Source organism: Cavia porcellus, unplaced genomic scaffold (assembly GCF_034190915.1).
Source record: "Cavia porcellus strain 051 isolate PalLab524CR breed Dunkin Hartley unplaced genomic scaffold, mCavPor4.1 scaffold_31, whole genome shotgun sequence".
NCBI classification, from domain to species: Eukaryota; Metazoa; Chordata; class Mammalia; order Rodentia; family Caviidae; genus Cavia; species Cavia porcellus.
This window is the reverse complement of record NW_026947514.1, coordinates 32312144-32543002: the sequence shown is the minus strand read 5'-3', so window position 1 is coordinate 32543002 and position 230859 is coordinate 32312144. Positions and strand designations below refer to the sequence as shown.

The window sequence follows — 230859 nt, the reverse complement described above, 5'->3', positions numbered from 1 at the left end:
GCCGGAAGAACGCGGGCAGCGGCCTGGAGACCGCGGGCGGCGGCCCCGCCGAGGCCTCGCCCGCACTCTGCAAAGTTCAATGCGCTGAACAAAGTGGCCGCCGAGCTACGGGCTCGCCCATTCTCCCCGCCCAAGCTGCCAAAGGCCCAGCGTTGGGCCGAGTTCGGAAAAAAAACGGCCCGAGGTGGCAGGACTGCCGGCAAAGGCTTGGGTCCTCCTGCCTCGGTGCACCGAGCCCTGGGTCCCTCCATGCACTCCAAAAGAAGAGGGCACCGGGAATTAGGACTGGACTTTGGGATGAAGGTTGCGTGGAGATTTGGTTAGTGCACCTGTCCATGTCCCTGGTATAATTTTAACACTACTCCATTCCCTGGTTCAGTTCTCTTTAATTCTCCCTTCCTCCAGCTCTTCAGCCAAAATGAAAAGACCGCATTGTTCCGTGGAGTAGGTAATAGAATGTGAGAAAAGGATTGAGAAGGGGCTGGGGGAGATGCTTATGTCATAGAGTGTGATGGGCTCCTGACATGGTGGAAACCTTAGCGTGCTGGAAGTCCTGGTAGTCCCCACCAAAAAGGGAGACGGAGGGAGGGGCAGAGAGGGAAAGTGGGGGATGGGTAGGAAGGAAAAAAAATCAAGACAGACCTATAAAGTAGAAAGTACATCTATTCACTGGTTCTAGATACCCTTACAAGACACAAGAAGCATTAGAACCAAGAGGTTGTACAACTGTTAACTAGCAGTTGTGTGGGCAACAAGTAGCTGCCCTTCAGTAGGTTGGGAGTTACCCAGGATAAGTGCTTTGGATGCAGAAGTTCCATTTTCAATGTACTTTTCCTGAAAGCTAAATGATAATCTACTAAAGTGGGCATCAATTTAGCAGGAATTACATCCTCTGGACCAGAGATATTACAGAAGTGGTTGAGTACAACCACCATGAAAGATGGGCTGAATGGGGCTGGGGATTTAGCTCAGCGGCATAAGCGCCTGCCTTGCAAGCAGGCGGTCGTGAGTTCGATCCCTGGTACCGATAAAAATGAAAAAGACAAAAAAAAAAAAAAAAAAGAAAGATGGGCTGAAGGAAAATTTTTTAAAAAAGAAGACTGGGTATGGTGGTGCCGGCCTATCATCCCAGCACTCTGGAGGCTGAGGCAGGAAGATCACTGTGAGTTCGAGGCTAGCCTGAACTGAAAAGTGAACCCCTACCTCAAAAAAAAAAAAAAAAAAAAAAAGACAACATAGAAGAGCTTCCCTGTCAAACAAAATTGCCGACTTCTAGGATTTGTATACGGTGACAATACAATTAGTCATCTAATAACAAATATGCAAATACTTAATCTCAATCCATTTTATAACAAGTGCTACAAAATTTAATCGGATTGCAGCAAATTCCAGAGATTAGAAGGTCACTGTGTGGTTTTTCTGTTTTTGTTTTTTGTAGTTCTGGGGATGAACCCCACAGGTGTTCATCACTGAGTTATACCCTCATCCCTGTTTGTTTGTTTGTTTGTTTGTTTAATGGTACTAGAGATTGAATTCAGCATCTTTGCACTGAGCTCCATCCCCCATCCCTTTTTTATTATTTAATTTGAGACAGAGTTCACTAACTTGTCCAGACTGGGCTCAAACTTGTGAACTCTCTGTTTTGGCCTCCCAAGTAGCTGTGATTGTAAGCAATTATCACCACGCCTGGCCAGAAATTACAGTACTAATGAAATATTAATCTGAATAGGCAAGGGTGTAGTGCTTTCTTTTAAAAAGTTTTATTCTTAAGGTTCTTCATAATAAGAAACCACAATATAAAGACCAGCCGTAACAGTGGTACACCAGCTTGATTAAACATTTATAATACTAAATATCTTTCATAACAATATCATAATGTGCAATTGATCATTTACCTTTGTGATTATAGCATAGTCTCCAATACTCTGTTGTAAGCTCTCCAAAGCAGCAACCGTGTGTGTTGGGTTCAAGGTACACATCAAAAGCCAGCAATACTGGCAGTTAGTGGCCACTCAGAATTTGATGAATATACAAGTAAACTTTGAAAGGGAGGAATTTGGAGAAGGTTGGTGTCTCTTGTTTCAGGTGTCTTGAGTTTGAGGTATCTGTGCTTCATTCCAGGGAATCCATTTATTGCATGGCCAGTTTCCCATTTCACTATGCTTGTGCTTGATATAATCAATTTACACGTCCAAAACCAGCAAGCCTTCAATGAGTTCCCATCATCTTATTATGCCAAGGTTGGGACAAATGGACACATTATGTGCTCAAAGTGGTCTTTATTATGACACCGCCTGTATGTCACTCTCCCATCTCTCATGTAACTATATACCCCTTCTCTACAATTTTAAGTGTAATGTTTTCCCCAATCTCTGGAAAAACCATCCCATTTACCTCAGTATAAAAATAACCCAGGATTAAGCCAGATGTGGTGGCTCACACTTGTAATCCCAGCACTTGTGAGGCTGAAGCAAGAGGATCTTTGCCAGTATGAGACCAGCCTGAGCTACAAAGTGAACTCAAGATCAGCCTGAACTGCAGAGAGAGACCCTGTCTCAAAAAAGACAAAAAAAAAAAAAAAAAAAAAAACAACCAGAATCACATACCGGGTCAATTCTAGGACTTTGCTGGAAACTTCTTTAACTGTTCAGTGACCACATATGGCAGAAATATAGAACCACCCAGTCTATTTATCTCCTACTGCTACCCTGGACAGCTGTTAGGACAGTGAATAAAATCTCTCTGTCTATAATTAGTGTTGCCAGATAAAATGCAGGACATTCAGTTCAGTGTGAATTGCAGATAATAATATTTTAATGTAAGTGCATCTCATACAATATTTGGAATATACTAAAATAGTTGTTTGTTTGAATTCAAACTGAATTGGATATCCTGTATTTTTATTTGCTAAATCTGACAACCCCCTCCTATAAAACAACCAATTTAAGAAAAACTATGCATTGTTGCCTTTATAAAGAATCTAACAGTCTCTTGTATTGTTTATAGTGAAAAGACCATTGTACTTAGTTTTAAAATAAGAAATGAAATTGGATTCCAGAGTAATTCCTGAGTACACTGTAGTACACTGTAGAAGATATTAAAGAGGATAAAAAATTCATTCACATTTTCCTTACTTAGGCCAATAAACTAAAGTACATTAATACTCATACTCAAGAAACCTTGAAATGCTCTTTAGGAAATTCATTCTAGAAAAACTAAAATAGGAAAATTGCTAAACACTGGATCCCTTAATTGCTTCATTATTGCTAGGGGTTCAATATTTATCAAACATGGAGTTCCCAGAAATTAATTTACTCTTTGGCATATATTTTGGGTATTTGGTTTGGTTTGACTGGTTTGTTTTTTTGAGGCAGGATTTCACTATGTAGTCCAGGCTGGCCTTGAACTCACAGTGATCCTCCTGCCTCAGCCTCCCAAGTGCTGGCATTACTATACATGCTTCGGGGATGGTAGTGCATACTCATAATCCTAGCACTCAAGAAATTGAGGTGGGAGAAATACTGCAAGTTCAAGGCCAACATCTGGGCTACATAGTAAGTTCAAGGCCAGCCTGCACTACATAGCAAAACCGTGTCTCGAAACAACAAAATGTTGACAGTGACATTATTCACAATTGGTTGTTACGCATTTTTATCCCAACAACAAGAAAAGTAACTAATACATGATTTGCATATATTTTTCATTATCTTTTTATTTTTTGTTGTATTCTTTGTAGTACTAAAATTAAAAATTTTAGTAAGCTTGAGTTATCCTCTGCACATGTAAGTTTTTCTTTTGTTATCTTTGTACCTGGTGCTTTTGGTGTTATATCTAAGCAACCATTACCCAGTCCAAGATCTCAGAGATTTACTGCTGTATTTCTTCAGTTTTATAGTTTTAGCACTTATATTAAGGTCTGTGATGCATTTTGAATTAATTTTTGTATGTGATGTGATATAGGAGTTCATCTGTATTCTTTTTGCATAATAGATATCTTGTCAGTTGTTCTAGCTCTATTTATTTGAGTCTTTCTTCATGTGATAGGTTTTTGTATTTTTGCCTTGCATCCTATAGTAAGAATAACCTTAATAGTTATATATGGACTCCTTAAATTTTCTATATTCAAGATAATACTATCTACTCATAGAAATAATTTTACTTTTTTTCCATTCAATCTGGGTACCTTCTATTTCTTTGTGTGGCCCAATTTCCTTGGCTAGAAACTGTATTACAGTGTTTAATAGAAGAACAGACATCTTATTCCTACTATTGGGGGAAAAGTTTTTGTTCACCATATATTATATCAGTGATGAGTTTTATGTTTTTTCCCTTAATCAGATCACAGAAATTTCCTTATATTCTTTGGGATTTTTTTAGCATGAAAAGTTGTTGGATTTTTGCTAAGTGCCTTTTCTATATCTACTGAAATAATAATGCAGTTTTTTTCTTTAATATGGTATATTATTTTTATTGATTTCCATATGTTAAGCCAGACTTACAGTCCTGAAATAAACCCTACTTGGTCATGATTTATAATCCATTTCGAATGTCACTAGATACACTGCTAACACCCTGTTGAGAATTGCTGTGATTATATTGCTATATTCAGGTGAAATTTTAGTGTGTAGTCACCTCTGTCTTCTTCCCTTCCTCCCCATTTTTAATTTTTTAGACAGAATCATGTTCTGTAGTCCAGGCTGTCTTGGTATTTAGTATACTGGCCAGGCTGACCTAGAACTGGCATGCTTCCTGTCTCAGCCTCATGAGTGCTCACATTCTGGCTATAGTTTTCTTTCTTGTGCTTGTCTGGTTTTGGTATCAAAGTGATAGTGGGCTCATAGGACGAGTTGGCAAAACCAACCTCCTCTACTTTTTGTAAGTGTCTAAAGGATTAATATTAGTTCTTTTCTAACATTTCTTATAATGTGCCAAGGAAACCACCTATCCTGGGCTTTTTGTGAGAAAACGTATAATTACTGATTCAAATCCTTTGCATGTTATGCAGTAAGTCTCTTCAGATTTTCAGTTGCTTCTTGATTCAGTTTTGGTAGTTTGTATGTTTCTAAAAATTTGTCTACTTCAGGTTATATAGTTTTTTTGTGTTTGTTTGTTTTTGTCTTTTTGAAACAGGGTCTCACTATGTAGTTCAGGCTGGCTTTGAGCTCACTTTGTAGCCCAGGCTGGCTTTGAATTTGCTATGATCTTCTTGCCTCAGTCTCCCAAGTGCTGGAATTATAGGCATGTACCACCATATCTGTCTCATCCAGGTTATCTAATATACTGGCATGTTTATAGTTATTCTTATAATCCTTTACATTTCTATAAAGTTGGTAGTGGTATCACCTCCTTCATTCCTGATCTTAGTAATTGGAGTCTCCTTTTTTTTCCCCTTGATTATCTAGCTAAGTTTGTTGGTTTTGTTGAAACTTTGAAAGAACCAACATTTGGTTTTGATTCTGTTGCTTTTTAAAAATCATTTATTTCCCATTTTATTTTTTATTTCCTTTCTTCTGATTGCTTTGGATTTAACCTTTTTACATTAATATTTTTTTCTTTTTTAAAATATATGTTTACAGCCATTAATTCCTAAGCATTGTTTTAGCTTAAGCTTACATTTTTAATTATGTATTTTCTGTTTATTTGCATTCATTTCATTCATTTTGAAGCTGTGTTTTGCCAAATGTGGTGGCACATACCAGTAGGCCCAGCACTTAGGAGGCTCAGCAGGAGGATCATTAGCCTGAACTACATAGAAAGACTGTTTTTTTTAAAAAAAAAGTTCTAATTTCCCTTGTCATTTTTTGTTTGATTCATTGGTTACTTAAGAATGCATTATTTTCTCCTTTTTTTTTTTTTTTTTTTTTTTTTGAGAGAAAAAGTGTCTCGCTATGTAGGCCAGGCTGGCCTTGAATTCACTATGTAGCCGGCTGGTCTCAAATTTGTAGCAATCCTCTTGCCTCAGCGTTTCAAGTGCTGGAATTATCGGAGTGAGCCTCCACATCCTCCTGTTTTCTATGTTTTAACACTTTTTTTTTTTTGTCTTTTTCTTTTTTTTTTTATCGGTACCAGGGATCGAACTCACGACTGCCTGCTTGCAAGGCAGGCACTTATGCCTGCTAAGCTAAATCCCCAGCCCCTGTTTTCTATGTTTTGAGACAGTCTCCTTATGTAGTTCAGGATGGCCTTTAACTCACTATGTATTCCAGACTGGCCTCAAATTGTGGTGATCCTCCTGCCTCAGCCTCCCAAGTACTGGGATTACAGGTGTGTACCAACACACCTGATTTAAGAATGTATGATTTCCCCTATATTTGTGAATTCACAATTTTCCTTCTGTTGTTGATTTCTAATTTTTTTTTTATTTAAAGAAGAAAAAAAAAGGAAATAAAATTTTTTAAAAAACAGTAAAAGGGCACAAACAATACAGAACTTCAAGGAAAAAAATACAGTAAGATATCACCAATTAATAGGTTACATGTTGTCATCTTTGAAATAGTTGTCCAAATTATAAAATTAAAGCATGTAAAGTGAACATTCATACAATAAGATTGCAGACAGTGCCGATCAATGATCCAACAAAAGTTCAGTAATATGGATTTCCATCCTACATACTCAAATATACATGCATATCCCTTAGACCACCTTCCTTTCCTCTCTTTTTAATAACAATTACACTTTTTGGGTTTTTTTACTCCCACAATTCTTATTATTTTTTTGGAGAGAATAAAACCTAATGTGGCTAAACAAAACAGAGTCGGTTAGAACAAAAGGATGGGCATAGTACATGATGTAAAAATAGAATATCAGGTGATCTAAAATGGTTACCATTGTGCCTCTTGCTATTTTTTTAAAAAGTTGCCTATCTCGTCAGGTATAATAGAATTGATCAAAACAGTACAGAACAAGACCAATAAAACCTACACTGGAGACCTAACAGGATTTCAAAAGAAAATAGTCAAACCATAATGGGCAAGAGGGAATTTTTCAACTGGGTATGTTGGTGCATGCCTGTAATCTCACCTCTCAGAAGGCAGAGATAGGTGAATTACTGTGAGTTCGAGGCCAGCCCAAAGTGCATAGTGAAATCTGTTAAGGTCTTCCAGTGCAATAGAGAAGCAAAAGCCTTTATTGAGGATGTGGAGAGGAGCGCACCACTTGTGGAGTTGGGCATTTCTCCTGTGCCAGAGAGAAACATGGCGGGAGATTTCTTTTTGTGGGGAGCTGTTGACCTCTGATTGGAAACAGTGCTTGGGGCAGGCATTGATGATGTGTGAGGAACTGATTGGAATTCTCTTTGCATGCATGGGAAAGGAAAGAGGAAGTTGTAATCAGGGTTGAAGGGGAAGGAGGAGGAAGTGATCATCAGGGTAAGTATTTTTGTTTTGGCCTGCCACCGTGTTAGACAACCACCATAACGTCCAGTAACCTACACTAATGCAGAAACCTTTCATTCCCATCTTTCTGTTGTTAAGAGAGGGTGATGAGTCCCTCTGACTATTTCCTGTTGGGGGTCAGGAGGGTTGACAGGATGATGGTTAATGCCCATGTAGAAGCTGGTTCCAAGTGTTTTAGCCTGGACAAGGAGTTTATCATTGATGAATGCTCTCATCCTAGATTGGAAAAATAAAAAGAACAAGGTGCTATGAGAAGGCAGGTCACTATCATAATTAAAGAACCCAAGAGAGGTAGAAGGAAAGGTGCCCATGATTTGAATGTTATTTTACCACAACCATAGTGAAGAAGAATAGCTATAGCTTATCTGATAGACTGGCAAATTACTCCATTTTGGTTAGATTTTCCCTTATCCCAGGTTTGCAACAAGGTCTAAGGTGACAGTAGGGAATCTGAAAAATGAGCATGGAGTTGGAAGGCATGAAGTTACAGAAGGCAATTATTCCCCATCTGAAAGGGTAAAAGTAAAAGTGTAGGTAGGACTTGTACTTGGTCAAGGGTTGAGCTGGAGAGAATGGGAAGCATGAGAAATATAAAGCCTGATAGTTGAATCATGTTTGGGAAATTACAGACTAGGGGTGGGGAGGGCTGTGACTGTGGCACTGTGAGACAAGAGCCCAGACCCAGAGGGGTCTCATGTTTAACTAATAGAATGTGAGGGATCAGGAACCAGATAGGATAAGAAACATGACTTAGTCTGAAAGTTGTGGCTGTGGGCCCCTGGTGAGGTGGAGACAAGTGGGAGATAGGAGATGTGATGACCACTTAGGACGTTTAGAGTCAAGGGAGTCAGGGTTAGGAGGGCACCACTTAGCCTGAGTGACGTGGAACCAGGATGGCAGTCCAGTGACCTTGACCACCATTGGAGTTGTGAGGAAGACCATGGGGTGGGGGGGTCACTCCACTTTGGTTGCAGTCCTGTGGACTTAGAAGATTTAAGATAAATTAGGTCACCTGGGGATATAGGAAGGTCTGATCATCAGAAGGTTGGAGAAGACAGAGATCAGCATGTTGTCGTAACAAGTGTGAGAGGAAGGAGAGGATCAGGATATAGTCAACAAGAGGAGGGAGATTTTAGGAGGTAGGAAGATTGTGAAGTAGGAGTGGTCGGGCATACATGTGTTTAAAGGACTTAAAGAGATAGAAGCCCAGGGAAGTGCTCTGAGCTTGGGACATACTGTATTACCAGAAAGCTATGGATAAAGAAGAGAGTTTGGAACCTTGTGGAATGGCCCCCGTGAAAGAAGTTGTGTAGGTTAGTCAGTGTCTTAGTTACTTTTTGCTCGTTGAGACAAAATACCTGATCCCCAAAGTTTTCCTTTTTTTTTTTTTCCCCTCCTTTGGAGGAAATTCAGTGTTTGCCATTGCCTTTGGATATTCATCTCCAGTTTGGGTTTCCAAGGCAGTCCATAGGCAGCCATCGCAAGCCTACCTGGTAAATCCTCTGTAGCATCACAGACCTTTTTTTTGTACCAGGGATTGAACTCACAACCTGGCGCTTGCCAGGTAGGTGCTTATACCACTGAGCTAAATCCCCAGACCCCCTGACTCCCAAAGTTAGGGAAGGAAAGGTTTATTTCTTACAGTTCTTGGAGATTTCAGTCCATACTCAGCTGGCTCCAAGGCAGGGTGGCATGACAGGACTGCCATTCATGGCTGCTGCAAACAGTGAGGCATGAACTGGCAAGAGAGAGACACATGGGCTAGGGATTTAGCTCAGGGCACAAGCACCTGCCTGGCAAGTGTAAGGTCCTGAGTTTGATTCCCAGTACTAAAAAAAAAAAAAAAGCATAAACAATCCCAATTTTACATTTTAGAAGATTTGTATACTTGAAGGCATGAATATATTTTATATACCATAAGATCAGCAATATTGAATTGTCTTAGCCTTGTGAAACTTTTGTTTTAGCATCTTTAAGTCAAAAACCTTAACATACTTTTAGTTGGGATATCTCCCATAAGGTTATGGAGATTATTGGAGTCTCTGATTAATGAATAAGAACTGGTTAAAAATGTGTACCAGGCAGCTGTTTTCTTTTTTTTTTTTAATTTTATTTAAGGTGAAAAAAGAAAAAAAAAACAGAAAAAGGGTACAAGTTATACAGAATTTCAGAAAAAATAAACAGTAGGAAATCACTAGTTAATTACATATTGTCATCTTAGAAATAGTTGTTGAAGTTACAAAATTAAAGCATACAAAGGGGACTTTCAAACAGTGAGACTGCAAACAGTTTTGTTCAATAATCCAACAAAACTCAGTAATATGGTTATCTATCTTATACACTTAAATATATATGCAGTTATACCTTTTAGAGAACTTTCTTTTCCTTTCTTTTGTACAATGACAATTACACATTTTGGGTTTTATTACTCCCACAGTTCTTATTACTTTTTTTTTTTAAGAAAGTAAAACCAAATGTAACATACCAGGACAGAGTCAGTCAAATCAAAAGGATAGACATAATACATAATGTAAAAACAAAATACAAGGTGATCAACAATGGTTACCATAATGCCTCTTGTTATCTTAAAAAGAATTGCCTATATCATCAGTTATAATAAAATTGAACAAAACAGTAAAGAATAAGACCAATAAAACCAAAACATTGGAGACATTAGAGGACTTCAAAAGAAGATAATAGTCAACCAGAATGGGCGTCATAATGGATCTTATTGTCTTCATAGTTGTTGCCTAGACTTTCAAACTTGGTACTATCTAGCATAACAGAATAGAGGAAAATCAGTCAAAACAAGATGGTGAGAGCAATACAGAGTTTCAAATCAAGTTAATAGGAAATCAAAGTGGGTTACTATAATATATCCTGCTATTTTTTATTTATTTTTCCCTTAATTAAAAGGATAAAAATGAAAAAGTAGATAATAAAAAGGAGATTGAGATTAAAAAAAAAAGAGGGTATAACAACAAAACAGTGCAGGTCAAAACATAGCCATTTAAGCAAAATAGTGTTTCACCACAAGATAATCTCGACATAATAGTAGGTACCATAGTGTCTCTTCCCTTAAAATCTTTGGGTATAACTTCGTATACTGTAGCATCAAACATATCAAGACAATGTAAAACCATTGAAGAGAATGACAGTATTACAGGGTATTTAGAATCAACTAACAGAAAATGAACAATGGTTTCTGTATAATCTCCTTGTCTATAAAAGTTTTTGTTTATATTATCACATATAATAAAATCCAGTAAGACACAACACATTAAAACCAATGGAGACAGAAGAACAAAAGCTTGATGGGACTTCAAAACAAGAGGCTATTAAATCAGCACTACCTATTATGATGTCTTGTTTTCTCCAAAATGGCTGTTCCTACCATCCAACCTTCTCTGCCTCATTTCTGTTGAGCTTTTTTTCTGTCACTAGTTGTCAGTTTGTCTTCATTTCGCTTTCTGCTCCATTCATTGTGGCTGCTCTGTCACTGTTTCTGGAATCTTGGTATTTTTCATTTTTAGAATATCCTGCAGTAATCTCTGTAGAGTTGAATTGGTGGTTGCAAATTCCCCTAGTTCCTCTTTATCTTGGAAGCACCTTGTTTTTCCATCAATTTCTAGGGACAGTTGTGCAGGATATATCAATCTTGGCTGGAGGTTATTATCTTTCAAAGCTTGAATTATTTCCCCCCACGCTCTTTGTGATTTGATGGTTTGTGCCGAGAAGTCTGCTGTAATTCTGATGGGTGTTCCCTTGTAAGTGATCTGTTTCTTGTCTCTGACGGCTTTTAATATTCTGTTCTTATATTGGATTTCTGGAATTTTGATCATTATATGCCTGGGTGTAGCTCTGTTTGGGTTGTAGGTGGCTGGAGTCCTGTATGCCTCATACATCTGAGTATCTTTACCTTTTGCTAAATTAGGGAAATTCTCCTGGATTATTTCTGTGAATAGCTTTTGTAGTTCATTTGTTTGAGTCCCTACTTCTTTTATGTTCTTAATTCTTAAGTTATAGATCCTCTTGTCATCTTCTAGTCTTTGTATTATTGCTGTTTGTTTTCTTGTTATTTTTAAGAATTTTTTCATTTCATGCTCCCACCTTACAAATCTGTCCTCCAGTTCTGATAATCTATCCTTAGTTTCTCTCAAGCTGTTATGCCAGCTTTCAATAGAGTTTTTAGTTTCCTGGTAATCTCTGTGAACCTGCTTCACGTATTCTATGTTTTCTCTATTTTCTCCATCAAACAATTTTCCCCTTTTTTTCTGTTCTTCCATTCCACCATCTGTTTTTTCTTGGGTGGTGCTTAGCATTTCTCTAACTATTCTACTTATTTCTTGCTTTATTTCATTAAATACTTCATTTTTGAATTCGTCTTTGAGGCTTCGGAGATACCGTTTTATATCTATAGGTGCCGTGTCTGATATTGCATGTTTTCTGTCTTCATTCTCTTTTGCTTTTACCTTTCCTGGATCAGTGTTCTCAGGATTGGGGACTGAGGACCCTTTCTTGTTACTCCCTTTTCCCATACTTTTTGTTCCTTCCATACAAGTGTATGTAGGAGGCTCAGTTTTTTTTTTTTTTTTCTCTCTTTGTCTGTTGCACTTTGTTTGAATCTGCCGGCTAGGTATCCCTGCCCACTGCAGTGTACTAGGAAGACACAGACCTGGGCAGCCTCTGCTGGGCCCGCCGCTCCAGGTTAAACTACTGAATGTTTCACTGCTAGGGCACACCACCAGGCACAGGGACCTGATTTGGGCTAGCCTACAGGATCTTAGTCCGCGGTGTCATCAGGCCAAGTACTCCCCACCACTCCCGCTTGAGCGGGGAATATGCAGCTAAAGTCACTGCAGGGCTGTGTTCCGGCTAGTCTGCCCGTTCCCAGAATGTCCTCTGTTGGAGCCTCCTAGTCTATGAAAGGGTCCCCATTTCTCTCACTCACCACAGGTCGATGCAGGGCTCCCTGCCAGTCCCGCTCTCAACGCTGTTTGGTTCGCCGATTCCAGCTCTCAGAGCTTAGCGTGCCTCTCTCCCTGCCGTGCGGATTGGGCCGCAGTATCAGCAGCAGGAAATTCAAATCGTGGCTTCCAATGGCACAGGGTCCAGCTTCCACACTGAGATTTTATCTGTTCCTGTTATAGCATCAGGATTGCATTTCCAGTTGGTTTCTCTCAGCTTACTTTGTTCCTGGGTCAGCAAGGTACATCTCCCCTCATGTAGGACTCCTGACACGGCACCGCTCCTGGATTCTAAGCTGTAATCTCAGAGAGCCTCCGTGGCTGCTGTTATTTGTCTGCGATGTTCTCCCGGAAGTCCAGCAGCTGTTTTCTTAACCATCAATTGCAGTCCTGTCCAATAATCTCTCTCCACCCTGAGAGATTTTGTTTAACCAATTTTAATATCATTTTGACCAGCTGGCAACCCAAGTAGAAGCATGCTTTTTAAATCTGTAACCCAAATGAACCTTGATTAAATGATCTGAAAATGCAAAAGAAAAAAGAAAAGAAAAAAGATTGCTGAGCTCAAATAAAAAGAACAGCTTTTTGTGGATATGAAAACTGTCTTAGTTACTTTTTACTTGCTGAGACAAAATACCTGAAGCCCAAGTTGGGAAAGGAAAGGTTTATTTCTTACAGTTTTTGGAGGTTTTAGTCCACACTCAGTTGGCTTCAGGTGGTGTGGCATGGCAGATCCACAGTTCATGGCAGCTGCAAACAGCAAGGCAGAAGCCAGCAAAAGAGCAAGACACACTTTCTTCCTGCTATTACATTATATCCTGGCTCCACCCCTGAAAGGCTTTTGGCCCAGGCCGGACACTGTAACCAGAACCAGGAAGCCCCTATCTCTCCCGCCCCTATGAATTTACCTGTGATGCCTTCTTCCCCGCCCCTGGGAATTTGCCTATGGCACCAAACCTAGGACCAATGGGCTATCCGTGCATCCCTGGTGCCCCCTTAGGTTCCACCCCAAACTGAGGCTACTTACATATCCCCATGCCACGTGTCCGCTGGAGAGATCACCGGACTCCAGTGGTGGGGGGTGCCAGTCATCTCTGTCCGTGTTCTCAGAATAAAGGTCTCTTTTTGTTTTATACTTCTCATCTTTTGGAAATACTTTTCATCTTTTGGAAATAATCCTATCATTTGGTGCCATGACTCGATCGGCAGGCATTGACTCCTGGGACACACCAGTTGAGTCCCCCAGCTGATTCACAAACTGGATAGCATCCTGGATTAATTCCTCTCTTTTTCTTCTCCCAAGACGTTTGACTTGTCGCCAGCCGCCTGCACTCCCCATCGGCCAGATTGATTTCAGGTGAGCAATCTCTGGGGAACTCTTGGCACTGGGCAGCCCCAGTTGACTGTTTTCCCCGTTAGAGTTGGTCTGTGCATTTTCACATCCTTAGGACAGCCCAGGGCAGGGTTTTTTCTGGGCAAACCTGTGTCGACACTCTAAAATCTCTATGTTCTTTGGGTTTGGATAGCCCAAAGCAGAGATTTTGGACCGCCCACACTGAAAGACCCTCGCTTCCCTTAAAGCCTCGCGCTTTCATGGGCAAAACTGTTACTGACCCTACGTGAACTACACTTGTAAATCTCTCAGTGACGACTGGAATATATGAGTTTTTGGAACCTTAGCCCCCGTGTGGTGCCACAAACAAGTGATGGCTTGTTCTTTGGACCACGGCTTATTTCTTGCCTGAATCAGTCATGGAAAACGTATTTTCTAACTCCCAAAAGATGCCTTTACAATGCCTAATTTCCAATTTATGTACTCAAGATTAAAATACCATAAAAACTAAACAATTAACTTTTTACTGCCGGGAGGTCTGGCCAACCTACCCTCTTATCGGCAAGCGTTGGCCCAAGGAAGGAACATTTGACCCCTGCATTCTTGGGAATTTGTATGATTTCTGTCAGACCAGTTACAAGTTATTAGAACTCCCTTATATTCAGGCCTTTCTTATTCTGAGAACACGCCCATCTCTCATTAAGTCTTGTGCTCTTGCTCAGATACTTTTAGCTAACTCTACCGCGCCGCAAACTTTTCCGTACTGCCCCAGGATTCACTTGACAATGTTCCTCCAGTGTTTTCCCGGCCTCCACCTCCCTACCCTCAAAATTGTTCCTTGCTGTTATCTCATGCTGTGCGATCGTCTTCCCCTCCGTCTCCCAGGACCCATAACTCTCCCAGCGGCTCTCATTCCTCGTTAGTGCTTCCTCACATTCTCTGACTTCTTATTCCCCTACAGCATTCTCACCGCCCACCCACCATACTAGGTCTCGGTTGCTATGTCCTTCCAGCAAGCAGTGTGATTGTTCCAGCTTGTGCTGGGAACAGTTGCCATGTTGCAACCCTCTGCCACGTGACAGGGTGCTGCCATGTTTAGATGGGTCACATGGCCAATGGGCGCCACCATGTTTGGATGGGTCTCGCAGTCAATGGGCCCTCTTGTGGCTCCTCTTGTGAACAGCAACAGCCGCCCTGTTGTGGTCCATATGACGGTTGCCAACAGCAATCCTCTCGCTGCAAGGCACACAGTGAAACACCATTTGCCTGTGTTTCCTCGTCCCAGGGTGAGCGGCAGCCGCTCTGTAGCCGCTCTACAGATAACTTGCTCACACGTATCTACCAGGCGGATAGCTGCCCAAATGGCTCTCTCCCCCACATTCTTCTTCTCCTCAGGCTCTGCTACTGCTTTGAGAACAAGCCAGCCCCGAGGGGCTGGTCAATATCCATGTACCTTTTTCCCTTTTGGATCTATCCCAGATTACCCACAAATTAGGTAGCTTCTCGGTTGACCCACAGAATTATATCAGGCAATTTGAATTTATTACTAATTGTTATGATTTACATTTTAAAGATGTTTATGTGATTTTAAATACCACCCTTAGCTCACAAGAGCAAAATCAGCTGTGGCAGGCAGCTCGAGAAGAAGCTGATCACAGGCACAGGGCAAATACTACTGACAATGACCCTGGGCCTGTAGCTGTGCCAGACCAAGATCCTAACTGGAACTATCAGAATGGACAAGGTTCAAAAAAATTACATAAGATGATTGAGTGTCTGATTGTGGGCCTTAATAAGATTGCTCAGAAGCATACTAACTACAACAAGTTTTTAGAACAGGTCCAGGAGGCTAACGAAAACCCGGCTGTGTTTTTAAATTGGCTTTGGGAAACCTTAATCAAGTATACTAATGTAAACCCACACTCTCATGAAGGGATGATTGTTGTTAACTCTTATTTCATAGTCTGCTCCTGATATTCATGCAAAATTACAAAAGGTTGAACGTGGCCCTCAAACTCCACAAGGTGATCTACTTAAATTAGCTTTCCATATCTTCAACAATAGATAAGATTCAAAAAGAAGAAAAGCAAGCTCAAAAATTAAAGTTTGCTAAATATCAGTCTGACCTCTTAGCAGTGGCACTTGGAGCTCCCAAGACAAAGAATCCACAACAAGGTGTGGCTGCCCGAGTCCTGCCTGGACCATGCTTCAAATGCAGCAAACAAGGACATTGGGCAAAAGCCTGCCCTAACCCTGGCACTCCTCCTGGGCCCTGCCCATACTGCAACATTAAAGGGCATTGGAAGAGTGATTGTCCTAGCCACCAGCAAGCAGCTAGGCCATCCTCTAATCCCTCACCCTCACAGGAGACTTTGTCAATGCCAGATTTGTCACTGACTGACCTGCTCGGACTTGCTGTGGAATATTGATGGGGCTCAGGGCTCACAGCTCCCACTCCGGCAACCTTGTCGGAGCCCCAAGTCTCACTGGAGGTCTCAGGCAAAATAATATCTCTGCTTGTGGATACGGGGGGACTTATAGTGTACTTCCTGAATTTCAGGACCTTGTAGTAAGTCCTTGATTTCTGTTGTGGGCGTTGACGGCCAGCCGAATCAACCTTTGTATACTGGGCCTATCCCATGTAGATTCCAGACTCTTTTCTTCACCCATAGCTTCCTAGTAATCCCAACATGTCCCACACCCCTTTTAGGTAGAGACCTTCTTCAAAAACTTAATTTGTCCTTCACTTTCTCCCCACAGCCCTAATCCTCCAAACAGCCTCACAATGTATCGCAAAGCCATTCCCCCCTCTTCCTCCTTCTCTGGTTGACCCCATGGTTTGGGACTCCACAATCTTCCTACTCCCCAAAATCTCCCTCCCATGGCTGACTATGTCCCAGTCCTCTCCTTCCTCCAACACCTGTTTTGACAACATGCTGATCTCTGCCTTCCACAACCCTCTGGAGAAAACAAACCAGATCCTCCCATATCCCCAGGAGATCTAATTTATCTCAAATGTTCTAAATCCACAGGACTACATCCAAGGTGGAGTGGCCCCCATCTGGTCTACTTGGCTACCCCTACAGCAGTCAAAGTTGCTGGACTCCCATCCTGGTTTCACATCACTCAGGCTAAGAGGTGCCCTCCCCGCCCTAAATCTGATCATTCTGAGTGGTCATCTCATCTTCTGTCGCCCACCTGTCTCCTTCTCACAAAGGCCTCAGGGCCACAGTTAATAGGCTAAGTCATGTTTTGTTATCTACTTTGGTTCCTAATTCCTTACATTCTGTTAATGATCATTTTTACAGCAGGACTCTTTAATAGTATTGCCTACAGACTCCAACGTCATGCATACCAGAGACAAGCCTTACCAACCTACCTCTTAACCTTTATGCTTTCAGATGGGGGAGTAATCGCCTCTCATAACTTCACTTCTCCTAACCCCACATTTAGTTTTCAGAATTCTGCCTTACCGTGGAAATGTTCCTACCTCAATGTCGTCCTGATATAATGACATGTCTAAATCAAAGGCACCTTTCCTTCTACCTCACCTGGATCCTTAAATATGACAGTGCCATGTCTCCTCATAACATCTTCTCTTTGTTTTTCTAGTCTAACATACGTGCATTCACCAGTGAAGTGTCCTTGGCTAAAACACCTGGTACCAGCTTCTACCTGGGCATCAACTGTCATCCCGTCGACTCCCCTAGGCTCCAATACAGCGCCCTCTGCCAGCAGGAAGTAGTTAAAGAGAGAAATCTTCGTCCCTTTTCATAATAATAATCATAAGATGGGATATGAAAGCCTTTTGGCACAGGCCGGACACTGTAACCAGAACCAGGAAGCCCCTATCTCCCCTGCCCCTAGGAATTTACCTGTGATGCCTTCTTCCCCACCCCTGGGAATTTGCCAAACCTAGGACCAATGGGCTACCCGTGCATCCCTGGTGCCCCCTTAGGTTCCACCCCAAACTGAGGCTACTTACATACCCCCCACGCCACGTGTCCGCTAGAGAGATCGCTGGACTCCAGCGGTGGGGGGTGCCGGTCACCTCTGTCCGTGTTCTCAGAATAAAGGCCTCTTTTTGTTTTATACTTCTCATCTTTTGGAAATACTTTTCATCTTTTGGAAATAATCCTATCAACCCCTATGTAGGTGTAACTATCAATCCAAGCACTAGGCAATGAACCATCACAAATGCACAATGCAAACTCATGAGGCTTGGGGACCACAGACATAAACCATGATGAAAACCAAACAAACATATATAGATGATCTGTTCAGACTGGACGTAGAAACATATACAGTTTAACAGACAAACACATTATACAATCATAGTGCACTCAAATATATTTGGGCAATTTGAATTATAATAACTTTTATAGTTTTTACATTTATAAGTGTAAATAGACTAATGAGAAGCTTTTTGTAGGTCAATTAACAGAGATCTCTTGAAATAAGAATAGCAGACCCAGGGTCATTTTTGGTTTGATGTCAATGATTGACTTTCTCTCAAGTTGTTTGCCATAACTAAGCCCTCACTTGTGAGCTGAGGGTGGTGTTCAGAACATCACCCTCATAAACATTCTTTTTTTTTTTTTTTTTTTGTCTTTTTCCTTTTTATCGGTACTGGGGATCGAATTCACGACTGCCTGCTCGAAAGATAGGCACTTATGCCGCTGAGTTAAATCTCCAGCCCCCACATAAACATTCTTGAAATGTAAATCATAACAATTAGTTATAAATTTAAAACTCTAATATAAGCTTGTAGAGCAACAAAAAAGGAACCTTATTTATGGTTAATCTGAGATATGTTGGCGAGGGAAAAAGGAATATGAATACGGACTAGTTCCTCAGGCCCAGCCTGTCCTTGAAGGGGGATAGGGACTCAGTCTGAGAACACTGTGGAGTGGGAGTTAAAGATGGCCATCAAGGGGGTGGGGATTTAGCTCAGTGGCATAAGCGCCTGCCTTGCAAGCAGGCAGTCGTGAGTTCGATTCCTGGTACCGATTTAAAAAAAAAAAACAAGCAGTCAGCTGCTCAGCAGGCATCTGTGGATAGTTACAGGGTGATCAACCATAAGATGGCTGCTCGTCACCATGTGACAGGGAAGCATGGGCTGGCAACTGGTTACCACGTGACCCACAACAAAATGGTGGCGGACTGTCCCATTGCAGAGAACTGCAAGATGGCAGCTATCCTCCATGTGAGCTGCAGCAAGATGGCTTTTGAGGACCATGTAGTATGGGATCACAAGGTGGCGACTGAATTCCATGTGGTTTGCTAGGTGGCTGAAACACGAGAGACTGAGTGTGGTGAGCCAGTGGGAGAATGGTGACGCAGGAGCAGAGGGAAAGGAAGAAGAGGGGCCATCCAATGGATAGATGGCTCAGGTTGAGGAGACTGAGGAGAGGAAGTAAGGGAAGAGTTAGAGGCCACTGGGGGTGAGGAAAGAGGAGAGGGTGAAGCAGGGGGCTCAGAAACCTGGTTGAGGAGGCTGAGAGGTTTGGGCTTGGGGATACGGGGTGGGGAGAGTGAAGACAGGAGGCAACATATAAGGGGTCCAGTGGAGTAGAGGGAGCCGGAGTACTTGGGCCGCCACACGTGACTGAGTAGGAGAAGGACACATCTTCAGAGTGAAAAGGGCCTGGACATAAGGGATTTTAACAACTGGCCATGGCCATAACAAAAGTTATAAAATCTTGATGGATTTTTGTTTTTATGGCATTCCTGAGACCAAGAGCACCAAGGCTGTGAACCAGGCACTCCAGAGATGTGTCTTTTGGTGGGGGGACAGGCAATAGTATTCCCCCATAGTGGCCAAATTGGAGGTGAACCAAGAAAACAACTTGGTCTTGGGCTGTGAGAGCTTTAGCCCTGCCCAAGGAGCATGAGAGCTCTCTGGATCACTTTTATCAAAGGAAGTCATCACTGGTTTTGAAAGTGTGACAGAGAAAGCCCCAACACCAGTTCTCATTAGCCATCACTGAGGTGGGGGCATTGCAGAGGACAGGAGGGTAACAGCTCCGCCATGGGCTGTCCTGCCTAAGGAACGTGAGAGCTGTTACCTTTGTCCAAGGGAGGGCAAGAGGTTCCCTGATGTGAGCTCATGAATTTCTAAGGCTGAGAAGAGCTCTGCCTGGGGACTTGGGGCAGTAGCCCTGTTTAAGGAGCATGAGAGCTGTTACAGACTGAGAAACTGAGACAGGAAACCCTGGATGGAAAGATGGCTCACCTGTGACAGATGACGTGGATTGATGTTGATGCAGGCTAGCAATAGGCAGGTCCCAGCAGATGGAAGGGTGGCTCGTAGGCAAGAGAGTTCGAAACCAGGGGTGACCCACACAAACTGCCAATGCAATTCACAGCACCAAAATGTTACAGTTTTCCAGCACAATACAGAAACAAAAAGAAAGAAAAAGTGGCCTTTATTGAGGGCTGGAGAGGAGCACACCACTGGGGTTGGGCATTTTTCCTCTACCAGACACAAACATGGTGGGAGGTTTTATGACCTCTGACCAGAAGCAGCACTTGGGGTAGGCGCTGATGACAGGAGGAACTGATTAGCCTTCCCTTCATGTGCACAGGAAAAGAAAGAGAAAGTTATAATAAGGGCTGAAAGGAAAGGAAGAGAAAGTGGTCATTAGGGTAAGTGCTTTTGCTTTGGCCTTCCACCATGTTAGACCACCCCATAATGTCTAGTAATTTACACTAGGGCAAAAGTCTTTCAAAATCCTGTGGCCAAAAAGACAAAAGGAAGAGAGAGAGAGAGAGAGAGAGAGAGAGAGAGAGAGAGAGAGAGACAGAGAGAGAGACAGAGGTAGAGACAGAGAGAAAGAGAGAAATTTTCACAAGTCTGGAAATGAGTTCGCAAGCTATGAATTACAGTAGATGGATTCAGTTATTAAAGTCAGAAATTTATTCGCTACTAGAATTTTCTAGTCACATTTTAACTTTCCAGACATTTGGTTCAAGTTTGTCATGCATATTTCTGCATGATGAACGAAGACATTTACTTTAAAATAATATTTATGGAGTGAAAGGCAAAAATTCTCAATGGCCAGGATTATTCATTTGATATTTATTCAGTGATATTTACCTACATTATTCTCTGCCAACCAACTGGGTTTTATATATTTGAAGTTTTCTTGGCAAAATCATTATGAGCCAGCTGTTTTTTATTTATTTTTAATTTTATGATTCCACATGAGTAACCCATGATTAGTGATACAAGAAACTGTTAAAAATAAGTTAGTGTTTATTGTAGTGGGTATGTAGTGATTTATCTGAGATGTACAGATCTGAGAAGACCATCTCTTTTCCGGAGATGGTCCTTAGATAGGTAATGTTTATTGAACATCTTTGAAAAATAGAATTGGGCAGTGCCACTCCCCCAGGCCAAACATGACCAAGGAGATGCAAAAGGGACTGTGTTAAAGTAAATTATTTTATCTTTATGGGTGCCACGATCATCAGTAATAGGTTCCTGGAGTATGAATGACCACGCTGTATATTTATAAACTTCCTTCTGGATAAACTACATGAACTCACAAAGCAAATGGAATTAGCATATCTGACTACAGATACCTTTTAAATTGGAGCTGGTGGTGCATCTAGCTATCTTTGAGCTTGCTAGAGAATAACTACTATTCAAATAAAAAAAAGATAAAGTTCATGAAGATCTCAGAAATCCTCTGATCAGATTCCTTCACTGCTCATGGTCTGTTTTGATCACCACTGGAATCTCTTGCATCAAGCAGAGTTCTGGCACATACTACGGGCTCTATTTGTTGGATGAATGAATCTTCCCAAAGACCCCTGTGTCAGGGACTCCTGCTCTGAGCCTCCAGTCTCCTGTGAGGTGTTACAGCAGATGGTGAGAGAAATCAAAAAACATCAAGAGACAAAGTGGCAGCACAGCAGGGACCCAGGATGACCACTTGTTCATGATGAACAAAAAGCCACGAGGCAGCCAGAACCCTGGCGTTCACTGACTGTGGGGGAACTATTGGATGATTCAGAGGACAGGGGTGGTCTTGTGCTAAGAAGGCTTTCGCCATGGCAGTGTTTTTAGTCTTAGACTTAGGCCTAGTGGTCTTAGTCTTAGTAGGTGGGAGAGGACGGCCCACCTCTAATGAGATAAGAGGAAACTTAAAAAGAGTAAGTCCAATAGTCTAAGATGCCACTCATCCTTCGGGAAGTACACACGACTAGCCATCGTGTTGTGGTCCCCGACACGCCTGCCCGAGACTCTTCCTTTTCTCTGTTGGGTCAGGTCCAGGCTCCTTTACCTGCCCACCATCAAGTCCCTACAGGCTGTCTCCACCCTGTCTGTAGTCAGATTTCCTGTCACTCATCGCACTCATACGCCAGGAAGGATGCTGGTCCATGCTTCCCTCTGTTTGCTCCACTGTCCCATTTCAAATGTACCTTCTTATCCATCCAAATCCTATACTTCCTTTGAGTTCTATCACTTCCGTGAACTCCTTCTCCAACAAATCTAGGCTGCATTAGTTCTCTCCCAAGATTTCTGCCATGTTAACATTTAACATAATAGTTGATCATACAGTGTTGATACCATTCTATCATTTCTGCAGTACATAATTTCTATAGCTCTCTAGTTTTAAAAAGGACTTCACATACCTTTTTAAAAAATAAACTATAAACAATCTTTACAGGTTGGACACGATATGGACCAAACAAACTTTTCTAGCTGCACTCATGCTCAGCACAGAACCTGATGATTAAATGTTTAGGTGTTTTGCACACACACCAAGCAATTGTCCAGAAGACGCCAGCTGGGTGTGTGGTGATTCACTGCAATTCTGATGCTACTTCCTGGATGTAGTGTCTGATCCCACAGGTTAGGGGATCAGGCTGTGCTTTGGGTCAACTGGCTGTAAACTGACTTTACCATGACACCTCTCCCCGCTGTGGGTTTGCTTGCAGAACTCAGAAAACACCTCACATTTATTGGGTTGTTGTAAAGGATCAGGAAGAATGGCGAGCAGAAGAAATGCTTAGGGCAAAGTATGCGATTAGTGGGGAGTTTTCCTGCCCTCTCTGTGCACACCACCCCCAGCACCTCTGTGTATTCAGCAAATCTGTCGTTCCCAAGTGTTCACAATGTTTAAGTTCCACAATTTCCCAGCCCTCTTTGCTGGAAGAAGTGGCTAAGGCTGAGAGTTCCTAGCCTTACCCACGTGTGCCACAGTGGGCTGTTTGTATCACTGAAAACTCTGAAAGGTTTGCCATCTTGGTCCGAGCCAGTCATACTCTCACGTGATCTTTCTGGTGACCAGTGCCTGGCCCCGCCCTGTCCTAAGACTGTCCTCACCTCAACAGCATAAACTGGGGTGGGAATGAAAGGACTCATCGGACTGGGGATGTAGCTCAGTGACAGAGCACTTGCTTAGCTCCTACAAGACCCGGAGTTCAATCCCAGTACAGCAAAGAAAAAAATTATGAAAAACAACAGACACCTATAACACTCAGGAATTTTCAAGAATTTTAGCTCTGTGAGAGGTACTAGAAACAAAGACCAAATGTAGTTCCTACAATATCACAGGTGTGAAGTATCATTTATTCATTCAACAAATGTTTGTTGACACCTACCCCGTGTGACTGCACTACTTACATATAGGAGACCTGTCTGACTATAAATACACTGGGAATGGGACCCACAGTCTCACTCACACTAAGCACAAATTCCACCACTGAGCTACAGCCCTAGCCACAAATAAATACAAGAGCTATAAAAGGATAAAATGGGCCCGAACCAATATGCATGGTATTTATCAGAAACACACAACTTTAAATCAAAGACTGATACAAGTATTGATTATACAATAGTATAATCAGTAACATTTAATTTTTATGTGACTGGCCCTATTCCAAGTCCTCTACAGCTGTTATCTGTATATTAACTATGAAAAAAAGCCATGAAAAAGTAGTATAATCCCATTTTGCAGGAAAATAACAGTTGTACCTAAAAATATGTGATATATGTTGCCACATGTGCTAAATGGAATTGTTTATATAAATAGATGGGCTTTTACTGGCAGAGCCCTTGGATTATGCCTGACTCACAGAGTGATGATAATATGAGGCTGAGGGATTAAAGTAGGGGAGTCCTGGTAGCAAGAAGATCTGTGATCTGAAGGAGGTGTAAGTGTAAGGCAAAGTGAGTGATCAGGTAGGAGTCCGTTAAGCAATGGGAACAGCATGTGCAAAGGTCCTGTGGTATGGAGAGATGGCCACTGTGGCCGAAGTATATGGGATGGGGTATGATACCAGGCAAGGATGCAGCTAAATAGTTGGCAAATCCTGCAGGTTCTCACCACTTTAAGCATTTTAGTCTTTATCTAAAGTCACTGAGGGCTTTTAAGGGCATTTACATGACCAGATATGCATCGTCTGAAATCATTTTGGCTACTTTGAGAAGAAAGGTTTAGAGCATGCTAAGAGTGGATCTGAGTATGGTTAGGAAGCTTTTGCAGGATTACAGGGAAGAGAAGATGGTAGTTTAGAAATGGTTAGTGACAGTGCAGTTGAACAGTAGGTGGTTCTAAGATATATTTTTTTATCTTTTTGAAACAGGGTCTCTCTATGTAGTTCACTTTGTAGCCCAGACACAACAGCCCTCCTGTCTTAGCCTCCTGAGTGCTGGGATTACAAGTGTGCACCACCACACTCAGCTCTTGGTTCTAAGATTTTTTTAAAATAGGATTTGGGCCAGGTGTGGTGGCTCACGCCTGTAATCCCAGCACTCTGGAGGCTGAGGCAGGAGGATTGTTGCAAGTTTGAGACAATCTGGGCTACAAAGTGAGCTCAAGGCCAGCCCCAACTGCATAGCGAGACCCTGTCTCAAAAAAAAAAAATTAGAATTTGGTGGTGGATTAAAGAAAGCGGGAACTGGGCCAGCGATAGAGCTTAGTGGCACAGTGCCTGCCTGTTAGGTATGAGGTTGTGCATTTGATCCCCAGTACCACCAAAAAATAAAAATAAGCAGAGAGATGGGGGTGGAGGACAAGACATCAGGGAAATGCCTATTTCTGACTTGCAGTGACCACTCACTAATGTAGCACTCCTGGGAAAGACTCAGTTTTGAGCGGGAAAGCCACATACTTACATATATGCACAATGAGTTTGACGTGCCCCGTGAGTTCCAAAAGATCTAACAGGTTCAGAAGAGTTCAGATTCATGTTTGAAGATAGAGTTATTGACGCTGATAAAAGAAAAACTCTGAGATCACCTAAATTTAATTAAATGGGTAAGAGCATGGAGGGGAGCAGAGATACTGGAAATTAATTATTTAACATTGTTGGCTAAACCAATAAAAGATTGTTCCATATGTATCTCTCTATCTCTGTCTCTGTCTCTATCTCTATCTCTATCTCTATCTCTATCTCTATCTCTATCTCTATCTCTATCTCTATCTCTATCTCTATTTCTGTCTCTATCCTTGGGGATATAGCTCAATGGTAGAGTGCCCTGACTTCAATCCTTAGTGTTGCTGAGTTGCCTTCTGGATGCTACAGTGAGGAGCCATGACAGTGGGCGCCTCCTGGCATCTCCTCTTTTTATGCCACCCACATCTCCTGGGAACCCCAGGGAAGATCCACACAGTGGATCCAGAGAATTCCTTGGCACCGTCCTGGGATCTTGCAATTGACAAATCCCAGTTATTACCGCACCCAGCTTTGTCACGTCCTACTTCCTGTATCACTAGTACTGTGAGAGAGAGATGGGGAGAATTCTTCCTTTAAATCTGGTGGAAAGGTTTCCTCCTGCTCTCTAATCTTTACTACTGGTAGTCACAGAATTTGTCCTAGGAACAGATGTCCCTTTTTGGGGGGTTAGCTTCTGTAATAGTGCAGTAAACCCTTCTATTTCGGTGCTCCCTCGGTCACAGGAACTTTGGGTTAACAATTTGGGTGTGGAGGTGGTGATTGGTGAAGTCTCATGTACACATGAGACTATTCGGGAAAAGTCTCTAGCAAGAAGAAAGAAAAGCAAGCCTAGGACTGAGCTTTGAGGGATGTTAGGGCTGCTGTTTGGGAAGAACAGAGTCGGAAACAATGCCCGGGGGGAGGAGAGGTTGAAGAGGGTACGGCAATGGGGAGAAAAACCAAATTATATCATGTGAGCAGGTATAAATTCTCTATGATGAATGTGATTGTTATATCTAAATGTACCAACATTTAGATATCTAATGTTATATCTAAAATGTTATATCTAAAATGTACCAACAAAGTCTAATGAAAAAAAGGAAAAAAGAATACCCAGATATACTGTACAGCATATACTGTATGGGAATAAAAGAGCATTGTATCATGAAGGATGAGAATAATGAGTATTTCGAGATGAGAGTGGTCATGTCACCCATGGCTAAAAGTTAATAATATGACTTTAAAATGCTGGATTTAAAAGCTTGGCACTCAGCGCCCATTCATGATAAAAAAATAAAAACTGCAGAAAATTGGAATAGATGGTCTTTATCTCAATCTGATAAAAGCCATCTACAACAAACCAACAGCCAACATAACACTAAATGGAAAAAAATTGAAAACTCTCTCTCTAAAATCAGGAACAAGACAAAGATGCTCACTGTTTTCAGGGACAGAACTCACGATCTTGTGCTTGCCAAGCAGGTTCATGTGCTGCTGAGTGAAACTCCTGGCCCACTGACTCCAGTCTTACTCAACATAGTCTTGGAAACTTTAGCCAGAGCAATTAGAAAAGAAAAAGAAATAAAAGGAATAAAGATAGGAAAGGAAGAAGTCGATGGGGCCGGGGATTTAGCTCAGCGGCATAAGCTCCAGCCTTGCAAGCCCGCAGTCATGAGTTCGAGCCCAGTACTGATAAAAAAAAAAAAAAGAAGTCAAAGTATCATTATTTGCAGATGACATGATATTCTACATAGAAGACCCCAAAAACTTGACCAAAAGACGACTAGATTTAATGAGCAAATTCAGTAATGTAGCTGGATACAAAATCAACACTCAAAAACCAGTCACATTCCTGTACACTAATAACAAACTCACTGAGAGAGAAATTAGGGAAACAACACCTTTTATAATAACACCCCCCCCAAAATGAAATACCTAGCAATCAATCTAACAAAGGATGTAAAAGACCTCTATGTTGAAAACTACAGTACTCTGAAAAAGAGAATATTAGAAAACGGAGAGATATGCAATGCTTCTGGGGAGGAAAAACCAGTATAGTAAAAATGGCCATAATTCCAAAATTGTTATACAGATTCAGTGAAATCTCATTTAAAATTCCAATAGTAAATGTCAGAATTCAAAAAAAAAAAAGAATTCTAAAATTCATCTGGATCCGGAAAAGACCTAGAATAGCTAAGACAATTCTGGGTAACAAAGATAAGACAGGATACATCACAAGCCCTGACTTGAAATTGTACTATAAAGCAACTGTGATAAAGACAGCATGGTCCTGGAAAACACAAAACAAAACAAAGATCAGTGGAACAGATTTAAAGATTAGAAATAACTCCAGAGACACTAAGCCACCTTATCTTTTTTTTTTTTTTTTTTGGTCTTTTTCTTTTTTATCGGTACCAGGGATCGACCTCACGACTGCCTGCTTGCAAGGCAGGCGCTTATGCCGCTGAGCTAAATCCCCAGCCCAAAAATATTAATATTAAAACAAAAATCTGCTGGAAGATACAGTAGGTAAAACTCTGGAAGACAATATAGGCAAAGACTTTGGGAAGAAAATCTCAGTTGCACAACGAATTATCATAAAGAATCAACAGCTAGGGGCTGGGGATTTAGCTCAGCGGCATAAGCACCTGCCTTGCAAGCAGGTGGTCGTGAGTTCGATCCCCGGTAAAAATGAAAAAGACAAAAAAGAAAAAAATAAAAAAGAATCAACAGCTAGAATCTCATCCTGTTGAAAAGCTTTTGCATAGCCAGAGAAACCACCAACAAAGTGAAGAAGCAACCCACAACGTGGGAGAAAGTGTTTGCCAGTTGTTCCTCAAAGGATTACTATTGAGAACATATAAAGAACTAAAAACAAAAAGTCAGTCCTCCCAGATTTAAAGACTCAGTCCAAAAATGGGCATTGGAGATGAGTACACACTTCTCAAATGAAAAAATACAAACAGCAAATAAATATGTGAAAAAATGTTCAGTATCACTGGTCATTTGAGAGATGCAAATTAAAACAACACTGAGATTGCACCTCACCCTGGAATGAGTGACTATTATCAGTTGACTTTTTTTTTTTTTTCTGGTACCAGGGATCGAACTCACAACTGCCTGCTTGCAAGGCAGGTGCTTATGCCGCTGAGCTAAATCCCCAGCCCCTCATGAGTGACTATTATCAAGAAATCAAACAATAATAAATGCTGATGGGACTGTGGGGGAAGAGGAATCTTCTTCACTATTGGTGAGAATGCAGACTGGCGCAGTCAGAGTGGAGATTCCTCAAAAAATTAAGACTAGGCTATTTGATCCAGTTATTCCCCTTCTGGATGTCTTCCCAAAAGAATTAAAAACATCATACCACAGTAATATATGTGCACCCATGTTTATAGAAGCACAATTTATAATAGATAGATTTTGGAAACAGCCTAAATGCCCATTGACTGAGGAATGAATAAAAAAGATGTTGTTTTGTTTTGTTTTGTGATTTCATGAGACAGGGTCTCACTATGCAGTTTGGGCTGGTCTTGAACTCACTTTGTAACTGAGGCTCATTCTGAACTTGCAACAATTCTCCTGCCTCAGCCTCCTGAGTGCTGGCATTACACTACGCCTGGCTCAAAATGTGGTATTTTATACAATGGAGTATTACCTAGCCATAAAGAATGATAAACTAGAAACTTTCATGGGTAAATGGATGCAACTTGAGACCACACTCATAAGTGAGATAAATGAGACTCACATGTATAAGCATCGTATTGTCTCACTATCAGAAGCTGAAAGAACATATGTATATGTATATAGAATACATATAAAATGTATATATTTAAAATATATATTTTAAAAATATATAAAATATATATAGTTATATATATGCTTATATATAAAATAGTTAAGATAATTATACAACTGATTTCTGTGAGTGGTTTGAAGAGAAAGAATTGTGCTGATATTGTTTGGACAATTGAATGCAGCTGTTTTGTGCTCTGGGTGAATGATTTGGGGATGATGATGCACGATGTATGTACCATTTTTGCCCCCTGATTCATGTGTTTTGAAATTTGTCTTTTTTAAAATAAAATGGCTTTGAAAAATATTAAATGGTTAACTACCTGATAACAAAAATAAAAAAGGAAGTGAGAGAGGGAGAAACAAAAATTTGGAAAAAAAAAATCCTGGGCACAGTAGCACACTGTTAGTCCCAGTTTCTCTGGAGGCTGAGGCAGGAGGATTGTTTGAGCCCAGGAGTTGAAAGGCAACGAGCCCAGTCAGAAGTCCTTCAGAACTGGGATAGGGCAGATCCCCAGAAAGCAACTGGTCTACCAGTGAGGAGAAGGAAAGGAAAGGGAGGCGCTTAAGGTGAGTACTTAGAAGAGGTTGGAGCACCAAGAAAGAGTTCTTGAGGCTTAAGGGAGAGTTTAAAAATGGTAATATTGGAGGACACTTCCTCCACTGAACTGGGAAAGGAGGAGAGGTTGGGTGCAGGCAACACAGGTTTCCTGTTTGGCAGTAAGAGTATGGGGCTTGCCAGGGTTGATTTCTGGTTTTTCTTCAGTTGGAAACAATATCATCCACTGAGCGTGTGGGGCAAGGAGGGAACCAAAGCTCATGAGAGGGGCCGGGCCATTTATACAGTGGGAGCAAGGAGAGCACGGTGACCTTGCTTGGGTGTTCAGGGCTCCTTGGACTTCTCTGGACCAAGATGTCTCATTGTATAACTTTCTAGAGCAGTGCACAGACTACCTCTAACCAGGCTCTATAGAAGGTAAATAACTAGGCTTCTTAGATTTAGGGGGTTTTCTGGGTGTATAAAGGGAAATAAAAATGGAAAAACAGTAGAACTTAGGGTCTGGGCAAAATAGTGCAGCCATAAACCATGAAATCTAAGCTAGATCAAGAGGAGAAATTGGAAAGGAATTGAGATAAAGGTGACGAGGGTCAATGAATGAAAGTTCAATGCAATTGAGATCGACAAAAGTAGTTGTAGGGATGATTAACAGGAGGAAAAAGATCCTGTATGCCCCTAAAGCTGAAGACAAATTAACTGAAGAAACAGTTCAATTTGGTTTGTTGGTTGGTTTGTTTTGGTGCTGGGGATCAAACTCACAACCTCGCACTTGCCAGGCAGGCGCTTAGGCTACTGAGCTAAATCCCTGGCCCTGGTTTTGTTTTTTGAGACGGTCACTTGCTATATAGTTTAAACTAGTCTCAAACTCATTATGTTGCCCAGGCTGAACTCGAACTCACAGTAATCATCTTGCTTCAGCCTCCCAAGTGCTGGTATTACAGGAATGCGCTACCACTGCCAGCTCAAACTTTGTTTTTATACCAAGCCTGATGAAGAGTGAACTGTGGTGGGAAATTAAGATTGGAAAAACAGGGGTTATTATCCAAACATTATAAACTAGGGGAAACTTAGCAAGGCCTATTTATTGAGATTCTGCTGTCTCTCTTCATCTTCAGGAATCACAATGTTCCTTTGTAAGTGTGATCATCTATCTACCTCAGGGGAGAAGGACCAGGGAAGTTGAGAGTGACTTTTCTGCTTTTGCCATTTTTTCAGATTCCTCTGCTTACAATGTCCAGTGTGCTGAGGGGCTATAGTCTGGGGTAGTGTGTCCTGCACCCGTCACAGGCCCATTGGAAGGAGAGGAATTTATGTTGAAAGATGCTCGAGTTAGGTTCTGGAAGCGACCCTGCTACAGAGGATGACAGCAGCCAAGCGGTGATGGGAGGGAGGAGTGTGCTGCCCTGGGGGAGGAGAGAGGAGGACCGTGAGGGAATCAGAGCAAAGAGCAGGCAGGACAGTGGAGGGGAGATAGCCCTTTTGATCACTGAAGTCACCCAGGATAAGGGCAGGGCTTGTAGTAGAGAGGAATAATGGACCAAGGCTTTTGCCTGACTGAGCAAGACCCCACAGGGAGGGTTCGATGAGACCATGAGATGAGAGGAAGGTTAGGTGGGTAGCACAAACCTCACAAGACCTGGCTACTGTTTTTCCTTTTAAATACACATGAAAGAATAATGGTCTTGAAATGGCAGAGGGAAACCAAAGAATTACAACCCCTCTCTCTTAAAGGATTTTTTGGGGATGCAAGGCATGGAACCCAGGGCCCTGTGCATGTTAGGCAAGTGCTCTATCTACCACTGAGCCACACCCCTCCAGCTCCAGAAGGGAGGAAAAACTAGAGGTAAAATCACATCTGTTGTTCAGATATAAAGTGAAATATGATGAAGATTTTTATTAACTATTAGTAGGAGCACCAGCAAGACATCCAAAGGTGAATCCACTTTATAGATCAGCGATTTGAAATGAATTTGAAAATGTTGGTAAAAATGAGCACTTCTCATAGTGAGAGGCAAGGCAACTGAGTCACTGGACAGAATTTATTTGCATGTCTGCAGACAAGAATCATTTTGCACTGCTATAAATTATCTACCATTTGTAGGGTTGTAAAATATCTCAAAAGGCAATAAAAGGCTAGAATCAAATACCATGGAAAGATCTACTCTAAAGAATTTATGATTTTCCACTGGAAATACCAGTCATATTTTTTGCTTATTCCAGATTTCCTTTATTTCTCATTCCTGAGGTATGCAGAACCTAATGGCACAACCAGCTACCACTTGGGTGGGTACAGGGAAAACAGTGCCAGGCTGAGAATATTCCATTTGAACCACAACCTTCATATATCATGAACAGACCTTTAAATATTTGAATACGCAGCCCATGTTACTTGTATGTTACTTATGTTATACAGCGCAATATTGTCCTAATATATACATCTTTTTAACAATTAAAATTAAAGGATGAGATGATGTTTCAATAAACACAATAATTAACGTTTAAAATTTTTATTACCTGTACCAAAAAACACATTTTGTTCCCACTAACATTTAGTTTGTTCGTTTGTTTTGTTTGGTTTGGTTTTTTGAGGCAGAGTCTCACTGTGTATTGTAGGCTGGCTTTGAATTCACTATGTACCCTAAACTGGCGCTAAATTCACAGCGATCCTCTTGCCTCAGCCTGTGAATGCTGAGATTGTAGGCATGCACCACCACGCCAGGCCTAACTTTTTTTTTAAGGGAGAAAATACTTATTCTTTTTCCCTCCCTTCAATCTCTTTTCCTCTCCTTATTTACAAAAGCTTTGTTTTTTATACTTTTCCTTCTTTCCTCTTTCTTTTTCTTGTCTCTTCTTCCCTTTCCTCTTCCCCTCTTGTTCTCCTCATTTGAACATTTTCTTTCCATTTCCCAAGTATCTGTTATTCATTTTGGTCCATATTTACACTTTCAGCTTTTCACAGCAGAGAAACCATGTAGTATTTACAATGTATGTCTGATTTATTTCACTTAAGAGAATAGTCTCAAGGTTTATCCATTTACCTAGAATTGTCTCAAGTTGGGGCTGGGGATTTAGCTCAGCGGCATAAGCGCCTGCCTTGCAAGCAGGCAGTCATGAGTTCGATCCCTGGTACAGAGAAAAAAAAATAAAAAGAAAAGAAAGAAAAAGGAAATATCTCAAGCTTAAACTTCTTTATGGTAGAGCAGTACTCCATTGTATAAAAAAACCCCACGTCTTCTTTATACATTTATTGGTGGATGGGTATTTGGGCTGTTTCCAAGATTTAATTATTACAAACTGTGTTGCTATAAATATGGGTGTGCATGCATTGCAGTGGTAGGATGCTTTAATTTTTATTTATTTATTTATTTGTACCCGGGACTGAACTCAACCCTTGCACTAGCCAGGCAGGCACTTATGCCACTGAGCTAAATCTCCTGATGATGCTTTTAAACTTTTTTGGAAAGACACCAAGAAGGGGAATACCTTGATCAAATGGAACCTCTAGTTTTAGTTTTTTTGAGGGCTCTCCACACTGATTTTCACAGTGGTTGCACCAGTCTATGCTCTCACCCACAGTAGAGAAGCGTTCCTTTCCGCCCCATGTCCTCACCAGCATTCGTTCTTGGTTGATTTCTTGATGACAGCTATTCTTTCTGAAGAGACAGGATCTCAGCATTCTTTCAGTTTGAATCTCTTACTGACCAGGCAGGCTGAACATTTTTCATATATTTATTTGCCACTTCTATTTATCTGGGAAGTGTCTGTTCATTTTAGATGACCATTTTTGGCCTGGGTCTTTAAATTTGGGGGGGCTGATTTTTTTGAGTTCTTTATGCATTCTGGATATTAGTACTTTGTCTGAGAAAGCTGGCAAAATGATTTTCTGCTCTGTGGGTTATCTGTTTGCTGTTGGTGGCTTCTGTTGTGCAAAAGCCTTTTGATAACATGAGGTCCCAGTTGTTAATTATTTATGATATTTCTTGTGTTATCTGGGCTTTGTTCGTAAAATCTTTTTCTACAGCAGGGTCTTCAAGAGTTCTACCTATTCTATCTTGCAGCAGATACAGTGTTTCTATTTTAATATTTAGATCTCTGATCCATTTCAATTTTAGTTTAGAGCATGATGAAAGGTATGAATTTTGGGCATATGGAAAGTCACTTTTTCCAGCACCATTTATTAAATAGCTAACTTTCTTCCAGTGAAGACATTAGATTCCTTTGTCAAAGACAAGGTATCTGAGTATGTTTGGGGTTGTTTCTGCATCTTCTAAACATATTGCACTGATCCTTGGGTCTATTTTTTTGTCAGTACCATGCTGTTTTTATCACAGTGGTTTTCTAACATAATTCCAAATCAGGGGTTGTGATGTGCCCTGGCTTTCCTTTGTTGCCCAAAATTATTTTTGCTATTCTAGGTCTCTTCTGGTTTCAATGTTGGGGGAAAATTCGCAAGCCAAGCCAAACCAAACCAAACTTAAAGGAAGATGCCCTGAAGAGTTAAGAAGGCAGCACTTAATCTTTACATCAGCAGACTGTTGGATCTTCATGCCAGTGGGCTGTGGTGGGATAATTCCTCAAGGGCGACAGTGCTGAATTTAAGAAGAGTTTAGTTTATATAGAATTTAGAAGGAGGAGGTACAAAGCAAGTGACAAAATGTTACATAATTGGTTACATACAGTATAGTAACAGGCAGGCTAGTCTTGAAATAAAGGAACCGTTTGTTGCCATATAGAAACACCCCAGGAACAAGGGGAGGGAGAACCTTTACAGAGTGAGCATAGTTAAGAGCATTACCATAATATAGAAATATTCTGGGTAGTCAGCCCTTACCCGAGTGAGCACATGATATAGGAACATCCTGGGGAGAGATCCCTTGAATTAGCCCAGGGTGCCTTAAGGTATAGACAATTACTCTGACTCAGTGCTTATCAGAGGTATGCAGCTGGGCTGTAGACGCCATTAAGGTCAATTGATTTCAGCAGGAACTGCAGAACAGAAGCTTGGCCAGAGACCTCTGATTAATCATGAAATGTCTATTAAGTTTGTTATCTTATGTGTTCCTACTTTATAATTGTGACCCAACACCAAGTGAATTTTAGGATTGATTTCTCTAATTCTGTGAGATATGTATTGGTATTTTGATTGAGATTGCATTAAATCTGGGTGACAATTTTTGGGAGTATGGGTGTTTTCACTATCTTGTTTCTTCCTACGGGAAGACTGAGGGATCTCTTTTCATTGCAAGGGCAAGCAGAAACATTGAAAGGATTTGGAAGCAGATTTATCTTAGGTAGATGGGCCCTGATTGGGATTATTCCCAAAATATCAGGCCCCAAACAGCCAGAAAAGAAGTTGTTTTTTTGTTTTCTTTTGTTTTGTTTTTGAAGGAGATGTTAATAGAGTTGAAATGAGAAGTACTGAGACAGAGTACTTGGCTGTCTTTGATTGGTTCTTATAATATGCATCACAGGGACCAGCTGTTTCTAGGAGACAGAAGTAATAGGAATTTAAAGACTGCTGGGGAGGGGCAGCATTTTCTTTTTGGTACTGGGGATCCAACTCCAACCTTAGACTTAGCAGGAAGCTAAATCCCTGGCCCAGCCACAGCATTTTGTGATATCCTCTCTGATCTCTTTCTTTCAGGGTAGTTTTCAATGTAAAGATCTTTTACTTCCTTAATTACATTGATTCCTAGATATTTCATTTTTTTGGATGCTATTGTGAAAGTTGTTATTCCCCTAATTTCACTCTCAGTGAGTTTTTTGTGTACAGAAATGCTTTTGATTTTTGAGTGTTGACTATATATACAGCTACACTATTGAATTTGGTTATTAAATCTAGCAGACTTTTGGGGATCTCTTATGTAGAGTATCATATCATCCACAAATAATGATAATATAGCTTCTTCCTTTTCTATCCTTATTCCTTTCATTTCTTTCTCTTGTCTAATTGTTCTGGCTAATGTTTTCAGAACCATATTGAATAAGAATGGTGATAGTGGACACCATTCTCTTCTTCCTGATTTTAGAGTAAAAGCTTTTAGATTTTGTACATTGAATATGATGTCGGCTTGGATTTGTCATACATGGCTTTTAACAGATTGAGATAAAGACCATCTATTCCTTTTTTTTTTTTTTTTTTGTATTTTGACTGGTACCAGGGATCGAACTCACAAACACACACTTGCAAGGCAGGCGCTTATGCCACTAAACTAAATCCCCAGCCCCATGTATTCCAATTTTCTATAGAGTTTTTATCATGAATAGGTATTGGATTTTGTCAAATGCTTTTTCTACATCTATTGAGATAATTACCTGGTTTTTGTCCTTGGCTCTCTTAATATGTTATATTATAATTATTGATTTGTGTATGTTGAACCATCCTTGAATCCTTGGGATGAATCCTACTTGGTGTATATATAATCTTCTTGATGATTTGCTGCATTCTGTTTGCCAGAATCTTACTGAGTATTTTACTTCTATGTTCATTAGGGAGACTGCCTGTGGTTCTTTTTGTTGTTGTTGTTGTTGTTGTTGTTGTTGGATGCTTCTCTAGTTTGGGTATCAAGATAATATTTGCTTCCAGGAATTACTTTGGGAATATTGCTTCCCTTTCAATTTCATTTAAGAGTTTGAGAAGTAGCAGGATTAGATCTTCTTTCAATTTCTTGTAGAATTCAGCAGTGACTCCATCAGGACCTGGGATTTTCTTTGTTGGTAGTTTTTTGTTTGTTTGTATAGTTGGTTTTGGTATTTTAGAGACAGGTTGTCACAATGCAGTGCAGGCTGGCTTGAATTCACTTCTGTAGCCCAGGGAGGCCTTCATTTCACCCTGCTTCAGGCTTCCAAGTGCTGGAATTATAGGCATGAACCACCATACCAGGCCTGTTGGCAGATTTTTAGTTACATCTTCAACTTCATTGACTGATACAGATTTGTTTAGAGTCTTTATACGTTTCTGATTCAGCTTTGCTGATTCATGTCTCTAGGAATTGGTCCATTTCTTCTGTCTTCTATCTTACTAGGATACAAGTTCTCAAAGGTATTGATTGTCTTCTGAACTTCTACAGAATCTGTTCTGATTTCACTCTTCACTTGTCATTGCATGGATTTGAGTCTATTTTTTCCTTTTTAAAAATAAGGTTAGCTATAGGTTCGTCAATGTTATTTAATCTTTCAAAGAACCAACTCTTTGATTCTTTGATTTCTTTCTATTGTTTTCTTAGATTACTTTCTGCTCTGATCTTATAATGTCCTCCCTCCTATGAACTTTGGGCTTGATTTGCTCTTCTTTTTCTAGAAGATTGAGGTTCAGCATTAAGTTATTTGAGCTCACCCTATTTTTCGGGTTATGGGTATTCACTGCTACAAATTTCCTCATAAGACTACTTTCATTGTGTCCCATAAGTTCCAGTACATTGTATTGTCATTATCATTTAATTTTAGAAACTATCTAATTTCTTCTTTAATTTCATCTGTTAACCACTGGTTGTTCAGGAGGGTGTTATTTAATTTCCATGTATTTATGAAGTTCTTGTGGGTTTCTTTGCCATTTATTTCCATTTTCATTGTGCTATGGTCTGATAATATGCATAGAATAATTTTGATTCCTTTTATTTACTTAAGCGTGTTCTGTGAGCTAGTATGTGGTCTACTTTGGAGAAAAACCATGTGAAGCTCAGAAGAATGTATATTCTGATGTGAGATAGAACACTCTATAGACATCTGCTAATTACATTTATTCAAAAGTTTGGTTTGTTCTGATTTTTTCTGTTGATTTTTTTTGTCTCTATTTGTGACAGTGGGGTATCAAGGTCTCTCATTACAACTGTACTAGTCCTTTTTTGATTTTTCATGTCTGTTAATTTTTTTATAGTTTGGTGAACTTGTATTTGGTGCATATATATTTATGATTATTATCTCTTTATCTTGGATTGTTCCCTTAACAAGGATGTAGTGGCTTTTTTTTGTCTCTCTTGATCAGTTTTGGCTTGAAATCTACTTTGTTTGCAAATAGAGTAGCTACCCCTGTTCATTTCTTGGTCACATGGAATATTGTTTTTCACCCTTTGACTTCAGTGTACAAATTTCTTTTTTAATTCAATGTGTTTCTTGTATGCAACATATTGTTGGATCTTGCTTCTTGAGCCTTTCTGACAATTTGTTTCTTTTGATTGGTAAATTGAGACCAGTACCACTATGATATAACTGATATGTCTTGTCTTATCCTTTTCATGTTATTTTTGTGTTGTTCATGCCTGCTTTTCTCCTGTTTAATTACTGATTCTCCTGGATTGGTGGTCTTGAATTTCTTCAGGTGTTTTCTGTAATGGAAGTATCTTATTTCTCCATCAATCATGAAAGATAGTTTTGTGGGGTGCATCAATCTGGGTTGGACATTGTTTACTTTTAGGGCTTGAAATACTTCAGTCTCTCCTTGCCTTGAAGGTTTGTGTTGAGAAGTCTGCTAGGCTTCCTGTTGTACATGATTTCCTCCTTTACTCTAACAGTTTTTAGTATTATGTCCTTGTGTTGAATTTCTGGAATCCTGACTATTATTTGCCTTGGGGTAGATTATTTGTTAGTATGGCTAATTGGAATTCTATATGCCTTACTTATCTGTATGTTGATTTCTTTTTCCATGTTTGGGAAGTTTTCTGTCATTATTTTTCTGAACAAGTTTTTTTTTTTTTATGTCATTTGGGCTATTTCCTGCTTTTTCATTGACTATAGTCTATCTTTCATAATTCTTTTTTGCATAATGTAAGAGCTGTTGGATTGATTTCTGATGCTCTTTTGGTATTTTTAAGAAATCTTCCCTTTTTTAAAAGAAATCTTTCTTTTCGTGATCATTAACCTCAAGGCTGTTGTCTTAGTTACTTTACTCATTGCTGAAACAAAATGCTCAACACCTAAAGTAAAGAGGGAATGGTTTATTTAGCTCCCAGTTTGTAGAGTGTCCCAGCCTGCAGGTAAGTCCACTGAGACCCTCGAGGGGGAGTGGGGATGAGAGGGGACAAGAGACGCGAAGAATGGAGACAAGTCAGAAGTCCCATCAAGTCTCGTTTATTCAAAGAAAGAGTAACAAATATATAGGGTATTGGGGGAGGAGGGAGTTGGGTTCTGAGACATCAGCAGGTAACTTAGCAACAGTGGCAAGACCAAGGATTATAGGTTAATTCAAATTTTCAAATTTCCTGCACATGGGCTGATTAACATAATCCTTGAATGGGCCAAACAGGCTAGGCAAGGAGCTGCTTAACTACCAAACTTAACTCCTAGAGGGGGTTAAGGTGGTGCTGCCTGCAGATATAAGGTGACAGCCAATTACAGGGCTTCCCATGGTAGAGGTTTCAATCCATTATCTTCTGGCTCCAAGGCAAGGTGGCATGGCAGAGGGACTATAGTTCATGGTGGTGAAAGATAGTAGAAGCAACCTTGGGGAGAAAGAAAGAGAGAGAGAGAGACTCTTTCTGTCACTTATATTGTAACCAGTCTACCAGGATTGGATTGGGGCAGTGCCAATCCAATCAGAGTACTGATCCAGCAGTCACCCTTAATCCAAGCGTCCTTTATCTAGCCTTGAACCATGAATCAGTCACAAACTCTAGATTCAGCTACCTCTGAAAAGTGTAATCTAAAAGTGAGGCTTGGGGCTGGGGATTTAGCTCAGTGGTGTTGAGTGCCTGCCTGGCAGGCACAAGGTTGTAAGTTTGATCCTCAGTACCAAAAAATAAGTAAATAAATAAATAGTGAGACTTTGGGGGAACGTCTAGGCACAAGCCATAATTCCTGTCTTCTAGATCTGATATTCTGTCCTCACATTGGTTCATACTGCTGTGTATACTTTTAATAGAATTTTAATCCCCTAGATATCTGATTGAATCTGTTTAAGGATTCCATTTTTTTTCTATGTGTTTCCATTATTTTCCTAAGTTCTTCTATTTTTAATCAATCTATATTCTATATATTGATATATATCTATGTATTTATCTATCTATCTACACATATTTTTTGATACTGGGAATTGAACTCAGGATCTTGCACTTGCCAGGCTTGCATGTGTATCTTCTCTAAATTTGCTGATCCTGGCCTTCAGTGTGGTCATCATCCTTGAAGTTATTTGAGAAATTATTTCCAATTTGATTTTTTCTAGAGCTTCATTTGTTTGCTTTATTACTTATACTTTTTAAAGAGTCCAGGTGGGTGGCTTTTGAGTTGTTTTACCTGTGTGTTCCTTGGGTTCACCTCTAGCAATTTGTTTCTATGTCTTCTCATTTTGTTTTCTTTTCTTCTTTTTTTTTTGTTTAATACCTGAGTTGATGTTTGTAAATTGTTTATGGTAGATATCTTTATTGCTAGTATCAAGAACACTTAAGAAATGATTATCTTTCAGGTATAGCTGTATTTTTGAGTTTGAGTCCTACCTTTTCAATTCATTGAGGATGAGAAATTGCTGGCTATTTGGCATAGCCTCTGATTATTTGGCAATGGCCTGTAGTATATTTATGACCTTCAATCTTGACACACAAGGAAGAACAACTGATTACAATAACTATTCACCTTGATTAAAATAGTAGAATCAGCTGGGGATTTAGCTCAGCAGTGTAAGCACCTGTCTGCCAAGTGCAAGGTCATGAGTTTGATCTACAGTACCAAAAAAAAAAAAAAAAGCAGTATCAGTAATAATGATCATATCAAAAAGTCTAGAAAATGAAAATTATTAATGTAATTATTAATTTTCCATCTTTATCTAAACATGCAAACAAAGCAAGAACAAAATATAACAAAATCTAAAACATAACATAAAAACATATACAGTACATACAATCTCAATATGGAAATTTTAACTTCAGGGGAGAAGATTTAAAAGGGGTCAGTGGAAAAAAATAGAGAAATAGAAGAAAGGAAGACAATACAAGCAAGGGTGGAAGTGAAAGGAATATTACACAAATATTGGGAAACTGGTGAAGACAGAAAGAAAGAGGGGAGGGAAGAAATAACAAGAGAACAACAACAAGAAAACTAGAAACAATGTTCATACTCATAAAAACAAGAACAATGAAGAAATAAAGAAAACAAGAAAAGAAAAAAAAAGAAGCATCCATTTTAGGGCATTTTTCTGCTGTCACAGGTAGACAGAGTGTGCATACAGAGCCCAGATCCATGTTGATTAATCTCAGCAAGCCAGCTATTGGCTTATAGTGGGTGGTTGTTGTAATCAGTATTTATAAGGGAAAAGATTTATTACAGGCTACATAATTTATAGGATTATTTTATAATATTTACCCAAAAAGTCAAATGCAAGAATGCAAGAGATCTATCCACACACATTAGAGACCCAAAGAATCCATCTGAGGGCCTGGATCCCACGGCAATGTCCTGCACAAGTCCATCTGAAGGCCTAAAGCCCATGACAATGTCCCATGCAAGTTTGTTCAAGGACCTGCACTGAGAAGATCCAAAGGCCAGTGATGGAAAGTCTGTGCCAGTAGGGTGAAGTATCTGTGCCACCGCCTAAGAGACATGCACTGGAGCCAGGAAACAGTGGTCAAAGTAAGGACCAGAAAAGAACTGCAGCCATTCTCAGGGACAGCAAGGATCCGAGCTCCTCCAACAATGAGAACAGCTGAATTCATATTAGGAAAACCAGACAGTCTTCCTCAGGAGAATCAACAACATGGCATCCTCCCCTTTACAGTGTTGACAACAATCCTCAGGTTGGTCTTCCACACCCAGAACCACACTGATTCAATTCAGCTGGGTGTTAAGAGTTGGCCAGTCATTAACCCATCACAGTGGTGGATAATTCCAGCAAGCCTACCTTTAGTTCCAATGAAGTTCAGGCTGGCTTCTGCCTGCAAGAATGGAATCAGATTTGTTCAGCCTACAACACTCCTTGTGCCTCCTGCTGGCTTCAGCTAGGCTCCCTGCTGGCTTGAACTCAGTCCTGCTTCATTCTCACACCAGGAGCTGCTAGATGGAGGCACTTAATTGTGACTTCAACTAGCCTCGCTCCAAGGTGGTTACCAGCCAATCACCTTCTCCTGGGGGACATAAGAACCTGAATAACTCACCAACCACTGCAGTCCTCTATGTCCACTCCTGTGTTCACTTGTGCATTTCTCTCTGGTAGCCTCTGGGGATACCAGTGGTCACTGCGTGTCTGCAGGTTTGAGCTGCCACTCCCACAGTGATTCAGGGCTCAGGGAGAAAGCGCTGCTTGCCGCCTCCTGCACTGAGGTCTCTCTCTTCACTTTCCCCACGTGCCTCAATTCTTTCTTCAGGTCCTTGCTGAGTCCAGGACTCACTTCTCTCCTCCTTTTTCTTCCTCATGTTGATATACTGAAGCATCTGGACACCAAGTCACACAGAGGCTGTTTTTCTGTTGTGCACTCTGCCATCCGCCCAGAAGTCCCAAACTTTATTTTTTTTAAATAATAGTTCAACATAGTATGATACTATGATTTGTTCCTATTATTCCTATTGTTCCAAAGGTTTGTTCCTATTATCTGTTCATTGCATTACTTGGTTTTAATGGAGGTAAGCCTGAAAAAACTATAAATGTCCTACATATACCAATTGTTGCTGGGTGCAGTGGCACATACCTGTAATTCCAGCACTTGGGAGGCTGAGGCAGGAGGATCACTATGAGTTTGAGGCCAGCCTGGGCTACAAAATGACTTCAAGGCCAGCTTGAACCATATAGTGAAACCCTGCCTCAAAAAAGACCAAACCAAACCAAACAAACAAACAAATAAAACAGTTGACAGGACTAAAAAATGAAAAATTTTTGTCCCAGTCACTAATTTTTGAAAGTTTTTATTGAGATTTAACTACTTAGTTTTTTTATCTTTCATGATGCCAATCAACTTCATTTGCAGTTAATCAGAATGAATTTTTGTATTTATTTGCAATGTATTTAAAATCCATCAGCTGTGAGAGCGAGCGAGCGAGAGAGAGAGCAGGAGAGCGAGCTTCCATTGCTGTATCAGATACCTGAGAAAATTAATTTACCAAGTGTTACAATTTGTGTCTACATGTCCCCCTAAGCCTCATGTGGTTATAGATGGGGCTTTTCAGAGGAGGCTAGATCTGGAGTGTGTGATGCTGGGGTCAAGGTTGTGTGATTACTTTATTGGTCTACTGATTGGTTTGGCATAGTTCTGGTTAGAATTAAGGGAGCCTCACCCTGGGTATGAGTGCCACCTGCCCTAAGGGTGTGTATCCTGGATGAAATTTAAGGGATAGAAAGATGGTCATGACTTGTCGCTGCTGCTGCTTTGCTGATTTGCTGCCTTCCTGCCTTCTGCCCACCATGAACTGTTTCTCCTCTGCCACGACCCTCTGCCATGTCACCCAGCCTTGGAATAAACTATGAACTGAAACCCCTACAAATTGTAAGCCAAATAAACCTCCTTTGACTCTGTGTGTCAGGTATTTTATCTCAGCAACAAGAAAAGTAACTAAGACACAAGGGAAAATATTTATTTTGACTCAGTTTCAGAAGGAGAATGTGATGGCCCTCATGGATGGGAAGAGAAAAAGAGGGGGAGAAAGAGACTGGGGTCCCAGTACGTCCTTGAAGGGCACTTCTCCAATGACCAGAAGATATATGAGGCCTTAAAGTTTTCATAACCTACCAGTAGACAAACCCTTTCATACATAGCTTTTGGAAGAAATTTAAGATCCAAATTGAAAACCAGGCATACTGATGTACTCCTATAGATACAGTACTCTGTGAGGCTGGGGCAGGAGGACTACAAGTTCAAATTCCACATGGGTGGGCGGGGATTTAGCTCAGCAGCACAACCACCTGCCTGGTAAGTGTGAGGTCTTGAGTTCAATTCCTAGTACCCCCCCCCCAAAAAAAATTCCATGTGGGCAACTTACCAAAACCTTGCCTAAAGATAAAAAATTTTAAAATGAATGGAATTGTAATTCAATGTGGAGTGCCTATATCCACTTTCCAATACTATAAAAAAATTTAAGTTATAGAACTCTTGTTTTTGATATGGTGGGAGATTCTTAAACACAGTAGAAAACTGTCTCCAGGATTTTATATGTGCAAGGAAGAGTGTGTGTGTGCCTACATGTGTGTGTGTGCACACACTAGGAACTGAACCCAGGGCTCCAGCATGCTAAGATAGTACTCTATCACTGAGCTACAACCTCAGGCCCAAGTACGAAAATTTTTATAAGTGATATATGCTTTTTTGTCCAGAAAATCACACTGGCCAGGTATAGTGGCACACACCTGTAAGGAATGCTGTGAATTTGAAGTCATGTTGGCAACAAAGTGAGTTCAAGTCTAGCCTGAACTGCATAGTAAAACCTTGTCTCAAAAAGACAAAAAAAATCACTTCTAAATATCATTTTCAAAACATTCCTTTGAAATAGCTTACAAAAAGTAGTTTTTTTTCTCACTTGTCAAAATATCAGCCCTATCTTGAAGGAATATAATTTTAAAATGTTCTTTCTTAGTATCTGTACAGTAGCATACTGCTGACAGCCTCTTTATTATCTTGAAAAAATAGCAAAGTTCAGATGCTTGTCTTTTTGTAAAAGAAAAGTGCAAGTTATTTATAGATACTGACAACTATTTTAATATCCTGTGAAGAAACACCTAGCAAACCTCTGAGCAAAGCCAAATATCCCTTCCTCATCAATCATCATCTCATCATACATGACTGTGTTATATTCTGCTATGGAAAAGTCTTATTTCTATGAAAATTAACACCTTGATATCCTCTCTTAGCTTACACACTATATATATATATATATATATATATATATATATATGTGTGTGTGTGTGTGTGTGTGTGTGTGTGTGTGTGTGTGTATAGCCATAATTCCATCTGGGCCATGGAATTTTTGTCTCTCTTCAAACATCAAGATGATTCATAACCTGCTGGCATGCAGACAAAAATAAAGATGCCAGCATCTATTTTTATAGGAAATATTAGCCAAGATGAATTTCTTTCTTTCTTTTTTGAGTTGAAAAAAATATGAATAGAAATCTAACATTAGCTTCCAGTGGATCATCACACACACTCTGGATATGCTGTTCTCCCTCTACTGTGGGACCAGGTGTTAGAGGACAGGGTGGGTAGGTATCAATCTACTTCCTTATGGAGGAGCATGAGGTCTAAATGAGAGAAGGTAGAAGCAGAACTTCTAAACATGGCCCCAACACTCACGAGCTGTGCTGTGTAAATCAGATAACCACTGCACTGTGTGTTTACATCTTTTTTTTTTTGTTTTGTTTTGTTTTGTTTCCTTTTTATCGGTACCGGGAATCGAACTCATGACCGCCTGCTTGCAAGGCAGGTGCTTATGCCGCTGAGCTAAACCCCCAGCCCCTGTGTGTTTACATCTTTAAAGTGGAGTACTGTGTGGGATGGAGATAACATCATGTTCAGATTTCTCCCAACATTGAAAAGAACTTAACTTTTGTTAGCAAGATCATATTTACCCCTTACCCTCAAAGCAGAAACTATGATTAGGGCAGAGGTTTAGCTCAGCAGCATAAGCACCTACCTGGTAAGCACGAAGTTGTGAGTTTGATCCCTGGTACCAAAGCAAAACAAAACAAAACAAAACAAAAAAACAAGAAACCATGATTAACAAACAGTTTGATTAATATTTATAGACTTACTGCTTATTTTAAATTTCTTCATAGTATAGTGTTCCATGGTGTATTATTAGTCAGTGTCACATCACTGGGACAGAATACCCAACACCTGAAACTAAAAGGAGAGTTTTATTTTGGTTCATATTTAAGAGGATTCAGTCCGTGGTTGGTTGTTTCCAAGCAGAAATGGCATGGCAGAAGGACATGGAGGAAAGGTCCCATCTTCATGGCAGCCTGGGGGAGGGACGGAGAGAGAGAGAGACAGAGAGAGAGAGAGACAGAGAGAGAGAGACAGAGAGAGAGAGAGAGACAGAGAGAGAGAGACAGAGAGAGAGACAGAGAGTGTCAGGCCTTCTGTACCCCACTTCCTCAGTCCAGGCCCCATCTCCCAACAATACATTCAGCTATGAACTCATCAGGGGATTAACACAATGCCCTCATGATCCAATCACCTTTCAAAATCTTCACCTCTGAACACATGAGACTGCGGGGGGCATTTTATATCCAAACCATAACACAATCAACAAATATTTGAGTGTCTACACCATTTCATGGCCTAAGGATACAACAGTGAACAAGATGGATAATGTTCCTTCTTATTAAATAATAACTTGTGTAAAGTTGGGGGCACAGAGAGAAAGGTAAAAAAGTAAAATATAGATTAGATAGTGATAAGTACTAGGGAATTTAGAGAGGGTGGTCGGGAATCTATCACTGAAAAGGGTGTCATTTGAATAAAGATTTAAAGGAGATAAAGGAGAAGCCCTTGCAGATATCTAGGGGAAGAGCCATCTAAGCAAGTGCAAGCATCCTGAGGCAGGAGAATGCTTGCTACTGAACTATAATGCAGTGCTCATATACAGGCAATGCTTACTTCTCAAATTCCATCAAGGTCTATCTGAATTAGTTGAATTAGTTGAATAGTTGAATTGTAAAGTCAACTATCATCACAATCTTCCATGAAAAAGGGGAATCAGGAGATCATTTTCTTACTATGCACTGAAAATGTTGGAAGAAAACATGCATAGCTACTACTGTGCTCATCTTTATAGGTTATGAAGTCATATTTATAGTTATAACCATTACTTCCCACTACTAATTTGTTATTTTCTTTGCTCTCCATGCAAACCTATTTTTTCTGGTTTAGGTTGTTTACCTAGTAGAATGGACTAAACCTTCACTCCTGTAGGATCTCAATCCCCTCTAGGTTCTAACCTTTCTGGCTGCTTTGATTCTCTGCTAAACTCTGCTGTCAAACATTAAGTGTGCTCAGAGACATCACAGAGAATCCTCAATTCCAGTGAAATTGTTGGGTGCCAGTCCCCGCTGTGTAACAAAACACCAGTGTTTCCATGGTAGTCAGGATCAGCCACCTCAGGCAGTTAAGCAGTTTCTTCATTATTGGTTCAATGATAGAAGAAGCTTAAAATGGCCAGGTGGAATATCAGCTTTCTAGTCAGTGGAACTACTGTTGTGTTTCATGGTAGAAATATTTCTCCACTGGGAACAAAGACCTCCAAACCAGCAGAGCTCAATATTCAGAGGTGGAAAGCAAAGATCTCAAAAGTGGGCTGTTAGGGTAAGACTGAGAGAAGCCATTTCCATTTCCAACTTCAGATTCCTGGACCATGCATTCTGGCTGTAGGAGAAACAACCTCATGTATGAGAAAACAGACTGAATTTCGTAAGAAAGAATCCTAGGCTTTCCAGATGCTATCTCCCCACTGGTGCTGGTCCCAAGTCACTATCAGGCCCTTGCATCATTTTATCAGACCAGCAGTTTCTGGGCAGTGAAGTATACGGGAAGATCAATGCATTCCACAGCTGTGAGTCCATTGCAACACTTTTCTGCTAGAAACAACACCATAGGAAAAATTTTACAATAAATGAGCATTCTGTTTAAGTCCAGGATAATGCTGACAGAAATACTACATGAGCAGGAATGACAAACCCATATACACAATATATGTGTATCCCAGGAAGGACAAACTGTTGTTAAATTCATGATATAAAGGGTCCAGTGTGATCCACTTGCTAGCAATTGCTCAGCTGCTTCTTTGATCTAATGAGGTTTCAGCCTGAGTGTATTGGAGTCCCATGGCAGTTAGGCACTTGGTGGAATGAGCGGAGGAATCTGCGGGTCTGCTTCCACACCATCAACCAAATACTGAAGATCAAAATTACTACGAAAGATGTACAGTACTAAGGTCTACAGAATTTCCCCATCGTTCCTAAACAATATAGTGTAACAACTAGTTATATAAACTTTACAATGCGTTAAGTATTACAAGTAATCGAGACATGACAAAGTGCAATGCACACAGACTGTATGCAAATATTACATCATTTTCTACAAGGGACTTGGACATCGGGAGATTTGTGTGTAGAAGGTTGTAGAAGCAATCCTCCTTGAGTACGGAGGGACACCTGTATCTTAGCCAGGTCAGCCTTACTGAGGAGAAACCCACATTGTTAAGACTCTGTGCAGTGTCTACCCTTGCAAAGTGGCCACATGGTGCTTGGGCTCTTTGAACAACCACTGTTGCTTCCGGAGAAAGAGCCGGAGTAGCATCCATACTGCATGACATCTCGTCTACCTGTTGGTAGAGAACTGCTCCTCCAGAAGCTGCCCCTGGAAACTGTTTTTATGGGACTCACACACCGTTACATTCTGCCAACTCAAGAGGTGCATCCTTAGACCTGTTCCCCAGACTTCCTTTTAATGGATCTTTTAAGGCTGCTTTTCTTTCTGACTCCCTGAAAATACCTACAGTAAAACTGCTAATACCTGTCCCTCAATCAATATAGATCTGTTCTTGCAGTACCTCGGTCTGGAGAATGTGCGCAGCCACATGTATTTCTTGGAGACCTGCCAAATGGAAGGGGTTTGTTTTACACTGTCTGTCAAGGATATTCCAAATGGTCAGACATGGTGGTGAATGCCTATAATCCTGGCACTTGAGAGACTGAGATGGGAGGATCACCACAAGGTTGAGACCAGGGCAGGCTGGATTATGTAAATGAGACTTTGTCTTTAAAGAAAACACTCACACAATACTCTGGACTGGGCCCATAATGCTATGGAGGGCTCTTCTGGGTGCTGCAAAATCATCTGTAAATCAGACATGAGGCACAAGAATTAGTTTGGTTGTTTTTTTCAATTGTTTGTTGGTTTATCTGTTTAGAAGAAAAAGCCTGGCTGCACTGCCCAGGCTGCCCTTGAATTCCTGGGCTCAAGGGAATTTATTTAATTTCATTCCTCTTTTCCGCCTTGAGGTACATGGGCCCAGGACCCACAGCCTCCCACATGTTAGGCAAGTGTTCTAACACTGGGCTACACACCCAGTGCCTGCCTTAATTCTTCTTTTTATTAAAAGAAAAAAAGCAAAACAGAAAAAGAGTAGAAATGATACAGAATTTCAAAAAATAAATCACTAATTGATATATAACATTGTTATTTGAGAAGTAGTTCAAATTACAAAATCAAAGCATAAAAAATGAACAATCAAACAATGACAGCACAAACTATTCTGTTTGATGAACTAACAAAACCTAGTAGTATGGTTATCTATCTTGCACACTTAAACACACATACAGTTATATGTGTGTACCTACAAGTTGTTCTTTCCTTTCGAGCACTTTCTTTCCCTTTCATTATTAGAATATCTACTGTACATTTTGGATCTTATTACTCTTTCAGTTTTTTATTATTATTGTTTTTTTTACCCTTGAGAGATATTTACAAATGCAAGTCTGATTTATTTCACTTATGAGGACAGTCTCGAGTTTCCTCTATTTACCTATAAAAGCCTCAAGATCATCCTTTTTATAGCTGAGTAATATTCCATTGTATAAAAATGCCACATCTTTTTCATCCATTCTGCAGTTGATGGGCATTTTGGTTGTTTCCAAGATTTAGCTATTATAAATTATGCTGCTATAAACATGAGTGCACATTTATCATTGAACCATGATCTTTTCAATTTTTCTGGGAAAATACCCAGCAGGGGAATAGCTGGATTGAATGGAACCTCCAATCCTATTTTTTTGAGGAATCTCTATACTGATTTCCACAGTGGCTGCATCAGTCTATTCTCCCCCATCTTAATTCTTGAGAGTGTTTTCATTGCAAATAGAATTCTGGATCAGAAGTGTCTTCTTTACAGCACTTTAAAAATATTGGCCCTCTGTCTTCTGCCCTCCTTTGCTTCAGATGAAAAGTTGTTAAGTTTTTGGTTTATTGTTGTCTTGTGTGAGGAGTAATTTTTTTCTGGTTTTTAAGATATGCTTTGTCTGTTTGACCATGTTAGCCTTGTTGTTTTGTTTTTCTTTTTCTTTTTTTTTTTGTGTGTGTGTGATTCAGTTTGGGATTTTTTGAAATCTCTTCATATATAAATCTATGTCTATTAAAAATTTTGGAATTTTTTTTACAGTACTAGGCATTGAGCCAAGAGCCTTCAGAGTCAGCTACATCTCAGTCTCCCTGTTTTTGAAGCAGCACCTCGCTAAATTGCTCAGGCTGGGCTTAAACCTTTGATCTTTCTGCCTTAGCCTCCTGAGTATCTGGGATTATAGATATGAGCTAACACACCAGGCTAACTTTGGAAAATGTTTTTATCATCGTGTTTTCAAAATTCTTCTATCCCTTGCTGTTCCCTTATCTTTCGGGGGCTCCAGTTTGATATACATTATATATAGCGTTGTTTTGATTGTCTCTGCTCGCTGAAGCTTTCTTTTCAATGATTTCTATTTTCAGATTCGATTATTTCTATTAGCCTATTTTTAAGTTTAACTGATTCTTTTATCATTTTCCTTCTGCTGTTAATATCATCTAGCAGCAAGGGGTGGTGACACATGCCTCTAATCTCAGCACTCAGGAGGCTGAGGCAGGAGGAGTTCGAGGCCAGCCTAGGATGCATAGTGAGACCCAATCTCAAACAAAACGAAACAAATCTAAACCTTAAAAAATACATGTATATCATCTAGCATATTTACAAATATGTACGCACATGTATATTTAATTTCTGAAATTCCATTTTCTTCTTTTGTGTCAGTTCAGTATGTTTGCTGAGAGTTTTTTACTTGTTACAAACATTTTTCCTTTACATCATGGAAGAGTTATAACTTTTGCTTTAAATTTTTGCTAATTGCAAATCTGTGTCATATGGTCAGTCTCTGTTGATTGTCTTTTCTTTAGAAAAGATATGACACGTAGCCTTGTTTCTTTGTACGTCAAGTAATTTTACAATTGCTTCCCAGGCAATGTAAATATTAAGTTGCGGAGACAAGCTGTATTACGTGTGTGTGTGTGTGTGTGTGTGTGTGTGTGTGTTACTAGGGATTAATTCAGAGCCTTTGAATTGAGCAACTTACCCAGAATTTTTTATCTTTTAAGCTTTGAAACAGGGACTTGCTAAGTTGCCTAGGCTTGTTTTGAACTTGCAGTCCTCCTGTCTCAGCCTCCTGAACTGCTGGAATTACAAGTGTGTACCATCGTGTTTGACTTCTTTTATGTTCCTCTAATAGTACTGATTCTTTTGTTGTTTGCTGTTAATTTGTATGGACTCAAGCTGCACAGCCTGTTTCTGGGCTCAATGAGTGACAGTGCAGATCATTCATCATTCAGCTCTGGCTGGCTGCTTGCAGGCTCCCCTAAGCATGTGTGGTTCAGGGTCTTCCATAAAGCTGGACAGTATTTAAACACAAATAATGCTTCTCTCCTCTGATTCTCTTCTTTCTTGGATTCCCTTTCATTGTCCAGCAGCTGTTGATTTCCACAACTCTCTCTAGTTTTCTAAGCTGGAAGGACTATGAGCTTCCTACCAGTGTTTTTGCTCCCTGGGTGACATGGGCTGCAGGCTGCCCTCAAGCCAAAGAACATAAAGATGGATAATTTATCCCATGTTATTGTTTTCACATTGGATGATTTTGTCTCCTTTGGAATATCTGGAGACATTTTTGGTTGTTGCAAGTTGGACGGGAAAGTGCTGGTAGATCTAGTGGTTACAGGTCAGGAACATTGCTAAATATTCTGCAATGGACAGAATATCTCTCCCAACAGAGTAACATGCTGAGAAACCCTGATGAACGGGTAACAATGGCTGGTTGGAGGAAAACTTTATGGAAAATCGACACATGGTTTTATTATAGCACCTTTAGTCAAGGGAAGGCGAGCTACTTCCTCTGCACTGGGAATTTAGAGAGATTTGGACATTACAGAATCTTAATTTTCTTTGAGTCAGCTCAGTAACTGCATTCCAAATTTCAGTGTCATGCCCTTCTCCATCAATGCTCTATCTTTCACTGGAGAGAATTAGCAAGGCTATGAAATCAACTTATGTTCTAATTCTGGGACCTGCACAATTAAACTTCATGTTTGATTCTCACAAAGATTAGTCTGTAAGGACAAGATTTTTTTTAGGATATTTATTTTAAGGGTTGCCATGGTAGTTTTTGCCCTCTGACTGCGAGTTGAACTGAATGTTTGATAACTCAAACTTTTCATTTCTTTCTTCAGTGCATGCAAAGAAAGACACCTCTAGCCTACAATTGTAGGTACTATCACTCTCAAGTAATCAAGTGTGGCTCCAAAGTATTTATTTTAGTAGGTACTTTAACATTATACACCACAATTTATAAATTGCTTATTTCTGATGCCCTTGCATCCTATTGCCCAAGAAGTGTTGTTCTACATTGCATATGAAATCCCTTTTTTTCTTTTTATGGTATTAAAAATTGAACTCAGGGCCTCACACACAGTCCTGTATTTGAGGTTAAAGATATGACTAAATCCACTTGAAGTCTGAAAGTCTCTATTTCTTGGAACTACTCCTAGGACCATTTTCTGTACTACAGTTCAATAAAGAAACAGAAGCCACAGCAGTTATCTTTTTAAATAAAGAAAATTTTATTGTGGTAAAGTAGCATAACATGAAATTTACCACGTTAACCATTTGAAAGTGCACAGTTCTGTAGCACGAAATACTTTCATAATGTGCAAACATCATTACTGTCATCTTCATAACTTTCATCTTGTGAAACATTCTAAACCCACTGAACAATGACTTCTTACTGTTATTACTGTCTTACTGTCATTCCCAAGTTCCTGGCAACCACCCTCTCTATGATTCTGACTACTTTTACTGCGTCATATAAAATACTGTAGAATTGTTTTGTATTTGTATTTTTGTCACTGGTTTATTTTGCTTAGCAGAACATCTTCAATTTTTATCTATGTTATAAGCATATGTCAGAAACGTAAGTTTTGCTATTGATTCATCTGTCTGTAAATAGGCTACTTCTGGGATTTTGCTATTATCCGGAGGGCTGCTATACATGGGGGCATACAAATATATCTTTGGGACAGTGTTTTCAATTATCTTTTAAAATTTTCATAATGCATGTAACATATACTTTCAATTCTTTTGGGTATATACTCAGGGGTAAATTGCTAGATAATACAGCAATTCTATTTTTAGTGGTTTAAGGAAGTGCTTTGTTTGTTTTTAGCATTGGGCAGTGAACCCAGGGCCTCAAGCATGAAGATATCTTAACTGAGGAAATTACTATAGAGAGTTGTTGGACATGTCACAGGTTCTAGAAACTAAAAAAGAAAAGCAGAACAAAGAGATAGTGACTACAAGAAGTAGATGGGGTAATAAGCTACTGAGGGTGCGATTACTGGGACCAAACACTTAGCAGCCTTGGAGCCTGGCCCAGAGGAGAACATGAGATCTGGTTTACACTGGCACCTTGGTGTCTCAGAAGACGTCCCTTGTGTTGTGACTCAGACCTTGGAGGAGAGTTGCTGACTGATGATGCCCATACTTCTGAGGAATGTGATGAGGCTTGCTCCGAGAGTGTGCAGAGAAGTCCCAAGCTGGAACCAACTGCTGCTGCTGGCAAGAGGAGCTGTTGCCTGGGTGATAGTTAAAGAAACAGGAAGCAAACAGGAAGGAGCGAGTCTTTTCTCCCTTCACTCTGCCTTCTGATCTCCCAGTGTTGGTGGAAGCTGACAGAGAGCCAGCCAGCAGAGAAAAAATGTGGACTGCAGAGATCCAGTTTCAGCTCACCGCGCAGAGTAAAGGGTGGGTTTGAAGTTTAGGAACAGTTTTTTTTTTTTTTTTAATATAATCAGCATAGTTTGACAATCATTGTTCAAAATACAAACAAATAAATGAGAAGATGATTTAGGACATTTCACTGGATTCTGGATTTAGTTACTAAATGAATAGTGGAGAGAGGCTCAATTTATGTAGAATAGGGAGGAGCTTCTTTGTAACATGAGGAGAGTCCTGCTGGGGTTGATAAATTTAGTTTAAGAAGCTTGGAATCTAACACAGCACAATTCAGTGTGTAGTCTCCTGACGGACCAGATTGTAACTGAAAAAAAAAAACTGGTAGAAAATATCTTTGTGCAAAAAGTAAAAAGATAAATGTGTGTTTGTGAGTGTGTCCTCTTTTCAACACTATGATGAAATACCTGAGATAAATTAAAAGGTGGAAGGATTCTCTTTTGGCTCATGGTTTTAGAGGTTTCAGTTTAGGGTCATTTGTCATTTGACCCTAAATGCCTTTTTTTTTGTTGTTGCCTTTGGGTCTATGGTGAGGCAGTAAATCACTGCAGGAAGCTCATGGCAGAAGCAGGTTATTCATTTCACAGTGGTCAGGAACAGGAAGGGGGTGGGAGGAGAGGGGAGGCAGAGGGGCTCCAATACTCCCTTCAAGCTCAATCCTCCATGATCTAACTTCCTTTCCAGAGCTCCCACTCCGTAAGGGCTTCAGCACTTTCCTTCCAATAGCACAAAGTTGCTGTCCAGGTCTTTTACATGTGGGTCTTTGGGGGACATTCCAGAACCAAACTATACAAACTATAGCAAAGTGAGACACATTACAGTTCCATTTTAACATTTTTAATTGTGAGAGGGCAGTCATAGATTTTTTAATTTTAATAATTTCAAGTGTATAGGTCAGTGTCATCAAGTACATTCATAGTGTTGAACAATCACCACCATTTCTGAATTTTTTTCATTATCCTAGCTTAAAATTCTGTACCTACAGCACTAATTCCCCATCCTACCCCAATGCTATCCCCAGTAATCACTATTCTACTTTCAGTGTCTATGAACTTTACTATTTAGGATAACTCATATAAGTAGAATCATACAGTATTTGTCCTTTTGTGTCTGGTTTATCTCACTTAGCATAATATTTTCAAAGTTCATCCATATTATAGCACATGGCATGTCAGAATTTTATTCCTTTTTAAGGCTGAATGATATTTAATTTTTTTTTTTTTTTTTTTTTTTTTTTTTTTTTGGTACTAGAATCAAACTGAAGACCTTGTGCTTGTCAGGCAGGCACTGTGCCACTGAGCTATATCCCCAGCCCTAACCATATATATATGCACCACACTGTGTACAATTTTTTTTTATTAGTCCTCAATTAGATAAAACTTCATGCCAGTATGTAAAGCACTTATGTCACTAAGCGCCATCTTTAGTTCCCGCAACATTTTTGTAGGATGACTTTCTTTTCCTATTTTTAGCAGCACTGGCACAGTAGGTATTTAGAGATATAATTTTGGACTGGAGATTAGGAAGTCATCATCTTGTAAAAGAAGCAAAAAAATTTTAAACCCAAATTAAGAAGTAGTCTTTTTGTATGCTGTAATTAGAAGCTTCCTTCTAGGAAGAAATTAGAATTTCTGATAAAATACATATACAAATTTCTTTTTTTGTGTGTCTGGTGTTTGTTTTTGTTGAGACAGGGTCTCACTACAGCTCTAGTTTTGAATTTGTGATGATCTTCCTGCCTAAACCTCCTCAGTGCTGGGATTACAGGATGGGCTACCACACCTGTCTAGCTAAATTTCTAATAAACTGATAAGATTAAGGTTTCTAAGAAACCAATCATTTATTCACCTTTAAAAGTGTAGTGATTTTTACAGAATACTTTTTTCTATCTAATCTAACTTTTTAACTCTTTCTTTTACTATAAAATATCTCTACCAAATACAAGTAGCTGAATTAGACTTATTAAAGAAAAACATTTTTTTGGAAAAATACTTTTTAAAAAGAGGAGAAATCATGACTTCCATGCAAATATGAAATGAATATTGTAAACCAGGCATGGTGGCTCACGCCTGTAATCCCAGCACTTGGGAGGCTGAGGCAGGAGGATTGTTTCGAGTTCGAAACCAGTCTGAGCTACAAAGTGAGCTCAAGGCCAGCCTGAACTGCATAGAGACCCTGTCTCAAAAAGACAAAAAAAAAAAAAAAAAAAAAAAAAAAAAAGAAAGAAAGAAAGAAATGAATATTGTAGCACAATCAATCGCAGGAATATTCTCTGGATAATGGTCTCCAATCAGAATATTTGGACCTTTGGACCCTTTCCTGTTTTCACTGTACAGTTCATATTCATTTCCTATTTGCATGGAAGTCATGATTAGACAAGGCTTCTAAAGACAAGACCAAATTAAAATAGAGTCACTCAGTTATCCCATATAACCACACTGAGGCTTCCAGGGTGTAGATAGATTCCCCAAATAGTTCAGTTTCTCCTAAAAAGAGATCTCATTCTGAGACAGTACAATAAGAAAATCCTCTTTGCTGTAGCCCTCATAACTGTTAACCAATCAAGTTTTTTCTATTTTTTCTGGATTCTGTTCTTACTTTACAAAATCTACTGTTCTGGTATGGCCCAGTGGGAATTCTTATTCTATTCTGTAGCACAGAGGCTGCCGCAATTCATGAATCACAAATGAAAGTCAAAAAATCTACACTGAAACTTGTTGTAACTTTGTTCTGACACAATCAGTTATCCTGATTTTAGTCCCACCTTTGGTCCCTCTGCTTCTGAGGTTCCCTATGTTGCCAATTCTTGAGCCTTTGATGGTCTCTGGGGCAGATCAGGCTTGCTCTTGGCTGTGCCTTTGATAGATAACAAAGTTTCCTAAGTCTGTTCCCAGTATCTTTCTGCTTCCCAGCTTTCAAAATGTCAGTGATTTGATCTGTTCTCTGAGGGACTAAGTATTAAGCAGAAAATATCCAGACCATGTATGACGATAGAGCCCTGACCCACGAGCTCTCCAGCAATCAGCCAGCAGGTCAGGACTTGGTCAATGAGTCAGCTTCCCTATATTTTGCCTCCACTTCCAATTCACAATCAATCACAGGAAACTAACTAATGCTATCAATTATAGTGGATAATAATTATATAAGAAGCCTAGCTGCTTGTTAGTCTAGCTCTAGCTTTGTCCGGATAATGGTCTCCAGTCCGAGTACTTGGACCTTTGGACCCTTCCCTGTTTTCACTGTAAAGTGTTCCCACTCTGCCTGCCTTCAGTCCTGCCTAGTAGAAGTATGGTAGTTGACCCCTTACTATATACACCTGAATAAATAGCCTTTGTTCTCAAATTGTTTTTCTATCTTTTGACCTCGAAGCTCTGTATTTTAATGTGTGTTTACCATTGTCTTAGGGGGATTTCAGGAGGAAGTGTAGTTGTACGTGGTTCAGTCCATTAGCTGCAACTAGAGTCTTTTTTGCCCTCTTTCTTCTATGACCTCGGTGTCCGCTGGCCACCCTTTACCCTCCAGCTCCAGCACTCCCACAGATAACCCTTGTCTTGTCCTCTTGCAAACCTGGATGCAGAATCTGATATCTGTTGAGACTACTCCAAAGAATCTACTGGAACAGAAGTGTTAGAAGGACAACAATAGAACTCTGACCCACAAGCTCTGTAGCAATCGGTGGGCCAGCAGGTCAAGACTTGGTCAGTGAGTCAGCTTCCCTATATTTTGAACATACAGTCAGTAAGTATATTGACTCTATGCTTTGAATATTTCCTAAATAGCTTTCATATGTTTCCCTAGATACTTTTTTTCAAAATTCTGTTGTATTTTTTTCTTTTTATAATTAAAAAAATCTTTTTTGAAACTTACCTGTGGCAGTTAGGAGACCTGGTAACGTAACACACACTCCACAACAAAGGACTTAAACTCAACTCCTCAAACACCCTCAACACTTCTACCCCCAGAGTCTCAGTTCTGTAGCTGTCTCCTTTCACCCAGAGGTAAGGGCCTTATTCACTCTCTCTCTGATCCCTTGAGCCTTGGGATTCCTTATCCCTTCACCCCATTCTGCAGACTGTCTCCTGTGTTCCTTGATTCTTTTGCTGTGCATGAGCCTTTAAATTTTGGGTGATCCTATTTGTTGATTATTGGTACTTTTCCTTGTGCCACTGGGATTTTGTTCAGAAAGTCCTTGCCTATGCTTATGGTCTGCAAAAATTGTACCTATTTTATCTTCTAGTAGATTGTGGCTGTTTTAACATTTAGATCTTTGATTCAGGGATCGGTTTTAATCTAATTTCTGTCTTCTATTATTTTATGGACAGTTTGATTTGCTATTATGACTTTTCATTGCCCCTCCCTTGAGTTAGTAAGTTTTTCACTTTTCACTTTTATTCTTTTTTTTTTTTTTTCCTTTCCTGTAGTGGGGATTAAACCCAGGGCAAAAGCAGCCAGAATAAAAAGGGCATAGCACAAACTTCTTTCCCTCCCTTTTTTTTTTTTCTTGAACTTGTAGCAACAGATCCCTCCCTTATATATGTATGTATGCAGGCCACTCCCTTAACCCCCAAGGCAAACCTAACACTCACAAAATCTCTGTGCCCTCCTCTTCCACAGAATGAGGATATTTACAAAGTAAGCATCCTGATCCTTGCTGAGTCTCTTAGTTAAACTTCTGAACTTCTCAAGTGGATACAATGTATCAACCACAACAGAGACCTTGTCTCAAAACAAAACAAAACAAAAACAAAAGACAGAAAATGGCTGGAGATTTAGCTCATTACAAAGGCCCTGGATTCAATCCCCAGTACCACAAAAATAAATTAAAACACAAATTTTTGATTGAGGCAAAGATGTATCCAGAAAAAGAGCTCACAGTTTGCAACATGAACACACCTGTCAGCATGAATTAAGAAATAGGATACAAGGCAGGAGTACTGAATGCTCTAATTGCAGCACTCAGGATCTGAGGCCAGACTAGGCTACACAGTGAGACTTTGCCGCCTAAACAAAAAACAAAACAAAAACAAGCAAGAAACAGGATATAGTCAGCAGTCCATGAGCTTCCTCAGGGCTCCTCTCCAGTTGTTACTCCTGCATACTGAACACCTTGGCTTCTAACAGCAGGGCATTTTTCACATATGGTAGTACTAATAATAGTACAGCCTTATGGAGCTGTTTGGGGATTAACTGCCATTGAATAATTAAAAATGTTTTACAAAGTTCCTAGCACACTGAGAGCCGGGCATAGGTGTATATGTCTATAATCTCTGTTACTTGAGAGGCTGAGGCAGCATGATCACAAATTGGAGATCAGTATGGGTAATACAGCGAGACTCTATCTCAAAAAAATTAAAATAAAATAAAAATTCCTAATATATTAAGCAAGCACATATATTTATAGTTTGTTTGTTTGTTTTGTTTGAGACAGAGTCAGGCTGGCCTCAAACGCAGGGTAATTCTCTGCCTCAACACCCAAGGATTGGGATCACAAAGAGCCACCATACCTGGCCATTATATTGTTTAGGTACATCTCATTTCTCCTTTTGTTGTACACAACAAGGCTGTCTCCTTTTGTTGACAAAGGAACAGCATAAAGCACACAGCAGTTGCCTCACAAACAACACTTGCTAAGAAATACTGAATGATTTAATGTATAAACAGGAGGTACCGTACTGTTACAAAATATGGCATAAACTATTAAAGATTATAGGATAATATGCGCTGCAAATGAAGAATGTATGATCTAAACAGTTAATCATTTTATTTACTGTCATTTAATTATTAAGAAAATGAATGCAGTAGAGAAACACTACCCAAGGTAATAGATGAAAACTAGATGCCTTACACTGTATTTTGGAGGGTTTTATAAACATCTTCTTTCAAAACTAAACGGAAAAAACAAAAATGCCATCGTGGAAACAAAAACACCGTTTTCCTGAAGAGATGTCAAGCCTTCCAACTTTAAAAGGTCCTTTGTCCAGCAGTGGAATAGCTGGGAAGGTATCAGTTGCCCCAGAAGCTTCCGTACAAGATGGCGCCTCCCGCATGCACCCTACAGACGGGGCTCTGTCCTCCCCGGCTACCGCCGGACCGGAAGTAGTTACGACTCTAGTGGATCCGTGTGGGGACGCGCAGGCGGTCGCGGAGGTTCCAGCTTTTCAGAGTGAGCGCCGCAGGTGTTCGGGCCGGGTCGAAGCTGCAGGTAAGCGAAGCTCCGGGCAGGCGGCTAATTCACAGAGATCATGCGCGGGGCAGATGGCGTTTCTAGAGAAGGGTTTCGATGTGGGGATACCAAAGTGTGCGTGGGCAACAGATTGCTGGGATCCGGCAGTTCACAAACGAATTGGTCCTGCCCCTGTCCCCGCCCTCGGGCGCGGCCTCCTTGTCCCCGGCGCCCACAGCTGGGCGGGCGCGGTGACCGGTTCGCAGTGGGTCTTCGTTCCGGCCTGTGGTCCCCACGCCCTCCCGGGCCGCCCTGTTTGGCCTCCGTATCCCGGGTCTGGGAGCGTCTGCCGAACCCTCGGGCCGCCTTGGATCCAATCAGCAGGCACTCAGGGCCCGGCCCCAGCACCCGGGGCATCCTCGGCGGCGGTTCGGTCCCCTGCCCTCCAGCGTGGGACCACCCCGACCCAGTTACCTTTCCGGCCGCATTCGCGGCCTGGGCTTTGCGCGATGCCAATTCTGGTGTTTCACATTCGTGGGATACATCGAGACAAGACTCTTAACCCTTATTCATTACAAAGTGACACCTGCTTATTAAAATAAAGCCAAGCCTTTATGCTTAAACTCCTTTATGTGCCCACTCATTGAAAATACAAAACTACTTGTATATTTTATATAAGGAATCACAACCGAAAATTTATGGGGGTTTTATTTTTTATTTTTGTGGTACAGGGGTTAAATTCAGGGTCTATGAATATGCTTGAAGTGATGGCGAACCTTTTAGCGCTTTCAATGATAGAAACAGCCTTCTGTGGCACGCGTGTCATAGGTTCGGCATTCCTAGAGGCTCCAAGGCAGAGGCACCTCTCCCGCCCTAAAAGGTTTTGGTAATCATCTAAATTAAATAAAATTAGATAAAAGAGATTTAATGGAGAGAGAAATGGTTATAGTTAGCCAAATTGTGTTTTAAAAATATATTTTAAAATATCTGTTTTAGTAGTAGTTCCTTGCTTATTGTTTTGTAAAAACATCTTTCTTTAAACTAGAAAGATCCTTTTTGGTACATAGTTTTTCCATCTCTGTCTTATAAGAACTAATAGTAGTCCGAGTTTTGTTTTTCTATTTCTTTACACTTATTGACAAATGTGTACATGTGAGATGTATGTAAGATTTCATATTAATGTTTTATAGTGCACAGGTCACAAATATGGCATATTATACATATCCTGTAACTTCGCTTAGAAATGGGTCAGGAACTATTTTCTTCATCAATATATGGAGACCAACCTATTTTACTTGCTCAGTAAGATCTGTAGTATGGTAACATTTCATAGAATGGGGAAATCTATAATTGTTTCCAATTATGAGCAGTTTTCCGCCGCTTATAATATGTGGAGAGCATCCTTCTATATGTCAGTGTGCCCACATGAGTATTTCTCAAGGATTGTGGGTGGAATTGTCCCTGTAGGTGGAATTATTCCTGTAGGTGGAATTGTGGACATTTAATGTTGCTGAACTGCCTGCCAATAGTGTATTATAGTGTTTATTTTACCGTAGGCTTTTTTAGACATTTGGTCTGCATTGGACTTTTTTATTTTTGCCAGTCTTAGGGATGGAAAATGACTTGTCATTATTTTAGTGTGTATTCCCCTCATTACTAGTGGGATTGAAGGGTTGTTCAATTGTAGATCCTTTTTCTTTAATTTTTATTTTTTTGTGGTGTTGGGGATTGAACCTAGGGCCTTGCTCATGCTAGCCGGGTGCTTTCTCACGGAGCTATATTTGTGCACCCCCAGTGCACTCCCCAGTCTTCTGCAGTACTGGAGATTGGATCCAGGGCCTTCACACTGAGCTACATCTCTAGTCTATTTTTGTTTGTTTGTTTGTTTGTTTTGTCTTTATGAGACAGTCTCACAATGCAGTTAAGTCTGGCCTTGAACTCACTTTGTAGCTCAGGCTGGCTACAAACTCACTGCGATCTTCCCTATAGGGATTTACCACAACAGCCTCCTCTTTTTCACTTTGAGAGAAGGTCACTTTAAGTCCTAAATCCTCTTCCTGAGTAGTTGGGACTATAGGCTTACGCCACCATTCTCTCACTTAGTATTCTTTAAAGTTATTGCTTATTTTTAACCCTGATGGCATCTTTGTTGAAACAACATTGTACATTTTATGTTTCCATTTATCAGGCTTTTCTGTTTGTGTTTGTATTTTATGGCTATCATTCCCTACCCAGTAGTTCTCAAGTGGGAGAGGTTTGGTCCCGCAGGGGCCATTTGGCAGGTCTCGAAGACACTCTTTTGGTTGTCCAGCTGGGGCATGCCACTGTTGGCATCTGCTGAATGGAAGCCAGAGATGCTGTTTGCCATCCTGCAGTGCACAGCACAGTGCCACACAGCACAGAAATTTTCCAGTCTGAAATGGCAGCCGTGCTGAGGTTGAAATAGTTCACTCTACTCTAAAGCAGAACAGAGTTTTCTCAGGTGTATCTTTCCCAATAAATTATTTGTTTTTTTTTATTTTTATTTTTGAGTCTTGCCATGCAGTTCAGATTGGTCTTGAACTCACTATGTAGCCCAGACTAGTGTTCAACTGCTGACCTCCTGCCTCAGCTCCTGAATGCTGGGATCATAGGTGTGTATTGTCACATCTGGCTCTAGTGCCATTAATTTGAAATGCTACATTTATTATGTACTAGTTTCTCACATACGTGGATGTGTTTCTGGGCTTTCTTCTGTTCTGTGGCCTAATTATTTATTTTGCTGAACTTCAGTACCAAACATCCTAGGTAGACTATTTTATCCTTTCAATTTAGTAGGGCAAATATTCCTATGTCATTATTTTGTTGAAAGTCATATGCTTTTTTCAGCTTACATATTCCTTTATTTTATGGGGTTTTTTTTTTTTTTTTGGTCTTTTTTATTTTTTATCGGTACCAGGGAGCGAACTCACGACTGCCTGCTTGCAAGGCAGGCGCTTATGCCGCTGAGCTAAATCCCCAGCCCCATATTCCTTTACTTTAAAAACAATATTTTTGGCTATTCTTGGCTTTCCAGAATATTTTTCTAAAAAAATTTTTGGATATTTTGAGACATGGCCTTTCTATGTAGTTCAGGCTGGCCTTGAACTCACCGTATAGCGTAGGTCACCTTGAATTTGCAGTGATCCTCTTGCCTCAGCCTCCTGAGTACTGGGATTATAGGTGTATGTTACTATACCCAGCTCAGATTTTTTTTTTGTCTTTTTCCTTTTTATCAGTACCTGGGATCGAACTCACGACTGCCTGCTTACAAGGCAGGCGCTTATGCCGCTGAGCTAAACTCCCTTCAGATTATTTTTAATCAGTTTGTCAGAATATTTTTTTGTGGTTTATTCAGATGTAATTCATATATCTTACAATTCATTATTCATAATGTGCAATTCAGTAATTTTTAGTAGATTCTTAGAGTTGTGCCACCATCGCCACAATCTAATTTTGGAGCATTTTTATTACCTCTCAAAATCCCATACCCATTAGTGGTTACTGGTCATTCTCATCTCCCCTAACGGCCCAGCCTGGGCAGCCACTCATCCTCCTGTCTTCATAGATCTGGATGTTTGTATAAATTGTGGTGTTTTCTGATTGGCTTTTTTGATTTAACAAGGTTTTCAAGTTTGTGCTTGCTGCAGCATCTACTATATCATTCCATTTTATTGCTGAATAAAATTTCATCCTGTGGTGTTTTCGTGTTCTAGAGCTTCAGTAACAAAGTAACAAACCAGATGGCTTAAAACAATAGAAATCTATTTTCTCGCAGTTCGGGGGCTGGAGCTTGCAGTAGAGGCCTTTGTAGGACTATGCTAACTTTAGGCTCTGGGGGAGAGTCCTTCTTGGCTCTCCCTAGTTCTGGGGGTTGTTGGCAGTCCTTGATGTTCCTTGGCTTGAAGTTGCATAAACCCATTCTGTGCCTCTGTCTTCACATGGCCTCTTGCCTGTGTGTCATGTGCTGTGTCTCCCTCCTCTTCCTAGAGGATGCCAGTCACACTGGATTAGGGGCCACCTCACCTTAGTGTGAGCTCATCTTTATTGCACCTGTAAAGGCCGTGTTTCTAAGTGTGAATGAGGTCATATTCATAGGAAACAGGCACTGGGGTTAGAACTTCAACTTATCTTGGGGAACACAGTGCAATGCATAACATATGCTACGTTTTATGTATCCTTCTATCGGCTAATGGATATTTGCCTTGTTTCCACTTTAGGAAAAGCATTGTATTAGTAATGCCTCTGTGAACTATTACTTATTTTGTACTAGGGACTGAACTCAGGGGTGCTTTACCACTGAGTTTTATCAAATCTTGTTTTTAAATTTTTTTTTTTTTTTAAGGCAGGATCTCACTATGCAGCTCAAGCTGGCCTTGAACTCACTTTGTAGCACAGGTTGGCTTCAAACTCACATGGATCCTCCTGCCTCAGCCTCCTGAGTGCTGGGATTGTGGACATGCACCTCCATGCCTGGTGGGCATATTTTCATTTCCCTTGGATACATAACTGAGAGTGGGCTTGTAGAATTGTATGACAAATGTGTATTTAACCTTTTGAGGAACTGCCAGACTGTCTTCCAGAGCAGCTGCACTATATGACATTCCTACTGACAGTGCATGGATGTTCTAATTTTTGCCAGCACTTAATTATCATGTGTTTCTTTTTTTAATTTTTGTGAGACCCATCCTAATGGTTGTGAAGTGGTGTCTTATTGTGGCTTTGATTTGTAGTTGCCTAATACTGCATTTCCCCCCAAATAAGACTGGATCATGTATTAATTTTTGCTCCAAAAGTTGCAGTAGGGCTTATTTTCAGGGAACATCTTGGTTTTTTGTATATAAGAATCTATATTTACTTATTTATTTCGTGCACCAAAATACAAACTTATTCAAATACAGTCATATTCTGTTCTTCTGGAACTTTGTTATAACTCCAGACTCCAAATTCTATCCTGAATTTCTTGCAGCTCCATTTCCTACAGAAGCATTGGCCCAGATCTCTCATGCCCAGCAATATCACTCTCCTTGAGGGGCATTTCGTGTCCATGTAGCCTATTTGTTTTTGCATTGGCGACATAGCTGCCAGCAGTTTTATCCCCTGGATTCTCCACCCAAGTCATGAGCACATGCAGGTTGGATTTTACCAACTTCCCATTAAATTAGGTGTTAACTGAAGACGTACAAGACAGGAGTGGCAACAAGCATGGTGTTTCAGACACACGAAAGTGACAGTAACCACAGATTTATCTTGAGTAACTCACTCTGTATGTGTCTGATCAACTGTTCAACCTGTCTATTGAGTAGTGAGTTTTTAAAGAACTTTGAAAAACATTTTTAATACCCAGAATTTCTTCTTATTTTTCGTTTCCTGCTCGGTGTTTAAGTGATTGTTTTCCTTAATGTCTCTGAATATTTTCCTGAAGAGATATTTCCTCCTATCTCTTAGAGGCAGGTATGGAAAGTTTTGTTTGGCTCTATGAACTATTACTGGGATTGGAGTTTTGTTAGGTTTTTACTTTATCTTTGAGCCCTTATCTAGGGATTTGCCTTCTATGGAAGTCCTGTGTGTTTCCTGCGTGCTAGTAATTTGGGTACCACATATAACACTGCTACTGTGGGCTCTGCCCAGTTCCAGCAAGAGTCCACCAATTCTGAACCAGTTTTAATTTAGTTTCTTTTTGTAAGGATAATGTGAATGTGCACTTGTACCTGCAGTCTGCAGACTTGAGGGTCTGTACTACCCTGAGGGTCTCTGTTACAACACTTCCATCCTGGGAAGGCCCTTTACCTGGACCGTAGTAGGTGAACACTTTCTAATCCCTGCTCATAGACAGGGCAGCACTTGGCTGGGCCCCAGGGTGTCCTGAGCATATAGCCTAGACTTCTGTTCCTAGGCTGATGATAGAGCCCAGTGGTGGGGCTGCTGTGAATTCTGCTCTCTGCCCAGTTTCATGCTCACTTACTGTGGGTTCCCTCTTCCATTTCTGGTGCCTGATGATTCCTTTTCTTCTCCCTTTTTGCCTTCTTCCTCTTCCTCTTCCTCTTCCACTCTTTTTCCTCCTCTTACAAAGACTACTTAATTTCCTTAAGTCATTCCTTAATTTTGTCTTCAATAAAAGCACAGGAGAAAATACATATGAAGTACCTAGTGCAGTGTATAGAGTAAATTTTTAAAAACAGTATAGCTATTCACATATTTTATTCTTATTGTAGTAATTACTGTGATTCTGTTTTTCAGTTCTAATATCTGTAGACATGCTATCATTCAGGGTTGTGAAACATTAAGAACAGGATCGAAACAGTGCATATTCAGTGGGAACCCGGAGTCAGAGATGTGGCCTTAGGCAAGTGCTGTCTTCGGGCAGTTTAGATTTCAGACCAGCACCCACAGACAGGGCAACCCAGCTTGCAGAACACAGGTAGCCCTGCTTTTGTTGCACTGACACAGTAGTTAAAGAAGCCACACATTGTTGCTAGCATTTCAGAGAGGCGGCATTTTCTGTGAAATTCGGATGCTCAAGTCCTGAATAAGCCTCAGTATCTAACTGCGCAGGACCAGCTTGCCACGTGGCTTGTGCCAAGTGGTTGCTGCCCAAGTCCTTCTGATGTGAAGGCCATTTACCATTTATTATCACGTGATTGTGAAGTTTTTAAAATAGCACTGGCATAGTATGGCATACTCACGTAGCAGTGTAATGGCTACAATGTGTCTCTCAAAAATGGGTAAAACCGGGCCTGGGGATTTAGCTCAGTAGCATAAGCGCCTACCTTGCAAGCAGGCAGTCAGTTGTGAGTTCGATCCCTGGTACCGATAAAAACAAAAACCACAAAAAAACAAAACAAACAAACAAAAAAAAAAGTGGGTAAAACCAAAGATACTCAGTGAAAGCCACCAGTAACAAAACACAAAAGGAACTGTTTTGTGATGCGCTTTTTTTATTGTTAACCTGCCTGGCCCTGTAGATATTTCAGATGAAACCTCCTTCTGGGCATCTTGAATCTCTAAGTGCCGTTCTTTTCTTTTGCTTCTCCAATCCCTGCCCCTCCTGTGCTGCGCTGCCTGACCCTGCAGTAACTGAGTCGGTTTCTATGGAGAACCACTGCGGCTTCAGGAGCAAGAGGAAGGCCCGTCTCCCTCCCTTCTGGAAGAGCAGAACCACCTTCCCACCCGCTTACTGATGCTTGACTTGACAAGTAAAGTGTTAACTGAGAAGTAAAGATTTCTTTCAATTGGTAGGAGCTTAAAGTTTTTAAAGTGCAAACACTTTGAAGAAGAACCCTTAACTAAACAATTCATTTGCTAATAATCCTAATTAAGAGTGTACCCTATTCTGATTGATATCGTTAAGAGAGTCTTGGGCAAGGCTGAAGGGAGAGATAGAGTAAAAAACTAAAAAAGATGAAAAAATAATTAAAATATTACTGTTTCATGTGGAAATTTGTAGCAGATATTTTAGTTTGTAAGTACAGGGGTTAGAGGTGGAACTTTCTAGGGGAAAACTTGTTCATGTATACCTTTATATTCTGTATATAAATATATTTTTGCCATTTGTTTTGCAGGTTGTGGGATTAGTGACATGTTTTCCTAAGCAGTAAAAAGTTGAACATGTCTAGACAGAACCTGATGGCTTTGACAGTGACCACCCTGCTGGGTGTGGCTGTGGGGGGGCTGGTCCTGTGGAGAGGCATCCAGCGCCGGAGGAAGCACCCTGTGACCCAGGAGCAGCCACCGCCACAGCAGGTGCCAGGCGGGACGGTGCAGTCCCCTCCAGAAGAGGATCAGCTGCCCTCTGGTGTCCCCAGACCCTCGTGGGAGGAAAGGATTCTCCAGGCACAGGTGGTGACAGTGTCTCAGGAGGCGGAATGGGATCAAATCCAGCCCTTGCTCTGGAGTGAGTTAGAAGATTTTCCAGTACTGGGAATGGACTGTGAGTGGGTAAGTTAAAATGCAGAAATTAAAACAAAACGAAGCAACAGCAACAAAAAACTCTGTTTTTAGCATTAGATGGTCAGTAGAAACTAGATGAAAGGTGAATTAGCCTGTTCTCAACTTGTTTGTAAGTAAGTTTTAACCAGAGAAGCTGCTGCCCTTCTCAGGAGAAGGGAGTGTTCTGTCACAGCGTGAAAGGAACCTGTGTGTGTCCGTCTTCACCGCGTCCCTGTGATTTGGTGCAGTGCACTCCTCAGCCTCGCTGAGAGGCAGAGTGCTTCTGTGTAATAGGGATGTGATGTTCCCAGCCGCCTGGCTTCTCTGAGGAGTCAAGGGGATAATCCCTGTAAAGGTTTCCGCACAGTTTTAACACTTAGTAAATGCTTATTCATTATTAACTACTGCTAATATTTCAAAAGCCTTCTTATAGGGAAGTTAGTTAGGAAGTCCTATTTAAGTTTGGAATTATTATTGGATTTAGGATTTAAAAAGATAAGTGAACCTTTAAGTGAATTTGTAAGTTAAGCCATGTACTGTGCTGAGCTGCTCGTGTCAGCTTGTTTCATTTTCCCAGTACTCCTAATATTACAGGATGTTTCACCTCCCAAGTAGGATACAGAGGTTTAAAAAGGTGTAGTCATGTATTCCAGGTTATAGAGCTAATAACCAGCATTTGAGCTCAGGGGTTTCTAAACCATCTGGTTAATTTTTCTAATAGCTGTCACTTTTAGGGAGTTGTTACATAGTCAGGATGAGGATAATGTGGTAAATCCACCAGATGGGATGGCATATGCCTGTGAGGCCAGCACTCAAGAGGCTGAGGCAGGAAGATTGCTGTGAGCTTAAGCCCAGCCTGGGATACACAGTGAATTCAAGGCCAGCCTGAACTGTATAGCATGACCCTGCTTCAAAAAACTGGAGAAAAAAAAAGTAAATCTGTCACTGAGTGAGATTCATAGAGATTAAAAATATAAATAGTTCTTAGTTGTCATCTTTTATTAACTCAGTGTAGCACTTTGCCAGGATTCCCTGATACGCCTTCTGGCTATGTAGCATAGAGCCATGATCCAGGAAACGTAATGAACTGAGGTCTGAGGCAGTATGGCTGCCACTGAATCACAGGTTGGCAGGAGAGGCTGCTGGGTGCCAGCAGTGATGACCAAAAGAAAAGCCTTTATAGCTCCTGAGATTTTTGTTTGGTTTTTGTTTCTTTTTCTCCTACTGGAAATTGAACCTAAGGCTTTGAACTGAGTTACATCCCCAGTTTTTAAGTTTTGATATAGAGTCTAGCTGAGTTGCCCGGGCATCTCAAACTTTCAATCCTCCTGCCTCAGCCTCTCAGGTTATAGGTGCACACCAGCATATGGGTATTTCTTTGTATCAGCAATAGTAGTGTTTGCTTATATAAATGCCTTGGACCATCAAGGAAGATTGAGTGCTTTTAGACTATTCTATAATAATTATATCAGCAACAATAGAAGACAACATTAGGATATAAATGATAAGCTTTAATAGATTAGGAAAATTCACATTTTCAAACACAAATTATTCCAAATACGTGGAGTGTAACTTCAGTGACAACAGGATAGTCTGAAGTGGGTAGTAATGGTAACTGACTTAATGAATTCTAAGTGTGATTACAGAGGCACAGGTAAGTTAAGTTGGCAGCTGGTTCAGAGCTCATTTCATCCTGTCTTTTGCTATACATTGATTGCTGGATGCCACATCTCCCTTCAGGTAGGATTGCTTTCCCTTGGTTGCTGTCACAGAAAAGCATCATGAACAAGTCATCCACACTTGCTGTATCCCGCCGTTCCTTTTTCCCTGTTTCTTTTGTTCACCTTTGTGTGTGTATTTGGTCATGACTGCTTTTGTTCTTATTTTGTTTGATATTTTTTTAGATCTACCAAAAAGTTTATTTTCTTCTCCTGTGTTTCCTTGTATGTCAGACTTTTTGGGATAATTTTCAGAAGGTCATGTTTAGACGTTTATTTTTTCCTTGATTAATACATATTACCTGTGCAGGTGAATGGGTGTTATTGTGATGTTTCCATGTATATGACCTGCACTGATCACATCCACCTTCCTTTCCACGCTTTCTCACCTGCCTTTCTCCTTCTACATTATCCCCTTTGGGTACCCCATCGTTCCTCTTTCAGAAGTTCATTTATTTTACTTTATTTTTGTCTTTTTGAGACAGGTCTTGCTGTGAAGTTCAGACTGGCCTTGAGCTCACTTTGTAGCCCAGGCTAGTCTAAATTTGTAATGATCCTCCTGCCTCAGCCTTCCGAGTGTTGGGATTAAAGGGGTGCAACACACCACACCTGGCCAGAAATTCGATTCTTGATGGCCAGTGAGAACAACTATTTTTATTGTTCTAAACATGTCTTCATTTTGCTTTTAGTATTAAAAAATAGTTTTCTGGGTATAACATTTTAGCTTGTTACCCTGTATAGGGTTGTACCTCTGTAATCCTAGCTATTTGGGAGGCTGAGGTAGGAAGATTGCAAGTTGGAGGGCAGCCTGGATAATTTAGTGAGACTCTGTTTCAGGGTTAAAAAATTAAAAGGGCTGGAGATGTAGCTCAGTTGTAGAGCATCTCAGGGTTTGATCTCCAGTACTGGGAATAAAGAAAAAAGACCTGCCTGGCAAGTACGAGGCCGAGAGTTCAGTCCCCGGTACAAAAAAAAAAAAAAAAAAAAAAGACCCGGCGTATCAAGTTAACGTACTCCAGACAGTATTCCATTGCATTTTTGCTGTTGAAGACAATTGTTGATATATTGATTTTTTTTGTAGGTAATACAATTTTTTTGTTTTGGTAACATTTTTGTATCTCTTTTTAAACTCTTCTTTTGCGTTTGTAGTTCTGAAGAGTCACGTGCTGTCTAGATGTTGTTTTTTTCCCTTCATTTCCAGCTTAGCTTAAGAGAGAGATCTGGATATGAGGATTGATGCCTTTTATCAATTAAAAATTTTTCTTTGAAGTTTGCCTTTATCCTGTTTATTTTCCTTTTTCTTGCTCTTTAATTGTATGTGTTCTACACTTTTCAGGCTATCCTTAGTGTTTGGTAATTTTTTCTTAAATTAATGTGTCCTTAGTCTCTCTAGATCATTCTTCAGTTTCTTCAGGCCACTTTTATAGTCCATTCCCCATTAGTGGGGGAATTGAACTTAGACAGCCTTGAGCTACATATTCAGCCCTTTTTATTTTTTATTTTAAGGCAGAGTGTTACAAAATTGCCCAAGCGGAGCTCAAATTTGCATTCTTTTGCCTCAGCCTCCCAAGTAGCTTTTTTCTTTTTATTGGTACCAGGGACTGAACTCATGACCGCGTACCTGCAAGGCAGGTGCTTATGCCGCCGAGTTAAACCCCTAGTTCCCAAGTAGCTTTGATTATAGGTGTGTACCACCTCCTCTGGCCTTTTATCTTTCTCTAGCTTTATCTGTTATCTAATCATGTTAAAACCTATTCCTTGAGTCTTTTATTCCTTTTTATTGTGGTACGAAATACAACAAATCAAGAAAAGTGCTTGAAACAAGAATAAACAGCTAAAAGATTTATCTAAAGAGAGCAATTGCTAGGTATAGTGGTGTATTCCTGTAATCCCAGCACTTGGAGGCTGAGGCAGGAAGATCATGGTGAGTTCAAGGCCAGCCTGAATTACAAAGACCCTGTCACAAACAAACAAGAAGGGTAAATTAAGGCTTTGAGACCGTACTTGGAAGTGAAATAAGTCAAGCTCACATATGTAACTATTGTATTGTCTCCCTAGTGTAAAAAACTGAAAATGTACAATAAATATTGTGAAAAGGAAAGGGAAAGAAGTTGCTCAAAAGGAAAGAACAACTGGAATAAGGGAAAGGAGAAAAAAAAAAAAGGGAAAGGATTCTTGTGTGTGTGTGTGTATATACAAGATAGATAACTATACTACTAATCTCTGTTAGTTCATCAAAAAGAACAGTTTGTGCTGTCGTTGTTCAATCATTTTTTTTCATGCTATGTCTTATAATCTGAACTACTTTGAAGATAGCAATATGTGATGTATTAATCATTGTTATTCTCCTATTATTTTTTTTGAAATTCTGTATGATCATTTTTATTCTTTTTTCATTTTAAAACAAATAAACCCAAAATAAAATAATATAAGTAAATAAAGAGAACAACTGTGTAATTGGATCAGGAAATACAAAGTTGCGAGCATGATGGTACATGCTGTAATCCCAGCATTTGAGAGACTGAGGCAGGAGGATTGCCAGGAGTTGGAGGGCAGTGTGGCCTACAATACATAGTGAGTTTAAGACTAGCCTAAACTTCATTCTGAAGCCACGTCTTGGAAATGCCCCCACTCAAAAATGAAAGAAAGAGAAGATCTGCAATACTGCAGAAACTGCTTTTGTACCCTCTTGTGTCCCCTGGCAACCATTGTATATTACCTTTCCTCTGAAGGCTACTGTTATGGTTTCATGTATTTACCTTCTTGGCTTTTTTTGTTATTCTTGGGGATTGAACCCAGGGCCTTGTGCATGCTAGACAAGCTCTCTGCCCCTGAGCTATAGCCCAGCCTTCTCATTTTCTTTATACATTTACTACTTAAGCATGCCTCCCTATGCACTGTAATTTAGTTTTGGCTATTATTAACTTTTAATATAAATTATATGTATTTTGTGTCTGGCTTCTTTTGCTAAGTGTTGTTTCTGTGAGGTTTATCTACATTGTGTGTGACTTATCTACATGTGCATTATATAATTCACTGCCATGCATTATTCTGGCATGATTTATTCATTCATTCTATTCATTCATTCCATTATTGGTGGAAATTTGGATCATTTACAGCTTGGATCTCCCAAGGGATGGTGTGAATAAATATTTTCCCTCATTACTGTTGGGCACATGTATCTGTGGAGAGAGTTCTGAGTCATAGAGTATATGTGTTCTTTAATTTTATAGGTAATGTCAAACTCTTTTCCAAGGTTATTTTTTATTAATTTGTGTAATTTATGGATTTTTAGTACTACAGTATTTTATTGCAGCTTTAATTTACACATTCCTGATTGCTTATGAGATTGGGTATGTTTCATGTCAGTTATTTAGACGTCCTTTTTTATAGAGTCCTCATCTGTTGCCTCTTTTTATTGAAATGGCTTCTCTTACTGATTTATTGGAGTTCTTTACATATTCTTTTTTTTTTTTTTTTTTTTTTTTTTTACTGGGGATTGAACTCACAACCTCATGTTTGCTAGGCAGGCGCTTATGCCACTGAGCTAAATCCCTGGTCCTTCTTTATATATTCTAAATATGAGCTGTGAGTTACTATTATGTCTTCTCCAGTTGTGAATTGCCTTTACATTTTAGAAAAGCTTTTCTTGTTGGGCATGGTGGCCCATGCCGATAATCCTAGCACTTGGGAGGCCGAAGCAGAAAGACTGTGGTGAGTTTGAGGCCGGCCTGGGCTACGTAGGGACCAGCCAAGACCAGCCAGACTGTATGGTGAGACCTTGTCTTAAAAAAAAAAAAAATTGTGTTTTGATAAATGGATGTTCTATGTAGTACAGTTAATCACTTCTTTCCCTGTTCATTGGTGTGAAGATATTCTCTTGTATTACTTTATTTTAGAGTTTTTGCTTTTGTTTGTTGTAGGTATGCTCTTGTGGGTATTGTAGCTTTCTTGATGTACTGAGTCAATTAAAGAATTACTTTCAAAGTCACTTTGACTTCGGGGAAGAGCCAGGAATCACACAGTACCAGATCTGGGCAGTAAGGTGGGGGAAGCTCCACTGCAGTGTTTTATGAGCCTTCCTTTTTGCTGGATGGCACTCAGCAGCATCAGTCACTGTATTTTTGATCACATCTCATACAGATGCTCACCAAAGAGGACTTCCAGAGTTGCTTCAGAAAGCGTCTAGGATTATGGAATAATTACGTTTGAAATGGGGGAGGATATTTTGAGGGGAGTTTAGACAATGTATCTTTTACTATAATAATTTTGTGTGTGTGTGGTATACAGAGATTGAACCCATGACCTCACACTTGCCAGGCAGGTGCTTACGCCTCTGAGCTCAACCCCCAGCCCTGTAATAAAATTTAAAATTGTAACCAATCATTATATAATTTGGGTACACCTTGTATATAGTCAGTCACCTGAAATCAATTTTTTGATGTGTGCCTATGATTAAGGTAAGGTTAAGTTTCACAACCCAATCCCATATCCATTTGTCCTAATATCATAATTTGAAAAGACAGTCAAAGGACTGATTTTTCTGCAGTGTAGCTTTACCAAAAAAAGTCTGTCTGTGGCTAAAATGGTTTCTGGGTGCTGTGTTGATTAATTGTTGTATTCATACTTCCAGAGATTACAGACCATTTTACCTAATGTAGTTTTGGATGACTCTGGGTGTTTGCAGTTGCCAGACCTGCCATTATGATCTTTTCCCAGAATAGCTTGGATTTTCTTTTTCTTTTTTATTTACAGTATACAATCAGCTTTTTAGATTTTACAAAAAAATTCTTGAGATTTTGATTGTGATTGCATTGGATTGATAAGGTCATCTTTGTTTTGTTTTGTAGTACTAGAATGGAACCCAGGACCTTTGCACTGAGCTACATTCCCAGCTCTTTGGTATTTTATTTTATTTTTTGTATTTTGAGATAGGATCTCATTAAGTGGCTAAGTTGCCTAGGCTGAGCTGAATTTGTAATTTTCCAGCTTTAGCCTTCCAGAGTGCTGGGATAATAGATGTGCATTATCACATTAGCGAATGTTGAGGGTTTTTTGGAGAAGGTACTGGAAATTGAACTCAGAACCTCCTGCTTGCCAAGCAGGCACTGTACTATTGAGCTGTATCCCCAGCCCAATGCTAAGTTTTTGAATCTAAGTATTTATTTAGATGTATATTTGTATTTTCTGTAACTTACTAATTTCTATTATAAATGTAGTCAAACATTTTCTTTCTGATACATGGAAATGGACTTGATTTTGTATATTTGTCTTGCATTAAGGAACCTCACTGGACCACACTTATTAATTCTAATTATTTATAGATTTGCTTAGATTTTTACATACAATACTATATCATTTGTGATGAGTGATATTCTTTTTCTCCAGTCCTTAATACTCTTTTCTTGTCCTGCTTTTCTATAATGGTGAATGTGACAGTCTGACAATAAATAAGGCCATAGTGGGGACTCTTGACCCATTCCCTGTACCAGTATGACAGCTTTCAATACTTGCATATTGAAGTTTAATATCTGCAGTAGGGTTTTTTTTTTTTTTTTTTTTGAGATGAAATATCTCACTATGTAGTGCAGGCTGGCTTTGAATTTACCTGCATAGCCTAGGCTGGTCTCGAGCTCACAGTGATCCTCCTACCTCAGAATCCTAAATGCTGGGATTGCAAGCATGCACCATAATGTCTGACTTGCAATAGGTTGTTTATTGATACCCCTTATCAGATTACATCTAATTCTTCTTTTCTTTCTCTTTCTCCCTGGTGGTGGTGCTGGGGATTGGATCCAGGGCCTTGTGCATATAGGCAGTTTCTCTCCCAGCCCCCAATTCTTGATTTTTAAAAAACTCATGTATGATCATTGGATTTTATTATAATTTTCTTCGTTTCTTAAGGCAGCTATATAGTTTTTCGTCTTTATTCTGTTATTGTGATAAAATACACTGATTTTTGCATGTGGGATAAATCTTTGATCATAATGCCTTGTTTTTTAATATATTGATAAATATATTTTACTTACTATTTTTAGATTTTAAAAATGTGTGTGAGCAATACTGGTGTATAGTTTTCCTTTTTTGAAATGGCCTTGTCAGGCCTTGATAAAAATGTTATTCTACCCTCTACCTACCCGTGTAGATTGTCCTTCGTCATCTTCGTCTTCGTCTTCATCATCATCATCTTCGTCTTCTTCACCTTCTTCTTCATCTTCGCCTTTGTTTTTTCTTGTTCATCTTCGTCGTCTTCTTTGTCTTCTTTGTTGTCGTTGTCATCTTCTTCTTTGTCTTCCTCCTCCTCTTCCTCCTCCCCAGGCCTTTTGCACTAAGCTGCATCTTTACATCTCTAGCCCTGTTTTTTATTTTTTAAGTGTGGTTAGAATCCACTGATGACGCCACTTGGAATTTTCTTTTAAGGAGCCATTTTGAATTATGAACATGATTTCTTGAACAGTAGTGGGGCATTATATAGTACATTTTTCTTCATGCCTCAGTTTTGATAAATTATATTTTTATCTAAATATATTTTTCAAATGTTTATTAATATAAACTTGTTTATAGTGTATTCCAATTTTTTTCCTGTTTGATAGAAGTTTCCTTTTTCATTTCAATCTTGTGTATTTGTGCATCTCTCTTTTTTCTTGATTGTTCCCTTCGTAAGTTGATCAATTTTATTACTGTGTCTTCTCTCTGTCCCTCTCTTTCTTTCTTTCTTTCCTTTTTTGGTGGCATAGGAAATTTAACCCAGGGATTTTTCGCTGAGCTGTATCACCAAGCTTTTTTTATTTTTAATTTTGAGACAGGATCACACTAAGTCACTAAATTGCTCAGACTGAGTTCAAACTTCCAATCCTCAGTCTTTCAGAGTGCTAAAATTACAGATGTGTGCTGCCATGCCCACATCAAATTTGTTAGGCTGTTTTAAGAACCAATTTTTAGCTTTGTTGGTCTTCCTTTTTTTTTTTTAAATTGTTTTGAGACAGGGTGTCACTATGTAGCCAAGCTGGCCTCAAACTCAAAGTGATCTTCCTGCCTCTGTCTTCCCGGTGCTGAAATTACAGGTGTGTTACCACTACACTTGGCTGGTCTTTATTTTATGCATACATTATACTTCATTGATCTTTTGCTTAATTATTTCCTTTTTCCTATCTTTAGTAGAATTTCCCACCCTACATTTATTATTTAATCTCTTTTAGTGTGATTTTTCCCCTTCCTACTACTTTATTGAGTTGATAGCTTTCTTTCTTTCTTTTCTTTTTTTTCTACTGGGAATTGAACTGAGGACTTTGTGCTTGCCAGGCAGGTGCTATGCGGCTGAGCTATATCTCTGGCAGCTCTCTTATTTTTAATCCAGTGGACACTTACTTGGGCTCTGAAAAGCATCCACAAAGTTCCTACACAAAACCGTCATTTCTTGATTTTTACACTCCTGTCACATAATCTCATTTCTTCGTCTTCCCCCTTGTCCTCCCTTTCTCCCTCCTCCATCCACCTCTACTAATTTAAAAGGTAAAATAAAAGCCAGGCATAGTGGTGCACGCCTGTAATCCCACTGCTCTGGAGAATGAGGCAAGAGGATCACTGAATTTGAGGCAAGCCTGGGCTACATAGTGAGTTCAAGGCCAGCCTGAACTACATAGTGACATCTGTCTCAAAACAAAACAAATTAAAATTTTTAAATTCTGGCACAAAGTTTTAGATATGTAGAAACCAAAAAAAAAAAAAAGTATGTGTATATATATATGTGTGTGTATGTCTATAGGTCAACAGATGGCATATAGGCCACTACTCTATGCCCTTTACAGTGCTTTTTTTAATGCTTACATTTATTTATTTATCTATTGGTATTGGAATCAAACTCACGACCTTGTGCTTGCCAGGCAGGTGCTGTGCCACTGAGCTATGTCTCTGGCCCTACACTCTTTTTTAATGATCTCATCTAATTTTATAGCTTTAGCTATTTTGATGCTAATTGGCATTAAAATTACTAAATTAGCAGCCTTTTATATCCACTGTCTCCTTGACATCTACTCTTGAATAGCTAATGATCATCTCAGATTTAACCTTTTTGTATCAGAATTCTTGATTTTTTTTCTCAACCTGTGTTGTTCATAGTGTTTTCTACTTTTAAGATTAAAATCAGGGCCTGTCCAGCAAGCGTGAGGTTCTGAGTTCAATTCCTGGTACCCCCCCCCCACACCCCCCCAAAAAGATTAAAATCAGGGAGACATCCTCTTTCAAGGGATGTCGATGATGGGCACAGTTGCTCATCAGACATAAATAGGCAGTTATGGTATATTTAGTACAACATAATGTTCAACACAACTGAACAGCTGACATAAACAGGCAGTTGTAGTATGTTAAATATCTTTAATGGAAGAATATATAAAAAAAGTCAAAAGAAGTGGTTATGCATAGCAGGATATAGCACAGCATGCTGCTGTAGAGTGTGAGTTTCCAGATCCTTCTGTTACTCAGGGTGATGTGCACCAGTGATAGACACAGGTCACCTGTACACAGCAAGGATCCTGCCATCTTTAGATGCCATTATTGCTTTTTTCCTGCAGAAGTAGAGGTGGAGATGTCAGGTACCTTTGTGGCTCCCTAGCACCTGCCTTATCTTTCTTAGAGATTAGCTACACATACTGCCCTCTTTCACAGATGTAAATAATTGATAAATTGTTGTAATGAAGATTGAGCTGAATGAAGATCGTTTTCCTCAGAGCATCCTTCTGTAGGTCTAAGCTTCATGCCTGCTTGAAGTTCACTCCTCTTTTTTGAGGCAGGATGTCACTAAGTAGTGCAAGCTGGCTTTGAACTCAACTTATTTAGCCCAGGCTGTTCTTAAGCCCATGGAGATTCTCCTGCCTCAGTCTCCGGAGTGTTGGGATTACAGGTGTGTGCCACCATGCCGGAGGGAAATTCATTCCTTTTTTTCTTACTGTTAATTCCTTCCCTCACACTTGGCAAATATTGTCAATGCTATCTCTAAAATATGTTTGAATCTCTTTGCTTCTCCGTATCTCTTCTGCTGCTTATGCCCGTAGCCTCCTGAAATTGACCTCCTTGTATTGACAGTTGTGCACCTGCAGTCCTTCTCTGAGCTACAGTAACCAAAATGTTATATTAAAAATGAAAATCACATCATGTCAGCCCTCTGTTTAAAAACTCTTCTCTTACTTAGACTAAAACCCAGATGTCTTAATTACTTACATAATGTGCTCTGGTTTCTCTCAGTGTCTCTGATTTTGTTTTCTTAGTCTTTCCCTATCCTCTTATTATTATTCTCTATCCACCATGGGTCTTCATTCTGCCACTTGAACAGTGCAAGCTCATTCCTGTCTCAAAGCTTTTACCTAATTTTGACCCCTCTGTAAACTTTACAGACTAAGAATGTGGATTAGTTACTCTGGTTCAATTCAGAAGATGGCCCATCATTCTTTACTCTCTGCTGCCATCGTGGGGTCATATGAAGCACCAGGGACCTTGCCAAAGACCTGCTCTCAATATTTAAGAATATAGAAGCTACATTGTATTAATCCATTGGCTCTCAGGAATAAAGACCTCCAACCCCATGCCTATAAACAAATCACTGAAACACAGAAGTTTTCTCTATAAGGATTGATTTTGTCATTCACTTAAAATTGTTACTTTTATTTATATTTAATAGTTTTGCAGAGGCAGGGACATAGTTTAGCTTTAAATCACTGCTACTCATGGTGAAACTCTTATTTTACCAACGTTACATTCACAAGAAAGAAAATGATACATTTGAATTCTGTTAGCATTATTTAATCCTATAGCTTCTAGATTTTTTTATTAGTTAATCAATATAAAAATTTTGATATATATATATATACATATATATATATATATATATACATATATATGATATACAGTCATGTGCCGTATGACAATGTTTTGGTCAATGACAGAGCACATACATAATAGTGTATGAGGCATCCTTTGCATTCTTAGCATTCTTAGCATTCTAAGAATTCTAAGATAGTAGTATAACTACTTCTATCAGTAATGTATATAATACAGTAATATAATACTAATACTATGCATATAAGATTTGTAAATAAACGTACATGTATAGTCTGTCCCATAACGGGAGGAGATACCTTCTGAGAACTGTCTAATCAGGTAGTGTCCTTACCAAGTGAGCATTACAGAGTGCACTGACACATGGCAGAGCCAGGCCCTCAGCATGGCCTCTCGATGTGATCTAGGGATCCCCTAAGTATGTGATAAATGAGGCTGCTGCTGGAGAAACATGGTGTACTGTGTCACAGTCATCGGTTTTAAAAAGCAGGAGTATACTCGATGATAAAAGTACAATGTAACTAGTAACTTGGCCATTTATTATTAAGTAGTATATGACCACATAATTGTAAAATCTATTTTATTTAAATTATACATACTTTTGCCTATTTATAGAGTACATTGTGATGTTTCAGTACTTGAGGACAATGTATAATGAGCAGATTGTGGTAATTTGCACATCCGTCCCCTCAAACATTTAACATTTCTCTGTGTTGGGTGTGCTACTCTTATATGACTGGTAGCACAGTTGATTTATTTACACCACCATCACCACAAACACAAGAGTAATTCATCGTGTTACAGCCTTATTAGACTGTAATCACTAAGTGATAGGACTTTTTAACTGTTTTCATCTTGTAAAACCCCTATTGTATATGTGTCTGTCACTGACCCAAACATTGTCATATGTTACATAACTGTGTATCATTATATACTTCAAAATTTTTATATGGGTTAACTAATAAAAAAACACAGATTAAATGATGCTAGTAGAATTTAAATGTATCTTTTTTTTATAAATATAATGTAGGTAAACTGAGTTCCATTGTTTTCCATGAGTAGCCATGATCTCAAGTAAAAAAGATGTTAGAAAGCAAAAGGGGAAAATACATGAAATAAAAACTATCTCATTCTTTAAGCCTTCTGGAAACATTATTCTTCACATTCAATGTGATTTACAGTCAGAAATGTTTGATTTCTAACAAGAGAACTTTGGTTATAATACAGGGGATCTTATGCACAAACCAGAAGCACATTTAAAGATTTATTTATTTTATATAGTTTTCGTCTGTCTTTTTGAGAGGGTGTCACCCTGCGGTTCAGGCTGGCCTTGACCTCACTTTGTAGTCCATGCTGACTTCTAACTTGCAGTGATCCTCCTGCTTCAACCTCGTGAGTGCTGGGATTATAGGAAGGGGCCACTGTGTCCAGCCTTATTTGATGTATTTTTTTTGAAATCCATTTTATTTCAAAGAGAAAATAAAAACCTCACAGAATTTCAAAACATGTGAATCGGGACAGCAATGGACATACTACGCCTTGTCATCCCCAAATCATTCATCCAGAGCACAAGACATCTGCATTCAATTGTCAGAACAATACCAGCACAAATCGCTGTCTTCAGTGAAAGCCTTAGGAATTTGGAGTTTATGTCAAATTAGCAGTGTTACGTATTAGAAGTAACAGGTGGCCATAAAATAGTGGTTTTTTCTTAGATGGAGAAAATACAGGTTGAGCATTGCTAATCTGAAAATCCAAAATCTGAAACTTTTTGAGCACTTTCATATGCCTCGTGGAAGTTTCACATCTGATTTCATGTGACAGATCAACACCCAAAATGCAAATGTGCTAAAAATACTGTATAAAATTATCTTTAAGGTTATATGTATAAGGTATATATGAACCATAAGTGAATACTGTTCCTAGATTTAGCTCCATCTCCAGGATGTCTTGAATATGCAAATATTCTAAAACAAAAAAGCAAAAGTGCCAAGCATTTCAGATAGAGAGAGGAACCTATATTATGGAGAGAAGAAACTACTCATTAGTGAAGAAAAATAAAAACAAAAACAACAGAAAAATGGTGATTTGGTCACATCAGAATGAGTTGTTGGGGAACAAGAGCCCAGAGTCAAGTTTCTTATGGGTATTTTTGACCTTGTTGAGTCACAAGAAGTAGACACCATAGGAATCAAACTGGCATTCTTTCTATCGAGGGTGTGGAACTAGCTCTCATTTTGTAACACAGTGCCTGGGAAGCATTCTCAGGGTTTTATGAGTTAAATCATGGTTTTACTCAGTGCAAAAGTAGAAGCTGGGGGCCAAGACTCTGCTAGATTTTAGCAGGGGCTCTCTGTGACATAGGCTGTTCTCTCTATGATTTCAATCACCGCAGCTATGGAATATTCCTCCTTTGGTTACTTGTGACATTTTCTGAATCACTCCTTTCATACGTGCCTTTTGAGTTCTGTGTGTGAGAGCTTGTGTTTGTTTGCCTCTGCTCCACGGTTCTGTAGCCAGGGGCCATCTCTTCATAACTGTGGCTATGCAGTGCCTCCCGGAAGGCAGGACAGGACAGCAGTGAAGCCAGCGTGGCCCCAGAGCAGTTTCACAGCCTCCTTACTGTTGACGTTAGGCGGGTGATTGATTTTCTTTTGTGAGGGTCTATTCTGAACACTATAGGATGTTTAATAACATTCTGTTTGCTCGCTACTAGATATCAGTACATTATTTTCACACAGCTGTGACAGTTAAAATTTCTCTAGGCATTTCCAAATTTCTTTTGGGCAAAAATCACTCTTGTCTACCAAAAATTAGGTTATAGTCCTAGCTTTCCCTTTAATCTCATTGTTTTTGGTCAGATTGCTTCCTCTATAGGCCTTAAGATTTCCTCTGCTGAAACAGAGGGCTGGAATTTACTAGTACTTTTTCTGGGTTTTGTGGATAGCTTCAGGGCATTTTATTCCCTTGAAAAAGTAAACTTTGTAAATTTTTGTGTGGATAACACTTTCAGCTTTCAACGTTTCTCCCCTATAACCCAAAAAGGGCTAAACCAGATCCAAATACATAGTTACTGTGTAAAATTATTTTTATCTCTTAAAATAGAAAGTTTCAGCCTGGCTTGTGATGTACCCCTATAATTCCAACACTTGGGAGACAGAGGCAGGAGAATCATTGCAGGTTTGAGACCAGCCTGGGCTACAAAGTTAGCTCAAAGGCAGCCTGAACTGCACAACGAGACCCTGTCTCAAAAACACACACATACACACACAGAGTTCCTAATTTATGCTCAATATCATTTTTCCTTTATAAGTACATTTATGGTTATAAAATGATGAGAAACCACTTTGTGCCAGCAGTATCTGTTCTGTATTGGCAGGCGTCATTTACATACAGGTCTGTGTTTTCTACTTTTTAAAAATTGGTTCTTGGGGCAGTACTGACAAGGTAAATGAGTTACTGCAGCATATAAGAGAGTCTGGATAGTGCCAGCATGTTCATCATTTGGCATGCCTTAGCCTTGTTCTCTTAGCCTTTTCTCTTTCTCTCTCTGCCTCTCCCCCTCTCTGCCGTGCTTTCCTTTCCTTTTTTTCTTGGCCAGGATTTTGCTCTACAGTTCAGGCTGGGCTCCATCTTGCAACAGTTCTCCCATGTCAGCTTCCCGAGTGCTGGGATTACAAGGTGTGTGCCATCATGCCTGGCTCCTTAGCCCTGTTTTCCCCCTTACTCATTTATAACCAGCATTTCATCTGACTCTGCCAGTATGTTTGTCAGGGCTCCCATGTGTTGGCTGACCACTGCTGATGGGCTGCTCGTGTTTCTGGCCCTGAGTTGAGCTCTCAGGAAGCTTTGCCTAGGCTTGCAAGGTCCATTGTGCTTATTAGAGGTTCTCCTTAGAATTAATGCCTGCTCTGGCCTTCTGCTCCAAAAGATGTGCCTCTTGGACTGTTTATTTATTTATGTAGCTACAGTTTGGAGTTGCAGTTGCTGTTCAACAGGTTATGAATTATGATTTGTCTTGCTGTGTTGCAGGTGAATTTGGAAGGCAAAGCCAGTCCTCTGTCACTCCTGCAAATGGCCTCGCCAAGTGGCTTCTGCGTCTTGGTTCGCTTGCCCAGGCTGATCTATGGAGGCAAGATGCTACCAAGAACACTCCTGGATATTTTGGCAGATGCTACCATTTTGAAAGTTGGAGTGGGATGTTCAGAAGATGCCAGGAAGCTTCTGCAGGATTATGGCCTCATCGTTAGGGGGTGCCTTGACCTTCGATACTTGGCTGTGCGGCAGAGGTGTGGTTTATATGAATGCTGGGATTCCCATAACTTGGGGGCAAACATGTTGGCAAGATTTGTATACTACTAAGAATCAAAAGTGAAATATTTGAAATTCTTTACAAATGAATATTGAATTTATGAGGAGACATTTCAGTTTCTGAGAAAACTATCCTGAATTTTAATTTTTGTTTTGTTTTGTTTTGTGTTTTGAGACAGAGTCTTATTCATGTAGTCCAAGCTGGTCTTGCGTCTCACTTTGTAGCCCAGGCTGACCTCAGACTTAGGATCGTTTGCCTCGGGCTCCTATACCAGCATACTTGGCTGGTTCTTTCTTTTCTTTCCTTTTTTTTTTTTGGTATGGGGGGTTGAACTCACAACCTCGCACTTGCCAGGCAGGTGCTGTGCTGCTGAGCTGTATCCCCAGCCCCATTTTTAAATTTTCTTTTGAGATAGTGTCTCACTGTGCAGTTCAGGCTGGCCTAGAACTCCTGGCAGTCCTCTTGCTTCAGCCTCCTGAGTGCTGGAATTATAGGCATGTGCCGCCACGGTGGGCCTGACTGGTTCTTTTTTGATGAAACATTAATAATATATCCCTGTAAGTTACAAGTTATAAATTAATGGTCCCATTGTCTAAACTAGGACCATATGTTTTTAATTTTCTACATGAAAATTCTGCTTAAATCCAGGAAGATTTATTGTAAGCTTCTGTATTTCTGGATTCTTTTGAAGAAGTAGATGATCTAACTCCACTGATTCAAAGTTGTAGATGACAACAGTGGCCCAGGTATTGTCTTCTTTAGATGAATGTGCTTGATTTAATTTACCAAAGTCTCCATCACTTCCATGGTTACCCTGGCTCGTCCTGATGAGGAATTGAGTTTGCATATTCTGCCTTCAGCCAAAAATGATGATGATCTATCCCCTTGTTTTGGAGGAAAAGAGACTTCTCTTCCCTCTCTCTAATTTTTTTTTTTTTTAGACAGAATCTTGTTTTACAGCTCAATATCTTCTTGAATTTATGATTTCTTGGCCTGCCTTAACCTCCCGAGTGCTGGGAGCATAGATGTGTTGTATATCTACCTCCCTTTTCCTTAGAATTCTGTTCCTATGGAAATTATATTTCCACTTGTCTTTCTTGGAGAAGTGATCACAGTCACCTCCTCATTAGTGTGAACTGAAACAGCGTCTCACCTGTCTCAGGTGACACTGCCCTGAGGGTAGGAGGATTTGATACACTCAGAGAAGGCCTGATTGCAGTCTGTGCTTATCATCCTTTTTTTAGTGTACAATAAAATTTTACTTTGTTTGGTTTATATGCATAAAACTGTTATAAGTGAAGTATAAGTTTATTTTAATAATGCATTAAAAATTAGAATTCTGTAAAAGTGTTTGAAGCATAATGGCAAAAGTCCCCTCTCATCAGGCTCTTGCCTGTATGTGCAGGTTGAAGTTGACTCAGGAATACACAGGATGAGGGGGCTACAGGTGCTGCCACTTACTAACTGTATGCTCTTTAGCAAGATACTAACCTCTGTGTTCCTTAATTTCTATAAAGTAGCAATAGTAATGCTCCCCCCCAAAGGATTGGTGTGAGGAGTATATGAGTTAACTGTGTAAAGAATTCAGGAGCAGTAATGACATAGAAGTGCTGTATAAATTTTACCTGTGACTGTCATCATCGTCATTGTCACTGCACTTTTAGCATGACAGCTACCTGAATTTTTTTTGGTCCTTTTTGAGGTAGGATTTAACTATACGGTTCAGGTTGGCCTTGAACTCACTTTGTAGCCCAGGCTGGCCTCAAAACTCACGGAAATCTTCCTACCTCGGTGTCCTGAGTGCTGGGATTACAGGTGTGTGCCACCACACCCAGTTTTGATTGATTTTCCATCTAGACATCCAGATCTTTTTTTTCATGCATTTACAATCACCTGTATGAATGTCAAAAAATGGAAGGCACACTGATTTTTAATTTTTTGTGTTTTTTTTGGTAGTAAGTGCTAAACTCGTGTAGTCCATGCTGACCTACGCTCATTATTTTTAGGCAGAGTGTTGCTAAGTTACTCAGGCTGTGCTTGAACTTGCAGTCCTTTTGCTTTAGCCTCCCAGAGTGCCACCATTGTGTGCCACCATGCCTGCTGAATTGTTTGACTAAATGAAGAATAACCAAGGGTCAAAGTAAGAATTTGGCCAAAAAAAATTTTTGGCCAAAGCTGAATGTTACCACAAACTTCTGTAAATGAAAATAAAACTTTTTGAGTTTGATTTGTGGTACCAAAAAAAAAAAGAAAGAAAAGAAAAGAACTTCTAGGGTCAGGTGCAGTGGCACATGCTTCTAATCTCAGCTACGCAGGAGGCTGAGACAGGAGGATCACAAATTTGAGGGCAGTCCAGGCAATTTAGTAAGACTATCTCAAAGTTAAAAATAGGGGGTATACTGTGAGGCCCTGAGTTCAAAATAGAAATCTTTATCAGGCCTTTCCTTTTTAAATGAGACTTCATCAATATTTTAAAAATTGTCTTTTATTGAGCATTTTAATAGTAAAATTTAAAAATTCTAAGTGCAAGAAATTTGACTTTATAATTTAAAAGTTATACTTAGTGCTATTAGCTAGTTGATTGCTATTGCTATTTGAGACCGGGTTTTTCTGGGTAATTAAGGCTGGCCTTGAACTCACTACATAGCCCAAGTTCACGTTAAACTTGAGATTATCTTCCTGACTCAGCCTCCTGAGTGCTGGGAGTACAGGCATACACCAGCATCCTGGACTTGTTTATTTTTTTAATAGTCCGTTAGTTGAAATGCAGTGCAGTCTTTGGACTGATTAATTTTTTTTACTGTGTTGCAACAATTTTTATTTTTTTTCCTGGCAGCAGTTTTAATCAGCAAGTTTTAAAGAGCAGGAAGAATAGGGCTAGGGTTAGGATTTAGGATTATGGTTAGTAATGTTACCTCTTCAATAAAAACAGAGAGGTCTTTCTTTTTTTTTTTTTTTTTTTTTGGTACTAGAAATGGAACTCATGACTGCATGCTTACAAGGCTTATGCTTATGCTGCTGAGCTAAATCCCCAGCCCCTTCAATAAAAATAGCTTTATTGTTTTTCACGTTTAAGAAGTAAGGCATGATATCATTGAGGGGCACTTAAACTGTTTGCAATTTTTCTCTCCTATAAATAGTGCTGTAGCATAGGTTACTTTATGTACCTTTGAGGTAGGATTTCACTGTATGGTCAGGCTGGCCTTGTCCTTACGATAAATTTTCAGAAATGGACTTGCTGGATCATATAATTTTTATATTGAAATTTTTGATAGCTATTCATTATTAAATTATTTTACATAAAGCTTTTAAAAATGGAGAGTTCACAGCTGGGTATGGCAGTTCAGGTCTGTAAGCTCTGCACTCTGGGAACCTGAGGCGGTTGCAGCCCAGTAAATGCAACTTAGTGAGGCCTTGTCTCAAAATAAATAAAAAGGTCTGAGAATGTAGCTTAGACTCTGGGTTCCACCTCCTGTGCCAGCCACGTACACACACACTCACATGCAAAACACTATTCACAAATTTTAGATGAAATGACCTGATTTGTCTTTAGTCTGTTGATATTAGGTATAGATTTGTTTTTGTTCTGGGAATCGAACTCAGAACCTCATGTTTGCCAGGCAGGTGCTGTGCCACTGAGCTTTTTCCCAGACTAAATATAGGTATTTTTAAAAAACCTTTGCAATCTCATAATTAACAAATTATTGTTTTCTTTGATGTCTAGTGATTATCTGTCTTCTGTTTATTGGTCATTTATACATTGGTATGTATTTTCCTGTTTGTGTCCTTTGCCAGTTTTTGATGCATGGTTTATTTCTTACAGAAACTTGCTCTGCAGTGGGCTCAGCCTGAAATCACTCTCCGAGACTGTCTTGAACTTTCCTCTTGACAAGTCCCTTCTGCTGCGTTGTAGCAACTGGGATGCTGAGAATCTCACAGAGGACCAGGTACTCATCAGAGTAAAAGAGCTATTGCCTCTGCAGTATAATTGTTTTTAAAATTCTAATCTTCAAATATGGTATAAGTATTGGGTAGAGAAGCCTTAATGAAGCTAATGGTAATGTAACTGCTCTAATATCGCTTGTATGCTGCTTAAACAGTAGTAGTCTATTACGTTTTACTTGTTTAATCACTTATTATTTGCCAAGCATTTCAGAAAAATCTATAATTTTTTTTTCAGTACTAGGGATTGAACCATGGCCTTGAGCCAAGCGCTCTATCACTGAACTACATCCCCAGCCATTTTTAAACTGCATTTGAGATACAGTCTAAGTTACTAAAGCAGGCCTAAAACCTGTGAACTTCCTATCTCAGCCTCCCAAAAAGCTAGTATTACAGGCATGTAATACTGAACCAAGCAAAAAGTATAATTTCTACAAAAACTTTTAAAAATCATTTGTTGGCTCATGGGTTTATCTTTGTAGTAGAGTGTTTGCCTAATGTGGGTAAGGCCTTAGGTTTGATCTCAATACAACCAATCAGTCATGGTACAATGTTACAAGAGTTATTATAAGAAACAGTAGTTTCTTTCCTTACTCCTCCTATTCCTAATCCTTCTTGCTTCTCAGAGGCAACCCCTTTAGTTTCTTTCTGGTAGTTACAAGTATATTTGTTTTCTTTCCTTTTTTTAAAAACCTGTTTCTTTTTCCAACTTTTTAAAATTAATTTTATTGGAGTATTTTAGATATACATAATAACATTCATCATACAGCATTTGTACCTGTACATGATACATCTTTTTTTATTTTTTTGGTAATGGGGATCAAACTTAAGACAGTTGAGCTTAGCAGGCAAGTGGTTAAGCTGCTGAGCTAAATCCCCAGCCCTATATAATAGATCTTGATTCTTCTTCTTCTTTTTTCCCCATTTTTCTCTTTCCTTCAACCCTTCTTCCCCTCCTTATTTACAAAAGCTTTGTTTCTATTTTTCCTTCTATTCTTCTTATTTGTTTTCCTTTCCTTTCTTTCCCCTTTCCTGGTCTAATACACATTTTCATCCTTATTTACCCTTGCATTTTCTCACACCAAAGAAGTCATGCAATATTTACACATATGTATCCTATTTATTTCACTTAAGAGAATGGTCTCCATGGTCATTTGTCTAGAAATGTCTCAAGTTTCTCCTTTATAGTAGAGTAGTACTCCATTGTATTAAAAAACACATCTTCTTTATCCATTCATTTGTTTATGAACATTTGGAGTGTTTTCAAGATTTGGTTTATGAACTGTGCCACTATATATGGGTGTGCATATATCCTGTGGTATGATGGTTAATTCTTTTGGAAGAATATCAAGAAGGGGAATACCTGGGTCAAATGGAACCTCTCTAGGTTTAATTTTTGAGAAATCTCCACACTGATACCTGCAGTGGTTGCACCAGTCTACACACCCACAAAAGGTGGAGAAAGGTTCCCTTTTCCACACAAGCCCACCAGCATTTGTTATTGGTTGATTTCTTTTTTTGCGGTACCAGGGATCAAACTCAATACCTCACGCTTGCCAGGTAGGTGCTTACGCCACTGAGCTAAATCCCCAGTCTTGGTTTTCTTGATAATAGCCATTCTTTCTGGAGTGAGATGGATGCTCAGTGTTTTAATTTGCATCTCTAAATGAGCAGTGATGTCAGACTTTTTTTTTCTTTTTTTTGCTATTTCTACTGCTTCATCTGACAAGTTTTTGTTCATTTCAGATGCACAGTTTTGGATTGGGTCTTTAAATTTGGGTAGGGTCTGATTTTTTTGAGTTATTTATATAGCCTAGAGATTTGTTCTATGAGGAACAGCTGGCAAAAACTTTGCCCACTCTGTCGGTTTTCTCTTCATTCTGTTGATTGCTTTTGCTGTGCAAAAGCTGTTTGGTGAGATCCCAGTTGTTGATTGTAATATTTCTTTTGCAGTCTGGATTTTGTTCAAAAAATCTTTGCCTGTACCAGTGTCTTCAAGAGTTCTACCTATTCTATCTTCCAGCAGATTTAGTGTTTCTGTTTTAATATTTAGATCTGTGATGCATTTCAATTTTAATTTAGTGCATGATGAAATATATGGATCTAGTTTTAATCTTGGGCATGTGGAAAGCCGGTTTTTCCAGCACCATATTTAGAGAGGCTGTCTTCCAGTGATGATGTTTAACCCCTTTGTTAAAGATAAGATGATTGAATATGTTTCTGTATGTTCTAGTCTATTCCACTGATCCTCAAGTCTGTTTCTTTTTTTTTTCTTTTTTTAGTATTTTTATCACTGTAGCTTTGTTGTATGATTTCAAATCAAGGATTTTGATACCCTCTGCATTGCCTTGGTTGCCCAGAATTGCTTTTGCTATTTTAGGTGTCTTCTAATTCCAAATGAATTTTAGGAATGTTTTCTCTCGTGGTACGAGACATACTGCTGGTATTTTGATTGAGATAGGATTAAATCCATATAACAGTTTTGAGAGTATGGCCATTTTTACTATACCTAAGAACAAGGAATATCTTTCTATTTTCTGATATTCTCTTCAATCTCCTTTTTCAGAGTACTACAGTTTTCAATATTGAGGTCTTCTACTTCCTCTGTTAGTTTGATATCTTAAGTATTTCATTTTTTTTTTTTTGGATGCTGTTGGGAAAGGTACTGTTTCCCTAATTTCTGTCTTAGTGAGTTTGTTATTCATCTATAGGAATGCTGTTGATTTTTGAGTATTGACTTTGTATCCAGCTACTTTGCTGAATTTGATTATTAAATCTAGGAACTTTCTGGTGGAGTTTTAGGTCTTATATGTAGAATATAATGTTATACCGGGGATTTAGCTCAGTGGCATAAGCACCTGCTTTGCAAGCGCGCAGTCATGAGTTTGATCCCTGGTACAAAAAAAAAAAAAAAAAAAAAAAATATATATATATATATATATATATATATATATATATATATATTGTTATCTGCAAATAACAATAGTTTAACTTTTTCCTTTCCTATCCTTATTTCTTATATTTCTTTCGTTTGTCTAACTGCTCTGGCTAGTGTTTCCAAAACTATATTGTTTAAGAGTAGTAACAGAAGACATCCTTGTCTTGTTCCTGATTTTAGGAGATACTTTTCAGTTTTTGTCTATTTAGTATGATGTTACTGCTGGTTTGTCACAGATGGCTTTAATCAGATTGTCATAAAGACCATCTACTCCAGTATTCTGTGGGGTTTTTATGATGAATGGGTGTTGGACTTTGTCAAATGTTTATTCTGCATCTATTGAAATGATCATGTGTTTTTTTGTCCTTAGTTCTGTTAATGTGGTATAACTGTTAGTGTGGTGTATTACATTTATTGATTTGTGTATGTTGAAATACCCTGTATCCTTTGGATGACTCCTACTTGGTCATGGTGTATAATCTTTTTGATGATTTGCTGCATTCTGTTTGCCAGTATCTTACTGATTATTTTTGCATCTTGTCTTCACTAGGAAGACTGTTAGGTCTGTTTTTCAGTTGGATCCCTCTTTGGTTTTGGTATCAGGATAATGCTTACTTCCAGAAATGACTTTGGGAGTATTTGGTTCCTTTTCAATTACATTAAAAAGTTTGAGAAGTAGTGGGATTAGACCTTCTATAAATTTCTTGTATAAATCACCAATGAATCCATTAGCACCTGGGCTTTTCTTTGTTGGTAGGTTTTTTATTTTGTTTTGTTTTGGTACTGGGGATTGAACTCATGACCTTGTGCTTGTCAGGCAGATGCTTTTGCTGCTGAGCTAAACACCTGGCTCTGTTGGTAGGTTTTTAATTACATCTTCAATTTCATTGACTGATATTGGGTTGTTTAGAATGTTTATATTTTATTGATTCACCTTTGGTAATTCATGTCTTAAGAAATTTGTCCATTTCTTATGTGTTTTCCATCTTATTAGAATATAGGTTGTCAAAGTATGTATTAATTATCTTCTGGATTTCTGCAGGATCTGTTGTGATTTTATCCTTTTTGTTCTAATTGCATGGATTTGAATCTTTTCTTTCCTTTTTTTGTGGTTGAGGTTGGCTACAGGTTTGTCAATTTTATTTAATCTTTCAAAGAAATAACTCTTTGATTCATTGACTGTTTGTATTATTTTGTTAGTCTCCATTGCATTAATTTCTGCTTTAATTTTTATAATTTCTTCCCTATATGACCTTTGGGTTTGACTTGATTTTCTTTTTCTAGAAGCTTGATGTTCAATATTAGGTTATTTATTTGAACACATCCTGGTTTTTGGTTTTCTGATGCGGGAATTTACTACTATAAATTTGCCTCATAGGACTGCTTTTATTGCATTCGTTTTGGGGGGCTGGGGTACGGGAATTGAATCCAGAACCTCATGCTTGCTAGGCAGGCACTGCTGTTGCATTCTTTTGAAAGAGAAAAACTGTACAAGAGAAATTGTTCCTTCTTTTGTACGTGGGATCGAACTCATGACTGTGTGCTTGCAAGGCAGGCACTTATGCCACTGAGCTAAATCTCCAGCCCCTGAGAAATTGTTCTTTCTAAAACTTTGTTTTTTTGAAACTGCCTAGCTCTGTTACTACGTCATGGCTTTGTAATTACTGTCTTGACCTCTGTAACCACGAGCATATAACCATTCAGGTTTGGCTAATTATACTTGTTTTAGTTACTTTATGCTTGTCCCTGAGACAAAATACATGAAGCCCAAAGTTGGGAAAGGAAAGGTTTATTTCTTACAGTTTTTGGAGGTTTCAGTCCACACTCAGTTGGCTCCAAGACAGGCAGGCATGGCTGGGCCGCAGTTCATGGTGGCTGCAAACAGCAAGCGGGAACCATCAAAGAGCAAGACACACCTTCTTCCTGTCATTACATCACATCCTGGCTCCACCCCTATGTGGGTGGAGCACTGACACCATCAATCCAAGCACTAGACAATGAACCTATCACAAATACACAATGCAAGCTCATGAGGCCTGGAGGACACAGGCATAAACCATGACATTCCACCCCTGGCTCCCAGAACTCATGTACCTCCTTTATACAAAAGACATTTAGTCCACCTCCAAGAGTTGCCAAAGTCCTAACAGTTTCAGCATTGCTGAACAGTCCAAGTCCCAAATCTCCTCCAAGATCTGTGGTAAACTCTTAACTGTAACCCCCTGAACAAATGAAACAAGGTTAAACATTTCTGAAATACAAAGGCAGGAGATAAACATTACCATTCCAAAAGTTACACACGGGAATAGAAAGCATTGGAAACAAAGCAAGTCCAACATCCAGCAGGATGAACATTAAGTCCTAGAGTTTCATGCTCAGTATCAGAAGCAATCTGGTTGCAAGCTCCAAAAGGCTTGGGTGATTCCGCCCCCACGGCACTTCCAGGGATATCAGCTCCCGCAGCTTCTCTCTTAAATCCTCTCTGCTCGCTTTTTGCAGCTTTCCTTGGGTCACCCACGTTCCTGGCTTTTCCAAACTTCTGGGGTCTCCACTGCACCTTTGGCTTCACCTTTACATCTTCACAAATTGCACTCTCAGGGGCACACTGCTTGGCCTGCCAGGCCCTTTGTAATCGAGGTGGAAGCTATCCTACCCTCAGAATTTGTGCATTTTCCTTGTACTTAAAATCAGCACCTTGTGGATGCTGCCAAGGTTTGCTGCTAGCTGAAGCAGTAGCCAGGCTTTTCTCTCTCTTGGCTGTAGGGGTCAGTTGCCTGGATTGCAGGGCTCTGTTTACCTGATTATGAGAAAAAGCTTCTCTATGTTGCTGTCATTCTGGAATCTCATGTGGCTGCCATCACCATTCTGGAACATGGCGCTCTGCAGCTTTTCCCTCTGAGCAAATTATTTCACCTTTGCAGTGAGGCTGCACAGGGTGGGGATCCCCTTCCTGGGATGCCCCGGGGCCATCTTTCTTATCTCTCTGTTTCTCCTCAGGAATCAAAATCTTAACTCTGTCTTTACAATCCACAGCCTTCCTGGAATTTTCCTTCTGACCAAACTCACAGTATTGCAGATTATCCTGCAGGGGCTCTTATCTCTTGATTTGCATAAAGCTGGCCAAAAGCCCCAACAATAGCCATGCCACAGACTCAATATTTGATTGCTTTTTACTTTCCTTTTCAAGATTAATCAGTCCATTGCCCTTTGTCTCAGTCTCAGGCAAAGTCTCTGGGCAGGAGCAAAATGCAGACAAACTTTCTGCCAAGTCATAACACACATCATGTGGAGTCCAACAACCAATGCAATCCTTCTTCCCAGCAGAAACCTCCCAAGCCTGGTCTTTACAATGAGGCTTTTTATCAGCCTTCTGGTCTCCTGAGTTCTGACCAGAATCTCCTCTACAGAACAGCCTAAGCTGCTCCAGCTCTATGCATCCAGGCGACATGTCCAAACCTTTCCAAATTCTGCCCACAAGCCATTTCCAAAGCCTCTTGAAAAACATGGTCTGATATAGTCACAGCAAACGACCCCACTCCTCAGTACCAAGTTCTGTCTTAGTTATCAAAGTCCTAACAGTTTCAGTCCACACTGAGTTGGCTCTAAGACAGGCGGACATGGCTGGGCCGCAGTTCATGGTGGCTGCAAACAGCATGCGGGAACTATCAAAGAGCAAGACACACCTTCTTCCTGCCATTACATCACATCCTGGCTCCACCCCTATGTGAGTGGAGCACTGACACCATCAATCCAAGCACTAGACAATGAACCAATCGCAAATACACAATGCAGACTCATGAGGCCTGGAGGACACAGACATAAACCATGACAGTACTATTACACCAAACTTCATGAACTGATAATCATTAATCTATCCTTATAATTGATGATGTCACCCTGCTAGCTAATCAGAAGAACTGCGAGGCGGTTTCTGGCTCACCTTTATACCTCCTGCTTGTGCATCATATAAAAGCCCTAGACCACCAGAAATCAGGGCCTGTTACTCTGGGAATGATCCTCATCAGTACCTGTTGATCTAAATAAATCTGCCTCCAGATCCCTGGTGTTGTTTCAGTGTTTCTGCTTACCATTGTACCATAAGTTCTGCTGTGTTGTATTGACATTATCATTTAGTTGTAGAAACTCTCTAATATCATCTTTAATTTCATTTATGACTCATTGGTTGTTTTGGAGGGAGTGATTTTATTTCCACATGTTTACTAAGTTTTTATGGTTTCTTTTGCCATTGGTTTCCAATTTCATTGTACTATAGTCTGATAATGTGCATGGGATAATTTCAGTTCTTTTGCATTTACTTAAGCAACTATGAGCTTACTATGAGCTAGTATGTGGCCTATTTTGTAGAACATGCCATGTGTAGCTCAGAAGAATGTATTCTGATGTTGTGGGATAGAACACTCTAGATATTTAGTAAGTCCATATGTTTAAAAGTTTGACTCTGTTCTGCTATTTCTTTGTTGATTTTTGCCTAGTTTGTCTGTGACAGTGGTGCTTAAGGTTTTCCATTGTAGTTGGATTGATACTTATTTGATGTCATGTCCATTAATACTTATTTTATATGTTGGGGTATGCTGATATTTGTCACAAATATATTTATGATTATTATCCTTTCCTTTTGGATTGTTCCCTTCACAAGGATATATAATGACCTTCTTTGTCTTTCTTGATCAGTCTTGGCTCAAAATTCACTTTGTCTGCAAACAGAATAGCTACCCTGTTTTTTTGCCAGGTTCTTATTGCATAGTGTATTGTTTTACTTCCTAGACTTTTAGTCTGTGAATTTCCTTTTGAATTCAATATGTTTTTTGTATGCAGTGTATTGTTGGATTTTGCTTCTTGATCTATTCTGTCAGTCTGTTTCTTTTGATTGGTAAGCTGAGACCATTACTATTGATGATTATAACTGATATGTATTGTCTTATCTTTGACATGTTGTTTTTGTGTTGCTAGTTTCCATTTTTTCCCTCTGTCTAGTTACTGATTTGCCGGTAGATTCATCCTATTGGGGTTTATTGAGTTGTAGTCCTCATTTTCTCTTTCTAGAATGTCCTTCAGAACATTTAGGAGTGCTGGTTTAGTGGTCATGAATTTCCTCAGGTGTTCTCTGTCATGGAAGTATCTTATATCTCCATCAATTGTGAAAGATACTTTTGTGGGGGAACATCAGTCTGATTGGAGGTTGTTTTCTTTTTTAAAATACTTTACTCCAATCTTTCCATGTCTTAAAGGTTTGTGTTGAGAAGTCTGCTGTGATTCTGATGGGTTCTCTTTATATATGATTTCATTTTCTTCTCTAACAGCTTTTAATATTCTGTTCTTGTGTTGAATTTCTGGAATCCTTACTATTATAGGCCTTGAAGTAGATTTTTTTTTTTACTGTGACTAATTTAAGTTCTATATACCTCATTTATCTGGATATCAAATTCTTTTTCCAGCTTGGGAAGTTTTCTGCCATTTACTTTTTTTTTTTTTTGTCTTTTTTTTTTTTTTTTTAATTTTATTTAAGGAGAAAAGAAAAAAAAGCAGGGAAAGGGTTCAAGTTATACAGATTTACAGAAAAAAAATGAACAGTAGGAAATCACTAGTTAATGGATTACATATTGTCATCTTAGATTTTTTTGTCTTTTTGAGACAGAGTCTTGCTATACAGTTCAGGCTAGCTTTGGGCTCAATTTGTACCCCAGGCTGGTCTCAAACTTACAAATGATTCTCCTGCCTCAGCTTCCCAAGTGCACCACCATGCCCCGCTTCTGCCATTACTTCTGTGAACAGGTTTTTATGTCATTTGGGATATTTCCTGCATTTTCATTAAGTTTGATCCACTGTATATTATTATTCTTTGCATATCCAGCAGCTATTGGACTGATGTTTCATGGTCCCTTGCTATTTTTAAGAAATCTTTTCTTTTCTTGTCAATTTGAACTTGGTTCTGCCTCACACTGACACTGGGAGCCGCTAGATGGAGCCAGACCACACGTGCTCTGAGTTCTGACTTCAGTCTGCCGCTTTCTAAAACGGCTGCCAGCCATTTGCCCTGTCTTGGAGGAGCATCTGAACCCAAATAATTCATGAGCCACTGCAGTCTACTGCTCTGTTCCACTGGTGCCTTTCTCTGTGGAGGCCCCTGAGGGTTGCCAGTAGTAACTGTGCAGGGTCTAGCTGCCCCCCACACCATGAGCAGGACTCAGGGACAGGGTGCCACTTGCGACCGCCCTCTTCTGCATTGTGGTCGCTCTCTCTGCTCTCCCTGTGGGTTATAATTCTTGCTTCAGATTCTTGTTGGGTCTCAGAGACTCATTTCCCCTCTTTCTGTTCCTCATGTTGCTATATTCCAGATTTTGGATTCCACTACTGAGAAAGAGCAAAAGTGAGGCTGTTGCTCTGCTGCTCACCATTCTGCTGTCTTCTTGCGAGTCTCCATTACCAGTGCATTTCTAAACTATGTGCATGAAATATTCTTTTTTTGTGTGGTACTGCGGATTGAACTCACAAACCTCAAACTTGCCAGGCAGGTGCTTATGCCACTGAGCTAAATCCTTGGTCTGTTCTTTTCTTATTTGTACATACTATATTTTGACTTCTTATTATAGAAGATATGTCTTAGTAATCTTACAATTTCCTTATTCCTAAACAATTGCCTCTCCTTGTCCTTTCAGTCATTTTAATGAAGTTAATATCCAGTATTTACATTACTATTTATAACTGAGCCATGTTGTAAACTACAACTGCTTTTTTTCCTTAACGTAATTTCTCCAGGAATAATTTGTTTAGTGTTTTGTATACCCCTGCTTTTGTTCTTTCTCAGTAGTGGAGATTAAACCCAGAGCCTTTGCGCTGAGCTGTACCCCCCTGGCCCTTTTTTTGAAACAAAGTCTTGCTAAATCACTAAGGTACCCAAGCTGGGCTTGAACCTGCCATCCTCTTGCCTTAGCAAGAGTGCTGGGGTTACAGGTATATGCCACTACACCTGGCTATTGTTTTAACTTCAGCCTCTTTACCAGCACCACAGATCTCCCTTGGTTGGTTCAGATCCGGCAGGTGACCTCCTGTCTCATGTTTGTATGGAGCTGTGCCTCCTGGAGCCCTCTGTCAGCTGCCTCTCTTAGATAATTGCACTCCAGGCTGTTCTCTCCTCCCGAACCTGGCTTCTAGTGTGAGCTTGGGAGCTCCCTTCACTTCTCTCCATAATTGATCCTTTGCTTTCTGAGTCCCATGTCTTTTTCCTCTTGTCTTGGTTACGTATGTCACAGCTTCCTCAGAAAGAGAGTATGGGAAGTACTTGGTGACCCCTTGAATTTCTGAGCAGGTATTTGATTTCTCTATTAACTGATAGTTTGACTAAGTATTGTTTTAGTATGAAATCATTTTCCTTCAGAACTTTGGAGGAGATGCCCCTGTCTTCTACCTTACCATGCTGATGTTGAATATGTGACTTATCTTTCTGGAAGGTTTTCTGTGTTTAGTTTTTTTGAAATTTGTGGTGATAAATAATGAGTGAGGGCTATTTTTCATTCATTATGTTAGAATTGAGGGACCTTTTCAATCTGAAAAATCATGTTTTCAGTTCAGGGAATTAGTGCCAAATTGTTTCTTTAAAAATTTACTGCTTGGGCTGGGGATTTAGCTCAGCGGCATAAGCACCTGCCTTGCAAGCAGGCGGTCGTGAGTTCGATCCCCAGTACCGATAAAAATGAAAAAGACAAAAAATAAATAAATAAATTTACTGCTTTCTTTTATGTTTCCAGATATTTCTTTTCAGTATTGAATTTCTTAAATTGACCTTGTAATTTTCTTAGACAAATGTTTTCTCTCCTCTTTTCCATATGGGAATATTTCCCTTTGTCTTGTGGGAAATTGCTTCAAGTTTGTATTCTAATTTTGCAATTGTAATTTTAATTATTCCTACCATATTTTTAAATTGAGTGAGCTCCTTGGTCTTCTTTTGTATTCATTTTTAAAAATAGCTTCCTGTCTCTGTTTCATGGATGTAATATTTTCTACTATCTTAGCTTAACAATTTTAAGGGTTTCTTTTGCTTTTTTTTTTTTTTATTTGAGGAGAAAAAAAAAACAGAAAAAGGGTACAAGTAATACAAAAGTTAAAAAATAAACAGTAAGAAATCACTAGTTAATAGATTACATATTCTCATCTTAGAAATAGTTGTTCAAGTTACAAAATTGAAGCATATAAAGTGGACTTTCAAACAGTGAGAGTGCAAACAGTTTTGTTCAATGATCCAAAAAACACTCAGTAATATGGTTATCTATCTTATATACTTAAACATATATGCAGTTATAACCTTTAGAGCACTTTCTTTTCTTTTCTTTTGTACAATGACAATTACACATTTTGGGTTTTATTACTCCCACAGTTCTTATTACTTTTTTTGAAGAGAGTAAAACCAAATGCGACATATCAGAACAGAGTCAGTCAAATCAAAAGGATGGGCATAATAGATAATGTAAAAACAAAATACAAGGTAATCAACAATGGTTACCATACTGCCTCTTGCTATTTTAAGAAGAATTGGCAGTTATAATAAAATTGAACTAAACAGTAAAGAATAAAACCTAAGCATTGGAGACATTACAGGATTTTAAAAGAAAATAATAGTCAACCGGAATGGGTGTCATAATGATTCTTATTGTCTTCACGTTATGCTTATACTTTCGAACTTGGTACTATCAAGCAAAGCAGAATAGAGGAAAATCAGTCAAAACAAGATGGTGAGGGCAATACAGGATTTCAAATCAAGTTAATAGGAAATCAGAGTAGGTTAATATAATGTATCCTGCTATTTTTATTTATTTTTCCCTTAATTAAAAAAATAAAAAAAAAGTAAATAATTAAAAAAAGGGGGATTGAAATAAAAGAGGGCATAATAACAGAACAGCGCAGGTCAAATCATAACCATTTAAGCAAAATAGTGTTTCACCACAAGATATCCTGACATAAAAATAGTTACCATAGTGTCTCTTTCCTTGAAATCTTTGAGTATAACTTCGTATACTGTAGCACCAAACATATCAAGACGCTATAAAACCATTCAAGAGAATGACATTATTACAGGGTATTTAGAACCAATTAACAGAAAATGAACAATGGTTTCTGTATAATCTCCTTGTCTATAAAAGTTTTTGCTTATATTATCATATATAATAAAATCCAATAAGATACAACCTTTTAAGACCGATGGAGACAGAAGAATACAAATTTGATGGGGCTTCAAAACATGATGATACTAAATCAGCACTAGCTATTATGATGTCTTGTTTTCTCCAAAATAGCTTTCCTACCTTCCAACCTTCTCTGCCTCATTTCTGTTGAGCTCTTTTTCTGTCGTTTGTTGTCAGTTTGTCTTCTTCATTTTGTTTTCTGCTCCATTCATTGTGGCCTCTCTGCCACTATTTCTGGAATCTTTTTTTTTTTTTTTTGTCTTTTTCCTTTTTATCGGTACCGGGGATCGAACTCACAACTACCTGCTTGCAAGCCAGGCGCTTATGCCGCTGAGCTAAATCCCCAGCCCCTATTTCTGGAATCTTGGTATTTCCCTTTTTTAGACTATCCTGCAATATTCTGTGTAGAGTTGAATTGGTGGTTGCAAATTCCCCTAGTTACTCTTTATCCTGGAAGCACCTTGTTTTTCCATCAATTTCTAGGGACAGTTGTGCAGGATATATCAATCTTGGCTGGAGGTTATTATCTTTCAAAGCTTGAATTATTTCCCCCCACGCTCTTCGTGATTTGGTGGTTTGTGTCGAGAAGTCTGCTATAATTCTGATGGGTGTTCTCTTGTAAGTGATCTGTTTCTTGTCTCTGACGGCTTTTAATATTCTGTTCTTATATTGGATTTCTGGAATTTTGATTATTATATGCCTAGGTGTAGCTCTGTTTGGGTTGTAGGTGGCTGGAGTTCTGTATGCCTCATATTTCTGAGTATTTTTACCATTTGCTAAATTAGGGAAATTCTCTTGGATTATTTCTGTGAATAGCTTTTGTAGTCCATTTGTTTGTGTCCCCACTTCTTCTCTTACGTTCTTAATTCTTTTTTTTTTTTTTTTTGTCTTTTTCCTTTTTATCGGTACCAGGGATTGAACTCAACGACTGCCTGCTTGGAAGGCAGGCGCTTATGCCGCTGAGCTAAATCCCCAGCCCCACGTTCTTAATTCTTAAGTTATAGATCCTCTTACATCTTCTAGCTTTTGTATTGTTGCTGTTGGTTTTTTTGTTATTTTTAAGAATTTTTTTTCATGCTCCCATATTACAAATCTGCCCTCCAGTTCAGATAATCCTATCCTTAGTTTCTTTCAAGCTGTTATGCCAGTTTTCGACAGAGTTTTTAGTTTCCTGGTAATCTCTTTGAATCTGCTTCACGTATTATTCTATATTTTCTCTATTTTCTCCATCAAACAATTCTCCCCTTTTTTTTTCTGTTCTTCCATTCCACCATCTGTTTTTTCTTGGGTGGTGCTTAGCATTTCTCTAACTATTCTGCTTATGTCTTGCTTCAGGTCATTAATAACTTCATTCCTGAACTTGTCTATGAGGCTCTGGAGATAGTGCTTTATGTCTATTGGTGCCGTGTCTGCTATTGCATGTTTCTCAGGATTGGGGGCCGAGGACCCTTTCTTGTTGCTCCCTCTTCCCATATTCTTTGTTCCTTATATATAAGCGTATATAGGAGGCCCAGCTTCCTTCCCTGTTGCCCACAGACTGTTTGAATTGTGCCGGCTAGGTGTTCCCGCCCACTGCAGCGCACCAGGGAGATACAGACCGGGCAGTCTATGCCGGGCCCGCCCCTCCAGGTCAACCAACCAAAGGCTTCACTGCTAGGGTGCACCTCCAGACGCTGGGACCTAGGTTGGGCTCGCCTACTGGGTCTCAGCTAGTGGCATCACGCAGGCCAGGTACTCCCCACCAATCCCGCTTGAGAGGGGGATATGTGACTGAAGTCACTGTAGCATCTCCTTCTGGGAAGTCTGCCCGCCTCCGCTGAAGCCTCCTTCTCTATGGAAGGGTCCCCGATCCATTCACTCACCGTAGGTCGATGCAGGGCACCCAGCCAGTCCCGCTCCCAACTCCATTCAACGCTTCCCACTCTCAGAGCCTTTGTGCCTTTCTCCCCGCCATGCCGACCCTGCTTTGTTTTTTTTGAAGCAGGATCTTTTCTGTAAATAAGATGGGTCTTTTTTTTTTTTTTTTTTTTTGTAGACATAGAGTCTTGCTCTACAGTTCAGGCTGGCCTTGAACGCACTTGGTAGCCTAGGCTGGCTTCAAAGTCACAGCAATCCTCTAGCCTCAGCCTCCTGAGTCCTGGGATTACAGGCATGCACCACCATGCCCAGCTTGAAGTTTTCTTCTGCTCTCTGAGTTCCTTTTTAAAAATGCTTATTTTGGACTTTGTCATTCATGTAAAAGGTTTTTTAAAAAAGTGTTTAGAATGATAGGTGTTCATTCATATTTAAGGAAACATGAAAAGCTTATTGGATCTATCAACTGATAAGGGTAAATAAAATCTGGTATAACCATACAATGAAATATTATTCAGCAAGGATATATACTATAACATGAATGAATCATGAGCATATGATGCTGAGAAAAATCAATCACAAGACATCATGATCACTTGTAAGTCCATTTTCGAGAAATGTTCAGAACAGATAAATCTAAAAAAAAAAAAAAGATAAATACGTTAGTGATTGCCTAAGGCTGAGAAACTGAGAAATGACTGCTAAAGGCTATAAGGTTTCTTTTTAGTTTGATGAAAAATTTCCAAAATTGATTCTGATCATGCTGGGCCTGGTGGCACATACTTGTAATCCCAGCACTTAGAAGGCTGAAGCAGAAGGATTGCTGTGAGTTTGAAACCAGCCTGGGCTACATAGTGAGTCCAAAGCCAGCCTGAACCTCATAACAAGATTGTCTCAAAAAACAAAGCAAAACCAAAATTTTAATTCTGGAGCTAGGGATGTGGCTCAATGGCAGAGCTCTTGCCTTGCATATACAAGGCCCTGGGCTCGATCCCCAGCACCACCAAAAAGAAAAAAAAAAAAGGGGGATGATAGTTGTACCACTCTGTAAATATACTAAAAATCTGAGACATTTTAGATATGTGAATTGTATATTACATGAATTATATCTTAGGGGCTGGGGATTTAGCTCAGTAGCATAAGCTCCTGCCTTGCAAGTGTGTGGTCGTGAGTTTGATCCCTGGTACCAATTAAAAAAAAAAAAGAATTATCTTAGTAAAGCTGTTGCATAAAAACAAAAGTTGATCAGAAGTGACATCTACATGCTATGTGTGATGTGTGTGTGTGTGTGTGTGTGTGTGTGTGTGTGTGTGTGTGTGTCTTTTTGAGACAGCGTCTTACCATGCAGTTCAGGCTAGCCTTGAACTCATTTTGTAACCCAGGCTGGCCTCAAAGTCACAGAAATCTTTTTGCCTCAGCCTCCTGACTGCTGGACTTGCAAGTGTGCACCACCATGCCTGGCTGTGTGTGATTCTTGACTGAAGATTGTATCAGGATTTGAATCCTGGACCATCTGTGAAAAATATTATTAGAGCAATTAGAGACATTAGAATACAGCTGTATATTAGCTAATGTTTTTGAAGATGTTAGTGTTAAAGTTCTTGAGTGTTGTGATTATGTAGGAATGTGACCTTATCTTAGAAGATACATATTGAAATATTTAGAGGCAAAGTATCATAATAGATGCAGCTTCACTTTAGATTAAGCTCAAATAAAAAGATGTAAAGCAGTTATTAACAACAGTGTCAGTTGTCACTGTTATTCTTGTTACTTTCCTCTAGTTTGAAAACCTCCAAAATAAGAAGTTAAGGGAAGAAAGTACATTGCTACTCATTTGAAGTCAGATTTGTGGTCCATATTATTGCTGTGAGAATTCACAATTTTCCATCTTATTCATTCCTTGTTTTAATCATACTTATTTTTTTTGTTCCACTTATAAACATGCTTACCAAGGTTTTAAAAATTACAGAAAATAATATTTGCATTTGATAAATAAAAAGGGTTAAAAAAGGGTTTGAAGCTGAGTATGGTGGTGCATGCATCAGGAGGCTGAGGCAGGGGATCCTTGCAAGTTTGAGACTAGCCCCGGCTGCAAAGTGAGCTTAAGGTCAACCTGAGCTACATAGTAAGACCCTGTCTCAAAAAGAGTGGGAAGGGGGGCTTGAGAGCACAGCAGGTATGGCCAGGGCTTTTCGGCTTTATGGGCCTCATTGTCAGTAGCTCCAGATTGCAGTCAGGTCCAGGAACTCTAAATCTTCTTTCTGTGACTCCTGAGTTTCCCCAGAGACAAATCCTCTGGTGTCTACCCCCATTCAGTAAGCGTCACTGCTGGTGAGTGAGGGGGAGGACAGTGCTGCTGGTCTTGCCATTGAGTGTGTAGATTTCCACAGTCTCTCTTGTTTTCCAGGTGACGTTTTTGCTGCTCCCTTTGGTGGTATCTTGTATGACAAGGTCCAGAGCCTCTGTGGTGTAACTGTTATATGACTTTAACTTTTATTTCTTTTGGGGTAAGGAGCGGTAGTTGCCCAGCCTGTGGTTAGAGGAGGAGATGTGGAGTTATAAACGTGCTTTCTGGAGACTTCTGTCTTACTCTCCTGCTTTCACTGTGCTCACAGTGTTTCAGACACCTGCTACCTCCATCTTTGCATGCTTTCCTGGTTGGTCACTGTGGCTCACATCAAGTTATGTTTGGTTTTTTGTCTATCATCTGTTGTAGAAAATCTTTGTGCTTTTGCCTTTCTCAGTTGCGAAGTCAGCTACTGCTTGTTCGTCCTTCCAAAATGTCATTAATACAACAGTTTAGCAATACTTAGTGTCTTAAGGTTAACATCGGCCAGATGCAGTGGTACATGCCTGTAATCCCGGCGATTGGGAGACTGAGGCAAGAGGGTCCCTGTGAGTTCAAGGCCAGCCTGACCTACATAACGAGAGCCTGTCTCAAAACTAAAAACCAAAAAGTTAACATTATTGTGTGATAGTATTCTAGGAATCAAATTATTAGTTTTCTACGAAGATTTCTGATTTGTTGTGACCCTGTTAATTCTTTGTGCCTCGTTTCTTTTAAAAACATTTTTGAGATATAATTTATATATAATATTCACTTAAAGTATATGAATAGTAGACTTTAGTACATTTACAAAATGCACTACGTCATAATCTGATCTTAGAACATTTTTATTACCTCTCCAAAAAGACACCCCATTAGCAGTCATTTCCCATCTTATCCTAAAACTCCAGCCACAAGCAGCCGCTAATCTGCTTTCTGCCTCTGGATTTGTCTCCTCTGGACATTGCATATAAATAGAATTGTATAATGTGTAGTTTTTTGCAGTTGGCTTCTTTCATTTCTCATGTTTTATGGTTCATCATACTGTAGCATTTATTACTTCATTTCACTTCATGGTTAAATAATACTCTACTGTATAGATATCCATTGTTTATCCATTCATCAGTTGGTGGGAGAGTTGGGAGCTTTTTGACTAATATGAATAATGCCACTGTGAACATCTGTATGTGAGTTTTAGGGTGCATATGTATTTTTTCTCTTTTGGATATATACCTAGTGGTGAAATTGCTGGTTTGTATGGTAACTTTATGTTTCACTATTTGAGGACCTACAAGGCTTTGTTCCAAAACACCTGAAACATTTTATATTTTCCCCAACAGGGAATGAGAGTTCCAAATTTACCCATCTTCACCAACACTTGCAACTGTCAGTCTTTTTGATTAGAGCCACCCTGTAGGTCAGAATTGGTATTTCACTATGGCTTCAATTTAAATTTCCCCAGTGAGTAATTACCCTGAATATATTTTCATGTGCTTGTTGGCATTTATATATCTTCTTTGAAGAAACATCTATTTGGATCTTTTGCCTATTGGTCATTTATCTTTTTATTATTGAATTTTAAGAGCTTTTTATATATTTTATACACTGGTCCCTTATTAAATACATGATTTATAAATATTTTCTCTCATTCCATGGGTTGTCTTTGCATTTCTTTGAGGGAATCATTTGAAGCACAAAGATTTTTTTATTTTGATAAACTCCAAATATCTACTTGTTTCATCACTTATGCTTTTGGTGTCACATCCAAGAAATCATTGCCTAACCGAGGTCAAGGTCTTGTTTTCTTCTAATAATTTACTATTTAAGCTTTTGCATTTAGCTGTATAACCCTTTTGCAGTGGATGTTATGTGTGTCGTATCAGTTAGGAAGCCAGATCCATTCTTTTCTGTGTGGACACCAGATGTCTCAGCACCATTTCCTAAAAGTACAGTTATTTCCTTACCATTTGACAATTAGTGTTAAAAAGCACTTTGAACTCTTCACATTCAGGCACACTCTTCACAGTGGGAGATGGGTAAGTAGATTATTGACCGAGGTGGGAAATTGTACCCAAACTTGTTTCATGTATCTTGAAGGCATAAAACATCCTTACCAATAGAATTATTTATCTGGCTTGGTCATTGAGGGCAAATTAAAGGAATATTAAAGTCATGACATCCTTTGTTGAAAAAAGCTATTAATTTTAATTTTTGACTACTGTTTTTGGAGTTTTGTTTGTTTGTTTTTGACAGTCTTGCTATATAGTTTAGGCCAGTCTGATCACAAACTCATGGCAATCCTCCTGCCTCAGCCTCCTGAGTTCTGAGTTCTCCACCATGCCCAGCTTGACTATTTTTGATCATGACCAGCTTACATGTTATTGGTTGGTTAGAAGAGTTGACTTACCATTATTAAATAAATTTAGGGCCCTGTGTCTTTTGGCTTGAAGCCTCTGATTAAAACTGATTTGTTTCTCTTGTTTTTAGTGTTTTATTACCAGGTATTACAAATTATTCTGATTGAGTCACATAGCCTCTTGATTTTAGCTGTTCTATTTCTTTTTTTTTTTTTTTTTTTTTTTTTTTTTTCTTTTTCATTTTTATCGGTACCGGGGATCAAACTCATGACTGCCTGCTTGCAAGGCAGGCGCTTATGCTGCTGAGCTAAATCCCCAGCTCCTGATTTTAGCTGTTCTAGAGGGTCCTGTCATGTCCCCAAAGTGAATTGTGTATGTTCATTGTCAGATTTAAGTTTCCTCTTCCCAAACTTTAGAAAAATCCGCCAATCAGTTTGGTAGCAAATAAAAAGAAATTGCACTGTTTTATATAGATTAAGATTTTCCAGTATACAGTAAATGATTATTTTAGCTATTTTAGTTAAACACAGAGGGAACATGAAAGTTCAGTTTACTAATCTATTTACTGTTACATAGTTTGAAATTTTAGATGCTAAAAGGTTTTTAAGAACTATGTGGTATCTAGGTTATCACATATTTTGAATTAAGATGCTAAAAATGGTCTACTCATTGTGATTGACTCTGAAGTTGCTCTCGCTGCCTCGTCCTCTAGAGTTCACTGACATCTCACTTTCTCTGCAGGTGACTTATGCTGCCAGGGATGCCCAGATTTCAGTGGCTCTCTTCCTTCATCTTCTCGGATGCCCTTTCTCTAGGAATTCTCCTATGGAAGCAAGCATTGACCACGTTGGCTGGAGAAAGGTCTTGGAGAAATGCTGGGATGTGATAGACATCCCATTCCGAAGCAAAGGAATTAGCAGCTTGGGAGAAGAAGTGAGCGGAAAAACAACAGAATCTCAGCAGAAGCCAAGAAGTAAGAAGTCGAAGAGCAGTGGCATGGTGCCGGGCGCCCACCAAGGGAGAGACCCCAGGAAAAATAAAAGGAAGCCCCTAGGGGTGGGCTATTCTACCAGGTAAGCGAGTTTTCCCTGGCTGGAAGGGTCAGGGAAGCCACAGAGAGCTTGTGACGCTTTGCCGTGGGCCTGGGAGTGGCTTGGGTCAGGAAGTTGAGGCTCTCCTTCCCTGCCTTTGGGGACATTTGGATGAGCCTTGCTTTACTTGTGTGTTTTTCTTCTTTTGCTCTTCTGTTTCTTATCAGTTGAAGTGGAGGAGAGGTGAGTGTAGTCTAGCTTTGTCACTGAGCCTACAGTGACCTTCAATCTGTAACTTCTCCTTCTATACATGGGAGTCTAATTACTATTCTTTGTTTAGCATAGTTGTAAAAATGAGTAAGATGAAGTACCTTGCTTTTCAGGAGGAATGGATCATGAAATTTCTTCCTCATTTGGTATTTTTGATGTTTTAGAATGACATCCATCTCTAAGCCTCTTTTTTCTAGGGAATGAGAAGTTTCTTGCATAGTGGTAGCTCTGTTGTAGGTTGATATGACTAAGTTTGCTCTCTGCAGAAAAATGCTTTAGTTGGGTGATTTACTGAAGGAACTATTATTGTATATGAGTAATAAATGAATCTGGGGGCTGGGGATTTAGCTCAGCGGCATAAGCACCTGCCTTGCAAGTGCATGGTTGTGAGTTCAATCCCCGGTACCGATAAAAAAAAAGAAAGAAATCTGCATGGCCCTTGTTACTTTGGCATGAACTTTTATGGTTTTAATTTACTTTGTTTAATCTAGGCATTGGTAGTTTTTCTTGTTGCTGTGTTCCTGTTGCATTCACAGCAGAGCTTACTCCTCGTTCCAGTGTAGTATAAAAACAAGAGGCACCAACAAATTCATTTTAGTCCTGCTTCCTGACCCGGTGCTAGTAGAGGACAGAACATGGCTTCTTGTTCTGTTTGTTTACATACTTGGTATGTCTGACCCTGATGCTGAGTGTAGTTTAAGTCTTTCAGAAGAGAGTATGGGAAGGTAGCAGGTTAACTTTCATGTGAAGTCTCTCTCCCTTCCCTGCAGAAAGTCACCTCTTTATGATAACTGCTTTCTCCATGCTCCTGATGGACAGCCTCTCTGCACCTGTGATCGAAAGAAGGCTCAGTGGTATCTGGACAAAGGCATTGGAGGTGTGAGATTCTGCTGTTGTGGTTTATCTATAATTCAGTGCATATGGGTTCTGGCAGGAGTGGGGTGAGGGAGAAGGATGGACTGAGGAAGGTAGGGAGACGGAGGCTTATGGAACTGACCAGCTGTATCCCAGAAATAGTGTTCTCTGCCAACAGTGGGGCACACTCAAGAGAATACATTTTTCTGGGGAAGAGGGAGGGGGCAGTCCAACACTGATACTGCTTCTTTTCTCTAAGAGCTGGTGAGTGAAGACCCTTTTGTGGTCAAGCTACAGTTTGAACCTGCAGGGAGACCTGAGTCCCCAGGAGACTATTACCTGATGGTTAAGGAGAACGTGTGTGTAGTGTGTGGCAAGACAGACTCCTACATTCGGTGAGTGTGGCAGGGGCTACCCCGGTTGTCTGCTTTGGATGGAAATGTCCTTCATAGCCCATGCAGGGCTCTCAGAGTCTGCCCACTCTTGGCTGAGAGGCTCGGCTCTGGGGGCATCCCTGTTTACCTAAGAGCCTCCACACTCTGCCTGGCTACCTCTGATGGCCCTTATCCCTCCTGGGTCAGCTCTTGCCTCTGGGATGCAATGTAATTCTCAGTAATAATAAGGATCTGCTATGGAGAAAGTGGTTCCCTTCTGCTCATGAAGGACTGAAGACTACTTTCTCTAGAAATTGGGTTCTTACAACTCTCCTTTGAAATTTTCAACAAACATGAAGCTCTCCTTTTAAGCCTCCTCACAGAACATGCAAATGCCCCAACAACTGCTCCTTCATGTCCAAGTCCCCACACACTGAAGGTGAGGCTGCCCGCTGGCCCTGAGGGCCCGCACTCAAGCTTCCTCCAGGACTTCTGTGCAGTGATTCACTCTCCCCTTGCAAAATGAAGCAAATAGTTGTCTCCCAGAGTTTTACCTGAGAGTTTATTTCTCCTTTAAAAATACTGATGGACCCAAGTGAACCAGAAAAATAATGGCAGAGTAAGGGATTCTCTGATGAAAGAAATTGGCTTGTTCAGGTCATCAGGCTTGAGAGAGTTGTTTTCTGGATGTCAGAACCTGTTAGAGCATCTTTTCATTTCTCTGAGGCTTCTGTATCTGAGAGTGAACTGTCTCAAAGGTGATTATTAACCTTTCCCTGCCCCAGCCCTCCACTGAAACAGGTGGCTGTCTTCAAGGAGAGAGAACTCTGAAGCACAGGGAGGCATGCGAGACACCGTAGGGCTGAGAGTGGAGCAGTAGTGTTGTCTTCATATAATCTCTGTTGGCTGTGGTATCCAAGGCTTCTCAGTCATGTTTAAGTCCAGGATAGACTCCCAGCAGCCCACATGCTGGCTTCATGTGTGTCCTTCTGTGTCCTGTGCTAACTAGCGTGCTGTCTGGGGGGGCTCGTTCCAGGAAGAATGTGATTCCGCATGAGTACCGGAAGCACTTCCCCATTGAAATGAAGGACCACAACTCCCATGATGTGCTGCTTCTCTGCACTTCGTGCCATGCCATCTCCAACTACTATGACAACTATCTGAAGCAGCAGCTGGCCAAGGAATTCCAGGCCCCCCTTGGCTCTGAGGAAGGCTTGCGGCTGCTGGAGGATCCTGAGCGCCGGCAGGTGCGCTCTGGGGCCAGGGCCCTGCTTAACGCCGAGAGCCTGCCTGCCTATCGGAAGGAGGAGCTGCTGCAAGCACTCAGAGAATTTTACAGCACAGATGCCATCACAGATGAGATGCTTCAAGAGGCTGCCAGCCTGGAGACTAGGTACAGCCCTTCCTGTCAGAGGAGGGGTTGGGGAACACTCCAATGACGTGAACCCTCACTACTTCCTGAGAATACTTGCTAGGACAGGAGCAGCACCTAGCTGCATACTTAGCTCACTAGTATCTAGTGGTATAAGACACTATGGGGATGTCCAAGAATGATCTGTTTGGGACTTTTATTAGCACAGGGGATTTGCCTTTCATGAGGGTATCCTTTAAGCCCTAAGGTCATATATTTCAGTCCAGTCATTTCATGATTAGCATGGGAGTACAAATGTGAAGTTGCATCCTATGTGTTCTGTGCAGAGGTAGATCCTGATGTCAACACGTGAGATAAAACAATTTTTTAGTAATACCCTGAAATTTCTGAAGTTGCCCATGAAGAACAGTGTGTGTGATTTTGTGTCTCTGGCCCTCTATATAGGTTGATGAGCACTTCGACCAGAGGGTTCCATTTCTTATCTCATCTGCACCCCAGGATATTAGCTCACTGAATGGAATGTTGAGCAGAGTTGCTGTTCTAGCAATTTTCCCCCCTTTTTCCTTCCTTCCTAGCTTCTCCTGCCTCCCAATAAGTACATAATTAAATTAATGTGGTGTAACTCAGTGTTCTTATGATCCTGAGAAATGAATAGGTGCCTGGCTCAGATGATATAAGAACTCTGGGCTACTGTACATAATGTTGCTTCCCAAATGTCACTTTTTAGGAGTAGAGGCCCATAAAACCTGATATGATACTAGTTTTCTGTAGTATTTTGTATCAATAAATAAACTTTATAGCAGCAAGATATTTATGCAAACACGAAAGGCTTTATTTTATGCATGCTACTAATCTATCATAGATATTGCAAATATTTACTGAGCAGATATAATATTTATAGATATACTGTGCTATGTACCACAAGTTAATAAACTTTAAATAAATTGCCTTAATTTTCTGATAACAACCTGATAAGATAGGATTTAGATTTATTAGTAATTAGTGATATTATATCTTAAATTATAAAAAAACTTTGAAAATTTAAAAAAATTATAGTTAAATTTTATCCCCATAACTGTTTTGTGCATTTATAGGATAAATATTGTTTCCTAAGTTTTATATTAGATATTGTGAGATTAAAGATAAGTAACTTGCTAAGATCATATTAAAATCAATGAGACTGGCTCCATCGCTTAATTCCCAAATGAAATTTCTAAAATAACCCCTCACACTTCATCCATGCCTAGACCTCTCTGATGAAGGTCTGCATCTTGCTGAATTGGACAGACAGGCGCTGGATTGATGCTGAGAACAGGTATTTGGAGACAGGCCAGTCCGTGGTCTCTAAGTTAAATGATAAAGCATTTGCAGATATGCAGAGAGCACCAACTTTGCTGGACTCCACGGGATGGCGGGAGGGAGGACTAGGAGTGGAGAGTGGGAGGAGTGGTGCAGAGTGCTTCCTTGGGAAAGGTCACCGTTCTTCCATGGGGGAGACACTGTTCACCTGCCTTAGAGCAGTTTCCGGGTCCTCTGACCACCTGTAAGAAGGAGCAGGGCTCTGTCTCCTCTTTAGCAGCACCATTCATGCAGCTGCGCAGCCAGAAGAGCATTTCAGTCTGACTGTCCATGAACTCTGTTACTTACCTTGTGGGAAAAAGCGCTAAAGAAGAAGAACACCATCTTGTACTGGCATTTAGGTGTCACAGTGTTGTGAAAACCAGGACCACATGAGGTGATCTGCTTTCTCAGTCCTGGCATATGAATCTAGGAGTTACATTCTCAGCCCTTTTTATTTTATTTTTTTAAATTTTGAAACAGGGTCTTGCCTTATATCCCAGATGGGCTTGAACTTACGCTCTTCCTGCCTCAACCTCCTGAGTAGCTAGGATTACAGGATGGTTTCACAGCCTCTGTTTAATACTTAGAAGGGTTCAAAATAAATAAAAAAGAGTGGTCATTGAGTAATTTTGTACTAAATAAAAGATCAAAACTTTGCACCCATCATCACCCAGACAGTAGGACCATCCTGGTGGTGGCAGAATATTATACAATGGCCTCCCTCCAAGTATAGCTAGAGCTCCTGAACATCTTCCATAGGATTGCAACCTGTACGTCCAAACGATTGAAAGAAAGCAGAGCTGAACACATTGGGGTTTGGCTGTAGTTCCAGGACTTAGGGGGCCGAGGCAGGAGGACTACAAGTTAAAACCACCTGGACAACATAGTGAGAACCTCTCTCAGAGAATAAAAATTGCTGGGGATGTACCTCCACATAAAGGCACCAGGTTCAATCCCAAACATCACAAATAATAATTAGAAGAAGAGCAGAGATGAGAAAGTTTTGAAAACATTCAGGTAGCCATCCCTGAAGGAGTCCAGCCACTTCCTTATATGCCCTCAGCCTGCAGCATCAGCATCGAGGCTGTGTCGGAGAACATCGTGTGCTCCTTTCCCTCACAGCCTTCACACTTTGTGTCTTGGCAGGATTTTCAACGGAAGCTATGTTCCACACGGACTGAAGGTGGTGCAGTGTCACGCCCGCGGTGGGCTGCGCTCCCTCATGCAGCTGGAGAGCCGCTGGCGTCAGCACTTCCTGGACTCCATGCAGCCCAGGCACCTGCCCCAGCAGTGGTCGGTGGACCACAACCATCAGAAGCTGCTGCGCAAATACAGGGAGGATCTTCCTGTGCAGCTGTCGTGATTGCAGCTTTCCACCCAGGCAGGATGGGTGGGAAGCTACAGCCGAAAGTTGAAAAGTCACCTCTTCTGTTTTAATACATCATTGTCACAGCCTGGGTGACCCAGTGCAGTCCTAACCTTTTCTAGTCCCAGGTGCTTTCAAGGGAGCAAAGCTCTCGTTTTAAGTTAGGGGAGCTTATGGTTTTGCATTTTCATTGGTCACAATATTTTTTTCTTCCTCTATTATTTTTGTGGGCAAGGGAGGCCTGGCCTTTCTTTTCACTCTTTGTCTTGCCCTTTGAAGAGGGAGAATGAAGGCTTCCCCCGACGTGGCTTGTCAAGACTGAGGATACGAGTGAAACAGATTCTTCCCTGTCTGCTCTGGTGTTTCCCTAAGAGCAGATGTCTACTGCGGCAAGCTTGTCAGGTTAGGAGGGAGAAAATGTTCTTACAGAGGTAGAAAAAGTGGCTAAGGAGTCACATCTATTTCCCCAGTTCAGCCTCAAAAGTCTGACTTTCCTTGCTCTGCTGTAATTCATCTGGCGGGGACCCAGCCACCTGGGTTGCTTTGGTTTTTTCCACATAGCTGAAAGTGCTCCCCTTTACACATCTGGGACCAAAGCAGCAATTTCCTGCCTGTGCTTCCGCCTGCCATGAGAACCCGCTCCTGAAGTAAGCCTTCAGCCTGGTGGGGTAAAGTCAAGAACGCGCCCCTCTCTGGGAGAGCTTCCGCGGTTGACTGAGCTTTCCTCATTTGTTTGTTGCCTGCTGCTTGCTACATTCCTGCCCAGAGCTCTGAGGGTTTCAGCTTGATCTCTTTCTGAAGGGATGGTTATCTTTTCTTAGAACCCATGTCACCTCCCTTCAGTGTTCCAGGTGCCATCAGATTTCCAATACTGACCTCTTTTCACACTTAATTCACTCCCAGAGCCATTTGGTCAGATCGTGGTGTGATGAGTTCACCTCCTCCGACGCCTGGGGCCTTGTGATTAACTTGTACTTTAGATATTCAAAGGGTGAATGTTTCATCTTTCAAAATGTTAGGCTACCACTTTGAGTATGACATTGGTTTATTAGTGATTAGTATTTTTTCTAAACTATTGGTAAAACTTTCCTATTTTACAAGATCTTAATATTGCTTGCAAAGAATTTTATGACCAGAGTCCAACAAGAGCTCTATTTTGAAATTGTGCCCAAGCTGGTGATAATTGATATGACATTGATAAATAAAACTACTTTTAAGCACAAGGCTCACTGATTGTATATATGAAATGTCTCTTAGCTTTATAAAATCAGTAAGTATGCTTGAGGGCAGAGATATTTGCCCTGGAGGTCCCTATGTCATGACACTGCGGAGGCTCCTGTGCATGGAGGTGCTGCACACACAGTGGATCACATCCGCCGTCCATCCTGCACGGGGTTCCTCTGCCCTTCGTTTCATCTGGTCCTCACATGGGCATTTTGGACTCTAGCCTTGAGTTCCGTGAATACAAATAATAAGAGCCACTTTGGGGAACATACATATGTTCAGTGCTGCAGATGATGATCACAGGGTGTCTGTGCCTCTTGGCTGTGGAACCCAGGGATGGAAGAGAGCTCCTGAGATGGGTGGAGAAGACAGCCTGGTGCTGGGTCCTATAATGGGCAGGCCACAAGATGGCACTGAGAGATTGGTTTTTATAGTTATTCCTGAGCAACTTTTATACATGGTTGCAGAACTTAACTTGTCACCTGTGTTTCCAAATTTGTGTAGCTGATTTTAAGTCATTTTGATAGCTTTACAGGAAAACCTTTTCTTTCTCAAACAGAGCACTCTCCTTCCCATATATCCTCAGATGAAGAGGAAAAAAAAAGCCTCAGGAGGTCACCGAAGATGCTCTGGGCATCTTGCAGTGGGTAGAGGGAAGGGGTTCTCCAAGGAAGCTTTCTAGAAGGCCCGGGGACACACAGCTAGCAGTGGTGAGAGGAGAAGCCAGGCTGCAGCAGGCTGATCCCTCATCCTTTTCAGGAGAGAGGCTGTGTAGACTTGGATCTTTATATCCTGAGTCTGTCTGGAACTTCAGCAGACTTTCCCTAAGACTGTAGTTGTCATCTTAAATGAGAGCTTTTAAGGGAGATATTTTTTAAAAGTAAGTACTTTTTTTCTGATATAAAATATATGCTCATTAGAGAACAGTCCAAACACCAGAATCATCTATCTTTCTTCCATGTAGAACACAGCTAGACTTTGAATTTCCTTTTGCATATTCAAATGAAAAAGAAAGCCATATTTCTCCCCCTCATGTACATGGTATCACAAGTAGCTTTCTGTGTGTTAAATCTCTGAAAATGAGTTTCTAATATCTGTGCCTTTAGGGTAGCCATTTCCACCCAGGTGAAAACTTTGTTTCGGCTCCTTTGTTATCACGGATGCCCTGAACTTGCTCGTGTGTATCTTTGTGACCTCTCCTCGGCAATTTCTTTAGGGCGGGATCCCAGGACCTGTTGTGAAGAGGGAGGTCTCTTTGCTGGACTGAGTGCGAGTTGATGCCACATTAGGCATGCGCGTCCTGGGATGCGCCTGTGGTCCTTAGTTCTGAGTGCCCCAGTGCCCTGACTTAGCTTCCCTGTGAGTGCCAGACAAGGCCTCGTGAGTGCCCCAGTTACTGTTGGTGGCCTCAAGCTCTTCTCCACGGCTCTGCTTCCTGTCTCATACTCTTTACTGCTGTGTCACTGCAGTCACTGCTGTGTACCCACAGTCATTTTTCATTTTTTAAAAAGTAGTTTATTTTATCTTTAAAAATGTAAAAAATTTTAATTAAAAATAAATTTTTTCTTTGAAAGCTGTTTTTATAAAGTAGGCAAAGCATCAGTGATTTGTCATCAAAAGTGAATGAGGCACATATTCAGGGATTATTTCCACATGAGTGTAGTCATAATTTACCCATGTCATGGATAACAAAATGTGTTTGGTTGAAATAAAGCCATTTTAATTCCTTGTTTTTGACTCTTAGAAACCCAGGAGATGCAGAGTTTTGGTTCAGCTTCTTAGACTGCCTGTTAGTTAAGGCTCCAACATTGACTAAGTTAAATTCATAGTTTACCCTGCCACTCTTAATTTTTCACTCCTTTCTTCCTTTTTTTTTCTTTATTATATCTTTTTTCCTGAAGGAAATTTGCTAGTTTACTAATTATTAGGTAGTACAATTATGATGTATTTGACACAAACCCTTTTTCCTGGTTGCCTTTTCTGTTGTAAGATGATCCTAGTTAGAGTACTGTATGTAATCCCTCAAAAATACAGTGAGAATCAGCTTTCTGGGGCGAGGTGAGCTATAAATGGTATAAGAATGATTCTTTTTATGACTGATCCTCAATCTGAATAATATAAATATATAATCCCCCAAACATCTTATTTGGAATTCAGCTGTGCTTTTCAGGCATTCTGGAGCCCAGTGCCTTCTGCCCATCCCAGTCTTGGAACAGTTTCGTTTCTGGTAACAGAGGAGGGCTGACATGCAGCGCCAAGTGCTCTACAGTATGAGTTCCACCCACCTGCTGGGAGACACCTTGGCTACCCCTTTGTTTGGAGCCCTAATGTCCTTGTCTAAATGCCAGCTCTGGTTAGAGGCCCCTACACTCTGTGCATAACTGGACAAACTGGATCATCACTTGCTTGTTTTTTGTGATTTTGTTGTTGTTTTGTTTTGTCTTTTGTCTTTTTGAAAAAGAATCTTACTGTGTAGTTCAGGTTGGTCTTAAATTCACCATGTAGCCCAGGCATGGCCTCAGATTTGTGACCCTCCTGCACCCTCCTGCCTCAGTTGTCCAAGTACTAGGATTAAAAGTGTGCACCCCATCCAGCTGGGTTATTATTTGGGAAATAAATCAGCTTCCTTTGCACAGGAACAGGAATATCAGAGTACCTGGTTCATACATCCTTGTCTGTGTCCTCTTCCAACATGGTGTATGCTGCCTTAAGGCCATGCTTTACCAAATGGAGGTCATTGATCTCATGCCCTCCACATCGAACCCAAAGCATTTGTCCTCCCACTCTCCTTATTTGTTATTAATTCTTAAATTTTCCTTCTCTTACTAATGGAAAACATGCTGCCTTTCTGCCAGCATAACCTTTAAAAGCCTCTGACTTTAGAGTCAGCATTATTAGAAGCACAATACCTGGCTACTTCTGCTTCTCTTCTCAAGCTACAGCGTGCTGGGGCAGAGCTGGGCTTTCCATGATGGTAATCTACTGAGTCTTGGATAAGAATCAGAAATTCTGGATCAGTAAACTGAAAGAACTGGGAGAAATGTGATTGAGACCTGGATCGTTTTTAAGGGAGATATGTGTATTTGATTAGTGAGGATGGGAAGGTTTACTCATGGATTTAAAATCTAAAGATTTTGCTTCTTCCTTTTACTCATCTTGTATCAGGGGAGTCAGATGATGACCTGGGTTCTGATTCTGCTTAAGGATGAGGGAGACTAAATATATGTAATAGAGAATTGGATTGGGTACTTTAAAAGAAAACCACTAAGCCAAAATGAAAAATTAGGGGGCTGGGGATTTAGCTCAGCGGCATAAGCACCTGCCTTGCAAGCAGGCAGTCGTGAGTTCGATCCCCGGTACCAATAAAAATGAAAAAGACAAAAAAAAAAAAAAAAAAAAAAAGGAAAAATCCAGGGCCCGGGATTTAGCTTAGCAGCATAAGCGCCTGCCTCGCAAGCATGAGGTCATGAGTTCAATCCATGATACCAAAAAAAAAAAAAAAAATCTTCTTTCTATGTTGTAATATGTATCTGGGGACAGTGAGGTATCACAGTTTCAACACACTGCTATCCACCCTTGAGCTCTAGATGAGACGGGATCCTGGAAAGTCTCCAGAGCCTATGCCTCATACAATCCTGGCTTGCCTTGGACTTTGTCCTACTCACCTGTGCCTCTGCCTGGTATCAGCTAGACAAACGTGCAGATGTGAAGGTTGCACTGTATGAACCCCAAAGACATCTCTGTGTACATATCCATTCCTTGTGACCTGGCAGGAAATACATCACCTAATCCATTCTTGGGCTTGGTTTCAGTCCCCAAGAGACTATGTTGGCTTTTCTTTGTGTAACACGGATTCCTACTGAGCAAGCTCAGTGTGGATCTCTTCACAGTTGCCTGGAGCAGTGGTGGCAAACCTGTGGGGTGTGTGCCACAGCAGGCTGTTTATATCATTGAAAGCTCTAAAAGGTTCACTATTCCTGGCCTAAAGGGAGTCTTGATTTCTACCAAATTTGGATCATTTTTGTTGTCATTCCAGAAAAAATTAACCAGCTAGCTGAAAAAAGGCTCAGGTTCCCTTCTGTGCCCCTCCTAGAGGATTGCTAATTGTGTGTAAGGTTCTGACATCTTCAGTCGCTATCCCTCAGAGCTGATAAAAGCTCCAGTCAGTTGGCTTCATTTCTTTTAAATCAAGATATGGATGTTTGGCCCTAAGGTATGGGTCTGAGCCATAGCACATATGGCTGTCTCTGAGTTCTTGGATGCAATGAACAGGACTAAAGTTGGCTCAGAAAAGGAACAGAAGATGACTTGGGGTTACTTTTTCTTTTTAAAACATTATAAAGTGTAGAGAAGTTGGCTGCCATCCCCCCTCAACTCATCAGCAGAGCTTGACCTTGGCCAAGATTTTGCCTCATTCTCTAGGCATTTCAGCATAGAGTTGCGTTTCAGCCGTGGAATGCTTAACCAAAAGCACATGCTGCAGTGGTAGCTTCCAAAGAGCAAGTTTTTGCAAAAAGTCCACACATAGTATTGTTTTCGCAAAACAACAGCTTTCTCCGAACCACCAATCCAGCAAGCCTTTAAATGGCGATTCTTCAGTTTATTTGTGCACAAGGGCTGGGTTTTCATCATTATTAGCAATACTGAGTTCAAGTGCAATACGGTTCACATACAGCACATGCACACCTCTTAAGGCCATAGCTGGGTGGATTTTGGCAAATTTTACAACTGTATACTCACCAAGGACTCAGATTCTATCCTGAAACATCTATCCTAATGATGGCCTTCTGGGGATTGAAAGGTTGTTTATTCCTCTAGCTTAGTAAACTGCCCTAAAACAGTAAATCCAAGTCAACATGTGGACAATTAGTTATACTGAATCCAGGCAGTTTGCCTAAATCTAGTGAACTTGGTTATTGCAAAGTTGGGGGAAGTTTGATTTTAATGAGGTTTTTTTGTTTTAGTTTTTGTTTTTGGTACCAGGGATCAAACTCACAACCGTGCGCTTGCAAGGCAGGCGCTTATGCCACTGAGCTAAATCCCCGGCTAATGAGTTAATTTTTAAAAAGAGGTAATATGTGTACTTAATATAGAATTTCTAAAAAGTGCATGATGGAATCTGAGTCCATTCCTCCTTGAAGGTAACCAGTGTAATTGTTACTGCATATTGTACATCCTTCAAAGAGTGCACGTGGTTTGGGTTGGTTCTTTTCTCCTTATAGTACTGGAGATTAAAGCAGTACCGTGTGCTTTGCAAGTCCTCTATCACAGAGCTGCATTCCCAGCCCTTCGATTGATTTTTAAATCCAAAGTGTCTTCTTTGGCTATTGACCAAAAAGGTATTTTTCCACTCTTTTCTTCATATTTCAGGCCCTAGTTTGTGCATTTGTGCAGAAGCATCTTGGACCCCACAGCCTCAGCAGGACTGTTTGCCCTACACTGTGTACAGTTCACCTGTCTCTGTCACGTGGCTCAGAGGTGCATGTTTCTCATGGGGTTGCCTATGACCTGGTAATTGTAGCTCTTGCTTTTTTGGTAAAATAATGCTTAATTGCAACCTAAAAGCAAGTTACAAGTGAATCTTAGAAAGCCTCTCCCTTAGCCCAAATCTGTGGTATTATTCACTACACAGCCATCTTTCTTTCTTTTTTTTTTTTCTGTACTATAGATCAAACTCACGACCTCATACTTACTGGCAGGTGCTGTGCCATTGAGTTATTCCCCCATCTTTCTCTTTAAATACAGCATTGACCTTACATTTATCTTAAAAAGCCAGTTTCACTAGCAGACACAACTTGATTTGTGCATTAAGGATTTTTTTGTTGTTGTTTTGGGTTTTTATTTGTTTTTTTAGGCAAGGTCTCACTATGTAGTTCAGGCTGTCCTTGAACTCACTATATAGCCCAGTGTAGTTTCAAACTCACAACAATCCTCCTGCCTTAGCCTCCTGAGTGCTGAGATTATAGGGGTGCACTACCACACGTGCTTGTGTATTACAATTTGCAGACATTTAAAGAATACGCAGAACAGAGAACTTCTAGTCAGCATGTTATTGGACAGTATTTTTCACAGCTCACTGGCTCAAAACTCAGGAAAGGAAATCCCATTTTAGTCACTTTCCTTGTCACTAAGACACAATAACCAACACCCACCACTTAAAGGGAACATTTATTTTTGTTAACGTTTTAGATAGTCCTTGTGTGGTTAACAGCGCGGTGGAAGGGGCTGGGCAAAGGAAAGGTATTTACCTCATGGCAGACAGGAAGCAGAGAGTGCAGGGCAGAGCTAGGGAGGGAGCTGAACTCTTCCAGGTTCCACCCCCAGTGACCCACCTCTTCTGACCAGACCCCACCTCCTAACAGGAAGCCAGCTGTAGCACCTTCCACCAGCCTCGCCTCTGAGCAGTGAGGCTTTGGGGGACATCCAGGGATAAACCATTGCAGCCCTCTGGCCCTAAGCCTGTCAGTGGGAAAGGAGCACAGTCTGCAGGGTGGCTTTCCTTGGCCACTTCCAGCTCCCAGCCTTTTTCATTCCCTCCGTGGTAGAAGGCTAGGAGTCAGGTCTCCAGTTTGAGCTTCCCAGAGATCCACTGTCCAAGGAAAGGAGTGAGGCCCTTGGTGATTTCCAACTCAAGGCTCATATGATTTCCCTAGGGCCATTTTATCCTTCCTGCCCTTTTATGTTCTCTCCTTTGTCTTGCTGAAATCTAATCAGCCCAGCCCTCTCAGCCATCATTAGCAATATCCCCACTGGTCAGAAAGCTCCCTTTGAGCATCTCCTTAGAGCAGCTGTCACATTTGAGCAGCATCTGCTTTCTGACAAGCTTGAAGACAGGATGAAAGAAGTCTGAGGCTTCGGGACTGTGTTCAGTCTGCTTGTAGCCAATGGCATGGTGGCTTGGGGGAGGGTGGAAGGAAGAGAGGTCATTCTGGACAGGCAGGGACCTTCCGAATCCAGCCTTAGCCTGTGGTCTGCGCGGGGTCCACCTCCTAGACTTGTTCCCTCCGCCTCTGGCTGCAGCCTTTTCTGGGCAGGGAAACAGAATGAGGCAGAGATCCTGGTATGTTTTAAATAGTGCTGCTTGCAGCAGCCAGTCAGTCCAGCAGCTTGGAAGGTGAGCTGCCCTCCCCAAGAGCTTTGCATTGTGCTCCTGCCTCCAGCCTCTTGATCGCCGGCCACCCCAACCTCTCCTGCCCACCTCTCCAGTGTAACTGCACTTGTGTTAACTGTCCTTGGCTGCCCTTTGGATGGTTTCTCCTCAGGCCTTTCTGGTGCTAGTATTTGTTATACTTCTATTGGTTTTCCCTCTCTGCTTTTGTTTCCCTGAAGCTGTTTTTCATCATGCTCTATATCTTTTCATCTCTTGCAGTCTGTTCACATCCACTCCACCAAGTGCACATCACCATCTGCTGCTGCTGCTTGTCTGGCTTTGCCATGGCTTCCTGATTGTCCTCCTGCCCCCGCTTTCTCAGAGCCTAGTAAGGACAGCTCTGCCCCTCTTGGCTAATGTATGGCAGTGATGGACATTGGGACCAACAGCAAGAGGTCAAAGTCGGTGCTCCAGTACTGTCAGCGTACCCTAGAGAGAGCATGGTAGGCCATGTTAAGAAGGCTCCCTTCAGCAGAGAAAAGCTTAGGCAGCAGAAAACCAGTGTGACCTTTTCCCACCCTGCCACAGAGACCACTTACAAGACCTAACAGTAATTTTCAGAATATTTTAACTTTGATCTCTGGGTTCCTGGTAAAAAGTAATGTGAAAGAAGGAAGCTAGTCTGTTTAATTTACTGGTGGGAGCCAGGCATGGTGGCACACATCTGTAATCCCCAGCACTCGAGAGGCTGAGGCAGGAGGATCGTCACAAGTTGAAAGCTAGCCTGGGCTACATAGAGAGGTGAAAGCCAGCTTGAACTACACAGCAAGATCCTGTCTCAAAAACATAAATAAAAAATAAAAAATTTCACTGGTGGGAGATACGCTGTGTTGAATTGAAAAGAAGTAGGTGTGGGGAATGTGAACGGAGGGTACAGGGGGAAGAACCTACCTCGACTGCCGTAAGTTGTGCAGGTGACAGTTCCAGACAGGGAATGGACCTCAGTGAAGAAAGCTGTTTGTGGTGTGTCCACATGGGAGGTAAGTTTAAGGAGAGAGAGTCAGAAATCAGAAGAGGGCTGGAGAGAAGTAGAGGATGCAGAAGCGATGGGCCAGCACCTACCCAAGGTTATGACCAGAAAAGGAGGCAGAAGGGGAAGCCAGGCAGAGGCTCAGTGTCACAAGGGCAAGCTGATGTGGGGCTGGCACAGGGTGGCAGGCAACCAGGGGCGTGGGACCTGGCCAGAGATGCTACAGCCCAGAAGCAAACAGTATAGGGCTGAGACTTGAAGAAAAGGGCTCCTCCAGGACTTTCATTTGTCACTCCTTCCTATTATTATTATTATTATTGAGACAGGGTTTTGCTGTGTAGCACAGGTTGGCCTCACATTCCTAGCAACCTTGCGTCAGCCTCCCGAGGACTGGGATTATAAGCATGCACCACCACAACAGGCTTGTCCTTTTTTCTTTTCTATCCTTTTCCTATTAGCAGAAAACACAAAAAGGGGCAGTCTGCCTTTAAAAGGGAATAGAAAGGGTAGGGCTTTAGTTCATGACTGGGTACCTTTTGCCCTTGGCTGGACTTTTAGGCTTCTTCACCCACCTGGCAGCTGGAGTAGGAGGAGTGTCCGCCTGAGTGGCAGCCATCTGCAGCTCGATGGCCCAGCACAGTGCTGGGGCGCCAGCAGTGGCCGGGGGGCAGCAGGCACAGGCTGTTGGTGAACTCACCTGCAGAGCCCGCTCCCAGCTCCCAGCTAGTGATCCCAGCTCAGTCTGTCTCCTCTGGCCCGAGTACTGAGCTGCATAGATGTGAGACGTGGAAGAAGGAGAAGTTGTTTTTTCTTGCTTAAACTGTTTTGCCAGTAACTGTTTTGTAAGTAAGTGGAAGAAAGAACCCCCAAAATACAAAGGATGTACAACAAAGCCGCTTTCTCTCCAGTTCTTAAGTGCCCCTCCTCAAAGCCATCCCTGAATGTCCCAATTTCTTGTACATTCTTCCACTTTCTCTTTTTTAAAAGTCTGGGGTAATTACAAGCTTTCAAGTTCTTGATCAAAGAATATTTTGAATTGTTTGGATGTATGTGTGCGTATATAATGTGTAGGAGGTTCAAGTAGCAATAAACTGTGTCCCGGTTTATTGTCAATAACTTGCTGGGGCAGGAAAGAGTTTAAAATATTAAAAGAGGTGAATAGAACCCTAAAGTGCTAGCCCTGAAAGGACCTTCTAAGAACTTTTGTACACAAGTCCATTTATTGACCAAGTGGCTGTACTGGGGGTTGGACCCAGCGTGTCCACACTGAGCTACACACCCAGCCTTTCTTGGTGTTCTGAGAACAGTGACTTGCTTTACCACTAGGTTGCCCAGGGTAGGCTTGAATTTGTGATTCCCTTTCCTCAGCTTTCCAGAGGGCTGGGACTATAGATATGTGCCACCATATCTGGCCACCAAATTCTATTGTAAACATGAGAAAGAGGCTCAGCAGGTAACTTCTCAAGGTCACCGAGCTGGGTGATGATGTATCTGTGACTAAAACCCAGGTTCCCATCTCAGTCTTGGCTCTCCAAGAACATGATAAATGCTCTAATTCTAGGTAGTGATCTTTGCAGAGACGTGATGCTGAGATGGAAGCAAAAACAAATGATTAGATATATAGATTGAGAAATTCCCTCATTGTGGCTGCTAAAGCAGTAATTCCAAGACAGGAGGTGGCTTGGGCAGGAGCATCGCTGTGGTGCTGCTGGGATCCACTCCTAAGGCCCAGCGAGGAAGCAGCGCACAGTGCCATCCCTGATCACCAGCAAAGAGTTCAGTACTTCCAGGAAAAGCTGAAATTAGATTCCAATAGAGAATAGTTCCACAGCCCGGTGTGGTGGTCAAGCTTGTAATCCCAGCACTCAGGAGGCCAGCCGAGGCAGGAAGATTTTTGTGAGTTCCAAGCCAGCTTGGGCTACAAAATGAGTTCAAGGCCAGTTTGAGCTACACAGTGAAACTCCGACTCAAAAAGGCCACCAAGAAGCAAAACAAAACAAAAAACCCACGGTACCTCCGCGTGCACGCGTGTACACACACACACACACACACACACACACACGCACACATGTATTTATATGCACATGCACAGGCACTGGCACAAAGTAGAGGTGTTGGTCCCAGCTGTAAAGTCTGGCCCTTTTCTCCCGGTGCCTCCAGGCTGAGGTCAGTAGCGGCAGCACAGTGCTGCTCCCTGCTGGAGGACCTAGCACCCTAGGAGCCACCCTCGCTGCGGAAAGCAGAGGCTGGTGTCTCCTTTCTGGGCAGGACGGAGAAGTGTTAACCTACACTGAGGAAACCTGCGTGCGTATGGGGCAGGAATTCCAAGGGAAAGGGGAGGATACGGGGAGAAGGTGCCTGTGACACCTCAGGGCTCCACCGCTGCTGGCCCCACGAGCACTGCCAGCCTAGCTGCTTACACCATCTCCCAGGAGGAAACTCAAGATTTATGCGCTGATAAAATGGCAAGATGCTTTTTAAAAATTCGTTCTGTGTTGGCAGCAGCTCCAGACACTGTGAACAGTTTCAGTGTCCAAGCCAGATTGATGGGCTTTTTGATGACTTCAGAGGGTGGCTTCGGAGAGAGGGGACATGAGGGACTGTAAAGGCTGGCTGTAAAACCCTCAATAGCTTTGAAATGGTAAATTTCCAGGCAGTGGGAATCTGGCATTATACACCTCCTGCGTTAACAGTTTTTTCTGCCTGTTCAATTATTTTGACTTGTAAGGGAGTAGAGATTACACTCAAAATTATCGATAGATGCTTTTAGCCTGACTGAGAGCTTTAAAATATATACCAGCCCTGGGAAAATTCCCTTAATTTCCACCTCCCAGTTTCACAAGGCAAATGGAAGTGTCAGTTGTAGATTAAAGAAACGCAGGGCTAAGACAACAGTTTCTTCAACTCAGAGTCTCTTGGCCTTATTGCCTGGCCTCGTAAAGTGTGTGCAAACCCAAGGTCTGGGGATTCATCCTGATGTGACCCAGGCGGTAAGGTCCTTGGAAAGAGAAATGAGTGCTCCTGAGGGCCTGGACTAGGGCCTCGAATCAGGCCATCTCACAGAAGCAGGAAAAAATGGCACCTGTCTGTATCTCCATCTTCACATAAAAGATGCAGAAGCCCAGTTTCTGAGGTATGCTTCCCCCACCTTAGTGTGGGCTCATGAGTAGCCACCCAGCAACCTGTTTGCCTCAAGTATACACCTAGGTTTTCATCTCTGACTGACTGGCCCATCCATTCCTCCTCCTGAGCTCAACCTGCATTTATAGGTGCTTTCCTGGAGCAGCCACAGAGACTCAAGTACAGCTGAACATGCCTTTCAAATCTGTCCCTCCTGACTCCCCATTTTTGTTCATGTTTTCCCCTTATACCAAAACATTTCTCTGCTATGCAAGACATTTACATGTTATCCTCAAATTCTTTCTCTCACTTCACCTCCAACTGATCATCAAATCCTTTGAATCCACCTTCCTTTCCAGCTTGTTACTGCCCAAATCCAGCACTGTTTGCTTGGCTGCTTGCAATGTTATAATGATCCCCCCTCACTGGTCTTCCACCTTCTCCATGAAATTTATAACCAATCGTGTCATCCTCTATTTTAAAATTTGGACATTTCGGGCTGGGGATTTAGCTCAGCGGCATAAGCACCTGCCTTGCAAGCAGGCAGTCTTGAGTTTGATCCCTGGTACCAATAAAAAAAAAATTCTGGACATTTCTTTTAAGCGTTCTTAAGTACAAATTTTGTACAGAAGCCTAGAAGACATCTGTCAACTGGTCTGTGCCCTCCCCTCTAACCTCGTTACCATCCCCATCCCTACCCACCTACATCAAGCCACTCACTATTTCCTGTGTTATGGGATACTCATACATCTTTGCAACTTTGGCTTGCTCCTCTTCCCAGAATTCCTTTCCAGGTCTTGCCCACCCACTTACTCTTTTAAGATCTCAAGTGACTTCTGATTTGTGAAGAATGCCCCCTTCTATAGAGGCTATTATATCATACTGTAAGTATTTTTGTATCTACTCAAAGTCTCAATTACTGGACCCTTGAGAGGCTAGAGCCAGACTTTGTTCATTTTTGTGTCCTCAGTTCCTAGAAGTACCTGGCATGGTAGTTGTTCAGGAAGGAAAGAAAAGGACTGGGAAGCACACCCCAGGAGGTTAACAGGCACTGGTTACCCTGTCTGAGAGGGCAACTTGGGGTTTTTATGGGACAGAATGGTAGGTAGCTACAGTGTGCCACTCTAGGATTCATTCAGTCAGTCACCTACTCTGCACAGATATTTAGTGGGTACTGCCAAGATACTGGTGTTAGAAACTCTGTACAAAAGGCACTGCTGGCCCCTGCTCAGAGGAACTTGCATTCAAGGTGGTGAGACAGACATATGGTCGGCACTGGCTTGGTGTTCGGTGGGCCATCTGGTCTGAGGACCTTTGTCACTCAGCTCTGCAGAGGCTGTGGAGAAGAAGAAGAAGCAAAGCAGAAGGTGGCAGAGACGGCAAGGTCAGGGGCTTTAGGACTCTGCTTCTGGGACCAGTGCTGCTGACCAGTTGGCTTTATTTATGCGTTTCTCTTTTATATGAGTGCCTTGCTGTTAATAAAGAACATCCGACCCATTTCTAATTAGCCTACAGCCTCTGCAGGCCCCTTACTCCCAAGTGCGACAGCTGGGTATTTCACCATCAGCAATGACATTCATAGTTCCTGCAGTTGTCCACCAGAATCAGGGCCATTCTGTCTCTGCCTTCTGCTGGCACCTCAGAAGACTTTGTCACCTTCTCTTGGGGCAGCAGGGTTTGGCGTAGCCCGACGGCTTAGGGAAGGGGTCTGGGAAGAAGTTAGGGGAGTCACTGCCCTGGCCCACCCTGACTGTAGATGAGTTGCCCATCTTTGTAGTCCATAGTTCTGCACCCTTTTGTCAAGAGAGAAGTGTATGCTGCACAGAGCTACCCTGCCTTTTCCCCTCCTTCCCTTCTTCCTTGCATCAACAAACATTTAATGAGTATTATTGTATGCCGTCATTATGAGCACTGCCTAAGCACTGGGGAAACTGTGATGAACAGGATGTAGAACCACCTTTGAGGCGCGGGTCTGCAGCTCAGTGGGGCAGCCCTTGCCTAGCGTGAGTGAAGCCCTGGGCGAAGCCCATACCCAGAACAAAGCAAAACAAAAAACCAAAAATCCCTACACACTTGGAGTTTACACTCCAGGGATAGAAACTGGAGTGAGTTGCTCCAGTAAGTAAGTGAGAAGTCACAGTTGTTAGGCAAATAAAAAAGGGAAGAGTAATAAGAGTCTGGAAATTTCTAAAAGCCAGGTTCTTCCCTTCGTTTGTAGTGGATCACAGAAGCTCAATGTACAGATGATTTCCTTAGAGACAGCTGCTATATTCATGCAGTCAGGTGGCAGTAGGTGGCATATGCTCCACAGGATGGCTGGTGACCTTTGCAGGCATCAGTCTCCTTATCTGTGCAGTGGGGATGATGGAGGTCCTCACAGGGTTGCTCAATTCCAAACCTCTGTCTTCATGGTAAGTGTTGCCTGGTAACGTATGTTCTGTTTACCATCCCAGGCTTCTTTCCTGCCTGGAGCAGATGCGGGCAGTGCAGGGAGAGAAGGTTCAAACCAGCTCCCCTCAGCTGCCTTCTGGGCCTCTCCTGCAGCTGTAGACACAGCCGGAGGCTTCTGTGCTGGCCCAGGGTCTCGGGGGTAATGGGTAGAGACGGGCTGGGGCTTGCTCTGTGCCTTCCTCTGCCTTGCTTCCAGCCTGCTCCACATGAACTCTGGAGGCGGCGGCCACCTGGCTATAGCACAGGACAGTCTGTCCTTACTGGCTTGTGGGTGTACTAAGAGAGGTCTTCCTGGGATCCATGCTTGGCCTCAATCCCCCGCATGTGCCCTGGACAGGCCCCTTAGGAGTCCCAGCACCAGCAGCACCAGCAGCATGCCTATAAGTGGGCTCACCAGACAGGAGGTCACCAAGCCCTGGATTTTACTTGCCTTATTCATCTAGTCATTCTCAGCAATGCTACTCCCATGTTACAGTTGAAGAAACTGAGGGGAAGAATTTGCCCAAGCCATTCTACTAAATAACCCGGCTTTCAAACACAGCTTGAGACAAGGTCACCCACTGAACTGAGCCCTCTCTTCCCTATTAGCCACTCTCCCCATCCCCACGCAAAATGCAGAGGGACCCAGCTTATCTGGAGTACTTTACTGTCTTTGACAGCTTTCAAGGAGAAGGGTGAGGACTGGAATATAGTTCCAGGGTACAGCACTTGCCTAGAGTCCCAGCGACCCTGGGTTCCATGCCCATTATTGCCCTCCTTCAAAAAAAAAGAAAAAGAAAAAGGACCTGTGCTTGGAAGAAACGTCAAACAGGAAGACATCCAATGAAGTAGAAATCTGAAATGGCTCAGTTGGAGACGGACCCCTGAAAGGCATCTCTTTGTATGTCCACCCTGAGCTATATATTACTCCAAGCAAGTTGAACAGGCCCCTGGAGGCCCTGTGTCCTGATCTGCAGATGGGGTTGGTAATCCTTACTCAGCTCTGCTGTGGAAGCTCTGGAGACTACATGTAGAATGCTGGCACAGTGGCAGGCACCTGGTGGGTCCTGAGTAAACTGTGACCATCGCGATTACCCTTGTTTTCAAAGTTTGGTGAACATTAGGAATCAGCAAGCCTCTTAGGGGTGGCTTCAATTCTGTGGTGCTGCTGGGACATACTCTGAAGGCCCAGAGAGGAAACAGCACTCAGTGTCATCCCTGATCACCAAAAGCTATCTCAGGGAGGGGCAGCAGGCTCCTTCTGCACCCATTTAGGATCTGAATCTGGAAGGAGGTCATAGGCCACAGTGGAAGTAAGCAGCTGTCAATGCTTAGCCCTGCTACAGTGTCTGTGGCTTGAGGCAAATCAGCCAACCTCTATATCAAAGTTCTGTCACGTGAGCATGGTAACTTCCTGCCCCTTCCTCCCACCCCAGGGAAGCCCTGGGCAGGGGCAATCCTCTCTTGGGGTCAGAAGTGTCAGGAATGACAGTTGGTCCTGAGTCCTGGGAAATAAGTGGTGAGACTTGCAGAAACCCTCCCTCTCTCTCCTCACTGGGCCTTCCTTGCTGTGGCCACCAGAAATTTCTCCACTTGCTGTCAGCATCATCGCCTATACGTAGGGGTGAGTGTGGACCCTCCTCCCAGGAGTGGAGGGGATGACTTTGGATTCTACATTCTTTTACCTGGTTCTGTCAAGAGCAAAGGCAACCAGACACTCATAAACCATGCTGGACCCAGGGCAGCAGCTGATGGCAGTAGAGCCTTCACCTCCTGAGAGCACTGTGAAAGTGGGACCACCAGGAGGGCAGTTTCCTTATATGTTAGTTGACTGAAGATGCCTGTGGAGCCTGATTCCTGAGGAACAAGGTCTTCCTTCACCTCCCGCATATGCTCCGTGATTCCTGTGGAAACCACATTGGCTTGACAGTGGTTTTCCCCATCTATGCCAACCGATTCTAGCCCCCAGATGGTCTAATTAAAAAGATTGGGGGCTAGGGATTTAGCTCAGCGGCATAAGTGCCTGCCTTGCAAGCAGGCAGTCGTGAGTTCGATCCCCGGTACCGATAAAAAGGAAAAAGAAAAAATAAATAAATAAATAAAAAGATTTCAGAGAGCAAGGCCAGCCTGCTGCGCCAGGGCCAGTGGCAGCTCTGCACCTTGCCCCTGTTGTCTGTGACTGCTACACATCTTGTGCCCCAGACTCTCCGGGACTTTTGTAGCCCCTTTCTGAGATCTTCTTTGTTACATTTCTTTATAGGGTCACATTCCTGATTGGACTTGTCTAAGTGTCCTCGTGATTAGTCTTCTTAGTCAAGGTATTATAGTTGTGACGATAACCCTGAGTTTTCTGGAAAAACACCACCTTTGGGTTTTCGCATCAGTTGCACATCTGTTACACACAGAAAAACACCACCCTATTTCACTTCCATGCCACAGGGTGGGGCTCATGGTGTTGTTGCATAGGGACATGGCCCAGAGACCACTGTTTCCCTGATTCCCCCAGCTGGCTTTATTTGCAGGCCTGGTCCTACTTGGGTCTTCAGAAGAGCCACAACATCCGGCAGCATCAGCAAGGAGCCAGCTGCCTGCCAATTCCATCCTTGGCATCCAAAGACTGCCTGAGTTCAGACTCACCTAATCTGGCCAACCTCAACTCCCACCAAATCCTTCCCAGCATCCATCGCTCTCCCTTAGCAAGCCAACTACTTCCGCCTTTGGACCCTTTGCTGGGACAGCTAGTCATACCTCTTCTTTCCTCCTTTTCCCAGTCTCCTAAGGATTTATTCAGATGTGTCCATCTCCTCTGAGAAATCTCCTCCAAAGACCATGTTGCACTAAAGGATTTCTCCCTCCGTGATCCTTACTTCCTTATGTCACACCAGCTGCCCAGTGCCAAGTGCTGTCTGGTGTCCTACTGCTGATCCAGTCCACACTGCCTTCAGTTTGGAGGTTTGGAGTGAGGGTAGTTCACATCTGATTCTCGCCACCTCCAGGCTGTTGAGCTGACTCTCCAGCTCTTGTCCTTGTCTCTCACCACTGTATTTTACACTTCATCAAAAAGTGTCAGATGGCTGGGAAACAGCTCTGCCCACTAATTAGGCTTGTTCCCTAGGCAGAATCATTGACTCACCTCTTTGGCCTCCCTTCTTTCACAGGAAATGGTGACGAGGCACGAGAGTGACCCTGCACAATGAGGCGGGGTGGAGGGAAGCACCGTGAAAGCTAAGAGCCTCGCGCCGGTGAGAGCCGTGGATTGGCAGTATCCCGTTCTCCCCGCATTGGCGGCCAGGCAGGGCTGTCTTGTCTTCTTTCTCTCCGGATGTCAAGTGCACCACCTTGTAGTTCCTCTTTGGGGAGGGCACTTTGGCGGCTCGGAATCCTAGGCTTCGGAAGATTCCGGTGTAAACTCAGCCTCCGCTTCTCCCCGGCCGCCCCTTCCCAAGGACTCTCCGAAAACACCTTGAACCCCGCGCCACGGTGCAGCTCTGAGCGCTCCAGGAACTGCAGCTTGGTGGCGCGGGCCAAGGCCGGGGGTCGCGCGCCTGCAGCCGGTGACTCAGGGCCGCTCAGTCAGGGGCGAGTGTGGGTAGGCGGGCCCGCCGAGGGCCGCGCCGGGGCAGCCGCCGGGCGTACTGTTGGCGAGCCGGCGGAGCCCAGGCTAATTCTGGCCCGTCGCCATTTCGCCGCGGGCGTCTGTCTCGCCCGTCCCGGGGCGCGGGAGGAAGGCCCGCGCTACTTCTCATCCGGCGCGCTCCGGCTCCGCATCTGCTGGTGCGCGGCGGCCGGGGCGGCCGGAGCGCGGAGCCGGCTCCGCGCGCGGATGAATGGGCGCCGGCAGCCGCGCGCGCTGGGGCTGAAGGGCATTAGGACCGTGAGGATCGCTCGGCGCTCCTGTCTCTCCTTATCACCCCCCCCCCTCCTTTTTCTGCTCTGCAGGACTGAGCAGCCAGGCGCGAGCGAAAACAAACAGCTGGGGCTAAGAGCGCCCCCGGCCCCGGCCCCGGCCCCGGCCCCGGCCTGGAGAGCACGCCGGCCCCCAGCCGGGCGCCCGTCCGCCCACCATGAGGAAGATCCGCGCCAATGCCATCGCCATCCTGACCGTAGCCTGGATTCTGGGCACTTTCTACTACTTATGGCAGGACAACCGAGCCCACGCAGCATCCTCCGGGGGCCGGAGTACGAAGAGGGCTGGAGGGAGGCCGGAGCAGCTCCGCGAGGACCGCACCATCCCGCTCATTGTGAGTCCGCCCGGCGCGCCGGGCAGCCGGGGAGCCGAGGGCGCGGGGCCCGGCCTGGGGCTGCGTGCCCGCCGCGCCAGGGCTGGCTTTGTAGACGCTGGAGCATTCTTGTTCGTTGTTATGGCAACCCCTGCCGGCCGGGCGCGGGGGCCTGGGTGCAAGGATGGAGGGAGGATGACAGCGGGTGGGGGCTGGGAGAAAGTGCTGCAAGTTTGGTGGGCCCGGCGTGCGCGCGCGACTAGGAACGTGGCGGCTCCCCCGGCACTGCGCTGGCCAGGCCGGGGTCTGGGGGTTGGAGGCTAGGGGGCAGGGGCTGGGGGCTGCGGGCGCTCGGCCCTGCCTGCAGCCAGAGCGCTGGGGAGCCGCGCAGCTGAGCGCGTAGGTGGCAACGCACAGCGGGTCTCCAGCCTCCCGAGGGTAAAGGACGTCGGGTTGGGGCGCGGTGAGGAAAGGGTCGTTAAGCACCGCTCTTGGTCTTGAATTTGTTTCTCCTGCATTGATACCCGGGGGTGGGGGGGGCGGGGGTGCTCTCTGGCTTGGGGAAAGATCTCCTCCTGTATGCGCCCCTCGTCCCCAGCATTAGGGTCCAGCACCGCAAGTGAGTGGGCAGCGTCCACGCTGGCCTGTGCGATTCCTTAGCATGAAGTCCACCGCTCGTTTGTCCGGCGAGCCAGCAACAAAGGCGTTGAGGCACGTCGGGGACCCTCGGCGGAGCTGCCGGGGCCCTCGGCATTCGGGGGACTCGGGAGAAGGCTGCGAAGACCCAACCTTCCTGCAGGGGGCGTTCCTGTCGCCGCCTTGGCCTGGGTTCCTGGTGACAGCTCGGTGTAGCTAAGCTGGGCACCTGTTGAGGCAGGCTAGGACCTGCTGAGAGCGCTCTCCGTAGCGCGCTTCCTCCGAAGGGGGCGGGTGGTGGTGAGCCAGATTCAGGGATGACTTTCGGGACAGGCTACTGGACTGGGGAAGCCTGGCTGGAAGACGACAAGAAGAGGGATGGGAGAGGCAATGGGAGAGGGTGCAGTTTTTTACTTGTAAAGATCTGGGCCTGGGGGAGAAAGGAGCCCTACACGGTCAGGAGAGCAGAAGCTTGCATGGACTAGAGCAGGACTTTTGTCCAAAGGCCACTTTGAACCCCAGAAGTATGGGGAGGGTTGGTGTAGACCAGCTCTCATATCCCATCCTGCCCCATCTTCCACTCATTACCTGCAAAAATACGTAATTTCTGACCCTGAACTGAGATCTTGTGGTCTGAGGGTTTATCTGGTTGCATTTGGGGGTAGCCTGATTAGATGAGTGTTTCTTTTTGGGCTGTGGCCCTGTTTCTAGGACACTGTTCCCAAAGCACTCATCAGTGTTTGGAAAGAAAAAAGAAGGAAAAACTAAGACTTCAGAGTACTGAGATTCGGAGGGACTGACAGATTGGAGCAGGACAGGGCCACTCCCATGGACCTGGCACACCAAGAGTCCCAGCGGCAGCCTCTTCACTCCAGAAGAGGACCAGCCCTGCTCTAGGAAAATGGGCCTGGGCCTGGCAGGGTAGATAGAGGCAAGTTGGCCAGATACTCTGTCCCTCGCTCTGGTGATGTGATGGGGGGGTGCCCCTGAGCCGGAAGGGGAGGAGGCTGAGGGAAGGCAGGAAGCAAAAGAGAAAGCACTGGGAAACTGCTGTCCCTGAACCCTGATTTTGCTGGGGCTCTCTGTCCTCCCCCAGGGTGTGTGTGTGTGTGTGTGTGTGTGTGTGTGTGTGTGTGTGTGTGTGTGTTGTGCACTGCTTGGGTGATACAGCCCTAATTTTGAGGAGTAGAAATTGGAGGTTATGGCAGGAGGTGCTAGTGAACATCCTTTTGCCCCTACTGATTGCTGTGGCAGATTAGAAAGGGGCTAAACTTCAAGTGTGAAGGGGAATCTGAGAGAGCCTAGGAGCTGGGAAATGAAGGTGTAGGAAGGAAGGGAGGATGGAAGTCCCCAGGAGTGGAGTGGCAAGGGCTGTCGCTAGCCACTGAGGTACAGCCAGCTCCCCCTCTGTTTTAAGCTTTAGCCTTGGGTGTCTGCCTCGGCATCAGTCCTGATCACACACTACCCTTGACACTGCCTTGCACTGTACTCTTGTCATTCAAGTTGATTCACTTTCCTCTAATTCTCAGCTATGCATGCAGGGACTATGCTGGAAGTGCCTCACATCCCCGCATTGATGTGCACAGCAAGACTTAATAAGTACTGCTTTTATAGAGGAATGCAATAGGATTCTTGCCCATTTCTGAGAGTAGTCAATGGGCCAAGCTTTGGATCCCCCTGGTAATTATCTGTAGCTCTGCCCTGACTAAGTGAGGAGGTAAAGAATGTGTGCCCAGTCATCTCCAGGCGTCCAGCTCTTTGTTCAATCTAAAAGGTGCAGGTGCAGCTGAGTACTTGCCTTCTCTCTGAAATTTCCTTTCCAAAACACTTCTCTGTCTGGTTAGGCCAAGACATTTGTGTGTGGACTTTCAGATTCTTGGGGAATGAGGTGGCCAGCCCTGCTGTCAGAGGCTGAGCAAATTCAGACAAGCGTCATCATCGCTCGCTCCCCTTGGGAAATCAAAGAGCTGAGCTGGGAAAGGGAGGGGCTGCATGTGAGTTGGACCTGGAAATGGCTCTGTGTTCAGACTGTTGGGTTATCTGAAGCCAGCCACGTTGCTTCTGGACCTCCTAGACACTTGTGTAGGATTGTGGGATGTCAGTATGCAACCAAGTGGCCCAGTGGGAGGTCCTGAGTTTTGCTATCATGGGTGTTGACACCCTCGTGTATCACAAATTTTGATGTGAAAAATTGGGGTACATAACCTGTGAAACTAAAAGGAGATGCTGACCCCATGCCTACTGGCTGCCATATCTGGGGCCATCCCCTGGAATCTACACTGCTGTCCACTGGCACAGGATGCCCACTAGTGCAGGAGGTAGGGCAGACCTGGCTGAGATATGAGCCTCCCAGTGGGGGAGAACGTTTGTGGTTGTTTTGATCTGGGACTTAAGTTTTCCATATGCCAGCTCTTTAACAGGCATGGGTGGGAAGCCAAGGTGTTACAAGGAATTTCACTTTACATTATTAAAACAGACTCCATTATGGGTGTTGTCAGCATAGATGTACTAATTTGCAACAACAGTTTCCTATTTAAAACCGTGAAGGATGTAGGCAGGAGTTTTCCTCAGTTGGTGTTTCTTATCCTGGAAGTGAGGTACTGCTAAGTGACCACAGGGAAACTACTGTCTCTGGACCTTGATTAATCTTAGTGTTAAATTTCAGTTGAATGATTGACAAGATTTATTGATATTTAGTCAAACCAATGATAGTTTCTTTTCTGGAATATGGAAATGGCTTTGAGGAAGTGCTCCTGTGGGGTGGCGTGAGGTTTCACCTGTCGAGTGCCTACTTACTCTTAAAGGGGACACTGAGGACGGCTTTTCTGGCCCCGTTTTCCAAGAGTAGAGTTAGAGCATAGGATGCAATAAGTTCTGGGTGAGTTTATATTTTATTTATAATGTGCGCATTTTGGAGCTGTAGGAATATGATTTGCCTAAATGACAGAACATGATTTTGTATTTAATTTGCCTTGTGGTACACACATGAAAGAGAGTGAGGAGGGAGAAGCACAAACACCCACAATTTCCTTTGCCAAAATGTTCAGATTGAAAGGGCCCAATTTCCTGCAACGGAGTATATTTCTTTTTTTTTTTTTTTGTCTTTTTCGTTTTTATCGGTACCAGGGATCGAACTCATGACTGCCTGCTTCCAAGGCAGGCACTTATGCCACTGAGCTAAATCCCCAGCCCCTAACGGAGTATATTTCTGGGCCATTTTGAGACTTGTTCATAGGGCGTAGGCACAGCCTATGGGAAGCTGAGCTTGGTGTGGGCCCAAATAGCCTGGGGAGCTCCATGCTGGGAGGCCCAAGGCCCAAGGACACAGGGCTAGTTTGAAGATGCTTTGCCTTCCTTTGGAAGGCCCTTCATTTCCACCCTAACAACAATCCCCCCTCCAGCCTCGTGAGGGTGGGGGAAGCCTGGCTTCCTTATGTGGTGGTTGCATGTGTCAGGCCGGTAAGCAGAGAAACCCCTCCAGGCTACAAAAGTCATTTCAGGTGGGTGTGCAGGGGGCACCTCTGGCAAAGCCAGGCCAAACTTCTCAGGAGACTGTCTTGCTATAATGGAGAAAATCATCCTGAGGTCAGAGGGGAGCCCATACTTGAGCAGTTCATTACAGTTACAAGATTGAAGATTTATACCCTGCCTGCTTTTTGAGAAGACCAGAGGCACCTTCTCCATGAATAGCAGGGCAAAGACACACAGAGGTTAAATAGACGCCATGCCCAAGTCTCCTGGAAAGAAGCAGGGGGGCCGAGCTTGCAAGCAGTGATTACACTCAAGGCATTAAATGCGATTCACTTAATCAAACAGTTGCAGTCTGCACATGGCCCCCTCTGAAGAGGGTTTCAAGTGGCTTCGTCTCTGCCTGAGAATGCATGTGGTCTTTGATCATTTGTTCCTGTCCAGCCTTTGTAATAGCCATCTACTCTGTACCGCATTGGCTTCTGTACCACATGTGGTGGCTTCATTTATTGGATACTTTGATGCTGTGTAAGTATTTTACAAGCCTTCCCTCTTGAATCCTTTCAGCAACCGAAAGAGATGGCTACCACTATTAGGCCCAGTTAACACACAAGTAAACTGAGGCTGACCCAGGGCCTGACAACTAGTGAGTATGTTTGAATCTAAGTGTTTGCACTCTAAAGCCCAATTGATGTCTTCTTTCCCTGGAACATCTTCAGGGCAAGATCCAAGTCTGATGGACCACTGGTCCCCCATCTCAATGGGTTCCACCTTGGATTCAACGAACCATGGATTAAAAATAATGGGAAGAAAACTGCATCTATCCTGAATATTCACAGACTTTCTTTCTCGTTCTTATTCCCTAAATAGTAGAGTAGAATGCATTTACATGGTGTGAGGTATTATAAGTAATCTAGACATGAATTAAGAGCAGGTGGGAGGGCGTGTGTTGGTTGTAGGCAGATACTTTGGCATTTTATATAATGGACTTGAGTATGAGTAGATTTTGGTATCTTGAATGTGGGTCCTAGGCCCAGTTTCTTTTGGATTCCAAGGATCAGCTGTGTCATTGTGTCTTTCCTGAAATCCCTAGACCAGTACTTTGCTTGTATTCACTCTATAAACACTCTTTGGGGAGTACTGCAGGGTGTAGCTCAGTGGTAGAGTGATTGTCCAGCATGTGCAAGGCCTGGGTCCCATCCCAGTACTGGAAAAACAGTATACAGGGTATTTTTTTTTTTTGAAGGAGGAGATGAAAAAAATTATTAAAAATAAAGTGTTAGCAGTAAGAACATGGGATTATGATCTTCCATTTCTTTTCCTCCATCATTTTGTAATAAGCATCTATTAACCTTATAGTGATAAAACCAATAAAGATAATTATTTGAAAATATTTGGTGACTCACTAGAATTAGTCTCATCACCTCAAAGTATAAACTTATTTGCACCCTGCAACTTCTGAATCCCCCATCAGTGCTTAGCATGGAGCCAACAGGGAGAGTAAGAGGCCGATTTGAAATTGCTGTATGGAGTTCCAAGGAATAGACCTGGACCAATAGGCAAAGCTTCCAAGGAGAGAGATTTATCTGCAGCAGAAGGAGACTTTCCTTGCAGGACCTTCTAACACTGGAGTGAATCAAAGGCTCTCAGGGTGTCTCTCAAAGGCTGTCAGCAGCAGCAGGTGGGGAGGAAAAAAGCCTGTTGTCCCGAAAGTGGGGCCAATTATTGCACAGCAGGAGACCTGGTGCCTGGGAGGCAGGGCCAGCCTGGCCTAGCACGCTGAGATCTGGCAGAGGGTGAGGACAAAAGCCTTCAACTGCCACAGTGCCCTCACCCCTTCCTTTGGAGCAGCCAGGCAGGAAGGGGGAGAGGGGAGCGGGGTGCTGAGAGGCAGAGCTGCTAAACTGGAGGCACCGGTGGTCAGTGCTTTCCTTGCTTTTTCGACTGGTACTTCAAGAGTAGTTTTGCCTTCCCACTGTCCTGTCGCACTTCCGTTTCTCCAGTCCAGCCCTGGCACAGTGGAGAGTTGCCTGTCCTGTCCCCCAAGGCTCTGACCCTTCCTTCCCAGGGTGCCCCTGAGCTGTAAGTCTGAGTAGGGGGTACAGCTCAGGCCTCCCTGTCTCCCCACCCCAGGGATTTCAGCTGCATCCCTGACCAGGGTCTGGCAGAGGCGGATGGCCACCCAGAGAAGGGCTGTGAACTTTTCAGACCAGGTAGGAGCGGGGTTTGGGGATACCCCATGGGGTGGTGGAGAGCTCACTCGGGCACAGGCTGAGGAAGCACAGAAGCGAGTCTGCCCCAGAGCGGCCTCTCCACTTTTTCTGACCTGTGAGGAGAAGCTTCCCGTTGAGCCCAAAGGCACCAGCTTCCTCCTGCTGCTTTGTAAGCCATGTGTGATCAGGTACCACAGTGCTTTGGAGTTGAGAGGTAGGTGAAACCTCTCCATGTCTCAGATCTGTGAGGCCTGTCATCATGGGGTTCCCCTGGCTGTGGACAGAGCCAGGTGCTGTGTCAGGAGGGTGGGTGCCTTCACATTGAACTACATTCTTGGTACTTTTTAAAAATGTCATTTTGAGATAGTCTTGCTAAATAAATGGCTCAAGTTGCTCAGGCTGGCCTTGGACTTGAGATTCTTCTGCCTCAGCCTCCCCAGGTGCTGGGATTTCAGGCATGTGCTCCATTTCCTTCAACCCATCTTTGACTTTGTTGAACATGCCCTGAAAAAGTGAGGCGGCCGTCAGCCTGGGCTCTGGGCCTCCTGGTGCTTGGCCTGGGGAGAGTAAGGCCAGACAGCGAGGTGAACAAAGAGCCAGACCATTATTTATAAATGCTTCAACTCCACATTCTCTCCTTATCTAGAAGTCAAAGGTATCCATGTGCATGTCTAGGGATGTACACAGACCAGACGGAAGGTACAAAGGCCCTGTGCAGAGCACAGATAGCAGAAGACAATCATGAAATAGCCCCGAGGCCAAGCCTGGAAATTAATATAGCTTAGAAAAATCAGTTGAAGTAGTTCACTAGTTGGTCATCTCCTGGCAACCTTCAGCTTTTCCCTGGTTACAGACGCTATGAGACAAAACGGAGAAGGGAATTGCTAGGAGCTCCTGCCACACTGAGAGGTGCAGCAAAGGACAAGGCCAGGAAGGGGCAAGGAAGACAGGTGCGACCTCTGTCCCACACATACACACACAAGTCAGAATTCTGAGGGCATCGTTTGTGTATTTCTCTGGCAGTTATTTCCTGAGCACCTACTATGTTCCAGGATTGTCACAGGCAATAACAAGATGAGTAACTGGAGACCTGAAACAAGCTAGCATCCTACTAGAGGGAGAAAATAAACACACAGACATAATTTATTAAGAGTGGCAAATATTATGAAAACAAAAAGCAGAAAAATGGGAAAAGGCTACACAGGAAAGCCCTCTCTGGTAAGCTGGCACTGAGCCAGGGACTGAACGGAGAGTAAGCTGTGCAGACATCCAGGGAGAAAGTGTTCCAGACAGTCAAGGCCCAGCCGCTGTCCCTGAAGGGTGTGTGCCTGAAGGGTGTCCTTGGACAGGCAGCTTGAACAAGCAAGCAGAGCAGCCTGAAGTGAAGGCCACATCATTAGGGCTCGTGGTAAAGGCAGCCTCCAAACACGTCCCTGAATCATCAGGAAATGATAAATTACACTCAGCTACAGGCGTGGCAAGGCAAGGAGCTGTGTCATTCATTGCAGAAAATCTTCCAGCACGATGATCAAATTTATTTGTAAGTATTGGTTCTCGGTGTTCCATTGCTGGGAATGTTGCATGTGGGATGCACGAGGTACTTGTGTGTGGCGTGTATGGTGTGTATGTGTGATGTGTGGAGTGTGTGATGTGTGCATGCCTGGGTGTGATGTGTGTGTGTGTGCCCTGTGTGTGCTGTGTGTGTGTGGTGTAGGTGTGGGGTATGAGACGCAAGGGGGCAGAGAAAGGATGCTGCTGAGGAGATTTCAGCAGCCAAGGGGCCCTCGTTGGGGACAGGCTGGGGACAAGCAGCTGTCTGGAGAGCGCTGCTCGGGAAGGAGCACTCCCTATGGTACTGATCAGGTTGTCAGGTGCCTGGCGTCCTCCTCAGGTATAGCTCAGACTTTGGAACTGGTTTTTTGGATGACGCAGGTTGTTTCCGTTCTGAGAAGCAGCACCCCAGAAGGTGAGCAGCTTCTGAGACACAGGTGGACTGCGTGGGGCCGCTGAGGCCTGCCAGCACCAGGGACCCCATGCAGGGCTGTTCTGTGTCCTGAGGTTCAGGTGGCTTCCCCTGTGCCGGGGGAACTGGCACAACCTGTGTCCCTGGCAAGCTGTGGGTGCTTCACGTTCATGGTTCAGGTCCCCAAACTGCTGCCAGTCTTGGCCTTTCTGAGCTCTGGGTCCAGACTCTCATCCCTTTATCTCTCACAGTAGCCTGGGCTTTTTGCTTCTTCACACTGTTGGGGAGGGCTGGGGTGCCACTGTAGGAGGGGACTCCAGTTACTCTCCACAGTTGCCAAGCTGTGGTCATTCCAGGGGGGTTTGCTTCTGGTGCCTCAATTCTTCGACTTGATTCTGCTTGCAAGCCATTTTTTCCTCCCCGTGGAGGCTCTCCCAGGAGTGGGGAGACTGAGGCTGGTGGTGCGGTTAGGGAGTCATTGCTGGGATCAGCGCTGGGCTCAGCCTGAGGCTCAGGCTTGGTGGCTTGAAGGGGAAAAGTGGTCAGGACTGATCAAAACCCCAAACAGTTCACCATCCTAAGAGGAGAGATGAGAATGGGACCCAAGGGACAGAGCCAACACACTGCAGAGGCCAGGGCAGACGATGAAGGGCCTTTGGGAACAGGAAGCCCAAAGCGAGTCTCTAGTAGAAAATGGAGGCTGACATGGTGACGTTCTAGTACAGTCCTTGTGCCAGCTATAGGGGCATAGAAATGGCCAGGGCTTTCCAAAATACCAACAGGAAATGACACATCCTGGGATGCAGCCCAAGATTGCCAGCCCCTGGTTTGGGTAGCAGAGAACACAGCTTCACCTAAATAGGCCTTGTAGACAAGCAGGGTTCCCAAAGCATACCTGGATGTAGCCTGGAGCTGGGGCTCACTGCAGGGCGTGGCTGACCCACTGGAGAACTTACAGGGAGCCCAGCAAGCTGAAAGCCAGTGCCAAACAAGGGCGAGGGCCAGCCAAACAGAAGGTCCTAGAAGAAACTGCAGAGGGTAAAACTGGTGTGGGCCACAGAACCTGAGCAGGAGTGTTCAAAAGACCTGCCGTGTAGGTTCCCTAGAAGCCCCTCAAAGAGTAACAGGGCTGTGAGGAATGTTGGCATGTGCCCAAGGTGGGGTGAAATCTCCCCCCACCCCCAGACCTGTGCCTACCTTATGATAACCACCAGGCACTTGGGGATGCTGGGTATTTAAAATGTGGGTAGTGCAACTGAAGAACAGAATCTTTAATTTCATTTAATTTTCTTTGATTTACACTTTAAAGCAGATACTCTTTTCAGTTGGAAAACTTTTAGGAGTGTTTGGAAGAACTTCAATTTGTGGAATCCACAATCTCCAGCTCTTTTTATGTTTTAAATTTGAGACAGCATCTCACTAAAATTGCCCAGGCTGGCTTCAAACTTGTGGCCTTCCTATCTAGGCCTCCCTGGTAGCTGGGAACATACGTATGTACTACCATGCCCAGCTTACATGTAATTTTTATGAGCTCTCAAAACAGATAATGTGTATCTTATGAAAATTTAGTATCTAGATTGAATTTCACTGTAAAATATATACTAGACTTCTGATATAGAATCAAAGAAAGAAAAACACATCATTAGTTTTTTTTTTTTTGTCTTTTTCCTTTTTACCGGTACCAAGGATCGAACTCACGACTGCCTGCTTGCAAGGCAGGTGCTTATGCCGCTGAGCTAAATCCCCAGCCCCTGTTTTTTTTTGATGGGGGTGGTCCCAGGACCACACTTGCCAGGCATCTTCATTAATTTTGGGGTTGCAAGGATTATATATATAGTATATATACAATATCTGAAACCCAGGGCCTTGTGCATGCTAACTAAGCATGCCCTAAAATTATTTTATTTTCAACTGTTCTCTTTTATGTTTTTCATGTAGCTGCTGAAACATTTTAAATTACACATGTGGCTTGCACTCTGTTTCACTGGAAAGTGCTGGTGCTCACACTGCTCTGTGATTCCTGTCTAGAGCACTAGGAGATAAGGAAAGTTACACAGACAGAGAAGAATGTACCTGTACATCCCAGTTCACCTTCACTTCAGGATGAGTCCCTGCTGCAGAGCTGTCGGTTCCTAATTCATGATCATCAGTAGGGATGGGACACCTCCCCGCATGTGCTTGTACCATCCTTATACCATCCTTCAAATCAAGGTCAATATTGTCTTCAGCATCTTCTCTTTTAGAAATCCCTTCTCAGCTCTCACTGTGATGAAAATGGGTTTTGGAGGAGGGGTAGAACAATGGCGGCGGGAAGCCTTTTACTCCCCTGAAAAGGAGAGGGATTAGTTCCAGTCTGTTGCTTTTGGTGTTTTGTCTTTGTCCTGTTAAAGCCAGAATGACAAATAGGTCTCAGCTCTAATGCCAGTTCAGAATCTGTGGAAGTAGCGAGCTGGGGCATTGTGGTGAGAAGGATTCTGAAGCTATATTTAGGCAGAGTGGAAAGAGCCTGTGATCGATTAGTTATGTCTGCAAAGGGTTTGGAAAGAGGCTGTAGAACATGTTCCTTGTAGTTACTAATCCTGCATTAGATGAAACTGTCTTCCTGGGGTGATTTGTCTCCACACTGGAGATTGGTTATGCTTTAAGATACTGGGCACTGTGAAGAATCAGGAATGAAGCTTCCATGGGGTGAGTCATGGGCAGAGGAGACGGTGGTCATCTCCTGGACCAGATCCTGACTAAGGAGATGTGAATGATTTTATGAAGCCCTTCTGTCAGGAAAATCTCATCTTCCCTGGCCTTATGTAGTGGAGGGGACCTTGACTGTCGCCCGGGACCAGCCTCAAGGAGGCAGAGCCATAATCCCAAGAAAGGCAGGAACTTGAAAGGTTTGGGGCATAAGGGTAGACTGGCACTTGTTCTTTTTCTCCTCTCCTTAAAAGCAATTGCTGTAGATCTGAGAATATTTCTGGCTTTTTGGTGCCATATTTCTGCTTATGATTTTGGGATGCTGTTTGGGGGTAGTGATTATGAACACAGACATTGAAGCCAGCATGTTGGGGTTCTGTGTTCCAGTTCTGCCACGTAATAAGTTATTCAAGCATTCTGTGCCTCAGCATTCTCACCTGTGGAATGGGGATACTAGCCTCATTCCTTTAGCTGTAAAGATGAAATGAATTAATTTACATAAGCTCAGAATTGTGCCTAATACAGTTGTGCTACCATCCAAGCATTGGCATCAAATTGCCAGCAATAACAAGTTGTTCTTGTTAGTTCATTTTTATATGAGTTATCTAGCTACATAATAAATCACCCTGAGACTTACTGGTTTAAAACAATATTCATTTGTTTTCTCTTGCTGTTTCTGTGGGTCACGAATTGGGGAGTCACTTGGCTGGGTGGCTGTGGGTTTCCTCATGAGGGTGCAGTTGCCTTCGGCTGGGGCATAGTCCCCTAAAGCATCGAGAGTGTTTGTCTCTCATGGCTGGCCGGGAAGTTGGTACTGGCTGCTGGCAGGGTGACCCTGGCCAGGAACTGATGGGGGAGTGGGAGCTCTGTGGCGGTGGTACAGGACAGGTGCTGAGCGTGCTCGGGCCAGTCACTTCACTGAGGGCTGATAAATTGGGCAGAGTCATTTTATATGACAACACGCTGGTTGGACATAGACAGGAGAAATGTCAGATGGGGCCTGAGAAGGGCCTGACGTGGCAATCCTGATTCCAAATCAAGTGGCAAGGTCACCCTAGAATGGTGGAGGGTGAGGCCAAGAGACTGCAATTTAATCCCAAGGCCACTGTTCAACCCCGAGTCACATGGACTCCAGGAAAGCCCAGCCTAGTACAAAGCACTCAGGGTCTGAGGGACTCCCCTTCCCGGGTCCTGAAGTAGTGGTGACTTATATGCCTGTTACTGATTTCTTATTTTTAAAAATTTCTATTTGTGTCAAAATACATGGAACATAAACTTTACTACTGTGGTCATTTATAAGTACACAATTTCATGGCATTGAGGGTGCTTATATATGTTGTACAACCGTCACCATCTATCCCCAGAACTTTCCTCCAGAGCCAGACTCAAATTCTACCTCTCTCTCCATCTTGGTTTTTGAGTTAGGGTCTCACTCTGTAGCTCAGGCTGGCCTTGAACTTACTATGTAGGCTGGATTGGCCTCTAACTCACAGCAGTCCTCCTGCCTCAGCCTCCCGAGTGCTGGGAAGACAGGTTTGTGCCCCCATGCCAGGCAGAATTTCCTGCCTTTTAAAATTTTTATTTATTTATTTATTTTCTTTTTTCCGGTACTGGGGATCGAACTCACGACTGCCTGCTTGCAAGGCAGGTGTTTATGCCGCTGAGCTAAATCCCCAGCCCCATTTCCTACCTTTTAAATGGCTAAACAAATATTCCGTCCTATGTATGCTCCATTTTGATTATCCATCCATGCACCAGCAGACTCCTGGGTTACTGCTGCCTTCTGGCTGGGGTGGATAATGTTGTTACAAACGTGGGCGTTAAACTGTCTGTGCAAGATCCTGTTTTCAGTTCTTTGGGGGACATACCCAGAAATGGAATTGCTCGATCATATGGTAATTACATTTTTAATTTTTCCTGAACTGCCATACTATTTTCTTCTTTTTACTGTTTTTAACCAGATAAGGGAGCTGGGTACGCTGGGCAGAGCCTGCTCCTTGTGAACGTGCAGAGAGCTGTGAAGGACTGAATGAGCCGCTGGGAGGCCGGGTGACTTCCCTGGGTTCCCTGGCTGGTAGAGGCAGTGGGAAGAGCTGGATTAGAACCTGGGGGCCAAAATAATCTCCTTGCCTCCATCTTTGTTTCCTCCTGAGAAGGCTAAGGCTCTCCCCCGTACTGGAGAAATGTCCCTTCCCTCCCTTGGAAGGGAAGCCTCCTCCCCTTCCCTGCAGGCAGCTGCCAAGACTGCCCTTGACTGATGTGATTCTCAGGGAATCACAGGGAAAGCAGGGGGCAGCAGGTCATAGCTGCAGTCACCAGAGTCAAGGAGGAAAGCAACAGCTCGGGCTGCTCATGACTAATACAATTCCGGGGATCTTTGTCTACCAGAGACCAGGGCAGCAGCTGCTGTGTTGTCAGCCAGCTGTGCTACAGATGGTTTTTCCTTGTACACCCAGTGGACAGGTCAGCATTTGCACTTGACCCCCACTATACCTAGTGGACAGTGAGCACTCAGGCCCCCTGCAGTGACTGAACCTTCAGGGCCTACTGTGCGCCAAGCTGGAGCTAAGAGCTTGAGACATATGATTGAGCACTGAGCTTGGGGTATTTGTATCCCTGCTTTACAGATGGGGAAACAGGCTCCGAGAGGCCAGCTTGTCGGTAGCAGTGCTATGAAATAAAGCTAGCAGCTGGCTTCTAACCACGCAGCCATAGAGAGAGGGGACAACCTGTTTCAGCACTCACCTCTGGAGCCTGGAGCATGTGGTCCACTCAAAGCCTTCACTGACCACGTGGCAGGGGATGGAGGAACCGGGGATCGATTCCAAAGCGGGGGGCAATTCCCTGTGTGTCTGCTCTGCTCTCCCTGCATGCGGGGTTCCTGGAGCCTGTGGGGGGTCTCTCCCCAGAGGTCCCTCCCTTTCATCTCAGTAGCAGGACCTGAGCTGTGTCCCTGTGTCATCTTGGCACCAGTTGAACCCACCATCCCTCCCAGCTCCCTGTGCTCACGTGACCCAGGGAGACGTGGCTGCTCGGCACACTGACGTCACTGACAATTCATCACAGGACACAGGCGTGTGATGTCTCTGAGACCTGACAGTTCATAAGTCTGTCCCTACACTGTTCTGCAGTCCTTGGCCTGAACATAGGTGCTGTGTAGAAGCTGAGCTGTCCTCAGGGCCCATCTAAACCCCAGGTGACTGCGATGGTCATTAAAGAAGCAGTTTTCAAAAAAAAAAGCAGTTTTCATTTTGAAATTGCTTCCTGCTAGTAAGTACTTGTATACACAGAGCACTTCAAAACCCAGGCATTAGAATTATTAATTTTCCTAAGTTCCATGTCGGGGTTTTTCTCAAAGGACCTATGAGAGACACCAATTGATAAAGATTATTTTTGTTCTAGGTGAGTTTTTCCCTTCTGTGTAGATAACCCAGTTGCACGGGGAGGTCTTTTCTCCTTTGGGGAATGGAAGCTGAGCCGTCCTTGTCCTCCAGAGGCAGTTCCTTCTGCGGTTCCCTTGCACACTGCCTGCTGGACACGGTGTTGAATGGAACCCCCTGGAATCCACCAGGCCTGGGCTTGAATTTCCCTTTGTTTCTCCCTATTGTGTCCTTCATTCTGTGTTCCAGCCACATAGCTGCCTCTCTTTCCATCAGCACGTCTAGTGGCCCTGCCCCAGGACCTCTGCACAGGCTGTCCCTGTACCAGGAGCACCCACTCCATGGTTGGCTTCTGTCCCCACCACACATGTATAGCTTGTGGAAGGATTCCGCTTCCTGCCTTCTGTCTCCCCCCAGCTGCTATACACACAACCCATGAGAGAAAAGGTATTCACTTCAGTGCCACCAGAACAGCCTGGCATGCAAATGCCTGTAAATATTGGCCAAGCAACCCACTGTCTTTGAACCTGTTTCTTCATCACCTCAGTGGGCAAAACAGTGGTTACAGGGATTACTTTAAAAGATAATCACCATCATGCCATGCCTGGCATCAAACAAGCGCATCACAGGAGGGGTCACTAAAGACATTCTCTTGGCCACTTCCTGTCTGCTTGCTGTGCAGGGTCTGGGAGGTGCTTGGTTCCCAGGCACGCAGCGAATGTTGGGTCAGGGGGACGTTGAGCACTGCCGGGATGGCCACTATTCCTCTGTTCACAGCTTGATCCTTCAAGTGCTATATTGTCCATGCTTTTGTTGCCATGGTCACATTGCCCTCTTACTGGTCACACTTAGCCTGACTCTGGCTCAGGCTGGTGCAGAGCCTGGTGCCATATACCAAGGAGCTTTTCCAGGGTGGGAAAGGGGATGACCATGGACTCTGGGGATGGGGGTGTAGCTCAGTGGGACAGCACTTTCTTGGCATGCATGAAGCCCTGGGTTCCACCTGCAGCACCACACACAACACACACACACACACAACCCCCAAAATTACAGACTCTGAAGTCTGACTGCCTGGGTTCAAAGCTACCATTGCTAAGTGACTCTTGGCCAGTTACTTAACCTCCCTATAACTCTATACCTATGTCACAGGGTAGTTAGGGTTTGGTTATTTAATATGAGTGGTGGTGTTAGAATGCTGCCCAGAAGTTACTGTGACATCATCCTCATCCTCATCCCTCTGCTTTCACAGCTTCCTTGGTCATGTATTTATTCATTTATTGCTTAATACCTTAAGCAATTTCCGTGCCACTAGAACTGTGCAGGCTAAGCCCTGCATACTGGTACACACCTGTAACGCCAGCACTCTGCGAGGTTGAGGCAGGAGAATCACAAGTTCAAGCCCAGCCTGCACAACTTAGTGACCTAGTGAGACGCTGTCTCAAAAAAATAAAAAGGGCTAGCGATGTAGCTCAGCGTGAAGGCCTTGGTTCAGTCTCCGGTACTGCAGAAGAAGAAGGTGGGGAGGAGAGAGAGAGAAGGAGGAACTCTGCAGAGTGCCAGGGGCCCCTAGGGGAGTTTACAGAAAGGTAGGGGACAGATGATGACAGAGGTGTGGGGAAGTACCAGAAGAGAATGTAGGTTTGGGGAAATGGGTCTCTGAGCGTGGTGTTCATACCTGCCTTGTGCTGTCTTTTCTGAGAGTCAGCCTCTCTAACTTCTTAGAGTTGGAGGGGGCCAGGAAGACCTGTGATCTCTCCCTGGTCTCCACCTGAGCATCTTGCACAGGTCTATGAGGAAAGGATGCTTGCTGTTCAGCCACAGGGCATGGGGGAAAGAGCCACCAGCTTAATGCTATCATCCAGACCCTAGGACCTGTGGTCCACCATTGTCTGCAAGGACAGGTCAGTGCTGCTGTGTCGGGAGCAGCAGGCGAGTGGGGACAAAGCAGGGGCCTCTGGCAGCACCTTTGGTCATTCACCCTGCAACGTGTATGGAGCAAGGCGTCTTCCTGAGCAGGGGGTGCTGCACATGGCTGTTTGCTGGAGGTAGACACGCTGGGGCAGAGAGCTTATGATTCAGGACAGCAGCCATGAACTAGGGCAAGTTATCCTCTGCTCTGTTTTCTCAGTTGCAAAATGGGGATAATGTACCTGCTGCATGAATAGTACCATCATGAGAATCAGATGAGATTATGCATATAACATGTGTGGCACTGTGCTTGGCTTTGGTGTCATTGTTGTCATAGCTACAGTCATTCTCCAGGAACAGTTGGCTCATGCCAACAGCCATTGGACACAGAAGTGGGACAGCTGTCTTAAGACCAGTACATTAACTTTCTCGTAAATTACTGGGTTTGTACCTGTGCTATCCATGACTGTCTGGCCACTGGGGCTGGGGCTGTTGCAGGAGAAAGGCCTGTTGCAGGGCCCTCTGAGAAAGATGGCTTCATGTTGACACAGAGAATGGGATTGCAGCTGGCACTGGAGCAGGCTGAGGCCCTCCCGCTGAGCTGGTCCTTTCCTCCAGGATCTTGTTGTGTCTCGCCGTGTTCCTCCTTCTCCCTGCTGCTCCAGTCCTAGGCTGGCATGTGGCCCATGATCACAGTGACCCAGATCTGCCCTGGGGTCTGGAGCTCAGCGTCCTCATCTGACCAGCACAGTCTCACTTTCCCACTTCCTGAGAGCTCTGCCGGGCCCGGCTCTCCCCACAGGGCCAGATCACAGACTAAAATCGAGGGTCACTCCTTCCCTGACACTGGCAGGGACTGTCAGGTACCCAGGCTGATCAGCCAGCTGTTAGGGAAAAAAGAGATGAAGTAATGGGGTAAAGGCAGGAGCTCTTAAGAAGGAGTGGATGAGGAGACTTTCTGGAGTGGTGTTAATGGTCAGTTCTTGGTAGTGATTTGGACTAGACAGGTGCATGCGTTCATTAAAATTCATCCAGAGGTGCTCATAACATAAGTGCGCTTTACACACACACACATACCATAATCATGTATCAGATTCTAGTTAATGAAATGCATGCTGAAGTATTTAGATGAAATATACTGAGGTCGCCAGCTTTCTTTGGAATGATCTACAAGATTCAGATGGATTGATTGACAGATGAAAGGATGGCTACAGGGATAGATACACAATAAAGAAAATTCAAAGCTGGGTGTGGTGGCACATTCCTGCAATCCCAACACTTGGAAGGCTGAGGCAGGAGGATTGTTGTGAGTTTGAGACCAGCCTGGGCTACAAGGGGTGCTCAAAGCCAGCCTAAACTGCAGAGTGAGACCCCGTCTTAAAAAGACAAAAAAAAAAAAAAAAGAAAAGAAAATACAGCAAAACCTTAATGGTAGAATCTAGGTAGTAGGTTCATGGGTATTTGCTACACAATTCTTTTAACTTTTTTGTATTGGACATTTTTATAACAAAATGTAAACATATAAATAAAAAAAGGGAATTGAACAGGCAGGCATCAGCATCCCAACAGAGCCTGCCTTTTTCCCAGTCAAAAGCAGCACGTGCCCCAGGCCCTAACCGAATGCTGGGCATCTCTTTGGCCAGTGCCTAACTCCTGTCAAGAGCCAAGATGAGCCAGGGATATAGCTCAGCAGCACAGCACCTGCCTGGCAGGCAGGAGGTCATGAGTTAGATTCTCACTGCCAAAACAACAACAACACAAAACCAACCAAGATGAGCCCCTGTGCAGTCAGGAGTCTTCAGGACCTGCGTGTCCTTCCCTGTTCCCAATCAAGTCTCCTATTAGGCCAGGTCGTGGGGATGCCGTGTGGCGTTCCTGTGATGTGTGATTTTGCCCATCTTTGTGGTATCTTACCTTTGGATCGCACCCTATTCTGCCATCATCATAGACATCACTGTGGTTAAGGCCACTGTGAAAGAATCCTGCGGGTGAAATCCTGGAGGGCAGAGGCCTCAGCCCCGCAGCTGGTCAAGTGCTCAGTGAACCAGCTTGATGTGAGGTGGAGTGAATTGTGGGCTTCAGGACTTGTCCAAAAGCAAACAGCAACCTGTTGGGCAGCAGAGCCACCCCGATCCTGCCTTCCCCCCGCAGTTCTTTCTCCTAGGACCCTCTGTCTCTTTGTGTTCTGGTCTGAGGTGAGACCCAGCTTGGAAATGATTCACCTGCCTGAACTAAAATGTGCTAACCCGTAGCCCAAACTGCAGGGACAAAACCCAGTAGGGAATTCTGCACTTGGTCCTCTCTGGGTGTTTAGTGACTGAGGACTCAGAGGAAGCCCTCTGCAATGCCAGGAGCTCTGAATTCTCCCTGAAGTCTCCTGAGTTCTCAAAGATTGATGCTAAGAATCCTAAATATTCCTTGTACTCAGGAGGCCCCAAATTCAAATCATACCAAAACTGCTGCTGACCTGATGCCCTCACACTGCGACCAACGGGAAGGCGCTGGGGACGCTGAGGCCTGACCTGGAAGGCCACCCAGGAGGATATACAGGTCAGGAGAGAGCGCGAGAGCGCTGCTTGTTTGAAGTCACACAGCTCATGCAGGAGATGAGGCTGGAATCCAGGCCTCCCGGCCTCTGAGCCGCAACACTTCCTGCTACACCGCGCTGCCTCTTTAAAAAGCCACAGGACATTTGTTCTGCATTAAGGCAAACCAGAAGCAGTTGGAACTGCTTGAGAGCCAGCTGCAAGGAAATCTTTAAGGCACTGGTGGTGAATGGGTGTTAGTGGGGGTGCTGCTCACCTAACTCCGGGAACATGCCAGAGCCACAGGAGATGACAACCATGGCAGTAACCCTGGCACATTGCCCCACAGCCCCAGCACCTCCCCTATTTGTGTGGCATAGAGTGAGACTGCACAGTTTACCATCTGCAGGCACTCAGTGATAATGAGGTTCAGGAGATCTTCACAGGGCACAGTCTCACACTGCAGAAAGTTCCAGAAGGTTCTAGAACTCTACAGTTTGAGAATCATCTCTACAGCATCAGAAACATGAAACTGCAGTCAGAAGTCTATAGTCAGTGAGCAGGGCCCTGTTCAGGTCTAAGGTTGATAAGCATTGTCTTTACTGCTGTTGAGTGGAGCTTTGTTTTCCTTTCCCAGTGCTGAAGGATATGGGGGTGCCAGACGGCTTGAAGAGGTTCAGGATGGCCAAGCTAGACTGTGAGTCACCGCTTCAATGGACTCTCTGGACTTTGACTTGTAAAAGATCCAGTGGGGCCATCTTGAAGTCTCTGGTCGTAGTCAGTCAGTCATGAGGCTGTCTCACCAGGAACCAGGCAGCTTGGATCCTGTGGCTGTCACTTCTGAAGGTTTCCTTTTGCTGGCAGGCTGAGACTTGACACGCTGTCCACTGCTGCTCCTATCAAAGGTCAGCTTGGCTCAGCCCAAGTCCAGGCATTGCCCTTTGATGGGAAGAAATGGGCGGTCTCCAAGGGGCCTGCTAGGGTGGCGGTGGTGATGGTGGGGGCTCCCTTGGCTTTCCCCTTCTGATGAGGTGCCCACCGAGGCAATTGTCCGTGCCACTGAAGGAAACTTGGTGCTTTCAGGAAGGGAAGTGGACATTAGGTTGCCCCAATAAGCCTGTCCCCCACAACCGGTGTGGAAATTGTTCCCAGTTATTCTTGTTAATTAATTTAATATGAATATGTGCTTTGCTGGTCCATATGAGCAGTCTGTGTGAGTTATTAAGAAGTGAGGGATAAAAAAAACAAAATAAAAGATGATAAAAAGTCAGGAGATCGTTCTCAAAGGAAAGGGGATTAAGAGATGGAGACAGGGTAGAGGGAGGAAAGGGGAAGGGTTGAAAAAAGAATTAAGATGTGTGATGCACATGTACCAACACCCTACAAGGCATGTAAACATTATGTAGTAAGCACACATGCCAGGAAACTAAACGTGAAGAAAATAAAGATTATTGCAATGTTGAAGAAGATCAGTCTCGGAGAATTTAGTAGCCTGAATTTTAATTTCATATATGATTTTACTTGGATTTGTTTACTGTATACATACATTTACTAAATTAAAAATTAGTAATATTTTGTCATCTGGGGAAAATAAAAAGGGCCTGAGCCTTACTATGAGTGACAGCCGTGTCCCCACACTGCTGCTGTTTGGAGACCTCTTTGACCCCAGCAGGTCCTGGGGTCATTCTTTTACTGAATTCCACTCCTTGGAAAAGGATCTTTTGCCTCAGGAAACCAACATCTTGGATGGTTCTGCAGCGAACGGGGAAGAGAGAGCTCTGCCAGGCCATCGGAAGTGAACCCAGGCTGCCTGCGCTTGAGAGCAGCCCTGCTGGGGAGATTTCAAAGTCAACTGTCTGTGGCGCCTCTCTGGAGGAGCAGAGGCAAGGTGTTGTGTCACTGTTGATAGTCTGAAACTGACAGAAATGAAAAGGTTAGAAGCAGGGAGCCTGTCATTGACCCCTGGATGTCGTGGTGGAGGGGATGGAAAGATTCGCATTAAGAATGTGGCCCTTGGGCTGGGGATTTAGCTCAGCCACATAAGCGCCTGCCTTGCAAGCACGCAGTCATGTGTTTGATCCCTGGTACCAAGAGAGAGAGAGAGAGAGAGAGAGAGAGAGAGAGAGAGAGAGAGAGAGAGAGAATGTGGTCCTTGAAAGCAGCTTCCAGGGCTCAGACAGCTCAGGAAAATTTCCCGTGTGCCTCACCTCTGGGCTCAGAACAAAATCTATACCTAGCAGTAATGGTCCCTGAAAAGGACCAGCCCTTGGACATGAAGGTGGAGAATGGACATGCCATGTCAGCCCAGAACGAACTGGATGGCAAAACCTTCCATCCGGGTCCTATGTTTAACCACAGTTAAGCTGTGTTAGAAGAAGCTACTGTCACCTGGGAAGGCTCTGGATTTCAGGACCCTCAGAGCTGCCTCCACACTTGTGCTTCTCAGGGCCACTGTGACACATGGGACAGGAAGGAGGGGGAGACACCTGTCCTGGCCCACCTCTTCATACTTAAATCTTCAGCAGCCTTTACCTTAGAGCTAAGGGGTAAGGAGGATGCCTTTGGAACAGTTGGTCTTTCTTTTTTGTTGACTTAATATTTTAAAATTTTACATAGGGATGTTTGAGGTGGTCCCCACACCCTCCTGGGGGTACATGGCTCTGACTTCCCTGCACCTCCACGTTGAGTGGCCCCAGGGGACAGTGCGGACTGCTGGCTTGATGAGGACACTGCCCAGTGAGGCCTGGACTCTTGATCAGGACAGTGGTAGGCACCACTCACTGCCACTGATGTGTACCAAGCCTTGCCCTTGTGGCCAGTCCACCAGGCCTCCCTCCTTCCCTGTGGACCAGCACTCAGGCTCGGGGGGAGATCAAGTGACCAGCAGGACAGCCCTCACCTCTGCCAAGAAGGCTGGATGCTGGGCTTCAGCCCTCCACTGGCCACAAAACCTCCCTTCACCCCCTCCATTCCTTCGACTGTGAAGTGGGTATTATGTAAATACTCACCGGTTTATCTGGTGAGAACCCAGGTGAGACGGTGCATGTGACATGCTCCACTGCAGGAACCGCTATCATTGGTACCCCAAGCTCACTGTTACCCCAAAGCACTGCTGACTTGGGAGAGCTTTTGATGCCTCTGTTCTGCATATACCTGAATGGCTTGCTAGGACCCTTTCAAGGCAACAACCAAGGTGGGGAAGTGGACATAAGGATGAGTTTGTCACTGCTTTAACACAAGCCTTGTAGTAGTTGCTAATTATGGAGCAGTAACTCTGTGCCAGGTGTGTGAAGCATTTTACACACCAGATATCATTTTCTTCTCCCAGCATCCTAGGTCCTCTGGGGCACAGAGAGGTTGAGTAACTTGCCTGAGGCCACATAGCTTTATAAGTGGCTGCAAGGTTGTCTCATTTCTGAATTGGTGGTCCTAGCTGGCAGGCCAGACCTCCTCTTCCTTTCCTGTTCTGACCTCTTTTCTGAGTTGGAGAAAAGGGTAGGGGGTGGTCCGCTGCTTCACTGTGCTGTTCCTACTGGACCTTGCTCCTCTTGGGATAAGAGAATAGGGCCCCGTGGGCCTGGCAGGGAGCAGGATCACTGTCCCAGAGCCGGGGACAGAGGGGAATATAGCTGGCTCCTCATGGCTCAGTGCCCATGCCCTGAAGACACCAGAGAGAGAATGTGGTCCTTGAAACCCTCCATACCCTTGGCTAAGCCCATCCAAGCTGCTTCTCTGTGTCTAACCGCCCCAGCCTAGACCCAAGGCTTTTTCTGTTTTCTTTCTGCATCATACCCATCATGACCTTTCTCATACCAAACCCACAGAGTTCCTTAGAGCCCCACATCTTCACTGCTCTAGTAAGCTGGGCTTCCCCCAATCCGTGTGATTGCAGGGCACCCGGAGGAGAGTCGGGCAGACGCCTCCTGGGGACAGTGGCTAAGGTTCCCCTGGCCACCAGAGGGTGGTGGCAGGCGGGCCAGCTGGGAGGGTCAGATCACAGTGCTGAGAGCAAAACACATTGAATTCCTTTTCCTCTAAGCATACTGCCCTTGCTTAATGAGCTACAATAGGACCCGTACCTATAATGAGGAGACGGTCAGTTAGAAGACAGCGATGCCCGTCCGTCCGTTAAGCTGTAATGTGCGCCAGGAGCTGGTGCTGCCCACGCTGGGCATCTTCCGGTAGGAGATTCTCACACTTCCAGGCAGGTACCCTTTTCAACCCATTTTACAGTCAGGAAAGTGAAAACTTATGTACCTTGCCACTGAGCAGGTGGCCAGATAGGTGGAGGAGCCAGGAGCAAAGCCCGTTTCGTCTTCCCCAAAGCCTGGGCTCTTGGCTCCTCTGCGTGTAGCTGCCTCGCAGAGGAGCCCGGGCATGTGCGAACCGCATTGACTTCTCTTTGCCTGCTCCATCCTTTAATGTCTAAACCAAACAGAAAAGAGATTTTTTTCTGGCTGCTCTTTAGAGTTTAGCACTTTTTCTTTCAGACAGACTATTTCTTAAACAGGCTTGGTTTGTTTTCTTCCTGAGCACTGAAAAATTCAATTGGACAAATCTAAGCCATTCGGTCAATTAAATAGTGGTTTCCTCTCTGGCTAGCATTTAAACGGCACCGATGCCGCAGCAAGCATTTCACATTAATTGCTTTTTATTTCATTCTCAAGCCAACCTGCATTAGGTGACGTCATTGTGATGTGGTACAATACAGTGGTTGAGCATTTGGCCCTTAACATCTGACTTCCCCTTGGCCTGCTGCTTGCTAGCTGTGTGGCCTGTGAGACTAGGCACGGCTTTTAAACTGCTTTCTTATTTGCAAAGTGATTATGATCATCGGACAGTTACGAGGCACAAGCGCGCTCATGTAGGTAAAGTACTTGGATCAGTGCCTGACATTATGATAGCCTTAGTTACTCTCAGGACACTTTACCTACAAGCACATTGGAAAGTAAAAAACAAAACAAAACAAAACAAACTTGCCCAGCTACACAGGGAGAGCTGGCATGTTACCCCCGTGAGCCTGGTGCTCTGAACCACTTGCGTCTCCTAGCAGCCTCTGCTCTCCGTCTCTGGACGAGCTTTCCTTGGGGTCAGGGCTTTCATATGAATCTCTGATAGTGCGCAGTCTTCTGTGATTGGCTTCTTTCATTCTTGTGATGTTTTTGAAGTTCATTCATGTTGTCATTTATTTATATTAGTGGTTTGTTTGCTGTGACAGTTTTGCATTCTGTGAATAGATTCTGGTGTTTTTCATTCACTGGTTGATAGACATTGGGATGGTTTCCATTTTTGACCTTTATGAATATCTTTTGAACTGTTAATAATTCATTGTGAAAAATTTCAACCATATAATGGTTCTTCAGATTCACCAACTACCTTCAACTTTAAACATGAACATTTACCATCATTACTTCGAGTCTTCTACTTTTTTGAAGTGTTCTATAGCAAATTTTAAACATCATACTTTACTTTTCAATGCCACCCTTTAAGATGTGAGTTTTTGTTAATTTCAAATAGGTGATATAGTCATAAGGGTCTAAGATAAAAAAATACAGAAAGGTGTATGGTTTCATTCTATAAAGTCCTATCCCCCAGCTGCTCAGTTTTCATTCAATCACTATTATTTTCATATATCCTTTCACAATTTCTTTTTTTTTTTTTTTTTTTTTTTGTCTTTTTCCTTTTTTTGTCTTTTTCCTTTTTATCGGTACCGGGGATCAAACTCACGACTACCTGCTTGTAAGGCAGGCGCTTATGCCGCTGAACTAAATCTCCAGCCCCAAATGCTGCAATTGCAAGCATATGGCACTTCTTTTAACTCACGGGCTGCTTTTTTTTTGGTCTTTTTTCTTGGTACCGGGGATCGAACTCACGACTGCCTGCTTGCAAGGCAGGCTTCTATGCCGCTGAGCTAAATCTCCAGCCCCTCACAATTTCTTTATCCTAGGTAAAAAAGGAAAAGTCAGGGTGATGGTATACACTAATAATCCCAGCACTCCTGGAGACTGAGGCAGGAGGATCATAAAGTTTGAGCCCAACCTGGACAGTAACTTAGTGAGATCTTGTCTCAAAAAAAAAAAAAAAAAGAAAGCCTTAGGATCGAGCTCAGTGCTAAAGCCCCAGGTTCAGTGCTCAGGGTGCTCTATCTCTTCCCATTTTTACAGAAAAGGAGCAGGTATACTACTTCATACTGGCTTTTTTCACTTTGTGATATAGCTTAGAAAATCAGAAGATATATCAGAAGTATGTACTAGAAGGTATTTCTTCATTCTTTTGTAATTTCTGTTACTAGTGCAGGAGCTGTGCAATTCTTATTCTTGTACATATACCACTTCTTGCACCAGAATACTTTATAGGATAATTTTCAAGAAAGAATTGCTGGGCCCGAGAATATAGCATTTGAAGGTTCCACTGATTTGCCTTCTTTGGCACTTTGTGCCAATCTGTACACTCAGGCATTATTTGCAAGCATTTATTGTCTCACCAAGAAGGTGAATTACCTGACTTTTCAACATTTACGTAAATAGTCCCGTTTCTCAGTTTTTGCTACATTTTCTTTCCTTACTTTACTTTTTTGCTTTAGCTGATCCTTTTTTGTTTTGTATTTGTTTTTTCTGATAGGTTCTTACTATGTAGCCCAGTCTGACTTCAAACTGCAGACCCTTTTGCCTCAGCCTTCTGAGTGCAGGCATGGCAGGCACGAACCACCCACCTAGACAGTTTATATGTTTTTATGCCAAGCTTCCTTCCTTCCTTCCTTGTTTGTTTGATATATTACTATGCTTCTCAAGCTGGCCTCAAACTCCTCAGCTGAAGCAGTCCTCCTGCCTCAGCCTCCTGAGTAGCTGGGACTGCAGGCACGTGCCATTATATTAAAATTGTTCCAATGGATTAGTCTTGCATATCTCTATTCATATTTTAAGGCCTTAAAATAACAGCTTTATTGAGATATAATTCACATAGCGTACAATGCATCTATTTGAAGTGTACTGGTCAGTGGTTTTTAGTCCACAGCTCATTTTTACTATTCATCTCTAACCTTTAGAGGATTTTTTTTTTTCCCCTAATTACAGGGCATTGTATGTTCTGTTCAAAAAAGATAGAAAAATAAGTATGACTGTGAAAAATGTAGCACTGTAGAAATATCCACTGGTAAATTCTTTTATAAAAACAAAAATACCATAAAGTGTGTACCACCCTGAGGTTTGCATTATGATTCTGAGTCCTTTTTAGCCTCTTAGTTACACCTTATCCTGTAGCTCTGTTCATGAAACATCATCACTGGCAATAATAGCCACAGAAATAAGGATGGGATCCCTGCTTCCAGAGAGCTTCCTGCTTCCTGGGCCTTGTGTACTTTACCTACTCGATCTGACTTGATCCTTAAAATAATTAGGAAAGATGAGCACTATCCTCATCTCCAATTTATAGCTGAAAAAACTGAGCACCAAAAAGGGTTAATTTGCCTTTTAAACGATAGCAACTCTTGAATTCTTTATCTGTGTGACTTCCAAATCCCTGGTCTCACAACTGGATTCAGACAGGGCATTCGGGACTGATGAGAAAACAGTGCAGTCTCAGGAGAGTCAGGAGGGGACAGCGGTCACAGCCCCACCAGAGTGGCCCAGGGCCCTCCACCTGCACTGGCCCGGGCGAGGGGAGAGCCCTTCCTTTCTCAGCCTGCAGGAAGTGGGAGAAGGGGTGGGAGACATCTCTGAAGTGGCCTGTGTCACAGCCACACATGATATAGGGCCCCCTGAGACCAGCCTCTCCCTGCACCCCGCTGATGGAGAACAGAGAACTGGAGAGCAGCTCCAAGGACGCTGGGCTGGGTGCCTCTCCAACACTGCCCCTTATTCTCCCTCACTTCCCACGTGCCCTAGTGTGACCCAGCTTGATCAAGTCTATCTTCCCCTGCTGTTCCCTGAGCCAAGTAGCCAGCGGGAGGTGCATGTCTGTTAGCTAGAACAGCGGGCTGGCTGCTTAGTTGCCGTGGCAATGGCTGTTGTAAGTAAGTGGTCTTGTGGCAGAACACAATTTAATAAACCGAATCTGGGGGAAGGTCTGGCGGAAGCTTTATTGGGCGCCATCTGTGCTGAGGAGCTGTGGGCGTTACGGGAATCCAGGGGGGTGCAGAGTGCATGGCGGAGTAGGTACCTGAGAGCTGGGCTTTTCTCCTGCAAAGGTAGCAGAGATCTGGAGACTCAGTGTGGCAGGGATCTCCAGACTCATCACAAGGCTGAGCCTGCCCCTCTGCTTCCAGCTAGGACAGACTACTTTGTATCAGAACAGCCCTCCCCCCCCCAACTGGAGAATACAGGCAAGGCACAAAAATGAAGTTGATAAAGTTAGGCAGGACAGATGTCCTACCTTAGGTGGAGGTCTCGGCCCCCACAGTGCCCTGAGGAGACAGTGTACTATTTCTGTGTCTGCAGTGTGATAAAATAGCAGAACCCCCAGGGAGCGCTGCCTGTGCCTCTGTGCTGCGGCTCTCCCTCTCCTTTCGTGCTCTCTGGAATCCACTCTGGTCCAGTCTTCAGCCCTACTGTGCCCTAAACTGTTCTTGTCCGGGTCTCCATATAAGACTAGGACCTGTGAAAAACTGCTGGTCCTGATCCCTCTTCTTTTGCCATTGTTGGTCCCTGTCTCTTCTCTGTCTCTCTTGGTTGCTTGTGCCCATCCCATTGCCCATTCTGGGGCTTCCTCTGCCCTGGCATGGAGGTTGGGGATCCAGTGTTCAGGGCTTGCTTATTCTAACCTTGAGCTCCCAGGAGCAGCCTCCGAGACAGGTCTGCAGGCAGCGAGTTCCCAGGGTTCCTTCCTGTCCGGGAGAAGACTTGGGACCAGGCAGGAGAGAAATTGAGATGCAGCAGAGGGGCCAGCAGACCTCGAGGGCTGAGTGGCCCCAGTCCCCAAGGCAGGGTGGGGACAGCCAGGCACTGTGATTCAAATGCATCACCTCAGGGACTTCCTGATCCCCTGGGAGGAAGTTCTGTCACTGCCCTCTCTGTGCAGGTGCAGTGGTCAAGGCTGGGTGAGTTTTTCAGCCATTGTGGATCCCAAGATTCAGACCCAGCTTTGCCAGCTGCCAGCACCTTCCCCTCATCTCTGCTGCACAGAGCTGCCATGAAGCTTGCAGAGGAAACTCCAGGACCAGACCCCTGGGACTCCTTGCCAGTCTCAAAGCTCTGCCATCTGCTCCCTCCCCTCTGGCACCACAGAGCTCCCTGGGCCATTGAGAGGGAACTCATCCCTGGAGCAGGGCAGGGCAGAAGGCCTTGCGAAGCCGTGGGAATCTGGGCTTATCTTGAGATGAGGTAGTCAAAAAACAATGTTCAAATCCAAGAAGCAAAAAATACTGCATAATGTTTTTCCATATTCCCTTGAGGTTGGCCTCTTATGAGCACAGAGCTAACTCACATAATGGGCTGAGGACCTGGGGGTGAGCGGGTGCCCCCTGCCCACCCAGCACTCTAGGTCTCTTTCCCTCCTAGCTGTCTCCACACCCCGGCTCATGTTCCCCTGGGCTGGCTGCTGAGCACCCCTAGGTTCCTATGGGCCCTTTGGGCTCAGGGCAGGTTAGTAGTAGTGCCCCAGGGGAAAGGGGGTTCCCTGGGTTTCACCCCTATCTCCTCCAACGGCATCCAGGGATGATGTTAGACTCTTTGTTTCCCATCTAATAGAGATGTTTCAAGATATCACAAGAATCAAGCAGCCCCACAGGCAGGAGGAGAGCCAGGCCTTTCCTCCTTAGGCCCCAGTGGCTACCTTCAGCTCAGGTGTGCAGCTTTAGGTAGGGATGGTGCACAGGATGCTGGCTGCTTCCTCTCAAATTGTTCAGACATCTGTGGGAAAAGATCAGTTCTAAAATAAGCAAATCTCTAGCCAGTGGGTGAAGCCCTTTGTGCCTTCCTGAAGAGCTTCAGTATCCACCACATGTGCTCTGAGCCCACAAGCACATCAGCACATATACCTACGCCCTGATATTCAGGACTGGCCATGTCCACATCAGCGCTCTGCCTGCATCCACACCAGGCACACTGGCTGCCCACACATGCTCACTCACTCACACGAACATGCAGACCCAGAAAGGGACCCGCTGACCAGACTAGGGGCAGCATGAAGCCATTCCCACCCTTGCTGCCTGGGAGGCCTAGGCTGTGAGTGTGCTGTTGCTGCCTGCAAGAGCTTCATCCCCAGGCAGCGCTCTCGAATCCCTCAGAAAGCCTGAGGGCCAGGGTGATGTTTGAAGCCTGTGGAGAGGTTGATTTGAAGGATGTCTGTTGAGTCATCTGCGGTATTTTTGAAGGAAGGAGAGCAGTACTGGGAATTGAACCCAGGGCCTTTGCAATGAGTTACATCTGCAGCCCTTTATTATTTTTTATTTTGATACAGGGACTTGCTAAGTCACCAGGTTGCACAAGCTTGAAATCCTCCTGCTTCTGCTTCCCACAGTTTAGGGTTTATAAGCATGCATGGTGGCATTTGCAGCATTTTTGCAGTATCAGTAGGGATGGGCACATTTACCACTCAGATGGCTGCTGCCAAGGTGCCCACCCCTGCATGCAGGCCTTCCTCCCAGCTCCCACAGCCTCCTTCCCCTTGGCAGGCGGCAAGAAACTCAGGGTCCTGGGGCACAGGTTAGGTTTGCTCTCAGTGCAGCTGCTTGAGAGATCTTCAAAGTGAGCTGTGGGCATCTCAGAATTGAAGCCAAACTCCAGTGTCCTCCCCACATTCCACCACCGAAAGGCACAGATCGGAGGAAGTAAGGGCAACTTTAGGGTTCTTTTCTTCCTTTCCATGGAGGCCCTCCAAATTGAATGCTCTGCAGAGGTGCTCAGAATGCACACATTCTTTTCCTCTCCCACCTCTTCCCCTGCCAAACACAAAACCACGGGGCTCTTAGCCATGTCCGGTGCCAAATCCCAGGGGTTCTGAACCTGGATTCCACAAATGGCCTTCAGGGGTTTGCAAACCTCCGAAACCACTTACAGCAATGCAGGTGTCTGCGTGCACTTTTTCTTCCCAGGGAAAGGCTGGCCACTGTCAGCAGGGCCTCAGAGCAGCTACGTGACCACTGCCCTCATCTCTCACTGGCTCAGACACAGGCTCAGGAGCCTCAGGAGCAGGCAGACTAAAGGCAATGCACGGTGGAATTGAGGATCTGGGCAGGGGAGGAGCTGGTGCATAAGTGTACAGCGAGGACACCACCTGAGTGGGGCCCCGTGTTCTCACCTGCCCCCTAGGGACACTGATATAGAGAGAAAATACTAGAGGCTTTTCAGGAAATCTAAAAGTCATCTATGTCTCAAAACTCAGACATAGTATCTATCTTTAAAAAAATTTAAAAAAATTTAGAAGTCTTAATTATACTAATTTTTAATGTATTTTTTAAAATCCCTTTTTTCAGCCACTGGGGATTGAACCCAAGCATGCTGTACCATCCCTTTTTGTTTTATTTTAAGAAATAAAATAAGCCTCACTAAGTAGCCCAGGCTGGCCTTGAATCTTCAATCCCAGCTCAGCCTCTGAGTAGCTGGGATTACAAGTGTATGTCATTGCCCTTGTGTTACTATTTTATTTGCATTCTTTCCTGTTATTAACTAATTTTCTAAACTGGTGTTTTCAAACTTTTACTAATGGAATTCTTACTTTCAAACTAAGTCGTACACAAAGGTCTAAAATATGAAAGACAGAAGAAATTCTAGTTAAAAGCACAGGGAGTGAAGAAACATAATTTGAAAGCCAAATCTAAAAACATGAATTACAATAGTTATGTAGTGTTCTATCACATGTGTGTGTGGGTGAACAGATTGGACAAATAAAAATGCAAGACATTCAGGTAAATTAGAATTTCATATTAATAACAAATACATTTTTAGTATCATACATTTTAGCTTGAACTTCAGGTAAACAATGAATCCTTCCTTAGACTATATCCTATGTAATATTTGGTATATGTGCTACCGAAGCAAGCACTCTAGGTATTATTTGAAACATACACTAAAAATAATTATTTGTGGCTGTCTTAAATTCTAATAATTTAACCAAGTGCCTTGTATTTTTCATATTAGCTTTATGATGTACTATAATTTATCTAACCAATCTCCCATTGTTAGACAGATTATTTGCAATGTTTTATTATTGTAAAAAATATTGAGCAGTCTGTGTTTGTACTACATCTTCATATCCTTGTTATTTAAAACATATTAGAATCCGGATTGCTATACCAGAGGTTATGAATGTTTTAATGGCTCTGGTTGCACTTGCCGGGATGTATGTGTTCCACAAAGCACGGCACCCCGGAGCTGTGTGCGGGAGTGCGTGGTTTGGGAGCTGTTAAACACACATCCATCTGTTTTTACTGGTTTTCTTTAGCTTTCATTCCGCCCCAGAGATGCCCTGGCATGTGAAGCTTCACCATTGGCAGGTTTGACCCATGAGATCCAAGACAGCCAACAGGGAGGGCCCTAAAGGTGCTGGAAAACCCAAAGGGAGGGTAATTGGCCAATCACAGCTGGGCATTGCTAGGGGTCAGGGCTTGAGATTGCTAAAAAATAGGACAATGATGGAGAAACGTCGCCCAGCCAGGGTCAGCCACGTGCTGAAGGGGCCACTCCTTCCCCATGGAAGGTACCAGTGAACTGTGACCTCAGCCCAAGGAAGGCGCCCTTTTTAGTAAGCAGCCTTAGGATAAAGACAACCATTCCAAGGACCGCAGAGGCTGCAGAGAGCAACTCTGAAAGGAATTTTTTCTTCTTTTAAAAACTAAAAATTGTACAAACATAGTAACAACAACTGCAAAGGATAGACAATCACCCCTAATCTTTCCATCCTAACAAATCACAGTTTTTATTTTTCACTGGGCCTTTCTAGCCAAGGCCCCTAATTATTACATAACTGCAATCACTGAGTACATGCAGTCTGTGTCTGGCCTTCTCCGCCCCTTATTGTTTGAGTTCTCTGTGCTGCCACAGGGCTTTCGGGAATGATGTTGTAAATGCTGTTTTTCTTGACACAGCAATAATTATTCATTAAGATAAACAAGAACACCCAGAGAAACAAAAATAGAATCACAACATGCATATTAATTTGTAGCTTGTTTTTTCTCCCCATTTAACTGTGCCCGGTGAACATCTTTCCATGTTAAATATTTCATTTCCCATTATACGTTTGTTCACAGTAGCAGTGATGGGAATTGAACCCAGGGCTTTGGCATGCTAAGCACATTCTCTATCACTGAGCTACTCTCCTAGCCCCTCCAGATTATTTTTTAATCATTGCAGTGCGTTGCATTTAAAGGATAGCCCATAACTTTTTTCCAGGTCCCGTTACACTTTTATAAACGAAGAGTGGAGATTCAGGAAATTTGTGGAACTGCTAGTAGATTACCCATCAACAGGTAGAAAGATGCAAATCTATTAATTCCATACAAAGTGTTTTTTAAAATTTTTTGTAGTATTGGATACTTAACCATTTAACCCAGGGACTGCTGAGCTACATCCTAAGCCTTTTTTATTCTGAAGAAAGATCTCACTGAGTTGAGCTTGAACTTGTGATTCTCCTGCCTCAGCCATCTGATTAGCTAGCATTACAGTATATACCACCCTGCCCAGCCCAAAGATAGTTTTCCATTTTATGTTACTTTGTAGTAAAGTATCTTCTATTACATCTTATTAGGTGGCTCCCCCACTCCAGTACTTAGGATTGAACCCAGAGTCTTCACACTGAGCCACATCCCCAGCCCTTTTAAATTTTTTTTTATTTTGAGATGGAGTTTCACTAAGTGAACTAAGCTATCTACACTGGGCTCAAACTTGCCATCCTCCTGCCTCAGCCTCCCAGAATGCTGAGATTATAAGCATGTGCCACCATACCTGGTTTAACTGTATTTTATTATAGTTAATTGTCAGGACACTTAACATGAGATCTACTCTCTAAACACATCTTGAGGTACAAAAGTCATAATTGTTGACTATAGGTGGAGTGTTATGCAGTAGGTTTCCTTCAGTTTATTCATCCTGCTTGATGGAAACTTTGTGCCTAAGATTATTAACTCCTCACTTCTCTCCATCCTTAGCTCTTGGAGACTATGCATTTGATGTTTTGATGCCTATGCATTTGACATTTCAGATGCCTCAGATAGTCATGTGGTATTTGTTTTTCTGTGATTATCAATTAGTGCATTTCATTTAGTCTAATGTCCTCAAGGTTCACCCATGTTTCACAAATGGCAAGATTTCCTTATTTTTTAAAAACCGAATAGTACTCCACGTATGTAGGGACCACATTTTCTCTGTCCATTCATCTATTGGTGGACACTTAAATTGTTTATACCTCTTGGTTATTGTGAGTAATCCTGAAATGAATATAGGAGAAATAACACTTCTTTACAATCCCAATCTCATTTTAAAAATAAATCCCCTATTCATTTCCCCACGGCCTATAGCAAAAATTGTAACTGGCTGCTAAATATTCAGTTAACAACATAAATTACTTTTTCCTGCTGTTCATTGACATATGTATTATGTTTACATTTTTATTTTCATAAATAAGATTGTTGTGAACATCATTGTGCTTAATTTTTCTCTGTGATTTTAATCACGATTAAAATAGAAATCCCAGGATCCCAGTGTGGTAACAAGTGTCTGAATCCCAGCACTCCTAAAAGGCTGAGGCAAGAGGATTGACAGTTCAAGCCCAGCCTGGAAAATTTAGGGGCTTAGTGACACCCTGTCTCAAAATTAAGAAAAAATATTTAAGGGCTGGGAATACCTCCTTGTGAAGCCCTTGGGTTCAATCCCCAGTACTGAAGAAGAAGGAGGAGGAGGAGCACAAGGAAGAGGAGGCAGAGGAGGAGGAGAAGCAGGAGGAGGGCTCGCAGGGGCTGGGGCTGTTGTTGCTGAGTGGTAGAGGATGTACCTAACCTGTGTGAGCTCTGGGTCAATCCTCATAATGGGTAGGAATTCCAGGTGACAGTGCCACCTGCTACTATGAATTCATAGCTGCATGTGAGATAAAATCACATACAAGCAAGTTTCAAGACTAAGATAAAATACAAATTTATTATAAGAAAGAACACAGACAGCAAAGAAGGCCGCTCCACAGAGCAAGCAGCCCCTCACAGAGAAGGCATTTCCCTTTGAGGGGTCTCAGAGGAATGCCATTTAATCAGCCCTGTAGCTGTGAAAGGACCTGGTCTCTGACTGGCCGAGGTGGAGTTCGGTTCACTTGTCTGTGTCATGTCTAGTTTGCCCTGAACCCTGAGCCCCTGTTTCAGGAAAAGCATGGCTCTCTCCTGGCTTAACCGTGTGCTTTACCCCTCCCTTGTATCACCCCCCAAGTGCAGCTGCCTGCTGGTTTCCAGTGCGGCAACTGCCTCGAAGTCCTGTTAGCTCCTTACCTTGGTAAGACCAGTTTGACCACCTGGGTTCAAATTCATCTCTAGCTTGTGCGTTGTTTAGCCTTGAGCAAGTGATTTGGCCTACTTTCAAGTTCCCACCCCAAGAGGACGTATTTACGCATGTCTGTTCCCTTTTTCCAAAGTTAAACTTAAATCTTCTGGGTGTATGGGAGATTCGGGACTTTCTGCCATGACTACGCAGAGATACTAGGTAGAATAAATAGAACAGGCCATGAACCAAAGGACATAGCACTAGAAATGCTAGACCTTCTCAAAGGGACACAATATAATAACCATCCTGGTGACTTAGGGTAATACTGGAAGATATTGATAAGGCAGAAAAGTGCCATCTGCTATTCAGCCATAATGTCACTCCCTATGAGGATTCTTTAGCCACATTAAGATGTCTGTTTCTGTCCCTTCTGGACCCAAAGCCAAAATGCCCATCTGTCTAGCAGCTGGGCAGGAACCCCCGGAGGGGTCACAGGACAACTTGCTTCCTGAGGCTCCCCCGTCCTAGGGACTGTTAGTATGCTTTTCTCCTATCTGAAGTTCAAGGCCCCTTGAAGAGCCTTGAAGAGCAGGTATTATCTGACGACACTTCATCCACCTGCTGGCCACTCATGAAGTGTTCACAGTAACAAGTCTTCTTGGGGCACCCTGTTCCGGCCCCTGCAGAGGCACCCAAGCCCCTGCCACAAGCCGTGTGCAGCTATCGGTCACCTACAGGGAAGCTCAGGGCTCGTCTGTGGCCGTGTCCAGAGACCCGGACCTCCCTGTTTTGAACATTTGCTCCCAAAACTGCAATAAATATGTATGGAACCATGACCAGAAGAGTGGATAGCCCTACAGATCATTGATGCGTGAGTCGGAAGAGGCCCTGAGACATCGCGCTCCACACCTGCCCTCTGGCTCGTGTGCAGCGATGGCCTCCCGTGGACTCCAAGCCATGGTTTTACTTAATGCGCTCCACACCCCGAGCAGTGCCGTCACCCTCTTCCTGCTGCAGTGTAACCCGCACGCTCAGCTTAGATGCGGTGCTCAGGGTGGCTGGCGGACTAGCCTCGGGGGCCTGGCTGCCTGACAGCGGCTGCCCGTCCCCTTCTGCTGAGTTGCTAAATCAAGCCAAGCAATCCATCCATCTCCTGTAACGCCCGACACCCCTAGGGTCAGAACACTGCTGCCCCACCCTCCCTGCACCCCTGAGTGTGCGGTGCCCGACTCTCAGCTGTATCTACCACGCTCTATGTTTCTTCTCGGCACCCTGACTCTCAGTTGTTGGCCTTAAGCTTCAAGTAGGGTCTCTGAGCCTTGCCTGAGTTCGCCTGCACAAGTGCGCACGCCCACACCACCCCCTCTGCCTTGTATGTTCCTCTCTGCAACCCCTGGGATCAGCAGGAGCAGCGCTGCTAGGTGCCTCTGCCCCGGGCCTTGCCTCCATCACCCCAGGTAACAATGGTCATGGTGACCCTGATTAGCTCAGCCCCATTAGCTAGAGAACTGTGGTTCATTCAACTGAAAAAAAAAAGAAAGAAAGAAAGAAAGAAAGCGGTAAATGCTGATTTATAAAAAAACTGCCTTGTATAAAGGAAAAGGTAAAATTTTTCAGTTTTTTCTGGTCATTCCCATGCTGCTTCCCAGACCACTGTGGAGCAGTTTGCTGTGTATTTTCCCACTTACACCTATGCATTTGCATGTGTATTTATGAGCCATTTATGCAAAATGAATATGCACTTAACTTATGCCTTCTAACGCTCATTTAGAATTCTAATGCAAGGGTAAACTGTAATTTAGTTAATCAGGCTTCTACCCAGAGGCACTTATTTCTAGTATTTTCTATTACGAATAATGCTGCTGGTACTGTACCTGTCCATGTTACACACTCATGTGAGTTTAATTATAGAGTTAATGCCTAGAAATGTCAAGTGATCATATAATTTATCACCTGAACCAGGACAAATGCAGACTCTGAGAGACTCCTGAGAGCACAGGTGTGTTCTAAGACTGTCCTGGAAAGCAGCTGTAACGGTCCTAAAGATGGAGCTGCAGCCAAGTCAAAGAGTAGAATTTAAAATGCTGGTGTTGCAAAACAGCTTTCCATCATGGTTGTACCAACTGATAATCCACCGGGGGTTAGACTTCTATTTTTCAAACCATCATAATTCTGACCATTGATAATTATTCTTGACTTTTTCCAGATGAATTAACAAGAAATTGTGTCTTGCTTTGATTAGTACTTATTCAGTAACCATTGAGGTTGAGCATCTCCTTATTTATTATTGGACATTTACATTTCATTTTTCTGTTAGCTACTTCTTCATATCCTTTGTGCCTGGGTTTCTTTTGATTTACTGGTCTTTTCTTATTGATTTATAAAAGCTCTTTGTATATTACAGAAGTTAGTCCTTTGTCCTTAGATCTTTTGGCTAATATTTTTTTCCCAGTGTGGTGTTGGTGTTTGTGACTTTTTTTCTTCTAAAAGAGGTAAGTTTTATGTAATGTTTTCTTTGATGGCATTTGACCTTTATGTCCAAATTTGAAAAATAAAAGTACCAGTATTTTTTTATGCTTAGTCCAATTAAATTTCTAAGACACTTGGGATTTATTTCAGTTTAAGAAATGAGTTCTGATTATTCATTTCCACATTGTCTCTTTACTTTTCCTAACATCATTGGCAGAGTAACACATCTTTCCCTTCCCATTGCCATTTGAAGTACAAAAGTATGTATCATCTGAAAAAAATATGCATATATTTACTTTTTTTAAGACAGAGTCTTGCTTAGTTGTCCAGATAGGGCTCAAATTTGTGACCCTCCTGCCTCAGCCTCTTAGAGTGCTCAGAATACAGGCATGAGCCACCACAACCAGCTGCAGCCGTATCTTGTGCCAACTTCCTTATGAATCTGGGTCTGTTTCTGACCTCTTCATATTCTGCAATTGATCTGTTTGGTCTTTTACTGTAGAATCTTGTTATTCATAAAGTCTGTGGTATAAAACGTGTTACTGTTTGACACATTTATTTGCCTATATTTAATTTCTTTTAGATTTGTCTTTGATTGTTTCTCATATATAAACTTACCCAGCTCCCTCCATCCCAACACAGTTGTTATTTGATCAGGATTGCACTGAATTTTTATATTAAGTCAAAGAAGATTTACATCTTCATACTCTTGAGTCTCTCGCAAGAATAATTTGTATCTTCCCTTTCAGGTCTCTTTAACTGCAGGGTGGGTAGCCCCAAAGACATGGACAAATGCGTAATTAGTGACCTGTTCAGGTTATATTACAGTACGAGTCGTGGAGCTGCTGCTCACAGGCAGTATCTGGTTCAGCACACTGTACGATAAACACTGCATTTCCACTGACTCCTGGGCATGCGTCTGTGATGTGCTGTAATCAGAAGATGGATGTCTTGAGGGTGGGAGTTTGGCTCAGTGGTGCAGCACCCGTGTGACCTGTGCCAGGCCCAGGGTGCAATGTCCAAGAACACACACACCCACAGTTATGATTTATATCTAGATGTCCTCCCAAAACCTCTTGTGCTCATAAATGGGGCTTTTTGGGATGATTGGATCATGGATTGACCCACTGGAGAATTTATAGCTAAATGTGATTTGGGAGGTGGAGCCTGATTGGAGGAGGTGGACTACTGGGGGTGTGGCCTGGAAGGATCTGTTTCCTTCTCTCCTTCCTTGATCAGGCTCTGCTGCCTGTCTGCCATGAGCTGTCTCTCTGCTGCTATGTTGCCCTGCCTTGGCATCAGCCAAGTGCAGACTGAAACCTCTACAAACTGTGAGGCAAAACAAACCTTTCCTCCTTTAACTTGTGGATTTTGGGTATTTTGTTGCAGCAACAAGAGAATGTAGCCAAGGCACACAAAATATGTCTCTGATTTCTCACAGAATAAAACTGTACCTTTGGTATATTTCAAAAGTAATAAATGGACTGTGTCTTTAAAATATATTACTTTATCCCTGTTTCCAGATTTTATAGCCACTTAGTATATTGTACCTAGATAAAATACTAGATTCAGAGGCTGGTGCATGTCCAAGGGCGTGGTCCCGGTGAGGGGACAGTTATATGTGCACTAGTGGTAGCCTTGGCTTAATCCATCCGTGCGACTGTAACTGAGTACCAGAGACCGATAGCTGATAGACAACAGCAGTTTATTTCTCATAGTCCTAAGGCTAGGCAGCCAGGATCAAGGCCCTGCAGTTTTGGTGTCTCATGAGGGCTGCTCTTTGGGCTTCCAAGATGGAGCCTGGTACCCCCTGAGATGACAAGCTTGTCCTCACATGGTAGAAGGTGGAAGGGCAAACCCCCTCTGGAGCCCTTCTTATAATCCCATTCATAAGGGCTTAGTCAGCCCCCCAAAGGCTTCACCTCTTAATACCCTCACAATGGTGATTAAGTTTCAATACATGTGGGAAGGGAGACCTTCAAATCCTCACAGACCTTTGAAGGAGATCTCCTGGGAGACAGGCTGCTTTTTCCCAAGATTTTGTTTTCCTCCTTCTTCTTTTTAATGCTCAATCTAATTCCAAAAGTCTATCTTTGTCATGCCCTTTACTATTGGTAGATATTTTTGTAAAGAGTATCACTTAACTGTTTAATTGCTAGTCACAAATCCTAGGTAGTGTTCTGCATTTGACCAACCATGCCAGTAATGTACCGTATTAACTGCCTGTTTGATTTGGCCCATCGTTCTGAAAAGCATTATGAATAGAGATGCCTGGCTGGTGACTAGGACCTTGCAGTACTCTACCGCTTGAATTGATCCTGCTTAGCTGTTCCTGACCTCAGACTTCGGGGAAGTAAGTTGCTATCACCCATGCACAGGTGTGTGTTCTGTATGCGCTGTGGCTCGTTAGTCCATGGTTGATTTTGTTTTGCTGGTTAATCTGACAAGTCCAACTCCAGTAGCTTGACTGTGGAGCCCCTGAAGGGCAGTGATGGTGTGGAGACCAGGATGCTCTGCACTTGGTACTTCATAGAACAGTGCTGATCAGAGCTGGGCGTTGGCCAGAAGGGTATTTACTGGGATGTGGGGAACCCTACGGCTGCCCTGCCTCGGTGGTTCCTCCTGCTCCTCTCCTCTCCTTCGGCTAGTGCAGCCAGGTTGTTTTTGGGATCAGTATGACAGCAGACAAGACCCTGAATGGGAACTGGCTTTCTCTCCCCTTTGATGTGACCGCAGAAGTCAGTTACCAGGACCCTGAGGGTGTCCCTGACTGGGAAGAGCCAGGGGGCCCAAGCTGATCCAGAGATTTCTGGTTATGGAATGTTTTAGTGTGAGTAACATGATCTCTTCTAGATTTCCTTTTTTCCATGTTCTTTTGAGCCATGAGCAGAGAAGTGCTTCCAAGCCCATGTGCAGGCCAAGAGGTGACGGCATTGGGCAAGTCCCCATCTAAGCTTGAGCCAAGGAGGGAGGCAGCCTCCAGCCTGTACTTGTCAGGCCAGTCTGCCTTAGAGCTGAGGAACCTGGGATTGGAAGGAAGTGCCAGGCACATCCGGGCCCAAGGAGTAGTCCGAAGGCACAGAGAGAAGGCTTTGTGCTAGGCTCTGAGGCCAGGTAGCTTCTATTCCAGTCCCAGCCCAGCCTCTCAGCTGCTGTATGGCAGTAGGTATGCTCTTGTGCCTCCTAGATCTCAGTTTCCTCCTCTGTAAAGTATGGAGTATGTAGAGGTGGGGATAAACATCTAACATAGCTCCCAATTCACAGAATGAGCATCAATATGGGTCCATTACTATAGGAGAGGTCCAATATGTCCTTATCCCCCGGGCTACAACCACCGAGGCTGGGGGCAAGGCAGGATTGTGATACCCTTCTCAGCCCAGGAAGCCCTACCCATGCTGGATAATCTGACATTCTCAGGGAGATCCTAGGACCAGTGGGATGCATAAGATCATTAGAGCTTTTTCTCAGTGTCGTAAACTCTAAGGTCATCAGTACCCTGGAGGACTGACAAGAAGATGTGGTGGGAAATCTAACTGGAGGCCCCAGGTATGTGTCCCCAGGCAGCCCTTGTCCTGTGCTCCTTGATATGTGATAGAACTATAGCCTCCCGGTCCTGTGGGATGGAAGTGCTGCCAGGTGTGGATTTCTATGGTAACTAGGCTCAAACTGAGTTTCCACCAGGCTTCTCTGATGGCCAAAGTCAAGGTCAGTACAAATGGAGGTCAAAAATCAAACTCACTAGGAGACTTGCTGGAAAGGTGGGTCCAAGGAGACAGCCTCAAAGGTTCCTTCTTGTTCTAAACAGAGCATGTGGTTCCATCAGCCCAAGCCTCACCATCTGTAGAAAGCATCAGCTCCCTGGAACCACCTGGAGGGCACCCAGAACTCCTGATGCTTGTGTGCTACCTCTGGATTCTTATTGAATGTGTCCTCAGTACAACCTGGGTGTTGGGCTTTTTAAAATCTTCTTGGGTGTCTGCCAAGATTGAGACCCACTGGTAAACAAACAGTGCATGTGTCAGGCACTGGGCTAAGTGCCTTTTATATGTCATCTTCTTCAAGCCTCATGATCCTTCTCGTCTTCCAGATCAAGGAGCACACCCAGAAGAGTGAAGTGATTATCCAAGTCCGGAGAGCAGTGAGGCCTGGCATTGTATCCAAGGGCTGTTTGGTTTCAGGGCCCAGGCTGGCTGGCTCTGTAACGATAACTTGTGAGGCAGTGTTAAACGGGGTATTGGCGTATATCTGGGGCAGGGCCTCAGGGTGCTTGATAACTGACTTCGGGGTCCCCTGTACTCATCCTGGCCCTGTGTCACCCACAACATCTTTTTTATTTTATTTTATTTTAAAAAGAAAAAAAGTCAGAAAAGAAAAACAAAAAGCAAAAGAGATAAACAACAACAACAAACCCAAAACAATAACAGTATAGGTTTTCAAAACAGTATGGAAGAAAATTAACAATGATTGTTATATTGCATATTGTTATTTTTTCAAAGAAAGAAAGAAAAGAAAATTAAAAAACAAAATAGAAAAACAGAATAAAGAACAATACAGAATTTAAAAAATTGATATCATAAAATTGATGGTTGATATATTACACATTGTCATCTTAAAAATAGTTGCCAAACCTGAGAAAAACCTAACTAAGAAAGAGGCCAATCTTCCTAATGAACACAGATGCAAAAATCCTCAATAAAATATTGGGAAACAAGGGGCTGGGGATTTAGCTCAGCGGCATAAGCGCCTGCCTTGCAAGCAGGCCGTCGAGAGTTCGATCCCTGGTACCGATAAAAAGGAAAAAGACAAAAAAAAAAAAAAAAAGAAGATTATACACCATGACCAAGTGGGATTCATCCCAGGCATGCAGGGATGGTTCAACATATGTAAGTCAATAAATGTAATCCAGGAACTTAGGACTCTGGGAAGCCAAGCAAGCACCTCCCCTCCCTGGTAAGGGGAGGCAGGGTGGCCCACTGCAGCCCTTCCAGGGGGAGAACTAGCAGTGTCTCCTGAGATCCATGCCATGTTGGAACTGAGGACACTGTGAAAACAAATGACCATCCTGCCTCCCTGCTTAGCAATAGTGAACCTACTGCTACATGGCCTAGAGTCAAATATCCCACTTCCCCTATCCTCCTTCTCCCCCACCCCCACCCATTAGCAAATGGGAACCAGAAATCTGAGCATCTCCTGGGAGGTTGACCATAGCAAATAAGGGGGACTTCCTTCTACCATTTCTTTGAAGGCGAATATTTTTATTACTGTTTTGCTCTTTTCTGATTAACAGTACTGCTCTATTCAATATTCTGTTTTGATAAGTTCTATAGTGTTCTATATTTCATTTCATTTTGATATACGGGATTGAAAGAACAGCTATTATAAAGATAACAAAATATACTGTGATACCTATTACTGTTATCCCGGTAACCTGCTGTGAAGTTCTGTACCAATTTCACTGTACGATCTTAGTTGGCTTTATTCTGAATCGTTCTGTTGTATACTTTCAAAATAAAATAAAAAAAAAATAAATGTAATCCACCAGATCAATGAAGCCAAAAGTAAGAATCACATGATCATTTCTATAGACGCAGAAAAAGCTTTGGTAAGGTCCAACACTCATTCATGATAAGAACCTTACAGAAAATTGGAATAGATGGTCTTTACCTCAATATGATAAAGGTCATCTATGACAAACCTACAGCCAGCATCACATTAAATGGCCAAAAACTGAAGGCTTTTACCTTAAAATCAGGCACAAGACAAGGATGTCCCTTATCACTGCTCCTATTTCACATAGTACTGGAAATACTAGCCAGAGCAATTAGACAACAGAGAGAAATAAAAGGGGTAAAGATAGGAAAAGAGGAAGCTAAGTTATCATTATTTGCAGATGACATGATATTCTACATAGAAGACCCTCAACACTCCATTGAAAGAATCCTAGATATAACAAATAAATTCAGCAATGTAGCTGGATACAAAATCAATACTCAAAACTCAATAGCATTTCTATACACTAACAGCAAAATCACTGAGAAAGAAATAAAAGAAGCCACACCCTTCACACTAACATCCAAAAAAAATGAAATACTTAGGAATTAATCTCACAAAAGGAGTAAAAGATCTATACAGGGAAAATTATAATACCTTGAAAAAAGAAATTGAAGAGGATCTCAGAAAATAGAAAGACATCCATGGATGTCTTGCTCGTGGATAAGAAGAATAAATACCATAAAAATGGGTATTCTCCCAAAACTGTTATACAGATTCGATGCAATTCCAATGAAAATACCATCAACATACCTCATAGATATAGAGAAATCACTCCTAAATTTCATCTGGAACCAGAAGAGACCTAAAAAATAGCAAAGGCAATTCTAAGCAGCAAAGGCAAGGCAGGAGCATCACAATCCCTGACTTGACGTTATGCTACAAAGAAAGTGTAATAAAATCAGCATGGTACTGGAATAAAAACAGAGCCGAAGATCAATGGAATAGATTAGAAAATACAACCACAGCTACTAACACACTCAACCACCTTATCTTTGATAAAGGGGCCAAACTTGTTCACTGGAAGAACGACAGTCTCTTTGTAAATGGTGCTGGAAAAACTAGCTCTCCACATGCCAAAAACTAAAACTAAACCCATGTCTATCACCATATACTAAACTAAAATCTAAATCGATCAAAGATCTGAATATTAAAACAGAAACACTAAATCTTTTGGAAGATAAATTAGGTAAAAATCTTGAAGACATAGAGGTAGGTAGAGTTCATGAACAGGAATCAAGCCACACGGGAAATACTTCCCAGAATCTATAGCTGGGATCACTTCTTATTAAAAAGTTTCTACATGTCAAAAGAAATCTCCAGCATAGTGAAAAGAAAACCCACAAATTGGGAAAAATCTTAGTGAACTGTTCCTCAGACAAAGGACTTCTGTCTAAAACATATAAAGAATTTTAAAAAATCAGACCCCCAAAATTCAAAGATCCAATCAAAAAATGGGCATCTGAGCTGAATACACAGTTCTCAGATGAAGAAATACAAATGGCAAATAAATACATGAAAAAATGTTCATCAACATTACTCATTAGAGAAATGCAAATTAAAACCACACTGAGATTCCATCTCACTCCTGAAAGAATGGCCAGAATCAACAAAACTACCAACAACAAATGCTGGAGAGGCTGTGGGGAAAAGGGAACTCTCCTGCACTGTTGGTGGGAGTGTACACTGGTGCAACCATTGTGGAGGTCAGTCTGGGGATTTCTCAGCTTTGTTCTGTTCTCTTTTGTTTTATTCTCTTTTAAAAAAAAAGTTGCCAAAGTCACAAAATCAAAGCACAAAAAGTGGCTAGATGCTCAAATATTGACAGGTCAAACCCTTCTGTTCAATGATCCAACAGAAATTTAGTAATATGGTCACCTATGTTACACACTATACATACCATTATATCTTTTAGAGCACTTTTCTTCTCTTTCGCTTTTACAATATCTATTATACTTTTTACCCCATTATTCTGTCAGTTTTTATTATTTTTTACACTAGAGAGACAATGGGATATTTACTAATGTGAGTCTTGTTTATTTCACGTATGAGGATATTCTCAACTTGCCTCCATTTACCTATAAAGGCCTCAAGATTATCCTTTTTTATAGCTGAGGAGTATTCCATTGTATAAAAATGCCACATTGTTTTTCATCCACCCTGTGGTTGATGGGCATTTTGGTTATTTCCAAGATTTAGCTATCACAAATTGTGCTGCTATGAACATGGGTGCACATACATCTCTGTGACATGACCTTTTCAGTGTTTCTGGGAAAATACCCAGGAACGAAATCACTGGATTGAATGGCACCTCCAATCTTAGTTTTTTGAGGAATCTCCATACTGATTTCCACAGTGGTTGCACCAGTCTGCACTCCCACCAGCAGTGGAGAGGTGTTCCTTTCTTCCCGCATCTTCACCAACATTTGTTATCAGTTGTTTTCTTGATGGCGGCCATTCTTTCCACGGGGAGATGAAATCTCAGTGCTGTTTTAATTTGCACTTCTTGAATGACCACTGATTGTGAACATTTCTTCATGTACTTATTTGCCGTTTGTGTATCTTCATCTGAGAACTGTATGTTCATCTCCGATGCCCATTCACCCACACTCACAGCATCTTGACTTGTGGGACAAGAACCCTGGCAGATGTCAGGGAAGCCCTGAGGTACCACCTTTTCATGTGGGAGAGCTGTAATCTGTGGCCCAGGGCTCAGAGAGGTTGAATCATGGCGCGTAGCTTCCCATTTCTCCTAATGAATGGCCGTCTTTCACCCTGGGACAGAGCATCAGAGAAGATGTTCCCGGGGAAGGGAGAGGGGTTGGGAATCGAATTTTTTTCACCAGGTGTTTTTGGTTTATAACACTCAGAGAAAAAAAAGTCAGAAGCCATCCATAAACAAGGACCTGAGTCTTTTTATTTGCAGTTTCATTGAAATTTAGTGAAAGGCAAACCCAGCAGGTTCCTGTTTTACTGGCAGTAAAAGGAAATTGGGTAGCAATTATTTAAAAGGAGTTGGAGTCGTTTAAATCTAAAATTTAGTGGTATGTGTATATTTTAAGAAAAAGCTTACAAGGCTTAGGGGTTGGAGTTGAACTATTTTTGACAAAAATGACATGGAAAATATTTTCCTGTCTCATTTTGAACCTTCCCCTTTGCTGTTTGTTTTCTAAATTTAGCAGTTCGAGAAGAAATAAGCAAATCTAGCTGGGAAAAAAACTGAAGTAAGTTAGGCGAGTCTCAAAGTTTCATCGATGTGATGGACTGAAAACTCCCCAAGATGGGACGTAGTTCTTCCCACTTTATAGAACACAATCCTTATTTCATCTTAAACAGCTTCAGATGTAATGGACCTTATTGGACACGGAAGTGTGAGATTTGATATTCCCTTAAAGGACAAAGACCGGGGAGGGAAGTGGCTGCCTAGACTTCAGCCAAGAGCGGTCTGTAGGGAGCTGGAAGGATGTGGGCGGCTCGTCAGGCTGTCACTCACAAGCTCCCGGCACTCAGTCCTCACCATGGCAACGCCAGGGCTTCTTAAGCATGGTCCAGATGGAACCCCCACCCCAAAGTCTGAACACAGCCCTGTGTGCTGGGGAATGCTGGGAATGCCCGGCCCAGCCCTAGACACCTGCCACTGGGCTGAATGCCAGAGACCAGCCTGGTGTCTTGGAACGGATTGCTGTCATCTACACTGTAGCGTTGCTAGCAGTGACTCGCTTGGTGGGTTTTACACTTGATTTTGTTTCTTGCTCTTGGAGAAGAGTGGATCGAAGGACTGCTCTGTGAGCCTTTGGTTCCTAGAGCAGAACACGTGGTTCAAACTAGTTGAAGGAGAAGAACAAAGGAAACAAAGCAAGAAAGGGATGACTGACTGAAAGAGTTTTCTTTCTGTCTCTTGGTTCTCATTGTTTCTGCCTGGTTTGATTCTTCAGACAAGATTTTCCCACGTGAGGGGCAAGGCTCTGGATTAGCAGAGCTGATGAAAAGCACTCACTATGTAGAAAACTCTGGAGGTAGTAGCTACCTGGGAGGCTGAGGCAGGAAGATTGAGAGCTTGAGTGTAACCTGATCAATTTAGTGAAATCCTGTTTCAAAATAAAAACATTGGACATTGTGGTGCATTCCTGTAACAGTATTACAGAGGTGGAGGCAGGAGAATTGCTATGAGTTTGAGGCCAGACTGGGCTATATAGTAAGTTAAAGCCTGAACTCCATGTCAAAATCTTGTTTCAAAAAACCAACCCACCAAACAAAATTAAAAGTTTTTAAAGGCGTTAGCAATGTATCTTAGTAGTCCAATCAGTGCCCAGCATAAGTGAGGCCCTGAATTCAAACCATAGAACTAAAAACAAAACAACAACAGCAATTTAAAAAAAAAAAAAACCTCTAATTATGATCAGCCCAAATTGAAGCAAGTGGCCATCCTGGGCCAGGCACAGTGGTCAGGTTGACCTAATTCCAGTCTGGTGCTCATTTGAGAATGCTTGTGACTCAGTGGGACAAGGACAGTGAATGACACCTTTGCAGGAGCACATGATAGGGAAGAAGATCCCCAAAGCAGTCCAGAGCTTCCCCCAGCCCCTTCTTGGGCCCCTGCAGTCCCAAGTGTAGGAGTGTTCGGCTAAGAGAGGAAGCGGGGGCAGGGAGGCTTGGAGTCGTGGTCACTTGCCACTCCTGTGTCCACCGGCCATCCTCTTTGAGGGCTTATGGTCACTCAGCAACTGCTGTGGGCTTTGAGATCCAGCATGAAACAAACGTGCAATCCCTGCTCTGGTGAAACTTACTTTCTTGTGGCAAGAAGTGGCCAAAAATAAATAAAATATATTTAGGACATCAGCTGCGGGTAAGCATCACAGGGCAGGACAGGGAAGGCAAAGGCCACTTTGGGGCACAGTTTTTACACGGGGTTGGGTGGGGGCCCACAGAGGTTGTGAGGAGGCAAAGGAGAGAGCCAGGCGGGTACCTGGGAGAAGTGGGAAGGAAGACCCGAGGGTTCTGCTCTGTGGGGGAGGGAGAGGTCACCCCACGACCTGTGATGTGTTGTTGGAAGATCCCATTTGTTTGCTTTCACTTTTTCTCCAATTGAAAGTGCTAGTTTGAATGTAGGGACAACACTGAGACTTTCATTCATTCATTCATCTATTCCTTTGTTCAGTACCTCTGCACCAGGTGCACATCCCACCAGCTAGTAGAGGAGGAGAACACAGCTCAGTGCCAGGTGACAGATGTCCCAGCCTGAGACAAGAATCCCACAGACAGCCTGTGGTCCCTCACCCGCTCCAGAGAGGGCTGGGAGTCCAGGATCTCAGTCTCCTGCTGCTCGGTTAAAGCCCCTTGTGACCCTACTGCATTCACTCCCTCTTTCCCACTGTGCTTAGTAAGCAGCGTGTGGGAAGAGATGTCCCCCGTCAGAAGAGGACAGAAGGAGAACGGTGTTCCCGGTTGCTGGTCTGGGGTCACTGCCCTTTCTGGGGTTGAGAAGGGGTGAGGGTCCACATCAGATCACCAGGTGTCAAATTCTAAGCTTGGGTGGAGGTTTCTACTTCATGACCCTGCATGGCCATGCCTGGCATGGGATGGGCAGGAGAGGGACTAGATTTCTAGGCTCCACTTCTGAAAGCCACTCTGCTTTTTATTTACTTCCATATCCCCCGGGGTCATGGCATTAGCACGAGCCAGGTCCCATCCTTCCTCGGTCCCTCTCCCACTTGGCTGGTCAGGCCCAACTGATGTTTCAGCTCCAAATCTGTGCAGCTGCAGAGTCCAGGTGGAAGGAGAGAAGGCTTCGGGACAGAGTGGACCTGGAGTCTCCATGACAGCTTCTCCACCAGGAGAAAGGTCTCAGTCCAGCCCTGATTCACCCAGAGCAGGCTTGGCCACTCAGAAGCTGTGCTTAAGGGAGGGAACACTAGACTTTTCCTGAGAGCATCTTTTAGGGTGTCTAACTCAGTTTCTGAGGCCATCGGGAGCTTCTCTAGAGAGCACAAACTGAGCAGAGATTCTTGCACAACCGTCCCTGCAGCCTGGAGCTCTGAGTGAGGTACTGGAAGGCTGCAGGCTGAGGGACCATCTCAGAAGGATCCTTCCCACTTCCCGGCACGCAGGTCATGCTCAGTGGAGCTCTGTGCAAGGAAGGAAGGAAGGAAGGGAGAGAGAAAGGGAGGGAGGAGGGAGGGAGGAAGGAATTCTTAGGTGACCTTGGACCCGCCCAAGGCCTGGCAGATGGACGGCTCTGTCAGTGTTGACTGGGCAGCAGGTGAGTGCGGGATGAGAACTCAGAGGTTTCCTGAGCCCAGAGAGTGGTCCTAAGTCCTAAAGAAATAGACATGGCTGTTTCCCACAGTTGGCTTAAGGGATGATGGAGTGAGGTACTCTTCCTTCAGGAGCTTCAAAAATTCACTCCTCTGTAGTTTTTTGACTTTAGCTCCTTAGCTATCAGCTTGAGGCTTCTTTCAATTCCCTGACCCAGAGCTGAGGCAGTGACAGATGGGAAGAACGCAGAGGACCTTGCCTTGTCCCTTCCCACCGCAGCGTGGGATGGGACAGCGTGGATCCTTGTAACAATCCAAGGCTCAAGCCAGAACATCTGTCTTCCCCTTTCTCTCCCTCCTTTCCTTCTTATCTTTCCTGAAATGGATTTTGAGTTCATGAGGGGTCCTGGCCACATCTGTTCAGTCTCTGGCATGGCACCAACTCAGAATATTACAGCGCAGGGCCACAGCTGGGTCACTGTCTGATCATACACACCTGGAGCATCTGTGTCTAGCATGGAGCCTGGCCCAAGGGACATAAGAGATTTCCCTTCTTGGCTGTGCCCTCAGGGAGCTCCCAACAGACACCTATGACAGAGGCCACCAGGAAAGGTGACAGCACCATAGAGTGGCAGCGTGTAGGAGACAGGAGCTCCCTGGACCTCGGCATTCCTGTCCAGGGAGTTGGGTTGAGGCACTTAGGGAAACATGGGGCTTTGAGCAGCTAGTGAGGCTCCACAGGGTCATCTCACACAGCAGTCCCCTCCCCAGGTCCTGCTGGCACCGTCCCTGTAAGATTAGTCCTGTGACTGAGTGCTCATACTTGGGTTCTGTGGGTGGACAATTCTCACACTCCTTCCTGCTCTCTCTGGAGGCCTAGGGATGCTGGTTACTGGAGGAGGAGTTGGGGTCAGGATCCACTCATAGGTGATTATATTTCATGGCACCCTTGGGGACCTCTGTCCAGCAGTCTGGTCCAAGCAATAAGCTGTCAGAATGCATGCATGCATCCATTTATCTCCAACGTGTCCTTCCCTCATGTCTCTCGCCGGGAACTCTGGGAACACAGCCCAGGCTGTGGCTAAGGAGAGAGAGCCTGAGTCGAGGTGTGTGTCATCCATCACACCAGCACTTAGCAGCAGGAGGCTTGGGAGATCTGATGTGAGCCCACTTTAGCAGCAGGCAAAAGCCAGGGAGAAGCTGTCTCACTTGGCACTGGGTCTGGTGGCTCTGGCATTATAGCTTGCCTGTCCTTGCAGCAGCTGGGCCGAGCCCTGGGGCTTCACAGGTAAGGCACTGCTCTGTGCCTAGCACAGTGCCAGGCCCAGCCGATGCCCAGGAGATGTCATTCTTCAGGGGCCTTGGCAGTCTCCACTGTGATTTCTGGCTCCCTCAGGACACCTTGTCTTGGGGGATGGTGCTCTCTGGGGGCCAGCCTCTCCATTTCCAGCAAAGAGCATTGGTTAAGAGTACAGACTTTCAGTCTAGAATGACCAGTTTGAATCCAGACCATATGACTTAATTGGGGTCACCTTGTATACTTTTAAAAAAAAACCTTTTCATCCTCAGTTTCCTCATCTGTACAATAGGAGACAGCTAGGATAAGGTACAAATGAAGTAAAGCAGTTGGCTCCCGCCTGGTGAGTACTAGGCATTTACCACACTGGGGAACCTCCCTGCCTGTGGCATCCTCTGATGCTGATCTTTGTCTCAGGTGACAGGAACACCCTCAAAAGGCTTTGATGAGAAGGCGTACCTGTCTGCCAAGCAGCTGAAGCCTGGAGAGGACCCCTACAGGCAGCACGCCTTCAACCAGCTGGAAAGTGACAAGCTAAGCCCTGACAGGCCCATCCGGGACACTCGCCATTACAGGTTGGAAGAGTTATCTTAAATTTTAACTTGCTTGTCTTGAGGGATGCATAGGAGATTAGTAAAACACACTTCTGAGTATGTCCGAGTGGAGTGGGTCTTGGGGCTTGACTCTACGTGGTCCCTGTCTGCTTCCTGGCTGGCTACTTCCTGTGCCAGGAGGTGAGGACGGTCCCTTTCCCTTGTGCTTCCTCCATGGTGCTTCTGCCTTGGGGCTGCTGCTCGTGGACTGAAACCACTAACCTGTGAGCTAAAATAAGCCTCTCCTCCTTAAGATGCATGTCGGGTGTTTTGGCCCCGTAACAGAAAGATGATGTCACACTGACACAGAGGGCCTGCCTCATGTTGATGAGAAGAAGGGCTGAGGAAAAGTCAGTGCCATTCATCTGGTTTTCTTTCTGTCATGTGTGTGAAGAAGATTTTCTGTCTTGGTCCAGTGACTTAGATGTGAGAGCTCTTACCCTCAGTGGCCGTCCTGTTTTATTGGCTGACTCACAGCTTTCAAAGACCAAGGAAACCCCTGGCAGGGGCCAGGGGGCCCACGGCACCTCATCTGGCACCCCAGCAGGAGTGGATCTGCCGAGGACTTCAGGGAGTTCCAGGCAGTGGGCAACCCAGGCTCGAGAAAAGGAACCTCCCGCCCATGGCTGGCTCTTGCCCCCTGCCTCCTGCCCTACCTCCTCAGTGAGGCCCAGAAACCCTGCAAATGTTGTTCTTAGTTCTCCCAGCGTGGGAGGCAGCAGAGGTCCTAAACCAGACAGGGAAGCCTCACTCCAGCCCCTCCGCTGACCAGTTCCACATGAGAAACCAGCCTTGGCCAGGTCATTACCCTCCTCTGTGATTCAGGCCCTCGTGTGTCCTGTCTGCAGCATGAGCCAACCCTCTGGTCTTTCCTCCTCCTGTTGTCACCTGCTGGAACAGCCTGTCTCCTGCTGCTGCAGCCTCCCCCCAAGCCCTGGCCTTATCTACCCTTTCTTGTGGCACCTACCGTCCCTCCCTGTGGTCCCACACTCCTCTCTCCCTCCTCGTTTTCACAGGCACTGTTCACTCTGCCTGAGCACACTTCCCCCACACCACCTGTGTCCTTTTCTCCAGGGAAGGCTCCTTGCCAACCCTGGCCAGTGCCAGGGTCTTGCTCTGTGCTCCAGCAGACTGGTCTGCCTGTAGCTTTGCATGAGAAAAAGGAGCTATGTGGGACCCGGACACAAGCACTGAGCAGTCTGGCCCTGGTTTGTGGGTAGGCAAGAGTTACTTCTGGGGCAGCCAAGCCGTAGCACAAAGGATGCATGTGAGAGAAAGGGGCAGAGCTGGTTCTAGCACCTTCCTCGTTACTCACAGAGGCGCACAGAGGCCCGGAAGGCTGGCAGCTGTGCAAGGTGAGACAGACAAGGGGACCAGTGAACCCCAGACCTCAGCCTCACTGTGCCGCCAGGCCCCGGAATCCCTTCATGCTACCAAGCGAGGCAGTAATTCTGCTGCTGGACAGCCTCTCCTCTCACCCCCAGGTCTACACAGCCATGTCCAGATCCCGGGGAAGTCCTATCTCAGTCAGTCCTGAGGAAGCTCCCCCGTGTCCCTTTGCTCAGCCCGCAAGGCTTCATCCGTGCATCTCTGCTTGGTCTTTTGCGGGCCGCCCTAGCCATGGCTGACCTAGGCCAACACAGGGCCTGGAAGATGTGCTGACCCAAACCTGTGGAGTAAGGCCCCAGCCTGCTCATCTCTGCTGCCTCCCAGCTCACTCCCACACTGAAGCTTCTTGGTGTTCACTGAGAAACTGGAAGGGGGAACTTCCCACCAGGTGAAACCCATTTTACAGTGAGACTCTACCCCCAGGGCAGTGGTGAATTGATGAAGAGCCACAGGACCAAGGTGGATCAGGGCGTGTGTGTGTGTGTGTGTGTGTGTGTGTGTTCGCGCACGCATGCATGGGCAATCATATATGTCCATTTATGCATGTATGCATGTGTGTACATGGGCATAATATGTTCATGTATGAGTCTGTATGTGTACTTGTGTGCACACAGTGTGTGTGTGTGTGTGTGTGTGTGTGTGTGTGTGTATGTGTGTAGGTGCAGCCTGTGTGCTGATGTGAACCACATCTTCCCACTGCAGTTTCTCCCGCGGGGCTGACAGTGCTAAGTGACAGGCTAGTTCCTGGTCTAGCCCTCCACCCAGGGAGGCCCCTCCCCATCAAGTGGAACAAAGGGACATAAACCATACAAGACAGACCTAATAGGACCCGAGGGACAGCCCAAGTCCACGTGTAGGATGAGGACAACCCCCTGCAGACACTCCTGGGTCCACAAACTATGGACATCGAAGAGGAACATAGGAGTCGGGGGAGAGGTTCAAGTCCACCCTCCAGACAGGACATGGGTCAGTTTGTCCCCTTCTGAAGTAGAGGAACATTGCTATCAAGATTCCCTCCTTCCTGGACACCTGAAGGTTGGAGGACAAGGACAGAGAGCTGGGCGCCCAGAGGTCAGGGCTGGGTGCCGGGTGCCGGCAGACACCTTCTCAGCTGACCAAGCCCACACCTGCTCCACTGCGAAGGCCTTTGGGGAAGACATTTGGAAAATGTGGCTTCTGGGAACAAATAGAAGTTTTCCTTCCCCCACCACTGTCCCACATCCCTGTTAAGGAAAATTATTTTCAGGCCTCTCAGGCTTTCTCCCTTGGGGGGGTCCCAGGCTACAGGGACTCCCGCTTGACTGACCAGTTCTGCTCTGCGGGGCAGGATATAGGCCTGGGAATTTCTGCTGGAAGCTGCTGTCAGTGGAATGAATGTCGTAATGAAAAAATAGTCGCTGTCGGAATAGTCAGGGAACAACTGTAATAAAGAGGCTCGCTGTGAGAGTCAGCGGAGGCGGCTGCCTTCCAGGCGGCTGGGGGCCTGGAGAAGCGCAGGTGCAGGAGGGACAGGGAGCACAGTGTGGGGGTGTGGGGGACGAGTGCTTTCATTCCAGCCAAGCCCCACGAAGGCTGGTCTCCTGGGGGGCCTCCCACCCCCCCATCCATGTCCCCTGCTGGGCTATTTAGGTCCCCCTCCCCTGTGAGAAGGAGGGGTCCCCTGCAGACAGGGTGGAGTGATTCCTGTCCAGACCCTGAGCTGCCAGAAGAAAAGGAAGAAGGCCCAGGGAATCAGGAGGCAAAAAGAAGGTGGTCTTCTTCCTGCCCTGTACGTGGATGTGTGGATGTGAGGGGCTGGGACCAACCTTTTCTGCCTCACAGAAGCGTTCTGGGAAGCAGCAGACTAGACCAAAAAGCGTGGGCCTGTTTAATGATGCCTCCCTGCTTCCTTCCAGTTGCCCATCCTTGTCCTACTCCTCGGACCTGCCAGCCACCAGTGTCATCATCACCTTCCACAACGAGGCTCGCTCTACCCTTCTGCGCACAGTGAAGAGGTAAACCACCAGGGCCGCCCGTCTCGGTGCGGGTGCCCCCAGGCCTGGGTAGTCTACAGAGCCTCTGGCCAGGCAGGATGAAGACCGACAGGCCCTGGGAAAGTGAGTCCTGTCCTGAGAAGTGGGGCTGTCGAATCAGGGTCAGGAGACGCCAGAAGCCTGCGGTAGGCAAACTCTCAGGTCAGGAGCTAGAATGTAAGATTCAGGAACAGAGGGAAGCAAGGATGGAGATGAGGCCTGAGAAGGGCAATGTCGGCCAAGTAGGTACCTGGTGAATCAGAGAGAGATGTTGGGCCCCGCCCACCCCCCATCCTCCAAACTGGTTGCTGGGGTCAGGCCTAAGCCCCACCCACCCACATTCCTCAATGAATTTAGGCAAGAATAGGATTTGGAAAGGTTACCCTGTGTGTTCCACGGACTGGAGAAACTTGAATGCCATCTCGTTAGAGACAGGGAGGAAGAAGGGCAGAGAAAAGGCAGGAACAAGTAGCTCCTTGGGAAGACCTCTCCCATATGCTGGGACAGCAGGAGCCTCACTGGCCAGCTGGGTCAGCAGCTGGTCTGTCCCTGCGCAGCCAGATAAGCTCTGCAGTCTGAACTTTTGTCCCAACAACCCAACTTGTACAGTTTCTCCATCACCCAGGACTGTCCCACATCACCCAGGGTCCTTGTGAGAGTCCGACAGTTTGCAAGCAGTTGCCAGTGACCAGTGTGCTGGTGCTGGGCGGTGGGACAGCCCCACACATGGGTGGGAGTAGTGGAAGGTGCCCCTAACCCCGGGCTCCTTCTCTTCCACTGCGGTTCCAGTGTCTTGAACCGGACTCCAGCCAACTTGATCCAGGAGATCATTTTAGTGGATGACTTCAGTTCAGATCGTAAGTGTTCCTGTGCACCCCTCCCTCCCCACCTTACCCTGTTTTCCCACAACACAGACGCGAACCATCTTCAGGATGCCCAAGCCATCGTGCCCCAACCTCTCTGCCAATAGAGATCTGTTGCCTTTTTCTAGGACCATACCGAACCCTAATGCCAAAGATGGGGAAAGAGTGGTGCTGCTTTAAATGGAACACCAATGACATGCTATTTTTAAAAAAAAATCGGAACAACATCAACAGCATTCTTCATAATTACAACATGTGTGCCAAAGAGCATCCTTTCCGTACAGCTTTGTGAGAGCCCGGCGGCCCAACAGCGCTGTGCTCTCTAGCGCCCCCTGGCGCCAGGCGGGGAGAAGGCTACAGAGATGGGCATTTCTCAGGCTGGTCTGGGCGGACTGAAAGCTGTGAAAGGATGACTGTGACCCCAACCTTTCCGTCCCCCTTCACCTGGGCTGGTATGGGACAGCTTCTGGGCAGTTCCACGGCAGCCAAGCCACTGTAATGTGACGCCATTCATCTGAATGAACTGGCCTTCCTTCCTTGTACCCGCAGCTGAAGACTGTCTGCTCCTGACCAGGATCCCCAAGGTCAAGTGCCTGCGCAATGACCGGCGGGAAGGTGAGTGCTTGGACAACTGTAGGCATGTCATGTTGCTCTACTTCCAGCTGCCTTCACTGTCTCTTCTGAGAAATGGAACAACGACAGCACCCTTTCTGCTTTACAAGGTTACATTAAGGATGAAATGAGAGGCTGCGTGGGCAGGCTTCGAAAATAGCCAAGGGAAGGATTAAGCAGATGCAACCTGGCTTCCACCCAGAGGTGCTTCGGGGCACTGGCTGTGGCGCAGCGTGGCGCACAGCCCTCTTGGGCTGCAAGAGAAGCACAAAGCCTGGTCCCAGCCCTCAGAGGGCTGCAGCCAGAGGGTCAGGATCCACCACAGAATCCGGCAGGCTGGTCACAGGTCTGCGTGGACGTGGGAGGTGGGGGGAGACCTGGAATGGGAGGGGCAGGCTTCTGTGCAGGAGTGGCCTCCATGGGGTAAGGAGCTTGTGAGACAAGACACAGGTTGCAATGGGGGGCGCACCAGGTGCAGCGACCCTGCATGCACAGACCCCTGTCAGAGACAAGGGCACACGGGGTCCCAGGAGCCCCTCTTTCTGACTGCCAGGGGTCCACGTGGACCACTTTCTCCCGTTTGGTCCTCATAACAGCCTTGTGTCCCCATTTTGTAAATAGGAAAATTGGGGTTTCAGAAGGCTCAGTAGTTTTCCCAGGGTGATAAAGAAAGAGCTCAAGGGGCTGGAGATTTAGCTCAGCGGCATAAGCGCCTGCCTTGTAAGCAGGCAGTCGTGAGTTCGATCCCTGGTGCCGATAAAAAGGAAAAAGAAAGAGCTCAAGATTCTAACCAGATGCATCCAACACAAAGACTGGCCTCTCGCCTCCTGCTATGCAGCCTTCCCATGAGAATCCCAATGTGAGCAGGGAACTGGGTAGAATCAACTGAAATGGAAGAAGACCTTGAAAGTCAAAAGAAAGCATTTAGACTTGATAAGGCATATAGTAGGGAGACACTGAAGGTTTGAGAGTGAGAGAAAGGGGAGACAGATACGTGCAAGAAAGACCAGTTAGGCCAAGGGGCCACAAGGGATAAAGAGAAAACAGTGTGGAGAATTGTGTCCTATATCACTGCATTGTGGGTGCCACTGGGGCCGGGAATAGGCCATCCACTGAGTCAGTCTGAGAATGCGTGTGAATTCATTAGATGCTTCCTGGATTCCTTTATGGTAGGAGGATGGAGCTGTGGACCAATGGATGGCTAGTTAGACGGATGCAGTGTTGGGCAGAAGTGTGACCAGGGGAATCTCTCCAAGAAGTGACTTGTATCAGAGAGCTCAGAGTGAGATCTTTCCCTCCCCTACAGCTCCCAGGACTTACTGGCAAGGGCGGAGCCACCTGGCTCTCCTCCCTCCTAACCAAACAGTTCCCAGTCCTTGAAGCCCATTCTTTGCTGGTCAGTGAACAGCTAGAGAACCACTGGGAAATGGGAACAGGAGGCCAGAACCTAACATATGCAGGTTCGCAAGCACCAGGCTCTCTCTTTGTCATCTTTGATCCTGACAAGCAGGGATCATTATCTCTCTGAATCTTATAGATAAGAAAACCGAGGCTCAGAGAGATGAATGCACTTGCGGTGAGCGAAGGGGCTGCACTCAAACTCGAGTGTGTCTCAGGCTGGAAGATCGGCTCCACGTCACGCCTGGTGGTGGGACTGGTGGTTCCCATGCCACGGGTTCCCAAGAGAAAGGGTTTGTTTTCTGGCTTTCTTTCAGGACCAGACCATACTTTACTGCATTTTTCACTTACTAAACTTGACTGTCCATCAGTGCCTGGCACAGGGAGATGGGTAATGGCTGAGGAGAAAGGAGGGAAGGAACATACTACAGGACAAGAAGAAGGCCGGACAGCACCTCAGTGCCTGAAGGGGAAGGGAGCCCAGGATTTGGGGCTCAGTCCCAGGCCCATTCGCTTCCTCTCCCATTGCAGGGCTGATCCGGTCACGAGTTCGCGGGGCAGATGTGGCGGCGGCCGCCATCCTCACGTTTCTGGACAGCCACTGTGAAGTGAACGTTGAGTGGCTGCAGCCCATGCTGCAGCGGGTGAAGGAGGTGAGCCATCCTTCCCAGGGCGAGCGGGGCGTCCTCGAGAGCTTGCTGCCAGGCTCCTGGTGTGAGGGAGGAGAGACTGGTGCGGAGCCCCGCTGGTGTCCAAGGAAGCCTCAGTGGTCTGCTTCCCAGGAGCCACACCCCTCTGAGCTCTCTGGTCTGGAAACAGGGACAGTTGCTCCCGTCCACGGGTTGCTGTGAGAACTGCCTGGATGAAAGCTGTCCTGTGCACGGGTTTGTTTTGATCCTAGGAGAGGCAGGATCCCATGCTAGAGGAGCTGTGGCCAGGCTGGGGAGCCCTAGAAGGAGACGGGAGAGCCTGCAGTTCTCACAGAGAGGAAGGTGGGGGCTCTCGTAACATGCCTGCTGCTCCCCAGAATGAGAGGATGTGGACACATGGAAGAAAAGGTTAGGTGGTACAACTCAACCAGAGAGAGACAAATAGCCTAACTTTAAACATGGGGGAAGCGCTTGAATAGACATTCCTTCTAGGAAACATTCAACTAAGACCATGGAAAGGTGCTCAGCATCATTAATCACCCAGGAAATGCCACTGTAAACTGCAGTGAATGTCACTTCACACCTTCTAGGGTGGCCGCATTAAGAAAGATGGACCATAACAGTTACCGGCAAGGATGTGGAGGAGCAAAAAGCTTCACATATTGTTGGTGAAAATGTAAAACACTCACCTTGGAAAACAGCCTGGCATTTCCTCAAAAGTTTAAATAGAATTGCCATCTGACCCAGCGTTTCCACACCGAGGTGTGGACCCGAGAGAAGTAAACACCAAAGCTACAGCCACACAAAGACCTGCACCCGTGTATTCGGAGAGACACTCTTTGGAACAGCCAAAGAGTAGAAACATCTATTGGCTGATGAATGGATAAACAAATGTGGTGTATCCCTGTGGTGAAATATTAATCAGCCATAAAACCAAACAAAGCACAGTATGAATGAACTTTGAAAACCTTAGGTGAAGTAAAAGCCAATCGCAAAAAGCTATAGGTTGTATGAACCCATGTATGGGAAATGTTCAGAATGATTAAATCCATAGAAATAGATTTTGTTGGGGTGACCAGAATGCTAACTAGAGAGCAGTGATGGTTGTATAACCTTGTGAACACATAAAGACACTTGAAATAGTGAGATTTATAGCATGCGAATCCTTTTGCAGCACAGAAGCATCTCGAACAGAAGCAGAAAGGCCCCACAGAGCATCAAACAGTCTCCTCTCTTCCTGTTCTGTTATCAGGGGATGGATGCACTGCAGGCAGGCCTGGCTGCATCCGGGGGTACAGACAAGCGTGTTGTGAGCGGGGAAGAACAGTGAGGGAGGAAAGGGGAAGATGGGGCTGTCCTGTGACCCCCACAGAGGACAGAGGAAAGGAAGCTGGGAAGTGTGGCTAAGTTTACATGGATTTGTGATCTAACCCACCGCTCCCCAAAGATGTACTTACCAACATTTCAAGTTGGGTTTGTGTCCTGGGAGGTGGTGCAGGGCCAGTCTGGCCTCGAGGGATGTGGCATGAGGGGAGCAGCCTCCTGCCTGCCTTACCCAGGGACCGGAGGGCCCCTGCCTGCAAGCTATGGCGCATCAGTTAGGAAGACTCAGCCCAAACATTTGCACAGGGATACACGGTGCCCACAAAGAACGCTCAAACCAGCCGCACAAGAGGCACCTCAGGCAGCAGATGAGTCACTGGCCCGCGTGTTGTCTAGACTTGATTGTGAGAGCAGCTTAAAAGCAAAGATATCCTTCAGCCTGCAGCATCAGTGATGGCCTCGCTGAGGAGAAGAGATCCCATGGGGCTCAAAATGATGGGAGGAGAAGTGACTGGTGCTGTCTTGTGCCTGGGAGACGCAGGCGGAGCCTTCCCGCAGCCTGACATAGGTCTGGGTGGTCCTGGGATATCTGGCAGGAAGCAGCACTGGCTGCTGTGGGTTCCAGAGAGACCTCCCCAGATCAGGTGGCTGAGCCTTTTCCTGCAGAGAATCCCTGGTCTCACACCGTCCTGCACCTCCTCTCCTAGGACCACACACGTGTCGTGAGCCCCATCATCGATGTCATCAGTCTGGATAACTTTGCCTACCTGGCAGCCTCTGCTGACCTTCGAGGAGGTGGGTCCTTCTCCCAGGGGAGGGGCTCTAGGCCTGAAAAGAAGCAGACTGAGGCCAGGCAAAAGCCCTGGTTTGGTGCTCTTCCCAGCTGTGCTGGAGTGTGACACTTTCTACTCTCCCAACCCTTCCTGCCAAAGATAGAATGAAAGAGGCCCTGGAGGATCCCTGGGTTTGAAGGGGAGCAGAGTCAGGCCAGTCTTGTCATTCCCTCCTATTCCTACTGGCAGCAGCCTTTGCAGATGCTGCCAGATCAGGGTCCGTGGCCACAGACTTGGCACAAGGCCATCTGGCAGCTCTCTAGCGTAGGGCAGGGGAGCCTTTGGCTGTGCGAGAAGAGAATTCCTCGGACGCTCACCCCAGAGATGAACAAGACCTTGCGGTGGGACACAGCGGCTGTTAACCACCTTTGGCCACTGAACTCTTGAAATATGGCTCGTGGTCAAAAGTGACTAGCTGGAGTTGAGATGTGCTGTATTTACAAAATATACACCGCAGCCCCCGGAGTTTCCAAGACTTAGTGTGAAAGAATATAAAGCATCTCCTTAGTATATTTTTATTAATTACACTTTGAAATATTATTTGAGATGTATTGCATTAAGAATATTCTATCACCTGGGTGTGGTGGTGCATGCCTGTAATCCCAGAACTCTGGAGGCTGAGGCAGGAGGATTACCATGGGTTTGAGGTTAGCCTGGGCTACATAAGGAGTTCAAAGCCAGCCTGAACTACATGGCAAGACCTTGTCTCCTCCCAACCCCCAAAACATATTCACATTTACTTCATTTTTAAAATTTTTTCTGTAACCCCTAGACCATTTGAAATGACATATGTGACTTAGGTTTGTGGCTTGCCCTGTATATCTTTTGGGTCATTCTTGTCTTGATTCCAGCGATGTGCTGTTTGACTATTGATATTTAAATTAATTAACATGAAATAAGATTTGCAATTCCATTTCATTGTTGTACTAAACCGCAAGTGCTCACTAAGCACATGAGGTTTTGCTACTGTATTAGACAGTGTGGAGAGAGACTTTTCTCCTTGCAGGAAGTTCTGTTGGACACTGCTGCTCTAGAGACCAGCCAGGAGCTATGGGGCATCTATGGGATTTCCTGTTCAGGGCCTGGCTTCCCAATAAATGAACTGGCCATTAATCAGATCTCAGCTTGTGTGGGATTCTGGGGGAAACCAAATATTTCCCCTTTGGGGATTCACCTCAGGGCCTTTGCACTTGCAGCTTCCACTGCCTAGAATTCTCTTTCCACAGATATTCTTGTGAATCTATCTACTAATTAGGTCTACATTGAAACTTCACCTTTTCAGAGAATGTTTCCCAACTGTCCTCACTAAAATAGCATGGACATCCACTTGTATATTCTCTTCTTTAAAGTACTTTTCACCCCCACTGAAATATTATGCATGTGTGTGTTTATTTGTGTGGTATTTTTCTTGTGGTGGATGGTGAGACCCAGGAGGGTGGGGTTGACTCATTCCTTAGGAAGGAGTGACAGCCTGTGGAGCCCAAGGCCCTCTGGGATCCAGCCATGGTCAAGCTGGGAGGTGGAATGAAGGGGACCACAGCCCCTAGCAGACTCTGCCCTGCGCCTGGTCCTCACCCTGCCCTGTTCCTTAGGATTTGACTGGAGCCTGCACTTCAAGTGGGAACAGATCCCTCTGGAGCAGAAGATGACCCGGACAGACCCCACCAGGCCCATCAGGTCAGAGCTGCTGTGGGCTTGGGGAGCCCAGGAGGTTCCTGGGAGACTGGATCCCCTGAGGGCCGAGTCTAAGTGCTCTGAGCCCTCAAACCCCTGCCTGCAGGGACCAAGAGGGGAGAGGGATGGGAACCATCTCGAGCGGCCCTCGAGCCTTGAGTCTTAGCTGCCCCACTCCTTTTGTCCCCAGGACACCAGTCATAGCTGGAGGGATCTTTGTGATCGACAAGGCCTGGTTTAACCACTTGGGGAAGTATGATGCCCAGATGGACATCTGGGGAGGAGAGAATTTTGGTGAGTTGGAAAACAATGGTAAACACGTCAGCAGTAATGCCAGCACAGACCGAGCATGTCCTATGAAAGCAATCTAAGGACTTTCCACATGTTGTCATTTAATCCTCACAAGAACATTGTGAAGTAAATCCTGCCTTCTCCATTTTCCCAATTAAAAACAGGTACAAGCTGGGTGTGGCTTGCACACCTACAATCCCAGCACTTTGGGAGGCTGAGGCAGGAGGATTGCAAGTTCAGGTTCCACCTGGGCAAGGTAGTGAAACCCTGTCTTAAAATGTTAAAAAGAATTAAAAGGGGTAGGGATCTAAGCCTGGGCTCAATCCCCAATGCCAAAAAGAAAGAGAGAGAGAGATCCAGAAAAGTAAAACAGTTTAACCGGAGCCACGTAGCTATATAGCTACAGCTGAACAACAGAAAAGCTTAGGTGTTTCCTGGGAGCCCATGACCCCATGGCTAGAGGTGCGTGGAGAACACACTGAGTGACACGGGTCACAGCTGCTTCCTCACCAGAAGGGCTTTGGCAGGGGGTACAGCAGGTAAACTGCGGGCTCGGAGGCCCAGATGCCAGCCCTGACCCTTCCTCCTTTAAGCTGTTTGGTTCTGGGCAAGTTCAAGTCTCCCTGGGCACCAGTTTCCTCCAGAGGTTGTTCTGGGCAGTAAGTGAGATGACGATAAAACGTGTCCCCAGTGCAGGTGGCCGCCTGGCTGAGAATGAGGCTGTGGGGTGCCCCCCCCGCAGCAGGGCAGGAGGTGTCCTGGCCCTCCCAGAACAGCAGGAGAGGAGCCGGCAGGGGTGAAATGTTCCCTGGGGAGCTTGTTCACTGCCGCCTCCACTGCTTAGCTGGGTGCTGGAGCTGCCGCATTGTGAGTGGTCAGCAGGGCCTGCATGGGTGGCCCACGTGGTGGCCTCGGGTGAAGCCTGAGCTCTTTGGATCCTCAGTTTCTTCCTGAGGAAGAAGGAAGTGACTGTCCCAGGGAGTCAGTGGAAAGCGGGGTAGACAGAGAGGATGTGTGGGTCCAGGTAGCATCCCAGCATGGGGGTTTATTAAAAGGTGTCTTTCACAGTGTGAGCAGGATACAGGGGACCACAGGGATGGGATTGTCCAGGTGGGGCATGACTGCAGGGCGCTGTCACTGCCCTGAGATTGGGAACACAGGAGGGAGCACCCCGGCAGGGCTTGTGGTCTTGACCCTCAGGCCAACCCAGGGCACAGCTGAAGGGCGACAGGGATAATTCATCCCCTTTCAGTGCCTGCTGCTGACCCAGCCAGAGGGAAGGCTGCCCGTGGTGCAGCCCACACTGAGTGGGACGGGGGAGCGCAGCAGGCCAGCCCAGGGCTGGAGTAAGAGTAGGCCCTGTGCCTTCTGTAAACACAAAGGCCCTGTTTCTGCTCCTCCCCTGCTTTCCAACTGTCTCCTTCTTCATCCTGACCTGCTCTCTTCAGCAGTGAGTAAGGCTGTTGGCACCTCACCCATTTGGCAGGCTGGAAAACTGAGGCAGGCTGCTGCCTTCTAGATTTCAGTCAAGAATCATCACATCTGACAGCTTCTGATGCAGAGCCACCTAAGTGCAGGCTGTGTTACCAAAGTCAGGCCTTCTCTGAGATGTTAGGAATGTGCTCTCCTCCCTCCCCCCTGACAGGAGAGCCCTGAGAAGAGAAGCTGAAAGCAGGCCTGCCTGGCACCCACCAAAGGGGTGGGCACAGGTGCAAGATTTCCTCCCCTGGGTGACTTACTCTTGGAAAGGATTTCCAGGCAGGCACTGGAGGAGTGAATTCTGGGAACCAGGGCTGCGGCGACCCATCCATCCTGCCCTCCTTTCCTGTGTTTTGGGCCTAAGTGACCTCCTTTGTGTCCTGGGTCTCAGCCTGAAGGCGACGTTGGCAAGGCTGGTTTCCTGTAAGGAATTTGAAAGCTGAGAAAGGAACAGACTCCCCTGCTCCAGAGGCCTCTTTTGCTCTCCATTTTTTTGGGCTGGGGCATGACAGAGCAACAGTAAAGGATCAAATAGCGGCTTCAAACTCTGCCTGAGGCACCGACTCAGTGGTTGGGGAACTTGAAAAGTGGACTGCAGAGTCGTTCTGGCGAGGGCTGTGTTTCTGAGCAGGAATTCAAAGGACTGTCTGGGCTGGCTGCCGCGCTCAGCTGTTCAGCCGCTGGGGCTCATTTGTGGCTGGAAATCTCTTGTCTGAAAGACCTTTCATTTCAGACCTTGAAGGAAGGGAGATGCCCAAACCGAGCGGTGTTCCTGCGGCCCTCAGACTCAGTGACCTCAGGTCACCTCGAGTTGGGCCTGGCGGATGTGAAAACCTTGGGGCTCTCCTTAGAAGTCTTTTTATTTTGGTTTGATTTGATTTATTTTGGCAGTGCTAGGGCTTGAATCCAGTGCCGTGTGCATGCTCTGGCACTGAACTCTGTTCCTCATCCCAAGGAACCGTTTTGAAACATAGACGGGTCACCTCTCTCCCCTGCTCAAACCCTGAGAGGGCTTCCATGCTATTTGACGCAACCTCCAAAGTCCCCACCCTGGCTGCCAGACCTAGACCAGAGGGCATCCTCCCAAGCCCACCCTAGGAATTTCATCCCGGTCTCCCCCACCTCCTGCCCTGCCTCACTTTCCCTTGCTGTTAGGCCTCCTTGCTGAGCCTTGAACCTGCCGCAGCCCTCTCATCTCTGGGAATGCGCCAGGCCTTTGCTGGTCCCTGGCCTGGAAAGCTCCCCACTCCACAGCCAGCTCCAATATCCCCTTTCAGTGAGAACTTCCTAAATCAGCCTCACTGGAAACTGGTTCCCCCGACTCCACTAGCTCTCTCCAGCCCCCCAACTCTGCTTAACTCTCCACATTGCACTTATCACTCTCTGATGCGATACATATTCTACACGTTTTCTCACATCCTTGTCTTTTGTTTCTGTACTGAGTTCCTGTCTCTCCAGCATTCTAGAGTATAAGGGTGTCTAAAACAGTGTATGACACAGAACAAGTCACTGAGTGTCTTAAGGAATCTGATTCATACAGTTCAGTTTGCTGGACAGCGTATAAATTTTGTCACATTTCTGGACTGTATAGTTGACTGACCTTAGTGAGGTTATTTAATATCTTTGAGCTTCACCAGCCTTATTAAAAGTAATGTGAAGATAAAGCCAGGCACCGTGGCAGGTGCCTCAGGACGCTGAGACAGGGGAGTCAGGTGAGTCCAAGAATCTGAGATCAGCCTCAGCAACATAGTGAGAAGCTGTCTCAAAAAGGGGGGCAGGGATGTTATTCTGACTTCACAAGGCCGCAGTGAGAGTTAGAGAGTGGATGTAAAGGGCCTGGCATGTAGTAATGCTCAGTAAATGGATGGTGGTTACTGCTGTTGTCGCTGCCACTGCTGACAAGAGTAACAGCCTGATGGGTGCAGATGGCACAGACTGAGTGGGATGAGCTGGCTTAACTAGCGTAACATTGGTCTGGCAGAAGTGGAACTAGAATGTACATCCTACGTCCCCTTGATGTGTCTCCAGTTTTAAACATTGTTGCTAAGGCCAGCTACGGAGTCTGCCCAGGAGAAGGGTGGATGCCCAGCAGTTCACGGTTAGGCCTAAGCCTGTGTGTGGACCCAGGTATGTGAGCCACATCTGGACATGGCCTGGTGCCCACTGGCTGGCCAGAGGGGGGCATTAGTCCTGCTCCCTCCTGGCTATTCACCTGCCTGAGAGCCCCCAGGCTTGGCCAGGTCTGCAACCATCCTGAGGTCAGCTGGGGAGCGGAAGGGAGACCAAGGCTAGAACTCACAAGAGAACTGTCTTCCTCTTTTAAAAGGAGAGTTTAAGCATCGTGGGTCGCTGGGTGTGGTGGCAGATGCCTGTAATGCCAAAGTTTGGGAAGCTGAGGCAGAAGGATCACCATGAGTTTGAGGCCAGCCTAGGCTATGAACTCACTAGTTCACTTTATAGTGAAACCTTGTCTCTAAAAAAAAAAAAACAGGAAATCAAGGAGTTGGAAGAGATCATATGAGGCTCTGCCAGCTACCAAGGTGGTCTTGGTCATAAAGTGGGGTTGGAGAGCTGAGAACAGAGAGGGCACCTGGTGACATCCCCTCCTGGGAAGCCCAGTGTCCCTTCTTGCATCTCCCGACACGGCTCCCCACACTGCTCCTCAGCCATCTGCCAAAGCCCTTTGGGCTCCGCCACCACTCTCAGAAGCAAATGTGTCAAGAGAGCCCACAGCAGCCTGGTCACAGAGCCCATCTGGGCCTAGCAGCCAGCCTGGGGACAGCCAGAGAACTGCACAGAGGCAGCCTGTGGGTGGCTGGTGGCCAGTGACCGTGCCTCACAGGCGTGCAGGGCTCAGGGCTTCCGGACACGGGCTATAAATGCTCCTGCTGGGGTTGGGTACCGTTCTCCATCTGCCCATAGCCCTGGTTCCTTCAGGGCCTTTCCCACTGCTCTCCTGGGGCTCAGCCCAGTGTGTGCACGAGTGTGTGCAAGGAGCGGGCGTCCCAGGAGCTCTGACTCCAACAGGTACCTGCAGTGAGATCCCAAAGAGAGGGAGGCCAGCCCTTCCTACCCTCTCTCTCTAAGAGGGACCTGTCAAGGGGGGCCCCTTCCCCTTCCTGATTGCTGTGGTCTCCTGCAGAGCTCTCCTTCAGGGTGTGGATGTGTGGAGGGAGTTTGGAAATCGTCCCCTGCAGCCGGGTGGGCCATGTCTTCCGGAAGAGACATCCCTACAACTTCCCTGAGGGCAACGCCCTCACCTACATCAGGTAGGTCCCCGTGGGAGTAGCCCTGCAGTGGAAGGAGGAGAACATGGCTCTGGACCCCACCCTGCCACTTGCCATGTGACTTCAGGCTGCCCTCTACTTTATGGGCCTCAGTTTCCCCATTTCCCCGTCCAAGGTCTGACATTCTAGGATTCCCAGCACTTCGGGGCATAGAGGGACGAAGTTGAGAGCATTGTCACCAGCAGTCTCTTCACTCCCTTTGCTCGTGACAGTCTCAGAAAACTTCCCCAGTGACTGACTGAGTGACACCCTCCCCATAGTGAGTCGCAGATGCTGGTCATGGATATCAGTGTCCCGCCCTTGACCTGGCCAAGTATCCATCCATTTATGTCCCCGGCCAGGCACACTTGGTGTCACCGAAGAGTGGGCAGTCTTGGGAGCTCCTCTGTCCAGATAGGGTGACATGGGGAGGGCAAGGGGGCATCCTCTCCTCCTAAGAGTGCTTCTCCACCTCGTCCTTGCTTCTTCCTGTAGGGTTTAGAGCAGCAGCTTCCCAAGGGGCTAAATGAATGGCCTCTGGTCTGTTTTGCCCCCACCCCTTTTTGTTTTTATAATTATAAAAATCATATATATTTTCTGTAGAAAACTCAAGCAATATTAAGATATATTATATATGCATATCTATATTATGTATTCACTTTCTTATATTATTTTTTTTTGTCTTTTTCATTTTTATCGGTACCAGGGATCGAACTCACGACCGCCTGCTTGTAAGGCAGGTGCTTATGCCACTGAGCTAAATCCCCAGCCCCCCACTTTCTTATATTATTAAGGAGAAAAAGTGAAAGTCCTTTTTACCCATTCTTTCTTCTGGGCATGTTCCACTTGTCTCATCAGCACTAACTGCTGTAAGTGGCTAGCCCGTCACTTCAGGCCTTTAAACAGAACTAACCATGTTCCCAAACCACTGGCCTAGCTTTCCGGGCCTTTAAATGCATTTCCAGATGCACAGTGCAGGCGAAGAGAAACACACACCGCTATGCATGGGTGCTAGTGGGCTATGCTATGTGCCCTTCGGTGACCCACTCCCCTGCCCCAACTCTGTCACACACATCTGTCTGTGTCCACACCCACTCACTGTAGTCCTTTTGTTCAAGGCTGCCTCATTCTCCAGCCTGTGCACACAGTTACTCTCCTTTCGAAGGGCATTTGGATTGTCACCAATGGCCTGTCACATGAATTTTCATATGCCTGCCCTTTTTGCACACATGCAGGTATTTCTGTAGAACAGATTCCTTCAAGTGGGGAGTCAAAGAGCAGGCATAGCACCAGTGCTGGGGCTTTTGGCAGAGTGTCCCCCAAAAGACTGTGCTAATTTACACCACTGCAACCAGTTCCGTTTCGCTTATTCTCCTGAGATGCTGACCTGAGCTGCACAGAGCTCAACTCTTTTCCTTTTCTTTTTTAAATTTTTTTCTTAAATATATGTTCTTCATGGGCAGAAGTTTTATAAGAGCTGAACTTGACCCCAACTTCAAGACTGTTGTCTCTCTGTGAACTTATTGTGCTTCTTCCTCTCCTGGTAGGAATACCAAGCGTACTGCGGAGGTGTGGATGGATGAATACAAACAATACTACTACGAGGCCCGGCCCTCAGCCATTGGGAAGGCCTTTGGCAGGTGAATGCCCACCTCCTGGTTGCCCCCACCCACCCATCTTAGCACAGCCCCCGCAAAATACAGAACGGTGTGCTGGGGAGCCACTCAAAATCTCCCTAGCAGTTGAGCCTCACTCTCAAGGGCTCTGGGAGCCAGAGAGGGCTCCTCGGTGGAGAATGAGAGGGTCGCCATCCCCAAGCTGCCTGCAGGAAGAGGGCACCTGTATGGGGGGTGTAGGAAGGAGCTGACTGCAAAAGACATTTTGAATTTCACCTCCGTGCCCCCTCAAAATTGTCATCTGTCAGCCTATTTTCTTGTCAGGGACTGTTAGGACTGTAGTCTAGTTAAGCATTTTCAAAATGCAGATGGGTTGTGAAATCAATTTAGTGAGTCGTGACCAGCATTACAAGAGAGGGAAAAAAAACCCCATAGATTAGATTAGTACAGAACAAAATAGAAAATCAGAGTTGATTGCAGTGAAGGGTAAGTACTGTTTTACGAAACTCAGTTATGGTGTGTGTGTGTGTGTGTGTGTGTGTGTGTGTGTGTGTGCATATGCCCCTGGGAACAGTATACCACATGTAAGATCTGCTTATCTCCTTCTGAAGAAAGAGAATAGGAGAGTTTGAAAACATTGTTAATGATTGACTATGAATGAATCATCTTATAGCTGTCCCTTAAAAAAAAACAAGGATGTCATTAAATATTTCTTTTACTGAGGATCTTTCCTGGGCACTTCACATCCCCTTAAATTCATTTGATTTTCACAAAAACTTTCTGAAGTGAGTGCTTCCCCAATTGTGGAAGAAACTGAGGGTCAGATAGGACGTTGAGGGGCTTCGGCGTGGCCATTGCACTTGGCATTGCTGGAAAGGTGAGGAGACTGAATGGCAGTGTAGCCAGCCAGATGGTTCTATTTTTTTTTTTTTTTGGTACTGAGATTCGAACTCAGGACCTTGTGCTTGCCAGGCAGGTACTGGCCACTGAGCTAGATCCCCGGCCAGCAGATGGTTTTTATTGGCCCAAACTCCTCAAAGATGTTTAAAGCTTGCTGTTCTTTTTGTTGGACCCTTTCTCCTAAAGTGGAAGACAAAAAGGGAAAACGTGTAGTTCATGAATTCTCTGGGGAAATAAGGACCAGCTGGTGGTATATAAACTGAGGTCTCTAAGAAGGAGAAGTCCAGGGTCCCCTGTGGGCTGGGCTCCTCTGAAAAAGTGAGCTGAGAGCAGGATGTGAGCCGAGGAGAGGAGGGAGGAGGCTCAGGCAGCCTGAAGTGACTTGTGGGTGTGAGGGTGACATAGGCAGGTGGCCAAGGCTAGCCGGGGCAGCCTACTCATCCCACTCCACGGCCTCCTCCCCCCACTGTGGCCTCCTCTCCTCCTGCAGTGTGGCCACAAGGATCGAGCAGAGGAAGAAAATGGACTGCAAGTCCTTCCGCTGGTACCTGGAGAATGTCTACCCCGAGCTCACGTGAGTGCACCCTCAGCTCCTGCGCGGCTCCCGGGAGCACAGTGTGGCTCCTTTTTCTGCCTGAGGACTGTGGGAGACCTGGCAGGTGTTACCGGGAGTCAACAATTAGGTGTAACAGGAAGCACATTTCTGAGACTGGATCTTGGACCTAGAAATGGATATCATCCCCCTGGGAAAACACCGCATTGATGCAGCAAAGGCAGCAGAAACCTTCCTCATCCTTGACCTGGTTCTCCTCTTTCTGGGAGTTTATTCTGAAGCAATAAAGCAGCCAAAAAAAAGCTGCTGACGGCAGATAGCGCAGCCTTATCTGCTGCTGGGGAAAGCGGAAAACCAGCTAACAATAGGGCTCTGTGAATCTCCATACGTTGATTTAATCAAATACTGTGCATCTGTCAATATTACAGTCACAAAGACTGTGAGAAACATGGGGAAACATTTGTTCTAGAAAATGAGGAAGCGAAGTACAAACGGTATGCGCTGGGCCAGCGGTCCCCTAGGCACAGAATCTTTGATCTGTTTTGTTTATTGCTTTATTTCTAGCCTCTACCAACAATGCTTGTTACAAAAGAACACTTAACAAGCATGTTTTTTGACTGAATAAATGTCACGATCTGGTCGTAGGCCTCAACAATGCCTTAAGGTAACATTTTGTCTCCGTGGCTGTCACACCTGGGGGTGTCACTTGTCCTGCTACCGCCAGCTCCATCCCCAGGAGCCTGGGAAACTCCACCCCTCAGAGCCTGTGTGTCCTTGAAGGGGGCAAATCTTTGCTTTTGAAGGCACATTTGATTTCTAGAAAGCAGTCACAGTCAGATTGTGACTGCTTTCTAGCCAAGCCCAGGGAATGTGCTAGATGTTAAAACCAGATAAAAGCTTCCGATGTTCCAAATACACACGCCTTGAGAGGAGTAAGACAGAACTGAGCCTGTAGCAGTTTCCAAGAAATTCCAGGACAGTGTGAGCAACAGCAGCGTCCTTGGGAGGAAGTTGGCAGCCTGGACAGCCCCAGCTCCCCGGATGACTGCTGTGCAGGGAAGTGCATTAAATTATAAAATGTAAGCAGTGAACAGCTGCTTGAAGTGACTGCTTTTAAGCAGACTGAGCTCATCCACATGTGGCACTTCTGAAGTGCTGAGGTATAAAAAAAAGCAGTCATTTCTTACAGCGTTTGGATGGAGCCTATAGACCCCACACCCTGGGCCATGAGCCGGGAGCCAGGAATTCGAGCTCAGTGAGGCCTGAGCTTCCTATTTTTTCACAAGAGGCTAGATTCATGTTTTTCTGTGTTGCCTTAAAATTTAAATGGGGGGCGTGTAGCCTAAAATCCCAGCGCTCTGGAAGGCTGAGGCAGAAAGCTCAGAAGATATTCTTTTCCACAATTGTTTGTAATGGTCTAAGGCTTTTCTAACTAGGATGAATCAGAATTGATTCAGCCCATCACCTATTGTTCGATAACTATTCTAGTGTTTCCAGGGTCAACTTCTCTGAAATAAATACCTTTTAACGTACCCATAATTATTTCCACAGGATAAGGTCCTTGAAGTAGCATTGTTAGGTCAAAGGTGTGCACATTTTTAAGGACATTGGTTCTTAGCTTCACCCTGCCCTCCCAGAAAACCAGACTCACTTTTGTCCTCACTGGTAGGCTACGAGAAAAGCCGGTCTCACAGTTATTACCGACACTTGGCATTGTCTCTAAAAAATACGTGTGTCTGTGTGTACATATGTTCTCAAATACATATGGTGAGCAAGTAGTGGTAACTCTCTAACATGTATTTGTTTAATTACCAGTGAGACGGAGCACATTTTCCTATTTGTGTATTTCAATTTGGCTTCTTCAAATGACAGGCCCTGTCATTTTGAGATTTGGTCATGAGCCCAATTTGGGCCCACTCCTCTCCCCAGGCTTCCTCTTCTGGGCTGAGGAGCCCTGTGTTTGGACCCAAGCTTTCCCCTCCACATCCTCTGGGTCACAGACCTGGCCTCTGGGTGACCCTAGGCCTCGTGGAAGAAACTTCTGGAAGCTGAAGGGTCCCCACTGGGCCTATGGGTCACAGAGGCTTTGGTGACCGGGCCCTGTGCTCTGGCAGTGGGTATGGGTAAGCAGGGAGGGCAGGCCCCAGCTTGACCGCTATCTTTTCTCTCAGGGTCCCCGTGAAGGAAGTGCTCCCCGGCATCATTAAGCAGGGGCTTAATTGCTTAGAAACCCAGGGTCAGGACACAGCTGGTGACTTCCTGCTTGGAATGGGGATCTGCAGGGGCTCTGCCAAGAACCCCCCACCAGCCCAGGTAAGCTACTGAGGCCCATAGGTGCCAGAGGAGATCCAGGGGCTGGTCTGGGAGAGGCCAGGGGCTTTACCCTGTCCCTTCTGTCCACACCTTCCTCAAACTCTCTTTCCCAGCGGCCTCCATGCTTTGCCCAGGGGTGTAGCTAGGGTCAGCTAGTGCAGTGGGCAGCAGCCTTCAGGACTCTGCACATGAGTGAGCATATGAGTGCCACCCCCCATCAACACTAGAGCCGGCCATGTAGACCTCAGGGGGCTCCCAGGCTCCCTTGGTCTCATGTCTTGTTATTTTCTCCTGTCCCCAGTGTGCCTTGACACCTCCTTGACTGCCCTCTAGTTGACTCTAGCTAAGCTTTCCCACCTCAGTATTTGATTATAAACACTTTCAAGCTTAAAAAGAAGGAGGATGGGGAGGAGAAAGAGAGACTGAGATTTCTGGTGTGGTGCATGCCTGTAGTCCTAGCTCTCTGGAAGGCTGAGGCAAAAGGATCCCAAGTTTAAGCCTAGCCTGTGCAACTTCGTAAGGCCTTGTCTCAAGAAATAGAAAAGGGCTGGGGATGTAGTTCAGTGTTCAGACTCTCAGTTCAATCTCCAGTATGAAAAAGCAAAAAGAAAAGAAAAGAAAAATTGAAAGATGTGTACAGTGAATACCCATCTAGCTTCCCCTCCCTTCTATAATTATTTGTGGAACATTCTACTGCTTTTATAGAATATGGTGGACTTGCTTTAGCACCTGTCTTCCCACTTGTCCTGTCCTTGTCTTGCAGGCTTGGCTGTTCACTGACCATCTCATTCAGCAGCAAGGCAGGTGCCTGGCCGCTACTTCTGTGTCCCCTCCCGGGTCCCCAGTCATCCTGCAGGTGTGCAACTCAAAAGAAAGCAAACAGGTAAGCTCTGCCCCCAGGCACAGGTGGCCTGTAGCCCCAGGGGGACATGCAGCCAGTGTAGCAAACAGTGACAGAGGAGTCCAGCTTTAGACAGTCGCAGATAAACCCTCCAGAGTGAGAACGGGCAGGACCTCAGTCAGCATCCAGGCCTGGCCTAACACTTCACTCAGGAAGAATATTTCTTTAGCTAAGTATTTGCTGCACATCAGTCTTGCCCATGTGAGGCAGGAGCAGTTTGTCTTGTTCATGCTGTCGCCTTAGCCCCTGACAGCTACACCGCTTAAATCAGCATTAGCACAGGTGTTTGCCACCCTTGCCTGGGTTGTCACTTCTCATCCTCTCTGCCTCCTGGGGGGGCCTAGGACCAGCCCTGTTTTAAAGGTGAGTAAACCAAGTCTTGTTGCCACACATCTGGGAAGGGCTGGAGCTACGACTTACACTCCTAGCTCCTAGTGGGTGCCCAATTGGTATTTCTTGACTGCTGGCTGACTGGAGAAACTGAGGGCCAGATATAGTGATTTCCACGCTGATGTGACTGGCTCACAGGACTGGTCCGTCTGTCCCCCACTCTCACCCACACTGCCTCCTTGAGTCCTAAGAGACAGGTCAGGGTGTCCTGTGCGGGAGAAACAGGTTTGGAGAGACTAAGCCACCCACTCAGGACACTCAGCAGCCAGTGACAGGGGGAAGCTGGCTTCTTGCTGTGCGACCACCTTCCTGGCTGGAAGGGCTTCCAGATCCCAGGGTGAGGCTGCTCCAGCCCTGACCTGTCCACCTTCTACCAGCGCCCCCTGAGTCTGACTGCCCAGCTGTGCTGACCCGCAGGGCTTGGCTTCTACTCCTTGTCTCCTTTCCTCTCCTTGTTTCTTCTCCCCTCCCTTCCACCCGTCTCCAGCCTTCTGAAAAAATTTTTACTATGCAATAAGATCTCACTAAGTTGCCTAGGCTGGACTTAAACTTGGGATCCTCTTGCATCAGCCTGTCAAGGAGCTGGGATTACAGACAGTTGCCGCCACGCCTGACTCTCCCATTCCTTTCTGCCTGTCTAGGTCAGCTCTTTCTTTAGGAGTGGCTGAAAGTTTGCTGTTCCATTCAGGAGAAGCAGCTGGGTCCTCTCCCTGTAGCTGCACCTCCTCTGCCCTGCCCTGGAGTGGGCTGGTGCATGGGCTGCCCTTCATCCGGATCACCGGAGGGGAAGCCTTGAGCCCAGGCCACCTGCTCTATGTTGAGGTCAGAGGGAAGGAGTGTCTGCTGAGGCAGCCTCCCCTCAAATCTTTCCCTGGACTGAGGCATCCACTTTCCCATCTGGGCTGAGCTGGCCGGGGCTTGTAGGGCTCTCCCCATCCCTGTCCATTCTGGTCCTGCCAGTCCTACCAGGATCCAGGAGCCTGTGCCTCTCCTCTCCTGGAGGACGGGATGAGAAGCCCTTCCTCAACACAGCCTTCTGGACCCTGGTCTCTCCTGGGCCATCTTTGGCTCTGTTCAGAAGGCCTTTCCCATCCCCTACTTCGGGCCTTTTGACTTTAACCAGGGCCGTGTAGGCTCAGTGTGGCTGGTTCTCAGCCTGGCCCCTCACAAGCCCTCACTCCCAAGGGATGCGTAGACTCCACAGCTCCCAAGTCCCACGCTGTCCACCCCTGCAAACCCTTGAAGCCCTAGTGCTGGCCTGCAGCTGCGTGCCGCACCTTTCTTTCCCCTCCCTGCACCCTAAGAACATGGGCCCTTCTGCTCAGACCCGTCTGAGTTCCATCCATGTTCCACCCCCTCTTACAGAGGACAAGGTGGATGTAGGAAGGGAAGGAAAGGTAGTTTGATGGGAGAAAATCAGAGAGAAACCAAAAATAAAACTGGCTGGCTATTCAGTCTTCCCTGAGACCTGAAACCCGAGTCTCAGCCTCTCATCCCATCTCCTCTGTGTTCCAGACAACACTCCTTCCTCCATCCAGGCTCTTCTAAAAGGTTCTATCCACCTGTCAGACCTGGTGGAGGGAAGCATAAGTAAGGGAAGGCATGATGGGAAAATCTGAGTGCTCCCAGCATCCCATGGGAAGCCATGTCTGCAAAAATGGCGACTTGTTCCCACTAGCATGTATAGGTTACAGGCCAAGTAAGAAGCTTAGGGCTGCAGGAAGAAGCAAATTGTTCAAGGAAAAGATTCATCAGGCTAAGACTCACAAACTCAAGTGCCCACAAGGAGCTGGTAGGGAGGAAAGTCAGGACCAGGAAGGCACTATGGAGAAATGGAGAATGAGAGCCCCATCTGAAGCAGCGAGCAGGTAAATCCCCAGCCCTGTCAACTGAGCCACACAAGAAACTGGGCCCATAGGATGGAAAACCATATTACTGAGCTTTTGTTGGATCATTGAACGGAACTGTCTCCAATCTCACTGTATGAATGTCCACTTTATATGCTTTAATTTTATAATTTGGACAACTGTTTCTAAGAAGACAATATGTAACCTATTAATTAGTGATTTCTTACTGTATATTTTTTTCTTGAAATTCTGTATTACTTGTACCCTTTTACTGCTTTGTTTTTTTATGTCCTTTCTTTTTTCTCTTTAAATTAAAAAAAAAAAAAAAAAAAAAAGAAACTGGGCCCAATGTCCAAGCAGCAGCGAAAAATGTAGACTTTGTAGGTGATGAATAAACCAAATTCTAAGCAAACACTGTACCAACCGTACATAATATATCTTCAGCCCAAAGCATCTGCATTGCCCCCCCCCACCCCGATCTAGATAGCAACTAATGCCAAACTACAGAATGGAGCTTAGAGCTTCCTGCAGGTGGACGGCCCTTCCACAAAGGGCACACAGCCTGTTTTCAGTGAGGGGATCAGCCTAGGGTTGTTTACACGCATGTAAAATGAAGGCAGAATTGTTATTAGTTTGTAATCATTGCTTTCTCTTTTTCCCTCTCCCTCCTGTCCCATCCCTTCCAGAAATGGAAGAGAAAAGGATCTTTCATCCAGCATTCCATCAGCGGCCTCTGCCTGGAGACGAAGCCTGCCCAGCTGGTGACCAGCAAGTGTCAGGCTGACGCCCAGGCCCAGCAGTGGCAGCTGCTGCCACACACATGACAGTAGCTCCGGGGCCTCCTGTATCTTTTGCATGAGACTTTGGGACCAGAAGGGGGTTAGGGTGGGGGAGTGTCAAGTGGGCCCTTTCTGTCTCCTCACATTTCTGCCCCGATCATCAACAGACATCCCTGTGACACCTTTCTCCAAAGCTTGCTCTGGAAAGGGTGCAGGGGGCCACCCTGCCATGTCCATGTCCTGGGAGAGGCAGTGGGCAAGGTGCTGGGTTGTTGCTGGCAGGCTGGGTAGGTGCCCTTCTTGGGGTCTGACAGTAGTGTGTGGGCTCTCTCCTTGTTGCTTGGGGTAACAAGGACAGAAGCCTACACAGAGGCCAACTGGGATCCTGGGGCCTGCTGTGGGGGCAGCAGGAGAAGAGAAAGTGGGCAGTGTTTTTGGAGAGGCTGAGGGCTGGGAAGACAGAGAGGAAGAGAGGAGCCACCTACAGGGGTGACAGTGATTAGGAAGAAGGAAGACTCAGGGGCCTGTCCAGGAGATGCCAAATGCAGGGCTGGTGGGTGGCAGGAGTGGGATCCTGGGAGAAACAATGGACACTCAAAGGAGTACTGTACAGATCAGAGCATTAAAGAACAAGGCCCAGGACATCATCCATCCCCTGCTTGTCAGCCCCACTGAGCCTGATGCATCCCACAGTCTCAGCAGGAGGCTGCAGAGGGATCTGGGATGTCATTTTTAAATGGACTTCACTTCTGTTTGCCCATGTGTCCACCAAAAACTCTCTTGGGCCTTAATAACCAGCCAGTGCCCCATCTCTTCTGCCTGAGCCCACTGGGAGGATGGGCAGCTGCCACGCACCCTGGAACGGTCCCATGCTCATTGGTCTCCTGCTTTCTCACAGATCTTTGCCTCTGTATATATAGCATCTTAGGTCAGGGTGGCCAGTAGGAATGGGACCTCCTTTCTGGAGCAGAACATTCCCTAAGTCACCCAGGCCAAACTTTGTTCTCAGTCCTTCCCCGCAGGAGGACTCCCTCCAAGGGTCAGTTATTGCAGGAGGTTGAGAGGCTGGCTGATGGCTCCTGTTTGGGTGGAGAAATCCCAGATCCTTCTCCCAGCTATAGAGAACACCATTTCCACTCCTCCCCATGGCCCTGTTTTGGGATCTCCTCTGTAGGAAAGACTGCTCATACAAGAACCCCAGGGGTCTCTGTCCTGACGCAAACCATCCTTGACCTCTACCTAGTCTTTCATAGAAAGTACAGATTTGTGGGGATTTCATGGATTCCAGAAGGTTTAGGGAGCTCCAGAAATTGTCCCCACAGTATTCCATTGTATGTGTGCATATACTCATTTTTCCTGGGGAGAGGTCCATAGGGGCTCCCAGCTTCTTAAAGAGGTCCCTAAACCCCATAGAGTCTCAGTCTCCACCTGGGAGTGGAGCCACCATCTATCTGAGCTGCTACTGGCCCATGTTCCTCCCTGGGGTGCCCAGATCACCTCACCCCGCTCCCCCGACATGGCCTTTGGGTGGGGAGTGTGAGTCCATGGTCTGCAGCACCACTATGGAAAGATGTCCAGCGTTTTCCTCTCCTCATGGGCCCCCGACATGTGCAAGCCCCCAGACTCAGCAAAGGGAATCCTTCCCCTCCGTGGCTCACTGTTCCCTTCCTCTGCTATGAAGTTTCACTGCCGCCATCCTGGAAAGCCACCTGCCACAGCTGAGGGCAGAACCAGGGCCGAGTGAAGACTGGTTCTTGGTGCCTCAGCCTGCTCGGATGTGGGCTCTCGTTGAATGTAAGGACTGCTGCTCAAAGCGCCTTTGAGAAGTTCTCGCCCTCACTTCCTGTGGTCACCAGGCTCTGTACTTGTCAGCCCTCCTTTGTGGGGACTCAGCCCAATTCTGGTTTTGCTTTTCTTCTTCTTTACCAAAGCATGTGCCACTAGCTGTCCTTTGGGACACTGTCTTTATGAAACACACACCTGGAATAAAACCACTTCTTACAAGTTCACATGTATCAGCGCTTTCCTTTCAAACCCCCAAGCCTGCCCTTCGCAGCCCTTCCCTGGCCTGGGGACAGTTGGGTCTCACCTGCGTACAAGTGAGACTACACGGGCTCAAGTCCAACCCTGCCCTGCACATGGGGAGACCCCGCAGTGGCCCTGCTACAGGACAGGCCTGGGACTGGAGCCCAGGGATCAGGATGTGTCAGACTGAGCTCAGTCCTCCTGTTGCCTCATTTTGGGACACTGCTGGGCCTTACAAATAAACATCCAGGGAATTCTCCCACTGGAGGTGGCCATTCCAACATTCAGATTTTTAGCCAACCCTCTGTCTTTCCCCTGGAATCCAGGCCTGGCCACTCTGAACTGCCCTTCCCCACTGCTAACATAAGAAGGCAGTGGACAAAATCCAAGCAAGATATTCAAAATAACTCTAGAAAGAGTCCTGCTGGCCTAGACTTGCTTGATTAGATAGCAGATGCTCTGCCTAATGTTTCCATGGAAACCAATTAGAAACCCCCATCATTGCTGTTATCAGAAGCTGAACACATCTAGGTAAAAATAAACGCTTCCTATTACACATAGAAACTGCAGGGGGCAGGTCAGGGTGCCACTACCTCTCCTGGACGCAGCCATTTCGGCCCCAGCTTCTATTTTTCTCAGAGCTTCTAACCTAGGATTCCCTGGAGCTTCTGACTTAGGATTTCCTGGAATTTCTGGCCCCTGGGCATGAGAAGCCTGGAGCGAAGCCCTAGCAGGCAGCAGTCACAGGACCCCATGCAGCATCTAGCTGGGTCTGGACATAGGAAACAAGTCCCTGCAGAAGCCCCTGGCTGTAGTTTCCACCAGTTGCTCTGTGCCTCCTCCCTCTGGGAGCCCAGCCCACTGGCCAGCCCTGCTCAGGCCTCTTGTTGGCCATGCTGGGCCAGCTTCTCTCTGTCCACTGCTCCCCCTCAGCCTTGATGGGCTCTAAAGTTGGCTTCTCCTGAGCCAGGCTTCTCTTGCTGTCCTCTAAGCATGCTTCTCCCACTTCCTTTTCTCGCTGGAACTGAGGCCATTTCCCAGACTAACCCAAAGGGACATTAATTCACAGGCCAGGGTCCCAGTGTCCAGCAAGAGCAGTGCCTGATCCTGGGCCTTTGGGACTTGGTTGCCATTTTGTTTTGGTAGTGCTAAGGAATCATGCCCCAGGTGCTCCTTATACATGGAGCAAGTGGTCTTCGTGCTGAGCACCATCCCCATTCTCTTGGCTTTGATTTTCACAAAGGCTTTCCACAGCCCCTGAGTAGGGTTCTCCCATCTGTATTTGGGAGAACAACATTGCTGTTCTCCAAGGGGTCTGGCACCCCAAGACCTGGGGGATGTGGATGGGGTGTGGTCTGGACAGGAACCAGAACAGACTGGAGTTCATGATGTCCACAGGTGGCTGTGCTCAGTGTAGTTGGTATTTGTGTGTTCTTGTGCTGCGGAGTCAGTGTCCCTCCAGAAAGTGGGAGGGACCCCACCAACTCTCTCATGGTAAGCAGTCTTCACTGCCAGGAACTGAGCAAAGCTCAGAGATGGATCCAAGGAGTGGTCACTCACTCCCGGCCACTGCTCAGCTGCACTGTCTGAGTAACCTGCAGGACTGAGGCTCCAGAGCCATCTGAAGTCAGCTCCCTCCTTCTGAGCCTACTCTGAAGTACAGGGAACAGGAAATGGATGCTACAGACCCCGTCAGCCATGCTGCCCCCTGCCACTTACTAGCTGTGTAATGTGGAATAAATGATTTCTTCTCAGCATTGGTTTCCTGACCTGTAGAATGGGGGCATTCATAACGCTAGAGGATTTTTAAAAAGACTGACTTATTTGATGATTACAAAACACCTGGCCCTTTCCAAATGCTCAGTAAATCTATGTTATTACCATCATTACTAAGCTTTTTCTGAATGTCTGCCACATACCAAGCCCTTTGCATGGGGCGTGACACAGATGCTAAGAAAACAGAAAAGGGACCTGTCATCAAGAGCTAATATTCCAACTGTAGTTGGACAAATAAACTACAGTTTATAAACTATAAATTAAGAACTGTTGCACCACATGATAAAAGCAGGAATCACGAGACCCACAGGAAGGATCAGTGAGTTGCTCTGTCCCTCAGAGAACTCTTGCAGGACAGCTTGAAAGGACATCGTGGGCTATGTCTGCCTGCTGGAAGCAGCAGCCACCCTAGCCAGGCTGGCAGTGCAGCGGGCACTATCCTTGGCGGCCTGGGCTTTTTACCCTGTGCAGTGTCGTGGTGAAGTGGGCCAGTCTGTGACTCAGAACTCTGGAAGGAAGCCATGGAAGCCAAACAGACAGCCCTGGGCCTCCTGGGCATGTGACTATTTCTCCAGGACTCAGTATTCTTCCCTTGGGGAGCGGTGAGACTGAGGCCTGAAACAGAGTGCTGCTTGTCTGGAGAGAAGGTCAGGAAGGTCAGCCGTCAGAAAGCGCCAGGAAAAACATGTCTTCTGCTCACTTTTAGGCGGTCTCTGATCCCCTCAAGCCATCTGAAAATCAATCCCATCTTGCAACAAGTTGTTTTTCAAATAGATGTCTCTCAAGGTGTGGCCCAGAAAACCTGCTCAGAGCCCCTCTAGGTGCCTGGATATGGGTGTGTTCCTGGGCTCTGGCCCGACCTGGCTCATCATCCTCGAGGATAAACAGCTGGATGTAAAATCACTCCGCTGGGCTCCCAGTGTGGACCTGGGTAACAGCCCTTTGAACACTACCTGGGAACGTACCAGAAAGGCAAATTCCATCTCACTTGGACCACTGAACCAGAAGCTCTGCATTTCCTGAGTCCCCAGGGGATTTTGACACATGCTCAAGTTTGAGAGCCATGGGTTAGGTGACGGACATGGGTTCTGGCCCCTGACTGGGGACTGTGGGCCACACCTGGTGCAGAAGGCTCAGGGAACCGAAGCAGTTCTGCTAAGCAGACTGCCTGTGACAGTGGGCGGAGCGGATCTGGCCCAGGCAGACAGTGTGGGCAGGCACGAGGCTGGGTTAAGGGTTGCCCGGAGCCAGCTGCCACACACCAGCCTTGCCTTGTGTGATTTATGAGTCTGTCTCAATGTGAACTACATATGGCTGACTTCATTCTGCCACGCTGGAGGAGCCATTAATCAAGGCATCGGTGCCACCTTCCCAGCCTGCAGCCCGGGTGTACATTTTACCTTATGTCACATGGAAAAGTCCTTTCTATGGATTCTCCATCTGATGAGCTTCATAGCTGGTTCTGCCACTTATCAATCAGACACTGGGTGTCAACTGTCTTAACTTCTTTAATGCTAACCACAACTCTAGCAGGTAGGCGTGTTCAATATCAACCCACTGACACAGTTGGAAATTGAAGCCCAGAAACGTTAGCACAGCTGTCTCCAACCTTCTGGCCCTGGGGACAGGTTTCATGGAAAACAGCAGTGTGTGTTAGGGAATGATTTCGGACTGATTCAAGGGAGCGTGCAGTCTAGCTCCCACAGTTCAGTTGGGTTTGCTGTTCAAGCTCTTAAGCGAATCTAAGGCCCCTCTGACCTGCCAGGAGGTGAAGCTCAGGGGATGATTCGAGGATGAGAAGGAGCTGTAAATACAGCTTATAGTGGCCTGCTGCTTATCTCCTCGGGGGGGCACCCCAGGTCTCAAGACACCAAGTGTCACTTACTAGTGTCAGGAACATTTTGGTTAAACATGCTTACTCAAGGGTATGCAGCTGGTAGGAGGTAGGGCCAGGCTTGAAAGTTGTGATGTGCCCCATGGTTCTGGATTCAAGCCAACCCTGAACTTTCTGAACCGCTATCCCCATATTGCACTTGAGCACACGGAGGCCCCTGACAAAGCTCTCCACGCTCCCTCTGAATGGGGTGGGTTTCCACGTCCAGCCCCTTCCTTGCCTGGCAGGTTCTGAGAAGCCTGAGTGGGAGCAGAGCTGCAGTGGCTGTGCTGTCATCTCACAGATGCTCAAAGGGCTGAACGGCCACAACACCTGGCGTCACAGAGCAGGACACAGGAGCGCGGGACACGTAGACCCAAAGACACGATGTGGTTCCCTGATACAGAGGTAATGGTTGGTGATCAGCTGGCAGTGAGACGCCTGGGTGATCCAGCCCTGGGCCGAGGGCTGCCTGGCTGCACAGCCTGCTCCTCCCCATGTCCCGGACAGAGGTGTTTCCCTGAAATGTCCTCCTGTCATTAAGGTTCGCCATCTCCAGACATTAGCTTTGTGTTTGCTTAGACCTCTGTGTCCCCTGCCCTGTGGCTGCATCCACCTGAGGTGGGGATTCTACAGAGCCCAAGTGGGTTCTCCTATCTTTTTTAAAAAATTAATTTTATTGGTATGTTTTAGATATACATAATGATCACATTCATCATAGGGAATTTGTACTTGTATATGATGTCTTGATTCTTTTTCCCCCTAATCCTTCCCCCTTCCTTCAACCCTTTTTTCCCTCCTTATTTACAAAAGCTTTGTCCCCAGTGTTTTCTTCTATGCTCTTTTATTTCTTTTCCTTCCTTTTCCCTTTCCCCTTCCCTCGTTCCCTGTCTCATTTGAACATTTTCTTGTCATTTCTCAATATCTACTGTATATTTTGATCCTTATTTACCTTTTTGGTTTTGTCACACCAGAGAAACAAGGCAATACTTAGACACATGGGTCCGATTTATTCTCTTAAGAGTATGGTCTCCAGGTGCATCCATGTACCCAGAAATGTCTCAAGGGTATCCTTCTTTGTGGCAGAGGATTACGCCATCACATCCAAAACAAAACAAAACCACATCTTCTTTAGCCATTCGTCCAATGATGGGTATTTGGGCTGGTTCCAAGTTTTAACTATTACAAATTGTGCAGCTCTAAGATGAGTATGCATATATTGCTGTGATGTGATGCTTTTAATTATTTCAGGAAGATACTAAGAAAGGGAAAATGGAACCTCTAGATTTAGTTTTTTGAGGAATCTCCACACTGATTTCCATAATGATTGCATCGACACTCCCACTAACAGTGGCGAAGGGTTCCTTTTTCCCCACAGCCCCTCTGGCATTTGTTATTGATTGAAGTCATGATAACATCCATTCTTTCTGGAGCAAGACAGAATCTCAGTGTTGTTTTAATCTACATCTTTCAAAAGATCCATGATATTGAACATTTTTGTCATATATTTATTTGCCATTTCTACTTCTTCATCTGAGAAGTGTTAATTCATTTCAGATGCCCATTTTTGGATTAGGTCTTTTTTTTTTTTAATTTTTTTATTTTATTTAAGGAGAAAAGAAAAAAAAAGCAGGGAAAGGGTACAAGTTATACAGATTTACAGAAAAAAAAATAAACAGTAGGAAATCACTAGTTAATGGATTACATACTGTCATCTTAGAAATAATTGTTCAAGTCACAAAATTAAAGCTTGTAAAGTGGACATTCCATCAATGATACTGCAAACAGTTCTGTTCATTGATCCAATAAAACTCTGTGATATCATTTTCTATCTTATACACTTAAATATACATGCAGTTATATAGTTTGGAGCACTTTCTTTTCCTCTCTTTTGTACCATGACTATTACACATTTTGGGTTTCATTGCTCCCACGGTTCTTATTACTTTTTTGGAAGAGAGTAAAACCAAATGTGACATAACAGAACAGAATCGGTCAAGTCAAAAGGGTGGACATAATAGATAATATAAAAACATAATACAAGGTGATCAACAATGGTTACTATAATGCCTCCTGCTATCTCTAATAGAATTGCCTATATCATTAGTTATAATACAATTGAACAAAACAGTAAAGAATAAAACCGACAAAACCAAAACATTGGAGACATTGTAGGTCTTCAAAAGTAGATAAAAGTCAACAAGAATGGGCGTCATAATGAATCTCATTATCTTCACAGCTGATGCCTAAACTTTCGAACCTGATACTATCCAGCAAAACAGAATAGGGGAACATCAGTTAAAAACCAGATGGTGAGAGTAATACAGGGCTTTAAATCAAGGTAATGGAAAGTCAAAGTGGGTTACTATAATATATCCTGCTATTTTTTTCCTTTAATTAAAAGGATAAAGATAAAAAAGTAAATAATGGAGTGGAGATTGAGATAAAAGAGGGCATAACAACGAAACAGCGCAGATCAAAACATAACTATTTAAGCAGAATAGTGTTTCACCACCAGATAATCCTAACCTAAAAGTAGTTACCATATTGTCTCTTTCTTTGAAATCCTTGAGTACAACTTCGTATACTGTAGCATTAAGTATATCAAAACAATGTAAAACCATTCAAGAGAATGACAGCATTACAGAGTATTTAGAATCGACTAACAGAAAATGAATAATGGTTTCTGTATAATCTCCTTGTCTTTACAAGGTTTTTGCTTATACTATCGTACATAATAAAATCCAGTAAGATACAACCTATTTAGACCATTGGAGACAGAAGGACAAAAGCTAGATGAGACTTCAAAACAAGATGATACTAAATCAGTATTACCTATTAAGATGTCATTTTCTCCAAAATATCTGTTCCTATCATCCAATCTTCTCTGCCTCATTTCTGTTGAGCTCTTTTTCTGTCAGTAGCTGTCAGTTTGTCTTCTTCATTTTGTTCTCTGCTCTATTTGTTGTGGCCTCTCTGCCATTATTTCTGGATTCTTTGTATTTTTCTTTTTTTAGAATATCCTGCAATACTCTCTGTAGAGTTGAATTGGTGGTTGCAAATTCCCCCAGTTCCTCTTTATCCTGGAAGCACCTTGTTTTTCCATCAATTTCCAGGGACAGTTGTGCAGGATATCTCAATCTTGGCTGGAGATTATTATCTTTCAAAGCTTGAATTATTTCCCCCCATGCTCTTCGTGATTTGATGGTTTGTGCTGAGAAATCTGCTGTAATTCTGATGGGTTTTCCCTTGTAAGTGGTCTGTTTCTTGTCTCTTACAGCTTTTAATATTCTGTTCTTGTATTGAATTTCTGGAATTTTTATTATTATATGCCTGGGTGTTGCTCTGTTTGGGTTGTAAGTAGCTGGGGTCCTGTATGCCTCATACATCTGAGTATCTTTACCTTTTGCTAAATTAGGAAAATTCTCCTGGATTATTTCTGTGAGTAGCTTTTGTAGTTCACTTGTTTGTGTCCCTACTTCTTCTTTTATGTTCTTAATCCTTAAGTTATGGATCCTCTTATCATCTTCTTGTCTTTGTATTATTGCTGTTTGTTTCTTTGTTATTTTTAAGAAGTTTTTCATTTCATTCTCCCATATTACAAGTCTGCCCTCCAGTTCAGATAGTCTGTCCTTAGTTTCTTTCAAGCTGTTATGCCAGTCTTCTATAGACTTCCTAGTATCTTGGTAGTCCCTTTGAACCTGTTTCACGCATTCTATGCTTTCTCTGTTTTCTCCATCAAACAATTCTCCCCTTTTTTTCTGTTCTTCCATTCCACCACCTGTTTTTTCTTGGGTGGTACTTAGCATTTCTCTAACTATTCTGCATACTTCTAGCTTCAGGTCATTGATAACTTCATTCCTGAATTGGTCTATGAGGCTCTCTATATGGTGCCTTATGTGTATTGGTGTGGTGTCTGCTATTGCCTGTTTCTCAGAATTGGGGGCCGAGGGGCCTTTCTTGTTGCTGCCTCTTCCCATGCTGCCTCTTCTTCTCTGTTCCTTATATATGCAAGCTTATATAAGAGGCCCAGCTTCTCTCCCAGTCAGCCACAGCCTGAACGATTTGCGCCAGTTAGTTGTTCCCGCTCACCGCTGTGCACCAGGGAGTTACGGACCAGGCAGCCTACGCGTCTCCCCTCCCGGCCACCGTCAGGCTCTGGGATCTGGGTTGGGACAGCCTACCAGGTCCGCCAGCAGCGTCACGCAGGCCAGGCACTTTTCACCAATCTCGCCCGAGAGGGGGATGTGTGGCTGGAGTCGCCACCGCGCCCTGCTCCCGCAGGACTGCTCGGACCCAGAAAGTCCTCCGCTGGAGTCAAACTGTGGTAGAGTGTCAGTTTCTCTCACTCACCTCACCACAAGTCAGTGCACGCCTCCCTGCCGTTCACAGATTGCCGTTCTCAGAGCTTCTGCGCATCTCTCTCCTTGCCGAGCCGCTGTGCAGGCAGCCAGCCGCCGCGCGGTGGGAAACCCAAATTGCGGCTTACAATGGCGCAGGGTCCAGCCTCCACACCGAGGCTTTTCTGTTCCTGTTTTAGCACCAGGAATGCATTCCAAGTTGGTTTCTCTCAGCCCAGTTCGTTCCTGAGTCAGCAGAGCATATCTCCACCTGCTTATGTCTCCTTAGTCCGCACCATTCCTGGCTTCTGAGCCGAGTCTTTCAGAGAGCCTCCGGTAGTTGCTGTTATCTGTCCGCCATGTTCTCCCGGAAGTTGGATTAGGTCTTTAAATGTGGAGGGTTTGAGTTTTTTTAGTTCTTTATGTATTCCAAACACTAGTCATTTATCAGAGGATCACCTGGTAAAAATTTTTTCCCACTCTGTGGGTTCACTCTGTTGGTAGTTTCTCTTCCTGTGAGAAAGTTTTTCAATAAGATGAGATCCAAGTTGTTGGTTCTTTGTGATATTTCCTGAGCAATCAGGATTTTGCTCATGAAGTCTTTGCCTATACCTGTGTCTTCAAGAGTTCTATTTATTCTGTCTTTCAGCAGATTTAGTGTTTGTTTTAGTATTTAGATCTTTGATCCATTTAGAGTTTAGTTTAGAGCATGATGATCCCCCATAGTTTTCCAGGGGCTCTGCATACTGATCAAAGAGGAGCTTATTTGGAATTTTTTTTTTTTTTGTCTTTTTCATTTTTATCGGTACCAGGGATCGAACTCACAACTGCCTGCTTGCAAGGCAGGCGCTTATGCCGCTGAGCTAAATCCCCAGCCCCATTGGAATGTATTTTAACTAAATGTCTGTCCCAGCAGGGATGGACAGGAGAGAATTCCAGCCTTGCAATAGGAGAACAATTGCTCCAGCAATTGGCCCAGACATGTATGAGCTGCGAACAAACCTTTTAAGCTTCTTGAGCCTCAGCATTCTGTCTTGAAAAATGGGCATAAAGCAGAAACTGGTCAAATAAGGAGACACCTGTGGTCGGGCCTCGTGCAGTAGAAAGTATGTGCGGCAATCTGAGGACTTTTAAGGCAGGCCAGAGCTGCTAGAGGCTAAAGCTGGTGAGGATATTCGCCAGCCATCAGAGCAAGGCCCTGTGGCTCAGACGTGGTGGCCTAAGGGTGGGAAGTTGACCAGGAAAGAAAGAAGGAGCCCAGGAACCAAGTAGACCTTACTGATTGCTGATTTGGCTATGAAAACTTTTTTGTGATATTGCTTTTATGTCTGTGAAGCAAGATAAGTAAATTAAGTGGGGGGCTTGATATTCCAACCAAGCCTTGGGGATCTTCAGGACACTGGGGCTGGGAGGGAGGGTTGTGAGGCAGGAAGAAGGATTTTATTTGAGTTCAAAGCAAAGCTGTCCATTTCTTGTCTGCATCTACTACAGGACATTATTTGGACTTCCAAAAGAGGAGGAGAGGAAAGCTGGGTACAGTCCTGGGCCAGTGACTTCTGTCTGTGGCCATGCGGAAAATGGCTTCATAAGGCCAAAGGAAAGCCATCCTGGGGTCAAGAAAGTCCCACAGATCCTCATCTCAACACAGAGCAGGTGCTACTGGGAGGCTCATTTCCAGATGAGGCCATGCTCTGCCTGACAGTTGAGGAGAAGACCCTGAGGAGCTGAGCCTTAGTGAAGGCCTGGCTGTGTCTCTCACTAGCTGGGCAACCTGGCACGAGTTACTTTAGCTTTCTGAAACTCGGTCTTCCTGTTGGTAAAAGCAGATAAAACTACCTGCTTGTTAGGGGATTTGTGAGATCAGGTCATATTTGTAAATGAACTGAAGTAAATGAAGAAAATGAGGCCTGGTGCTGACCGAACACCCCAGCTCTCTGAGGAAAAGTATTTGTCTTGCATTCAGCTGGACCACCAGGGATCGGAAGGGAGAAGTCATCACTGAGCATTTGGTAGTAAATGAATGGACAAATAAATGAATGACTGAGGTTCTGGGCGAACAAAACAGACCTCTGTGGGAAGGCCTTGACTCCAACCCCAGCTGCAGTGCAGGCTTCAGGGCTTGAAAAGGCAGCAGTGCAAGACAGATGCACGTGGAGCTTATTCAGAGACAGAGGCAGGGGTGGAGTGGAGTGGAGTGGAGGGTTGGACAAATTCATGCAACTCGAAGGCGAGAGTGCTGGGGCCTCCAGCCCATCCCTTGCCAACCCGGGGGTTTCCCGAGTGCCTCCGCTTTCCCCTTTCCTTAGTCAATGTTGTGCTGGAATCGCCTCTCCTTTTTTGTATTCCCGTGGTGTACCAGATTGTACAAAGACAAAGCCTTATCCACAGTACCGGCACCGCACCTAACAGACGCTAGGGCTCCATGCTTGCTAAATGAATGAACGAGTGCAGATAAGTACAATAAAACCCCTGCTCTCCCTTGGTTCTGAGAGTCTCTGCGATTTGAGATGCGTGTCAGTTTGCTCTCAGCTTTCTCTTTAATTTTGCTGTTGACTTGGGTTTGCATGAAATCAGGTGAGGTTTGACCCAGTGGAAATTATTTTTCAACTGGAGTAGGAAACTCAGTTTGCTGAGTTAATGCCAGCTCAGTGCTTGATTAAACAAAGAATGTGAAAGCATTGAAGAGCCACAGACACAGAAAATTAGAAGATTAGAAACCCTCCTTACATTAGAAATCCTCTAATGAATTCCTAGCAGGCTCAGGAAGCCACAGCTTGTATTTTCCAAGGTTTTCTTTGGAGCTGGTCTTGCTGAGGAAGGGTCAGGGGCTTCTCTGTGGTCGGGAGTAGTCTTCAAGTTTTGCCGAGATTCCTGTCTAAGCACTGGCCAGAGAAGTCTTTGGTTTATTTGCAAACGAATCACAAATGTATACAAAGTCTTTGCTCAAGCAATTTTTAAGTGAAATGTTATTGCTTCCCCTAAGGCTGTAGTTCTGTAGTTTTTCTCTTCAGTATTCTTCTCACTCAGCAGCCACCCACACTGACCCAGATTCTCCAGCCCAGGAGTGCACGGGAGAGCAGAAGGAGCCAAGAGAGAGGGGAGTGTGAGACAGGCTTTAGGATGTTCAGAGCCTGACCTGAGTGCCTAAATAACGTATTCAGTTCTCAAGCCGACTCGGCTAGACACTGCCGTCACGTAGTGAAGAAATTAAGCTTCAGAGATGTTACATGAGTCTCTCAAAGTCATACTGCTAAGAAATGGTGGGGCTGAACTCCCTATCATTTGATTGCAAGAAAGTATTATTTTTTGCATGTGTGCGTGAGCGCATGCGCACGTGCGCGCTCTCGTGTGTGTGTGTGTGTGTGTGTGTGTGTGTGAGTGTGTGTGTGTGTGTTACTGCAACAGAACCTAGAATCTTCACACTGAATTTCATCTCAGCCCTTTTAAAGAAAAATTTATTTATGTTGAGACTCAGTCTTGCGAAGTCATTAAATTGCCCAGTGTGGACTTGAACTTGCAATCTTTTGGCCTCAGCCTCCCAGAATTTGGGGATTAAAACAACCATGTGCCACCATCTTTGGCCTCAGAGGGTTTTTTCCTCAAACTACACTATCTCTGTAAACCACTTTGTGATGGTTGACTGACTGTGTCCATTTGAGTAAGTAATGCCCAACTAAATTGGCTCAGCATAGTTCTGGGGGGAAGACCCACCCCAGGGAAGATTATCAGCAGAATGACATAAAAGGGGAGTGAAGAAGGAAGCATTGCTTCTGAGGAGTTCCTCGCTTCCCTTTCACCTTGGCTTTCATCGCAGACCCTTCAGCCTCCTGACACAGACCCCCACAGGATGCTGCATGGAGCTCCAGGTCTGGGACTGGAGCCTTTGGATCCCCAGTGTGCAGACAGACCCTCTGCACTCTTCCTCACCTGGCTCTGCGGGTGGCCAGTGTGAGCCAATTTTGTAAAAATGTTTGTAAATCTTGTATTATGTATTTCTCCTGTAAACACTGACAGATACACACTTACTCTTTTAGCTCTCAAATATATTACGCAATTTTGTTAAAATAATTCACAATAGGTCCAGAAACTGTGATGGATGCTCACAATTGTAGCTACTCAGAAGGCTGAGGCAGGAGGATAGAAATTTGAAGGCCAGCCTGGATAATTTAAGTCCCTGTCTCAAAAAGGACTGCGAGTGTTAGTGCTAAAGTGCTTGCCAAGTATGTGCAAGGCCCTGGGTTCAGACCCCTGTATTAAAGAAAAAAAAAAAAAAAAACCTCCAAAATGCCAGTAGTGTGCAGGGTCTACTGACTTGCCCCTGTACTGTTTTCAAATCTGAATATGCTAGAGCTTTCTAGGATTAAATTCAGTGTAGGATTAGCTACACAAGTTTGGAAGTTTATTATAAAATGAAAATGTAGGTCATTTGATTAATAAATCATTAAAAATTCCAAAATGACAGCAGAACATTAACCCAAGAGTAGTAGCAATGTGTGGTGGAATATGGGGAGGCTGAGTCAGGAGGATGTGCCCAAGGCCAGTCTGGTCAGTTTAGTGAGTCCCTGCCTCAGTAATATGCCAGTGGCTCATTGCTAGAATGCTTGCCTAGCATGTGTGAGGCCCTGAGATCAATTCCCAGCACCACAAAAACAACCAAAGAGCAAGAATGAGAACCTTTTTCTTTAGCACAGGCCCCTGTACAGCGGCACAGGCCACATGTCCATGCAGCTGGCCCTGTGTCCCAGGGGGACGTGCATATTTGTACCAGTACCTAGCCTTGGGTCCAGCACATGACCGATGTTAAAATGTATTGGCTAATTAAATGCAAGAATGCAACAAATATCATCCCACTGCACACCAAACAGTGTTCTAAGCACAGGGAAGCAGCAACTGAACCACGCATGAGGCCCCTGGCCCCATGGCACGTGCTGTAGAGGGACAGAAAGTAAACCAAAAGAGACACGAATAATGTTGTGTAGAAAAAACTGAGGCAGTGGGACTGAGTGCCTGTGAGGTGGCCTGTGGGGTGCGGGGGCTCACTCCAGGGCGGGCAGGAGGTGGATCTGACACAAGGCCCAGTGCTGGGAGCCGGGTGAGTGAGGGAGTGTGGAGCACACCCAGCAGAGGGGCGGTTGGCTGAATGAATAAATGGCGTAGCAGGAGTGAGTGGGTCCCCCCAGGGCTTCCTGTGGGTTTTCCAGCTGGTGTCCCTGCTGTGCTCCCACCTGTGACAGCCCCCTCGCTCCCTGTCCCCTCTGAGGGCCACTCTCCTTCCTTGTCCTCTGCCAGTCTCTCAGTCCCTCCCCGCTCATCTGCTGGTGGAAACTCAGGGCTTACAGCAGCGGACCCTCTGGCTATCCAGGCTCAAGCCACTGAAAACTTTATCTCAGAAAACCTGGGTGGTTTCCTTCATCACAACAACTAAATTTGATTTTCATCTTGACTGTAAGCTTCTCACAGGTATCATGGATCGGGTCACGTCTCATTCATTTATGAACCTCACTTGAGTTGATGGAAATGAAAGTCCCTTTCTGTCCCACATTCCTTTATGACAGAAGCAGAGTTAACAGTCAGAGGCAAAAGTAATTCCTTGGTACTGTACATCAGTTAATTAGCTAGTTGATTAGCTAATTCTAATCACAAACATATCCTGAGAACCTGTTACTTGGAGGCACTGGAGATTCCAACAGGAATAAAAGAGCAAAGAGGTGGCCGATCGTGCCAGCAGTGAGAGCTTATTCCACAGGGTGGGAAGAGCTGCTGGACACAGCAAGCAGCTGAGCTCAGGATGGAGGGCCGAGGGACGGGGAGGTCAGGGAAGTCCCCCTTGTGGGTGCTCAGGAAAACTACAAGCAGTGTGGTAAGGAAGGGAGCAGGAAGCAGTGAGGGGAACTGGTGGAAGCTGAGACTTGATAGTGTCCACCTGAATAAAATCTAGAGAGATTCTCCAGAGAACACTGCTATTTATTTGGGAGTAACAGAGTGTTTCAGTGGGAATACATATGCCTTAGTAAATGATGAGAGTATTCAAACAGGTGAACGAGGAGCTTTTTGAGACAGAAATAGAAAAAGTTACAAAGCATATTTTGAAATAATAGTCCTTGGCCATAAGGAGTAATTACAAGAGCAATATCACACAGAGTTGCTGGGCAGATGTTCTCATAGAAGTACTTTTTGGTGTAAGGTTGTGGCCTGGCAGAGTCATTTGTGATGATTACTATTGGGCAGTCATGTATAAGAACTCTTGATTCATAATCTCGTAGACTTATTTGTTTTTGTAGGGTTGGCACAAAAATTTTGATTCTGAGAACTTTCACATTTTGTCCATAATAGGTACACACATTCCCTGTTTAATGATCCAGTTCCATTTCTGCAATTACATCATTAAATCAATTTGTCACTAAGTAAAGACTTGTATATATATGTACACTCCAGTATTCAGAACAAAGAAATTGTCAAAGGAAACTCCAACTTGATGACTTTGCTTCTTTTTTTCCTTTTTTTTTTTATTTTAAAGAGAACAAAAGAAAACAGAATGAAACAAAGTAAATCAGAACAGGAAAATGCAAGCAACACAGCACTTCGCAACAAAACAACCGGACATCAACAGCAGCTAACATAAGGTCTCTTTTCTTTGGAATAGTTGAGCATACCTTCACACACAATAATATCAAACATAACAATATAGTAAAAAAACATTCAAAAGAATGAAAGCATTACAGGACTTCAAAATCAAATAACAGGAAATGAACAGTGGCTGCCATAATACTTCATTTTCCTCAAAAAACTTGTCTGTAACATCACACATAATAAAATCTAAACACAACAGGATAGAACCAATCAAAACAGAAGAACAAAAGCATGGTAGGACTTCGAAACAAGATGATAGTAAATCAACAATAGCTACCATAATGTCTTGTTTTCTTCAAAATAGCGTTCATACCATCGCACATAATAAAACAAAATAAAAGACCCAAAATAAAAGTCAGACCAAAGAATGAAAGCATGATAAGACTTCAAAACAATATAATAGGAAATCGTGTTACTGTAATATTTCCCATTATATTCAAAATGGCTGCCCTTACCATCTGAAAACATAAAATCTAACAAAAGACAGAGCAAAGCCAAACCTAACAAAATTATGTAAACAATGCAAGCGTTCAAGATAAGACAATAAGAAACTGATAGTAGTTTCCACCTTTCCCTCCCTTTGCTCTTTTTAAAAAAAATTTTATTTAAAGAAAGACTAAACAAAACAGAAAATGAGTAGAAATAATACATACTTTCAAAGAACGAAGAAACAGTAAGAAATCACTAGTTGATATTTACATATTGTCCTCTTACAAATAGTTATTCAAGATACAAAAGTGGAGCATATAAAGTGGGGTTTCAAACAGCGAGACTGCAACCAGTTCTGTTCAACAAAAAATCACTCTGAGCAAAGAATTATAGTATTGCTGGGTTTCACATTATGATACTCCAGGATCAGCACTGGGTACTGTAGTGTCTCTTTTTCTTCAGAGTATTTGTTCATTTCCTCATGTGTCATAAGACCAGTTCTCATAAATTGTTTATTGGTTCTACACATGCATGAGTTTAACATGCATTTTTATCCTTTCTATATTAGAGGGAGGAACAAAACAAAGCAAGACAAAACAAATCATATTCCTATAAACACATGAAATGAAAAATATAAGACCACTGTACAAGGACGAATTCCTTCTCTGCCTCATCTCTGCTATTCTATTTTTCTGCTATTATTTGCCCACTTTACTCCTTCATTCCACGTCTGCTCTGCTCATTGAGGCCTCTCTGCCACTGTTCCTGGAATCCTGATATTTTTTTTCTCTCTTTCTAGAATGTCCTTCAGTATTTTTTGTAGGGTTGGGTTGGTGGCCATGAACTCCCACAGTTCCTCCTTGTCTTGGAAATATCTTATTTCTCCATTAATTTTGAGAGAGAGTTTTTCTGGGTACATCAATCTGGGTTAGAGGGTATTTTCTTTCAGGGCTTGAACTATCCCCCTTCCCTACCAGACTCTTCTTGATTTGAGAGCTTGTGTTGATAAGTCTGTCATTATTTTGATGATTTTTTCCTTTGTAGATGATCTGCTTCTTTTCTCTGGCTGCTTTTAATATTCTGTTCTTGTGGTGGATTTCTGGGATTCTGATTATTATATGTCTGGGTGTAGATCTGTTTTGGTTGTAGGTAGCTGGAGTTCTGTATGCCTCATTTATCTGGATATCATTTCTTTTTTCTGTGCTTGGGAAGTTTTCCTTAATTATTTCTGTGAATAGTCTTTGTAATTCATTTGTGGTTACTCCTGCTTCTTCACTCACATTTTTTATTCTTAAGTTATAGATCCTCTTGTCATTTTCTAGCCTTTGAATTGTTTCTTCCTGGTTCCTTGTTATTTTTAAGATATCTTTTCTTTCACAATCACACATTATAAATCTCTCTTCAAGTTTTGAAAGGCTAACGTTAGTTTCTGTCAAGGCATTTTGCCAGCTTTCAATGGAGTTTTTAGTTTCCTGGTAATCCCTTTGGATCTGTTTCATGTATTCCAGGTTTGGTTTATATTCTTCATCAAAGGTTTCTCTTCCTTTTCTGGGTTCCTCCATTCTTGCATCTGTGTCTTCTTGAGAGGGGCTTAGCATTTCTTTAATTAATCTTTTTATATCTTGCCTCACTTGGATTAGAATTTCAGTTTTAAGCTCATCTATGAGGTCACGAAGGTATTTCTTTATGTCTGCTAATGTTGTGGCTAATATTGCATGACTGCTGCTCAGATTCTCTTCTGTATTTTCCTCTCCTAGGCTTATTTTCTCAGGGTCAGTGGCTGGAGGATTTTTAAAATTTCTATCTCTTGTCATGTTTCTGGTTTCTTTCAGACAGGTGTGTTGTGGAGGTCCCTGGCTCTCTCCATATTGCTTATGGTCTTTCCAAAGCGTGTTGACTGGGGTTTTGCTGCTCTGTCCAATTTGCTGTTATCTGAGGTGCACACAGGGACCATGCAGGCTAGCCTCTAGCCTCTGAGCCAGTCAACCTGTAAGTGCCTTCAGCAACTTACCCTGTACTTTGTGGATGTCACAGGGTTGGGACAGTTTCATCCCTGGCTATTGGGTCCCAACCAGGGATGTGGCTCAGCCCAAGCAGATCCCACCAATCCTCTCTGGGCCAGGGGAAGCTGACTAACTCTGCAGTGCCGGGCTCTGCCCCACTCCAAGATGTCCTCCATCCAGTGACACCTGCTGCAGGACCTAATCTCCAGCACTCACTGAGAATCAATGTAGTTTTCTACCTTAGCTTCTCTCCACACTGCACTATGTCCTCCTCCCGCCAAGGGCCGGGGACTCACCAACTCCCGTTATTGGTGGCCGTGGCTTCATTGCAACCTTGAGTCACCTGACTCCACAGTGTGCCCAGCACAGCGCACTGGTCTCAGTGAGTGTGTTGGGCTCCAGCCCTCCACTCGCGTTTTTTCTTCCTCTTCCTGTTTTTCTTTTTCCTTCAGTTTCCTGCTGGAGTCATGAAAGTCCCTCTCTGCTCTTCCAGCCCTCTCCATGTTGTCAAATTCCAGTGTCTGAGCTGTTTTTCCAGAGAGGCACTCCACCTAGCGACCTAGCAAGCCACCATCTTCTCTAATCTGAAAAAGGTTTTTTTTTTTTTATAACTTTGCTTTTATTTGCATAACTCTTACCTGAAGTACTATAATGTACAACAGAACATATACGGTACTGTAGAGTGCAATCAGTAAGAATTTCAGTACTGTATAAACATGGTATCTTGTACATAAAAAAAGACAGGGCCGGGTGGTGCATTCCTGTAAGCCCAGGATTTGAGAGGCTGAGGCAGGAGGATCACTGTGAGGTTCATGCCCAGCATGGGCTACCTAGTGAGATCAAGACCAATCTGAACTACATAGCAAGAACTTGTCTCAAGAAACAAAAACAACAAGAGAAAAACAAACTAATATTGAAGCTCTATAAATAAAATGTACAGAACCGTACAATAAAATAAGATTAAAAAGGTCATATGTCTGAGCACAGGTCTAGGTCTGAATGGACATTAAACAAGGAAGATCTGTAGTCAGAAGCTGATTACAAAAGCCCTTGAGTGTCAGGCAAAGAAATTTGGATTAATTTATCTGTTGAACCCCAACCTTCATGGTTTTAGAAAGTGTGTGTAGAGCGAGGTGGACGGAGGAATGGGCTGCTCCTGGACAGGATTAATGTGCTTATAAAAGAGACCCCTAGGGTTCCCGGGGATTCTTCTTGCCCTGTGAGAATTCAAGGACACCTGTGAACTAGAGTAGAGCCCTCATGAGACTTAGACCTTCTCGCAGCTTGACCCTGGATTTCCAGTCTCCTGGTCTGTGAAAAATATGTTTCTGTTGCTCATAAGCACTCAGCCTGAGACACTGTTGTAATGGGCTGAACTGAGAATATCAGCAAGCTTTACAGGTTTGCAGTGGACACAGCGGCCGCTGCGCACATCAGAAGTCCCAGCTCCCAGGAGGCCGAGACTGGGATCACACAAGCCCGGAGTTCGGTGCCAGCCTAGGAAACACTGCAAGATCCCATCTCAAAACAGGAGCAGAAGCAAAAATCAAGATGGAGAGTGACAGGATGACCCAAGAGAGGGCGAGAACGCCTGAGACAGAAGCCAGGCTTTCCGCAGCTCGGTACTGAGGCTATCCTGTGAGTTCTGCTGCACCCATTTACTAGGCGAGGACCATTAGGGGATGGTGGCACACACCTGTAGTCCCAGGTAATCAAGAAACAGAGGCAGGAGGAACACTTGAGCCCAAAAATTCCAGGATAACCTGGGCAACACAGCAAGCCTTCATCTAAACAACAGAAATGAAAGAGATAAAAGACTAGAAGTTTGCACCAGGGCATCACCCCCAGGTGTTCAGACCATTGGAGACCAGCAGAGAACGTGCCACCACATGGGTCCCACTTCGTTCTTGAATTATGTGGCCTCTGGAGTGCTGGGATTACAGGTGTGATCCACCACACCTAGTAAGAAAGAGTCTTTCTAAAGTGACAAAATGTAGCCAGGCAAGGTGGCGTATCTCTATACTCTCAGTGCTTTGGGAGGCTGAGGCAAGAGAATTCTAAATCTGAGTCCAGCCCAAGCAACCTAGTGACTTAGTGAGAGCCTGCATCACAATAAAAAATAATAAAGTATGTAGCTCAGTGTGAAGGTCCTGAGTTCAACCCCCAATACTGCAAGTAAGTAAATAGGAAAGAAAGAAAGGAAAAAAAGAAAAGAAAGGAAAACAGGATTTTTAAATAGAACAATTGGTACCTCCATTAGCTTCTGGTTCTATTTGACTCTGAGAATCACCTGTGCTCTGCTATTCCTATAGTTTAGGTACACAAATCAATAAACCATGCCCTCTCTCTTGCTGTCTACACTAGTCAGAATGGGTTTCTGTGATTCATAACAAGAGAATGATAACTGACTGACTAATGGGTCCAGAGTCACATTAAGGCAGGAAAGTAGGGAGACTGCTGCAGGTGAGAACTGATGAGAGCCCAAGCTAAGGGTCTAGGGTGGTAGTTAGACTGCAAACAGGAGAATACATAGGAACCAAAGGAGGGGGTTGGAGATAAGGACTGTCTTACTCACCACCATGTCCTGAAGAGTGTCTGGCATAGTAAGTGCTCAGTAAATATTTGTGGAAGTGAACAATCAAACGAATGTGGGCAAGACTTGCCTCTGAACAGGATAAAGAAAACGAAAAAGTGAGAAATTAAATGCAGATCCGGTCTCTGGCTGTGCTGGATGGAGTCAGTGGGCAGGAATGGTGGGTCCCGTTGAACAGCTGGCATGGTGTCAAATCAAGTGGCTGATGCTGGGGATTGAAGCAGCTTGCCTGTCTCCATGGGGAACGTCCCTGTCCTTGGCCTCCTCAGTTCTGTCCCTGTAACCCATAGGGTGATGCATCTACATGCCTTCAAAGCCCCTCTTCTTGCTTTTACAAATAGACAGCAATCACAGCCACCTCAGGGACTGGTGGTCCTCGATTAGAAAGTTGGGGAACAGAGTCCTTACACGCACTTCCACTTGTTCATCCTAAAGAGCAAACGCTGGATGCCAGATCATTCTCTTTTTCTCCAAGAGCAGAGGGGCAGGGTAGCTGGCCAAGCCTAGGGGTCTTGGTGCTGAGCAGGTGCTCCATGACAAAGCTTCTAGGTGCAGGCGGGAGTTAGCATTACCATGACAACACTCCTAGCCCCAGGTTTTCAAGGAAGAAACTATGATATATCTCATTTCTTTTAAATTACAGTCCAGAGACCTTAAATTCAAACATCTGTTGACAAGGACCCAGGGCCTGTCTCAGTTAAATGATGCAATCAGTTCTTGGTAGCCTTCTCTCTACCCTCTTGAAAAGCATAAAGCAAATTACCTTTGGCACAGAAGAGGCTCTTAAACCAACTTTTCCACAATAGGACTCAAGTTCAGCATCCAGTGGAAGCATATAATTACAGAAACAAAAGGCTTGTGCTAGATGAGCCAGGACAGGCTCTTTAAATGCAACCAAAGGGACTGCTATTGTCTTCAAAAGTAAAATATCTTCCTTAGAACAGACTTACAAGTCAGACTGGATTGGCGTGGCCAGGAAAGCAATCACTAGGAAATTATCCCCCTCTCAGTTTTAGTTACTTTCTTAAATTGCACTCAGAATACCAGTTAACTCCTTCCAATTTCTGCATCTTCCAAATGTCCCTAAGATCTCAGGCCCTCATCCTCTCCTCTCCTCTGGCTTAAGGCTACCTATGGCTTGGCCTTCCCATGTTACATCTGTCACCTATGATTCCTGTTCTTTTCAACAACCTGTCCCTACCCCATTGCCTTTTGCAGAACATTTTTTGGTATCATTTCTTATACTAAAGTGCATGATTTTTTTTTCATACCGGGACTTGAACTCACCACCTCGTGCTTGTGAGGCAGGCGCTTATGCCACTGAGCTAAATCCCTGGCCCTATGCGCCTTTCTATCCATACTGCCAAAGGCCATTCTTTGCACATTTTTGTAGCCAATTATATCTTTCAGTGTTTACTCTGATGTGATCCCTACTGTACATTTAAACATACTAGGCACCTTCCTATATGTTATTTCATAAAAACCAGTGTGGTGTAGGGTACTTTGCTACTCAAAGTATAGTTGGCTGGAAGTTTGTTAAAAAAAAAAAAATTAGAACTTCTGAGCCCACCTTATAAACACTCCCAGGTCTGCCACATTCAGAATGAGAAGTACCAGTAAGATGCACATCTCTCCTGAGATTTCCCCCCCACATATTTTGCAGTTATGTTATTGGGTACACACACATCATTGCAAGTCTTGATGAATTTCCCCCTTTCTCATTAAAACGTCCTTCTTTGTCCTTGGTGATATTGCTTCTTAAGAAGCTTACTTGCTCACTACTAAGTCTAACCCTGAGGGTTATCCATTACCCACTGCCTTAAGTTTTCCATATTTCTCAGCTTGTAGAATTTTAGGTTGTGTTTTTTTCTCAGGATTTAAGAAACATCATTCCATGTTTCTACACTTACATATAATTTTAAATAAAAAGTTTTGTCATTCTTGTTTATCCTTGTGTATCTACTGTTTTTCCTCTAGCTGGTAAGAATTTCTCTTTATCACAAGTCACTAGAAATTATGCTATGTGTTGGAGTATGTGTGTGTATTGTATTTATTATCACTAACATTGGCTTAGCTTTGTGGATCTAAAAGTTCTCACAAACTATACAAAATTATGGCTATGGCTATAATAGTAGTTTGTTTTGTTTTCTACACCTCTGTCTTATTTTTCCTGGTTTTTGTTTGTTTGTTTGTTTTGTATTGTTTTGTTTTGAGACTGGGTCTCACTGTGTAGTTCACTATGTAGCCCAAGCTGTTCTCAAACTCAGTGTGGTCCTTCTGCCTCAGCTTCCTGAGTGCTGGGATTACAGGTGTGTGCAACCACTCCTGGAAATCTGCCTTATTTTTCGTGAGATTGCAATTATATGTTAGACCCCTTGCTATTATACACCTATATGTCACTAAAACGCTGATCTCTTTTTTTCTTTTCAATGCTCTTTCTGTATTGGTTTTTTTTTTCTTTCTTTCTTTTTTTCCAGTACCAGGGATCGAACTCACAACCACCTGCTTGCAAGGCAGGTGCTTAT

At 44.0% G+C, this 230859-nt stretch overlaps 2 protein-coding genes and 2 long non-coding RNA genes across 10 annotated transcripts; 3 read left to right on the top strand and 1 right to left on the bottom strand.

The window, feature by feature from the left end:
- The first annotated feature begins 11270 nt into the window (after window positions 1-11270).
- Window positions 11271-17788, top strand: LOC134474174 (uncharacterized). The gene is made up of 2 exons (XR_010044830.1): window positions 11271-13718; window positions 16727-17788. It is a non-coding gene; the product is annotated as an uncharacterized LOC134474174 (long non-coding RNA).
- A 41183-nt stretch (window positions 17789-58971) lies between these two features.
- On the top strand, window positions 58972-113346 carry Exd2 (exonuclease 3'-5' domain containing 2). 4 transcript variants are annotated; one of them, XM_063241069.1, is made up of 11 exons: window positions 58977-59131; window positions 63456-63586; window positions 66185-66306; window positions 66673-67048; window positions 82621-82877; window positions 86724-86847; window positions 106256-106587; window positions 107586-107692; window positions 107930-108065; window positions 109081-109437; window positions 111904-113346. In XM_063241069.1, the coding sequence occupies exons 4-11, from the start codon at window positions 66719-66721 to the stop codon at window positions 112118-112120; spliced, it is 1860 nt and encodes a 619-aa protein (XP_063097139.1). In that variant the 5' UTR covers window positions 58977-59131; window positions 63456-63586; window positions 66185-66306; window positions 66673-66718; the 3' UTR covers window positions 112121-113346. The 4 variants fall into 4 exon arrangements, with proteins under 4 accessions (XP_005004842.1, XP_003472425.1, XP_063097139.1 ...); XM_063241068.1 differs by having other exon boundaries at window positions 58979-59131; window positions 66185-66345; XM_005004785.4 differs by lacking the exon at window positions 63456-63586 and having other exon boundaries at window positions 58972-59131.
- A 6156-nt stretch (window positions 113347-119502) lies between these two features.
- On the bottom strand, window positions 119503-130579 carry LOC134474200 (uncharacterized). Its single transcript, XR_010044868.1, has 2 exons — window positions 121389-130579; window positions 119503-120926 (listed from the first exon to the last, which is right to left on the bottom strand). It is a non-coding gene; the product is annotated as an uncharacterized LOC134474200 (long non-coding RNA).
- Window positions 130580-130840: 261 nt separating this feature from the next.
- Window positions 130841-208674, top strand: Galnt16 (polypeptide N-acetylgalactosaminyltransferase 16). Of its 4 annotated transcripts, none has more exons than XM_063241067.1 (17): window positions 130841-131258; window positions 137475-137554; window positions 181401-181558; window positions 184861-184959; window positions 185767-185834; window positions 186390-186455; window positions 188382-188503; window positions 190531-190618; window positions 192249-192333; window positions 192521-192624; window positions 197243-197369; window positions 198914-199006; window positions 200373-200456; window positions 202607-202748; window positions 203512-203631; window positions 206573-206730; window positions 207909-208674. In XM_063241067.1, exons 1-16 carry the CDS (start codon window positions 130841-130843, stop codon window positions 206708-206710), a joined length of 1992 nt encoding a protein of 663 aa, XP_063097137.1. In that variant the 3' UTR covers window positions 206711-206730; window positions 207909-208674. The 4 variants fall into 4 exon arrangements, with proteins under 4 accessions (XP_063097137.1, XP_063097136.1, XP_063097135.1 ...); XM_063241066.1 differs by having other exon boundaries at window positions 207468-208674; XM_063241065.1 differs by having other exon boundaries at window positions 206573-208674.
- Window positions 208675-230859: the final 22185 nt, after the last annotated feature.

Coding starts and splice junctions, on each gene's coding strand:
- Exd2 (XM_005004785.4), top strand. CDS start 66,719: ATGTCTAGACAGAACCTGATGGCTTTGACAGTGACCACCCTGCTGGGT. Junction 82,878..86,723: donor TACTTGGCTGTGCGGCAGAG/GTGTGGTTTATA, acceptor TATTTCTTACAG/AAACTTGCTCTGCAGTGGGC. Junction 108,066..109,080: donor AAGACAGACTCCTACATTCG/GTGAGTGTGGCA, acceptor GGCTCGTTCCAG/GAAGAATGTGATTCCGCATG.
- Galnt16 (XM_063241067.1), top strand. CDS start 130,841: ATGAATGGGCGCCGGCAGCCGCGCGCGCTGGGGCTGAAGGGCATTAGG. Junction 184,960..185,766: donor CTTCTGCGCACAGTGAAGAG/GTAAACCACCAG, acceptor CTGCGGTTCCAG/TGTCTTGAACCGGACTCCAG. Junction 202,749..203,511: donor AGAACCCCCCACCAGCCCAG/GTAAGCTACTGA, acceptor CTTGTCTTGCAG/GCTTGGCTGTTCACTGACCA.